Source organism: Lampris incognitus, chromosome 16, assembly GCF_029633865.1.
Source record: "Lampris incognitus isolate fLamInc1 chromosome 16, fLamInc1.hap2, whole genome shotgun sequence".
Taxonomy (NCBI): domain Eukaryota; kingdom Metazoa; phylum Chordata; class Actinopteri; order Lampriformes; family Lampridae; genus Lampris; species Lampris incognitus.
In genome coordinates this window covers 16,428,206-16,675,224 of record NC_079226.1, presented here as the reverse complement: position 1 = coordinate 16,675,224, position 247,019 = coordinate 16,428,206, and the positions used below count along the sequence as shown (strand labels likewise).

At 44.4% G+C, this 247,019-nt stretch overlaps 12 protein-coding genes across 20 annotated transcripts; 7 read left to right on the top strand and 5 right to left on the bottom strand.

The window, feature by feature from the left end:
* Positions 1 to 5,402: 5,402 nt before the first annotated feature.
* On the top strand, positions 5,403 to 15,110 carry LOC130126146 (probable histone deacetylase 1-B). Of its 2 annotated transcripts, none has more exons than XM_056295524.1 (14): positions 5,403 to 5,486; positions 6,457 to 6,569; positions 6,695 to 6,812; positions 6,940 to 7,014; positions 7,139 to 7,277; positions 10,103 to 10,244; positions 10,337 to 10,429; positions 11,444 to 11,552; positions 13,231 to 13,371; positions 13,665 to 13,773; positions 14,240 to 14,370; positions 14,473 to 14,625; positions 14,817 to 14,868; positions 14,970 to 15,110. In XM_056295524.1, exons 1-14 carry the CDS (start codon positions 5,435 to 5,437, stop codon positions 14,995 to 14,997), a joined length of 1,455 nt encoding a protein of 484 aa, XP_056151499.1. In that variant the 5' UTR covers positions 5,403 to 5,434; the 3' UTR covers positions 14,998 to 15,110. The 2 variants fall into 2 exon arrangements, with proteins under 2 accessions (XP_056151499.1, XP_056151498.1); XM_056295523.1 differs by having other exon boundaries at positions 14,473 to 14,643.
* Positions 15,111 to 17,380: 2,270 nt separating this feature from the next.
* Positions 17,381 to 20,654, bottom strand: tmem54a (transmembrane protein 54a). The gene is made up of 6 exons (XM_056295525.1): positions 20,525 to 20,654; positions 19,143 to 19,339; positions 18,560 to 18,619; positions 17,901 to 18,092; positions 17,674 to 17,811; positions 17,381 to 17,530 (listed from the first exon to the last, which is right to left on the bottom strand). Exons 1-6 carry the CDS (start codon positions 20,535 to 20,537, stop codon positions 17,402 to 17,404), a joined length of 729 nt encoding a protein of 242 aa, XP_056151500.1. The 5' UTR covers positions 20,538 to 20,654; the 3' UTR covers positions 17,381 to 17,401.
* Positions 20,655 to 25,330: 4,676 nt separating this feature from the next.
* pabpc4 (poly(A) binding protein, cytoplasmic 4 (inducible form)) lies at positions 25,331 to 37,760 on the top strand. 2 transcript variants are annotated; one of them, XM_056295482.1, is made up of 15 exons: positions 25,331 to 26,030; positions 29,612 to 29,805; positions 30,034 to 30,149; positions 31,305 to 31,444; positions 32,282 to 32,376; positions 32,475 to 32,612; positions 33,220 to 33,315; positions 33,462 to 33,731; positions 34,662 to 34,752; positions 34,927 to 35,022; positions 35,734 to 35,864; positions 35,975 to 36,065; positions 36,245 to 36,375; positions 36,486 to 36,610; positions 37,360 to 37,760. In XM_056295482.1, exons 1-14 carry the CDS (start codon positions 25,835 to 25,837, stop codon positions 36,585 to 36,587), a joined length of 1,887 nt encoding a protein of 628 aa, XP_056151457.1. In that variant the 5' UTR covers positions 25,331 to 25,834; the 3' UTR covers positions 36,588 to 36,610; positions 37,360 to 37,760. The 2 variants fall into 2 exon arrangements, with proteins under 2 accessions (XP_056151457.1, XP_056151458.1); XM_056295483.1 differs by lacking the exons at positions 34,927 to 35,022; positions 35,734 to 35,864; positions 35,975 to 36,065; ... (1 more) ...; positions 36,486 to 36,610; positions 37,360 to 37,760 and having other exon boundaries at positions 34,633 to 34,752.
* A 438-nt stretch (positions 37,761 to 38,198) lies between these two features.
* ppie (peptidylprolyl isomerase E (cyclophilin E)) lies at positions 38,199 to 42,085 on the top strand. 2 transcript variants are annotated; one of them, XM_056295516.1, is made up of 10 exons: positions 38,199 to 38,235; positions 39,296 to 39,394; positions 39,524 to 39,567; positions 39,691 to 39,717; positions 39,887 to 39,968; positions 40,058 to 40,161; positions 40,331 to 40,454; positions 40,705 to 40,890; positions 41,016 to 41,158; positions 41,927 to 42,085. In XM_056295516.1, exons 1-10 carry the CDS (start codon positions 38,205 to 38,207, stop codon positions 41,993 to 41,995), a joined length of 909 nt encoding a protein of 302 aa, XP_056151491.1. In that variant the 5' UTR covers positions 38,199 to 38,204; the 3' UTR covers positions 41,996 to 42,085. The 2 variants fall into 2 exon arrangements, with proteins under 2 accessions (XP_056151491.1, XP_056151493.1); XM_056295518.1 differs by lacking the exons at positions 38,199 to 38,235; positions 39,524 to 39,567 and having other exon boundaries at positions 39,307 to 39,394; positions 39,605 to 39,717.
* A 446-nt stretch (positions 42,086 to 42,531) lies between these two features.
* On the top strand, positions 42,532 to 44,841 carry LOC130126238 (gap junction beta-4 protein-like). Its single transcript, XM_056295659.1, has 2 exons — positions 42,532 to 42,566; positions 43,034 to 44,841. The coding sequence occupies exon 2, from the start codon at positions 43,141 to 43,143 to the stop codon at positions 43,948 to 43,950; it is 810 nt and encodes a 269-aa protein (XP_056151634.1). The 5' UTR covers positions 42,532 to 42,566; positions 43,034 to 43,140; the 3' UTR covers positions 43,951 to 44,841.
* Positions 44,842 to 49,527: 4,686 nt separating this feature from the next.
* gjb3 (gap junction protein beta 3) lies at positions 49,528 to 53,040 on the top strand. The gene is made up of 2 exons (XM_056295600.1): positions 49,528 to 49,759; positions 51,035 to 53,040. The coding sequence occupies exon 2, from the start codon at positions 51,100 to 51,102 to the stop codon at positions 51,961 to 51,963; it is 864 nt and encodes a 287-aa protein (XP_056151575.1). The 5' UTR covers positions 49,528 to 49,759; positions 51,035 to 51,099; the 3' UTR covers positions 51,964 to 53,040.
* An 11,134-nt stretch (positions 53,041 to 64,174) lies between these two features.
* Positions 64,175 to 75,043, bottom strand: hmgcl (3-hydroxy-3-methylglutaryl-CoA lyase). The gene is made up of 9 exons (XM_056296025.1): positions 74,945 to 75,043; positions 74,246 to 74,329; positions 73,413 to 73,520; positions 73,195 to 73,290; positions 72,591 to 72,739; positions 72,417 to 72,480; positions 67,285 to 67,473; positions 65,769 to 65,894; positions 64,175 to 65,588 (listed from the first exon to the last, which is right to left on the bottom strand). The coding sequence occupies exons 1-9, from the start codon at positions 75,041 to 75,043 to the stop codon at positions 65,487 to 65,489; spliced, it is 1,017 nt and encodes a 338-aa protein (XP_056152000.1). The 3' UTR covers positions 64,175 to 65,486.
* A 601-nt stretch (positions 75,044 to 75,644) lies between these two features.
* zbtb8a (zinc finger and BTB domain containing 8A) lies at positions 75,645 to 80,331 on the bottom strand. 2 transcript variants are annotated; one of them, XM_056296425.1, is made up of 5 exons: positions 80,267 to 80,331; positions 77,955 to 78,808; positions 77,616 to 77,785; positions 76,306 to 76,655; positions 75,645 to 75,682 (listed from the first exon to the last, which is right to left on the bottom strand). In XM_056296425.1, the coding sequence occupies exons 1-4, from the start codon at positions 80,329 to 80,331 to the stop codon at positions 76,338 to 76,340; spliced, it is 1,407 nt and encodes a 468-aa protein (XP_056152400.1). In that variant the 3' UTR covers positions 75,645 to 75,682; positions 76,306 to 76,337. The 2 variants fall into 2 exon arrangements, with proteins under 2 accessions (XP_056152400.1, XP_056152399.1); XM_056296424.1 differs by lacking the exon at positions 75,645 to 75,682 and having other exon boundaries at positions 75,807 to 76,655.
* Positions 80,332 to 80,646: 315 nt separating this feature from the next.
* On the bottom strand, positions 80,647 to 88,231 carry gale (UDP-galactose-4-epimerase). Of its 5 annotated transcripts, none has more exons than XM_056296063.1 (11): positions 88,075 to 88,231; positions 87,253 to 87,387; positions 86,956 to 87,071; positions 86,169 to 86,282; positions 85,664 to 85,840; positions 85,357 to 85,473; positions 85,174 to 85,240; positions 84,957 to 85,042; positions 84,518 to 84,595; positions 82,367 to 82,481; positions 80,647 to 81,085 (listed from the first exon to the last, which is right to left on the bottom strand). In XM_056296063.1, the coding sequence occupies exons 2-11, from the start codon at positions 87,371 to 87,373 to the stop codon at positions 81,021 to 81,023; spliced, it is 1,056 nt and encodes a 351-aa protein (XP_056152038.1). In that variant the 5' UTR covers positions 87,374 to 87,387; positions 88,075 to 88,231; the 3' UTR covers positions 80,647 to 81,020. The 5 variants fall into 5 exon arrangements, with proteins under 5 accessions (XP_056152038.1, XP_056152039.1, XP_056152040.1 ...); XM_056296064.1 differs by having other exon boundaries at positions 85,357 to 85,470; XM_056296065.1 differs by having other exon boundaries at positions 86,956 to 87,068.
* A 4,278-nt stretch (positions 88,232 to 92,509) lies between these two features.
* On the top strand, positions 92,510 to 94,740 carry LOC130125982 (kazal-type serine protease inhibitor domain-containing protein 1-like). The gene is made up of 4 exons (XM_056295358.1): positions 92,510 to 92,987; positions 93,145 to 93,305; positions 94,045 to 94,198; positions 94,429 to 94,740. Exons 1-4 carry the CDS (start codon positions 92,510 to 92,512, stop codon positions 94,536 to 94,538), a joined length of 903 nt encoding a protein of 300 aa, XP_056151333.1. The 3' UTR covers positions 94,539 to 94,740.
* A 14,788-nt stretch (positions 94,741 to 109,528) lies between these two features.
* On the top strand, positions 109,529 to 111,560 carry insm1b (insulinoma-associated 1b). The gene has a single exon (XM_056296399.1). It carries the CDS (start codon positions 109,529 to 109,531, stop codon positions 111,101 to 111,103), a length of 1,575 nt encoding a protein of 524 aa, XP_056152374.1. The 3' UTR covers positions 111,104 to 111,560.
* A 5,367-nt stretch (positions 111,561 to 116,927) lies between these two features.
* Positions 116,928 to 236,577, bottom strand: ralgapa2 (Ral GTPase activating protein catalytic subunit alpha 2). Its single transcript, XM_056295506.1, has 41 exons — positions 236,416 to 236,577; positions 204,562 to 204,672; positions 203,045 to 203,094; positions 192,782 to 192,839; positions 191,344 to 191,387; positions 190,941 to 191,121; positions 190,514 to 190,629; positions 190,193 to 190,331; positions 189,116 to 189,324; positions 188,457 to 188,696; positions 187,890 to 188,072; positions 187,496 to 187,630; positions 187,140 to 187,288; positions 186,832 to 186,943; positions 185,980 to 186,214; positions 185,634 to 185,816; positions 182,190 to 182,336; positions 181,585 to 181,707; positions 181,360 to 181,445; positions 181,175 to 181,265; positions 179,067 to 179,249; positions 177,505 to 177,684; positions 174,436 to 174,629; positions 168,871 to 168,969; positions 168,179 to 168,334; positions 163,982 to 164,110; positions 162,330 to 162,458; positions 161,966 to 162,024; positions 161,698 to 161,806; positions 158,119 to 158,229; positions 155,934 to 156,002; positions 155,238 to 155,375; positions 152,306 to 152,489; positions 149,555 to 150,386; positions 148,359 to 148,430; positions 147,292 to 147,415; positions 146,794 to 146,949; positions 143,331 to 143,489; positions 141,467 to 141,594; positions 122,563 to 122,687; positions 116,928 to 117,093 (listed from the first exon to the last, which is right to left on the bottom strand). The coding sequence occupies exons 1-41, from the start codon at positions 236,519 to 236,521 to the stop codon at positions 116,936 to 116,938; spliced, it is 6,192 nt and encodes a 2,063-aa protein (XP_056151481.1). The 5' UTR covers positions 236,522 to 236,577; the 3' UTR covers positions 116,928 to 116,935.
* Between the last annotated feature and the right edge of the window lie 10,442 nt (positions 236,578 to 247,019).

The window sequence follows — 247,019 nt, the reverse complement described above, 5'->3', positions numbered from 1 at the left end:
AAGTGCTCTCATGTGTGCAAGGTGTAGAAGAGGTGAACACACTGGGGCCGGGAGCAGTGAATGTATACTCCCCATAGTACCTGTGCAGATAAAACACAAGAAAGGCACAAGGATTATCAAGACCTATGCATTCCTGGATCAAGGAAGCACGGCGACTTTCTGCACTGAAGACTTTGCAAATAAGTTGAACATCCGAGGCAGAAAGACAGAGTTCCTTCTTTGCACTATGGCACAAGAACAGGAAGTGAAGAGTTATGTTCTTACAGATTTAAGCTGCCAAATGTGTATACTCAACCAGGCATACCTGCAAAGAAAGTCAGTATACCACAGAGGAAAGATTTGGAGAAGTGGTCTTACGTGAATGGAGTCCATCTCCGACAACTAGAGTCAGACATTGGCCTGCTCATTGGTGCCAACGCTTACAAAGTTATGGAGCCGTAGGAGGTCATTAACAGCCAGAGAGATGGACCATATGCTGTGAAGACAGCTCTTGATTGGGTTGTTAATGGGTCAACTAGTAGAGGAGGAGAGAGGCAGTCAGATGACACTGCAAGACGGAGCTTTTTGGTCAACTGCATCTCTGTGATGAACATCGAAGAAATGTTGATTCAGCTCTACAATGCTGATTTCCCAGAGCGCAGCTGTGATAATAGACGAGAACCATCCCAACAGGATAAGCATTTCATGCATGCTGTAACAACATCAGCACCGTTCATTGATGGTCATTACTTCCTTAAGCTGCGTCTGACGGATGACAATATGAAGATGCCATACAACCGTGGTATAGCTGAACAAAGGCTTTGAAGCGGAAGTTCATTAGGAATCCAGATTTCTTTGAAGAGTTCAAAGGATTCATAAACAACATATTGAAGAAAAGTTATGCCATTAGAGTACCAGAAGAGCAACTGAGTCGCAGCCATGGAGGGGTATGGTTCATCCTGCAACACCACCAGAGTATACCACCAGAAAAAGAGGAAACTAATAGTTGTTTCTGACTGTGCGATGACTTACCAATGAGTTTTGTTGAATGAACAGTTGCTACAAAGACCCAATCTTATGAACACCCTTATTGGAATGCTGCTAAGATTTAGAGAATAGCCTATAGCGATGATAGCCGATATTGAATCCAGCAGCAACAAAGTCTCCACAGGAAGCCACTTAGACAGTCCTCAAAAACTTCTATGTAGACTGTTTGAAATCAATAGCTACAGAAGACTTAACTGTTGATCTTGTGAGTGAACTGATGACTTTATGTGCCAGTGGTGATTTCCATCTAACAAAATGGGTGAGCAACAGTAGAGCCCTGCTGTACTTCATCCCTGAGAAGGAATGATCAGCAAATGTTAAAGAGCTAGACTTGCAGCATAATGAATTACCTGTGGAGCAGGCATTAGGCGTGCAGTGGTGCACAAGTTCTCACAGCTTCAGATTCAAGATTCAACTGCCAGATAAGCCATGTACAAGAAGAGGCATGCTGTCTGTTGTCAGTTCTGTGTATGACCCGATGGTTTTTTTGGCATCACTTCTTTTACCTGCTAAGCTCATTCTGAGAGATCTCTGCAAGGAGAAAAAAGACTGGGATGAAGAAATTCCAGCGAAGCAAAGTCAGACATGGCGGAAGTGGTTATCAGACCTTGACAAGCTCTCAGAACTCAGTGTGAGCAGATGTATCAAATCCACCACATTTGGGCCCACCAAAGCAGCACAAATTCATAATTTTTCAGACGCCAGTCAAGATGGATATGGCATTGTGTCTTATCTTTTGTTGATGAATGAGGAACGTCAAAAACACATTTCCTTTTTGATGGGAAAGTCAAGAGTGGCACCACTTAAACAAATTACTGTTCCCAGAATGGAGTTGACAGCGGCAGTGGTTGCAGTCATGGTTGACAGGATGCTGAAGGAAGAACTTCAGGTTCCCCTGTTGGAATTGGTCTTCTGGACAGGTAGTATGACGGTGTTAAAGTACATTGAACATGATGCCCTACGTTTCAAAACGTTTGTGGCAAACCGAGTCTCATTCATTAGGGAAGCTACCATACCTTCTCAATGGAAGTATGTCAACACCTCAGAGAACTCAGCTGATCAGGCCTCAAGAGGGTTAAAGATTGAGAACTTCATGAAGAGTAAGAGCTGGTTTCAAGGACCTAGTTTCTTGTTGAATGAGAGTGAGTGGCCAGAATGACCTGAACTGTCTAACCATTTGATGGAGTGTGATGCTGAGGTGAAGACATCAGCTGCAGTGTTATGCACAAGTCGGTCGGACGGACGGACGGACGGACGGACGGACGGACGGACAGACAGACAGACAGACATTTTTATTAGCCACCGGCGTTTGTTTTTGGTACACTTTACATTTCACACTGTGCAGCACAATACATACATGGACAACAAGGAGCACAGTTGCAGTAAGTCAGCTTGTAGAGTATTATTCCAGGTGACATAGATTAAAGAAGGTAACTGCATGGATTTTATACCTGAGAGAGACCTTGCAGAACCTGAGTGAGAAGAAAAAAGGGTTTGAGCAGACCATAAAAAAATCTGAAAATGATCCAGAGAAAAATCAAATTAGTTGTCCTACAGCAAATGTTCATGTGCAAGAAGAAACCAGGAAAAAGAATGCTCACTGTTGAGGATTTATCAAAAGCTGAAAAGGAACTGATTAGATATAGTCAGAGGCAAGCATACACAGAAGAAATTAAAACTTGGAGCAAGGAACCACTCATGTGAGAAGGAACAGTTCTATCTGCAAACTGGATCCATACTTACGACATGGTGTATTGAGGGTAGGGGGACGTCTGAACAGATCAGTGATGCCTGAAGAGGCCAAGTATCCTGCCATTCTGCCTAAAAAACACAGAATAACCCACCTTATTCACCAACACATTCATGAAGAGACAGGACATGGTGGCAGAAATCATGTCTTAGTCAGATTACGACAAAGGTATTGGATACCTAGAGCCAATGCTGCAGCAAGAAGTGTGATCTCAGAGTGTAACACCTACAGAAGACTGCATGCAAAGGTAGGAGAACAGAAAATGGCAGACTTGTCAGAAGACTGTCTGCTGCCTGATAATTTACTTTACACTCTTTACCAACACAGGTGTGGATTATTTTGGGCCTTTCGAGGTGAAAAGAGGACGTGCCAAAGTCAAGTGTTATGGAGTGCTTTTTATATGCCGTACTATTAGAGCAGTGCATACAGAAGTTGCCCATTCATTTGACACGGACTCGTGTATTAATGCTCCATGATATTTTCAGAGTAGAAGAGGACAAGTTTCAATCATTCATTCAGACAGCAGCACAGATGTTGTAGGTGCTGAGAGAGCTGCGCAACGCACTAAAAGAACTGGACCATTCCCGTATCAATGAATCACGATGAAGGAGGGAGTGCAGTGGATTTTCAATCCACCTGCTGCGTCTCACCACAGTGGCATCTGGGAGCATCAGATTCACATAGTCAGAAAGGTGCTCAGTTCTGCTATAAAGCAACAACTGTGTCATCGAGGTGGAGAGTATCATTAATGGAAGACCCATAACTATGAATACAGATGATCCCAATGATCTTGAGCCACTGACTCCAAATTATCTGCTCATATTGAAGACACAACCCACCATCCCACCTGGCGTCTTTGTCAAGGAAGATGTCTACACTTGGCATTGCTGGAGACAATTCAATATATGACTGACCTATTCCAGTGGCAGTGGACTCATGAATATTTACCTCTTTTACAAGAACGACAAAAATGTCTTGGACTGAAGAGAAGTTTCAAGGTTGGAGATGTTGTGCTAGTGGCTGATTCATCCCTGCCAAGGAATTCATAGATGTTAGGCAGAATCACCAAAGTTATGTCAGATTCTAAAAGAGTAGTCCAAAGTGCTGAAGTGTGGACTAAAACAATCCCCCTCGAAAGACCAGTCACCAAACTATGCTTATTACACGAAGAATAGAGATTGAAGAGAAATACTTAGCTGGTAAGACTGTAAATAATTGCACATGAAGAGCAGAGAAGAACATTCAAGCTTTGAGAGAGTTTGGGAAAATTTCTTAATATAAAGATGTAAATGGCTCTTGTTTAAGTTTAAGTTAGTAACTGATGTTTTACCCACCCAGTCAATTAGGGACTGGGATGTTAGAGCCATTTCTGTAAAGTCGTTTAATATGCATATTTGTTATTTTGTGTTATACCTTGGATATAGTTTTATATTTAGTGAACATGTTTAAATGAGATAAGTGAAATCTTTATATATAAGCTCACATATGAAAATATGTAGTGTGATGCATTTTGGTTGGCTGCTGAAGTTACTATAATAAATAGGTGAGCCCGGAAATGTTACCGTTTGACCGTTAGAAGCGTTGGACAAGAGCGCATCACAGTCTTTTGACAGTCACGTTATGTTATTTCTGTTGAAAAGCCTGGAATTCATCATTTTAAATTGTACTAATGTTTAATTTCGTAGTAAAACAAAAAATGAAGAAACTGCACTCAAGGCGTTTCTTATTCGTGACGAGTGTGAAATTGGCTTGAGGCCCTGAGTTAAGTAATGTCAGCACGGCTGCACTCATAACAGTAATTCTGTTTGACTTTTGAAGGAGAATTGCCGGAAAGAGTGCACCTTGATTATGTGAGTTGCAAGGTCAGGCCATAAGAGAAAGCGCCCCTCAGATGTTTTTGTTGTCAAGATTATGGACATGTTGCAGCAGTATGTAATGGAGTCAGAATATATGGGAGATGTGGGAAGGACAATTGCAAAGTGGAGGAGTGTAAAGTTCACAGAGCGCAAAGTGCCTGCACTGCAAGGGAAATCATGATACGGGGTCAGCATAGTGTCCCAAAGGAATTGGGGCGGGGGGGGGGTTGTGAAAATGATGACAGCAGATATAGGATTGTACGCCGATGCTGCTAAGAGAACGGAGAGAAATGACGAGATGGTGGAAATGCAAAAAAAAAAACCGGAGCAGGAAAGGAATGGAACTGACCAGAATATCTGCGTGGACAAGAAAGAATGTTGGCATTAATTGCCATGGTTATAAATTGCACTGCTTAAATAAAAGGGAAGTCGGAAAGAATCAAGATGTTGCTGGACGCTGCCAGGAGATATTTGAATGCCGTGGACATATCCGGATGTTACACTGAGGGAAGAATCTGCGTCAACTCAAACTGGGTCTGGGTTAAAGAACGGCAAGTGTCATGAATGGGATCAAGTTTGGGTGTACAATGTAAATAATTAGTACTGTTAAGCTGTTACATTTCAGTAGGTGGCGGTAATGCAATATTACGGATGCCAACCGCCAATAAAATCGATAAGAAAACAGGATTGCTTTTTGTCATTTTGGTTTTGTCCCTTGCCGATTGCCGTACAGGCAACAAACGGTTTTTTTTCCCTTCCGGTCAGTTTGTCGCTGTTGTACACGGCGCGCTGCGGCACCAAAATGGCGCTGAGCTCCCAAGGAACAAAGAAAAAAGTTTGCTACTACTATGATGGTGAGTCCTGTCGCTACTTTAAAGCGGTCCGTCAACACATCCACCTTCGGATGTGTTTACAGAAACGGTCCCGGTTGTTTCATGGCTTGCTGACTTTGATGGCAAGCTGTTTAGCTAACATGAGCATAACGTGCTAGCTAGCTCGCGTCACACTTCCCTGTGTGTAGCGGTACTCAGCTCGATGCAGGGGACCAATGCTTGTTATTTGGCAACATTTGCTAATTAACCCCGATTACACACTCTATATTGGAAGTTTTCTTTTACTCAGCTCGCTTACCGGTCGACGTTGGTAGTTGCATGCAGCTAGTTGCCAGCTAGCAAAGTGGGTGAAAGTAGTTCGTCATTATTATTCATTTTTCCTTCCATTTTAATGCAGCATTTATGGACAAAAAAAAACATCAGGAAAATAGCTGTAGTAAACGGCAGGGAGAAAAGTAACCCCAGGATGACTTATTCATGGACCTCTAAATAGTAGGAATCACTAGCCACAATATTACATCATAAAAAAACTAACAAACTAGAACAAAGAAAGCATAATAACAATTATAAGAAAAGCAGATGTTAAGAATTTTTTTTAGATGAAGATGGCAATTGGGTCACCTCTTCAGCGTGACATTCTAGTTGGTTCTAAACTTGGTGTAACCCATTTCGTTGACACCAGTATAGTGGTTTTTAATTCAAAGTTAAATAATTTTAGCCTAGGGGGTTGGGTTAGATTCCCAAAGGTCAAATAAAATGATGAACCAGATTACTGGCTGGAGGAGGAAGAGGTCCTTTGCTTGCTTAGGACCTTCATACGTGTAACTGATTTGGTGAATTCTTTAACCCACATTCCCCTTGATGCATGATAAACCCTTGTTATGGTCACTGTCAGATGATTACCACAGATGATTTGTCATTATTGATGTTTGCCTTTGTTTAAATCTTGGAGGGGAAAAAACTAATAGCTTCTTCCCTGTCCATGTTCCAGGAGACGTCGGGAATTATTACTATGGTCAGGGGCACCCCATGAAGCCTCATCGAATTCGCATGACGCATAACTTGTTGCTCAATTATGGACTCTACAGAAAGATGGAGATATATGTATGTAACAGTACAGTGTTATTAACGATAAAAATGTAACAAAGTTGCTTAGCCGGTCAAATCGGTATATACTTGAGTATCAGTTTCTGTAAATTATAGGGACTAAGCTAACTGCTCTGTTTCAGCGCCCCCATAAAGCCAATGGTGAGGAAATGACCAAGTATCACAGTGATGACTACATCAAATTCTTGCGTTCCATCCGGCCAGACAACATGTCAGAATACAGCAAACAAATGCAGCGATGTAAGTTTGACCAAAGGGGTGCTTGACATAGATATGGTGTTTTGTCTTATCAACTCAAGAAGTTGGTTGTTCAAGTCTTAATGTGAGAAACATCAATGTCCTTAACACTTACTTTCTTACTCTACAGTTAATGTGGGTGAGGATTGTCCGGTATTTGACGGCTTATTTGAGTTCTGCCAGCTGTCAACTGGGGGTTCTGTCGGTAATATTAATTTTTGCATGCTGCTCAATTGTGCCATGTCAAAAAAATACTGTACCCATAACCAGATTTATCCTTAAGTAATACTGAGCAGCGTCTTAATCCCGTTCTCCTCACTGTGTCCCAGCTGGTGCGGTGAAACTGAACAAACAGCAGACTGACATAGCTATCAACTGGGCCGGAGGTTTGCATCATGCCAAGAAATCAGAGGCCTCGGGGTTTTGCTACGTCAACGACATTGTTCTCGCTATTTTAGAGTTACTGAAGTAAGTACAATAGCCCGATCACAGCTACACAAGTAGTCTTGTTTTAAATGCAGGAGTTGTTTGCTGTATAGGTAATTGCTTGTTGTAGATATTTAGAAGGTGGTGGACGATCATAGTTTTCCTTCCAATGATGCCTGAATGTTTGTGTGGATATGATGTACTAGACTAGATCAGGGGTTCCCAACCTTATTTGAACCAAGAACTACTCATACAGTTGGCAGCCTGCTGAGATCAACCAGTCTAAATATGGAGCCGTAGCTATTACCGGTAGCCTATGTATGTATTTAATATGCACACAGCAAACAGAAAATAATCCAGATATAAAATGTAATTCTCTGAGTTGAAAAAGTGGAAATAAATGTATTTCTCTACCTTAGTGGGACTGCTGGCACTGGGATGAGGCAGCTAGTGTCTCATAGTCAGGGGGGAGCTGTGTGCGAGCCTTAGGCAGGGCACAAGGTGGTCATCTGTCATTGTGGATTTGTACTTGGACTTGATGGGCTTTGTGTGAGAAAAAGCAGATTCACGCAGATTCACGCAAATAGGTTGATCCAAAAAGTGCTGTCAAGTTCAAAGCACATCTTCTTAGGTTGGGATACTTTTGTCCCAGCAGTAGCTCCCAGAACTCTCCATTCATGCCAAGTGTTGCCCTGGATTTTATCTCAATGTCATTTGAAGTGTTAGAATCTCATTCTCCATAGCAGAGCTGTCCAGGCGGAACAGTGATACTACTTTGGAAGCAATGCAATCCACATCAATACCTGCACCAAATGGAAAACACAGATAGCTGGTAATAGGCTCAATGGATACAAAGTTAGTAAAGTGCTTCTCAAACTCTGACAAGATACTTTGAACCTGCTCCTCATAACGTCCACTGTCAAGCTGCTCAATGTGTTTACCCTGATGCAGTTCTGCCTGCATGTGAGGAAAGTTATGCAGGTCATGGCGTAGCAGCCTACTTGACAGCAGTTGTGGCTTGCTTTTAAATGTGTTCACTGAACTGATCATGTTGATTACATGTTTATCCGTGCCCTGCAGCTCTAAATTAAGTTTATTGAGCAGGTTAGTGAGATCGGTGAGGAACGCTAAATCGAAAAGCCACTGGTTTGTCCTCTGGCTGTGTATATTCTGTATGTTTTGACAGCTTCAGAAATTCTTTGATTTCTGCCAACAGCTCACTGAATCTTGACAAAAATGTACCTGTGCTCAGCCACCTTCCACACCCGTCTCCTCCAAGTATGCACAGAAGAGCCTTCTCTGTAGACGCCTAGCTTGAACGGAACACACAGGAACTCAATCTTCATTGCAATATCCATCACTTGTTTCATGTTTAAAATCTTCCTACATAGCTTCTTTGTGAATTATACAATGGTCTGGGAAAGATTTGCTTTCTTTGCATGATACGGTGAATCCACTAATGCGGCTACTATTGCTGGAGCACCATCAGTTGTGCTGGGGATGAGCCTAAAAATGGGCAGTTGATTGTTGTTATCAAATTCCATGAACGTGGAAAATACCTTCGCCTCAAGTGTGCACTTTCAGTGGCAAAATGGAGTCATGTCTCCAAAAACCATTCTAATGAAAATGCCTAACTGTGCCACATCCACCATATTGGTCGACTCCTCAAACTGGAGGGAAAAACACTCGCATGTGTCAGTGTCCTTCTCCGGTTGCTTCATCAGAATCCTCTGCCAATCCCTCTTATTGCTGTGTAACGGTATTCCAGGATAATTGCACATCCTTAATGACAGCCACGATATCCGTTTTTATTTTTTAAATCACTGACGAGTGCATCTGCAGCTTCAATAAACACCTCTTTAACAACTTTGCTGTCCTTGAAAGATTTCTTATGCTTAGCAAGAACATGACTGATGTGGTAAGATGCTATTGTTGCAGCCTTACACTTGATGTTGGGTCTTGTAAAAAAAAAAAAAAAAAACATGGTCATCTCTCAACTTCTCCTGTTTAACACTGACAGTGAACAGTGACAGTGAGTCCCTAGCAACGGAACGTGTCTGGCAACAAGGGGACAGTAGCTGGCACTGTTGCCCAGCATGCACTGCCAAAATTGCTATTGTGATTTATTATTCATCGGTTGTAATGTTTACTGTGTTCAAGTGTTGCTTGTAGATGTTTTCCCATTTGTGTTATGTGCAATTTGATGTGTTGTCACCCTCATGTTTAGGTGTATCTGGTGGATAGGAGAAAAAAGTAGCACAGTGAACAAATTGTTATAATTCTAGCATCACTTGGCGGTTGACTGGTTGAGCAAATTTGTCAGAAAAACATGTTTTGGTTTTTTGGTTTTTTTTTGTGGGTTTTTTCCCCAGCAAATTTTCCAACAATCAACCAAGTCTTTTAAAAAGCAATAAGTCGCTGCTGAGAGTCTTTTAAAAGTGCTGTGTGTAATATTTTCTTTCCTGGTGGATAATATGACTTGTAAATATCAGCATGCTGTTGCTTAATGGTACTAACTGAAATTGACAATGTACAACTTCCACCACCCAGATTCCTGCATTCAGAAACACAGGAACTTGGTCTTTTGAGTTGTTCTTGGTGTTTGACCCTTGCCCCCAAAAAACTACACTTACCGTCTTCAACAAAATATGCTGCAGTTGTAGAAAACAATATCTACTGAGGCCATTCAAACATTACAGATGTCAGCCAATGTGTTGTCTATCTGCAGTCTATTTAAATGTCTTGCCTCTGATTTGTTGTTGTTATCCACATAGCTGAACATTAGACATCAGAATTCAAGTAAAGTTACACATAGCACCTTTTTAACCATCACTGGAATAACATTGGTGTTTGTCACCTTAATGTAGATACCACCAGAGAGTTCTCTACATAGACATTGACATCCACCATGGGGATGGTGTGGAAGAGGCTTTCTACACCACAGACCGTGTCATGACCGTGTCCTTTCACAAGTATGGCGAGTACTTCCCTGGTACTGGAGACCTTAGGGTAAGGCTTATTAATAACAGCCTGTGATATATTGTCATAATCACATTATGAATCAGGTCAGTGGTCTGATTTTTTTTTCTTGCCCTCTGCAGGACATTGGTGCAGGAAAGGGTAAATACTACGCTGTGAATTATCCACTGAGGGATGGGATTGATGATGAGTCATATGAGGCTATATTCAAACCTGTGAGTAAATGCAATCCTCTTGTTTCATGTTCACAGTTGAATTCAGCTTTATTTAAACCGCCAATGCTGCACAGCAGTGGTATTCATAGTAGGGATGGGTATCGTTACGATTTTAATAGTACTACTACTCTTACTGATACTGCTTATCGATTCGGTACTTCAACGATACTCCTATTGGTTCTTTTTGTTAATTTTTAAAGAAAAAAAACGAAACAAATTCAATACAGAATTAACATTGCTTTATTTTTCTCATGTCTAGACAGCATTACTTTTAATCACTAACCCACTAACCCATGTTTGTATAATTTAGTTAACTCTGTGGGCTCTAGGCTGCTAGCATACATTACATAACTAGGAAACATCGCTAGATGTTTTGAAAGATTGTGTTTCTGCCCTTACATGCAAAAGACTTGTTGCACTTCTGGGCAACAAGCATTGTCAGCATCGACTCTAGTGACGTATAACCAACAAACGTTTGACCGATTAGTTCTCTCCGCTATTGTCACTAAAACCAGACTCTGTGTGTGCTGTGCATGCGTACGAGAGAGCTGGCCCCGCCCCTTGGCTCGCACATACACATGCTTTGAGAGAGAGCGAGATCTCTCTTCTGGATTGGGAATAGCAAAAATGCATCATAGACACATTTCTTAATCTTATTGCGAATTACAAACTGAGTTGATGAGGTAAAAGGTGCAAGATATGGTTTATGTAGCCTAAATAAATGGGAAATTTATTTTCTTTATTTCTCCAATACCAATAGCAGAACCGTTAATGTTGGATCTTATCAATACTATAGGCTTTAATAAATTAGCACCGGTGCCTATTTAATACCGGGTTTCGGTACCCAACCCTAATTGATAGCGGTTGTTTTTGTTTGTATGTGTGTAGATCATGGCCAAAGTAACGGAGATGTACCAGCCCAGTGCTGTGGTTCTCCAGTGTGGAACTGAGCCTTTATCAGGAGGCAGGCTTGGCTGCTTTAACCTCACTATATTTTTGTTTGTATGTGTGTAGATCATGGCCAAAGTGATGGAGATGTACCAGCCCAGTGCTGTGGTTCTCCAGTGTGGAGCTGATTCTTTATCAGGAGACAGGCTTGGCTGCTTTAACCTCACTATCAAAGGTAAAGACATGAAGACTCTGATTTCATTGACACTGGTTTCTCATCTATTTCTATTTTATGTCCCTTGGCTTCTTAAAAAAAAAAAGATATGCTATTTTGTGGTCATGTTGCATGCTGTGTGTTTAATGTGAGCAACCAACCAAGGGAAATTCCCTGTATGTGTCAAATTATATAGCAAATAGGTGAACTTATGGTGTGTATTTGTCACTGCTTTTGTCGAGCTAAAGACAGCTCTACATTTTGCAACTGAACCAGTCTTTGCCGATGCAGATTGTTCAGACTTAAAGACTGGTCTTAATGATCGGTCTTGCCTGCTGTCTTGAGCCTAGTCACACTAGGATACAGGGGAGAGATTGAGGGTTTCACCCTTGAAGACTAACCAGTCTGATTCTTCATGTCTCATCTCAACTGTCGTGAAAAAGAGCGAGATGACCAGCAGATGCACTAGTCAAAGTACAAGTAAATAAACAAATATGCAGCATGAACAATTCATTTTTAGTGGTTTGTACAGCTGTTACTCTACTTCAAACTTAACAAAAACAAAAGTCAAGACATAGCACATTGAATAAGACATGGCTTGACAGATGGCCACCACAAATATTGTATACTCAATCAATCAGTCAATGAAGTTGCATTTTATATAGCGCTTTTCTAGCTGCAACAGCCACTCAAAGCACTTTACAATTAATTCACACACACACATATACACACGCGCACACGCATGAGAGAGGATTCATCTTTGAGGCTGTCGTGCTCGGCGATGGCATCGTTGACAGAGGTCTTGGCCAGGTAGCAGTTTTGCTTAGGGGCATTCTTCATTTCATAGTAGAAGACGGAGTAGTTGAGAGCCAAGCCCAGGCGGATGGGGTGGGTGGGCTGTGTATGTCCCCCTTGCTGATCTTGTGGGCCTCGCTGTATGACTTTTCGAAGGACTCCACAACGGTGGCCCGCTTCTCCCCCATGGCCACCTCGGCCCGGTAACAGTAGTAGTCGCCCTTCGTCTTCAGGCAGAACACCTTGGCTCTCGTGCTGCATCTCATCGTTCTTGATCAGGAAGTTGTCGAGGAGATTGAAGATGTCCCGGAAAACCACCTTCAGCGCTTTCTGCACCAGTTGCTTACGGTCTAACATTTTGGATGTTAGAAAACCTTTACCACTCAGTGATGTATGGTACTCTACATAAAAAAGTAAAAACGGGGCGTCTGAGTGGCGTGGCGGTCTATTCCGTTGCCTACCAACACGGGGCTCGCCGGTTCGAATCCCCATGTTACCTCCGGCTTGGAGGTAACATGGGCTAAACCCATGTCGGATGGATTTTCTTTTTCTTTTTTTTTGGGGGGGGGGGGGCGCAGTTTAAAGTCCCATTTTTGGTTATTTAAATGTCTGCATCCTTGAGCATTCAAGGTGCAGCCATGATGCAAACAAGCACATGTGCCACAAATAGTTGTGCTGGAACATGAAGCTAGAACTACATTCAGGCTATGTATTCTACATCAAACGACACTAGCCTCTGTGTACCAATCAAGTCACTGTCTTCTCCATGTAGTTTTTAGGGTGATGTGGACAATTTGATATTCTTGTCGGTTAGTTCTGTTATTCCCACAACATTTCGAGGATATACTTTATTAAGTATCCTGGAAGGATAAATCCCATTACATTCAAATTATCTTCTACTCAGGCCATGCTAAGTGTGTGGAGTACATGAAGAGTTTCAACCTACCCCTGCTGATGCTGGGTGGAGGCGGCTACACTATCCGGAATGTGGCTCGCTGCTGGACATACGAGACGGCTGTAGCACTGGACTCCTCCATCCCCAATGGTGAGTTCTTGTACATATTTTTCTTAATTTGTTTTATCATTCTACGATAACATTATACTATAAATACCAAAAAAAATGCGTGCTTTTAACAGCAGAAGTATTTTAACATGCCGTTATCAAAGACTCAACAGTTTGGAGCAGTTGGACACAGGATGGTAAAATGTCACCAGTTAGAATTGGACAGAATTTGTGCCATTGTGCTGAAATAACAATTGAGTGGCCTCATGCAACCAAAGAGATTATTTGTTTGCAAGCAGTGATAAATGTATTGATATCTGACATAATCTCTCCAGAGCTCCCATACAATGACTACTTTGAGTACTTTGGGCCGGACTTTAAGCTCCACATCAGCCCCTCCAACATGACCAACCAAAACACCAATGACTATTTGGAAAAGATCAAGTGAGTCCTTTTTTCCCCCCTCTGTCATTCAAATGAATTGTTTTCATGCATGTAATTATAACAAGTCTTTTTTTTACCATGGATTATACAGTAGCAGAGTTATGATATGTGTGTGTGTGTGTAATCATGAAACAGGCTTGTACTGTCTCATAAAGAATTAACTTGAATCACTGGATTATTTTGCTCCTTATTTGTTAAGCACTCTTACCAACACCATTGATTGTTTCCGGGGAAAAAAAACCACGCGCTCTCTCTCTCTCTCTCTCTCTCTCTCTCTCTCTCTCTCTCTCTCTCTCTCTCTCTCTCTCTCTCGATATATATATATGTGTGTGTGTGTGTATATATATATATAGAGAGAGAGAGAGAGAGAGAGCAAGAGAGAATTTTTTTCGACTAAGGAGAAAACTGAATCTATCTTTGCTTTATAAAGGTTAGTATGTGCAACCTGTGTTCCATTTTTCCATAGGCAGCGTCTGTTTGAGAACCTGCGTATGCTGCCCCATGCGCCAGGAGTTCAGATGCAGGCTATCCCAGAGGATGCCGTGCACGAGGACAGTGGGGATGAGGAGGAGGAGGACCCGAACAAACGTATCTCCAGTAAGACCTTATGCATGCGGACACTGCATCTTGCAGTTTTGTTGTCCTCGTAGACGAGTGGCGTGCCTAGGTTTAATTCATCCTTCCTTCATTCTTGTCAAGTCCGTGCCCACGACAAAAGGATAGCGTGCGACGAAGAGTTCTCTGACTCGGAAGACGAGGGTGAGGGAGGCCGCAGAAATGTAACCAGCTTCAAGAAAGCAAAGCGTGTTAAGACAGAGGGAGAAAAGGAGGCAGAAGAGAAAGAGAAGAAAGGTGAGGAGGAGAAAAAAGGTATCTAATATTTTCTTTCACATTCCATCTTATTCACTTCATTTGTATGTAGAATTCAGAAGAGGTTTAGATTTGAGGACTGTTTATGATTTTTAAGTCTCATGTCAAACCAACTGCCTTTCCGATAGGGTGTCATATTACAAGAATGGCAATTGATTGTCTTTTTATTGCAGAGGTAAATGAAGAAGAAAAGGTGCCAGAGGAGGAGAAGATGGACACGTCAAAGTGAGGAAAAAAACAAAACATTCCACACACTTTTTCACCGAATTGTCAAGGGGGGAAATGGTTGTGGAACATTAACGGTTTCATTATTCTGGATCCTTTAGGCCAAAGGAGGAGTCCAAGACGCCTTGATGGTCCCACCCCACCTAAAGGCGCCAGTACAACTGTTCACAATGGATCTGAAAAGAAGTTTTCAGACCTTGCATCTTTCCAGGCTGCTGCAATGGAAATCCATAAAGGATCATACATTTGACAGACCCTAGTCCTCTCAATATGGGACGGGATCTAAATGTTTTTTGAAGACACCTTCAGAATATTGCCATTCATGGACTGAGTGTTTTTATAAGTATTGTTTTTGTATGTTTGATAGTGGGGTAACATTTTCAATGAAGCTTGCATCTATAATGCCCTATAAGCCTCTATAACGCCCTTTAAGTGTAGCTATAAGTCGTAAGATTCATTATAACCATGTATACGCTCTCACAACCACATTTATGATACATTATCAATTTAAAACGGATTTATGCATTATAAATGTCATCATTGGCCTGTTTATCTGTCAAATGTCAATGCATCATAGCCAACTTCTTTTGTAGAGATGCATAATGAGACTTCAGTGCTATTTCAGGCTTCAACCATAGCCGTTAGTCATTGTAATACACATTATAGGAAAGTATGGCTGTTACAGATGTTTATAGGGCATTATAGATGCTTATAAGGCGTTATAGATGCAAGCTTCATAGAAAGTGTTACCGATAGTGGTTCTGTTAGTGTTTGGCTCTTTGTCTTTAATCTTTTTACACTAAGAAACCTGCTTTCCTGTTGACAAGCAGGCATGTGGTCAATAAAAAATAGTCTAGCACACACAAGGTTTTGATACATCCTGTATTGGATTTAAATTATTTAATTCAGATTTTCTGGCAACTTTTTTTGTGCTTCGTCCTGTGCCTTTTGGATTTATAATTGAAGCATGTTTCTTACTGTAGGTCCTATTTAGTTAGAATGATTCAAAAGGTCTTAAAAACTTGTGCACCCACAACAGTGTATTAGGAAATGTTTTTATATACTAATTTTGGATGGGTGTTTTAAAAATGTCATCTCTGAAAAATATGTAAATCTATCCTCATGGCAATGAACCCCTGCAGTGTTAAGATTCTGTTAGAAGCCAAGCTTTCACTGCAATTGACCCTTTGCTAAGGCCCCCCCCTTCGTTACTGTTGCTAAGTCCGTCAAGCTTTAACATTATTTTACGGTTAATATAAGTAATTACTTACCTTGGAGCAGACAAAGCTGTGCTTGTTGATCTTTGAGGGGTTCAACTGGATTTGAGGACATCCACATAGCTTTATCCACAGCCTACACTTTTCAGGGTTTGATTTTGATTTTGGAAAGGGGGGAAAAAACCGTACATCTCCTTCCAAAACCAGCTCGAAAATTAAGAAAATCTTAAAACTTTTGCATCGAAGTCAACAGAGCGCCGCCATGAAAGTGTCAGACCTCTGTCCTATGCTGCGCTGTGACTGGCCAGTCTGAGTTTCGGGGCGTGGCTTAGCAAAGGGTGAATTAGGAGTTTAATGTTTAATGCATCACACAGTATGCCTGTAAAATGGGAGGCAGGCCAGAGCTCCTCCATAGTTGTACATATTTCATTCTGCAAACATTACAAAAAACATGCTCCACAAGAGTGCTTGCCATCTTCATATAAATCTGACAGAGCCCAGTCTATATTGACCTCTTTTCAAACAATAAAAACTGTTGTAAAATGTTAAGATGATTGTTTTAAAATCTGTACTAGTTCCATTAAAACATGGTTCAAAATAAAATACACCACAAGGAAAAACATGCAACTTAAAAATGGACAAAAATTGTTAGCTTCTCCTAAGACAATTGCCTACATGGACGAATTCCTTATTCTGTTTAAATATTAAGTACTGGTTTTTAAATTGACAGAAAAAAAGTTTGCAATGATAACACTAGCTTTGCATGGGTTTCCTCTGGGTGCTCTGGTTTCCTCCCACAGTCCAAGGACATGCAGGTCAGGTGAATCGACCATACGAAATTGTCCTTAGGTGTGTGTGTCGGCCCTGTGATGGCCTGGTGGCCTGTCCAGGGGGTCTCCCCGCCTGCTGCCCAATGACTGCTGGGATAGGCTCCAGCATCCCCATGACCCCGAGAGCAGGATAAGCGGTTTGGATAATGGATGGATGGAACACTAGCTTTAATGGTCACTCAATGACTTGTCTAAGGCAGTAGTAACAAGCATATTGTTAGTTCAAGAAAAAATAAAAAAAGGTATATACTGTTCGTTAAAAAATCCTATCTTCCCTTTGTACAAAGGAAGATCTTAACAGATTTTCAAATGAAGTCCAAGAACATCTGTTTTTGGTAGTTCATTAATTGTAACAAGGGGCATCACTCAAACCCGATACAACCTGCTGGAGATTAGGTACCCATGTTAGAGAACAGTCCATTTTATGATTGCCGTTTGGGCCCCGCCAGTTTTCAACCTATCATTAGGTATGTTTGTTTTTTTACTTCAGAGCCAATCACTCTGTTCTCCCGAAGCATCACAATTCAACAACTCGTGCTGCTCTGCAACCTCTGGCTCTGGCTCTGATGCTGGAGGAGGTGATGATGGGGTTTCTCTGGGTCTCTGAATGCGCACCTGGAAGATTACATAAGTCATTTATTAACATATTGCAGGTGACATAAATGTGTTCTCTCGTACACAGAACACACAACCAGACATGGATCATACAGGCATCTAGTGATGACACTGTTCACGAACAGGTGAATGATGCAACTTACTCTTCGAGCATTTATAGGTTTTCTCCTGCATGGACAGAGGTGGAGGAAGTTGGTGCAGGCTGCAAAGCAGCGGAAGGCGAACACCATCTCCACCACAGACATCAAGATGAGAGGCACCCAAAGAATTATTGTGGTTCCCTGATGTAGAAAATAGGAAAAGGCAAGTTACTCTCATTAAACACCTGGCTAAAGACTGGAAAAGTGGGCATCTTTATGCTTTGACTTACATAGACACGAGTGGGGTCAAAAGGACATTCATTGGTGATGCTGGAATAGCCAATAGCATCGGGAAACCTGCAATGTGTTAGCAGGCTCCGTCCCCCGTGTATAATGGCCTTCACCATGGAAACTATCAGGCCCAAGCTGGAGGCGACTGCCAAGAGACCTGCCAGGAAGCTGATGAGCAACAGAACCCACTTCTGCCAGGAAAGCATTTGTGTAACAAATTACATTTCTATTCATCTCGTGTTTAATCTAACATTACTATATAGAAATGGGCTTTATAAAATGTTTGCGGTCCGAGCAAAAGCAAAACGGTGTAGCTATGTGAAAAGGCATCTGAATTTCCTCTGTAACTGTTGAGTCGCCTGGCCAAAACATTCAAAGTCACAAAGGACTATGGAGCAGAATTCAAAGCAATCATACTTCTTGGTAAGAAAGAAGAAATATAAATGACATGGAACCATTGTTAATACCATTACCATCTTCCTTATCACCATACAGACACATATTCAGAGTTAAAATCCATCTTCCTTATTGCCATACATACACACATTCAGAGTTAAAAACAAGGAACAAGTTCTGACAAGAATCAAAACATGGCTGCTGTTGAGTCTTGAGAGAAGGAGGGAGAAACTGCCAGAGATGGGAGGGAAGCAGTACTTACCAGAATCCTGTTTCTCTTGTTTTTGGACAAGACAATTGCTGTTATTCCACCGATGATTCCCTGAAACACATGGGGAATGTTTCATGTTCATGAAATAAATCCAATCGGTCAGAAATTAGTAGTACAATGATAAATGAGTGAAGTTTTATCTGAGCAGAAAAATACATCAAAATGTCTCTCATACGTTTTACAATATTCTTATGAGAACAAGAACATACCAACAATGAAGGGATATAATTCACAAACACACACACACACACACACACACACAGACACACACACACATTCTCTCTCTCTCTCTCTCTCTCTCTCTCTCTCTCTCTCTCTCTCTCTCTCTCTCTCTCTCTCTCTCTCTCTCTCTCTCTCTCTCCCACAACAGTCAGGCATGAAGTCATTCAACAGTATCCACTGCATGTAATCAATTAATGACAAATCCAATGAATTTCATATTGTTTGTGCTTTGACTGTTGGGCTCGTTTAGCGAATTGATAGTGTATTCTCCACGTACATGGCTGCGGCTCTCTAGAGTATGGCCTCTTTTTGGCCTGTAGGAGTCAGTGTACCATCAGCGTTTAACACTCACCACCAGGCCAGCCACAATAGCGATGACATTGGAGATGGCATACACCATGGCTCGGGCCTGAGCGTGCACGTTGATGTGTCTGAGCACAGCACCATGCACCAGTGCTCCCAGCAGAAAGTTGACATGACCCACCAGCACCAGCCCAAGACCGATCTTCATCAGGGCTTTGTTGTCCTTCAGGCTAGCACAACATACTCCTAGAGGAAGTCAAAGGACACCCTTTAAATTACAATACCAGCATTTTGAGTTAATAGCCCTAGGTGAACGCCCCCCCCCCCGAATCATTAAAAAGTATATTTTCATATAGTAGTACATCTGTGTCAAAAGGTTTTGTAAATAGCAGCTGTGCAAGCATGATCTTTGAATGACAAAAATCAACATGGTACGAGAAACAAAGGGTGCATGTACAAATTTGACAAATATGACCTGGAATATGAGTGTGTCTACAGTACACTAATATTGTGCAGGCCAACAAAGAAGAAAATCAGGTTGAGTGAGCTAAGACCGCCCTACTGTGTTGTGGTCTCAGTATGGCATCCAGCAAAGGGCCCAGGTGACTCACTTGGATCGAAAAACTAATGATTACAACATCCCCTGAACCCAGCACGAAATGGTAAATAATGTCACTTGTGTAACGAGACGAATGCTACAGCCATCAGAACTGATAACCGGAGGACAGTGGGGGGAAATAAAGGTCTAGGAATTCACTCCAATTTCCCTCAGGCGGGAAGACCACACAAAGGTGTTTAGAGCCCACCTGGGACAACAGAAGGGACAAAGCCTTGGGTGTAGTATTCAAACACTTGCCAAACGCAGACCTGAGGGACCTGTGTCAGATATCAGGTAGGCTGCTCATGGTCCCTCTGATGCCCTCGGTACATTTCTTCTGGAAAACTTGTGATGATTTGAACACACCATTGCCTTTCCTGTTTACTGTTCATATACATACTCAACTTTGGACCCGGAGTCGCAGAAAACAAGTTTTGCATACAGTCACTTCAGCCTCAAAACAATCAGTCTGCTAAATCAGATACTGGTTCCTATACAGCTTCGACAAAACATTTAAGCTAGTTGCTGAAATGTCAGCCTAGATGTGAGCTTTATGCCATTTGTTGCAGTGTAGCTGTTGAAGCATAGCCCCGAAACACATTGTGCAGCTCGAATCAGTCAAAATACAAATAATGTCCCTTTATTATAATCACGCACACAGTTCGGTTAGAAACTAAAAACTCGGAGACAAAACCCGACAGCCGCGGCAGCTAAACGCGGCAGTTGCAGCTCGTGCTGACCACGCCTAAAAGTTTGGTTCACGGTCAAACTCGGAGAACGTGCCGTTCATTTCCAGCACCTTCAACACAGTGAAGCAACACTCCTAAACTTACCTAAATTAACCATGATGCCTTTGGTCTCTGGTCACATTTGGCTAGTAGTTATTGTAACGCCATTTCTTTACACGGTTGTACGCCCCCGCCTTCGCCCGCTCGTCTTCACCACCACCCCCCTCCTCCGTAGCTCACCTGTGGATCGAGTGTGGTCGACGGCGGAGGGCGGTGTTTGAGATGATGCCCCGCCCACTTTGTCTAGATATGCAAATTTACCCCCTATTACTACTGAACAGAGGCTCAATCGAGAAGAAAACAACTAATTCACTTGTTTCACATCCCGTCCACGCCCAGCTGAACATTTAATTTAAAATACTCTTTTTCTCTTTCTTTCTTTCTTCGTCCCCAACTCCTTTCTCTGAACCATACTCGGAAATTTAAAGCATGGACCTATAAACAGCCAGTGCGTGGATTGATCCGTTGTGAATAGGACGGGGTGGAATACAATCTGTCATACTTATTCATTCCAACTTTGAATCTTGAACAAAGCACTAATGTTAAAGACACATGTTGACGTGTATTCAAATATATAGTTACTTCTGCGATCCCCCCCCCCCCCCCCCACGCGCCTCATTGGCTTCAGCGCCACCTGTGCCCATTAGACCTTCGGATGCACCTGTGTCCCCATGGTCCCTTTTTAAAGGCCGGGCCAAAGTGGGTGCCGTTAAGCTTGGTTGGCCAAAATGGGCACTTTCCTAGAGCAGTGTTTGTGTTTAGTTTTCGGGGCGTTTCTTCCCGTTCTCGTTCAGTCGAACATCCAGGAGCAGGTTGCGAAGTTATCCCGGGCAGATTTCTTCGAAGACTTTTTGCGTTTTTCGTTCAAAAGAGAGCTTGACGAACCTTTCGACACGATTTTCAGTTCCCGGCGAAGCAGGAGCCCTGATTTTCACACGCTTGCTGAATTGCCTCCTCACATGAAACTCCCCCAAATCCGGGTGTTGTGCAATGGATCTGAAATGACTTTGCTAGTCGATAAGAGATTCAACGGGGTCGTATTGAGTGATGACGAATTACAGCTGGGTGATGGCTGCAACAGTAATGGAGAGCTTGACAACCAGTTCGTATTCACTTACCACCTTAACCAGTGTGGAACTAATCATGTGGTACGTGTGCAGAGTTACACGACATCATTAGGCCTACCTAGTTTTCCAGTAATTTGCACAGCAGATGATTTCTGAATGCTTTGCTCCACAGGTCCACCAAGGTTTGGATGTGTTCTCCAACCTTCTCCATTTCAATCCCAGAAAATCCCTATTTACCTGGTGGTTCACTCCTTTCGCTTTACCCATCTCCTGTATCCCAAATAGGTGCGTCTTTAGCATTGTAAACTGTTAATGGCTGATTTCCAGTTGCTCAAGTGGTAATCTGAAACTGATCTTTCAGGACGGATACTCCATCTAGTAACCCTTCAATGGCTCATCCCAAAATGGACATGAACAATGATCTGGCCATAAAAGCAATGGACCGTAAGTGTCATATTTAAATGACAAATGGAAAATTGTTTGTTTCTTATGGAATATCAATCTTCCACAGCATCATGGACCCATGCAGCTCAGTCCAACATCTATCACAGAGGTCAGATGGTTTATCTCCAGGTCACTGCCAAAACTGACTATAACCAGCAACTTTTCATCCAATCCTGCTTTGTCTCTGCCTCCCTTGACCCTCAAACACGACCAAGGCAGGTCGTCATATTGAATAAAGGGTAAGCTGGGATGTGTCGGCATGCATCACTTCCACCACCTAGTAGGTCCAGAATGTCACATAATTACTCGTTATACTCCTCTAGGTGTGCAGCCAGGTATAGACCTAAACATGCTATGGCACAGTTTGAAGCTTCAGGGAGGGACGATGCTGTTAATTTCAGGCTGGAAACTTCTCAACTGCCTTTGGAGGTAATGGCAGTTGGCTTGCAAAGCTGGTAACAAAACTGTTTTCTGTGATGACTCGAATACTCAAGTTTTAATCTTCTCTGCTCCTCCTAAAGGTGTATGTCCACTGTAGTGTGCTAATTTCAGACAAGGGCCTCACCTCAAGTTCTAAAGCCTGCAACTACAACAAGCTCCAGTCAAGGTATTTGCAAACGGATAAAGCTCTGGGACACCCCCCCCCTGCCGCCACCACCTCATTTAACATATACTTTTTTTTTTTAAATCACCACCAGATGGGAAGAACTGAGTGGAAATGTGGACATATGCAACTGCTGTAGTTCAAGATGTAAAAGCCCCTTACTCAAGAGCCATCATGTTGGTTAGTATATGAAGTGGTTTTGTTGAATAATGTTGGTACATTTGGTGGGTATTTATAGATATTTGGGCAATGGCTAACTATAAATCCTCGTTTACAAACCAACAATGTTTTAGGTGCCAGGGCTATGATCAGCACTGGTCGCATAGTCATTGCAGATGAAGATCTTGTGGTGGGATCTCAGCCTTCAGGCCCTGAACCCATTGACCCCTCTAGCCCCCCTGGTACCAGTCCCATACTTTCTGGTGACTTTGGTCCTGGAGCAACTGAATACCAAACTTTTGTAAAATCTCAACCAGGCTCTGGAGCCCACAGTCAACCCAAAGACAAGTTGATGTCCAGTGCCTTCCTCTCAGTCTACTCCAATGGAAACACAATCCCGGAAGATCCCATGTTCTCTCCCCTTGGGCCTGTAGATGGTGTGGTGGTCTTGAGTCAAGACCCCATAGCTAGACTGACCCTATGGCTGGCTGGACAGACGCAGGTACCTGATACAGGTGTCAATGATATACTCGGTTCTGCCTTACGAAGTGGCGTGACTGTTCCATCACAGCTCAGTGACGCACTGTCAAACGACATCCCAGAGCTATACAGTATAGATCGGGACTCCCCTCTGAATCCATCTACAAATGGGTTAATGCATAGGGTAAATGTGGTAGGAAGTGAAACACCCATGCATAGCATGAATATTCTAACACTACTTGATGGCTGGCCAGTTTCGTCACATCTGGAAAAGACCCCCGTTTTGGATGAGCCTCAAAGGATTATACGATCTCAGATCCTTGACGTGATAAAACAAGAGGGTTATGGTCCTTTTCTTCCCATGTTTAATGGTGTAGAAGGGGTTGGTTTTAACCAGAGAGACGAGGTGTATGAGCCGCTTAATGTGATGGAAACCATGGTGAGAGATGAGGTTTATGAACCGCCTAATGTGATGGAAGCCAAGGTGATTCATGGGTACCGACCGATCAACGCAAAGCACATGATGGTGAAAGGAATTGATGGGTCACAAGGGGAAATGGAGCATGGCAAACTACTAAGGCAGGAACAGGAAACTAGGCACCAGAACCAGCAGGTGGACTGGAGGGGACTGCTCTCAACTTTCCTGGATTTCTTAAGGGACCTAATCAAATAGGTTTGTAAACGTTTTACATCCACGTTGAATTGTTTTTTTTCTTTTAATTGGTGTTGAGTTCATGTTGGGTTATTGGACCTCATTAATTTCTTGACCTCTTTCCTCAGGTGACTCGGCGGGATAGTCAACAGAAGTCATGCTGTTTAATAAATTAATTTTATTCCTGTATCTCTTGCTTCGTTTCCTTCATTTCCTAATATCCCATATGTAGCATTTGCTGGGATTCTTTGCAGTTTAAACCCCCCAAGTGTCTTAAAAGCGTGACATAAATGTCATGCCTAAGGGATTCTAAATTAACTTTGTCTAATGACAAAACTGCTCTCTTTAGGGCCTACCGTGCTCCACTCTATACAGCCCACTTGTGGTGCAATTATAGCCAAGCAAAAAATGGAAAAAGCTGCAGGTAGCATATAATGATGCATTCAGAGTCTTGCTCAAGCTTCCAAGATGGACAAGTGCAAGTTATATGTTAGTGACTAGTAATGTTCCCACTTTTCCTGCTGTGTTGAGGAATTTTATGTGTCGATTAATTGATTCAAAGAATGTAATTGTAATGCGTTTTAACAGAGCCTACACAAAGTGACACAAGGTACACCTCTTGTTTCTGGAAACATTGGAATAAATGTCTGTATAGGGTTTAATCATTGTGGACCCGTGAGCTGCTCTTTTAGCTATATTTTGTGTTGCTTTAAAAAAAAAAACTCTTTCTGAATAGAGTAAGATTTGACGGGGGGGGGGGATAAACTTTATTCATGTAACACCTTGCGTGTAAAATGTCCGGCGCTACTACTGCCCCCGCTTTGGGAGCTTGTTCCGGTGCGTTTGTAGGCGGGCTGAGGTGGGTTCCGATCGGCTCTGGAGACGCGCTGAGAAAGTTTGCGCGGCAGCTGCGTTTGCTCCTGTTGACCTTTTCGAGCTGACGTCACAGGTCGACTGGAAGCGTCGACAGAAAAGAAAAAAAGAAAAAAGCGACGCTACCGGTGATGTGCCCCGTCGCAGGCACGCAACATCCGCACCTTGGTTTGCCGGCAAAACAACGTTAGGAAACACAGGGTAACCATTGGCAACAGGATTGCCCGCCCCCTCCCCCCTAAATCCATAGCTATTTTCCCCATAGACGGAAAATAAAGCGGGATCGGGGTGTAGTCTGAGAGCCCCGAAATGGCAACGCTTTAGTTTGGGGTTTTTTTTTTTAAACGTGAGTGGTCCGCATCACCCAGATGTCGCTGTAGGGAGCTGGGTTATGTAGTTGTGACAGTAGTGTGCTCTCTTTTGCACCACATGCTCGGGTCTTTTTCTTTTTTTCCCCTCCTCTCTCTCTCTCTCTCTCCCCCTCGCTCTCTCTCTCTCTCTCTTCCAAGTTTGACCCTGGTCAGTATTTCCTCCGCACCGCCACTCACTATAAAGTGCCCACGCTCTCCTCACGCAGTCTCTTTCCCGACCACAAACAACCGTGAGTGTCTAACTCACCGTTTTTTGAAAAACTTAAAAATTATATAAAAAATACAAAACCAACAAAATCTACATAAAAAACAAGTACCGTAATATCGAAAATACAAACATTAAAAAAAAAAAACAGCAAAATATTTTCTTTTTAAAAAAATAAATAAATAAGAGGAGCCAGGAGGCCTCGGGCTTAACCCGAAGTTGGCGTCTAAAGGAAGGAATACTTTGGGAAGACAAGGAATCAACTTGCTTTTTTTTTCTTTTTCTTTTGCTTTTTTTCCATTCTCCTTTCATATCCAGCCAACGTGGACAATTAAAAAAAAATCGGCAAACCACCTCTTCTTCAATAAGAGCGTTTCTTCATCAGGTGCGGGCGAACGTACAAGCTTCGACCACCGGGACTTCATAATTCATAACCTCGGCGTTTCTCTGGGCTCTTTGAGGAAGGAATCGGGGCCCATTCACTTTGTCACGTCCGAGATATGAACACAGCTACCACGGGGAGTTATCCGATGGCTTCTCTATATGTTGGCGACTTGCACCCTGATATCACGGAGGCGATGCTGTATGAGAAATTCAGCCCAGCTGGACCGGTGCTGTCTATCCGAGTATGTCGAGACATGATCACCCGGCGCTCTCTCGGTTATGCCTATGTCAACTTCTCCCAGCCTGCAGACGGTAAGACATAACGCACGACTTAAACACCCGCCCCGATCTCCTCGCAGTCACTGTAGAGACGTCCGCAATAACGCGATCCCGTCTAGACGCGTCCATGCGTTGTCCACAACAAGCGCAAGCGTGCACAGGCTGGCGGGCGGCATGCAAGACGGCGTGGCGATGTGCACGCCGCTATTATCGCAGGATCGAACCACAGCGGATGCAGCACGAGGGGGAATGCAGCTTGGCCCATATCGGATGAAAAGCTTGCTTGAACTGATTCGTGATTTGGTTTTTGCAGAAACCTTCTCATTGCCCTCTGTTAGTAAGCCACCTCGCATTTATGAAACAGTCATAGAGGATGCACACTTCGTTTTAGACCGGCGTATCATTTGACCCAAATAAGGGCGATGTCCCACTTCTCATATGCTACAGTTTAGAGGATTACTACGACGTGAGCTATATCTGCTTTTTACACGTGATTTGAGTTTGACCCTTGTGTGCCTTAAAGGTTTACTGCAAACGTCGTTGTTTTGTCTGTGATCCCTAACGGTGTAGTGCACACACACACACACACACACACACACACACACACACACACACACACACACGCACACACACACACACACACTCACACACACACCTTTTGAATTCATGTCTAACCCAAAATGACCCATTTCTGTTCCTATTTAAAGGGCCTCTGAGTGACAGTTCTGTATAGTGCTCCCACTACACCCAGCTGATTTAGTCACTGAACAGTCATAGCCGAATAATAACCCCCCTCCCTGGCTCGACACGTGTGTGGTTTAACCCATGACTTGATTCGGTTTAGATTTTAACCTACCCCCCCACCCACCCACCATTTAACAATCCAACTGGTTTAGGATTACTTGATAATCGAGGCACGGTGCATAGATGGTTTATATGCAGTATTGCAAAGGCTTCAGCTCTTGGTGCATCGTTTCGGCCGTTTGGTATTGCTCTCCAAATATCTTATGTTCAAGTGTTAGCCTGTGTTGACTAACAATATGACTCCTCGATGGAGTTCATATTGAGTCGGATACACAGTGTTAAGATGACTTAAACGAAACCTCCTTAAATTAAGAGGCCGCTCAATATTCTAGACTGCACAGTTCTGCTTGCCTTGTCCGCTTGAGGAAAAAGTAAATGGCGTTTACATGCTATTGTCATAAGGCTTTCTCCCCTTGGAGAGCGTGGCGTCAAAGCACTGAGCAATAGACGGTTGTTGTGACTGTTGTCTGCAGAGGACCAGAGGAACTGTTGACATAGCGTGAGCTTTGTGAGTTGCTGTATCAATGTAAAACACCTGTCACAACTTATCTGCTGGCCACCATAAGCTGCAGCAATGGCTTGGTCACAACTGGCTTACTCCAGTGTGGTAGTAGGAAACTAGTGGGAAACTGAAGAGACTCCATTTGCTGGCAGTTTAGGGGTGTAAATTATGGGGACGGTTGCTATTTGACTTCTGGGGGTTTAAACGTGGTCCAAACATGTGCTTTGAAAGCCTGACTAAGACATTAAGCAAATTATTTGACAGCGATAGACAGTTTAAGTATATCTTTCCCATCAGCATGGAAGATAAGATGTGTAACTGGTTTTCTAAGAGGTCATGGAAAGGTAGGTAGTAAGGTAGATAGCCCAGGCTGGTTATCATCCCCCATTGGACTTCACCATGTCACAACTGTTTCTGTAAACAATCACGAGACCCGGTGTTACTCGTGTGAACAATCCTGTTGAATGTGTCTCCTCCCCATCAATGGTAGAGAATGCTCAACTCACACACCATGCCAGCACATACCTCTCAGGACCCCTTTCTAAATTTAGAACCTTTTAGGGCAGCCCCATTTTTGCCTGATCACAATGAGCAAACATTTATAGTGGACAAAAATACACAACAGCAGGGGAAACGTCAGCTGTAGCTAACAATTTGAGCCATCCTAATTGGATATTTTCATTAATTTTTCAGGATATATTGTTGAAAAAAATCATCCACTTCTGTGGTGACAAGTTTTATAATTCATGACCTGTTTTTCCTATATTACATGGCTGATAATGACCCCCTTTTTCAGTCAAGAACCCTGCTGGGAACCTTCCAGAATGAGGCCCACATGTTTGATTGTCATCACACACCTTCTCTGAGCACACCAGTTGTGAAGTACAATTGCAGGGCAAACTGCTGATGCCAGCAGACGCAAGGCAGCTCAGTTTTGTTTACCAGACATTTTTAGCTGGAAAGCCCACTGTGTGTGTGTGTGTGATACTGTAGAGTGATTGAACAAAGGGGGGCTTGCTCGCTGGGATGTGTGCCTATATGGACATGAGAGCCGACATAAGAGAGATAAAGTGATGGAGAGAAAGAGAGAGGGAACAATGGCCAAAACGAGACCTGAAAACTAAATCAGATTTCAAGTCTAGAGGGGGAATGATTTGGTGAGACGGATAGTGTACATTTAGTCAAGGATATTCCCTAAGATGATTGATCAGACCTTTTTTTGTGTGTGGCTTGTTTGTGTAAATAAAGTGTGCATTTAGACTGTTTTGTGAAAATTAAAAAACTGTCCCCCCGCCACACCTCTCCCCCAGTCTTTGACTTGTCTGGGTCGGACCTTGCCCCGCAGCATGTGAGAAAGCCATGTGCTTCCTAGATAACCAACAGCAGCTGCCGCTGCAGTACCGCCACAGCTGCTCCTCGCAAGGCTCCTCAGCCACATGGTCCACTGCAGTACTTTAGGATATTACATGTGCCTTGTTGTGTTGGGGATCCTCCATTGTGTGGCCGAGCCCGGAGGACATACTCTTTAGAACAGTCAATTGTAGCATTACCTTATGTGGGACAGACTGTGGGGTACTGAAATGTGTGGTAGCGCAGTGTGAAGTGAGCGCTGGATCTTAGTGCCATAGTATCATTCCACTGGTCGCCATTAGCATTGTTAGTAGGCCTGAACAGTATTGGGGGGGGGGGGGGGATCAAACATTGCAATATTTATGTTTTTCTTTTGTAATATGTGTTGAAGCATTAAAGAATAAAAGAGAGTTGCATAAGTTTACCAGACATTTGCCGCTTTTAACTTTCAAAACTCCTTTTGCAAAGAATTTATCACTCCAGCAATGGTTAGGGGGATTTTAGAGGAGTAAACAAGAAGTCATCAAATCAGACTAAATTGTATTATTTTGCAAATGCACTTGAATAGTTCTCTTTCATATTAGTCATAAAAAGCAGACTTTGCTATATTTTGTTTTTGGTTTTTTTTTGTCAATCAATGAGTTTTAGCCAAAAATTACTGTCCTTACACTGCATCCTTTGCAATGTGAGTATTGTCTTTATGCATGCTCAGTGTGAGTATTGCATATGTGTTTATTGCAATTTTGAATCTGAATCTGAAGCAATTTATTGTTCAGCCCTAGTTGAAAGAATAGAGAGATTGTATTATTCAGTGGGTAGGAAAGTGTTCTCGGGGTCCCTGATATAAATGGAAGCATGGTGTGAAGCATACGCGGTAAGATTTTTTAGACTCCCAGCTGTAAACAAGCAGCCTCACCCTTTCCTATGACCTCTCTGCCCCTCACCTTTTCCCCACCAGCGGAGAGAGCCCTGGACACCATGAACTTTGACGTGGTGAAAGGGAAGCCAATCAGAATCATGTGGTCCCAAAGAGACCCCTCCCTCAGGAAGTCAGGAGTGGGCAACGTGTTCATCAAGAACCTGGACAAGTCCATTGACAACAAGGCCCTCTATGATACCTTCTCCGCCTTTGGGAACATCCTCTCCTGCAAGGTAGAAATGTGATCAAACGTGACAGGCCCTCTAGAGGAGCGCCAAAGACCCAAAAGTTTTTAATTTGTGCCCATTTGCATTGGTTTTCGGGAATTGGAGATATATTGCATTGCACAACTGAAAAAAGAACATGCTGTCCTCCATCACCCCAACTCGGGAAAACTATCCCTGGAAGGCAATGCGTTCTTGTAGTCCCATTAAAACTGCACCATTTCCTCTCTGGTCTAGGTGGTGTGTGATGAAAATGGCTCCAAAGGCTATGCGTTTGTTCACTTTGAGACCCAGGATGCTGCTGACCGTGCCATTGAGAAGATGAACGGCATGCTTCTGAATGACCGCAAGGTGTGAGTGTCTGATCATCCTAGAGAGGAAGGGGTTTGGAGAAGAGGGGGCTTCTTTTGTTTTCTTTTTTGTTGTTGCTGTTAACAAGATTGTTTTAAGAAATGACTAATGTTTTTGTATGACTTTTGAGGAACTAATATCTAGATAGAGCACCTTTATTCAAAAATGAATTTGATGTGGCACCCGTGATAAGGCTGAATATCTGGAAGAAGAGGGGGCTTTTACCCTTCTCATAACCTAATAGGAGAATGCTTACGGTGACAATGATAGCAGCACAGGTCTGAGATGCAAAGTGGTAAATCCTCTTTCTCTCCGTGAACCAGCTACTGTATGTTTTTCATTCACCGTCTTTGTGGGTTGTTTTTTTTTTTGCATTGTTGTTGAATGGTAGGTTTATGATTTTTGAGTGTGAATAATACAACTAACAAGCTGATTTCTCACCTTGACCAGTATGAAGATGACCTCTGAACTGATGTAACAAGCCAGACAGACTGCCTTACTTGTAACTTTTCGGCCAGATGCGTTTTCTGTTTGTCCATTTGTCTAGCCCCTGGTCCACCCGCCTCAGAGTGTGTGTATGTGTATAACCACGCTTGTGTGTTTTAGTGATGGATCGAATGCAGGAATGCAATTCTGGATGGCGGATTGGGAGAGGTCGTCGTAGCAAGGTATATAAGATCATTTGGTCCTTTTCAGCTTTCCTTTGTACTACGAGCCTCTGTTCTTCCATCCCCCTCCATCCACCTCCTCACCAAGTTTTGGACCAAGAGTTATGATGGTTGTCACTGTGTTGTCTGTCTGTCTTTTTTTTTTTTAAGCATGCTTACTTATTTGCTTACTTATTTTTTAACAGCGATTAAATAGTTTTTCACTGTTTAACCTGGGAATGTGAGCCACACAATGAGCTGTGGCTGTGAAATGTGTCCTGTGTGAATGTTGCATTTGTAATGTAATGTCCTCTCTCCTACATATTGGTTTTGTGCGGTCAGGTCTCCCATTATGTCAGTGTGGTGAGAACCTACCTGGAAGCCTGAAAAACCAAGTATTTTAGATTAAAGCGGGAAGTCAGACAAGCTTGATCCTGGTTCATTTTTTCCCCGCTCTCATTTTGGGCCGATTTACGAGAGTGTGTATCGCTGCTCTCCCTCCGTCTTTAGGTTCGTGGGGCGTTTCAAGTCTCGTAAGGAGCGAGAAGCCGAACTGGGGGCCAAAGCCAAGGAGTTTACCAACGTCTACATCAAGAACTTTGGGGATGACATGGATGACGACCGGCTGAAGGAGCTCTTTGACAAATACGGTACTCGGACACTATTGCGCTCTTCTCTAAATCCTGTCCCAATGCTAGCGTCAATGGCGAACTGTGCCATCTGGAGCACCGGGAGTTTTCCCGGTGGGCCGCTTGACAATTGGGGTCGACGCAATGCAAAATATAAATAACCCCAGCCCCCACTTAAATAAAAATAACCAAGTGTTGTGTATCTGACTGGCCCAGGCGAGTGGGCTGCCGGCCCACTGCGGTTGGGTATTTAATCTGTCAGCCTGTCCCAGCCAATTACTTTTGGTCCGGTCCATTTTAACGTTTCCTGGGCCTCGCCCCTTTCCCGTCTCTGTTAAGTGGCGACATTTGGATAAATAGTGGAGCGGAGCAAGATGGACCAACAAAAAGAGAAAAAAAACGTAAAGGTGGTTAAAATGATTTCTTTTAGTGGTCAGATGGTTCCAGAGAGTCTTGCTGCCAGTGCCATCGTGCCAATATGTGCTCCTTCTAGCCAGCCTCCCCCTAAGAGCAACCTGTTCCCCTTGTTCTATGTTGCATCTGTCTTACTAAAGTTATTGTTATAAATATTGTTCAGTAATCTTGTTTACCTTACATAAAGTGTAACGTGGTTTGTGTGGGTGGTGGTGTATCGCTGGGGGGGGGGGGGGTCTGAGTGAAAAAGTCCAGGGCCATTTTTCATTCCCAGTCCCCCCTTGGCTAGAGTGGATCAACATCTTCTGTTTCTGCTGTCCAAACATAATGATTCACCTCTGTCATAGATTTATACATGTGACATCATGTCCACAGCATGCCTTTGTGTTTCGACATCACTTGCTAAAGCTGTTCAGCCTTTTATTTGGTGCTTAATCATTGCAGGTAAAACTCTCAGTGTAAAGGTGATGACAGATCCCACTGGGAAATCCAGAGGCTTTGGATTTGTCAGCTATGAGAAACATGAGGACGCTAACAAGGTACTTGGCAGGGTCTCTGATGGCATCATGGATGGGTTTCTTTTTGACTGTGTGTGTGCGTTTATGTTGTCTTACTTTTGTTCTGACTTTATCCACAGGCAGTAGAGGACATGAACGGCACAGAGCTCAATGGCAAGACTGTGTTCGTGGGCCGCGCTCAGAAGAAGATGGAACGCCAGGCAGAGCTAAAGAGGAAGTTTGAGCTGCTGAAACAGGAAAGGATCAGTCGTTACCAGGTCAGACGCATAGGGAAACCCTCAGCTTGTCATATCTAATGTTAATCAATCTGGGATTTCAGTTGATAGAAGCATTATTTTTTGTGTAATATGTATGCACGGCGGGGGCGTCCGGGTAGCGTTGCGGTCTATTCTGTTGCCTACCAACACGGGGATCGCCACTTTGAATCCCCGTGTTACCGCCAGCTTGGTCGGGCATCCCTACAGATGCAATTGGCCGTATCTGCGGGTGGGAAGCCAGATGTGGGTATGTGTCCTGGTCGCATCACTAGCGCCTCCTCTGGTTGGTCGGGGTGCCTGTTCAGGGGGGAGTGGGAACTGGGGAGAATAGCATGATCCTCCCACGTGCTACGTCCCCCTAGCGAAACTCCTCACTGTCAGGTGAAAACAAGCAGCTGGCGACTCCACATGTATCGGAGGAGGCATGTGGTAGTCTGCAGCCCTCCCCGGCTCAGCAGAGGGGGTGGAGCAGCGACTGGCATGGCTTGGAAAATAGAGTAATTGGCCAAGTACAATTGGGGAGAAAGGGGGGGGGGTAATATGTATGCAGGGCAGCTGTAAGAGTTTTTGTCTGTACTCAAACTGTGAAACCTGACTTTGGTTTCAGGGTGTTAATCTTTACATCAAGAACCTGGATGACACCATAGATGATGAGAAACTGCGCAAGGAGTTCTCTCCATTTGGATCCATCACAAGCGCCAAGGTGAGAAAAGTGGCAAATGAGTGCATTATTGATATTAAAAAAGAGTCCATTGTAAGCATTGCTACAGATTATTTAATTTGTGTTTTTATATACGATATACATATATATTTGAAGTCATCCACGTATGACGTGATGATATATTTCAGGTAATGCTTGAGGAGGGTCGCTCCAAAGGCTTCGGTTTTGTCTGCTTCTCCTCCCCTGAGGAGGCCACAAAGGCAGTGACAGAGATGAACGGTCGTATTGTTGGTTCCAAACCCCTCTACGTGGCCCTCGCCCAACGGAAAGAGGAGCGCAAGGCCCACCTCACCAACCAGTACATGCAACGCATCGCTGGTATGAGGGCTATGCCAGCCAACGCCATTATCAATCAGTTCCAGCCCACAAGTGGCTACTTCATGCCCGCTGTTCCACAGGTGAGGCAGGCCGAAGCAGATTTGTCAGAATCCTTGTTCATAAATAATACGGCTAACACAGATATCAAGAAAGCCAACATCTTACACTTTATTATCCCTGTCTGAGGCGGTTTAAGTGTTTTAAAAAGTGACACTTACTTAAAGGGCCTACCTGGTGGTTGGTTTTATTGAATAATTTTTGTGGGTATGATCAGAGAAGTCAATTTGCATGTCTAAATGTCTGTTATATATTATCCAAAACCAGCAATAACTATGCTGCTCACTTGAAGCAAAGAATCATTTAAAGTAATGTTTGTTTTCACACAAGCAAGGAGCAAATAATAGTTTATTGATTAGTGCATGGATTACCGTTCTTGATTTCTCCGATAGTGGATGGTAATTGGAAAAAAAACCCACAATCACACTGTGACTAGCCTATATGTGTGCATTCAAGATATACACTGTTCAAGTATATTATGGCAGAAATTAGATCCATTGTTTCCTCTGTAATAATTTATTTTGTTTTCCATAAGTGGTGATTTTTGGTAATATTTGGATTTGGTACTAGTTTTTAGAAGTCCTCAGTAAATTGAATATCTAATTACAGCACAAATGAACAGGTGCTCCACCCAACCTTCCAACTCGAGCCCCCCACACACACACACACACCTTCGAAATAAAAATACACACTCTCAGGGCATCGTATTGTAAGTCTCCCTTGATAAGAACCAGTTGTGCTCCATGACAAATATGTCAAAAACACAGCAAATATGCATTTTCAGACTAAAACAATTACATAAATGACATGTAGACCTAAGATAACATACTTTTCGTTGTATTTGAGCAGTATGTGACTAAAATGGGCCTTTAAGCAATGCTATCAAAGCCCTGCCGTTACTCATTGGACATGCTTGTGCCTTAGCCCAATCCCTGACTCCCTCACTCCCACAGGCCCAGAACAGGACTACCTACTATGCACCTAATCAGCTGGCCCAGATGCGACCTAACCCCCGCTGGCAGCAGCAAGGTGGTAGAGGTCAAGGTGAGGTGCATCACAGATATCACACGTATCTGTGTTCCATATAAGCCACCTTACAGGGGTAGCAGTTATGATTCTAGTCTTAACCAGTGGTCTTGTTAAAAATATTTTGCATTTTAAGACCCCAAGTTCTTAACAACTCTCAATCTTCTCATCTCCTCCACCCTCCCTCCAAAGGTGGCTTCCAAGGGATGCCTAACTCGTTGCGACAGCCAGGCCCACGTGCTAACCTGAGACACATGGCTCCCAATACCAGTGCCCAGGGCCCACGCGGTTTGTTCACCATTAATATTAGTTTATTTTAAAATGTGTTAACATCAGCTTGACTCACTGATATACAACTTTTGACAGGTTTGGCAGCATTTCATTAGAAAACTATCAAAATAATACATAATAAAATAATACAATAATACATCAATTGACACTGGCACCACTTTTTCACTACCGTTACCGATTCTGAGTATGACTCTAAGTATTGGCTGATACCAGATACCAATCTGAGCCATTACTTTTTGTGAACAGTGCATACTTGGCAATTAGTTTAAGGTCAATGGGTGAAATAATTGAGATAGAATCAGTTTTTTTCCATCATTAAGGAATTACACACGTCTATGTGCCAAAAATGCAGTAAATCAAGCCGTTTTGCTTTTATTTACGACATGTTACTCATGGCTTTTGGCATCACATTTTTGTCTTGGGTAAAATCTCAAATATCAGTACACAATTTTTGCCTGGTATCAGTCCGGTATCCGACACAAGTATCAGTATCTGTGCATCCCTCGATGCATCTGTAGACTGCTGATCATGAAATATGTTAAAACTATCTCTCTTTAATTTGCTTGTTATAATATTTGAATACTGGTTTTATAAAGTCTTTAAGCCCTAGAATACCTGTGAGTTAACCAAATTGATACCAATTTGTTTGAACAGTATCAGACTTTGAAAATGTATGACTCTTGTGCCATTTTTTTTCCTCAACACTAGGAGCTGGCCAAGGCATGGGACCTCGCCCGTCAATGGGAGTTCCTGCTCCTCGGGCCATGCCACCTTACAAGTACGCCACCGGTGTCCGTAACCCCAACCCACAAGTGGTGCAACCTATTGCCTTACAGCAGGTAGAATTCATCAAACAACTAAGTCAGACATCATAGTTATTTCAATCTCATCTTATACTCACACTTCTATTTCCACCTTATGGCACTCTTTCGTCATCCATCCCTTTTAGGCTCAGCCGGCCGTGCATGTGCAGGGCCAGGAGCCTCTCACGGCCTCCATGCTAGCTGCTGCTCCTCCCCAGGAGCAGAAGCAGATGCTGGGTAAGTCACAATAAAACCAGAGCTTTATTGGAAGTTATATCACAGATATTCAGCGGATTTGAACCTAACCCACTGTGTAAGACGATCAGTAGATTCTTTATTCCAAGTCGAATCAAATATAAAACGCTTCACCTTTTTTCTGTTTATTTCACTTTGTCTCTCCTCTGTTATACAAACAGGGGAACGTCTGTTTCCTTTGATTCAAGCCATGCATGCCAACCTGGCAGGGAAGATCACAGGCATGCTTCTGGAGATTGACAACTCTGAGCTGCTACACATGCTGGAGTCTCATGAGTCTCTGCGCTCAAAGGTACGTCCTTCATCATCACCATCCTTATTCTATGTTGGTTGGACACATATCATATCAGATGGTCTGTCGATTACATGGTGGATTCATGTTATAATGTGATTTGTGTACAGGTGGAGGAAGCTGTTGCAGTGCTGCAGGCCCATCAGGCGAAGAAGGATGCCACCCAGAAAGTGGGTGGCATTGCTACTACTGCTGCCTCTGCCACTTCCTGAGGATGACATACTTTATTAAGCTGGTATGACCACACAAACATCATTAGATTAGTTTTTTAAAAGCCCTGAATCTACAGCACTATATTTAGTGACATAGAATAATCACTTGACATTTTACCATTAAACAAAATCTGATTTGACAGTCCTTTGTACCACCATCGGGTGGCACAGTGACCCAGTGGTTAGCACTGTTGCCTCACAGCAAGAAGGTCCTGGGTTTGAACCTCAAGCTGTCCCAGGTCCTTTCTGTGTGGAGTTTGCATGTTCTCCCCATGTCTGTGTGGGTTTCCTCCAGGCGCTCCGGTTTCCTCCCACCATCAAAAAGACATGCATGTTAAATTCTCCTGTCTTTGCCCCTGAGCAAGGCAATGGAAAGAAGAACTGGAGTTGGTCCCCGGGTGCTGAAGCTGCCCACTGCTCCTATACAATAGGATGGGTTAAATGCAGAAAACAAATTTTCGTTGTAACCGTACAATGACAAAATAAAGTGGCTTTCATACTTTAGGGCAGTGGTTCCCAATCCCACGGCGCAGGTTCCCCCAGCACTATTTATTACTGGTTTTCTATTTTGACAGATACCCAGTAATCTGATAAGAGAGTTTATAGACTGGGGAAAACAGGTGGAACAGAGTTAATTACCTGGGAGAATAGGAAACCAGTAGTACTGAAAACACATACTAATATAAATTTAAAAAAAAAAAACACTTTCAGTTTATGTCTGATCTTCTGTGCTGAGGATTACAGCACTGATAATGTAATTTTCTTATTTCAGGGCACAGACGAACTGAGACGGGGAGAGAACACTACAATGGCCTCAGCCACCTGAGTTGTCTGAACAACATGCAAATACAAAAATCAAGAAAAAATGCAAACTTAATTTAAAAACTTACTTGAATATTTTGACGAAAATATTACAGTACTTTTCCTAGTTCTGTAATAATTTTAAACTAGATAGCAAAAGCAATAATACAATGGGGGTATTCTCTTCTTTCAAAGCCCTTTATTTTGTGGCTAAGGACAGACCTTTTTCTTTTTTTTTAGAAGGAAATGAACCTTGCTTTGTTTCTTTGTTTGACAGTTTTATCTTTGATTTGACTTGAACTGATGACTTCTCCCGTCCCATCATGTTATCATGGGTGTGTGGTACTCTCAATAAAAAGATGATGCATCATATATTGTATGTTTTTTTCTCTCCACTTTAATATAGCTTACATTTTGTCTTTAGATATTAATCAAGCATGTATATGATAGATATTGCTATACACCAATATGCATAATGTGCAGTTTAGCTCCTATGAAAAAAAGTGTAAAGCGCAAGAATGAAGCGAGCAAACGCATGCGTTCAGTTCTACAAAATATATGTTTAATCTTGGTGAGTGGTGCAAATTAGTAGCTCAATGAAAATGAAAGATGCCTTGAAATACCTTAGAGCAACCTGAGAGAATGTGAGTTTGGGTCACGATATTCGAGGTGGGACAGAGGTTTCGGAGGTGACAGTGAGGGCAGCGTTGCCCTGTGGTCGTAGCGGTCACTTTAAAAGAGGGCGGTGCTTTGGCGTGCTACCAACCAACCAGGAGTGGCCGGGGTTAGAGTTGAAAGGTTAGGCTTAAATCCAATATGGCGTCAAGCAAACGAGTTCTTTATGTGGGTGAGTTAACGATACTTTTATTCAACCCACGTTAATTGCGCGATGCTGTCTAATTTACGCAGGCACATTTCCTTGAGAGAAACGAGGTTAGCCACAGGCAAAGGTACATTCGTTGCGTAGACAAGCGCCATCGTCTGTACGTAAAAGCGTAAAGTTAAACCGACTAATTTTTAGACAACAAACGTCAATGCGCGCTAAAAGCTTTTTTTTAATGAACTCTCTATATAATAAACTATGATCAAAGTAAGAAGATCATATTGTGTATGAGATTGCCCCATGAACAATGACCACTGGGCTACGATAAACTTTATTAAAGATCAGTGACTATGACGGACGACATGATATACAGAGACGAATTAAGGGAAAAACCTGAATGCTTGATCCCTTCAGTGGGGGGGGGGGGGGGGGTCCGGGAGCTCTGTTATGCTGTGGGCGGCATTTTCCTGGCATGGTTTGGGTCCACATGTTCCCTCCGAGGGAAGGGTCACTGTTGTTTTGAGTGAGCACCTTTCCTCTTTGATGAAACGTTTCTGTCCTGATGGGAGTGGTCTCTTCTAAGATAACAATGCCCCCATCCACAGGACACGAAGGGTGACTGAATAGTTTGATGAGTATGAAAATGATGTAAATCCTGTGCTATTGCCTATGTAGTCACCAGATCTCTATCAAATTGAACAGTTATGGGAGATTATGGACCAATGTGTTAGACAGTGCTCGCCACCACCACCATCAAAACGCCAAATGAGGGATTATCTTTTAGAAGAGTGGTGTTCCATCCCTCCCATAGAGTTCGGAGACTTGTAAAATCTATGACAAGGAGCATTGAAGCTGTTGTGGAGACTCGTGGTGTCCCAACACACTACAAAGACTCTGTGTTGGTCTTTCCTTTAATTTGTCACCTGTCCATACATATGGGTAAATGTTACAGGCGTTATTTATTTACAAGTGATAATGCATAACGCTCATGTTTTACTTTACCAGTGGCACAACTGTCACATTAAATAATCAACTTCATTGAAGTAGGTAGTTGATCAGTGTCTCATTTAATTTTTTGTGACAGGTGGCCTGGCAGAGGAAGTGGACGAGAAGGTATTACACGCAGCATTCATTCCATTTGGAGATATTACAGACATTCAGATTCCGTTAGACTATGAAACAGGTAAGATACAAACGTTTTGTTAGGAAGTATGGTTAATGTGAGAATTGCAACTGTATCCGCTGTTCATCTTGGGCTTGACATGCAACAGTTGTCAAATGATTTAATGTGTCTCATCTTATACATTTGCAGAAAAGCACAGAGGATTTGCATTTATTGAATTTGAATTGGCAGAAGTAAGTTCTCTCCATTGGTTGTTCTATTATGCTGTAGCGTTGACTGCCATCTAGTGGACTTTGAATGTGATCGGCTTTGATCTTGCCTGACACTTCGTGATGGTTGTGTTTATTGCTCCTTAGGATGCCGCAGCTGCTATTGATAACATGGTGAGTTGGATCATTTACTTGCTTGAATCTGTACATCAGTTTCTCTGCTTCACGGCAGCTTAAGTTCCACGTCCGCAACACACAGTGGATATAAGTTCACTCAAAATGTCTCAAGTAAAGATTTTCATCAATTGATCTTTAATTAACTCTTGTTCTTCTTTCCTAATAGAATGAATCTGAGCTTTTCGGGCGAACAATCCGGGTCAACATCGCCAAACCTATGAGAATCAAAGAGGGCTCCTCTCGTCCAGGTGATTCACAAACTCCTATTCAGATATGGCTTTTCCAGGATTGTAGTGCACCCCATGGATTTAACTGTCTTACTCTGCTTCTCCCTCAGTGTGGTCAGAAGATGACTGGCTTAAGAAGTTCTCAGGGAAAACCACAGAAACTGATGAGGTGGAGGAGTCAGCTGGAGAAGCAGCTAGTACAGCAACACAAGAGGTGAAATGCCTTTCCTTTTGTTGTGTTAATTTTTTTGACTTGGGATACAAGTAAGTAGTAATAACTTACTTGTATCCCAGGTAAGTTATTACTTACTTGGAATACAAGACTGTTGTTTTTTTTGTTGGCTTGTGATGCATGATATGAAATGGCTGTGTTGTTTTGGTAGGGCGAGCCCCCGGCTAAGAGGGGCCGTGTCAACCCCCAGGTCTACATGGACATCAAGATTGGTAACAAGCCAGCAGGGAGACTGCGTTTCCTCCTCCGGGCTGACATTGTTCCCATGACAGCAGGTGTCATATTCTTCTCTGTATTGGTTTAAACATCATATTAAAACTTAGAATACATAACTTTATATCATCTCCATGCAAATAATCTAGTTGAAAATGAATCATTTTTCAAAACAGGAGATGAAGAAAGGCATGTGCAAGAAATCATATGGTAGATTTAAAAACGTCTCGCTTTCAAAACATAGTGGGGGTTGTCAAAATTACAAGTAATAATCCAAATGCTTCTTTTTTTAACCCCCTTACAACTTCCTAGAGAATTTCCGCTGCTTGTGCACACATGAGAAGGGTTTTGGATTCAAGGGCAGCAGCTTCCACCGCATTATCCCTCAGTTCATGTGTCAGGGAGGCGACTTCACCAACCACAATGGTACTGGTGGCAAGTCAATCTATGGCCGCAAGTTTGATGATGAGAACTTCGTCCTCAAACACACTGCTGCAGGTCAGTCATCCCCAAGAAGCTCTTTGGCTATGGATTTGCTTGTAAATGTGTGGTGCATAGCTCAAGGGTAGTATCTGTCCAGTGCATTTGTGGATAACTGAGTGATGCTTCTCTCGTGTGGACAGGACAGCTTTCCATGGCTAACTCTGGGCCAAACAGTAATGGTTCCCAGTTCTTCATAACAAATGACAAAACAGACTGGCTGGATGGAAAACATGTGGTGTTTGGCGAGCTAATGGAGGGTATGGATGTAGTCCGCACAATGGAGGTAACCAATGAAGGGGCCTAATAGGGCTGTACAACTGTCTAATTGTTTGTCACAATTATAATTTTCTTGGTGAAATATGATATAAATGAGTGATACTAAAATGTCTAAATTTCATTCTAAACACTTGCAGTGTCACAATGAGTACTCTCATTAACATTTGACAGGTTTTTATAATGGGTGATGTCGTAGCCAGTCATGGTGACCTAATGCATGGGGGGGTACACATTTCTCTCTATTCTCAGCAATAAACCATGCGTTAGACCTGTGCAAAACTTAGCTGAATTTGCCATTGATGGGTGACAAGTAGTCTAATGAATAAACAGAGGATGTAGGACAGCTCTGAGAAGTTCATACTGCACTGATTTTTGGCCAAATTAGTGAATGGTCGATTGGGATTTTAAGATGAATAAAGGCTAATTTGAATAATTTTGCCTGTGAAATCCAAAGTTAATGATGTTGATCACAGTATCGAGCAAGAGCAGGGGGGGACAGATGATGCAAAAGTTAATGATGTTGATCATCACAGTATCGAGCAAGAGCAGCGGGGGACAGATGATGCAACACTAGTCCTAAAAGTAACCGTCTGTAAAGGGGACAATGATTATGTATATTATATTGAAGGTAATAATCAAGCAATGGGTTTGAAGAAACTGATGATTTCTGTTTTTTGTCAATTTTTGTAATAAAATATCTTTTCAGAAGAACTGAGATAGGTTTTGGCCACAAATCTTCTAATTCTCTGTTTCTCACTGTTATCTTTTCTCACAGGCTCAAGGAACAAAAGATGGCAAGCCAAAGCAGAAAGTGATCATCTCAGACTGTGGAGAATATGTGTGAATGAAAACAAAATGTTCGTCTGTTTATCCCTCCCCCCCACACAATGAACCTGCCTTCTCAGCCATGTAAATACCGCAATAAAAGTTTATAAAGAAATACCTCAAAGCGTCTTTGTTTTATGCTTCATATGTTTGTTTTTACATTTCAATTCCCTGCTACAACTGTCAGCAAGCGTTTTACACATTTCCATTTGGTAGGTGGGATGCTAACATATAAGGATGCAGGATATCGATGAGTGTGAAATTGTCATTCTAGTCATCCCTTTGGTCATTTCTCAGTTCTGTAACAGGTTTATGTGTTAAAACAACTTGCGAAATCACAGTTTCAGAAATAGGAGTGTGAGGACTCCGAGCTTAACCTGCTTCTATTCGTCTTCACGTTATTCATGCGGCTGAATGGCTGCGCGGATCACAGTCGAGCCACACCTGGACAGGTTGGCCGTGAAGGAAAGACGCCGCGTCGCTTCAACTCCACCTCCTCCGTTCACCCTGTTGTTTTCCGTGGGGGTTCACGGAGAGCCTCTTCCTCCGCCACCACTCGGACGCGTCAGCAGCGATATTTCCTGTTTACCGTAAGTATTTACATAGGAAAACTTGGAACATTGTAACCGATTGTTTTAAAACGTTTCTTTTTGTCGATGCGCCGACAAGTTACTCCGATTTTGGATACGCGCAATTACGCAGGGGGAGTCCACGTTAGTAGCCAGCGGTGTCTTCGGTGAAACCGGTTCAGGGTAGTTGGCCAGATGTAGCCTCACAAATACCACAACGTGAGGGTTGTAAACGTACTGGTTTCTTAACCGAATCAAGAATCTGGCGTTTTATTTGTTTAAATGGGAACTTTAAAGGTCATTTTACTTTCTCAATTTGAATTAACTTTGAAAGGCAGAATATAATGACTGTATACTGGTGAAACCGTTTCTGTGAACTAAACAGGATACAGATAGTGCAAAGAGAGGAAGATGCTGAATTTCATAGTCCTCATGATACATTTCCTTCTGAATAGTTTCCTTCCGCCCCCCCCCCCCCCGCCTGTTAGATTCCTGGGATTTGATTCAAGAGGTTTAATCTGTGACATTTCAACTGAAAAAGAGCCCCATCCAGACTACGTCCTCCAGAGGTGACGGCACGTTGTGAGATCTCAACATGAACTGGGCATTCCTCCAGGGCCTCATCAGCGGAGTGAACAAATACTCCACAGCCTTCGGCCGCGTCTGGCTCTCTATTGTTTTCCTCTTCAGGGTGATGGTGTTTGTGGTGGCTGCCGAGAAGGTATGGGGCGACGAGCAGAAGGACTTCAAGTGCAACACGGCTCAGCCAGGCTGCCACAACGTCTGCTACGACTACTTCTTCCCCGTGTCCCATGTGCGGCTGTGGGCCCTGCAGCTCATCTTTGTCACCTGTCCCTCACTCCTGGTGGTGATGCACGTAGCATACAGAGAAGACCGGGAACGGAAAAACCGCCTCAAGCACGGGGAGAACTGCCACCGCCTCTACCAGAACACCGGTAAGAAACGTGGAGGTCTGTGGTGGACCTATGTTCTCACCCTGATCTTCAAAATCGCCGTGGATGCCACCTTTGTCTACTTGCTGTACTATATGTACGAGGGCTACGACTTTCCCTCGCTCATCAAGTGTGAACAGAAGCCATGTCCAAATAAGGTGGACTGCTTCATCGCGAGGCCGACCGAGAAAAGAATCTTCACTATCTTCATGGTGGTCACCAGCCTGGCCTGCATCCTCCTCTCCTTGTTTGAGATCCTCTACTTGGTGGGCAAGCGCTGCTTCGAGTGCTTTACCACCATCCATCACTCACCACAGATGATGACTACAGCCATGACCAATTCAGTGCCCAATGGCAAGACTGTGAATCTGGTAGAGTCAAGCACTCTAAGACTGGCAAGCAAAAATACCCCTGAAACCCCTGCACCCTCATACAGTGTCGCCATATCTTGAGACACTGACAAGGACAAGGACTTGACAGGGTTAAAGAGAAGTAAAAGGAAGGGATCTGTCCCAATGAGGACGGTGCTTCCTCTCTCCACTTCCCTTGACATGCAAACATGAGACATTCATCCGATCAAATCCTGCAAACTGGAACGGGGATAGCTGGCTACTATTGGTGTGTTATAGTGTCCACTACCAAAGGATTTGATATTGTGACCTATCTGGCACAAGTCTCTTGAAATAAGTTTTCATATATTTGCCATATCTTGCATCATTAGCACGCAATGGGATCGGTAGTGTTTGCTTAACATCCTGAATTGTTGATTTTTTATTTGTATTTTTTACAAATGAAGTTCTGTTACTTTGGCAAAAAGGCAAGTCAGTGTGATACAATATCTGAATGGCCCGATAGTCTGATTACAATAGAGCCAAATAAATGAGTCAGATGGAATGAAACAGCCATCATTTGAAGAGGGTGGTTGTACAAAGTTAAATGTTTTTAGTGTCACATTTCCTTTGTTTGCTGCCGCACCTATAAATATCAATTTTTTTTTATTCCAAAAGGTTAAAACTTAATGATTGAGTTAAAACTATGGGGTTTTCTTCTCATGACATGGTTTTTCTTATTTAATGCCAAATGCTGCTGAGTTTTGAGTCTTTTTATGATCTATAATTGAAGCTTTAACGATTGTTTGGTTCAGTTTGACTTTTTTTGTGCTATGCTTAATGCCTGATGTTCAAAATGTTTGTTACTCCGAGTAAAAAAAACAAGTTGATTATGTAGTTCGGAAAACACAGTTAGTTTATATACAAGAACACGTGTGTGTATAATGTCTGTAAACAGGAAGGTGCAGCGTGGCTGCACAATTTGTTAAGGTTATCGGTCATTAAAGAATACTATTTCTGTTTGTTTTCTGGAAGATCTGTTCTTATTTCATGACAAATAGGAAACTTGGAGTGGAAGAATAATTTAGTGGTGAAGGAGGCTGTTACCGTACCCGAGGGCCTGGGCTCAATCTCTATGAGACTGTATGCAGATCCTGAACCTCTTCCTGCACCCCGGTTGACCCTGCACCCCAACAACAGGATGGCTATGGGATTGGTGCTGATTATGAAATCACAAGAGGGTGACCTCAGAGAAATCAATATCTTGTAGTGTGTCTCACATTATTCTAATGGTGATATCTGCAACCGTTTGTTGCAGATTATAGACCGTGTTCGGTCCAGTATCCTTTCCATAGAAAACAGCGAAGCGAGGTTGTGTTAGAAAACTGCATGTTTTAACAAGTCCTTGTCTCTGTGCTTGGCATCATTGGTTTTATGTACAGAAGAATAACACAGACGTGAACTTTCACTTCAAAATGTTTTCAATGGAATGCTTGGAAAGCTATAGATTGGGTGCCATTGTCAGGCTGGATTCATTGATTGGCTGCTGTGCTGCCTCATTGTTCGGGCTGACTGGTGATTGTTTTAGGGCTGAGGTGGGGTTACCCACTCCCCAGTTGACTCACCCTATGGAGGAATTTGACTTGCTGGTCATGAACGCCTCTGAGTGGGTGGCTCCTGTGTTTACATAGAGACATAACTGTGATTTTCAGTGAGAAATATGGACTGTTACTGTGAATATGGACTGTGCAGGGATAAAAGAGATGAGTCTGTCGACTGAAGTTTGAGATCATGAATGAGACTATTGTTTTTGGGGGGATTTTTTTGTTTTTTGGGGGTTTTTTTTGTTTTTTGTTTTTTGACATTCCACAAAGTGAAAGGTAATGGTTCTAAAACTCCAAACTGGTTTGGAGTTTTGACACACCAGAAAAATACCAACGCATCTCCCTATCTATATCCTTATCTCCTCTCTATGGGCACCTCCCTAACTTTGCCTTTTTGCCAGTTTCCAATCTGTCTTTTAAATGTAACTGGTCTTATGAAAGCCACAAGAAGAAAATCCTACCTATAGAAGCAAAACCCACCTAACGCTCTAGGGTATTCATTCTGTTCTTTCTTTTCCTATGTGTTCATACATGGGCCTGCATTCAAAGTGTGGGCCTACAGACTGTTAAAAGCTATATATTTTCCCCCGTTCCCTTTGGTTTACTTGCTGGGACATGCAGCTGTCAGTGGTTGAGTCATGCGGTGCATTCCATCAGGTGCAGACTGCCTGGACCAGTTCTCAAAGTGGAGCCAAGAAGAAACTTTCCATCCCTCCCCCTCGATCTCTTCCCAAGTGAGTTAAGCAAACATTTCCAAGGAAGATGCTGTTTATATAAATGCTTGCATCAACCTTTCCTGAAATAATGTTAGTAGTCAAAAATCTTCAACAAGACCTGTCGGCTTTGAGAAGCAGCTACAAGACGTTCAGCTCTGAGTGGGCAGATCTAATAAAGGGTCCTATCTATCCAAAACACCGCTTTCCTATAGACAAACTATTGAGGCTGTGAAAAGTTTTCAGACATTTGCATTGTATTATTGAAGTATTGCAAAAAAAAAAAGAATCACAATACTTTATCATTTTCCAGTGCCTTGTATCAATACATAAAAAAGTATTCATGTTTTAAACTGATTTCAGTTCAATGTGTTCAGTGACACAGTAAGAATACTTAATATGCGCACTTCATTTTCATATGGTGTTATGGCATCTACATTGCAGTTCAATGTGTTTGGTGACACGGTGTGCACTCTGCAACGCAAATACCATTCTAATAAATTGGAATGGACATTTTGAATTAAAATAGTTTTGTCTCAGTTTGTCTGCTGAGTTATCCAAATATAACATGATATAAATATTAGACTACCCAGGTGGTACACAGAAAGCTGTATTTTCAGATATATTTATAAATTTTCAATAAATTATGTAGAGTATTGCAATGTATCACAATATGTATTGCATTAAGATATATTGAGATACAATCGACTAGTGACTCATGTATTGTGATATGTATCGTATTGTGACCCATGTATCGTGATACGTATCGTATTGCGACCCATGTATCGTGATATGTATCACATTGTGACCCATGTATCGTGATATGTATCGTACCGTGACCAATGTATCGTGATATGTATCGTATCGTGACCCATGCATCGTGATACGTATCGTAATGTGACCCATGTATCGTGATATGTATCGTATTGTGACCCATGTATCGTGATATGTATCGCATCGTGACCCATGTATCGTGATATGTATCGCACCGTGACCCATGTATCGTGATACGTATCGTAATGTGACCCATGTATCGTGATATGTATCGCATTGTGACCCATGTATCGCGATATGTATCGTATTGTGACCCGTGTATCGTGATACGTATCATATTGTGACCCACGTATCATGATATGTATCGTATTGTGACCCATGTATCGTGATACATATCATATTGTGACCCACGTATCGTGATATGTATCGTATTGTGACCCACGTATCGTGATATGTATCGTATCATGAGGTCCTTGCCAATACCCAGCCTTAATGTAGAATGAGTTATTCTGCAGTCTTGTATCGTGTGTTAGTGAGGATTTACAGTCTCCTCCTCGGCTTAAAGACCACATTTGGAAGTGGGATTAGTGAGCTATATACTGTAAACTGCGCCCTTCTGAAAATAATTGAGCTTTTGTGCCACGTGTGAAACTAGAATGAGAATGAACCCATCTGTAAAAGGAAGTGGCAAATCTTAGCACAGCAGGGACATTTTAAGCAAACCGACATTTGAGGTTCTTTTCAATCTGACGTAGGTATGATCTAGCAGTTTTTGTTTTGTTTTAGATTTGACAAACAGAATCAGAATCAGAATCAGAATCATCTTTATCCAAGGTATTTGGTTCTGGTTAAGTGGCTCTCGGTGTACTTACACCGAATAACAACACAGCAATCTTCAGGAATATAATGACTATATATATATACAGGTGAAACCATTTCTGTGGACTGTAAACAGGATAGTGCAAAGAGATGAAGAGTGCAATGAGTGCCGAAATAAATATTAAAAGGTTAAGGGGGGAAAAAGTTATAAATATAGTTGGTGGATTATTTTTCTTTTTTGTGTACAGTATACAGCCTGTTCAGATATACAGTAGTGAGTGAAACAATGAATTGTTCATGATAGAGAGAACCGACAGGGTGGTAAGGCTTCATGATGAGATCCCCATGGGGAAATCTTATCTTCAGGGAGTCAAACAGGTACGTCTGTTGTACGGCATGGGTGGAGGCTTGCAGCACAATGGAGACAAAGCCACAGTTCATGACTCTGATGGCTTTTGTCTTTCAAAGGTGGTTGAATCAGTTCACCTGAATTCAACGTTTATTCAACGTTCATTGACAGATACATTTCACCACTCAACTAAGTGACCTCTTCAGTCTGAGATTAATATTAAATGGTTTAAGGGGGGAAAGTTACTTTATAAACATATAGTTGGTGGATAAGATGTCACTTAGTTGAGTGATGAAACGTATCCGTCAATAAACGTTGAGTCCAGAGGAACTGATTCAACCTTTGATTTTCTTACCTGGATTATTGAGCATGCATCAAGACTTTTCTCTTTCAGTTTTAAGGGGAATGTCTCCGATTGAATGATCACACAGAGGTCAGATTTGTACAAGTCAAGTGACACGTACCATATCTCTTGTCACGCGTTGCAGTTTTTCCAAAATGAAATAAAATTAAAATTAAAATAAAAAACAGGCACCAACACTCAAATACAGCAGGGTAGGTGAGGGGCACAATAAAGGGTTTAGTCCTTGGATAGAGGCGTTGAGGTGGGATATGAGTTCTCTTGTTACCCCTCCATCCCCTCTTGCACTCTTTTCCTCCCCTTTCCCCACTCACCCACTATAGCATATTGAAAAATAATAAGTTTCATGGGGTCTGTTACACTTTTCTTTTTCCAAAAGTCATTGTGAATCAGGGTGGAGGAAATGAACAACAATGAAAACACATTCACCCTAGGGTGTGTCACCACCATACGTGTGTAAGTAAAGGACAAGTTGGAACAAGAAGATGGAGGGACCAAAAAAAAAGCAAAAAAACAAAACACGCCTAGATACGTCAGATTATTTTTCGACAGTTCATCACACACCAACTCATCAGAAAGCCACTATTTATTGGCGTGTTGGTGTACCGCCAAATGTTGCATCCTCAACAGAATATGTATCCCACATGATCTGCGTTCATTTCAAGCGGACTTTGACGGCTATATTTACATTTCACGAGAGAAAATGACAAAATAGTAGCATGTGGCTCGATTACACGTTTTCTGTTTTGGATTGTCACCATGGCTTTACAAACGACAAGCGTTTTTAAAGTTGCAGTAAAAACCAAGCAGCCCGCTGAAAGCACTAGCAGAGTAGATAATCCGAAAACAGGGGTGGGAAAAAGGACGTTTCCCATGTTGTAGCGCACCACCTCAGTGTGTGTATGGAGTAGTACATATTTTTTTAGGTGCTTCAAAATTTGGCGTTACGCGGCCATAAGCTGAATAGTTATATCGGGTAGCCCAGAGGCTGTTGTTTATGGGTTGTGAATGGAGCCCTTAAGCGCAAAAAACGTTTAGTTTTAGCAGGGCACGGAGAAAATTGGGGGGGGGGGTTAAGATGGAGGTGAGAGACGTCTGATCTGACGATCGCGTTTCACCGCCCTCCACCTCCTCAACTCCACCCACAGACAAGACGCCTTTCTCCACACTGCGGTGCGCTTACCTGTGGCGCGAGACCGATGGAATTTGTACCTTTAAAGGAATAAAAGGAAATTAAAAACCGTCTGAAAACCTCAACAAATCGCTCGCCCACACTTCTCGAGGGACGAACGATGGACCGATGAGTGTCTTGGTAAGCGGATATTTTGGATTTGACGCTGGTGAGATGGGCAGATGTGTGAAGGGCTGATGAACTATGATTAAGATAAGGAGATAAAGTTGATATTCAACAGCCTATGGGGGGGAATAATAATGATTAATTGTCGGGGTTTTATTAGAGAAAAGTCATTTACTGCTCGAGTTAAAGCTGTCCGGGAAACACAGGGAACTTGATCCGAACACACAAAAAAACCTTGTCTGTGTCTCAGAGCACTGCCAGTTTTATATGCCAGTTGTTATTTAAGACTTCATTTATAGACATTCTGTTGACGATAAGATTGTTTGAACATCGTATAAAGTAGGGGCGGGGGGGGGAAATCGATTCACTTAAGTATCGTGATTCTTTTTTTTTTTAACTGATTTTTTTTAAATTCCTGAATCGGAAATCGAGAAAGGGAAGTGTTCAAGTTCAACTTCATATGCGACGGGTGTTGATTTTAAAGGCTCACATCTGTGCTGTGTGCCTTGTTCAGGGGCTCCATTAATTCTGGCCCGACATTTTGTTTCATTTATTGTTTTCTTATGGCCCTAGCTTGATGAGCAGGAGCAGCTAACTGTAGCACGTCGCTTCAAAAGGTATTTTATTTACCACTTTTACATGGAGCATAGCAATGATGCTGCTGAACTATAACCCAGAAAGACCGACTGAGTTGTGGTGTGCATTGTTTGTGGAAATATGACTCATGATACACAGTCTCTAGAAGTATATGATTCAACTTTTTTTCCCGTGGTCCGCTGTTAAAAAAGCAAACAAAAATCGCAATACATCATAATATTGAGTCGCAATACTCGTAGAATCGCAATACATATCGAATAACAACACATATCGAATCGGTCCAAGTATCAAGTATCGCGATAGTATCGAATCGGGAGACAAGCATATCATCCCAGCCCTAAATTATAAATCAATAGTAGTAAAAGGACTTTTAAGTGATTTAGTTACAATCGAAGTTTTTTAGGTTTGTTTTTTTTTATTTTGATCGCATGTTTTTAGTAACGAATCAGCTGATTTTGAGGCCTACTCATGTAATGTAATGCCTGTTAACAAGAGGTTGACTTAGTGACTTTTGACTAAATTGTCATACTCGTTTTAATTTGAGCCCTGTAAGACCAAGTGCATTTAATGATAATACCATTTGTGACATATGGGATACTAGATTTATTGTAAAAAAAAAATACGAGAGCAGCTTATACAACAGGGCACAAAACAACGCATCTTTCTCACCCACTCTTTCACTCTTGTTTCTAGGTTTTTGTGTAAAGAGACAACCAGATAGGACATTTACAAAAGGCAGCTGACACTGAGCCCAAGTCATGGACTGGAAGACCTTCCAAGCCCTCCTCAGCGGGGTGAACAAGTACTCCACAGCATTTGGTCGGATATGGCTGTCGGTGGTGTTTGTGTTCAGGGTGATGGTGTACGTGGTGGCGGCGGAGCGAGTGTGGGGTGATGAGCAGAAAGACTTTGATTGCAATACCAAGCAGCCCGGCTGTGCCAATGTCTGCTATGATTTCTTCTTCCCCATCTCCCACATCCGCCTGTGGGCTCTACAGCTCATCTTTGTCACCTGCCCCTCCTTCATGGTGGTCATGCATGTGGCGTACCGTGACGACCGTGAGCGTAAGTACCGTGCCAAGCACGGCGATGATACAAAGCTTTACAACAACACGGGCAAGAAGCATGGCGGCCTGTGGTGGACCTACCTGCTCAGCCTCTTCGTCAAGACTGGCATCGAGGTCGCCTTCCTCTACATCCTCCATCACATCTACGACAGCTTCTACCTGCCCCGGCTCGTCAAGTGTGAGGTGGCGCCTTGCCCAAACCAGGTGGACTGCTACATCGGTCATCCCACTGAGAAGAAGGTTTTCACCTACTTCATGGTTGGTGCTTCAGCCCTCTGCATTGTGCTTAACATCTGTGAGATCATATATCTCATCTCCAAGCGTTTTGTGCGCATTGCAAATAAGGTCAAAAGGCGCCATCGCAAAATGACTGTACATAGTAACGACTACAATAACGAACCTTGCAATGATTGTAATAGATCTCAGTTAAAACTGGACCAGAGGGAAAGACCCCCATCCCTAAAGCTCTCCCACAATTCAGCTTACAGGCTATCAACCCTCAAACATAAGGAGGCGATGCGGGCCTCTGCCCCAAACCTGTCCTTTGCCCCATGATCAACAAAATCAAACCAAACTGGGACAAAGATTGAGACATTAACTTTGCTTGGGCTAGTCCTCAGATCAGGACTTCACAAACCAGACTCACTTTATTATGAGCCTCAGTACAACCCTGGAAAGTGTGCTGTAGTAAAGAGCTGAATGTCTCCAGTGGGTCCATGTATCCTGACCTTACACAAGAGGAAGAGGAAGATAAAGAGGAAGATGCAAAGACTTTTTTGAGCATAGCCTTTTTTAAACATTAATACTGACATATTTGCAAGTCAGCTATGGACTGAAATGATTTTCTATTTTTGTCATATCACGTAATAGAAACCAGAGAGGACAGGTCCACAGGACACACCTGGAGGAGGTATTTGCCCACTAGGGCGTTATTATCACGATGGGTGTTGCATCAGACAAGCATTTCGGTCATCTGTTCACTTCAGACTATGGCATTACTTTCACAACCTGATGTTCTGGTGACGTAATTTGGGGTTTCTTCTACTAGTGGCCAGGCCAATGAAGAATAACAAATCACTGTGCACTGCAGTGTGAAGACGGTTGATAAGGAATTATTATTGATGGCCTTGTAACAAAATCACTGCAAACACTTGAAACCAGCACACTGGCCTAAAATTGGATTTTTTACAGCATTTTTTTTCTTATGATCTGAGCAATAATGGTGGAACAAGTAAACATATATCTAACATGTATTCTTTAAATCACGTCTGTGCCGGCATGTGCTCGAGCTCAGGTTTAGGCTGCACAGCCACAGTATGTATATAGACGGCCGGTGTTTTGACATGCTTGTACACAACCTCCCCTCATCCAAGTCCACTGTTGATTCTAATAAGACAAAAGGAATGCTGCTGTTTAATCTTTTCCTATTGGTAGAGCCTGAGGACAGAAGCAGCTGTGGACAAGTCGGGTGGAGGGCGGACAGATCAGACGTTGGTCTCTGGTGTGGATGTTTTGATAATTACACATTGTCCATAATGTAATCATCGGCTGGAAATGTCCTGCGTGATGCACTAATCATTTTTATCACGAGTGTTTTTGTTTATAAATAAAGAGTTGAACATTAATATATTATTTGCTCGCGTTATGCCTCTCCTGAACTCTTAGTCACAGTGACAGCAGCAATGCAACTTACACGTCAGTTCCTTCTCAAGCGGTGCGGGATGCCAAGGTGACTGAAACAGTGAAATAAATTAACCATTTAAGACGTGTCGTCTGCACGTATAGCCAGCTACCGTGCCAGAGGATCCTCCATGTAACACATCAACTCATATTTGCCTCTGAAAACATTGCAAAAACACAATCATTCTTTTATATAGAGTAATAGTTATAGTTCATCTGTGTGTGCACATCGTTGAGGAACTGGAAACCCTGTTTTGAGTGCCCGCTTTCCGATAAGATCCCTCTGAGATTTCCTTTCCTGAGCTGTAATGCTGGCCTGGTGTAATGGCGTGTCTGGCTGTTGGACTCTGGTGAATCATTGCGGAAAGTATACTCCCAACGACAATGGCGCAATCCCCCGCCTTGGGTTTTTTTTTTCCTCTTTAAGGCTTGCACCTCCTTGAATGCTCTGTAAATAGAAGAATGTCAAAAGAATGTCGGTGCACCTGCTGTACTTGATTGTCAGGCTGCTCCGAGGTGTGGCGAGGGGGAAAAAAACCAAACTATTTTTGTTTGTTCACTTTCTCCACCGGCAACGCGAGAAAGCACAATATAGGCCGTAAAGCGTTACTGCACATGGGGGCAGCGGGTGGTGATGGTGACAATGGTGGATTCCAAAATTGTGCAAATACATTATCTATAAAAAAAATCACGGGTGAGCATTTTCAGGAATCGGGAACATTAGTTTGTCGTTTCATCTCATGCATTTGTGTACATGAAATGAAACGAGATATCGTTTCCCCCAGCCCACAGCAGTGCAACACGAAGACAAAAACACATATCCAAACTACCAGAACACATAAAGCCATCCATCCATTACCCGAACGGCTTATCTTGCTCTGGGGTCGCGGGGATGCTGGAGCCTATCCCAGCAGTCATTGGGCGGCAGGCGGGGAGACACCCTGAACAGGCCGCCAGGCCATCACACACATTCATACCTAGGGACAATTTAGTATGGCCGATTCACCTGACCTACATGTCTTCGGACTGTGGGAGGAAACCGGAGCCCCCTTTTGTGGTTACACCGCCCCGAGCTGCCTCCCCGGCACGTTCAAGCCACTCCCTCCCCCCCAGCTCGGACGTGCCGGAAACATCCGAGCGCTCGGTTCAGGCTCTGAGGAGACGAACGCTGCGCTGCACCAGTAGTTTGCCGTCATCTGTCAGGCAGCCCTCTACAAGAAGCCTCCCAGAACGCCTCTCTGTGCTTCGACGTACTGAACCCTGCGGTAAAGCTCTGACAAGCCCATTCCGGTGATTTCCTGCTTACCCCTTTTCTCGTGCCTATTCCCACGCTGTTGTTTTGTTCCTCAGTATCTAACTCGTGTGTTCATGTTTTTGTGTTTCGTCTCGCTGTCCCCCGCCCCCCCTCAAGACCCTCCCTCCGCGACTTCCACGGCTCCCCGCGTCTCCCTCGCTCCTCGTCCCCAGCGACCATCACGTTTTCCCAGGACCCCTCCAGCGATCTCCCTCCGCGTCTCTCTCCCTGGACCCCTCCCTTCGGACTCGACTTCCTGGATCTCGCACCTGGACTTCCTCGGACAACCCCTCGCTCTACGGATTCGGACTTTGGTAGCCAGGCGCACGCACATCGTCACAACAACCCCCACCTGAGATTCCTCTGTTATCATCCCTGCAGCAGTGTTGTTTATTTTCCTGCATTAAAATTGACTTCGGGTTTTCTCGGTGCCCTGTGTCCGTCTGTCCTTTGGGTTTCGCTACACTGGTCTCTGGTCTTCATTCGTGATACGTAACAGAACGTCGAAGCCAGAATGAGTCAAAGCAAACCTGAGGGGTAGGCGGCCGCTCAGGCAGATATAGTTCCTAAGCCCCAGAACCCTATAGCTCTCGAGGCAGTGGTAAAGGACCACAGCACTCAACTCGCCCAACTCCACTCTGAGCTCACTGCCTTCTCCCAGGTCACTGGAGAAATCAGCGGGCTCCAGGCTATCTCGCGTACCTCGGCGAGCACCCTTGCTTCACTCTCCGCGCAGATCGCTGCTCTGACAGTGTCCAAGATCAGTGATCACCCTTCTCTGGCTCCAGCTCCCAGTCCCTCCGAGCCTCCCTCCGGTCAACCGTATCATGGTCCCCGTGTTGAGCCTAACCTCCCCTGTCCTAAAGCCTTCGGTGGGGAGTTCGAGCAGTGCAGAGGTTTTCTCGGTCAGTGTGAGCTCCTGTTCAAACACCAGTCAGCCAGGTATAGGACGGGGGAGGCTAAGGAAGCCCCGGTGATATCCTTGTTGACGGGCAGAGCCCTCAGTTGGGCAATGGTGGCGGTTGGCCATCACGAACCGTTCTCCACCAACTATGATGCCTTCCGCCGCGAATTTCGTTTGGTGTTCGATCACCCAGCGGACGGGGAAGACGCATGTCATGTACCGATTTGGCATGTAAGGGCACCCGTATGTATGTGACGTCACCTGTTGATGTGGGGAGAAGCGCGAGGAATATTGTTCGGGCAGTCTTGCAATACTGTGGAATAAAGCAAGCCACGTTAGGCATTGTGTAATAACGGTGTGCCTAATCATTTATAATCAATGACACCTAAATAAGCATATAGGTGGGAATAACGGATCAGAACAATGGCGACGAGTGATGTACCGAGCCTAAGCTAAGTGATGAGCTAAAGTTCGTAACGTTTAGTTAGATCTGAAGTGTAGCTAACGGTTGTAGCTAGCTAGCGCGGCAGCATGGAAAAGACAGCATGCGTACCGGCGTTTGATTGCTACTCCGACCCGGCGACTTTGGGGCCGCGGTGGACAAGATGGCTAATGTCATTTGAACTGTTTGCTGATGGGAAAGGTCTGATCATCGATGATAACGCCGAGGATGCAGTGAAGCAGCGCCGGAGAGCACTTCTTCTGCATCACGCAGGTCCAGACACACAGGACATCTTTTCAACTTTGGACGGCACCGGAGAGGTGACTGATTATGATGCCGCTGTTGCAGCTTTGAACAGATATTTCGTGCCTCAAGTAAACGCTGCATTCGCCCGCCGGACATTTCAGAAAATCTCCCAGAATCAGGGGGAGACAGTACAACAATTCGCTACACGCTTGAGACGTGCGGCAAAAGACTGCGGTTTTGGTGGAGACACAGACGATCAGATTAGAGACGCAACTGTACGCAAATGCACGTCAAGTTATATTCGCCGTAGACTCCTTGAGGCGCGTGGTTTGGTGCTTGCTCGCGCTCTCGAGCTGGCGGCATTGTGTGAACAAATTGAAGAATAAATGGCGGAGATGTCTGTGAGGGAGGGGAAAGCAGAGGCGACTGTGAGTCGTGTCTCACAGAAAGGAGGGAAATATCAGGAGAGAGGACAAGGGAGACCGGGCGCGGATAGAGGAAAAACGGACAAAATGGACAAAACGTGTTTTAGATGTGGACATTCAGACCACTTTGGGAAAGACCCCAATTGTCCCGCGCGCGGCCAAACGTGTCGCAAATGCAATGGTAGAGACCATTTCGCAAAGCAATGCAAAACAAAAGGTGCAACAGGAAAGGAAAAAGTGCATAAAATAGAGATAGAGGAACATGATTATGCCTTTGTATTGAGTGATACAAACAAGTCAGATAGGCTCAACATAAATGTGGGAGGAGTTAGCTTGAAGATGCTTGCAATGTGATAGACGAAAAGACCTGGGAGGGTTTAAAGTCAGAGAAAATTAGGTGCCACTCATATGTCCCAAAGCCGGAAAGGAAACTATTTTCCTATTCATCTAACCAACCTCTACCCATTAAAGGGGCGTTCACATGCAAAGTAAAAATAGGAGAACGCTGTGAACAAGCAGAATTCATAGTAATCAGAGGTGATGGAGAACCACTACTAGGAAAAGAGTTGGCCATGAAACTAGGTGTACTGAAAATAGGTGCCAACATATCAGCCGTCAGAGACATGAACCGATCACTTCAGCAGCAGTACCCGACTGTATTTCAGGGGGTAGGGAAGCTGAAAACAAAACAGATAAAGCTACACATAGACCCAGAGGTGACACCAGTAGCACAGCCACTCAGGCGTATACCCTTCAACCTACGGGCGCCTGTGGAGGCCAAGATAAAAGAGCTCCTAGATCTAGACATAATAGAACCGGTCGATGGACCAACACCATGGGTAAATCCAGTGGTCATCGTGCCCAAGGCAAACTCAGAAATACGACTGTGTTTAGACATGCGACAGGCAAACCTTGCCATCATCAGAGAGAGGTATCCAATACCCACTGTGGATGAGCTACTACAAGGGATGAATGGATCTGTGGTGTTTAGTAAACTGGACTTAAAGTGGGGCTACCCCCAACTTGAAATGACCCCAGAATCACGTGGAATCACCACATTCGCCATCCACAACAACAGACTCATCTTCGGCGTGTCTTCCGCCAGCGAACAGTACCAGCATGAAATCGCCGCTGCACTGGCTGGTATAGAAGGTGTGGAGAACGTCCGCGGTGGCGTAGCGGTCTAAGCATCGGCTTGGAGTCGATGCAGTTGCCCACTGGGGACTGGGGTTCGCGCCCCGGTCTCGTCAGATCCGACTATGGCCGGACTCGATGAAGCAGCAATCATTGGCAACGCTGTCTTCGGGAGGGGGGCGGAGTCGGCTTGTGTTCGTCATGTGAATGCGTCTCTGTGTGTGCCGGAAAAACAGTGGTTCGGCCTGGATTCGCCTTGTCACGAAAGTGGGGAGGCGCTTTCCTTCGAGACTGCCGGCCGGAGAGACGCAGTTGGCGAACGCATGCAATACGAGGGTGGGTGTTTGAATTAAAATAGGGATCAATTGGCCACTAAATTGGGAGAAAAAAGGGAAAAATCAGAAATAAATGTATTAAAAAAAAAAAGAAGGTGTGGAGAACATCTCAGATGATGTCATAGTCCACGCTAAGGATGAGGAGACACACAACAAGCGACTACACACAGTCATGAGGAGACTGGAGGAGTGCGGACTGACGCTAAACCCTGCCAAGTGTCAGTTCAACATGGATCGACTGATTTTCATGGGAATCCTGCTGTCTGAAAAAGGAATCGGTCCTACAGAGGAGAGAGTGAGAGCCGTGAGCGAGGCGAGAGAGCCGGAAAACACATCGGAGGTGAGAAGCTTCCTCGGGCTCGTAAGTTACAGCAGCAGATTCATTCCACAGTTTGCAACAGTGTCAGAGCCGCTGCGACGCCTGACAAGAAAAGACACTCCGTTTGAATTCGGTCCAGAACAGAAACAAGCGTTTGAGGCGCTGAAAGGGCTTAGCCAAAGCAGAGACACTAGCCTACTTTAACAAAGATGCACCGACCAAAATCATTGCAGATGCTAGTCCAGTGGGATTAGGAGCAGTGTTAGTACAGACCCAGAATGGAGAAAATGTTCCCATTTGTTATGTTATGTCAACCGACTGTGAACGCAGGTATTCTCAGACAGAGAAAGAGGCCTTAGGTCTGGTATGGGCGTGTGAAAGGTTACACCCATACATCTATGGTAGACGATTTGACTTGGTTACAGACCACAAACCTCTTGAATCTATCTACAGCCCACGCTCGAAACCATGCGCTCGTATAGAGCGATAGGTCCTAAGATTACAGCCTTATGATTTTAAAGTAGTACATATCTCGGGCAAAAAGAACATAGCAGACCCACTATCACGTCTGCTGGGGAACAGCGCACTGAAACAGAAACATGCACACGGATCCGACGAGTACGTGAGATTCGTTGCAGTGAGTGCCACACCCAGAGCATTGACAACCCGCGAGGTGGAGGAGGCATCAGCCCACGACGAGGAGCTGATCGAGGTGCGTAAAGCTATTGAGAGTGGACACTTTGAGAAGTGCGCAGCATACGCCGCGGTGGCTAGTGAGTTATGTGTAATAGGACAGTTGGTTCTATGTGGAACGCGTATTGTGCTGCCACAAGTACTGCGGGCACGCGCTCTCTCACTAGCACACGAAGGACACTTAGGAATTGTCGGAACTAAACAGCACCTCAGGAGCAAAGTCTGGTGGCCAACAATGGACAGAGCAGCCGAGAGACATTGTAGGTCATGCCACGGATGCCAAGTTGTTGCTCGGCCAGACGCACCGGAACCGTTAAGACCAACAGAGTTACCAGAGGGGCCCTGGCAAGATATTGCCATTGACTTACTCGGACCCCTGCCGACAGGTGACTCGATTCTAGTTGTAGTTGATTACAACAGCCGCTACTATGAGTATGACGTGTTAAAGTCCACAACCACGTCAAAAGTGATAGACAGTCTAGAGACAATCTTCAGTCGACATAGACTTCCCGTCATACTGAGGTCGGACCAGGGTCCTCAGTTCAAATCAGAGGAGTTCAGTGAGTACTGTGACACCAACGGAATCAAGCATGTGAAAACAACGCCACGATGGGCGCAGGCGAACGGCGAGGTAGAACGTCAAAACGCCTCGCTGATGAAGAGGATTCGCATCGCTGTTTCAGATGGACTCAATTGGAAGCGAGAACTCAGAAAGTATGTGACAGTATACCGGAGCATCGATCACGCGACCACAGGGAAGAGTCCCGCGGAGTTGCTCTTCAAAAGAAAGATGAGGGGGAAGCTGCCAAGCATCACAGCAGCACACGCTGGTCTGGAGGTAAGAGACAGAGATGCAGAACAGAAAGGACAATCAAAGATCTATGCAGACGAACGGCGTCACACCAGGTACTCGGATGTCAATGTCGGTGACACGGTCCTGGTGAGACAAGAAAAGACTGATAAACTGACAGCACTATTCAACACAACGCCACACAAAGTGGTGAGCAAATCAGGAAACCAAGTTGTCGTCGAATCTCCAACCGGAGCCAGATACACACGGAACACAACATTCGTGAAGCGATACACCAGTACTCAGGAGACACCTGCTGGAGCAGAAGCATCACAGGATGCCGGGGACTGCACATCAAACAGAGAGACACTGGGTGCTCAAAACGCAGAGCGGAGCAACACCAGCAATGACACCCCGGCCGGGGGCAGACAGGCCTCCAAGAGAGAGACGCTTGCCATCGAGGCTGGCAGATTATGACATGACATAGACTGGAGAAATGAAAAAAAACTGTTGGGTCAAGTTCAGTGACGATTGTTGTTTGATGATGCAAATGTGAAATTAATATGTTAAAAGGTCTTATATGTTTACAGACTGTTCATAAGTGAATATGTGTTAATGGAGAATTAATACATGGTTCTAATTAAGGTGGAAGCATACAGAATATGTGGTATGTGTTTTGGTTAGGAATGTTTTGATACTGTCATTATATGGGTTCATATTTTTGAATTGAAAATAACCTGAAGTTTATTTCCCAGAAAAGGAGGGATGTCATGTACCGGTTTGGCATGTAAGGGCACCCGTATGTATGTGACGTCACCTGTTGATGTGGGGAGAAGCGCGAGGAATATTGTTCGGGCAGTCTTGCAATACGGTGGAATAAAGCAAGCCACGTTAGGCATTGTGTAATAACGGTGTGCCTAATCATTTATAATCAATGACACCTAAATAAGCATATAGGTGGGAATAACAGATCAGAACAACGCAGCTGTCCGCCTCCATTCTATCCAGCAGGGAGCTAGGTCAGTGGCAGACTACACCCTGGAGGTTAGGATTCTGGCGGCTAACAGTGGGTGGGACGACACAGCGCTTAACGCGCGTACATGGGGGTGCTCAGCGATTCCATCAAGGATCTCATTGTTAGAGACCGGCCCTCTTCCTTCAACGAGCTCGTCAATCTCGCTCTCCGGATGGACGAACGGTTGCGGGAGCGGCGTTTGGAGCGTGCTCAATGCGCCGGAGTCTCCCATAGACCTACTCCCGCCCGAACTGCCAGCGGGTCCCCTATTCCAGCGTCCCGCAGCCACTCTCTGCCCTCTCAGTACCCCATGCTACCCCCGGCATCATCTGCACCCAGATCGGAGGAGGAGCCTATATGTAGTTGGGTCGGTCACGGCTTCCACTGGAGGAGCGGGAGCAGAGGATGCGTGACCGACTCTGCCTCTACTGTGGGAAGTCGGGCCATTACATCCGAGCCAGCCCGACACGCCCAAAAAGACCAGACTCACTAGTGGGGGGGTGTCCTAATGAACTTAACCACCTTGCCCCAGTCCAAAAAAAGAGCACAACCGGTTGTTTCCTGTCACTCTCACCTGGGATAAGGAATCACTTTCTATCAGCGCACTGTTGGATTCGGGGGCGGACGAGTGTTTGATTGACATCTCGCTGGCCCGGCAAGCCGGCGTTCCACTCGTCCCCCTTGACACTCCCCCTCACAGCCCAAGCCTTAGGCATTCGTTCACTCGGTAGGATTACGCACAGCTTCTCTCACGCTCACTCTTTCGGGTAATCACGCAGAGACTGCGCGTTTTTTGGTCTTGCACGTCCCTGCAGCGCCCCTAGTGTTAGGTAGGCCGTGGTTGGAGAGGCACAATCCCCACATCTCATGGTCCACTGGGTGGATATTGGGTTGGAGCGTTGCGTGTCATGCCAACTGTATTCGCTCCGCTCTCTCTCCGTCCAGTGGCCCCAGCCCTGCTCTCTCCCCCGGATCTCACTGGTGTACCCTCTGTCTATCACGATTTGACTCCCATGTTTAGCAAAGACGGTGCACTTTCACTTCCCCCTCACCGTCCCTATGATTGCGCCATAGACCTCCTTCCCACCGGTCAGCTGTATAACCTCTCGGTCCCGGAGAAGGAGTCTATGCGCAATTATAGTCCCTGGCCTCAGGAATCGTAAGGCCCTCGTCGTCCCCGGTTGCAGCGGGCTTTTTGTGGCGAAGAAGGATGGCAGCCTGAGGCCCTGTATAGATTATCGTCAGTTAAGTGATTTCCATTCCAGTGATTTCCTGCCTACCCCCTTTCTCGTGCCTATTCCCACACTGTTGTTTTGCTCCTCAGTATCTAACACCTGTGTTTCTGTTTTTCGTCTCGCTTTTTTTTTTCTTCCTCCCCTCAAGACCCTCCCTCCTCGTCCCCAGCGATCATCACGTTTTCCCTGGACCCCTCCGGACTTGACTTCCTGGATCTCGGACCCGTGCTTCCTCGGACAACCCCTCGCTCTACGGATTCGGACTTCGGTAGCCAGGCGCACGCACATCGTCACAACCCCCCCCCCCACACACACACACACACACACACACCTACACACCTGAGATTCCCCTGTCAACATCCCTGTGGCAGTGTTAATTTTCCTGCATTAAAATATCCTTCGAGGGTTACTCGGTGCCCTGTGTCCGTCTGCCCTTTGCTTTGGGTTTCGCTACACTGGTCTCTGGTCTTCATTCGTGATACATAACACTCCTTGAGGAAACTTACGCAGACACGGGGAGAACATGCAAACTCCATACAGGACGACCCCCAAGGTTGGACTACCCCGGGCCTCGAACCCAGGACCTTCTTGCGGTGAGGCGACCGTGCTAACCATGCGCCACCGTGCCGCCCCACACATAAAAAAGAGGATGTGATGTTTGGTATGCTTGTGAAAGATGGGACACGTGATTTGGCAATTATTATTTTTGAAAAGTTCTTCTTACATAAGAACAGATTCCTGAAAACGCAGCCTAACTTCTGCATATTTCATGGGAATCTGTCATTATTTCTCATCACTGAGATAAATGGAGAAGAAGAATGCAATGGAACTCTCTGCTATGACGGCTGGGAGAGCTGGCGCTGGATCGGCTGGGAGAGCTTGGTTTGCTGCGTGTTGTGGGCCCAGGGACCACGGCTCTGCCTAGAGCTGCGCCCAAGGAGGAAGCACCGAGGGCAGCATGACAGAATGCGGAAGCGGGGCAGGCTAAGCTAGCTGCTAGCCCATGCAGACCTGCAGTTCCGACAGTCATCCTGGCTGCCAGATCGTTCCCTTGGACTGATTTTTTTTTTCTTTTAAGTTTGGATGTATGTGTGCTCTTTATAGTTTTTGGATATGCGTTTTTGTCTGTGTTGTACTGCTGTGGGAAACGATATTTCGTTTCGTTTGTGTACGTAAGCGCATGAGAGAAATGACAAATTGTTCCTGATTAGATCACATCTTAACTTGTATCTTCATCAGTGACGTTTCTGCAAAATCCTACCTCAAATGAAACCACATAAATGAGGGAGGCTAAGAGAGAATAGTGTTGGGATCGCAGGAAAATATATATTCTGCAAATTTTCTTACCAGTGAGGAACATAATGTTGATCTTAAGAAATGCCAAATCTTTAACATTGTACGACAGCATATATTTTTAGATGCACTCCCTAACATCTTTGCTGGGGTTCGCAACCCTTCCCACCACGAATCAAAGATGGTACAGCCATGGCACATCACGAGACTCGATGCCAGTTTGTTAGTGAGTGTGTTAGAAGCCAGGGTCATAAGGTGCTTTGCATCTAAACAAAAAGTAATCTTAAAGGGTAAGAGCAGGTTTAGATCTTCTGGAGCTCACCTCTCCAGAGCTGCAGGGACTGCGGAGGGACACAGGGCCAGATTGCCAGCTCAGTGGGCTCATACAGAGGGTTGGAGTAGAAATCTCTCTCCTTGGGCCTCAGCAGGGCCTGGAACAGGCGGCGAGTCTTGTCCTTCACCCCAAATGTGCACCTGGGAACGAAGAGGAGGGGGTTCAGAGGAGGGGTCATTTGAAATGACAAATAAAGTGTTCCTGATTCTCTGACTTGATAGAAGTTGCAGAAAACCCATAGGACTCCCTTCCCTTTCATTTATGTATTTAATTAACTTTCATGTTCTTTACTTTTATTTCCCTCTTTTGTTTGTGTTTATTGTATGTAGAATTTAAACGTTTCAATAAGTAAAAAAAAAAAGAAGAAGAAAAAGAAAAAAAGCTTAGCCTGCCCAGCTTCCGCTTCTTGTGTCAGACGGTGTTTCCTCTTTGGGTGTGGCTCCAGGCAGGGCCATGGTGCCTGGGCCCACAACATATATATTTTAGATACATGATTGGATGTTTTTTTAAGCTCACCGTCCAATGAGTATTGTGTGTTTAAATGTAGAGGAGAGCAGCCATTCAGCTACTACTAACCCAATGTTTCAGAACCTGCACTGATGTTAAGAAAGGAGACACTATTAAATAGTTACTTTATTTTTTTTAAAACTAAAGATTCACCAGTCCAATATGTACATTTTTGAATCACGACATCAGTGTTTCAAAATAAATATTTACACATTTATAAAAACACACAGAAATCCAACGTAAGAGTTGGGGGAAAAAAAACCTCATCATTTCAAAAGTCATCAGAATACAACACGTCTAATTCTTTCACAAGCCAACAAATTGCATCAGTTCATAAGGACAACCGTCATCGAAAGGTATCTATGATGCTCCCAACTCAGAGACAACAGATATGATCATTGCATACAGAAAATGATGAAACAGGAAGAGATTTCTCCGCTGGCTTTTTTTTGTACATTATCCACCCTTTGTCCATTGTTACTGGCTGGTCATGTAAGAATTCAAAAGAAAAAAAGAAAAAAGGTAACTATGAACGTTTTCTAGGTCAGTGGTTCTCAACCTTTTCAAGTCGTGACCCCACAGAATAGTCTGGTTGGTGTTTGTGCCCCCCCCCCCCCCATAGCACTGGGGCATTTATCTCACACAACACCCCGATGAAAACACACTGATCACTCATAGACTGTCTGCCTGAGACTGTTCAGGGATTACTGTAATATAACACATGAAGGCTACCAAACACACACAGCTTTGCCCACAGACAGAACAACTATTAATTCCGTTTTGGCTTTAATTCGCCTTTTAGATTTAGTGAAATAATGGCACTTCATGTGCACATACACTTTGACTTTCACAAAAACGCTCAATAAAATCTATCCTATGGCAAATTATATCACTGGTACAGGCGACATCATGTAAAAACAATTCCCCAGTCTAGAATGTGTTTTCCCCCCCTCCACAACCATCTGACGACCCCCAGAAATTATCTGGCAACCCCGCTGGGGGTCCCGACCCCCAGGTTGAGAACCCGTGTTCTAGCTGATCTGTCAAACAAGAAAAACACAACATGAATTAATCATATTTCACTTCATTAACGCTGCTGCTAAATCCAAAAAGCACACCTTTGTTGATCAAATACTCAGAAACCAACGGGCAAAAACAATATGGACTCTGGTATGCACGTCAAGGCACAGGGTGTGACAGGCATGAATTGAATAAACAAAGTACATAAGGCACCTTTTCCAGTAACAATTTCCTAATGCTTGTAGCATGCCTATAATATTAAACCTTTGCTGTAATGGGTGGTCAGTGTGTACACATTTAAGTGAGATTCTTGTGCGAGTAGATCATAAATGAAAAAGAACTGTAAAGGAAAGAATAACATAAATTGTGCAGCCAGCTCCAACTTAACATCAGTCTCATGTCTGGGTTTGGCTTAGAGTTTGCACGTGGCCTGAGCCACTTTGGAGTTGGTCTTTCTATTCAGGGAACGACAGATGAAAGCTCCGGCATCCATAAGCTTAGAAAGATCCACACCCTGAAGGGGAGGAGATGCAGAAAAAAGAGAGATGGCAGAGGTCAAAGGGAGCTGTGGTGGAGTCTAGCATCTTGAGAGAGACACACATTGTTTATTGATCAAAACATAAAGAAAATACCAGCCCAATAATCGAGACCATGTGAAAAACAAAACAGAAAAACCCTGACGGGAGGTTCTTACCGTGTGAATGCCAAGTCCATGCAGCATGTAGACCACATCCTCTGTAGCAACATTCCCAGAAGCCCCCTGAGCATACGGGCAGCCTCCCAATCCAGCAACTGAAGAGTCTACAACACTGATCCCCATCTGCAAAACCAAAGGGACCTCTCCTTAAATGAATATCAAGATTCAGTCTATTCCGTTATTTGTGGACTAGGTGCTGCTGCAGCCAGATGTTGGACGAGTAACAAATAGTGGGTGAAAGTGGGGAAACACATTGGGTGGCTCAGATCTGACTTCAATAATAACTAAACAGCAGCAGTTGCCACTGTAGGCAAACAATATGTAGGTACAACTGAAAAACACCGGAAGTTGCCAACAACAAAGCGGATGTACTCCCATACTAGCTCTTTAAAATCAGAGTATCTGGGATATTGCAAACAGTTCTTACCAACTTTTCTACTGTTGGCGTCATCATATTTTTTCTGGTTGCTGTTAACAGCTGTATGACAACCTACCAAGGCTTTATAGTGGCTGGTTGGCTCACAAAAAGTGAGGGCCATGCCATGTAGAAATGATCAGTATTCTAATTTTTAGAAAGTACTTACGAAAAACACAGACAGCACATTTTCAAAATGGCTTCCTTGAAATCCAAAATTAAAACTCATCTTTTTGCCTTAACCTACAATTAGTTGCCTTTGAGTACTTCAAGACCTGTACTGCATGGCAGGTCAGTTTTTGTCTAAGTGAATTCACCAAGCTCCATCCTGCTGATGAGATTATAGAATATAGATTATTGCAACTGTTCTCTCTCATATGTCTTTCTCTCTCTGAATGTCTCTTCTTGTCTCTTCTCCCGTGTATGTGAATGGCGTGATGTGAGTTCCCCTGTGTGTATGTGTAGTCTGTCCTCCTGTCAGGTCTACATGGGGATGGTGGTGGCGTGGCTCAGGTCCTGGGCTGTTACGGTGGCATCTGGACACTGCTTGGCAGCCTCTTCATCATATTCTTCATAAATGTTATAATTCCATTATACTTCTGTTATCCTCTTTCAATGTTGTATTCTGTAAATTGTTTTATTCTGTACACACAACATCCATTGCACGTTGTCCGCCTTGGGAGAGAGATCCCTCCTCTGTTGCTCTCCCTGAGGTTTCTTCCTATTTTTTCTCCCGGTTAAAGTTTTTTTTTTTAGGGAGTTGTTTCTTATTCGATGCGAGGGTCTAAGGACAGGATGTTGTGTTGCTGTAAAGCCCCTTGAGGCAAATTTGTAATTTGTGATATTGGGCTATACAAATAAAACTGACTTGACTTCTTTCCAGTCAGCTGTCAGCTGCTTAACATTGCTTTAAAGTGTAGCCCAAATAAATGACAATCGGAAAAAAAGTGAAATAGCAGGAACTTACCCAAAACCAATATTGCAAAGATAACAGATGGGTTTGATGCATTATACCACATATCTGTGAAAGATATTTTTAGGTGGCAATCAAACAACTTTTTGAAATGGTATGGAGCTTTTCAGAGGCACCAGGCTGACCTGTAAGGCTATGAGGATGTTGGCCAGGGCCTGGCCGTATGTATCATGGCAATGGACAGCGAGAGCGTTGACTGGAACTTCCCTGCTGACTGCCTCCAGCATCTCGGCCATGCCACCTGGAGTCCCCACTCCTATGGTGTCGCCCAGGGAGATTTCATAGCAGCCCATGGCGTACAAACGCTTAGCTACCTGTAGAGGAAGCACAAAGATAATCCTTAAAGCGGTTACTTGACTTATAAATATTTGCATGTTTTGGCAGAAAGACAGAGCTTACAATGATCTATGTTATGTGCTACTTTCCCAAGAACTAGCCAAAGCTGTCTATCAGTATAAATGCAATCCTTAATAAGTGGTGCTAGGCGCAACAAATCGTGACCCTTAACCCCCTGAACTCTGACCAGTACCTTTATTGAAAACGGTGCACTTCTCACCATAGCAATGGATAGGGTATAAAAAGTCTACACACCCCTGTTAAAATGGCAGGTTTTCGTGGTGTAAAAAAAGAAAAGAAAAAAGAAACCAAGATAAATCATGTGAGAACTTTTTCCACATTGAATGTGAAATTGCAACCTACAAAGTGAAAAACAAGCTGAAACCTTTTAGGGAAAAAAAAAACCTGTTTGCATAAGTATGCACACCCCTAAACTAATACTTTGCTGAATCGTGTTTTGATTTTATTACAGCACTCAGTCGAGGCATGAAGATGTTTAGGAGAGATGGCAGTGCAGTTTTTAACTAGCTTGTTTAACACAATCTTGGAAAGTGAGAGGATGCCGGAGGAGTGGAGAAGAAGTATACCGGTACCGATTTTCATAAATAAGGGTGATGTGCAGAGCTGTAGTAACTACAGAGATATGAAGTTGATCAGCCACAGCATGAAGATATGGGAAAGAGTAATAGAAGCTAGGTTAAGAGGAGAGGTGATGATCAGCGAGCAGCAGCATGGTTTCATGCCATGAAAGAGCACCACAGATGCGATGTTTGCTTTGAGACGTGCATGCGGGTGGCTGGCATGACAAAGGAAGATACAGAGGGCAGGAAGAGATGGAAATGGATGATCTGCTGTGACGACCCCTAATAGGAGCAGCCGAAAGTAGAAGACTCCATCTTTTTGGGTAAGAACCTATCAGCTTGGCACATCTTGACTTGGTAATACTTTCCTTCTCTTCCTTGCAAAAACTTTCTAGATCCGTTAAATTGTGAGGGCATCTCCTGTGCACAGTCCTCTTCAGGTCACCTCACAGATTTTCGTTTGATTCAGGTCTTGGCTCTGGCTGGGCCATTCAAAAACGTTGACCTTCTGTTGATGAAGCCATTCCTTTTTTGATTTGTATGCATGCTTCGGGCTTTTGTCATGCTGAACGGCGAAATTCCTCTTAATCTTCAGCTTTCTATCAGACGCAGGGAGGTAATGCTGTCACCACCATGCTTCACCGTGGGTATGGTGTTTTTTTGCTGGTGTGCTGTGTTGTTTTTACACCAAACGCACCTTTTGGAATTAGGGCCAAAAAGTTCAACCTTGGTCTCATCAGACCAAAACACATTTTTCCACACGTTTTGGGAGACTGAATGTATCTTTTTGCAAGATTTAGCCAGGCTTGGATATATTGTTCATGTGAAAAGGCTTCTGTCTTGCCACCCTACCCCCATAGCCTAGACATATGGAGAATACAGGAGATTGTTGTCACATGTAGGGGGCAACCAGTACTTGCCAGAAATTCCTGCAGCTCCTTTAAAATGCCATCGGCCTTTGGCAGCCTCTCTGACCAGTTTTCTCCTCATCCTCTCATGAATTTTGGAGGGAACATCCTGTTGTTCATAATGTCACTGTTGTGCCATATTTTCTCCACTTGTTTATGATTGTCTTCACTGTGTTCCATGGTATAGCTAATGTCTTGGAAATTCTTTGGTACCCCTCTTCTGATACCTTTCAACAATGAGACGCTTTTGCAGTTGGATGCAACCAAGAAGATGTCAGGAAAGTCCTACAGGAACAGCTGAACTTTATTTGGGGTTAATCACAGTCACTTTGACAGCAGGTGTATACTAACAACTATTTAATATGAGTTTGAATGTGATTGGTTAATTCTGAACATAGCCACATCCCCAATTATAAAAGGTTGTGCAGTTGTGATGCACGGGTCGACCCACAACCCGCGGGTCGGGTGGGTTTGGGTAAGCTTCCTAGATATATCACGGGTTTGGGCAGGTGGGTCAAAAAGTGACAAAGCGGCACTCAGAGTAAGTTATAAATAACTTACAGAAACATTGCATGCAGTAGGCTAGGTTGTGCATTACTAGTTAACTTTCACTTCCCCTTTCTCTGTCACTCTTTCTCAAACACACATACACATACATGCAAGCAGCTTTCTCATCAATTTGAGACTGTGTTTTGGTCAGTGCATGTTTTATAATGTTGCGGTTTCACCTATGAGTACAAGCTTTTTCCCCAAGGCTTATCTTAAGGTTGTCTGTTTTTATTGTTTATTGCACTGTCAAGCACTTTGAGATTGTCTCTGACAATGAAAGGTGCTATACAAATAAAATGTATTATTATTATTACTATGTGTGTTGTGAGGCTTGTGTGTGTGTGTGAGAGAGGGAGAGAGAGAGAGAGCGTTCATGTCTTTAATGACAGGTTACTTACAATGTCAGCATCATGAGGGGGGACATTCGCAGGCCATGCCCCCAAAATGAGTTATTGTGCCCCCCCCCCCACTCCCCACCCTCAGGCCAAGCCTTTGATGCTAAATTGTGTTTTATTAAATCATTTATATTTATCATATTAAAAGTGAAAACCTTTTCGCCAAATGAAATGAAATAAAAACAAAACTAAGAAAAAAAAACACCTTGTTGGTCATATTTGCATAAGGTCACATTTGGGAAAGTCGTATGCTCATTGGTCCGGTGCTTGACTTATGACCTACTGGTTTGATTTATTGTCATTATGTCAATATAAGCATGTAACATGCAGTAAGCAAGCCAAACGGCGCTTGGCGCTAATATGTTTCAGTGAGAGCAAGCAACTATCAGACTGCTCTTCAGAGAAAAATGGATATAAGAAAATGGCGACACGGTGCTGGTTCTTCAAGGCTTCCTCCAGCTCCACCAACTGAAGAGGGAGCAAATGCGCCCAGCACCGCCACCTCTGAAGAGCAAGAGCCACCTTCTGTGAGCAGCCATGATGCACCTGCTAGCATAAGCGCTAGCTGTGGAACTTCCACGTTATGGACTGGTCACGATCGCCTATAACTGAGACAGCGTACAAAGCTGCTAAACAGTTTTTCAGCTCGAAAAAACAATCACAGCCAATCAAGGGTGATTTGACTATACAGCACATCCTAACAAAGTACCACACACATCTGATCGCAATGCCCAGTGTACTGACTGCCTTCAAGCATGCCTTAACATTTGGTGCCTCCACAGCAATGTGCGAGAATTCATTCTCCACTCTGAGAAACTTATTTTCAGACCACAGATGCACATTGCTCCACAACAGAAAGGCCCAAGGGTGGTGTAGCGGTCTAAGCATCAGCTTTGTGTCAATGCAGTTGCCCACTGGGGACCGGGGTTCACGCCTCGGTCTTGTCAGATCCGACTATGGCCGGATTCGATGAAGCAGCAAAAACTGGCAACGCTGTCTTCAGGAGGGGGGTGGAGTCGGCTTGTGTTTGTAACATGAATGCGTCTCTGTGTGTGTCGGTAAAAGCAGTGGTTCGGCCTGGATTCACCTTGTCACGGAAGTGAGGAGGAGTCTCCTTCGAGACTGCCAGCCGGAGAGATGCAGTTAGAGAATGCATACAGTACAAGAGTGGGTGTCTGAACTAAAATAGGGATCGATTGGCCACTAAATTGGGAGAAAAGGGGAAAAAAAATCAGAAAAAAAACGGAAACAAAAGAAAGGCCCAGTTGGTTCAGCTTGCGTTTGAGAGAGACTGAACACAAAAATGCACAAATGAGTGGAAGGACAACATTCTTGGGAGGTTCAGCTTCAACACTCGCCACTTGTAACTCTTCTAAAGGCATGTCTGAGCATGCAGCACAACTCCTGGCACAACTCCTGGTATAGGCTCTCCTAATATTGTGCATTGCCTACTGCAACCCCTTACTGGCAGGCCTCCCCGCATGTATGTTCAAACCCCTGCAGGTGATCTAGAACGCAGCAGCATGTCTAGTCTTCAACCGGCCCAAAAGAGCACATGTCACCCCACTGTTCATATCCCTCCACTGGCTCGCATCGCAGTTGCTGTCTGCATCAAAGTCAAAACCCGGACACTTGCTTACAAAACAGCAACTAAAACAGCTTCCGCCTACTTGAACGCCCTCCTTCAGGTCTACGCTCCCTCCCGGTCTCTACACTCTGCCAATGAAAGGCACCTGGTACTACCACCACAACAGGGCCCCAAGTCGTTAGGTAGACTCTTCTGTAGCTCCACAGTGGCGGAACGAGTTACCAAACTCTGTTCAATTGGCAGAGTCCTCCTCAATCGTTAAGAAAAGACCCAGCTCTTTCTCGAACAACACTGCACTTGGACTTAAAAAAAAATAAAAATAAAAATCTGCTTCTATACATTGCCTCTGTGTATTAAAAAAAAAAAAAAAAAAACTTGACCCATGCATCACTATTGTGCAGACTTATGCAACCAGGTTATTTTAAGTTTTGTATTTTCCCTTTTTTCCCCCTAAAATGTTTCTGATTGTTTTTCAATTTACTTTTATAGGTTGCAATTTAACATTAAAGGTGGGAAAAGTTCTGACATGATTTATCTTGATTTCATTTTTTTTACATCACAAAAGCCTGCCATTTTAACAGGGGTGTGTAGACTTTTCATATCCACTGTATATTTGAAAAAGAAAGTAAAAGATTTTACATGTCACTCTGAAGTAAATCAAATTATTTTCGAAAAAGTAATGGTCGCAAAACAATCTTGACCTTATTTTTTTATTACTGCGACCATGAACTTGACCCAATAACCTTCAAAACTTAAATCAGGTCACCTAGGGGCCATTGTCCACCTTTCATGAGCATTTCATGTGATTTGCTGCTGGTTTTCCGTAAAGCTGTGGTTGAAAAACAAACACACACCAAAAACTACTCCTCGGGAAGGGGTAACCACATTAGAAGAACTTACATGTGCAACTTTTTCAGGTGCCACTTTGCCTTCATACGGGCATCCCAGCACACACGAGATATAGCTGTATGGACAAGCAATGATAAGAGTAATTTCAGTATCAATCACCTTGAATCAGATATTTTGTACATTACATAAACTCTCCGACAGTAAGTGATAAGCCATCAATCCTACCCTCTGACTGGCACACTAGCCTCTTTAGCTGCCCTCACGACCTCCTCAAAGCGCTGCAGACTCTCATCCACCGAGCAGTTGATGTTCCTCTTGCTGAACCGCTCAGATGCTGCACCAAAAATGGCTACCTCTGAAGCACCTGACATCACCTGCACAATATTAAAGCAAAGGAGAAGACATCTCATCTTTATTAACTTGCAACCTCTGATACAATTGTTCTCAATTACTGCAATGCTGGAGCACAAAAATCCAAGGCCTATTTGATTACCTTAAGTGTCATATACTAGACACAGTATTCATTACACCACTGAGATGTTTGGGCATATATGTAAACCAAGGGAACATTTAAGGGATGAACTATGATCTGACTGATATTAATTCAAAAAAACAAATATTTTACTCAAAATTAATTTCTTTTGCATTTAGATTCAGTGTCATGGCATACATTTGTTCATCAGAAAGCACATGATTTGCTGAAAAATGCTGATCTATTAAATTGCAAGTTCTCAGCATAGACACAAGATTTAACACCTATGTTGATATATAAATCATATAATGGCTCTACTTGATTTATAATTGTATTAGAGTAATAATTGATGCTCACTGCAGCCTGGAAGCCCTTGAGGTTAGGTGTCAGGACTGGGTAGGACACACCAGGCTTCCTATGGATCCCCTTCATCACTTCTACCTGGTCTGCCATCTGATATTAAAGGCAGACAACAAAATCAAATTAGTACAAGAGAAAGAAATTATACTGTTGTTACTGCAATCTCCATTTATTGTTATGAATATGGTAGATATGTAACGCCTCTGCAAACTCACCTGTGGAACCCATTTTGGAGAGACAAAGCTGGTGGCTTCAATTACTGACAGCCCCGATTCTGACAACATGTCAATCAAATGAATTTTTGTCTCAGCCGGGACAATGGTCTAAAAAGTGAAGCAGCAATATATCAAAATAAAGGAAACATCAACAGCCTTCGGCCCACGTCCTTGAGCGCGAGTCTGAAAAACAGTGCTCATTTTCAAATATATACTGATCGAGAATCATCACTCACAGGTGTTTACTCGCTAAACACCTTCACGTTGCGCCTTATTACATTTTCTACCAACCTTTTGAATTTCTCTCAATTTACAGTTAGTTATAGTTATATTATTTCATAATTTTCAATTTTGGTTCGGACTTGTGCTTTTGACGGCTGTAAAAGCACGATCAGACAACTGGCTTGGTTGGGCTGGGCTTGTCCCAGAGCTCAGTGAGCAGTCGCCCTGTCACCCTCCTCTCTGCCACCGGAAAGCCGCAGCCCGTCTCACTACTCCTGCCCATGCTTGTGCCTCATACATCCATGGCCTCCCACCTGCCCCCTCTTCATCATCATCATCATTACATTTATCTTCAGCCTCTACCCACCCCCCTCTCAGCCCCTTGCCTACTTTTAAGCATTTTTCAAAATTTTGCAGTGGTTGGAGTTACACTCAGACCTGGGGAAGAAGTTACACTTTAAAATACACACCTTGCTTAAACTTCGTGAAGGCTTTTTACAGCTATGATTATCAATACTGAACTATTAAATGTTGGATAATCCACCTCCACTGAGTGCTTTCTAGAGAAATTCACAAACTAGACTATTTCCTTTGAAAATTCACTCGGTTACCTTCTCATTCTGAAGTCCATCCCTGGGCCCCACCTCCACGATCTTCACTCTCTTTGGGAGAGACTTGACTTCATTTACACTCGTCTAAAAGAACAAAAAAAAAACCACATCCTCTTTCAATGTTGTATTGTGTAAATTGTGTAAACACAACATCCATTGCACGTTGTCCATCTTGGGGAGAGCGATCTCTCCTCTGTTGCTGTCCCTGAGGTTTCTTCCTATGTTTTTCTCCCTGCTAAAGGGTTTTTTTTTTTTTTTAGGGAATTGTTCCTTATCCGATGCGAGGGTCTAAGGACAGGATGTTGTTTTGCTGTAAAGCCCCTTGAGGCAAATTTGTAATTTCCGATATTGGGCTATACAAATAAGATTGACTTGACACACACGCACGCACGCACGTACATACACGCACACACAGGGTAAGGTAATAGTGCTGCTTTAGGTAGTAGCTAATGTTAACTAATCCACTGATACCCTTAGATGACAACAGCTCACAAGCATTTGGTACACACAACACGCCCCATACACACACACACGCGCGCAGACGAGTATGGTAATAGCGTTGCCTAATTCATCAACAGGTAGTAAGTCATCTAATGCTACTTCAACCAACGATAACCCGGGACGACGATAGCTGACAAGCAAAAGTCTACAATGTAACCCACCGAAAATCCATAAATGTTCAAGAAAATAGTAACCTACAGATTTCGTAGATACGGCAGAATGACTATATGACAGGCACTGGAGACCCATTCTGGAGCTGACAGTTCCTCTGTTTATGAACCTCATCACAGCCGCCATGTCGCTCCAGGGTAGGAAGTGACGCTTGACCTCTTCGCCACACGTAAATCCAAACCCCAGAGCGCCACCGTCACCTATTGGTTGGCGACTGTAACTACATCAATACGTTCAAAAGACCTTTTTAATTACCGTTTATTTTTATTTCATTTTATTTATTTCATTCCTGCTTGCGACTATTTTGATTTGTCCGTTTCTTGCTAATGTAAAGGACTTTGAGAAAATTTTTGTATATGAAAAACGCTTTTTGATAATTTGAATAATAACATCAATGATAATAATCATCCATCCATCCATCCATCCATTATCCAAACCGCTTATCCTGCTCTCAGGGTCGCGGGGATAATGGATAATAATAATAAATAATAAATCCCCATCCATCCCCATCAAAAGGAGCCAGTTGAGGTGGTTCGGGCATCTGATTAGGATGCCTCCTGGGCACCTTTGGAGGTTTTCTGGGCACGTCCAACTGGGAAGAGACCCCGGGGTAGACCCAGAACTCGCTGGAGGACTACATGTCCAATCTGGCCTGGAAACGTCTTGGGATCCCCCAGGAGGAGCTGGAGGGCGTTGCTAGGGAGAGGGACGTCTGGAGTGCCCTACTTAGCTTGCTGCCACTGCGACCCGACCCCGGAGAAGCAGCTGATGACGAGATGAGATGAGATGAGATGAGAGAAATCCCTGTCCAAGCTGCTATATCTTTCTGATGCACACTAAGCAAGGCCAATGAAAAGCAATCTACAAAAATATCTTTAATATGTGCAAAAGTAAAAAAAAAAGAAGAAATAAATAGTAAATGCTTTCCATTCATGGAACATATGAAATAAATTTTCTTTACAAAGGTTCCACAATAGTGTAACACCAGCAAAATATGCTCATTGTACACTTTCTACCAAGTATTAACACAAAGTTTTTCCATTCCTTTGCTTCGCTTTAGTGCTACCATGAACCAAACCTGACACTTTGACATAACTCCAGTGTCATGAACATGTTTTTGCATGCAGAAAATAATATAACATCATAAGAGTTAGAATTATATCCAGAGAAAAGGAATTACCGACCATACATGTATGATGTATGCTTTGGATACTGCTAGTCTTTTTTTGGGGGGGGGGGCATTCCACTTTGAGACAAATTTCAATACTTATCTTGGAAAATAACAATGAGACAGTTCCATTTAACTAAAGAATAATTCATGTGTCTTGAATGTTTGTATTTGTATTATGGGTAATGGCTTTGTCATACAAATGTGCATGCGCACGCACATGTTTGCAAGCACACGGTCTTTGGCTCTGATTCACTGCAGCTCTTCGTCACTGTCATCCACCTCCTGGATGATGAGATCGGCCCCCGAGTCTTCAGCCAGGTCATCATCATCTGCTACCATCCAGGACCTTTGCGTGTCCCCCTCCTCCTCGCCGTCCACCCCCAGTAGCAAGGCTGGCTCCTCGTTGGACTCCTCTAGAGTGTTAATGGGCATGTTGTCACAGCCCACCTCCTGGATACACTCGGTGCACATTCGATAGCGTCGCGTGCCTTCACACACCACATGTCCGGTCTCCTCCGTCACCTGACACTTACACTTCCTGCACACCAGCTTCCTTGCCTGGTGGATCTGTCAGGGAGTCAAACAGGGACAACAGATGTGAGCAGAGCAATGCTTTTGAAATAAAAGAAAAAAAACTGCATTAGAGCAGAAGAAGAATACAAGTCAACTCTTCTTCCTGATAGTTAATACTTATTCAGTATTAACTATCAGTGGAAGCATACCTAGAGAACAGAGATGGATGGACAAACGGAATGACCAACTGACTCACACACACACACACACACACACACACACACACACACACACACACACACACACACACACACACCATCCCTCAAACAATCACTACGTGATCACAAGTCTTACTGACATTTCTTCATTCACAACATTATATTTCTCACTGAGTCAGGAACAAACACACTGAACGTGGGATACGTTCATGCAGATGCAATGCTGTGCCATTTACCACCGCAGCCTACCAAAACACAGATGGTCTCTGAATGGACTGTGTAACTTTTAGCTGGTCACTGAACACATCCCCTCAAACTTCAAGCACTGATGTGCAATTCAGCGGCTTAAAATATAGCTAAAAATACACAATCCATCCATCCATCCATTATCCGAACCGCTTATCCTGCTCAGGGTCATGGGGATGCTGGAGCCTATCCCAGCAGTAATTGGGCGGCAGGCGGGGCGACACCCTGGACAGGCCGCCAGTCCATCACAGGGCCAATATACGCAATATAATACGCAATCCATCCATTATCCAAACTGCTTATCCTAAGTAGAGTCGTGGGATGCTGGAGCCTATCCCACCAGTCACTGGGCAAATACACAATCCCAGGGTAAAAATACAATTTTATAACCTAACGTCACAATTTTCCATGACCTTAATCATATTTCCAAGACATTTGACACATTTTGTTTAATTTTCATGGTGTTTTCCATGATTGGAAAACCAGCCTATAAATTTCCAGGTTATCTAGGATTCGTGGGAACCCTACCCTAGTTGTAGACAAACCCTACCGTCTCAAAATGGCTGCGGAGGTGCTCTAGGCGAGTAAAGCGCTTGTTGCAGGCCTGACAGGGGTACGGCCTCTCCCCCGTATGACAGCGTAGATGTCGTTTCAGGTCGGCCTTCCTCTTTACCGTGTGTGTACAAAAAGGGCACTTGAAGCGCATGGTGGGGTTGGCATCTGTGGAGATGGGACAGTATTTCTTTTTAATTTTATCTGGATAACTGCATTTCGCTCATCAGTCTCGTCTCCATGAAAACAGAAAATCTCCCATTTTTTGTACACGCACTTCCATATATAGATTTAACAAATGCTGACTCATCGTGCTGTCGCTCGCGGCTCGACTCACCTTTATGAAAGTGCCCAATAACTCCCATTATTGTTGGGAGAGTGGCGTACAGCTCCTCTGCCTTTTCAGCCTTTTGTGCCCTTGCCTCCTGGACCTCCAAGGCTTCGTGCTGGGTGGCGGAGCGAGTGCAGTAGGGAGTTCTCCTCTTGGCTGATCCTTTTCCTCTCCGGCGCTCTGTCCCAGGAAGGGTAAACAGGGGATCCCCAGGATCCTGCAGATCTTCCACCTCTGTGCTGGGCTTCGTGGGGCTGCTCGGGGTGGTCTTAAGGGCCAGGGGCAGAGCTTCCTGTTCTTGATCCTTTATCCTGAAGCCTGACTGCGGCCTTGAGCTGTCATGGGTCCAGAGGGCCGGAGGGGGACTGACAGAGGAGGAGGCCTGGTGCTGCTCTGCAGCCTCCTCTCCAGCCTTGCGGGAAAAGCTGCAAGCCTCGGACAGATTGTCGTCTTCTTCCTTCACGCTGATGTCCAAAGAAGACTTGATGAAGTTCTTGCAATAGTTGATGACATTGTTCATTTGCAGGTAGCTCGCAGCAGACATCACTTCGATCACGTTGTGGCTGGAGAGCTCCAGCTGCCCTGAGTAGATGAAGTCCAGGATGACGGTGAAAGTCTCAGGGCTGAAAACATCGAACGTGGCGCTGACCGAATTGGGCAGCCCGTCGTTTGACAGCAGCATGCGGAAGTAGCCGCTGCTGGCAAACAGGACGTTGCGGTGGGCCCTGAACAGCTGGCTCTCCACCAGCACAGTGTAGTCGCAGAAGAGCTCCTGGTGCCGCTGCTGGTTGAGTTGCTTCAGCAGGTTGCTTTGGTGGGCGACCGTGATGTCAGCAGCGTTGAACCACCTCTGTGCCTGCCTAGAAGAGGCAATATGGCAAACACACACTGACTCTGTATTTGACATAAGCAGTCTCATTGTTCTGTGAAATACAACAAATTACACTCAGTGTTTCGCAGCCTTTCGAAAGTGAAACGGCAGACCCTAATGTTTTGTCATGCCCAAGAGCTCCAAGGGTAGGCCTGTAGCTGTGCAAACAGATCATTTACATTTTGTGTACTTTTCAGTTACAAAACCCACTTAGCAAACAGTAAAGACAATTTATGCGGAAACGAATACTCAGAAACCTCCTGCATGCAGCTCTGTGGCTCTATCAGCCAAAATCACTTGTTAATTATGATACTGTAGCCACAAAGGCCTAAAACTGCAGGTTAAAATGACAAATAGTGATTTATGTTGTCAAATATCCCATATAGGGCTTATTCGTTGCTGTGATGGAGCAGCGCCAACTCCGCAGAGCGGCCTCCCACCGGACTGGATTCTGCGCTGTGAGTGGTTGGATGAGCCTTCTGTCAATCAAGTTTTTTTTTTCTAACGGGCTACACCCGACTCACTAAACGGAGCATCGGGTGACAAATCTCTGCAATCACTTCGGAGGGGAAATGAGGCGTCGTTGAATAGGCCTATCGTTATATCGGCACGACATATGATGCGAGGCAAAGGAACGACACCAGAACTTTAGCGTGTACGTCCTAAAAAAAAAAATTTTTTTTTAAATAAAAAAACCCTAATACAAAGAGTAAGCTTTTAACAACGGTTATTCTACATGTTATGATCATGTGTACACTGGCCGCCGTAACGCGTGTTATAAATTAATCGCACGCGGTTTCCGTTTAAAAAAAGAAAAAACGCTTAGTCCGCATGGGGGGTTCAAGAGCGCCCGGCAGCCCGCGGTGCAACGCCCGTTATAGCGTCGACGGTGCACATATGCAACACAAAACCGACCCGTATGTCACGTTAACCGCGCGGGTCCCCCCTCACGTTAACCGCGCGGGTCCCCCCTCCCCCCCTCCCGCATTTCACCCGGGTTGGAAGCGTAGCTGACAAACCGGGGAGGTGCAGCAGCTCCGGCGGAGGAAAAGCGGGCAGCGGAGCAGCGCAGCCCCAGTGTGTCCTGGAGAGACGCCCACTTCAGGGGCTCTCACACAATAGAAAAATGCGGACACAACCCTAAAGCGAATAGCAGAATCCCAATATGCAAAAAAAAAAAACGGGATACGGTTGAAAAGAAAAACCCGGCAACAACAACAACAAAAAAAAAAAACAACAACCCGCGCACGATTTGCGAAGATACGCAGGTCGAGGTTTGTACACTACACCCGTTTTCATCCTTAGCGACCGCCCTGCTCCGAACCGAGGCACAATAAAAACGCGTCGGGGAGGTTTCGCCTCTTTCTCCCAGGCGCGCGACGTCCGCAGGACCCGCTTACACCCCGAACCCGAAAGCCGAGACAAACAACGCCGTCCGTATACTCACTGATGAGCCGATTCACCCGGTGACCGGTAGAGTCTGTTCGCCCCCATTTCTGCCACCATGTCCATTTTTAATCTCTGCTGGGTTTTTTTTTTTTTCGTCCAGAGTTCAGTCATGTACTTCCTGCTCAGCCCTAAAGACCGAAACCCATTTAGACCGAATATACGACTGTGCTGACGTGGGTGTACAACTGGGTGCCCGTGGGCCAAGAAGCCATTTAAAGCCCCAGTGCCCAAATAACAGGAGAAAATCCTACAACCTTCGACACCCGTGGACACACATTCCGAATTTCACAATTTGATCCAATTAACCAATATTGTGGAGTCCTGCATGATTGTGATGTTTTATATGCGTAGTGATATGAGATGTGATTTGAGCATGAAGAAAACTCATTTATTTCTTACTGTCCTCTTGTTATGGCTCACAGAGCAATACATGATCACAGAGAAATGCCCATCAGAAAAATGACATGGCGCACACGCACGCACGCACGCACACACACACACACACACGCACAGAGGAGATTCTAACATGTTACACCTAACATGTCATGTAAGCAGTGATTGAAAGATCAACTGGCAGTTTTGAAAGAAAATATTTAAAAGTTGTGAAATGTAGAGCGTTCAAGATGTCTTAAGGTCTCTTTTTATTTGTGATATACATATACTATATAGATAAAAAATGAGGATCTCTATGGTTTGCTTTGGCCCGATGAAGTAGAAGTTGATGATATCAACCAAAAAAGGCTGGAATTGTATCAAGAGGCTGTGCCGTTGTTAAAACCAGTGGGGTTCTTGGACTGCCAGCGCCACAGGTCTTCACCTACATTGACACGAGAGTACAGAAAGCATGATATGTATTAAAATCAGGATGCATACAAGAAAATAGGAAACACTTTACATTAAGTGCATGTAGTAAGTGTTATTTAATAGGTAACAAGGCCCTTATGTCCTCATAAAATGCTTATTAACATCGTTGTGTTAATAAGACTATAATAAGCATTCATTAATTGGTAATAAGGCCCTTATAAGTCATGATGTTTGCAATTTGTGGGCTATGATTTTTATTTATTTTTTTAATCATGGGGGGCCTTAGATGGTACGTGCAAAGTTTTATGCAGATTGGATTTACAATCTGAGTGTGGAAAAAGTAGGTTTTGCATAGTTTGCAAGCGCCACCTAGTGGCAGAAAATGTGTTTATGACGCTATCGGTTTTTCGGGCTTGGGCCGTTTCCAAGGGCAACGCGACGCCGGGCGCCATCTTCCAAGGATCAGAGGCATTGTTTACGTTTGCATAAACGTTACCTGGCTAACGTTCACGCTATGGATCATTAATCGTTCGTATCATAGCGAGCTAAATCGATTATAGCTAACTCAAATTGTATCCAAGTACAACGTTAGCCAACGTTACCATCATCCATCTAACGCAGTTAGACAATCAGTTTAACAGTTCTGTGCCTGAGACTGTGGGGTAATGTTAGCTACGTAACATTAGCTAACGTTATGCGCGTGTGAGAGAAAGGAAAGCTTACCTTTGTGAAAATGCAAAGAACACACTAACATTGCCGCCAAAATGTATTTGAACGTGATCGATTTGTCTCACTGCTGCAACCCAGGCCATCCTGCGCCTCTTGGTTAAGTCCTCTATGTTCTTTCCTTCGTTTCTCTTCCAAGAAGGGAAAGAAAAAAAAGCGTAACCCATTCTCGAGTTTAATTGGTGTTTCGGACTTGGGCTGTTTCCAAGGGCAACGCGACGCCGGGCGCCATCTTCCAAGGATCAGAGGCATTGTGACATCACGACCAAAAGACCGATTATTAACACATATGTAGTCTTGTCAACTGGTAGTAAGCATTTTATAAGGATTTATATGACCCTTATTACCTATTAACTAACACGTATCACATGCACTTAATGTTAAGTATTGCCGATATTTTACCCAATCCAATAAGATAAAATACAGCCATAGATTTGGAGAAAAACCAGCTAAGTTAAATTTTATATTTTTTTTTAACTTGAAACCACAAAATCCAATTCAGAAACTATGCTGGGACTAATAGTGTAGTGACATGTCTTTTGAGCTTATGCCCGATAGCCGTGCTTACACATTTTCTCTATTCCAAAGTCGGCCTTCCAGCCCAGCTCCTTCTCAGCCAGGCGAGGGTCAGCATAGCAGGACGCTATATCTCCTTCCCTCCGGGGGGCAATCTGGTATGAGATCTATGGAGAACACAATTGGTCTGAGTAGACTGACATGTGATGGTTCATCTCACTTATTAAAGCTGAGACAAGAAGTGTTCACTGAGTATTTATCAGTCTCAATTTAATTTTGATGGCTCTCTGTGGCCAACATGAGCAAATGAGACCATAAGTGAGAAGACTCAGTATTGCTTTGTAATACACTATGTGGACAAAAGTATTGGGACACACCTCTTAATAATTGAATTCAGATGTTTCATTCAGACCCATTGCCACAGGTGTATAAAATCAAGCAGCCAGCCATGCAGTCTGCATTTATAAACATTTGTGAAAGAATGGGTCGCTCTGAAGAGCTCAGTGAATTCAAGCGTGGTGCTGTCATAGGATGCCACCTTTGCAATAAGTCAGTTTGTGAAATTTCTTCCCTGCTAGATATTCCACGGTCAACTGTAAGTGGTATTATTGAAAAGTGGAAGGTTTAGGAAAAACAGCAGCTCAGCCATGAAGTGGCAGACCATGTAAAGTCACACAGCAGGGTCAACGAGTGCTGAGGCACATAGTGCGTAAAAGTCGCCAACGTTCTGTTGACTCAATAACTGCAGAGTTCCAAACTTCCTCTGGCATTAACATCAGCACAAAAACTGTGCGCCAGGAGCTTCATGGAATGGGTTTCTATGGCCAAGCAGCTGCATGCAAGCCTTACATCACCAAGCACAATGCCAAACGTCAGATGGAGTGGTGTAAAGCATGCTGCCACTGGACTCTGGAGCAGTGGAAACGTGTTCTGTGGAGTGATGAATCACGCTTCTCTGTCTGGCAGTCTGATGGACAAGTCTGGGTTTGGCTGATGCCAGGAGAATGTTACCTGCCTGACTGCATTGTGCCAACTGTAAAGTTTGGTGGAGGAGGGATAATGGAATGGGGTTGATTTTCAGGGGCTGGGCTAGGCCCCTTAGTTCCAGTGAAGGGAAATCTTAATGCTTCAGCATACCAAGACATTTTGGACATTCTATGCTTCCAACTTTGTGGGAACAGTTTGGGGGGGGCCCTTTTCTGTTCCAGTATGACTGTGCTGGAACAGAAAGCACAAAGCAAGGTCCACTAAGACATGGTTGGGTGAGTTTGGTGTGGAAGAACTTGACTGGCCCACACAGAGCCCTGACCTCAACCTCATCGAACACCTTTGGGATGAACTAGAACGGAGATTGCGAGCCAGGTCTTCTCGTCCAACATCAGTGCCTGACCTCACAAATGCTCTTCTGGATGAATGGGCAAAAATTCCCACAGACACACTCCAAAGTCTTGTGGTAAGCCTTCCCAGAAGAGTGGAAGCTGTTATAGCAACAAACGGGGGACCAACTCCATATTAATGCCTATGGATTTAGAATGGGATGTCATTAAAGCTCCTGTAGGTGTAATGGCCAAGTGTCCGAATACTTTTGTCCATATAGTGTATTTCCAAATGCTTGTCTCCGGGTTGGATTCCCCATGAAATCTGACGAAACAATTCACAGCACACAGATGAGATATATTTCCTCATCATGGTGTATTTTACATACACATCGTTTTTCCGCCACTACATTTCTCACTCTCTTCTTTAAAAAAAATATGGCACAAGCTACCAGAATGTGAACGTAGATATTTGGACAAGAGGCAATGCTTATGCAAAATAAAGTTGTTCTTTCAGGCTTTTGCCCACAGGGGTGTGCAAAGTCAATAAAAATTCAGAAGTTTTCATAGCAGCTTTTAGGTAAACAGGGAGAGGAAGCCTCCCTGACTCAAGAGCTCATATACATAGCACAGTGTTGATGTGAAACTGTTCATCCTTCAGTTCATGAGGTAACCTTTACTGCTCTGACATCTGACCAAGGGTCCCCAATAGGCGCCAATACTGAATACAATCACATGTTCAGTGGTGAGAGTTTGTGATCACGGGAACACACACTCCTATCAAGACAACACAAATTTTGTTCTTTAAGTTAACCCCAAACCAATGTTTTGATCTTTACAATGTTGTCTGACCCCCCATGAGCCAACTACTCATTAGAGTCACTTACCTCTCTCCCTGAGGCCTTCTCCATAGCTTTAACCATCTGGAGCACAGAGTAACCCGTCCCTGTTCCTAGGTTATACACCTACACAGATACACACAGACACACACACAGTCACACAGACAGACACAGACACCGAGATGCACACACGCACACACACGCACACACACACACACACACACACACACACACACACACACACACACACACACACACACACACACACACACACACACACACACACACACACACACACACACACACACACACACACAATACACCCAATAACTTGTGAAAATACATGCATGCTTGTGCATGTACTATCCACTTAATTAGACAACTATTTGGGAGACAAAAAAAAACAACAAAAAAAACAAAAAAACCCAGCAATGGCAATGATAGGAGTTGTATTTCGAAGGTTGATGAGTTTTTTTCTTTTATGTACCTTGCACCCACAGTTGTCCTTAAACATCCTGAGAGCAGCAATATGGCCCTTGGCCAGGTCTACGACGTGGATATAATCTCTCACACCTAGCAACAGAGGAAAAAAATTACATTGACAACACCCAGGCATTTCGAAAAGGTAATGTGACGTCTTAGCAAACCACATTTAAATCAACTTGTGAATAAATGTAAAGCAGATAACAGCGAGTCTACATCACCTGTCCCGTCAAGTGTATTATAGTCATTCCCAAATACTTTGAGGTACTTTCTTCTCCCAACGGCCACCTATTAGGAAGTTCAATAAAGCCATGCAACATAACAATGTCAGATCATTTACAGGATCAAAATGACTGGCAAAACAAAGCATGGTAGCCTTGAGAAGATGAGGGCAAGACACGTACTTGGGCGATGTATGGCAGAAGATTGTTGGGGATGCCCTGGGGGTCTTCTCCTATGAGGCCAGAGGAGTGAGCTCCAATTGGGTTGAAATAACGCAGAAGAACCGCATTCCAATCCTGCTACCACACAGACAACAATAAGACACATTGGCTATCTGCCACTATGTACTTGATCTGTTCACGCTGAAAATCTTGGACTGATGTCACATTTTGCAGTAATTCTTTCTGTCTTCACCGCTCACTCAATTTGCTAGAGTACAGCTGCAGGGATTTTTGGATTGTGTACGTTTGTGTCTCTGCAGAAGATTACCTTTTCAGCCTTACACTGGTCCACGATCATCTCCTCGATGAAGTACTTGGTCTTGCCGTATGGGTTAGTGCAGCCGCCCACGGGGTGCTGCTCATCTATGGGGAGACGCTGTGGGTCTCCATACACCGTCGCTGAACTGCTGAAGACCAGATTGCGCACCCCATGAGCCTGCATCACCTGGGACACATGCAGATGCACACAAACACGACACACAAGCACCATCAGCAGCCATCGAGACAGCAGTCTAAAGCTCGTAAGCACACACCTTGACAAGTAAGCGCACACATCACAGGGGTAAGTCTGAAGGAAGCAAGCGAGCTCCACATATACGTTAATCTTGCAGTATCATAATTTGTTAACACAAAATCAAATGGACACACAGGAGCTTGCATGCACACAGCAAACAAAGAAGCTACTGGTAGTCACTTCAACCAATGCACAGGGTTTAGAGAGCAGGTGGAGGACTGGCCATGTAGGTAGGTTAAGGGTGCAGTTTGAAGCTGACCTCTAGCAAGTTCATGGACCCAGTGAGGTTGACTCGGTAGTAGTGCAATGGCTTCTCCACTGACTCCCCAACAGCCTTCAGACCAGCAAAATGCATCACAGCAAAGAATGAATGCTGCGATGGAGAGAGAGAGAGAGACATAGACAGGCCGGTGCACACAGTTAGCAGCTGCATGGGTTTGATCCCCAAAATGCTATTTAGATATTTATTTATTTATTTTCAGTCCATAAAATGTACCTAACATTCAATACTTCATGAATGCATTAAAAAAATCTTTCTAAGCTGCTTTTTTCTAGAGGAAAGGCTTTAAAACTCTCTTAGAGGGGGGGGAAATGCCCAGCCCTTGTTACTCAATACTTCACAAAGGCAGATAATCATGCTCTCTTAAAACGTCAGTGTTTTGTAAGGAGAAATGCTGCAATTAGTAAGTTAGTAAGTAAGTAACATTATTCATATAGCACCTTTTGACAGCAGAGACGTCACAAAGTGCTTCACAGAGGAAATAAAACATAAACATACATACACACAAAACACAATAAAAACAGAAATCAATAGAAAATAGAAAATTACACAAAGGCAAAGTCTAAACAAATGGGTCTTGAGTTGCTTTTTAAAGGTGTCCACAGTGAATAGTAATAGTAAGGCCTACTTCAGGGCTACATCGTATGTTAATTTAGTGACCCTTTTTTTTTTTAGTTTATTCATATTTTATTCTTATTTCATTTGTTTTGTCTTCACACATTACAAATCAACCACACTGGTGAAAACACATGATCGCTCCTTCAACCTTTTTAAAGATCTTTTCCAAGCCGGGTCGGTCCAACAGGTCTAGTTCATGGAACTCAATGCTGATGCCCAGCAAATTCTCTATCCTGCGGAGGCTCTCCGGGACATCCCCTTCTCCTCAAACGGAAACAGAATGTAGCATATGAGCATACATACACACACACACACACACACACACGCGCGCGCGCACACACACGCACACACACACATAGTGTTAACTGACACTATTAACACTATTATCACATCATAACATGTCAATATGTGGTGTACAGCCCCCGATTGCAGTGATGAAACGTACCTCGTACAGCATTGCTGAAGTTATCGACGACAACGGGACAGTAGCCTGCCTCAATGAGCTCTACCACACAGTGGCTACCAACATAGCCACCTCCCCCTGTGACCAGGACTTTCTCTGCCATTCTCAGGGCTTGTCCTACAACAGTGACACATCATATCACACACCTAATGGCACTTACACACACACTGCTGCACGGTCAGAGTCCTACAACCCAACACATTCAGTCTATCCGCCATTCAAGGATGGAATATCTGAATAATAACTCAGTAAGGACATGGTTTGTGATGAACGCAAAAGCACTTCTATTTATTTTAGAAACACATTAAGACTCTCCCTTAGCCCGTTTGAGGTTTATGACAGGCTGACTATGCGGGGCAACCAGGCTGTCGTGACCTTATCACACACACAAAAAAACCAACCCAGGATTTCTGTTTGTCTGAGACACACCTGACACAAGTCAAGGTGTCAAATTTGCCGCACCCATCCTATCGTCCAATATTATCAGTTAGCCCACAATAAATACTGCTCAAGATAAAGTGTGATGCAATCTATTCAAAATGTTGTATTCATTATACACTGTAAATTCTAACATGTTAAGTTTACTTAAAAAAAATTAGGAAACTGTTTTCCTTGGGGAACAGTAAGTAAATGAACTTAATTGTGTCAAAGTTCCTTTACTTACTTTCCCCGAGGTAATCGGTTTCTATCGCTCCATCCTCATTAGTTCCATTCAGACCCAAACGCTAACTGGCGAGCTGTCAACAAGCAAAGACACAACCTCTCTGTCCACATCATTTAAAATGAATCGGTGAATATACTTACTTTAGCGTTTTTAAAGCTTCAAAAACAACCACAAAACCTGTCGGTACGCCAGAGACGCCTGGTGAGTCTTACGGTGAGACTCAGAGTGTCCGTCGACAGGGAACGGAGTTGACTACCAACTCAAATGAGACGATTTCTTCCCCATTTACTATTTGAACATTTCACTTCCTGGAAAACGTGGAGCAGGGCACAATCGGAAAGATCAAGGCGGAACAATGTCTTTGCTTTCAAAATAAAAGCGCAAATGTCAGCCGCGGTTCAAACGCTCCTAAGCTTTCAATTAACTTTCGAACATTCGTATCCCAAATGAGACTAATATTCAGGCATATATATTACAAGTTTACATCTCTCTCTCTTTTTTTAACGAGCTGAACGTCAGGTATATCTTGTGGTGCGCACACATGGAATTTGACTCCGGTTTCGTGGCTCTCAGTAATACAGAACAACAACACAACAATCGTCACACACACACACACACACACACACATATATATATCCCCCCCCCCGCGACCCTGAGAGCAGGATAGGCGGTTAAGATAATGAATGAATGAATGAATGAATGAATGAATGAATGAATAAATATATACTATATATATTTATATATATATTTCACACCATAAGCAATCATCAGCTGTCTTGTTGAGTGTTTCTTTTAACAAAGTTTTATATAGCCATTTGGAAACCGTCCATGGTGTTGATAAAAGTGCTCAACAAATGGGAAGCGGAATATTAAGATAGATGTACATCTATCTTAATATTCCGCTTCCTATCTTAATATTATCCAAAATCCTGCTCTCAGGGTCATGGGATGCTGGAGCCTATCCCAGCACGCACGCACGCACGCACGCACGCACACACACACACACACACACACACACACATATATATATATATATACATCAATAAATCAATCAGACTTTATTCGTATAGCACTTTTCATACAAACAAATACACAAGGGAATATACAATATATGCACAAAGACTGGCTATCCTCGACGACTGAATTGATTGGGCTATTGAAAATCAGGTGGGCCTAGCCTGTCCAAGACCAACCATACTTAACAGGTTCTGAAACGCACATGTTAAATTACAACTACACTTGCCTGAAATGCAACACAGTTTAATCACACAAGGCTTATTCATAATCAGAGGTAATGTTACAGGCACCAAGACGAACATTAGCAGCATCACAAAGCCTGGCACGGCGGCCACACACACACACACACACACACACACACACACATACACATACACGCACGCACACACACACACACACACAGCTGACAGCATCATTAATCATAATAGAGGCACCAACATGCTCAGCAACGTTAAAAATGACACTTGAACATTTGTAACCTTATTTTCTCAAGTTTCTATAGAAACTTGAGCAAACTGCTTTGTTTCGTCATGGTTTTTTTTTTTAACCTACAGTAGTAGTAGTTCTCTGCTCCTCTGCAATGGCACGGGCTGTACACTGAGAGCAAGAGGAGGGGCTGCTCGCAATCTGACATTTACGAAATGGTATGAAATGCACTGCAACTCAAAAAATCTGATCAAGAAACAAGAATTGTTTTACATTTATTGGCGGCGTATTCAGATAATTGACACAGTATTCATTGACTGCTGTTCACTGGATGATCCAGCAAAAAGGGAAGCCTTCTGGTTGGGCTATACAAATGAAACTGACTTGACTTGACACGATTGGGTGGGCCTGCGTGCCAAATGGGTGGGCCCAGGCCCACCTAGGCCCATCCACAGCTACGCGTCCGGGTACACCTAGATAGGCTTAGGCTGCACATAGTGAGACTTTTAATTTGAAATGCGTACCAGATATTGTGCTGCATACGATCGGCGACTTTATGATCCGTTGGTGTTTGTTGATACGTGGACAGTGGCGAACTAGGAAGCCTCTGACGTCAGCAGTCCCTCGATTACAACCTCGCCTTTGACCATTCATTCTGAACAGTGAGGATATTGTGTGGGGCCTGTTTAAGTTTAAGTAATTCGGCAGATGTTTTGCTTTCGCATTTCAGAATGAAAAAAAAAACCCAGAATGTGTTTTAAGGCTTTTCTCCTTACCTACATGGTTGAGCATCTGGTTTATCTTCAATATAAGCTGGTTTTCAAAAATCTTTTTTTTTTCAACAAGTTGAGTTCATATTCAACCACTCCTCCCCCGAGCCCATCCCAAATCCTCCCTCTAACGAGAACGCCTGTGACAGATACATGTCCTTCACTTTACACAGAGGTAATAAACAGTGAGTAATATACAAATATAATAATTCGTGTAACCTATCGGCGTTTCACGCCATGTCACATTAGCCTGTATTCAGACTCCTATGTGTTGTTTGCATAAGGAGTCTCTGGCATGATGACATAAAGTAGGTTCAAGTCTCGTCACAATATATGAAATTCGAACCTTACGCAAATATTAGCTTGATCATTTTAGAAAAAGAAATGCAGGGAGAGTAGTGTTACTGTTGCAGGGAGAGTAGGTTTACTGTTGCAGGGAGAGTAGCGTTACTGTTGCAGGGAGAGTAGCGTTACTGTTGCAAGAAGAGTAGCGTTACTGTTGCAGGGAGAGTAGCGTTACTGTTGCAAGAAGAGTAGCGTTACTGTTGCAGGGAGAGTAACGTTACTGTTGCAGGGAGAGTAACGTTACTGTTGCAGGGAGAGTAGCGTTACTGTTCTTCGTCATGTGGAGCTAACACTGTAATGTATTTGTAATAGACTAATGGGATGACTGACCCTCTGGCCTGAAAAGGCCCCACTCAGCAGTTTAGATCATAGTATGAGTAAACAGAGGATTACCATGTAAGATAGTTATGACTTAATATAATATGTAATATGTCTTTTCAGATCTGTGAGACAGTTTTTCATCATTTGGAGCCCAGCTGGGGTTTTTTTTTTTTTTTTGCAGACCCACTGGATTTTCTGTTCTGCCAGCTCCAGAAGCTGGCTTTGCAGTTTACCATGAACCCTGATTATTCAAATCTTACCGGTTGGGTGGCATATCTCTCCTTGTGCCGCCCGCTCCCTTGCATTCCTTAACCGCCCTAACTTTTACCTACTCAGTATGAAATCTTCCCTGGCTTATTCACGGTCAAGTACGAAGTCAATTCAGTGTAAGGGCTCTCTCAGAACAGGAGAAGAATTCATTTCTGTTCTTTTGCTCTCAGTTACTGCTGCCAGGGGCGTCTCAGTATTGTCTTTGTGTTGTCCGCGGGGATGAATCACAATCATAATGCACAATCTATTATTTTCACCGCTGTCCTAATTTTTCTATTATGGAAAGTGGTTTAGTTGGCAAAAGCTGGTGCAGATATGAGTCATGCAAAATTGTACATGTGTTATTTTTTTAGACATTAGCTGAGTGAATCACGCACACACACACACACACACACACACACACACACACACACACACACACACACACACACACACACACACACACATACACAAGTGTATTGTATCTCTAAGTCTCAGGCCAAACTCAGCACGATTATTTCAAACCTGTTTTCCATCAACATAACTAATCTTTAACCAAACCTTTGTCAAATTTCCGCTACTTGATGCATTCTGGTGTCGCTTCTCCACAACAGGAACAGATAGAAAAGATAGAAAGTGTTGCCGGATGAAGGAATTTCACACTACTGCACCAGGCAGAGAGTGTCTGACAGGGAGAGACACATAGGTCTCTGTCTAGAGCTGGTAAATCAGCACTTCCATGTCGTATTAATATGGATACTTGCACATTTGTTAATTTTACACTACCTAAATAATGTCGATCTTGATCATTTCTGTCACACGGACAGTCTTTCTTGATGGTTATGATGAATACACACACCGAGTGGGATTCTTTTATATGCTGTGCCATTTCTGAAGCCCCCTTGCCAGTCCTGCCCTGCCCAGGGCCACTGGCACATGAAGAAAGGCAGCAGTATTGTGAGGACAGAGAGAAGACACGGGCCCCAGTTTTAAGAGATGAAGTTCGCTCCCGTCGCCATCACTCTTTGCAAAAGCTGTTCCTTTGTCAGAGCGGACTTGGAGCGGATGACAAAATCTGACAGAAAGAGGGGGGGCACAGAAAATGACAAAACATCTCGGAAGGGGTATGTGGTGATTATAACAACAATAATACCAGAGTTTCGCAAGAGGACCAGGAGGCAAAGAAGACAGAGGGAAGCATTTAAAACTCAGAGGAGGGGCAGCACACAAACATCTAACCCCTGGGGGAGAGCCGAGGAGCAGGACTATCAGCGCCCCATAAAATGTGGTTTTAGTTTGTATTTTTGACGCACTGAGGTGGCCATTTTATGGTTCGACTCTGCAATCAAGGTTTCACTGGACTGTCTTAAAGCTATTACTCTTTGAGGTCAACAAGGGATAAGACTCGTTGTCTCATACTGTGTGTGCAGTCTAACAGATTGACACCATGGCCTGGCTTGGATTACTGGTCTGTATATGTCTGGATGTGTGTGTCCGTGCTGCCCAAGCAGTCCCACCACAACACCGTGGCTGGCTGCGCCTGTGGGAGGAAGGGGAGGGCTGCGGCGTGTGTCACCGGCAGCTCTGCCCGCCCGTGCACGACGGCTGCCCGGCGGGTCGGGTGAAAGACAACTGCGGGTGCTGCGAGCAGTGCGCTAACGCGGAGGGGCAGCAGTGTGACCCGGACGGGGCCCAGAGGTTCTACGGCAGCTGCGGAGAGGGCCTCGTCTGCCAGAGGAAAATGATGAGGAGGGGACGCAGAGGCGACGAGGGGGTCGACCCGGAACCAACATGCGTGTGCCGGGATAAGGGCCCAGTGTGTGGCTCGAATGGGTGGACCTACCCCAACCCGTGCCAGCTGAGAGAGGCCGCCAGCCGCGGCAGGGCAATGCTCGAGCTCTCGGGACACGGACCCTGTTACTCTGGTGACAGCATACCTTTCTTATTTCCATTAAAAGTTGAAAAGATGTTTGGTCTAAATCAAGTTAAAACATTTGCTGTTTTGCAGCTGTCTTCGTTTACCAATACAGAACAGCGTTTGTCTTAGTGCCGATTTTTAGATTCTCCTGTGCACCATCACAGCACCCCGCATTGTCAGAGGCCCCAAAGACCTGTCCAACTACACGGGGAATGACATCGTGTTTGGCTGCGAGGTGTCAGCCTACCCTCTTCCACGCCTGACCTGGAGGAAGAAAGGGAGAAACTACTTCCTGCCAGGGGATGATGCTCACATCTCTGTCCAGGTGAAGAGGACATCTGTATATTGCCACATACCTTTTGATGAAGTTTGACCTGATGTGGAAAATACACATCTGCACATTGGATTCATAATCATGACTCCATTCTCAACCTTTAAATCATGGCTTTTGTCAAAGAATGCTGACTTGATGGGGCGTCCGGGTGGCGTAGCGGTCTATTCCGTTGCCTGCCAAGACAGGGATCGCCAGTTCGAATCCCTGTGTTACCTCCGGCTTGGTCGGGCGTCCAGGTTGGAAGCCGAATGTGGGTATGTGTCCTGGTCACTGCACTAGCGCCTCCTCTGGTTGGTCAGGGCGCCTGTTCGGGGCGGGGGGGAGAACTGGGGGGAATAGCGTGATCCTCCCATGCGCTACGTCCCCCTGGCGAAACCCCTCACTGTCAGGTGAAAAGAAGCGGCTGGCGACTCCACATGTATCGGAGGAGGCATGTGGTAGTCTGCAGCCCTCCCCGAATTGGCAGAGGGGGTGGAGCAGCGACCGGGACAGCTTGGAAAAGTGGGGGTAATTGATCGGGTACAATTTGGGAGAAAAAGAGGGAACCCCCCCCCCAAAAAAAGGAAGAATACTGACTTGATGAAAATATTGCCGGTTTAAAACAATGCAGCAAATCACTTTGTACTTAAATCCCAAACATGGGTATTTTTCCACACGTGCTTCAAGTCTGCTGGCTTCTACGGTTTCATTCTTGAATACTCATCAGACTTTATCCCTTCCCCTTTCACAGACTAGAGGGGGTCCCCAGCGCTACACTGTCTCCACGTGGTTGCAGATCGAAGGCCTCCACCTCACTGATGCCGGGGTCTACTCCTGCATCTCCCACAATGCAGTGGGAGAGACATCTGCATCCGCACAACTCACAGTGCTGAGACAGGCCGAAGGTCCCAGAATGATAGACTCAATAATGGAGAGACTAATGGAGAAAACAACGTTTCATTTTGCACGTTTGCCGAGCATGTAGACTTCAGTTGGCAATTATTATCGATTTTTCTGAGCCGAGCTGAAAAATCGAAGGTCGATTCCTCAGCTCGGCTGTAAATGAATTGGTAAACTCAGGTCATTTGAGCAGCACATTCTCATCACAGTGTTCTTCTTCTGGTCTTTCCATCAGAGACAAAGAAGGGTCGTCGAGAGGAGCGGGAGAAGGAGGACCGTAGCTTTGGAGACCCGGGGGAAGGAAGTGAACATGGACAGCTAGAGTCCGGAGACTACTGGGGATAAATGTCCAGATTGGAGACAAGACAGGGAGGATAGTTCAACCAGTGGATGTGAATAATTGGGCCATGCATGGTGCTTGTTAGTCACAGCTTACGATTCAGTTATGAAATGAACAGATATCAGGTATAACACACACACCTACTGTGCGACTGCCTCTGTTTGAAACCGCTTTCTCACTGCACCTCAGAATGAGAATAAAGCCTTCATATCGAGTGTTGGAATATTTTTCTTCCTTTTTTTTTCTTTTAATAAATGTCATAAGTTTCCAAATGTGACCTGATGAATGATGAGCGAACAGCTGCCTGCACCCCCACGTCCTCCTCTGATCCTGACTTGGAAGTTCATGAAAACTTCATGGGGGGGTTTGAAACGTTGCTTCATCACACAACACAAGTGGGCGCCATGCGCCAATCGACAACCCCGTCCAGAGTACAGCAGCTGCTACAGGAAACTGTCTCTCATGATCTTCAACTTACAATTTGTCATCTCAAATGACCGAGACAATCCACAACCACGACGGAGTGCGACCAAACATCCTGTCCCGCTTTTCTCCCCCCTCGCCATCCATAAGGCACACTGTCAGACCTATGGGAGGTAAAAAGAGCGAGTGGGAAGGCTGGGGGTGGACACCATCCACGAAGTCTCTGTCTATGTCTCTCCATCTCTTTTCCCCCCCAAGTGCCAGCTTATCCTCCCCTCATCCAGCTGGACACATTGTCCAGCTGGATGAGGGGAGGATGTTGCATTATGGCTGAGGACCCCAGCCCCCCCCCACCCCAACCCTCCAGCCCCCCTCTGTCTGTTAGTCAATGTTAATTAAGGATTACAGCCCCGCATCTCATCACAAATCCCCTCTCCCTCCATCCTTTATGTTATTTTTTTTTCCATAGGACATATTTCTTTAACAACTTTCGCTTGGAGCTCGTCGGATGAAAAGGGAAATAAAAAGGTAACAACGACCAAACATAACAAACAAACAAACAGCTCGCGCTCCTGAGTGGAGCCAGAATGATGTCATGGGGGCATTTGTCCTCCTAGTGTGGAGGCTTCCCTTCCTCTGCTAATTACCTTGTACAAACTACAATCTGATAGGACGGATATGAGGCCCAAATAGAATTATTGTGGGCTAACAAAGAGATATTGAGATTCGGGGAATGAGGGAGAGACTGCAAGTGGGATTGAATGAAAGATGCGCGTGCGCGCACGCACACACACACATACCCACCCACACAACCACACAACCACTTGTCCTTCCCCTCCATTCCCTCAGATAGGCTAATGTTGTTACTGTGGTAATTATCCTCATTTGTGCCAGCAGCTGTGGAGAGCACATCGGTTGTTGTTCAAACTATACCCCTGACCCTCCGTATCTTCACATCTCCCCTTATATTATATATCCCCCCAATCTCATTTGGGGAAATTGTGTTTCTGTCCTTTTGTGTTTGCGGAGGGGCAATTGCATGTTTCGCATTTAAAAACGGAAAAGAGGGGACATAAAAAATACCCAATCTGCTTCAGTACAACCCGGCAGAACCAGTTTTGTTGAGGGGTTTTGGGTGGTTTTGGTGTTTTAGTGCTGAAGCGATCTGTGAGCACGCGTCAGAGCGCCGAGGGCGTCCGTGGAGCGTGTGTTGGGGCCACAAGGCAGTGTTCATGATCGTGGGGGGGGGGGGGGGCAACACGTAGAAAAGAAGAAGAGATAATGTGCATAGTTTCCATTTTTGAGTAAATCATGACTATCCCTCTGTTATGGCCGTCATTTCTGCTTGTCACGTTTCCAAAAGTAGTAAGGATGCAACACAAGAGGGCACCATTTTGTCACAAAAAAATAAAAAATAAAAATAAAATACTTTGTATTATGCTCTCCAGCTCTCACCTGTTTCATCTTTTAATTTTTACACGACTGCAAAAAAAAAAAAAGCCCTCGCAGAATATTCCTCCTAAAAAAAAGAAGAAGCACCTATCACGGTCCTGGTTTCTGATGTGTGATGACATGTTTATAAAGGGGCACCTTAACTGAAGAATACAAAACGTCCTTATAACCAACGCTTCACCTTTTTATTCGTGTGATGTTTATTTGAAAGCCACGTGAGAATCATTTCCCCCTATAGTGTTAAATGGTTCACAGTGTCTCAGATCTGCACACAGCAAACATGACAGTGACGACTGCAACAGGCCGCTTTACACGAAGCAGCCCCACTCTTTGAGATTGCCTCCTGTTTTATTGCGAGGGCCCGGTGCAGGCAGTAGACAACCTGTGCATTGCTAAGCCCTGTATCAGGCACTAAATGTCAGCCATAGCCTGTTTTTATTGACTGATATAGCCCAGTCTGCCCTTCTCCTATTCCTGGAAGCCATTGTTTAAGAGGTGGTTGTTATTGCTGGTGACCAGATGGGTTCTATCTCTCACAGGTCCGACTGGGGGTGTTTACCATGCACCGGGGCTGGGGATAACAGGTGAGCCTCGCATTGGCCTGTCAACCAATCAGAGCGCAGCAGATGTCTGGACGCAGCCTATAAACCTTTATTGGGACATGTGGGGGCTGTATGAAGTGCCAAGATGGAAGTGAAAACGGGAGTGGGTTTCATAAACACACTGTGTCAGAGTGTATTCTGTTAACCACTACTTCTATTTTTTTTTCTTTATTTGATGTGGAATTTATTGGAGATGGCCATCCGAGTCCACCATCGCCTTCTCACCAGCCCTGGGTCCTGGGTGTCCCATAAAGATTTAAATGAGGGGACTTCAATAACTCATCTCAGCGCAACGGAGCAGACAAACTCTCAAGGCGTTTCCGTCCTCCTCCTCGCATATACAGTCGAGACTGGCAAACGTTTCCAGGGAATATTCCTTTTTGTGTGACAAAATGTTCCCAGCATGAAGGAGAGCAAACACTGAACATTCCTCTCCCTTTCCAACGCGGGCCATCTTGAATTACCGCTGTTTGGTATCATGGCAACAGCAGCGGCGCGGATGGGACTTTTCTAAAAGCTTGAATCAATCCGCCTTAATGGATGACCTGCGTCTAGCATGCATGTGTGGATTAGTTTGGTCGAAGCACCTGTCCCCGTTTTGTCAACAACATATCAGGTTACCGGCCACACACTCCCTCACCTGGCTGACCCGGCTTCCTGCGAAACACGACCTGCTGGTCTTGCTTTTTTTTTCAATTTTATTTCTTTATCTTCAATTCAAATCCATATCTCCAGTTTTTTTCCTCAAGTAGCTGTCTCCAAATTACGACCACACCTCAAACCAAAGCACAAATATCACATGTTCCTGGCTGCACCATTTAGCACACAATTTAATATTTGAAACTTAAAAAACAGACACAACTGACATGTCAACGGTTAAACAAAATAACACGTCGATTAACATGCCATGAAATAGTTTAAGGCAGATCTATATGTATTATAACCTTTCAACGAGGATGCATCAAGTTCAACTTTGTTGTTATGTGTATTGGAATACACTGAAATTCTTGTGGTCTGGCTCGCTCTGCCTGAACACACGACACAAGGACAAAGGACACAAGAATAGTGTCACTAATGAGGACAGCTGTTGTGTGACTTTTTTGGATTTCCCCTCCTTTTTCTCCCCAGTTGTACTTTGCCAATTACCCCACTCTTCCGAGCGGTCCATGTCGCTGTTCCGCCCCCTCTGCCGATCCAGGGAGGGCCGCAGACTACCACACGCCTCCTCCGATAGACGCGGAGTCGCCAGCCGCTTCTTTCCCCCTGACAGTGAAGAGTTTCGCCAGCGGGACGTAGAGCGTGGGAGGATCACGCTATTCCCCCACCCCACCCCCCCGAACAGGCGCCCCGACCGACCAGAGGAGGCGCTAGTACAACGACCAGGACATATACCCACATCCGGCTTCCCACCCGCAGACACGGCCAATGCGCTCTGTCTATAACTGTAGTCCGCGGCAGTCGTACCAGTTTCCGGTTTATTGACGTATGCTATCGTAAATGGCATGTTGTTCGCCATGCCTACAAGATTTACCACGGAGAAGCCTCTATTCTAGCCTAGTTTATAGCCTAGCTTGGCGTCTGTAAACTTATAGTTTTTCTTCGTAGAGTTTGTAATTACTCACCGTTGTAATTGTGGCTGTAACTTGACATGTACAACCTGAAACCTTTCACCCGTTTGCTGGTGGTTGCAGGGGAAAGTGAGTCGAAAATTCTGTACACGTCATTGACATTTATCCGTGGTAAATCTTGTAAGCATCGCGAACAATATGCCACTGGCGATAGCGTACGCCAATAAACCGGAAACTGGTACGGCTGCCGCGGTCGAAACCGGAAGTCAGCGGACTACAGCTATGCGCAAGGACGTCCGACCAAGCCGGAAGTAACACGGGGATTCGAACCGGTGATCCTCGTGTTGGGAGGCAACGGAATAGACCGCCACGCCACCCGGACGCCCAGCTGTTGTGTGACTTTGGCGTGACCAGAACGACATGGGATCCTTGTGTTAAGTTCACAAATGAACGTTGATCCAGTATTGACCGCACATTTTCAACCGAGTAGCAAACGTTAGTCTACAAATTATTTACACAAAATCATGACGGTGTGGGAGTGCAGGAATGAGGAGACGGAGAGATCGAGTCCATTCCGTTTACTCGCCACACATAACAACACCGATACAGCACAATCTCTCCTGGCAACCAGCTAACCGCTAGGCTAATGCCAACATGGCTCCACCCCGGAAACTCCAAGCAGTGCCTACGTCAGCACTCCGAACGTCCGCCTTAAAGGAGCAGCAGCCCCTGGTGAACCTACCCCCAAATGTGTATCACCACAACTGCACGTTTGACACGATAAAATTCATGCTGAATAGAGATAAAGTTAGCTCGTCTGAATCATGTTTTTAGCTAGCCGACAACCCAGAAAAGCGAGCACTGAACAACGTTTATCAAAAGATTGATTTGTTTGAGCAGAGGTGATCGAGTATGTCTTACGTGTTTACATCGTCTTTGGCTTTTCCGGGACATCCTTCCTTTAATGACGCCACACGAGCAAATCCAAGTGACAGAACATGAGGGAGAGGCTAAGAGAAAATAACGGCGGGGATTCAGAATCAAAACCAGGAAAAAATATATTTTGACCGTTTTCTTACCAATAAGGATTATAATGTTATTTAATAAAAAACAACAACAAAATAAACATACATTTTTATATTCACTCATTCATATGTTTGCCAGGCCTCCCAGTTCTATGCAGATGGCACAGCTAAATGAGCGAGCGAGTAAGAGCCCAGGTTCACGAGGTGCTTCACATCTAAAAATCAAGTATTTCACGTTGTATTTCCCTCCAAATCACCGCCTGAACACTTGTCTTCTTTTGACTCGTGGTCCAGATCTGGTCCTAATGAGGCCTCTCAGGATGATTAGGGGGTTAAGCTTCCACGGCAGCTCAGCGGAGCGAGACTGAGGCCGGGCTTATCAACCTTCCAAGGACGGCTTGTACCTAATACCAGGCCCCAAAATGGGAGCGAGAACTCACCCAAGAATAGGAAGAGCCCATCCCTGAGCTTTACCCCTGATTAATGAGATTTGAAGATTATCTGTATTCCCTTCTATAAACACCAACATCTGTCTCTGCTGTCCAGTTATACGTCATGTATTATGCATGTCTATCTGGGGTGGGTGGAGGTATGGGAACTGGGAAATTAGGGGTGGCTGACAGGATATCAAGCGTGTCATCTTTCACACCAGGCAGATTCTTATTCCCCTTATCAACGCAGATCTCTCAGCAGACTTTCTCATATCATATTATTAGAAAAGAAAACCTCTGATTACTATTAGCGTCTTTCATTACAAACCCTGGCCGATGCTTATTTCGGAGCATTCAAGTGCACCCATCACAGCTCATGTGTTTAACCATTAACCAGTGTTCAAACAAGGGCCATCACGCCTGCACTACCCAGAGGTATCTTCCTTCTGAGTCTACTTCAGGGCTACAAACATTCATTTATATGTCAGGGACCCAGAGCAGGAAATACTCCTTTATTTTATCCAGTGGACATAAGGCACTCTATGGGCACACATCGCCTTATGGAGGCTCATACCGGGGGGCTCGCTACTTGTTTGTGTTTATTGTCATCTCCGTTATTTCCCTGATGATGAAACGATTAGCTAGCGACCGTTGGGCTAACAACAAAGCCTGAGGAGTGATGGATGGGTTAAGTGATAGACTCAGGCGGTTGGTTGGGGGCTTTGTCTTGGATCTCTGACACCTTCTATCTTGTGATCCGGGCAACCCCCCGACCAACCCACTGTCCCAACTGAATCCCCAGATTCACCTCAGTTACCCCCACCAGCTGCCTCTGACCCGTCACCATAGCCTTGCTACTGCTTGCCATGTGCTGGGAGTCAAAGCCCCCCCCCCCCCATCACTCATCAAAATGGACCCCCCACCCCCATCACCCGCCCAACACACTAAATCCCAATCAATTGCTTGGCAGACAGAGATGGATTGTGGCATCCACGACCCTGTACCTTTTTTGAAGGCCCCTGCCTTCCAAAGGGCTGCTGTCACTGACACATAAATGATAGAGGTGATCATGGGCACAGAGAGCAGTTCACGTCTGGCGACCCTGGAAGGAAGTTTTCATCAAGCAACACACGGAAATGCTGTTTTCTTTTTAGGGACAACCATTTCATTGCGTTACTGCAAGTGGGAAAGAAAGGATGTCAGGGTATGTGGTAAAAAGAAAAAAAACACTGATGCTACACCAATACATCTTATTGTTGTTATTGGTTTATTTATTTTCAACATGGATGAACAAGAAACAAAACAAATAACCATGGAAAAATGCATACAACAACAACAACAACAAAAGTAAATGAATAAATAACAAGTCCAAAAAGAGTCAACGAATCAAAAGTCATTGAACGAACGGTATCGAGTAACATATTGGGCTGGTATAATCTGCACCTCTGCAGGTTTCTGCGTCACCGTCTGCTCCCCTGTTTGTGACTTGGACTCGATTATTCAAGCCACGCACAAGAAAAAGGCCCCGCGTGTGCCTCCTTTGCCCTCCATTCATAATTAGTCTCGACACTCTGCCTCCGCATCATCGTGCACATCTGAAGGGCGCGTGTCGAGTGGCCCCTCCGACTCACACCGCCGCAAACTGACTGCGTCATTCACATGTGGGCCCCGACAGCCGATATCCCCGCTCGGACACGGAATAAGCCTACGCGACGCCGCGGGACTATACCATCGGCGGCGGAGGGAGATTATCAGGTATTCACGGCGAGAGGGCCATTCACATGTAGATTGGTTCTTCAGAAGAACCGCGGATATACAATTTCCATTTAGACAAGGTGCGCGCGCACACAAACAAAGAAAGGCCCGTGAAACAAGACATCGGCTTCTTCATTTGATTAACTAATCACAGTCTTTGTGATTTCACTTCGGAGGCCCTGAAGAGCGGCGCTGGGTCGCGCGCCCTGATTAGCCTATGTATGATTGCCGCGACTATGGCGCAAATCAATTCAAGTAACTTGACCCCATACACTACCCAGTGGCTATGATTAAACACAATTAAGAGACAGTGGGGTTTGTGTCTGTTTAAACTCTCTGGGCTCCCGACAGAAAGCCGCGGTCTCTGATCAACACCACGAGTTCGAGTAGGGCGTGATTAGGGTCTGTAAATCTGCCTCGAGTGCGGATGTAGGGTGGCTGTGATTACCTTGAATTTCCAGGTACATTCAGCTCCGATGGCTCATTGGTGGAGTCATCGTCTGCTGTTAAGTGAACGGGAGGTGGACCGAAAGCGTTTCACGTTATTTCTGGCGTATAGGGGGCTGAAGGGGGAGGGGGGGATTCGTGTCCGTGGCTCGCTCGCTCGTCGGCCTTGTGACTCAAGCCAAAGCACACCTTCACCTTCTCCCCACCTCTTCCTCGCCAGCCCACTTCACCGGGGCAGGTCACGCCGGACGGAGCGCAGCAGCGTCTGTGGGGTATCATCTGAGGCCCGCGCACCAACTCCACAGCCCCTCTCCAGGACTGATAGAGCTCATTATGCAAACTGCTCCCAACTCCCGCCGCATAATTACTCCTTAATTAATTTGAGTGAAATCTTTCATCTGTCTGTGTCCGGCTGGCATCTTCCTTCCATTTACAACACGATATTAATTTCAGAGGGGGGAGGGGTGGTGGTGGTAGCCAGGCTGATGAAAAGGCTGATATAATTAATCAAGTATCTTTTTTCCCTCGTTTTTCTGAGGGAATAATAATAATAAGTGTGATGAGCAGGGTCTGATTAACCCTATTATACTGCCTAATTAGGGTGATCATTTAATAATCCAGGAAACAGCACAATTATAAGAGAATGCAAATTATGCAATCTAATGAAGAGCGGGCCAATTTGGGGAATTCTTTGTTTGGAAAATGTGGCATTCCAAAAAAATTTAAAAATATCATACATCACATAGAGGTGATTTGCTTGTTGTATATCTAAAGGGGGGGGCGCTCATATACTTGAGCCGTTAAATCACTCTCGACACTTGACACCTTTGTCAAGACCCCTTTCTATCTCTCCATGGGCTGATGAGCACGTCAGCGGAACAAAAATGTTTTGGGATGTCCTTCTACAGGACACATAACTTACATCGTTGCTAGCAGTCACCGGGCAACCAGTTCACTCCACAATGAAAGTGGAGTCTTGGTCCTAGAGGTTAGAGACGCGGGCTTGTGACCGGAAGATCGCCAGTTCGATCCCCCGGACCGGCAAGGAAAAAAACGTGGGTTAGCGGGTGAATAAATGGTGCTCTCAATACCCACGGCTGATGTGCCCCTGAGCAAGGCACGTAACCCCCCCCCCCCACAACCAACTGCTCCAGTGGAGCTGCTCAGTGTGCACCAGTACTGGGCAGCTCCCGGTTGTGATTGTGTAGCAGGGCGCTGCTGAAAAAGAGCACACCTGCTCCGCGCCCTAACCTGGGCAAATAAAGGATAAAAAAATAAAAAATTACCATTCAAAATATTTTCATCAAGTCAAATCAATCATAATTATTTGTACAGACCCTGCACACACTTCAGTCGTAGATGGCTTTAACAATCACACGACTTTCTGCTGTGCAACGTACCACACTCCTTATCCCATTTGGAGGAGAGAAAACTCCATGGGGAGAAAAACTCTTCCGTAGCAACACAAAACACACTGATGATAAGGCGGAAAAAGGATTATCCAGACTATTATCTAAAGAATATATATATCAATGGTTCAGCTCAGCACAGTCATTTTCCAGGGCCGCCCCACAGCGAGTCAGATCCACCGGAGACTTGTGACTATTCATGAGGCGCGCGTGCGTCGCCCCGGGGTCTATGATGGGGCTGGTGGGGGAAAAAAAGTTCACGCACGTTTCTTTTGTCACGCGCGGCCCTAGGCACAGAAAGCAGCTGTTTATGGAGTCAAAGGCAGGGATCAGCACCACGGACAGCAACCGCCCTGCTGGGGGTCTCCCAAGATGGCGCTCACGGAGTGGACGTAGCCTGAGTCCCGGGTGGTCATCGAAAACAGATATTTTGAGCCTATTGTTTCAATGAAGCACGGTGGAGCCGAACCGGAAAAAAAACAAAAACCAAAACGTTGAGCTCCGTGTTCTACAAATGACATGACGATTTGAGTCTGACTCTGATGTGTCTTTTGTTCTTTTGTTGGCTATCCCAGCTAAACCCGACAGCAGCTTTACCGGTATAAGAAAGATGGGCGTTGCGCAGCTCTGTGTGTGTCAATAGATAAAAGATGGGGCCCATTAGGTCGCTGAGGGTCCATCTTTTACGGCCCTGGATGATGTAGCTGCTGTCCAAACGTTCATCGAGAGAGTGGTGACCTCATGTAAGGGGACCGGCAGAAATGGCCCTGATTTCACGTCTCTTATATTCGATCATCGCCGCCATCACAGCCTCCGGTGACCCAGCGAGTAACAGAGGACGGAGCTGGTTGTATCGTTCTGCCGTTGTAACGTGTGGGGCGTTCGCGGACTCGTAGATACGCGCCACCGCCATGCTGTACTGTGTGCGCCGGGTTGCCTGTAGGTGGCTTCTACACACTACACTTCTACACTTCTTTACAGTGCCACAATATACGCGTGCACGGGCGCGCGCGTATACACCCGTGTACATCAACGCACCCCCCCTCTCCTCCCCTCCTCCCCCCCACGGTGCAGCTGTGCCCCGGAGAACTCTTGTCGGGTAATTGAATGAGCCGAGGCGGGGGGAGACCTGCGGCACAGAATCCGACGCCCGCTGGCCTTATTATCCGCCCGCGCGCAGCCCCGCCATCCGCTCATGAATACGGAAACGACTTTGATGGACGTCAGAGGTGAAGGCGGAGAGGGGCGACGGGCCGCGGCGCTGTTAATCAGCGCCCACATAGAACAATCGCTTTATCCACCTCCGCGTCCCAAAGGTGAATTGGTGTTTAACATTCCCGGGCATGCCTCGTGACGGGGGACTCCACCTCCAGCAAGGGACACTCCGATGTTTCTGATGGGCGAATTACGACTAAACACACCCCAGGGATTCGAAACAAAAACACAACAAAACCCTGATATGCGGGGAAACTCGACGTTGATACGATGCTATTCCGCACCAGCCTCCACAACACAGGGCGGTTCAGTACTTCTGGTGTGCTACACGACTCGTGCCTGGCGCTGTCCGCGTGATGCGCGAGTATGAAGGGGGACTTTCCGCATCAAACCGAGCTCGCGGCCCCATCATCTGAAGCGCACTACAGTGGATGAAGGACGGCTCCTCCGCGGCCTGCGCAGTCCAGCAGGCCCCATCTAGATGCTGGGGGACCGGGTTCGTGTGATTTGTCTGCGGGCTGACCTCTCTGCCAGCAGCCGCTTTCAGCCGGAGTCTGCAATAGCTCATATCTGTGCGTCCTTCAAGAAGAAGAAGTAGGCCCATGTCAGGGCTGCTCGTTGGTACGCCTAAGACTGCCAACAGGTGGTTCAGGAGTTTTTCTTTAGCAGATGCCAGTCACAGAGAGTAGCAAACGTCTTGCATTATCTAACGTATCACAAAACACTGCCATCGAGTCCAATGACATCTGGGCATCTCTCCGCAGAGAGCAATAGAGACTTGATTTTTTTTCTAATAGATCCTTGTTGTGCAGAAATCCCTGCCTTTACTGATTTCTCTCTGAAACCTGTCGATGCTGTAGCAGAAACCATGAAGACTGTGTAACGGCATGAATCAGCTTCACCTCTATATGCTGTCCATGTCCCCCACTGGTCCATGATCACGATGAAGGAGTCTTGTAAAGGAAACGTAGAAATGTACATTAGATTAGCACGTGGTGAGCTCCGCCTCAGCTGCAACACGTCTCCAAAGGGGACGCTAGGGAGCCCTTCCAGCAAACAGTAGGGCCTTCAAATAGCATGGGAATATTTCGTTTCTCTCTCTCTCTCTCTCTCTCTCTCTCTCTCTCTCTCTCTCTCTCTCTCTCTCTCTCTCTCTCTCTCTCTCTCTCTCTCTCTCTCATAAGCAACAACATATCGAGAGTTAAAACCCCTCCGTGGCTGCAACAGGGTGCTTCTTTATAAAACTGAATGTTACCCCGGATTGCCTTAAAATGTTGCCTCGCAACTACACCCGTCTCTTCTCATGGGTGCATATCTTCAGTTGACATTTCAGACCAGAGGTAAAGTCAAACAAGCTAATGGTAGTCTTAGAATAGAATAGAATAGAATAGCATTGCCGGATTGGTTTAGGGACAGCCTACATCTGTTTTTTTAACAAACCAATCCAGAACTATTTAAAACCAATCACTTCATGAAATTCTGGCACTTTTGTTCGGGCATTTTGTGGTCTGCACCATTGCCCTGTTCTCCATGCTGGCTTGTGTCCACGTAGAGAACAATGGCTGAGTCAATGGCAGCGCCGCATCCACAGTTAGCCTGATTACGTTTGGGCTGCTCGCTGGCTCTCTCCATGGTGCTGAAATATCTGCTCGATCGGATTACGGAGAGCCAGAATGTGACCCAGGCTAATCCATTACAATAATTGATTGACAACGCGTTGAGGGTGGCCATGTCGCAGCACCAATTATAGTCATGTCCTATAGCATTTTCAAGCTGCCTTGGCTTGGCAGGATACGTTGAGAGAACCATTCATTTTGGCAAACTCGGGGGGAGAGGGGAGGGGGGTTCTGGATGTCTGACGACAACTGGGACAGAGTCAACACAACCCTGATTGTGAAACAACCAGATTTATCCATACGCTGCTCTAAAGCCATCGCTGATGGCCACACGAATCGTCACATGACGCCCACATTTCCTTATCCGAGACCTCCGTTTATTTCCCCCCTCTACAAGAACAAGACTGTTTCAACCTGTAGGTGGTGCACTGAAGTAGGGACCGGGCTCTCAGCCACGCGGGGAATGGTTCCGCCTGCCTATGGTCAAATATCACACCGGCCGAGCAAAGCAGAATATACGTAACACATTTCATTCCCCACGTTACCTTTTATAATTTACTGGTGTTACATTCAAACTGTTAGCTGGAGGTTAAAGGTCGGGGTGACATACAAAGTCCTGTTACTTCAGATAACGTTGGTGGTGGCGGCGGCGGCAGTGGCGGTAGTAGGGAGGGGGGGTAAATGACGTCACAGGAGGCGGTGCGAGCTGCAGCTGTATGCTAATGAGGCGCTTCCCCTCGCGCAGCGCGGAGCACGCGCCACTGAGCAAACACGCACATGCCGACCGAGGCCGCACCGGCCCACGCGCTGCTCCAGACACGACGTCCCGGGGCCGGAAGAGGAAGCGGTTAAAAATACCGTCAAATGCCGTCCAGTCCTCACGATGCATGACCGATATGAATATGAAACAAACACAAACAAGTGTTAGAACAAAGAACCAAATGGGAAATGAATGACTTGAAAAGAGGCGACTTGTCAGAATCAGAAATTAGACGTTTAATTTAAATGTTAACGCGCCGGGAATATGATCCGGTCTGGTTTGCATATACCACGAATTAGTGTGTTGACGTGCTTATTTTGTGTTGTTTTCTGTGTCAGAATTTCACATTTGTCCGAAAGTAATGCTCAAACATGGCAGCCGAATAGCACCCAGACCAGCAGCTGCAGACAAAGCCCTACATTTTCCTTAACACGTTTCTTTCTGCTAACTCTTTCTACCTTACGCCCTCTCCCTCTGGAAAGTCATCCGAAACAGGAATTATTCAGCCCCTTTTCGATCAAGCGGAGCAAACTGCTGGAGCAGCTTCAGCAAACTATGTAAACAAACCGTGCAAACTAACAACGATAAAAAAAGAAGTGATATAACGGTGTGCGTTCAAGCAGGTGATAATGAATCGGAGCAGAGAGGCCCACTAAAAGGCCCAGGCCTTGTCTCAGCCCCGATTGTGTAATTATTTGACTTGGTCATACTGCAGCTTTATGCAAATGAGGGGAACAATACACGACGATGGAGATTAATTCCTCACCGGCCTCCGAAAGAGGGAAGAAAAATGTTGCCTATTCCCTCTGCGATGCCGCAGGCCAGCCTACATTTAACTCTTTACTGCAAGGGTCCCAAACGCAGGACAAGTTATTACACAGCTTCACTGTCTCCTTTGCGGTGGCTGCGAGTCTTCATAGTGGGAAGAAAAGAAGAAAAGAAACCCGCTGAAGTTGTCATGAAGTCGTGGCGCACGTCGGTGCTGCTGTGACGTGTTTGATTTGGGACACCGGTGCGTTCAGAAAGAGGGTTTAGAAGGAGGACGCACAAAGCCCTGAGCTGCGCGTGGCGGGTCTGTGTGCAGCCCGGCAGCAGGCGGCGAGCCCAGGTTTTGGAGGACGCGCCGCGCAGCATTTCACAACACGAGGAGCCGCGCGGGTCGCGGCCTTCTTTGTCCGGCGCGCCGATTACGCCCAGCGTGCGCCTCGCCGCGGGCCAGATTGGCCCGACGAGTCCCGTCCCACAGCGAAGAGGTCAGCTCGCCTTGCAGACAGAAAGGGCTACCCGAGCCCGGGCAGACGTGGCCATTGTTGCACCAGAGAGCAGAGGGCCCTGCTTATTACTTATGTATGCAGCGAGATGTCTGATTTATATGTCGAGTTAAACTACCGAGACAGACGCGTGCCCCCCCACCCCCCAAAAAGAGCATTGGATCTAAGTAGGGGCTATGTTGCACACGGTGGCCCCCAAATTAAGGATCTAAAACTAGCGGGTTCGTATGGGTAGGCCTGCCATGGTGCGTAAAGGTCACGGAACAGGTTTGGATGGCGGGTGGAAAAAACCAACTGAACCGCGCAGCCTCGTAAACGAGGGAACGCACGCGGAACAGTCAACAAGCCGAAATTGAACCGCAGGCATGTCTTCTTTCTTTTTCTTTTTCTTTTTTTTAATCGATCCGCATCAAGTCTACTCGCCGGTTTGAACAGCACCTCCAACGTTAATCTAATGAAACGCGGGTTTGGGTTTAACCAGGCCTCCCTCGCTCGTTGCCATCTTTATTGTAAACTCTGAAGATTGTGGCAGTGACGGACATTTCCTTTTGGCAGCCCCGTGGCCCCCAGAGGAGAGCCACAAAGCCGTGGCACGTGCGCATTTGTATAGGGAGCCGTCAGACCGTAAAAAGAGGAGGGCCCGGCGTGTGCCTCCGCCGGGGAGGGGCCGCGCGCACACATTAATGTAATAAACCGCAAGTACATCTGCTAAGCTATCTGCACATCCTCCAACGAAATCCACCAAACCCGGGCTCTGAGCCCTCCCCCAACCAAATCCGCTGGGATTTTCGGTGCCTCTGATTGGTCGGGGATACTGCAACAGGGGGCGAGAACAATAGCATCATCCCGGCATAAAAAGAGTGGAGCTATGCCTTTGAGACGAAAACATTTCAGCAACAGAAGGATCGATAGTGGAGAGATTAAGTCCCATAAACTCCTAGTGTGGCCATAATTCAACAAACCTGGATACTCGAGACCTCGCCCACCTCTCCAAAGTGCCTTTCCGCCACAACTCGCAAAGATGCCCAAAGGATTCCTAGTGAAAAGAAACAAGAAATCAGCACATGTTTCCTATAGGCCTCGGTCCGATGAAGATGACTCCCAGGAGCAACCCACCCCAGCTGCCTTGCGGTGTCCAGCGGACTCCGCCCCGCCGGTCTCCGTGGCGTCCAGCCCGGACCGCGCCGCCGCGTCGCCGCATCTCGCCGCGGACGCGCCGGTGCCGACTCTGGAGAAACCGACGCAGTTCGGCAACCCGGAGGTGGTGTACCAAGCCCTGTACAGCCCCACCCGGCCCATCAGTAAGGAGCACGACAGGGGATATTTTGAGCGAAGTTTCAATCTGGGCTCGCCTATTTCTGCCGAGTCATTCCCTACGCCCGCCTCCCTCTCCAGCCTGGACCATCTCCTGTTTGCTCCCGTCGATCTGAAAATCGGCACCAGCAACAGCAACCGAAACGGCACCAGCAGCATCAGTAGCAGCATCAGTAGCAGCAGCAGCAGCAGCGGCGGCGGCGGCGGCGGCAGCAGCAGCAGCAGCAGCCTCAGCAGCATCAGCACCAGCAACAGCATCAGCAGCAGCATCAGCAGCAGCATCCCCTCCACAGCGGCCGGCAGCAAAAGACCCGCAGCCGACAGCAGCGCTGAGCGCAAGGCTAAGCCAGCCTCCAAGAAACCCAAAGCCATCAGAAAGCTGAATTTCGAAGACGAAGTGACCACGTCTCCCGTGCTCGGTCTCAAAATCAAAGAGGGACCGGTCGAGTTGAAACCCAGAGCGCAGTCGTCGGGTGGAAGCAAACTGGGAGAGTTTGTCTGCCAGCTGTGCAAGGAGGCGTACGCCGACCCTTTCTCCTTAGCCCAGCACAAATGCTCCCGAATAGTGCGGGTCGAGTACAGGTGTCCAGAGTGCGATAAGATGTTCAGCTGTCCGGCCAACCTGGCCTCTCACCGGCGCTGGCACAAACCGCGGGCCCCCAGCGCACCGGGGATGAGCGTCAAACCCGAAACCGCCAAATTACCCAACGGCGCCAAGACCACCGCCGAGGAAGCCAAAGACGCGCGAGCCGAGCCGCCGAGCGACAGGGACACCCCGAGTCCGGGTCTGTCCGAGTCCGGCTCCGAAGACGGTCTGTACGACTGCCAGTTCTGCGGGAAACGGTTCAAGCGCCAAGCATACCTAAGAAAACACATCATGGGGCACCAGGTGCTGCAGAAGAAAATGCTGGAGGAGCGCGGATTCCAGAGCAACGAGCGAGCGGAGGAGCAGGCTCCGGTGTCGTCATCGTCATCATCATCATCATCATCATCATCACCATCATCATCATCCGCCTCCACCGAGGAAACCTCAAACCAAAGTCCCCTTAACCTAAGCCCCGTGGACTGCCTGCTCTGCCCCGTGTGCGGGGAGAATTTCACCAACAGGGCCAGCCAAGAGAGACACCTGCGTCTCATGCACTCCTCCCAAGTTTACCCCTGCAAGTATTGCCCCGCTACTTTCTACAGCTCGCCGGGACTCACCAGGCACATAAACAAGTGCCACCCCTCGGAGAATAGGCAGGTGATCCTGCTCCAGATGCCTGTGCGCCCCGCCTGCTGAGGAGAAGACAAACACACTGGTGCCTTCGAAGGGGAAATGTGGCTTTGGAAAAAAAAAAACGAAAAAAAAGAAGAAAAAAAAAAACAAAAACAAAACAAAAACAAAACAAAACCAAAAAAAAAAAAAAAAGATTTAGCGATGCTCATTGCCATATACTGTAGGCCAATAAAGGCAGGGAAACTTGGTGTTTTAACTGGTATTTAATGAGGTGTCTCTTTTTCATGCCAATCAGTGATTGTTGAACGCTTCTCTATATCTTACGTATAGGCCTATTTTGAGATTTTCTCTTTTCCTTTCTCAAATTAGTTTATCAGAAGGATACAAAGCGTTAGTTTGACTGCTAAAAGGTATTTTTCTAGTACAGCACACGTGCTCAAGTATAGCTTCTAGACCTAAGAAATGTTTCTGGATTCCCACGAGTTTGTTTCTTTGTTTCTGTTTGTCAAAGCCCTTTGAAGTCGCCGACTGTGACGCGTCACTGTAGCTGGATGCTGGCGTGTGAACGAAAGACCTTATCAAAGTAATAACGACAAACACGAAGAAAAGACTGACGCATTCCCTTTCAGTAGAACCACAAATGCCTTTAGAAACGAATAGCCTACACATAGACACACACATCCGATACCCGCTGTGTAACTGCCTTAAAAAAAGAAGAAAAAAAAAGAAAGAAAAAACGTCAACATACTATAGATTGTTTTAATTTTGAATGCTGGCACATATTTTATTATTGAAAATTGTTGCAATATTTTTCATCATAATTTTTATTTATTTATTTATTCGAATTATTCTATGTAACTTATTGTTGTGTGTGTGTGCGTGTGTGTGTGTGTGTTTGTTTGACCATTGTGTGTGAGTCGTTGCGGGGCAGTTTTTACATGTCGTATAGCCAAAATGTTTTTGTCAGATTTATGAGTTGTGATTGTTGTCGTGGGTCGATCGGATTTAATCTTCAATCTCCACAGCTCTCGTAAAACGTAAAGCTCTTACCTTAGATGCAATCTTTTGTTTTTGTTTTTGTTTTTAAACGACGAGTTATTTTCGTAAACGTTGGCTTTTATAGCGCTTTGATTGTACGTGTATATATATATAATACATATATATATATATATCGTTGTTGTCTATCGAAATAAAATATTTTCAAAAGAAAAGTTCTGGTTTGGTCGTGATGTTTCTCGCTTTGCCAGAGTGAAAATGGACGTGCGTGTGCGCGCGTCCGTGCACGTGCGTCCGTGCACGTGTTAGTTTTCTCCAAACTGCAGAGCAACTCCTTGGCTAGTCTAATACATGCTAGCCTATTTTACATTTGAAGGTAAAAAAAATAAAAACACCGAGCCCCCCCCAATAAATAAATAAATAATAATAATATGAAGGCTGTGACAAAAGTCTGGGAAAGAAAATCACAAATCAAAATTGGTGTGTAGTATAGTGTGTGTGTGTGTGTGTGCAATGGACTACTTCCACATTACATTTAATTAAGCCTTAATTGCCTCACGCACTATTCTTCTGAGTTTATAATTAAAAAAGAAAAAAGAAAAAAGATGTGATAACTCAATATGCTAGCGAAGAGCTTTCAAAGCAGTCTTAAACGAGTCCAAAGTTTTAGCGAAAAACACCTCCCTACTTTCTTTGATCTCACAGACGTCCCTGAAGTGGACTGAGGGTGCAGGCCTGGTAAGATGGTCTCCATGCTTCCCACTGAGCCTCCCCGTCCAACTTTCATACGGGACAAAATGAAGCCCCTTCGCCCATTAGAAAATGGACAAGGTGACTCTGGTCCACTGCTGGCTTGCGTTTCTCGACTGATCCGGCTTATTTGTGCCACACAATGAATGTGTAGTGGCTCAATAGACACCGTCATACTGTCATACAGATGCACTTAGGGCCCGGTCATACCCCCACCCCCCGTATACCATGTCAGGACACGACAGGACGACATACAGGTGGTGGACCCGAGCTCACCTCTGGAACATCTGTCTGCACGAGGAGACTCACGGACTTCGATTTTACTGCATTAAGTTGGCTGGCACACTATTGGCCTCATGAGTTCAGTATTGAAAAAAAAAGAGGGTCAGCCCTTTATTTTAGTGGAAAAAAATGTGACAGCCAAAACTGCAAAAAAAATAAAAAGAAAAAAGAAAAAAAAGATGTGAGCCAAAGCCAATAAATTGGCGAGTATTCAACAACAACAGCGAGTTTCCTGAGCTCAGGATGTAATTTGCGGTTTGAAAATGACCCTTTCATAAGCTCTGAGTAAGGCCTAAATTTATTATGAGCACATAAAGACGCCCTCCTATTGGCTGTCAATGGGGCAGGACACGCCGGTACATAATTCATTGTGATGTAGAGCCCGGACCGATTCTCCTCCATCTATTATAGACCCAGAGAATAACTTTTAAATGAGTCATTTCCCTTTTAGTACACATCCACAAAACGCCTGGCTACATATTAACACAAGAGATATTCGGAAGTGCTCAAATGTGGCACACAAAATCATGTAATCCAGAATTAATCACAGAAAATTTGGGCCATTGAGGGTCTGTGATATTCTGCTACAGCTCATAAATCTGCTGCAAACAATCTCCGCGGCAATGACTGGGGCAAACGGCCACCGGCTTTAATGATGATAAGGTCACACCAGGTCACGCCCCCCCCCCACACACACACACAGTTTTAGGGCTCCAACAATGGTCAAATCCCCCTCCTAAATCTTAAGACAGCCATAGGTGGTGCTGTGGACATTGCACCTGTACCTCCTATAGTGAGGCTCCATTATGCCCCCCCCCCCCCCAGCAGGGCCGAGCAGCAGGGGAGACAGATGGGAGGAGGGTCAGGTTACCCCTACTGCTGCTAGCACTGCTGAGCCAGGGTCAGAAAGTCCACAACAACAGCATCATCATGTCAGCCCCCCCCCCCCCCCACACACACTTGCTCCGATACACACCAGTCTCGTTCTCCACACTTTCTGATTAAAACCCCCACCCTCTCCTCGGCCGAGCCTCTTAGGTTACATGGGGAAGTTGGCTCCTTTATTTTATTTCATTTTTTTATGGAAAATAGGACACGCACACGCGCGCACACACACACACACACACACACACACACACACACACGTAGTATTTCAAATTGATTTAATGAAATGTTTCGATTTTCACATTTCTAATAAAGAAAGCAGGACTTCGGTCATTAAAAACAGTTCGATATGTTGACAGGTAATGGTGAAATCTTCAAGCCTTTTTTTTCTTCTTCCATCTTCCTCTTATACAAAGATTATATTACAGGCATCAATACATTTATATTCGGAGGGTACTGCAGCCCTCGGTTTGACAACAATGTACAAGGGCTTCTAAACCAAGGACAGGAAAAAAAACAACAAAAACAAAACAGATCTACGTCTGGTTCTTCACGAGTATAAACCAGTACACAGGACCCATTCCTTTATCTTGGTCCAAACTCAATTCTTCAGTTTCTTTACCCTCACAGAATAACATGGACCCTGCCCATCTACACACATTATCTAGAGCCTATAATCTTGCCCTGTATTTAACCTACACCCTGGCGGTCCTTTCAGGTGGCTTCTGGGAAAAACAAAAAAACAAATGTTGACCCGTTTCAGGTCTATACATTTATACATTCTTCAAAAAAACAAAACCCTCCTAACAATTATGGACTTCATCCTCAACAAACGGCCACGTTATCACGGTTCCCATTCCTCTATGCTACGGGAACGAACAGACAAGACACGGGGAGATCGGTGAGGTTGAACACGTTGACGGGGGTGAGAGTGGGGAAAGTAAGGCATAGTAGTGCAACAGATGGGGATAGTGTTGTGGCTTGGGCGGAGCCCTCGGAGGACGTGCGTGGATGTGTCTGAGGGCAACACCTGGTCACCATGACAACCAAACGAGCAGGTGGGAGAGGGAGCACAGACCCGGCCTGTTGCTAGGAGGGCTGTTGAGGGCTCAGCGCTGGCATGCCACCTACACCCGGCCCCCCCCCGCCGCTCCTCCTATTCGGGCCCCAGGAGGCCACTTGAGGACTGTATCATGGGAAAGGGGAGGAGTCAGTGCTGTTTGGTCTCATTCAAAAAGACAGATTAGCGCACCACCTATAATGCAGACTAAACGCGGTACCCCACCATCCAGACAATCTGTTCGTATGCAGCGTGGGAGCAACAGGCACTGACCTTTTCAGTCACAGGGGAGCCGAGCACTTCTCTCCGGTTTACTAACCAAGAGACCCGATCCAGGAAAAGGCAGAGCTTGCCATCCGTGGTTTGTCTCAAACGATGAGGACAAGAAATGAGAGAAATCAAATTACGGGGAGGAGGAGGGTGTGGGATAGGATCATAGGGGACAGACATTACACAGGCACTGTGAGAAGCTCCTTTACAGGCACACACCAACACACACACACCGAGACACACACACACCCACACCCACACACACAAACCAGTGCATGGAGTTAAGATTCACCTGAGGCTCCGGCGGCATTTCTCCTCTACACAGCACACGGATACAATACAGAACAAAATGATTCATCAAATAGTACTCTCTATATACACCAAGAAAAAGAAAGACATATCGGCAAATCAAATTTAAAGCAAATTTACATCCAAGAATAACGAGAGAAAAACATTCAATGCTAGTTTATGGACAACAGCGAGTGCAAAAGATGTCTGCTGGGATGTTGGAATGTCATATTCTTCATGGGACACAGAAAATGATGGCAAAGGAAAGAGACAGGGGGAACTTATCCAATTACCGGACATGAGCCCAAGTTAATTACATCAGAAAACAATTACAAACGCAGTCTTTTCTCATTCCAGCAGAGCTGCATGAATCAAAGTATGACAGAATCCATCGGAATTCATTTAAAAGGGAAAATTAGAGTGATTTAAAAAAAAAAAAAAAACAGCAAGAAAAATTTCGATTCGGCTCAAGTTGGAAAAGATGTCATTGATTGTCCACTCCAGCTTCAGAACAATTAAAAAGAGCCTCCTACTGCACATGCTCAAAGTACTACTTCAGCAGGAAGTGAGTGTAGAGTGGGGTGCTGCCACCCATGACTCAGTCTTTTCTGCCCTCCACTGTGTGAGGGCGGCTCAACCAGCGTGGTCCCACTGGTGCAAATGAGCAGGGAATTGTAGCCCCGCTAAACATTAAGACCTCAATAGTACCCTATCGCCAAATACGATGGGCCAGGAAGTGAGTATTACACAGCAGGGCCGAGGGGGCGAGCACACGAGGAGTAGAAAACCCACGGGGAGGTTAAAAGGCAGACATATTAAATGGGTTATGGATGATTACGAAACATTACGCAATTTACAACTGTCCCATTGAGTGCTCTGTTTTCGCATGCGCAGGAGAAGACAGAAATGCAAGATAAAACAGTCTCCCGTTACCACAGGATCGTGTAGGAAACCTGGTGTGTTTTTCATAGGGCCTGAAAACCGCCCCATACAGTAAGAACAACGACGATCACTTTTCAATCAACAGATTGATTCAAGACTTGTCGCAGTCACCAATTCCTATGTCGCCAGGATCTTTTTAGCTGAAGCCTCCATCGGACGGAGGGTGAAACCTCCGTTGGAAGGAACATAAATAGCTTAGTCTCATGTCCATTTCGATTAAACAGTTTAAACCCCAAAGAAAATGGAAATGTGCCACTCGAATCAACTGAAATGTGCTTCAGTTACATGTTAACATGACATACAAAACAGAATAAATGGAAAAAAAACACAACAAACCAAAACTCTGCAGTCACATGGGGGGGGGGGGGTTTATGAGGTTAAAAAGGCTGTATCGGGGAGGAGGTGGGGATAAGTCAAAGAGCTCAGTTGGAGGATTTGCTTATAGCGCTGGCTGATCGGCGGAGTTTTCCGGAGACCCGGTTCTTTGTGGCACGGGGCATGGTGGGGGAGGCCTGCTCGGCAGAGTCCACCACTCCTGTGGCTGTGCTGAGCTCGGTGCTCATGCTGCCAGTGAGGGAGCCTGGGACAGAGGAATGGAGGGAAAGTTGGTGAAGAAAAAGAGAGCAAACGGGAGAGAAAACGACACAGAGAGAGAGAGAGAGAGAGACAGAGAGAGAGAGAGAGAGAGACAGTGAGACATGGTCAGACGTGGCAGGGATCTATAGGGCTTTTTGTAACCATGGTGGCAGACCCCCGTCATGCTCAGTCATGCACGTTTCTTCTCCCTAAACCAAGATTTCCATTCATATTGCTTTTCCACTGACAGTTGACATAACAGCAGGAATCGTAGAAATGAAGTGCAAACTGTTTTCTCTTAATTCTCCCGGCCCTCAAAATAAAAACATCTTAAGTAAATAAAATGTTTTAGTGCAAACTATGTCACGCCTGTTCCACATTTCAGGGATTCCGTCCTCCTCCAGGATGCTTGACTTGCTTAGAAAAGAGGGAACCTACTTCAAACTACATGCTACGACAGTGTTCATTAAGCTACCCAGTGGTAAAGGGCCGTGTATTTCAAAAATAAAAAAATTACGCATTACACTGCTGTTGTGAACATGTGGAGCGCTCCCTTTGACGAACACCATCCAGTCTCAAAAACCTCCATGTGAACGATTACGGGAAGGCAAACAGTGATAAGTGGGATGGGGGGGTGGGGTGGAAGCTGGTAAGGACAAACACATTTACTGTACGTCTCCACCACATCCCCAATTTAGCCCCGACTACGCCCAACCCCCATCTCAGCCATGCCTCCAGTTTAAACAACTTTCCTGCTTTGTCAAGATGGCATCTGGTTGCCTATTTTCTTCCCTATCCTTTTTTTTTTCCTGCTGTTTTTCTGAAGCATCTCAAGTTGCGGCGGTTAAAAGGGATGGCAGATGGCTGGAGTAACAGACACTCAGCAGCACAGTGGACACCGGCAGCATCCAGGACTGCTGCTTACTGAGAAAGGAGGCTGGTCTATGGATGTATAACTGTGTGTGTGTGTGCGTGGCGGGGGGGGGGTAGTCTACCATGCATTGTACAAATCTACATATGAATATAAAAAGGGGCTGGGCTTGGCCAGAGATGCAGACTGGCGTAAACCTGGCCTAACGGACAGAACAAATCCAGTTTTCTGGCATTCCTACACTAAAAACGACGGCTTAGCAGCTCTCCATTTCTACAACTCCAAAGCTCAGCTGGCTCTGCGGCACAGTTCCCATTATCTGTACCCTTCTGTATAACCATTGCCTCCCACTCCAGCGCGGAGACCGCTTGTTGGGCAAGTTTCTAAAATGGTGCTCTTTGCTGTGGAAGTTAATGTAAAAATTAACTTTGACTGTAAGTCACTAAGTTATGAGAGGAAAAAACAGATCCAGTTGAGGGAGAGGCTAATGTATTATCATTATCGTCATCACAAGCCAGCATTTCCGCTCCTTACTCAGTCCACGCTGCCTTGTGGTGAGGCTCATTTAGGAGAGAGGGAGAGGGAGAGAGAGAGAGAGAGAGAGGGAGAGAGAAGGAAAACAAAGGGAGTCTTTAAATGGGCCTGCTCCCTGCTCTGCCACTGGTCGCCTACAGCAGTTCAAACAAGGCTTTAGACGACAAAGACGTCTTCCAGTGCGGCAGGTGTTAGTCTCGGAGTCTGCCCGAGGCAAACAGGCACACTCCAACAGGAGGAAACCAGGAAGGATGGGGGGGGGGGCAGAAAGCAAAGAGAGAAGTGTTTGCCGGGTGAAAAGATAAAGGCACACCACATGCAGAAGCGAGGGCCCAGAAGTGTAGCTGAATTGTTCATGCTGCTACTTAGTCAGGTGCTAATTGTCCTCATCGTGCATCACGCAATTACTATCCTGGCCTAAACCGCAGGCCCCTGCCCAAATACGCAGCGTGATATATCTGTCCCTCTCCCTTTGTCAGAGCACTCAGTAAATAAAGCTTGGTTAGTACTGAATGAGAAGTGGAGGGGTGAGGTAAACCAGCCAGGATGAGTGAACGAGCGGGGGGGGGGGGTCGCTGGGTGAAAAAACAAAGCTTTCGGTTTGACTCGGGGCTTACCTTCATCAAACACTGTTAATTGGACCTTTACATAGATATTTTTAATCTAAAAAGAAAAACAGAGTAGAGCATTATGTAAGAAGAGTGACTCACACACCACACCACAGCTCAACACAACACAACACAACACAACACAACACAACGCTGTCGAACGGTCGTTAATGGCCGACAGAGGAGATGGAGGGACGTTAAGACAGCTTGTGTGGCATCAAGGTTAGTTCTCGCTGGAAGGATGGGGAAAAAAATAAAAAATCATACAAGGTTAACAGACACCAACTATTCCTACAGATGTAGGCGAGCCATGCCTGGTGGTACCTCCTGAGACTGTCCCATTCACTTACCATCGACGCAGTTACGAAAAGGTGAAAACCAAAAATACATGAATGGTGAACAGTTCATAGGTAACAGCAGGGGGAGATATATATGTTCAACCAGTGTTGCAGTTAGTTGCGGTGTGGGGATACGGGGTTCAATTATTTGGGGTAAGAGACAAAACAAAGTGAGTGCATCTCGGGGGGGTTTGCTTTGCACAGACTTGGACCCTTTTCCAGAAAGTAATTCTGAGATCTGACTGTGTGGATGTTAAACCCTGTACAAAACAGAGTTGCTTTTACAGATTTTGCCCCCCCCCCGGTGAATATTTCAAATCGAGGGGAAAGTCCATGCACACAGTTATTTTGTTAATTTATGTTGTTGAAAGTAAAAACAAAAAAAGCCTTGATATTTATCTTATGAATACACAATTAAAAAAAGACAATGAAAACTAAGAGAAGCAGTGAGGTGTGTCATATAGCAGGGGTACAGCACGGGGTATGGGGGGGGGTTGAGTGGCAGAGGGACTTGGTCATGCAGGAGGCCATATGAGATCGAGTGTGTAACTGCACTCATGTCCACAGAGGGAGAAGCTTTGGGACACTGACGAAGGCTGTCAGGTTACGGCAGGAATCCGGTGGCTCACAAGAGGAGCCCTTGATTAAACATTTCATATCAAAACAGTGAAACATGACGGGCGCGCTTCATTCAGCATGTCTGGCATGCAAGATCTGTACTCGTATTAACTTCCACAAAACCCCGAGGAGCTAAATCAAGTGCGCCCAGTGGATCTGATGGTGTGAAGATTCACAGTGGGTGGGGGTGGGGGGTGGGGGATGCTTGTAGGTGGAGTGTGGCGGGGCGTCATGCCTAGTGAGGAGGAAGCAGGCAGAGAGTCTTACAGTCCAGCTTGGCCCAGGGGTACTCCGTGTCCCAAACCATCCCTGGCCAACGCCTGCACGCTGTCATGGAGCATGGATGACATGTTAGTGGCGGAAATGGGAGCCAGAGCAGGGCGGAAGGACAGAAAGATGGATTGGCCAAACCAGTTTTTTGCGCCGTGTGCACACATACTCACTATCGCACACACTCTCATATGCTCACGTAGGTGTGAACACAGCACACATGTACACCACACAGCATGGAAGAGCAACAGCACATGTGAGGATGGCGAGAATGAGAAGCAGCGTTTCTAAGCCGGCCACATTGAAGCTGCAGTTGAAGAGACACAATGAATCAACCATTGAAGATTACAGTGATGAATGATGGATTTGGGGTAATGGCTATAAACACATTGTATCTATGGCTGCTGGAAACAAACAAAAGGATCATCTGAAATGGCAACAAGTGGGTTTCACTTTTACAAAAATTGTTATATTGTTTTCAAAACTACTTGAAACACAGGGAAAGTATAACACACACACACAAAAGAGGTAGTGAGCAAGAGCATCTGCACCTGGTGTGTGGTTTATTGTGTCGTGTGCATGTGTGCGTGCCTGAACGTTGTGTGCGTGACTACAAACATCGCCCTGGTTTAGAAGATTGCCCTGTAAAGGTGATTTGTGAAATTGCTCAACAACAGCATTGCTATAATGCCGGGGCGTGGGCCCGGCAGCAGCCGACTTACACATTTTCTGGACAAAACGGCCCGAGATAAACACATGCATGCACATACACACACACACACACACACACACACACACACCCAGACGTTAATTTATTAATCTATTTACAACAGCTATATTCCGGCGAAATACAAATTGCTGTTCAGGATGAGTTTCCGCAGTACCGAGGAGGGCAGCAGGACAGGCTCGCCGTTGACTTAATTATGTTATGGCCTCTCACATTATCCACAGCCTAGGCCCCACGCTGCGAAACAAATCCCTCATTTAGTGGTGAGAGAAATTACTCTATTCTTTAGCTAGGCTGACCCCACTAACCCCTCACGGCCCAGCTACAAAGGAGTCCACCACTGAAATAGTCCACAGCATCAGCTAACAGACTTGAATGACTGAGCATTGGGTAATTACAAGCTTTTCTTTCACTTTTTTTCGATCACCCCCCCCCACACACACACACACACACACACAAATACACACTCCCGCCTTTCTCCCCCTGTCCTTCCTCTGCCCCCCCCCCACCACCACCACCACCATGTGTGACTCTCCGAGCTGCTTGGTTCTGTGGATATGAGGAGGTGATGGGAGGACAATGTGGGGAGTTTTTACACCTCTGCAGGAGAGATGGGCAAACATCGTGGTGATGTAGCTCGCCCCCTCCTGCCTGCCTACAACACAACCACGCACACCGGCTAAAAAAAAAAAGTTAGATGGTTAATTTTCACATGCCAACATGCTCGATATAGCGAACATGTAGATGGCAGACAGACGTGTTCACAGAGACGACAGCCGCAATACTGAGCGCCTCCTGTGTCCAAACAGAAAGTGTCTTCAGTTCCAGCAGAGAGGAAAAGTGTGACCCTGTATTGATTTTATTGTTGTTGCAGATCGATCGGAGCTTGTAAAGCAGGAAGGAGAAGATAAGACATATTGTCTGTCCTATTCATCATGGCCTGATGAGAGAGCAGTGCCGATATTCGTTTGCTGGCGCCGACTGGCGTTGGATCTCTTAAAAGTGAGTGGGCAATCTTATGGACCCATGCATGCACGCACGCACGCACGCACACACACGCACGCACACACACACGCACACACGTGGCCCTTGCTTAACAAGGCTGCTTATATTCATAAAAGAGTAATTGGATGGAAAGATGCTATTTGTTTGAAACAAGGAGGGATGGGCGAAGTGAGTGGGGCTTCAGGGAGCGTTTGAAGCTGGACAGACGGCGTGAAGAGCCCGGCTGGTTGTTTGATATTCATCAGTGAGCATGGGCGTGGAAGGTGACAGAGGAGAGATGCAGGGGAAGGAGAGAAGGACACACAGGTGTGCTCTGGGGGAGGAGAGATACAGATATGGAAAGAGGGGAGAGGGCAAGACGCAGATGAGAGGAAAAGTGAGGCAGGAGAGGTGACATTATGCGGTCTTGAGACGGGGGGGGGGGGGCAAGGATATGAAAGAGACAGAGTGGAAGTAACAAGTAGGGAAAGAGACACGTGGAGGGGTGTAGTTCATTTCTCACCTGTCCCGCTCATTGTGTAGTAGCTGGGAGAAGGGGAGAAGACCTGCGAGGCAAAGTCCTCGAAGGTCATGACCTCTCTGTGGTTCTGAATAATGGCTTCCAGGTAGAGCGCCCGCTCCTCGTAGCTGGTTTGCTGTCGTTAAGGAACGAGAAACGCTGAACAGGGAGAGACTAAAAGGTCACATATGGTACAGACAAAAATCAGGGTTTCTCGATCAAAATTTGTGTGGATAAGTTGTCTTTAATCGAATATCATTAGCAACACATAATCTTTGCTTTCATATCCAGGCCATTCATTCATCCACCTGATGAAGGAGGGGATGTGGAAAACCCCCCGGTTTAAAAGGAATAAGGGCAGCAGTTGGAAACTAGGTCTTGCGAGGAAAACAATGCTTCGTGGCCGAAGTTAACGCTGCTCATAGCACAGCCGCATATGTTAACTGTGACAGCGAACTGGGCGGCCGAGTGGAAACAGAGGCAACTTCACCGCCGGGCAGCAGAGCACTAACCATGGCTATGAGGAGGGATGGAACGACGAGCCTTGCCAAATGGCTACAAATGAGAAAGTGCCTGCCAAAATAATCAAACACCAAAGAACCCCCCCCCCACCGCTCACATGCACACACACTGAAAAAACCCCCCCAAACAAAACAATAAAAGCATGAAGCACCAACTTCGCTTCCCCGTCTCACCCCTCTTCCCCCTCTAACAGAAGCGCCAGTGAAGGCAGCATGTCTAGGTTCTGCCTTGCCGACACGCTGCCTGCCACTTTATGCCATCAGGGGGGAAATTGGAGCCATTTGAAATTCAGAGTGACAAGCAGTGACTGGAGCCCGAGGAGCCGGCATGCGGGTCGGATTGTCAGGTTTGAAATGGGGAGCCTAAAATAAACGGGCTTCAAAATGGCTGCCAGGCTAAAGTGAAAAACATTCTAATAACGGTTATCATAGCATTAGCATTGAGATGTCATGGAAAATCTGTTGTGGAATTGAGGCAAGAGTTGGATGACTATGATGCAAAACACTAATAGAATAAAAGGGTCTATATGTTGGCACAATGAAGGCTGGTAGTTTTCAGATTTAACTGTGTGTGAATGTGTTTAGGGTGAAGGTAATTGTGCACACTGCGTCCCCCCCCCCCAGCACTCCCTCTGTGATTGCCTACACCTGACAGAAAGTCTGACAAACACATGCAAACTCACACACACACACATACATAGACAGAGACACACACACACACCTCTAGACTCTAGTCCCCAACAACAGAAGCCTGCTCCCCATCTCATTTGAAATATGCTGCCAGGGCGGAGAGGTGCTGGGCTGTTGCTATGGCCAAAGCTGAACCAAGCTGGGCTGAGATAGGCTGGAGTGGGCAGAGTGGCGCTGGTCTGGGTTAGATAGATAGGATGAGACATAGGCTGGGCAGGGGGCCTGCACTGGGCACATGCCGCCACAGCAGGGGCCAAGGCAGCCATGACCAAAGGCTGTGAGAGAGCCGTGGCGAAGCAAGGGTGATGGGCACCTGAGCCGGGACACGCCAGGGGGTACCATGCACAAGCTGCTCGCAGGGAGGGACGGGGGAAGAGAGACAGAGAGAGAGAGAGAGAGAGACACACACACACACACACACACACACACACACACACACCGAAAATGAAAGATGGACACACATAAAAAACAAGGAGGCAGCATGACAGATGACTTGTCTAAAAACTGGCAACTAGGACGAACTAAAACGAGAAACAGGCCAACCTTAATAATGCGCCACTCGAGGGAGCAACAGCATGGTGATTTTCCTGGATTACACATAGATAAGTAACACCACACCCAACCCCCAACTTCTAGAGTTGCGAACCGGGACATGCCACGTCAGTTTCACGTCACATACTGGAAACAGTCATAGACAAAGAAGGGCACCCCAGGCTCTGCTGCTATGGCAACTTGGGTCACAGCTCTGAGTGGTGGGTCATACCCAAGGTTTTATGGAAGCGAGAAAGAGGAGGGACACATTGATGGAGGAAACATGAGAGGGCGAGAGAGAGCGGGGGAGAGGGAGGGGAAAAAAAAGAAGAGAGAGATGGCTTTGAAAGAAAAAAAGAGGATGGAAGGCGTCAAATGGGAGATTCGTAGAAAGCGTTAAATGAACAAGAGGTGAGAGAAATTTGGGTGAAGCTAGCAAACAAAGAGAAAGAGACGGAAACAAGGTATGAGAGTGGGAGGTAAAAGAGCAAGAGTGAGCTGGAGGAGATGGTGAGAGCGAGAGAGAGAGAGCGAGAACCTCAGCCCAGCGTGGGTCAACAGAGCCATATGGCTGTCCATTATCAGAGATGCAGATGACTGGGGTCCTGTTATTGAGATTCCTAAAGCAAATATTGACTCCAGCTGGAGCAGACGTTCACTCCGACTCTCTGACACACGTCTCTCCTCCACTACTTCCTTCCGCTGCTTTCCATTCAAGACAGACAAATGGATTATAGTTGGGGATGGGAGTGGGGGGGGGTTCCAAGCTGGAGAATAAAATGATGGGCGATAGCCTAGAGTTATAAGGAGGGAGCAAAATAATGACAGGAGAGAGAAAGACAAGTGCAACGTGGGCGGGAGAGGGCAATAAAAGGTATTTTGCAGACGAGTGAAAGGGAGAGCCGTAATCAGCTCACTTAGTAAGTAAATGCATGATGCGATCTGTGTAAAAAATTACTGCACAGAAATCAGACCTAATGCACAGTGAGCGGTAATCTTGTCCTTTCTCTCTCATCTTTCTCTTTGGTTCTAATTACTAAGCCATGGGCACAGCTTGTTCCCCCGCATATCCACGAACACTGCGGTCTACATGCAGTAACTTAATCAAGGGACACATCTAGAACAGTGACGCAAGGACTATATCCATATCATCAGGACTGAACCCTTTGACACTGACCTCCTTTCACTTATTTTTTTTGGGGGGGGGGGCACTCACAGGTACCAGTTATGTGTAGCTAGCCAAGGCTAAATCAATGCAGAAACTGTCTCTGAATAGCTACACAACAATATCACATGCTTATGCTGATGCTGATGCTCTCATGAACAGAGCTGTAGGAGGCCATCTGATTCACCGTGTCTGGTGAATAGCCTGGCTGGCCCATCGTTGCATATAATGCTCAAAAAGATTCCTAATTACCTTGGAATGATACGGTGGGAAGCAAACGCATATACACGTCTTCATTTCCTCAGATGGACTGTCACCTAGGTCACCTGTGACATAAACTTGTCATTTATAGCTAAAGTGTACAGACAAGTGAGAGAAGGCAGCGTGTGGGGGGAGGGCATGCTGCTTCACTTTGGGAATACCCAAAGTACCCCCATGTTCCAAGCGGCTGCGTTCCCATTAGAAAGAAGATGGGAAAGCCAATGTAGTGCCCACGAAGTGTGGCAGCCATTGGGGAAGTAACAAGAAAGCAAAAAAAAAAAAAGTTTCCTAATCTTGACTCAATCTGATATGAACAACCTTCAAGGTAGAGAGAGGACAGTGGAGTTTCTATTCACAAAATCAGAGGACAACGGTCTAGTTGTTTATGGCAAGAAAAGAAAAGAAAGGAAAAATAATGAGCATGATTCCAAGTCACCCTATATGGATGACAATACTTACACATTTAGTCAAATGTTTTTGGCAGATAATAGTTTTTACACTGGTGCCACTCCCTTCCCTGTGCCCTAGTGGTGGCACTGATGATGAAGTCACTGAGTTAGTGGTGTACGGTCCTAAGAGATGAGTGTGTTCGTGTATGTGCAATGACAGCTGTGTCCCATTAGTGACATACAAATCCTAAAAAGAGACACGCTGCTCTACAATCTCACAGCTTGTTGACACAGGTACATTTTGTGATGCAGGTTACTTAGTGTGTGATGCTGTGCAAGCACGAGAGTTAAACGTCACACCTGTGTATGCACACATGTAGGCCTATATGTACATGCTGACATGCATGTGACTGTATATTTATCTGTGCACATGAACGCATTCATATGCATGTGTGGGAGCGTGTTCACTATCCAGATGGCGGCGGGGTGGCCATAGGGAATGGTGGGGGTAAGGCATCTTTGTGGATCAAAGCCAAGGTCAGGGCAGCAGCGGCCCATGTTCAAGGTGAATAGAGGCCTCAGATGGCTCTTCATTAGCAGGCTGCTCCATCCCTGGTGGACCTCAATGGCCAACCGCCATCACCAGCCCTCATCATCATCTCTCTCTCTTTTTCCCTCCCTCCACAGGGACCTGTGCTGAAAATGCCTATCCTCTGGGATCTGTTTCTGTGCCCTGAGTAACCCCACCCAAATGCATGAACACTCACACATAGGTGTTTGAATAATTACTGAGGAATTCACATACATAAACCTGCATGTAGCCTTACACACACACACACACACACACACACACACACACACACACACACACACACACACACACACATTTTCCCAAAAGTGCCTATATTGACCATTGAACCAGTATCTCTCTAGAGAGTAGCATCCCGAGTCAGGTCATACTGGTCAGCCAGCCCTCCTCTTTGTGCTTCCCAGCCCCCTTGAAGTAGGCCTCATGCTGCCAGTAGCCTATGACCCATACTCAGCATTATTCACACACACACACAGCCAGTAGGGGTATTTTTGCATATATCTGCCATTACAATAGGAAGAGGAGGCATTATTTTACGTACCAATGTAAACGCTGCTATTTTTACTGAATTAAAATGAACACAGACACAGCCAATCCACACAATCACTCTCTCTTGCAATCTCTCTCGCACGCACGCACGCGCGCGCGCACACACACACACACACACACATGCGATAATTTGCAGATGGAGCAGCACAGTGGGGGGTCTCCATTGGATTAGGACTGGCAGCGGAGAAGAGGTTTGGGCCCCTTTTGAGATTTCACTTTTAAGAGTCCATCTATAAGTCACTGAGCTCCACAGGCCTCCAGTGGACCTCCAGCAGTTCTACCTATGGAGTGGTCAGGGTCCGCTGAAAATAAGAGGCTACAATTAAGACATTCGGAACCTCTGCGGAATTGACTACTGGATTTGATAAGGTGGACAGAGGTCTTGGTCAACGCATAAAGCTTCAAGCAATTTGAAGAGAAATAGGATATGTGAGTGGAGGAATGCTCACTACAACCTGATGTAGGCTCGGCATTCAACCAAAGATAAAACTTGCAAATCAAAGCAACGCTTAAGTCAGTTCCATTCACCATATAGGCCCTCTTCTACAGGGTGGGTAAAAAAAAAATTAAAAAAAAATCCTTCTGACTATGCAAATTCGGGATTATGGGCATTCTGAGTGAAAAATACCCAGTTGAAATTAACGCCTAAAAAAATCTAATAGAAGAAAAAAAGAAACTGCAACGTAAGTGTAAAGTGCCACTCCTGTGATCCTCAGGCCTTCGAGCAGCAGCCAAGGTTAATCCTGTTTGTAGAAGCGCTGGTGCTAAAAAGGACCTCTCGTGTTGAAGAGGGACAGTTTAGAAATGAGGTAGAGGGTGCCTCTAGATGCTTGACCCCCCCCCCCAACACACACACACACACACACACAAACTCTCAGCCCCACATCTGCCCATTAACCTGGGCCAATCAGTTTGACCTTACTGTGGAGAGGAGCCCAGGAGTGGCTTGTTGCGCCATTGACTCCCAGCAGTAGTATAATTGGGCTGTTAAGAAGGAATTCGGGGTGGGGAGTAGTAGAGGACATGGGTGCTTTGGGGGTGCCAATGCGACCAGTGTAAAAAGACAGCAGGGGCAGGCTGCAGTGCAAGGTCATTATATTTTGATGAAAGGCATTACATCCCAACTCATGTATTCTTGAAGCCCACGCTCAAACACAAATAAAGTCTGGAGCTATGGATGCATTCCAGGGTTACATATTGTTATGGCCCTCCTTTCAGGTGTTGACCAAGTGTTAAGGAGAAGACAGATATTGGTGACAAGACCCAGTGACACACTCTGAAATGACTCACAGCACACAGCCTTTGTTGCCAGTTACGATAATGGTAATCGAGCTCAGGTGGTAAAAAAAAAGGAGGCTGTGGTAGCAAAGCTCGAAGACATTAAAATCTACAGAGTGTTAGAATGCCATGTCCAGCAGTTGACGGTGTGGAGAAACAGACTAGATAGTATAAAAACGAGGCGCTTTCATTTCATTGGAAGTAGATCACAGCAAAATTGAAGGACGGCAAGAAAATATCCGGAGTGGAGAATGAATGAATGAGGATGGCAGACAAAAGCTCTACCAGGACACAACAATGAGCGACCAGTGCCAGAAAGAGAGGGAGAGGAGGGGGGAGAGGAAGAAGGAGAAGCATAGAGGAGAGAGGCAGAGCAGGTGTTGATTGGAGAGAGGTTGGGCAGTGAGTGCCAACAGTACCTGTTGTCACAGCGCAGACCTAGGTGTGAAGCTCGTCTCAGTGGAAGGCCCTGGAGGTGTGAGGTGATTATGGGAAACAAGGAGAGAAAAAGAGAGAGAGGAAGCAAGAGAAGGATAGAGAGTGATGCTGTGGCAATGAATTTGGCTTCAGGAAGAATGACAGAATGGGAAGGATATGGGACCGAGGCAGACTAAGTGTGGAAGTGTGAGTGTGTGACAAGAGACCAGCCGATGGAGTGAGTTTGAGAGTGTGTGTGTGTGTGTGTGTGTGTGTGTGTGTGTGCATCTCCAACATCCATTCTCCAAAGCAGCTCCTGGTGTCTCCTTAAACAGCTTTTTGCTGCAGATACTGCATCTGGACAGGAAACATGAGTGTGTCAAACATTATCATGAATGTAGGTGAATATCTTGTGTTTTTTTGTTCTGTGAGTGCGTGTGCCTTGTGCATGTGCATACATGTATGTACACAACCTCAGATGCTCTGGAGTAATAGGCTCCAATGAGCTTCAGAAAGTCGCCCAGGAAGCTGGAGCTTAACAGCCCCAAAGGGATAGGGTCAGACTGTAAGCACAGGTTAATGACACCTCCTGAGGGGTGAGTTTCCCACAGCACCAGCCTCTGCGCTCCAACCTCCACACCCCACCACCGTCCATCTGGGATTCAGACAAGGGGATGGGGAATTATGGCTGTGACATCACTGCTAACCTGTGACATCATCACTGTCTGTCAGTGATTTCACACAGGTTTGCCACAGTTGCAGACAAACTCTGGATGTCCGCTACTTGGCATGACCTGGTTATTTATGAGCCGGCTGTAAGGAAGTAGTCGCCCATTTTCTCAAGCATGCAAAGTCTGTGGCAGCTCACCATTTCCCCGGGGAACACTAAAAATCGATTAGCCCTCCACATCAAATCATAAGATCAACACCTACACCCAAGTCAACGCTGACCCGCTCAAATGTGGTAGGGTGGATGGCTGATGTAAAATTGATTATAAATGATAAAGCCACAGGTCACCCCTACACCTCATAGCAACACAACGTAACTGCCGAAATTCTTCCCGAGTGACATCATAACTATTGGTCGTGGGATGATTTGTTCAACAAAACGGGACCGTCATCAAAGGCCAAAGGGCTTGTGGATTTAGATCAGCTGTGTTTGTAACCAATCTCATTTTTCCAAGGGCTCTGCTCTCAGTTGATGAGCACTAACTGAGCATCCTTAGATGTGAAACACAATGGGTAGATATGATTAATCAAACACAGGCCCATTACAGCCAGACACTCACACAAGGTTCCCCTGTGCATTAACGGAAAGTCATAATAAGATGAGCTACAAAAGGATGATAAGGCTGAGGATTAACAGATACAGTGCTGTGACTGGCTGAGTACTACTTGGCTTTGAAGATCTTCTTTGTGTGCTATGATGGCCAGAGTGTGGTGAATGCCTCTGCCAACTGGCTAGGTTATTAGGTCTGCATAAGGCTCGATGCTATCTTCGAGGTGAACGTCTCATCTATGAGATTTTACAAGCACGATTGTGCCTCGGCTGTTACTTCTTATCTAATTATCAGAACTGAGATATGAAATCATCACTCTGTTCTCAATGTGCAAACAGACTGACGGTTTGTAAATCAAAGTAAAGAATGAAACATCCAGAACCCTTGTCAGGGGTCCAAATTCAGTCAGTGGTCTAAGATTCATGTCACTCTTTTGTCCTTCCATCTTCCTGTCACGAGGTAATTTATAGCCCAGTGTTTGAGTTGCTAGTAAGGCAAGTAACCTTTGTCCGTCTACCCAAACCCATCTTAAATTACAGCAATCAAAGCTAGTACCTAAAGGTTTCTTAACCTCTTTGACACGTCTAAACAAACATTGACACCGTAATTGCCAGAGAAGCGTGCCAACTCCGGGTCACGCCAAACGGTTCTGATTTTAACCTTATGATAACACTGCTCAGACAAGCACTAATGAAATATTAAAACCAAACGGACGGCGGCCACTGCAATTTTAATGATGCTTGTGGCATGTGGCAAGGAATGACAGTGATGCGTGAACACAAGGCACCTCCGGTACCTTCTTCACAGAGCCATGTTACCAACACAATCTCGTGTTCCTTTCCTGCCCCTTCAGTGAAAGGTTCACCGGGCCTATTAAGCTGTCTAGCCTTATGCAAAATGCCCGGCATTTAGCAGGAATGCTAATGATTGACACCAGGTTACATATGATCACAGTTGACATGAATGCGTGGAGACGAGAGGTCTCGTTACTGGGATATAAGAGTGACTTTATTTGCCCTTGTATCTGTATTTTGAACATATTCCAATCAATACCATTGTGATTATAATGAGGTCTAGGCTCTTATCTCTGAATTACATATGCAGGGACTGCACTATTGGGCCAATTTGTTCTTAGAATGATTCTGTCAATATGCTGTAAATTACAACGATCCCTGAATGGCTCTATGTTGGTGAAGAGCTGGGGTATAAATGGCTGCGGTACATGAGACATGTGGAGATGATTGCTGTAAGGCTGCTTTGGTTACCTGGGAGTTAATTTTAAGTGTGAACACACTGAGGCTCTAAACCCCTGACAAAAGACTTGGATGGGCACCACCAGGCGATGCAGAACACATACTCATAAGTCTAAAATCCATCCCATCTTTGCTTTTTTCTCCCATGTGGTGGCTGGGAAGTACAAAACAACACAAATTCACAAAATAAATGAACAAAAACGCAAACATTTAACAAAGAAAATTAGCAAATCTGAAAACACAAAAACATTGCGTGTGTTTTGCATATATATATATATATATATATATATATATATATATATATATATATACGCGTGTGCACGCACACACACAAAACCTTGGGCAAAAAAGAAAATGGACTTCTGTCTTGGCAACAGCTTTTTCCTAATCCTCGCCCCTGGGCTATATTGTGCAGTCAAGCAGGCTATTACATGGCAACAATTAAGGGGGCTGGAGCCCAACACCTGGTCTTCTCCCATTCTGGCCGTTCAGTGGCAGCTGACTGTACAGTCTGATGGCCAGGTGGCCCTCCTTCAATGACATTAGCTAGCCACTCCGGGGTTAATCAGGAGCCTGCCGTCACCCAGTGGGCCTGCATGGAGTCCCATTCAGAGTGGGAGGTTTTTATAGGGAACAGGGACGATGGAGACAATGTTGTCCTAAAAAACTTGTTTAGCTTAAGATCTCAGGGCGGGAACCCAGATAATCAAACTTTAAACTGGAGGGAGGAGCTAAGGGTCTCTTCGATTTGTGGTCTAACTTCTAGGCTCAGAGCTGATTGGCTTGCCCGTCGCTCACAGTGCTTCCACTGTGCATCCTGCAGATTATAATGGACCTTTTCATGGGTGGACAAAAACAGATGGAGGAGTGGGAAGTGCTATACATCCATGCAGATGGGTGACAATGTGGGGGGAGGGAGACTGGATTTTGTCGAAGTTGGTAGATACAAAAACAAGTGGGTGTAGCTAGATTGGCCTGGGCTATATCTGCTTGCAAAAAGCCCCCATTCCAAAACCCTCTTGGCTCAGAGATCTGAGAGTAAATAACACTCATTAGAATAACAAAAGCTAAAGATTTGTACTCAGATCTGCTAGAGTCTCATCAATAGTAATTAGAGGCTATACATAACTAATGAAGATGTGCACACCACATTAAACAAAGGTGATGAGAGCTGCTGTGTTTTTATATAAAGCTTTTTTTTTTGATTAGCGGATGTCTGCAGTGCAAAACGCAACTTACATTTCTAGTATAACAGGAATAAAAAAAAAAAACATGTTGACAGATTATATGTTGTATGATGCTTAACTTTAATTTGATCATACGGTACAGCAGAGCTGCATTACTAAAAAAGGTTGTGTCCAGCTGGTTTACCAGCATCCGATGGAAAGGTTGAAAGCCTCTAAAATAAACGACGCTTTCTCTTGGTCCGATATCAAATTTGATCTGATACAATATTTGTTTTGCAATAATCAAAACGCAGTGTGCTGTATAGCGAGGGACACTGGGCAGATACAGAAAAATTCGGTGAGTATTCCTCGGTGTTTTTTCCCCCCCGCCTCACACACACAGCCACCACTTGACAATGAAACACAGACCATTTGCATTAACACATCAAAGGGTGCCTCCTGTAAGAAGAGGTAGACAATGCACAGCGATGCACTCTTAAATGTTTGGTTTTTGTCATTGTTTCGTTTGCCTCGCCTTGTTCCTCGATACACAAAATTCCATTTAGTGCAAAAATGCAAATGCTGCAGGGGCACAAGGACATCCTCTAAAAGAAAACAATGGCCACAGGCCAGTGGAGGAAGAGACACTGCCTTTGAACCATTTAAAGAGGCTTTAATGTGCAGCTTATAAATAATCAACTAATTCCTTCTTAAAACAGCCAATTAAGTCTGTGACATTAAAAGAAATGTGGCCTTGTGTTTGAAAAAGTGTGATCCCAGTCTCATTATAATGAAAGGGAATTGAAAAACTAATAGCCATCTACGGACAAAGAAAACCAATAATGTCATAAGGTGTCCTCACAAAAGGATGCCCAAAAACCTGGGGCCACATCACAAAACAAGAGATTCCAGTAGAGAACGATGAGTGACATTTTGCTGACATTTCCCCGCAGCATTCAACGTGGGGCCATCTCAAGTCGGTGTCAGAAATATCTTTGGATATGCTTGAATGTGACACAGATGCAAGGGACTGAGGGTCCTTTCAGGGGACAGCCTCAGCTCTGGGGGCCGGTGATGAGGAGCTCGGACCCTGGGAGATTGAATGGTAATCACTGGAGCACAGATAATGGATGATTGAAGGCTCTTTCCACGCTGCTGTCAGATTTCAATATCAGAGAGGCCCTAGAATTGGGATTCTTATCAGGGGCAGTGTGTCAAACAAAGGAGTGAGCGTGAAATATGGGCTCCAACACGGGCACACGACCATAGCGATTAGCACAAGGATAAAAAAGGCTGCACAAACAAAGGAGGACAGCTTTAGCCAGACAAAGGATTGTCCACTGCCTTGCTTCGAGAGAGATGAGGGAAGAAGGCAGTGGATGGAGAGGAAGAGAGTGAGTACTGAGTGGCAAAAAGGAGGACAGGGCAAGAGTTTCGCTGCTATGGCTGGAAGCTGAATGGTGACAGAACCAACTGTAGAGTGTTCCAGATTCTCTTCTTCTGAAGAGGAATAATGGACCAGCAGGGATGAAATGCTATGCACCCCTCCCCTGCCCCATTCAGACACATCCAAACAAATGCATATTCTTGGGAATACACAAACATTTTCATGTGCGCGCGCGCGCACACACACACACATACAATGACATGAGGCTTCAGATCTCTGCCAAACTCATCACAAAACAAAACAAAATTACTCCCATTTATCCTCAGATTCCAAGTGCTGCAGCTTGCCAGGAAAGCTCATTAACCCTCCCTTCAAGAACCCTGAGACAAAAGAGAGGGAAACAAAACACAACTAATCAATGAGAACGCACCCATTGTGGGGGAAAAACATGTACACGCATCCATTTGGAAAACCTGAGAGGGCTAACAGCTTTTGCTTTAGTGTTGTGCTGGCTGGCTACGGGGCGGAGAAAGAAAGTTCATTAATTAAACAGGGCTAGGGGGAACAGATGGAACAGCTAGCTGGATGCTAATCACTTAAAGCAGACAGACAGGTTTTTACACCCGCGCTTGAAGTGCCACCACCATGCATCAATCACAATGAGCATGTCTTCTCAACGGCGATGCACCGACTACTCGTCCTGTGGCGACACTAAGGTCGGGGGATATCATCTCATGGACAAAGAGGAAGACAGACTGCTAGACCATTATCACAGGGGTTTCATGTTTTTGTTCACTGCTTTTTAATGGATTCATTCTGACATGCATGTCTTAAGTTACTCTAGCCTGGATACGGGTAAATACTAAGACCCAGCTGGACAGCCTTTTCCTCTATTTAATAATATTTTTTTTGCTGATTCAGCACCTATAGGCTTCCAAAATGTCTGTGTATCTCTATTTTAAGTCAATGCACATCTCCTGAAAAATGTATTTGATGAAAATATCATGCCACCCCCTTAAGTACCGAAAAGTCCTGTGCCTTAAAACGAGAAAGAGGAGACCCTTGATCCAATACAGGCACCAGGGATATATCGTTGTTTTTCCTGAAAACAACGATTTCTCTCCCCGATAAGTGAGCACCGAATTCTGATCAAATGTTTATTGTTGCCCCCAGAAGCCTACAACATCAACAAACCAGAACAAGAAATGTCTAGTGAATATCTGAAAATGGAAATCGCATTTATAATAATTACAATACCAGTACACCCATGCTCATACTGCAAAGTTCCTACAACTTCCAGTCCATATTTTCTAACTTTCCCCCTACTGATATATTGACCTGTCTTTATTCATTATATTTTAACTATAACTTGACAGAGCTTTTTATAAACCTGGGTTTCACATGTACGTATAATGAAGCTATTAAAATTTGTTATTGACCAATTATCTTGTACAACTGAAGTAAACTTGGATTTACTTTACTAAATGGTAAATAAAGATGCAGTAAGTGTATGTCCAACCGAAGTGTATTTCAAATGTTATCAAAAAACTATGTAAATGTACAAAACAATCGAAAGGGTGTAAGTGTTCTGCGCTTTTGTATTACCCTAAAATTCAAATATAACACAAGTGCAGTTAGAAATACTGATATAAGATGATAGTGACAGAAGCCTGACCATTACTCATAATAGAGATACAGATATCAAAAAAGGGAGTCAAGGGAATAAAAAAAAAAAGGCGATCCTTACGTCATCACTGCATATGGGTATGGTCTGGTTTAAGTAAGGCTACCTGACACCTTCTGCCTTTCGGCTGGGGATGGGAGATAAAGAGTGCTCCCAAACAAAGCAGCATTTCGCACCGGCTTTCACTTTGCAGCTCAGAAACAGACAGATGTCAGGCATGAATGCATAACAGACGGAGAGAGGGGAGAGGGGAGGGGCAGGAGGATGGGAGTTCAAGTTTAAGAATACACAGAGCATGACATTCTTTGGCTTACACTATGCTATGCAATTCCTGCTGTTGCTGGATGAAAATGTGGCGATTTCTGTCCCATACCATTTGTATTATAATGTATTATAATTAGGACACTTCTTCTGACACTGGGTTCTCTTGACCTTAAAAATAATCAATATTACTATTTATCATGTGGAATAAAAGCGCCACAATGATGAAATGGTGCAAATTCCACCATTATCTTGCTGGTCTTTCATTACACTCTGCATTAAGGAAGCTACACTTCCTATCAGTGTACAAACAAAAACAAAGACAGCCTGTTTCACTCTGCAGTAATCTATACTTACAGTAAAACACAGTATGCATGGGCACACACACACACACACACACACACATAGATGCACACAGTGGTGCTTTTTTGCCTGAGGCATTACAAAACAAAGAAAATTTACACACACACACCAGTTTGACACCAACACTGTGTGCATCATGTCCCAGGCGGGGCTCTGGGTTCCCCTGCTGGCCGTCTGGTTCAACGCCTGCGCTACCTGTGTTTAAGAGGGCTGGCCCCCACACAGCTCACAGCACAGGCTGGGCCGGGCCCCCAGGGCTTTCAGTATGTGGGTGCCGCGCGGGGGACGCCTTTTGTTACAGGCTGGGTAGTGAGAGGAGGAGGAACTTAGGTGGGGGTAGGAGTAGGAAGGGGGAGAAAAAAAAAAGAGTAATGCTATGAGTCATTATGCATTAGCAGCAGGGGAGAGAGGGAGGGAATGGATGAGAGGGGGCAAAGGGAGAGAATAGTTTTGCATGTTGTATGAAGCTAGACGCCATATGCCATCCGAGCTGGGCTGCCTCTTGAGTCAGGGCTCTGGGTTTGACAGGCCTGTGCTTGCCCCCCACCTTCCCACCCCCCAAACTCAGCCCCTCTCTCCCCCAAACTACCCCCCCCCCAGGCCTCAGCATTAGAGCTGCCCATTGCTCTCGCTGTGCAGGGACTTCGCTCCGACCCTGAATGTGTGTGCGTGTGTGTGTTCTGGTGTGCGAATATGTGTGTATACGGGGATACTCGGTGATCTGAACACATCGAACATTGTCGCAAGTCTCGGCAGGAACAGCTGGTCAGCTGGAGAGAGGAGTGGGAGGGGAGGGGGTAAGAAGGGAAGAAGAGGGGAGGCAGTGCGCTACACTGATAATGGGATTAGGTTAAAACATTCTGTGGGGGAACTGGAGACCCCCCCCCCATTTGTAGCCCCGAATATTGGGTAAAAACTCAACTGTTCCCTCTATCAAAGCCATTGCCGGCCTTCGCCCAATCCGTCCTGGCCAGCTTCACAGCTCAGCTCAGAAAACACCTAAAGCCCCCTCACCCAACAGATGACAACCTCCTCAAATTATCCACCAAAAGGCGCCTGTATCCATATATAATGATATCCTGTTGGATGGCCAGTGGCTTCCAGTGGGCCACAAACAGATTATTTCTCAAGTCCTTGAAACAGGATGCTGTGGATTTGAACTATTTGGGATTTTATTTGCCAGACCTTTCCAGTCAATACCCCGCAGACCTGATTTCCATAAAGAGGAAGTTGGCTAGTTACACTCATCTCAGCTCACCCCTCTCTATGTACCCAGTATATAATGAGGGGCTTGGCTTCTCACTGTGCCCAGCCAAGCACTGGGCTTCACAGCGATATGGGCTGCTGAGTATTATCCATGAGACTGTTGACAGTTATGGCACAACAGCTGGCAAATTAGACCTATCAACAATGCTAAATAATGCATGCGAGACAACACTAACATGGCAGATCCTATTCATGACACCCTATCGTGCATACAGACGTGCTTTCATCTCAGCTAGGTGAGGAATCTTACAGTATACAAAAGAAAGTGCTGTCATTGGACAAAGGCACAACACAAGAGTGGGACAATGAGTTGCTCACAAGGGATGTGAGGATATGCCTCTGCCTATGCAATGGCTCTACTGATTATCATGGCTTTTGTGAAGTGTAGCTACAGCACACAAAGGCGTGTATATCTGACAGCATATCTGATAAGTTTTCCAGTATAGACTGGCTCAATTGTTTACATCTACATTTCCAATTCAGGTATTCTGGCTGTGATGAGGAAGTGAGGGATTGTAGACATGCACAGTTGGGGCAATGAAAGGCCATGGCAGACATCAGTGGGCTATTTGGGTTCCATTGAAACGATGAGGACCCCCCCTTCCACTGTGGTGTTGTCTGCTATGGCACATGCACACACACACGCACGCACACACAGCCACCTAAAAGCCTTGCTCGCATGACTGGCCATGGGCAGGAACAGATTATGGCTATTGATCGCTGCCTGGAGATGGATCTGTGTGTGTGTTTGTGTGCCTCTGTGCATGTGTGCGCAAGTGTGCATGTGTGGGTGTTTATGCGTGTGTCACCGGAGAGATAGGGAGTAAGGGCAGTGTGCAAGAGCTATTGATTCAGTTCAGCAGGGAGGCTGCGTCTCTGAATCAAGGTCAGTCCTGCTCTGTCTCACCTATTAGGAGCTGCGACCATGTGCACGCTTGCACACATACATACACACAAACCAACCTTTTCACTCCTTACAATACCCACTTCACAAGGAGTGACGGACAGCACATCAAATCCAAGTGCTTGTTCAAGAGAGAGAAACAAGTCCTGGATGCTGGATAAAGACATTACTCTGAAGTGACAGCATCAGAATGGAAGAACATCAGGCTCTGTGGCAGCAGATAGTGAGGCCATTGAATGGCAAGGCCAGGTTCATGTAACTTGGTATGAAAACTGTTTCTATCTCTTCTAGGTCAACATATTATACATGTGTTGTGTGCAGTGACAGCAACAGATGAAATTCTGACAAATGAAATTCATCTGCTGACTATTGAATTAAACAAATAAAAAAACAAGAGCTCAAGCTGTTTAAGACTACGATGAGTTTACCAATATTCATAATGCCACTGTGAAGAGAGAACTAGTGGCACACAATACAGTTAGGACACACCAAGCCAGACCAGCTGGTTTTTCCATCAAGAGTATTAATAATAGATGACATGTTATGAGTTGTTTCTCAAAGGGTTGTGATACAATGTCGGCGAGGCTGTCTGTCTCCTGGCAGACAAAATGAAGATGTTCTGAGGAACGCTGGGAGCTGGGCACTGCAAGGCAACACAGGCCTGTGCAGTGCCCACAGAAAACAGAGTGGGGGGGGGGGAACTGAGACAAGAGCTAGGAGACAAGATGCAGAAATGGGGGAACTCTATTTGAAATACACTTATGTACCCCATCTGTGTGTGTATGTGTGTGTGTGTGTGTGTGTGTGTGTGTGTGTGTATGTTCTAGCAATCTGGCTGGTGGTCATTTTTCAATATCAAATCCAATTAGCCTGAGAGATCCTGAGTGTGGTGCGGCAGGCTGCTGGAGTCCAGTCCAGCCTTGTGATGGAGCGGGATAGAGGGCTACAGCACCATACTGGCCTTTTATCTGGACACAGGGGGGCTATATAGCTTCTCTTTGAAGAAATATTCAACTAATTACCTTGGAGAGTGGCCTCGCAGGCACAGAGCAGATTGTGGATTGTCGGAGCATTGTGAAGGGGAAAACTAAGGAAGAGGATTTCGTCTTCGCACAAAAACAGCTGTCTGTAGAGAAAAAGGCATGGTCATTGTTCTGATTTTTAAAAGAAAAGAAAGAGCCCCATATCTGAGAAGATGGGGAAAGATGACAGAAAGGGGAAAGAAAATACTGCAGAAGTCCAGGTATAATAGCCACTCTAATGACGAAAGCAAATAAAAGAGCAATTGCACTTGTGGGTCAGACTTTCGTTCCATTGATTTGTTTTGCCAATGCAGGTCTTGTCCACCAAAACAGATTTGTCAATTGCATTGTCAAAGACATTCTTTAATTCTCTTTTCTTTTTTGCATTAAAACTCCAAATGCACATTAAAATTGCAGCATCCTTCAGATATAACACGCACTCTGAAATGAAATCTCTCTGTGTGACCAATCAAACTTGTCACTTTGTGCATTTACACATTGTCTCTCTCCTTATAAGAGCCCCCAGTCAGGCAGACAAACAACACACACAGACAGACCAGCGGACACCCAGGTTGGCAGTGGGCTCAGCTTGGCAAGTACATTCATCTCCAGTCTTGGAGTGTGTGGGACCTGGCAGTTTATCAGTACCACTGCTCCAACAGCAGTGCTTATCTCCTCTCATAGATCAATCCTTTGTGCTGTCTGCTTCTTTGCTAAGGAATGCCAAGAAAGGCTCCTCTGACCCAGCTAAGGCCCAGTGCTGGCTCTCCTGCCCCACTGAGGCTCACAGTGGCATGCAAGCCTGTGGCTGGCCCCCCTCCGGCGCTGTGAGTCACACTGGGATAATTCACTTGGCGTTGGGTAACAGACATCTGTCACTCAGGATGCCCCTGGGACACACAGGCAAAGCCTGATATAGAGGTGGGAGTAATGCACAGTTAAACACATATACGCAGGCACATACTTGCACACACAACTGCAAATGACACAAAATGCTACTGGGAAATAAAGCAACTTTTCTTTGCTGATATTTTTCACAATATTCCTTTTTAAAAACTTTTATAAACTTGAGGGTATGTCAATATCTTAAAAACAACAGATGCTAGTCTTCCAACCAAATGAAACCACCTTGGGGGATGTTTCTATAGCAACCGCCAGAGGGGCAGCGTGGTTCTGCTGAGGCGGTGCTGTACATGCTGTCCGAAGAGGAGTGAGGTTTTAAGGGAGATCAGGTTTCTCCCTCTGGGGACCATCCCCGCTCTCCCTTACTCCCCCTCAGTGCTGCTGGCATTCACATGCTAATTTATCTCCAATGGTGATTACACTCCCTTTAAACCAACTGACAACTACAGCTGGAGTCAGGCGCTTAACGGCTCACTGTTGGATGGATGGGTGTGTATGTGTTTGTGTGTGTGTATTACAGCTTGTGAGCATTTGATGATGCTGTTCCTATTTGTATTTTTCACAGAATGTTTCATAAAATATCAGTGATAGATGACACATTATCAGTACACCTACCCAAAACAGACCCACACACCCTTCACATGCTGTTCCAGGGTGTGGATAGCCCCCCATCAATAGTGGTATGTAAATCAGCCAGCCCATAAAGATCAGTGTCAGCATTCAGCTGTGTGCATCGGCTGACATGACGTGTGCACCACATGTCTGAGTGAATTTACTCAAATGGGCCACTGGCAGGGCTGAAAATCTAAGCTCTGTGTTAGCAATACATCAAACAGCCAAAGCTATTAACAATCAAGGGGCCGCATGTATCATCAGACACAATGCTGAGATTTATTCACACTTCTCATGGTCCCAACTACAGGGTTTAACAAAGACCGAACCTAAACCTGGTTTGTCAGATGAGTTGCTTGCTGTATAGAACTGCAGGTAAACAAAAGAACCAAGCACACCAGGGGCAGGAAGGATACAAGCTTTGGTAGAGAGTCAGTCGGGACTTGACAGCTCTGCTGGCATTGATACAGGTGGCCCGCACCAAGCTTGGCAGTAGTGTTCCCGAGACGATGGCGCCGTCAAACAGAGGCCCAAAGAAGGGAACCTAAGGGGGGTGGGGGGTAGGTTGAAATAGAAAGAATGAGAAATACAAAAGAGATAGAGTGAGTGGAAGAGGGGAGAAAGAGAGTAGAAAAAGTACTTAAACAATTCAAAATTAAAACTGGCAAACATATTCAAACTAAACTGGTAAGCGCCTTTTTGCTCTATACCTTTGTGGAATTAGAAATGGAATAGCTTGTTTAAAATCTTATTTTGAGTTGCTGTTTCTCCATCTGTTTAGGGCCAAGGTTCAAGTTGAAATTGGATTTTGCTCAAGTTTGCATGACAACTACACATATCTAACGTGAATCAATGTTGGGCAAATGAAATTAAAATGACAACCAATACTAGACAATGGACTCATATTGAACTGCTAAACAAATACAATGGAGCAATATGCATTTCAGCACAATGTATATGAGTGTGTGTGGGTATATGCGTCTGTTCATGCATATTAGTGGGGGCCCTTAATCACTGAAGCTCAATGGTCATTGACCTGGAAGTTGACATGAATGTCAAAGTCTCTCCAAAAGGTCCCGTTGTCTTCTCAACTAATTATACAAGAGGTTGAAAAACCAGTCAAGATAAAAGAAAACAAATGGCGTTACAGACCAAATTTCTTTAAAAAAAAAATCTAGAAATAAGACAAACAAACTAAACTAAAAGAAAAATCTCAGTTTGACAGTTTGCTAATATGGCTGAAGGTTTTTAGTTTTGGAAAGATGGCAATGACCTGGCACAGGGAGCACTGGGCTGCTATCACCACACTGGCAGAGACATATTGGGTAGTGGAGCGCCAAAGCTTCTGTGTGTCCTGGCTCTCTTCTGCCCTCTGCCCCACAATGCTAAAGCCCTGCTTTGGCCAGAGAAGCCCTTACCCGCTTTAGACGAGGGGCTGTGGCTATTGTTTGGACTGTCACCATAAAGCTAAGCTGCCAGAGGACGAGTCACACTGACTGAGTGCCTATTGTCTCCTGGATATTATTATGTGTTAGTCTGTCATTTCTTGTAAAATGGATGTTTGAAGGACACATCCAAGGACAATTAATGTCTGTAAATTGAAAAACAGAACAGACAAAATAAGAGGTTAACCCCTCAATGGAATCCTTGTTTGGAAAAAAAAAGATTTGGGGTAATAACTGCAGCATTGGATTTAAGAATGATTATGTAGGAGGTTCCAGGGACATATCATATGCAACATCTAAAGACAGCCATTTTCAGACATCAAGACATTTCAATATCCTCAGGCAAGCCATGCACTGAGTGTAGTGTTATGGAGAGGCCAAGATGAAAGCTAGTGGAGGGAGGGACAGTAACCAGCTCTAAGTGCACATGCCCACAGTAAGGGTAATAATGCACTGCTGGAGAGGAAGAACTGAGAGCCTTCATCTAAGAGAGAGAAATGGGGCGAATGAGTCAACACAAATCTCCAGAACCAACAAGAAAAGTTTGGACAAACAACAAGACGGAGAAGGAGGGCCTGTTTAAAATCAAGTTTAGACACTGAAAACTGGAACAGTGCTGGTTCTTCTTTTTTCTTTTAGTGTGTATATAAAAGTAATCATCCCATGGTAAAAGATAGTGATCAGTCAAATAAAAATAAGTACAATCATCATATGGCATAAAATTATTTACCAATCCCCATCAACCAAACCAAATTTGCCCATGTCCTGCAGTGTTTTGACTGATGTGTGTCAGTGATGCTTTTTTGCTGAGTGTTCTGCTCGCAGCCAGGGTTACCTGCGGTTTCTTCATGATCTGGATGAAGTACATGTGGTTCTTCATGGGGTAGATGACAATCAGTGCATCGCCAAAGTCAGTGGGGATGATGCCACGCCGGTAGTCCCTGGTGTGCTCTGACCACACAATGTGTACCTCATCATTTCCCAGGTGACGCAGCTGTCACAAGAAAAAAAAAAATCCAAAAAAAAAAATCACAGTGCCTTGTAAATTGATCAGTAACTGACTATTTCTATTAATTCATTATAGATAGTTAATCAAAGCTTCCATAGATGAAGGCGCAATGGGCTTTGATATACATCGTTACACTCAGCTGATCTGTGCCTATAACCACTGCTGGCAGTTAGTACTTTAATATCCCATACATTAAAGGTCAAGAAAGCAGGTGTTACAATCAGTTGATTTCTTCTCATTCAATTACAGGGGCTGTTTGAATAAAATGGTTTTAAGATGGGTTATATCCATTGTTCAAGTCTTTTTATAGTTTTTTCATTACAAATTCAAATTACATACACAAAAATGCACAAAATACAGCATTTTAAAAACAAATCACTGAAATCCAATTAACTTTCCCCACAAAACATCAAATTGCCCCCAATTTCCACTCTCTTCACAAACACAAATGAGAATGGCCAGGACAAAAAGATACACTTAAATGACAGGACATTCAGAAATGCTTGTTCGAAACAGGTAAACAACCCCTTTAGCCCTCCCCCCAAAAAAAGAGCAAGAACAACAACAACGCTGTGCCAGTGAAAGGCGCCTGCCACTTCCGCCTCAACGGGGCCCTAAGTCACTAGCCAGATTCTTCTCTTCTGTAGTTCACCCGGTGGTGGAACGAGTTACCAAACGCCATTTGATCCGCTGAGTCCCTCTCCATCTTTAAGAAGAAGCTAAACACCCAGCTCTTTCATGAACACCTCTACACCTGATGGTATTAATAATAATAATAATAATTTTAAAAAAAAACAAAAAAAACCCAAAACAAAACAAAAAACCATCTTTGTGCACTGCCTGTTGACACCTACATATGTCTTATTGGACTTGAACCTAGTTTTTTGGCACTTACTCCTGTTGTCGCCTCCTGACTACATCTTTGCTTGTGTTGTATTAACTCTCAGATGTATGTCGCTTTGGATAAAAGCATCTGCTAAATGAAACTGTAACATTGTAACAACAACAATAACAACAACATTATATTCTCTGAAAAGTACGGAATGGATAACTTGCTAGCTTGTAGCCCAGGGGTATTGAATCTAACCATCCTCCTCTATCCTGGGTATCATACAGCCTTAGAGTGGGGCCTCCACTCAGAGAGGAAAACATCTGCCAATGTACTGTGGGCCTAATGAGCCATTAAGAAAACATGCCCTCACCACCAAAAATGCAATTAGCACATTCTATTATAAGCCCTTAATTATGGTAATACGGTAATGTTAAACAAATCCACGCAATGGTGATTACACTGGTGCACACCAGTTCAGTCTGTCTGTCCAAGGATCAGCAGGTACCAAACAGGTCAGTCCCTGGGACAATTTCAGAGAAAATGTTGAATATGCATTGCTGTGTCAAATCAACCTGGGAATGTTAATTTGAGTTTGGACATTAGCATTTTGGTGAGCTGAATCACAAAGTTAATGAAGATGTTTATGATTCGGTCACAAGTCTTCTGCATCACTGTAGTCAAAAGGCCTTGACAGCAGTGTGCGTATGTGTTTCACTTTCTAATAAAATATGACCAATGTCAAAGGCTCTTGTTCAATTAGCCCTCTCTGACCCCTAACCAGGCCAATCGGCCTCACACATGGATATAACAAACCAAATGGTCCCCAGAGCACAAGTGCCTCCTTAAAAACACTGCAGACACACACACAGACACAGTGCAGCAGGCCAGTTAAGCCATGGTGCCTGAGGGTGAGGAGTGTGGTAGCTAAGGCGTCCATTGCACACGTGCACACACACACGCACACACACACACACACACACACACCCTACATGGCCTGACCCCCTACCCCGCAGGTCACTCCTTTAACCACATTACTTAGCCAGCTGCTGCAAGGCCTAGCTCTGCCCTAAAGCCCACAATTGGATTGAGGAATTTGTGTTTTTTCCTCTTTTCTTTTCTTCCTGGTTTAGCTGGGGGTTTGTTTTTTTCCTCAATCATCTTCAAACAATCTGGCCGGTGAAAGCTTCCCCTACCCCTCTCTCCTGCACCGCATGCATCCGTGGTTGCAGGCGGCTAGGCGGGCGGCTGGTGGACTCAAAGTTTTATTTGTATATTGACGGAAAAACGTCCTGCTTGGACACAGATAAAGTGTCTTTTCTCATCCCAATTCCTCATTCCCTCCTCCCCTCCTCTGACCCAATCTCTCTCTACAAGCCTCCACGTGTGCAGCTAGCCTGCCAATTTTTGTGGGGCCTGCGGCAAAAGCGGGGATCTGTGAGGAAGAGCAGGAACAATTACAGGGGCTCCCAGTCAAATGAATGGAAGCCAGCCAGCAGCACACTCCAGTCAGAGTTGGGCTGCCGCTCGAAACATCTCACTCCGGCTCGGCCAAATTGAATCTCTACTTAGACTAACTAATTTTTGCTGCTGCGCTCAGGTTCAAAAAGGGGTCTGTTTGAGTAGTGGATTGTTTTTGAAGAGCAGAGAGGAGGATCTGTGGAGGGCTGGGAGGGTTTGAGATGAGGAGAGCCTGATGAATTTCCTCTCTCTGTGGGGCACAGTATGAGAAGATTGGTGGCACTGGCAGGGGCCTCGTGGCTCATTTCTACAGGCTAACTGTCACTGGTGCACAACAGCTCAGAATCCCACTGCACGGCCCAATCGATCGCTCCTGTGGTGGCGGCAGGAATTGGATAAAAAGATCCTGCTGGCATCCGGCCAAAACCTGCCCTGGCAGGGAGAGCTAATGGCTGAATCCAGGCCCTGGTCACAGCACACAGGGAGGAGGGCAGTGGCTAGCAGAATCACAGTCATTACCACAGCGGCACATGCCCTCTCTTCACTCACGTGCCTTCTACCTCTCTGCTCTTCCAGCCTGCCTGGCAAGGGCCACTAATCAATACATGCACTCTGGAGTCACACCTCCTGATCACAGCTTAACACAGAGAAGAGAGCTGCAGCAACATGCTGCTCAGGGCTGGCAGGGCAATGCAGCCATTTCATCACATTTCAGAATCTTTATTGTCCAAGTATATTTGCACATCCAAGGAATTTGACTGTGGTTTAAGTGGCTCTCAATGTACTTACACAGAAGTACTTACACATTTAACTTAAGCAAAGCAGTATATTCTCCATTTGTTCCATCTATGACACCAGGTTATGCAATAAAAAGCCAATACATGCACTGACATTGCAATTAATTTATGGCAGTCTGGCATAGACTGACTGTAAATGATCTACACAAAGGCTAAGGATGGATAATTTAACCAAGTTGACAAATCAGTCAAACGCTGTTACCTTCTTGGTGAGGCAGTCAGCAGAGTTAGATGGCATACGTGTGGAGACATGGAAGATGACTTCCACATTGGAGGTAGCAAAGTAAGGAGCAGTCACGCCTGTGCTGCCATTCCGCTGGAGACCACCCATGAAGCCACAGTGTGTTGCCAGGTCCACCTGAATGACACACCCACACACAGTTTAGTGTATTCTATATAAGCCTATGTCTTGCCAAATTTGTGTTTATTTGTGAAATGCATTTCTAAAGTGTTTATGTTATTTCCCTTCGGGGATAAATGAAGTATTCTGATTCTGATTCTGATTTAACCTTGTTCACACATATGGACTAATCTGTAATTCGCAAGGCAATTTGAAAAATGGACGATGAAAGTGGCTTTTGGGAGAAAGGAGAGTGAAGGAGGTGTGTGTGTGTGTGTGTGTGTGTGTGTGTGTGTGTGTGTGTGTGTGTGTGTGTGTGTGTGTGTGTGTGTGTGTGCTCATAGGTGTAGTTGTCAGCACCTCCCATCCTAGTCCAGATACAAAGTCCTCATAAGCCTGGCTGCCTGCAGAGTTGGACAGGATGGAACACTTATCCTCTTGGCCCTCTCCAATGTAGAACACAGCAATCTTGTGTGTCTCTCGACTAAAGGAAGAGACGACAAAGAAGCCTGTGTTACATATTCAACACCACTCATACAGCCTGTATCAAAGTTCAATCACTAAAACTGGGAACTGCTTTGGAATATAAACAACTGTAAGTAAATATAAAAAATAGAAACTACTTAAAAAATCCTGAACATTTGGGAATGACAGAAATAGATAAAATGTAAAGAAAAAGTTTGTGGATCCTGCTTTCTTACTACCCTAATGTCATATATGACAAGTATAAAAAAAAAAATTAAAAAAAAGAGCGATAGCAGACTTCTCCATCTGCAATCGTCGTTGCCATGGCGGTGCGTAATGCTGGGCTAAATTGGAGCATTTTGCATGCTCGGACACAGGTTGCTATGAGCTAGCCAAGGTATGGCCATCTGGGAGAGTGAGGCCCAATCCTGGGGGTATTCTTTAATAAGCCCCTGTCATTAGCAGTGTGGAGTGCCTATTGATTGCGCTGTGAGCATGTGTCAGACAGACAGATAGGTAAGTACAGAGAGAGAGAGAGAGACAGACAGACAGACAGACAGGCAGACAAATAAGACTGAGAATGACAAAGACAAAAATATGAGTGAGAATAAGAGAAAGGGAAAAGAGAGAGCTAATCTTGGGAAAAACTGAGTTAAGAAAAGACGGGAGGACACAAGAAAGGAAAGGCAATGATGCTGTATACGTCTTTATCCTTTTTTTAAGACTTGTCACCTCTAGAGTATGGTCTTCCCTTGTGTGGAGGCAGGTTCATTAGTGGGCAGCAGAAACAGATTAATGACGACCAGAAGGAGTTCTAATACCTGGCCGATGAGGCTCGCATGGAGTTTCTAATTAATCAAAACAAAGCTGGTATCTAAGATGATGCTGTGTGTTTGCTGGTATCTTGGCTGTCGGGCAAACTGAGATCAAGGTCCCAGATTCAATCTCAAATGCATACATACCACTGTCTCGAATCCAAGTTCTTCAGTTCCCTCAAGAGCTTGGAGTTTTTCTTCAGTAGATGAAAACTTTTCCTGTTGGGTGGGAAAAAGAAGCTGGTTGAGGTTGAGGATGCAATCTAATAAAATGTACAAAATAAAGTAAAAATAAATAAATAATAACAACAACAACAATGATAATAATAAAGGATGCAGGAATGGCCATATTAGATGGATTTTGTATTCTTTAGAAAAAAAACCTTTTCAGTTTAGGTTTTTTTTCTTCTACATTTGATATTAACAGGAAAAGAGGACACATGAAAAGAACAATGTCCTACTAATGGTGCGCACCTTTACCATTAAGAGGTGTGAGCTTTTAATGTACAGGAGAAGCACTGTGGGGTTGTGACACACTGAGGTGAACCTAAGTGAAAACAGCCGTGCACTTTTACCCTGTGGAGAAGAGATTAACAGACTCCAGACTCCAGCCTGCTTTTAACAGCTTTCCTTTGTCTCCCTTCACAGGGGGCTCTGGAAACTAGTCTACAGCTGGGTCACTTTGACGATGAGGATTGATTCTTGATTCTATCAAGAGAAATTTGAAAATGCCGTTTTCTTGTTGAAAATGGGCAGGTTTCCCATCCACACTAGCGATTTCCGGTCATTTTCAAAAGTTCACCGCCCATATTGAAACACCAAAACAACAGAAAATCACTGAAGTCTCCTCTATTGGGCATGCACAGGCCACTTGAGCAAACAGTTTTATCTGAGATCAGATAAAAATCTAATGTCAGTGTTTTGTTTTCATCGTCCACACCTCAACACGAGACAAGGTATTTTCAAATTTATCCACTTCAAAAAGCTGCTTTTCAGGCTTAAAAACACTGGCTTAGTGCGGATGGAAGGCCAAAATGGAGGAAAGAAAAAGAAGAAGCCTTTCCTGAATTTATCCATGTCCGCATAGATGTATTCTAAGATATATGTGCAATGGTAATATTAACAGACAATAGAGTCAGGTATTGGGACAGATTTGTTTCTCCACCATTCTACAAATAAGGAATAGAGAGGGAATATGAACTGAAGGGTTATGAATGATGCTGAGACACCATGAATAAGCCCTTCTTTAATCTTCGCAACTGTACTTATTTTCCTCTCTCTTAATCTCAATCATTACTTGGATGAGGATTTGTGATGGTACATAAATTTAAACTGAGGTATACCTGCGGTCCCAGGAGTTCATGCCAAGGTCATTGAGGAGCAGCCTGCAGAAGTGGAATGGGGCTTTGGGCTCTTGGTGGGTGGGCTCCATTTGGCAGGCGGCTCGAACACCAACATCAGCATCCCACCTCCTCACCTGCTCCTCCTCCTGTTGTGTCTGACGCAGAATGGCCTCCAGGATGGCCCCCTCCTGCTCCAGGTTCATGCCACAAGGCGAGGGGGCCGGTTGGTTGAGCCTCAGCTGGGGCTGTGGCAGGCACTCTGGGCTGCTGCGGCCCAGATTCTCCAGGAGCTGATCCAGAATATCCACTTCCTCCTGATCACAGAGGTCAAGGCCAGCATCTGAGACTGGGCAGTGCTGGTTGGAGGGGCCCTTTGTTGGGGAGGAAGGCTGCTTTCTACTGTGACCAGTAGTAGTGGAGCTGATTGGAGGGTCCATGCCATCAAAAATGCCCATACCACTGTAGTCTTCCTGGGTGGTGCGGTACAAGACTGCGCCATCCCATGAGTACTTGCCTGAGATGTCACGGATAATGACGCGCACTTGGGAGGAAGGGTGTGGGGGCTGTCCAATAGTGGGGGTCTCAGCCGGAATCTGGAGGTAGGACACCAGCGTGCTGTCATTGAAGACAAAAAGCTGTAGGTTGGGGCTTCTGAAGACCTCAGACGATAGCTCCGATGACTCCACGTACAGGTTGTCGTGGTTCTCGCTCACCAAGCTGTGGAGAAGGGCGGGGCCGCCACTCAGTGGATGGTGGCCCAGGTGGTTGACCAGGTGTGTCATGACCATCCGTGCCGTCAGTGGAATCAGCTCCATATTACGACGTTTCTTTTCTGCAAGAGCGTGAGGGGTCAAAGATGAGTAATACATCTCTAAAAATCTATTATTGCAGATACCCTATTGTGAGCCTAATGCTATAGCTATACCACACATCTGTGCAACTGGGCCTGCTCCTCTGGTACTTTTTGCAATATGTGCCCATCCTCGAAACAGTTGTGGAGCCTACACATTTATAACCATGCATTACTATGAGATGATTCAGGTCACCAACAAAAAACCCAACCCCCCTCTCCAACAAAACCTTACAAATAGGAAAGAAATAGATGTAAAGTTCATCTGTCCACCAAGTTGTCAGATCCCGGGTTTCCTTCAATTTGCCATTTAAAGCAAAGTGTATAGATGTCTTCATTCCAACCAAGTACTACACTATTTCTCTCATTAGCAAACCTTCAACCTAAGACTTTGAAATTAATCAGTGAAATCTGCTGGTTTAGTGTATTGTTGGAATGACAATCTAAATACAGCCTTAGATGGCTCATTGTAGGAGACCACTGCTTTAAGTCTATAGAGAGGATGGTAGACTACATTAACATGAAAATGTTGCATAGTGTACTTTAAGGGGTAAAATGTTTGAGATCTCATAAAGGATTAGTATAAAGGATGAGCGATATTAAAAATGATGAATGTCATGTGAATAAAGCAGGACACATGATTATCTTTTGATAACATAACGATCCCAGACATAGGCAACCATATTTCAACAGCCCCATGCTTGTGTGTAGACATGCTATCATCTCCGGCGGCCCTTTCAATACAATGACAAATCTCATTTATAATTACTAAGAGGGGTACTTTATTCATTTTTCACAATGCCATGGCCAGCACACCTCTAAGTAGGTAGCATCTAATCATGAGAGACAACTTTAAAAAGCCCATTGAGTATTCTTACAATAGGCATGAACGGAAGCTGGCCAAGTGCTAATGAGAACCACCATCTTTGCAGGCGGCTGAATAGGACAGTACTTAGCGAGTCGCATTTATGTAAATGCACAGGTTTTTACTTGCAAGTGAAAGGCATACCATGCTTTATTCCGTAGCGCTGCGAGAAAAACAAGAAAACGTGCTCTTGCATTGTGACACTGCTATCAATACCATCATCCCCCATCAAAGTGGAGAAAGCTCTTTGGAAAGCGGGCCAAGCTGCATTAGAGATGCACTGGTCCTTTGATGTGACTTGATCAACATGAAGCAGGGGGGAAATGCATATAACTAGGCCGGCACTCTTTGGTTTGCCCTTTTGATAGTGTTTTGTTGTTTTTACTAAGAGTCTCTGCAGCTGTGCACCAGAAAGCAGCAGCATAGAGGGATTTTTTCAGGCGAAAGCTAAAGCTAGGATCCTCACATTGTTTCAGTGGACACGTGCTCTACATGGTGTTGACTAGGTTGAGAGGACTTTTTAAAAGTTGAGTACATACAGCAGGAGAATAGACTGCCTAATGGAATCACAGGGTAAAAAAAACATTATTTTAATCTAAACCCAATAATGGATCCTCTCTCCAGGGCTGAGCACTAATGCGAACATTCCATTCCTCATGACAGTTGATTTCCTTTTCATACTTTTAATAAGGTATTGACATTTAATGGAGAGGCTCCAAATGGATGGGCCTCTTAGAGGTTACATTTACCCATAATCTCTTTTGGATTTTCAGATATATATGCCTCTGTGGTCTGTGAGAGGTCCAATGCGGTGTTCAAATGGGATAGATTGAGAGTGTATAACAGAGGTTACCATCTGAGAATAAAGTATGGGGATGACAGGTCATATTAACAACTCACTGCCATTTCTCACTCTTTCACATGCAAATGTACCCATAAAATACATCTTGTACATCTAGTCCCACCATTAATCTGCCAGCCTGGGGCAATGTCCATTCGCTGTGTATACAGAGATGTCACAGCCAGGTGTCCTTACCCTCAGCTACTGTTAGCAGGTTGCCAAATTCGGTGGTGGTGACCTGGCAGGGTGGGGGGTCCGAGCTCCTGACTTGACCCAGCATGAGGAAGGGGTCATAGTCTGTGGACAGGTCTGACAGGCTGAGCAGGTAGTGGCTTTGCTGGGTGTGCAGATTGGAGCCTGACACGCAGCAGTGCAGCACCTAAGGGAAGAGAAAACAATGAGGGAATATGACTTAGAGCAAATATGAGCTGAGAGGTGACCCACTCACGCCCTTCTATAGTCTATCAGAAGTCAGCAGGCTACGGTATGTCTATGACAGCAAAACCTCAACTCTGATGTGTGTAAATAATACTCCTATCCAATATGAGCATGTTTGGCAGTGACTCTGCAGCAAGACCTGTCGTGGTTTATGATGAACTAGTAGCATATGGAGGGGGAATATATGGTCCATTTACATCATAGGCCAGTGGAGAAAGGGAGAGAGAAGGAGGGAGGAGGGGGTCTTTATTGCCACTAATCCATTTCTTCTGTGATGTGCGAGTGTATCGATCTGCATAACAGATGGCACAGCATCCGTTGGCAGGCCTAGATAAGGCGCGCTGGGGCAGTTGATTACAGTCATTGGACAGGTTTACACTGTTCGATTTAATTAAGACTTTATCCCTGTGCTCAGCTCCCACCACAAACATGCACACACAAAAACACCTGTATACAGTATAACCTGCTTGGAGGGGAGTTTTGCATAAGGTACATGTGAGGGGTTTAGAACAGAGTCACATATGTGGTGGCCTCTAATTCAGTGAACAAACTTGGTTAAAACCATGCAAAGGTTAATCCCATTCAAGTCACAAACACACGCGCACACACACACACACACAGAGATATACAGCTAACAGACAGAGAGGCAGGCTGGATCTGTCGTGTGAAACAGTATTGTGTTGGGCAATGTAGACAGTATGTGGATGATTATACCATGCAGGCCTCTGAGTGCAAGGGGAAGGGATTAGGGGCTTGATGCTGAAAAGACCAGAACCAACAGCTGCCATGCCAAAACCCCAAATAACTCCCTCTGTGTAGAGGTAGACTGAGAAAGAGAGTAAGAGAGAGAGAGAGAGAGAGAGAGAGAGAGAGAGAGAGAGAGAGAGAGAGAGAGAGAGAGAGAGAGAGAGAGAGAGAGAGAGAGAGAGAGCGGTGGGGGGGGGGGCTTGGTTGTGCATGACAACTAAGTGGCTGTACCTAGCATAGCAACATTTCCTGGAAGGTAATACACTGTGGAACAAACATACAGTAGTTAGAGGGGCGCATATGGATAGATGGGTACACTTGTGGCGAAACACATCAAATAATAAAGAGAAACGCAAATAGAGACACAGGTGCACACACAAGCACGCAAGTGCACATCCACATCATACAACACTATACAATAGTTTTCTCTCTTTTTCTCTGTCTCTTTCTCTCTCTCTCAAACACACGCACGAACGCACGCATGCATGCACCCACACACACACACACACACACACACACAGGCAAAGAGGGTGCAGCTGGCTGCTGATGCAGGCAAGTAGAGCAGATGGAGAAGCTTGAGTGGAGCTCCAGTGAACCAATGAGGTCGGGTACAATCTTGCCTTTTACAGCGAGATGCCTCATGCTGTTAGTCACACAAAACACACGCACACACACACAATTGTTTTTCTATACTTGTGAGGACCCTCACTGACTACATTAATTCCTTATCCATTAACCCTAACCTAACCATCAGAACTACATGCCTAAGGTTAACCATTATACGAGATTTAACCCAATCCCAAACTTAAATTGAAGCTAAAATCCAAAACCTAAAATAGCCCCTTGAAAAAAAAAAAACCTAAAAAAAAAGAGGATCAGCCAAAATGTCTTCACTTTTCAGAGATGTCTTCACTCTTATGGTTAAAAACTCAAATTCACCTTCATAAATGAAGCTGAAGAAGAACAGGTAAGCACACACACATGGATTCATGCACTGAAGTTCAACTCCCAAAGCATATGTGCTCAGATTTGCATAATCAGTTATTTGAGTTAATAAAAGACAAACACTTTTTTTCCTGTTGATTTGTAAAGTAAGGGAGAGTAAAGCATGTAAAGAAAATAGAAAACCTATTTCCCTTCTAGTACTTGCAGGTAACATTTGGGGGATGTTTCCTGGTAATGATAACATTAACTGCTTGGTATGGCCAAAAAATAAAGAGCAGCCAGCCTTCATATCCGTGAAGTCTGCAATATTTTTCTGCCTTTATACTGGCATACTAGGATACTGTCACACCTTGCAACCCCCTGCATAATATATTATTTCCAATTAAAACTAGAGGGGTGTCACATCTTTTGTGCATCTCTGGACAACCAATCATACTAATTGTCTTTTCTTTCATAACAGCTGCAGTCGTTCTCATATTAAGACATATTCAATTCAAATCTCTGGGACAAGCATTTATAGCCTGAGCTTATCAAGTGGACAAAGGATTGTGTTTGAATAATTTGACCATTTCTTATCAGGGGTGACATCCTTACAAAAGGTCTGCCGTTGACCACATCTGCTTAGGCAGGCGACACTGAATAATATCTCATTCATTCATGCCTGGAGCTCAGTGCTCCTCTTCAGGGTGGGACCATAAAAGACCAGGTTAGAAGAAGTGATGGCACAAATACATGGAAATAGATTACAACGTGAAAGGTTTGCCAGTTTCAAATGAAGGCAATATATGTTGTTGCATAGCCAGATTCCGAGGAATATGTCCAAATGACAAATAACAATCACTGCATTTGCAATCGAAATGGCTGGAAGCGCCAAACACAATACTAAATGGGGCATATTCATGGGATCAGAGCGGAGGTGTGACCAATTACTGTGGTTGGGCTCCTGGCCGAGAGGGTCAAATCTGAGATATTCGTGTTTGGTGGGCAGGTTACCCACCCTGTATATGTAGTCCAATAGCGGGGCCTTGTGGGACGCAGGGTCCTCGAGCACAGGCATAGTGATGGGCTCCAATAAGAGACTCAAGGGCACGGACATGCACCAGTCCAACAGGCACAGCAGTAAGGACACCATCAGCTGAGAAGAGAGGAGGAGGAAGAGGGTACATTTCCTTTAATGTCATCTGTTGGACCATCCAACAATGAAACACATAAATAAGCGAGTACAGGGGAGGGAGAGAGAGAGAAAGAGAGAGAGAGAGAGAGAGAGAGAGAGAGAGAGAGAGAGAGAGAGAGAGAGAGAGAGAAGGGAGGAGGAAGGCTCTTGGCTGTACTTAAAAACTAGATGGCTCAGATATCCGTATTTTCTTCTAAAGTAATACAGAGTGTAACCAACATGCTATAGTTACAGGAGTTGGACAAGTGGGATAAAAATGGAGGGAGTTCTAAAAAGAGGGGAGAGGGAGAGAGAGGGAGAGAGACAGAGAGAGAGAGAGAGAGAGAGAGAGAGGGAGAGAGAGAGAGAGAGAGGGAGATATCCTAAAAGCCAGAGTGAAAAGGAGCAAGAGAGCAAAATCTCCAAATAAATAGAGCCACTCTGGTGTAAAATTCCTCTGCAAATGCACCATTCCACCTTGACAGAGGATGGTCCTTTAGATCTTAGCCATTTCATACGCCCTCTATTTCCAACATGTACCTTTTTGTCCGCCTCCACTGTCGAGTGCTCCGCGCTTGGCAACAGAAAGGCTATTGTGGCCACAAAGATCTGTGTGTGGGGACAAAATTAAATAAAATAAAAACCAGACACTGGGATGACACATTGGGATTCTACAGGTTATACAAGATGTTGCTTACTATCATGGAATCAGAAGGACATCAAGTCCCTGGAAAATTTGGTTTAACCCCCCAAAACACAACTTGAAATGTTTGGGGCCCCCCCAAACATTTCAAGTTATTGTTGTGCTGTAGTGTTGTTATTCTAATGTTAAGTACACTGAGAGAGCCACAAAACAGGAGTCACATTCCAGGTAGTGCAAACCTACATGGCCAATAAACAGGATTCTGATTCTGACTGTGTTTGGAACGTTAAACTGCAGCTAACAAGGTACATTCTGGGTTGACTGTCCAGAAAGCTTTTATGTAGAGAAAGTATATATACTTTCTCATACATAAATTTTGACATATACTAAGTGGTTTTACACTCAGTATATGTGCCCCAGCATAAAGGTCAAATTTAGCAGGACTTTGGCAACAGTGTTGGCCATGATGACAGCACTGTTACGCTGGATTACATCTAAGCAAGGCTTGCGAGGTCCTCAAACACCACTGGGCAAACTGGCTATAATTTCTCTGATACTAGCCGTTTCCAGGATGCCAGCCAAGAGGGGATTCGCCAAACAAAACAAAAATGGCCTAGAGATCGCCCCTTTACAAGGGCAAAGTTATGAAGCGGATATATATCACAAGCTGCTTCAAAGAGTTGTGTAACTTGAATTTATCTGCAGCGTACATTACTTTGAGCAGGCCAAGGTCCGATGCAAAACAAAGTAGGTTAACTTAGAAAGGCATCATGGGGTGTCTGGGTAGTGTAGCGGTCTATTCCATTGCCTACCAACACGGGGGTCACTGGTTCGAATCCCCGTGTTACTTCCGGCTCGGTCAGGCGTCCCTACAGACACAATTGGCTGTGTCTGTGGGTGGGAACCTGGATGTGGGTATGTGTCCTGGTCGCTGCACTAGCGCCTCCTCTGGTTGGTCGGGGCACCTGTTCAGAGGGGAGGGGGAACTGGGGGAAATAGCATGATCCTCCTATGCGCTACATCCCTCTGGTGAAAGTCTTCACTGTCAGGTGAAAAGAAGCGGCTGGCAACTCCACATGTATTGGAGGAAGCATGTGGTAGTCTCCAGTCCTTCCTGGATCGGCAGAGGGGGTGGAGCAGTGACCGGGACGGCTCGGAAGGGTGGGGTAATTGGCCAACGTGCCACTGGGGGGAAAAAGGGGGAATTTTTTTTCAGAAAAGAAAGGTCTATCATATATTGTGTTTGATCATGAAGTGTTCTGTTAATAATTAGTCTTTCAAATGTTGATTGGCTTAACATTTGTCATTTTAAAAATATCTCAGGTTCCTAGGACTGATCGTTATCCCCCCAACCATCCATTATCCAAACTGCTCATGTCCTTTTTAAATCATATTCATGATTTATGCCTTGGCAGCAACACAGGCTGCAATGCTTTGCTGAACAACGTTCAACTTCATTTTATTACAACTTTAAAGACTCATTTCTATTCTTTTTAGATAAATTCCCATTATCTAAATGTGACTTTTGTTGTTCTGAGCACTGCGGACAGACACTCTGATGGGTTATACACCCAATGCATAAAGGTGTCTGGTAAATTTCTCAAATGTCAGGCAAATTATAATGTTGCCGGTCATGTTGGCTGGCGACCAAAATTCCTAACAAAAACCGTATTCCTGATACGTGCGTGAATTCACTTGCAGACTAGTATGACTGATGACAAGTTCTCTTGCTCTGCTCCTGCCACAAATGTCCACATTATATTTTTCATCATTTTTGTAGGGTAGACACGACTCAAAATACATGTCTTCCTATCTGCAAAACAATGTCTCCGAAGCTGGGACTCCTCTGTATTTATTAATTTTTAAATGTCTAAATTCTCATTTTAAACCTGGACTGAATGATCCAGCCCATATTTACTACACAATAGATGACATACTACCTGGAAGTTTATGTGGCACAACTAAAAGCCACAGTGCTTCAAGGAAAATGTCCCATCTTTCCTATGTGTCCTTTACAGGTGACTGGGATTAAATTGTGTTAATGTTTTTCTGTGTGTGCGCGCATGCGTGTGTGTGTCCTACCTCAATGATCTTCTTCGGTAGAGTTTGTTCCAGCCTCCGGAGGTGCTCCCAGTGAGATATTAGCAGCTGGAACACATCGCAGGCTACTTGGGCCACAGCCTTGTTCCCAAACTAGGCACACAAATGGTGAGAACAGATCAGCACCGCGTACAACTTTATAGGGCATTAACAGAGAGAAAATGTCATGAAAAACACTTTCTGCTTGGCTTTTACTTTCGCCATCGTTCACTGCTAAATTAATAAAGTATTTTTTCCATATCAGTTGTGGAGGGTTCATATCCTTTCTCCATGGTAAAGTTCCAAAGCTTTCACCAGCATTCATTTCTTGATAACACGTGTGTCGGACGGGTTACATCGATAATTTTTGTTCACAACAACAAATATCTTATTTGAAATGGTAACGGTGTGGTAGTGAGGGTGGGACTTGTTAGCGCCAGTGGGGAGCAAGACACACCTGAGGTGAGTTGATGTAATAGTGGAGCCTTTGTCTTCCCTGCTGAGCCACCGGATCAGTCTCTTGGGCCAGCATGACAACCGGCACGTCTCCACTACTGCCACACTGGGCGGAGGCACGTGCACGAGTCACAAGACAAACGAGACGGATGAGAGAGACTGAGGCAACAACCTGGCGTGGAGAGAGCCGGAGCAGACCGACACCACGAGGGAGTGCTGGGTCGCGGGCACAGGCAGGGATATGCCGCGTGTGCCACGGACAGCACAGCGCACCGGGCAGGGCCGTTGCCGGCTGGCAATCACAGCCAGGATGTAGAGCCAAGGAAGAGAGGAAGGGGCGCATGGTACGCCAGGGAACGACTGAGGGAGCTCTCTGTGCCGGCCAGATCTGTGTGTGGCTCTGTGTACTGTTCGTATGTTCGTACTGTCGACATTTGCCTCCATCCCTCTGTTCAAACCCCCACAGTGGCACAGCCTTGTCACACAAGCCCTACACCAATCTCGGAACCTAGAGGCTAGGGGACAACCGCCAATATTTCGAGGCTTCCGGTGTAGCAGCAGGCTGCTTGCTTCCATTTCCTATGAACACGTCCTCTTCCGTGTGCCTGTCATTGTTTACACGAGAACGGAGTTGGAGTTGAGAGATGACGTCTATGGCCGTATTAACATGAGTCATCAATACCTTTTGTAAGTGTTTTATGTCCAGACAACATTTCGGCTAATGAAGTCCGCCTCATTTGCTCCTCACATGGACTGTTACCATCTTGCAACCAAAGCATGGCTCTGTAGAAATTGCCACCTACTCAAATGTGATTGGTCAATGCTACTTGGACTAAAACGGAAATGAGAATGCTTCCCATACCAAAATCTTGTCCTGTGCCTACAGATTCTGTATACACACACACACACACACACACACACACACACACACACATATATATATATACACACACACATATATGTGTGTGTGTAGAATCTGTTGATAGAGATTAGGTCTATGAAATATATGGGCAGGTCTTTATTACAATGAAATGCTTACAACTAAGGATTTCTCAAGTTAGTGCACAGAGAGGGAAATCAAACGTGAAATCAGAAGATGCAGAGTTTACTGATGTGGCCATTAAACAAAAAGCTTGGATATTATCATACAAGTGTTACATAATTTTCCAGGCTTTATTTCCCAACACTTTTTTTTCCTAACGCCTCCATCTGAATCCTGCAATTACGTGCAATCTTAAAGACCTGGGGATTTAGAAATCCTACTGGTACTCTTATTGTTCATGGGTGCTGCTGTGGATAACAATGTCACCTACATGTCTAACGTAAAAAGGGACACTGAAGTTTCATGATTGGAAGCAAAGGTTTAGGAACATATTACTGTTGAGAAAGTTCCTTAAGTACATTTCTCCTGGATTTCCTCTTCACTCACTGTGCAGATATTCAGCATAATATTTTTTGCCCACTTCAAACCCAGCACCATTGGCAGAAAGACATCAGTTGTTGACAATGTTCTTCCGAATGTGGATTTCTTCAGTGATTTGGAAATCTTAGAGAAATAGAATTTCCCATTTCTTCTGTCTGAATGCCTCTCAACATGTAACAAGGGCAGACAATGTGGGGAGTGCAAAAATGGCCAAATACAAAAAAGAGGCCCAGAGAGTTCAGCACCTGCTTTTAGAAAAGAGACTCTCAGTGCTGCTCTTCCTCCATGCACCCCACCCACCCTGTACCCTCTATTTTGGGGCCGGGCCGAGTCTGTGTGTCAAGTTGTGCAGGGGAGTGATTACTGCTCCATTAGAGAGTGCGGGGTGTGTATGGGGTGGGGGTGAGGGGGTGTGGGGTGACAGTATTGCTTGAGCAGGAAGCTGAGAGATGTAGCTGCTTAAATTGGCCTGCATCAACTAGGAGGGAGCAGCCTAGAAATTACGCTACCACCCTGAAGCCTTTTCTGCAAAAAAAAAAAAATACTGATTCTCTGCATCTCTTCACTCGGAGAGGGAAAAAGAGGGCTCTTCCAAAAAAAACTCATGAGTCACATTACTGAGCATGTTTCTCCATCTCTCACACACGCACACACACACTTACACCTGACACTCACATACACACTCACACTCTCTGCTCACATTCAATGAAATTGTTCTGCAGTCCTTTTATGTAATCAGCTGTCATTTTGGTGGAGCTAAATAATACAGAGCTTGTACTATGTATTATGTTGTCAAACAAACAAAAAACTACAGTGAAATCTTGGGTTCACTGCATGGGTTTGTTTTGAGATGGCCATCATTGCTTTATGCTACTGATGAAATTTAAGTTCGAAGACAGGTGGCATGTTCAACTGATGGCGGGTGATGTGGTCAAAGTACTTGTGAAAAAAAATGAAAGAAACCTCACTCACTTTAAAGAGATACTTGCATCAAAATCCGACTTTTCCTATTGTTAATCGATGTAAGGAGTGTGGATGTGATCGATGAGACAAACGGTAGCCCTAAAATCACATTTATGGCCAGACGAGAGATATTGGCGGTCGAGTAACTGATTTCCGGTTGGCGAAAATGTGGTAACTTGCCGCGTCACGAATTTTCATTAGCATAGAGGATGTGTCTGTAGCGGGACGCTATAAAAGTGGAGACGCACCCTTTTGGCTTGAAGGAATATGGCTGTATTGGCTGAGCAACATATTCACGAGGCGAGTAGTCAACTTTCACTGAGAAAGAGGAATCGTCTTCCACTTCGACATCCTCAACCTCAAAGCTAGTGTTGGTGCTCTCGTCGCTCGCCATTTTTTTCCCTCGTTTTTCTACAGCAAGTGGTTTAGGCCCCAGTGTTTAGCCCACCAAGCCACACCCACACGACCACCGTGAATTTCAGTAGCCAACAGCTATGAAATCATAAAACCACACCTACCTTTCGGTTGTAATTCAAACCACCCATGTTAAAAATGTGCTCAGAAACAGCATGAAAGTATCTCTTTAAATATCAGTCACTGTCTCATAACATAAAAGACAAAGTTGTCTGTTCCCGAAATGTAATGTGTATGTAACTGAGCATGTAGCTATGGCATTAGCGAACATACTGCACAATGATGTGTCTACAGCCTTTCGGCTGAGACCTCAGAGGAACACTGACCTTTAGTGTTACTCCCAGGACGTTGATAGCATCCTTCACTTGGTGATGGATGTTCTTCTGCATCAGCTCTTCACACACCCACACACCCAGGCTGCACACTGCTATGCACCTGGATGACACAGGTTAAGGTGCGTTCTATAATTTTAGGAGGTGCAATTGATATTTTCGCATCACTTTAAAACCGCAAACAAAATCTGATTGGAACTGCTCTGTAAGCCATATGTTGTTTTAATAGCAGTCAAAGAATGTCCAACGAAGCTCATCATACCTGGCTCCTTCACAGTGTTCATTCCTCGCTGTCTTCAGTAGGATGTTGACTAGATAGTCCTGAGGGGTGAGACAACATATGGTTTCACTGCGATTTCTCTACTGACGGTCAAGTTCTGCAACTTTATATAGCGCCAAACTTACCCCATCAATCATTTTCCCCCCAAAAATTTATGTAATTGGGATTTTGTTCCACAAGGGCCAAACTATTTTTTAAAAGCTTAAAAAATAGTCCTTAACGTTCTAGTTTCTGGAGTTTTTTTTTAGTAAAAGGGACACATTCTCAGTTTTACTGATTGAAAACGTTCTTTTTTACCAGTTTCACCGATACTAAAATTCAACCGATGTTCTGGTGCAATACACACCTTGATGTCCTCGTTGCTCACAATGATGTCACTGGAGCCAGGCACAGTCTGCAGTAGTGGAATCTGGAGGTAGAGGTTTGGGAAACACAAGAGGGAGCCGAGGACTGTCTGAGCCTCCATTCTGGGAGCCTGGCAGAGAGGACAAAAACAACAACATGATATCATTAACTCACTAATGCTGCATGAAAACAGCCCACTTCCAGGAAAAACAATGACCTCACTATCCAGGAAAAAAAAGCATTAGGGAGAATTCTTCAAAACTGAAAGCGTGTTTCACCATGATTGTACTGAAAGCGTTTCCAGCGGTATTGATTGGGCTCAAAAGTCATTTCAACAGTCTTTCTCAAAGTTACATCTGGGATAGTTCAGGTGCTAATGCAGTCCCTTTACTTTTTTATTATTATTATTAAAATAAATTCCATGTGATTCCATGTCCTATATTCAACAGTTTCTATAACCAATTTGTTGCTGATAAGTCTAATTTTGCCGAGGTACAACTAGCATTTACAACTGGTTATTTGAGTTACTAGCTACTTTTGAAAGTACCTTGATTTACACGTGGCGAACAGAAAAAAAAAAAAGAATTTAGGAAGTAAGTTATTCTCAAAAATGTTAAGATTTGCATTATTTTCCAAAACTCTGCAGCGCTTGAAAACATTAGTTTTAAATAAATAAAGTAATAAATAATTTTAAGTAATAATTTTAAGGTCGCCCTGTGGCGGCCTGTCCAGGGTGTCTCCCCGCCTGCCGCCCAATGAATGCTGGGATAGGCTCCAGCATCCCCGCAACCCTGAGAGCAGGATAAGTGGTTTGGATAATGGATGAATTTTAAGGTAATGTGGTAATTTAAGGTTATGCGAATTGACAAGACTGCCATCGGTACTGTGCCCTCACAGGGTACCAATGGAAACTATCAAATCCGCTGTGGCGACCCCTGGGAAATGGGGAACAAGCCGAAAGAATAATAATAGTAATTTGAAAAAAATGTATTTCTGATTTTTCCCTTTTTCTCCCAATTTCGTGGCCAATCGCTCCCTATTCTTGTTCAAACACCCGCCCTCGTACTGCATGCGTTCGCCAACTGCATCTCTCCGGCCTGCAGTCTCGAAGGAGACGCCTCGCCACTTTCGTGACAAGGTGAATCCAGGCCGAACCAGAGACGCATTCATGTGACGAACACAAGCCGACTCTGCCCCCCTCCCGAAGACAGCACTGCCAATTATTGCTGCTTCATCGAATCAATAGTTTTTAAATCAAGAATCAGAATCATGTTTATTGACCATGTAGGTTTGCACTACATGGAATTTGACTCCGGTTTCGTGGCTCTCTCAGTGTACTTAACAGAGAATAACAACACGACAACACAACAATCTTCAGATATACACACAAGGATTGACTATATACAGGCAAAATAAGAGGCGGATAAGTACAATGGTGCAGAGAATATATCAGATGCTGAAATACATGTTAGCAGGTTATTTATGTACATGCCTGCATGTATGAATAAATAAATAAATAAACAACATAAATCCTCTGCTGTGTCCAGGTTCTCCTTGACTGTACTAACATTTTGAAGAATCCATGGTGGAGGTGTTTAGTAGACCTCAAACAGGTGGTTAGTGTGTGGATATGAAGAGTAAATATATATGTACCTCAGATGAGTCAGAGTTGAGGACTCGGGCAGCAGCAGTGATGAAGTCTCCCACAAGCATGGTAAAGCCTGGCAGGCCCAGGAAGAAGAAACGTGGAGAGCATGACCGTATCATGGTGTTGAGAACATCCTAGAGGACACAAGTGCATGCGCACATGCACACGTTGGATTTCAACAGCAGCTGATATTAAAAATAAACACCTGATTCATCCACTAGAACCAAAAGCTGAAACTTAACACATCTATATTTAGTTAGTGCATGGTCTTATGAAAAAGTGTGTAAGGGGGAGCAATAACAAAGAGAGATATCTTCTTAATGGGCCAGCAGTGTATGGACAAAACGGGGGCGAAAGAGACATGGAAGAAAGAGACAACAGATGGATTTCTCATAGCAAGCTGGAGACCTCAAACCCCCCCGCATACAAATGCATACACATGCAAAGGAACAAGTGCACACACAGGCAGGCACACACACCTGTAATTAAAGCCAGGTAAAAGGTACTGTATGGTTGAGGTACCGGCATGCTCTTCCATTGTTGACATGTGCTGCACTGCCAAGCGATCTACACAAACACGAGCTCTCACTATAGAATGGCTGGTGTGTGTTGTATAGTGCAATACCACGCTAGAAAAATGCCATGAAAGATGGCAAAGATTATTTCAGGTTATGTTTGGAATGTCAAACTGCAGCTAACAAGGAATAGTCTGAGTTGAACATCCAGAAAACTTTTATGTTGAGAAAAACAAAAAACTACAACGGCATGAGAATACAGTACGGGAATAGGACAACTGGTTGCAATGTAATGGAAAAACTGTTTTGTCTCTCTTATCTTAGACATGCATGTGCATGTTTGTGTACAAAGGTAAGGTCCAGACTAGAAGCACCTGCCTTCTTGGCAGCCATAAATGCGTGCAAATCGGACAGTTCAAACATCAGCCCGTTTCTAGCTGAGCCCTAAGGCACCATGGCAAACACCACATACGTACACATACACACACAAAACTGCATACCCTCTCTACCTGTGACATTAATCACCTAAAATGAAACCTTGGTAAACAGGGAGTGCAGGGGAACAAAAGAAGAATAGAATAAACACGCAGGGGCAATAAGAAGGACGTCAAAACACAACATGCTGCGGTGCATGTCGAAAATTGGTGGGGAGAGAGCCAGGCATGGAAACGCATTTTACCCTCATTTTGCCGGTAATTGACCTCCGAGGCATAATGCGTAGAGCAGTCAGAGGTAATTAACATGCGACAAACTGCTTCTTGATTGCCTGAAATGAGCATTTTAAAAAGAAGCCACGGATGTAGAGTACAAAGTGTTTTCTATTGTATGTGTAAGCAGACAGCACCTGATTTGAGGTATGTGTATAGAAAGAGGAATTGGGCCCTGCATGTGGCTCTGTGTTGGTGGTAGGAACGGCCCCTGCTTCAACAAAAGGTGCATTAACGCAATTCTGAAAGGAGCCACCTCCGGCCTTTTCATTTGGCCTTGTCTGCAAACGGGCGTACACTGTCCACCTGCTGGCCCCTGAGGTGACCGGGTTCACTCCAGCATTACTCCACTCGTGCTCACAGGGCATCTGTAAATTTCTGCCCTAGGTACAAAGCCTCGACATTAGCAGTTATGTGGGAATGTCAACTGAACTATCCTTATCACTATGAGAATTTGGGATTTTCCCACTACAAGCTCATGTTCAGGGCTGTCACCCACCTGTAAGGCTATGTGGCAAGAGGTTTAATCATCAACTAAGTGTGAGGACTGAGGGTCAACTGTCAAATATGAGTCAAGCACTGAAGATGAGGAAAGGCCCATCTTCTTTGTGGTGGTAAAATGAGGTGAGCTGGTTTTGCTCCAAGAGAGCAGGTGTGAGGTGTGGTTCCCCCTTCACCTAGCACAAGGTTATAAGCCTCATGCAAGATAGCTGGAATCAGAAACATCTAAAATGCGAATCCATGACGGCTAAGCAGGATAATGCAAGGTGGTGCTAAGTGTATACCTCTGGCCAAAATATGGGCAACAGCTCATCTATCTTATAAAACCTGTAAAGTCTGAGAAACTCCCCCCACCCCAAACTATATCTTATTATTATTTATTCTGTTAGTAGCTCAATATATCACACAAGTACTGGCTGCTGCAGTATAGAGTTGGACAGTGGTCCTATTAGATAGATTGCTGCTATTGTGCTTTGGTCATGCCTCTGTGGGTTCAGTAGCCAGGGAGACAGACAGACAACCAGGACAGCAGCCCTGACCTTGGCCCTTTGTCAGTCGAAAGGAGATTCCCTCCTGAGCAAGCCGTTACGTCCCTTTGAGCCTTGTGATATCTAGTTGGTGGGTATTCACAGGGGTATTCCCCCTGCTGTATACAGAAGACAACAGGATACCGTGGAGAGATGATGTTTTTGGTTCAGGGGGAAAAAAATAGGGCACGCACAGAGGTATTTAAAAAAGAAAAAGAATTAAAAATACAAAAGTAATTGTTTGACCACTGGTATACTGAGCAGGAATTGCAGATTTAATTGATTCAAAAGGTTAATTTTCAATATACATTCACTTTAATGTATTGATTAAGCATCGGCATATGTGGGTATAAGCACAAGTGTTTAATGTTTTGCATACACAGTAAAAAAGTGAGTGTTAATTTAACTCCGAGAGTGTACAAATGGATCCTTTCGGGTCCATCCATTTGTACACTCTCAGGGTTAAATTAACACGCAAGAAGTTAAATGAACACTCAGGATTTTACTGTGTACAGCTCGATAACAGCCTTATAATCAAAGCTATACACACAGATATAGCAGAAGTGTTGAGCCCAATCAAAAAAAATATATAATAAAAATAAATAAATCAAAGAGAGAAAAAAGGCCTAATGATGGCTTAGAATGAGAGAGACAGTATGATGGACTGTACATGTATGTGTATGTGTGTGTGTGTCTCTCTCAGTGTGGTGGGGTGATCGGGGGGGAAAGAAAGAGGAGGAGGGATACAGGCAGAGAGGAAAGAGGAGGGGGAGAGTAAGAGCCACTTTCTTATGTTAAGCAGGCGTGCGGCTGTCCTCCATTGTGTGGCGTGAGGACTCTTTTCTCCGGCCAATTTGAGCATGCTTCAGTGGCCAGCCTGGCCCTGGCCCCCTGACGCATTATACTGAGCTACAACAAAAGCTGGAGAATGCTGCTTCGTCCCTCAGTGCCACCCCTCGCCCCCCACCCCATTGCTCTATACTGCGTTCCCCAGGCCCCTCTCCCACTCTGACACACGCGCACACACACTCACACACACACACACACACACACACACACACACACACACACACACATAAACAAACCCCACTCTGGGCCCCCGGTCGAAGTGTCAGTCTAACGGAGCGCGACAGACGTCAATCCTTAATTAATCACGTATACGCAGCGGGGGCTCAAAACATTATTTAACGACATGGAAAACATTCTAATAAGCTTGTCGCTCTGCCAAGACGCAATAGAAACCCAGCTAGGGGAACGAGAGTGTGTGTGCGCACACGCGCACACACACACACACACACACACACACACACACACACACACACACACACAAAACAAAGGAATTTAATCAGACTCCCCCCTCTCTCTCTCTTTTTTATTCCTGCCCTTTGTTTTGGGGGGCTCCATTCGTCCTGGGCAAGCAGGAGTGGAGCCAGGCCAAATTTAAATAGGAGCCTGGGTGTGGCTAGGAAGAGGAAGAGGAACAAGATGCCAAAACACAACACCACTCTTAAACACCCCTGGTTGGCACAAGGGTTTTACAACAGGCCCAGATGAATGGAATCTTTGGGCGGCCCCGAATTGCAGTGAACCTACATGACCTCAGGCTCTCACTGCGGTCAGCTACTGTCCTCAAGTTGACCCTAACTAGATGTGATAGGGATGGAGGTTCACTGAATATTAGGCTGCAAGCTACTAGGTCATATCTCCACATATAAGACTTGAGCAGAAACAGACCACATCACAGAAGAATGAAACAGGAAAAATAGATAAGCAAGATGTTAACAGTGTATCATGCTTCTAAAATCTATGAAAGAATCAATGCATGTGAAATCCTAGGGCTTTAGCTTTTGTGCCATCTACTGCTGATGAGAGGAGGCACTCCCAACACTTGGCAGCCAGATTGTCAACTACCCCTTTCTGTCCGATTGTTTAAGGCCCCCTACTGGCCATACCTGCTCATCACTGGTGAAGCCCTTGTGCATGACATGGTAGAGGTGCACTAGGAAGTCGCTGTTGGGCAGCACATCCTGGTGCTTGGTCATCATCTCACAAATGAGCTTGTACGCCTGAAGCTTGCCTGCATTGTACTCCGCTGGAAGCATGGTGGCCTTAGGGTGAGGAGAGACAAAACCAGATCAATTATATTATGGTGGTCACAAGTTCGCTTATGTCAAGGGTGGTGCTATGGTGGGTTTGCATTAGAAAGAAGGGAACTTTCTTCATGTTTTTTCACTTGATTATCTTTGCTGTCCTTATTTAAATCAAGAGTGCAATGACTCATGAATTCTGTGTAACACTTCAGGGGTTAGGTTAGATAAATGAGAAGGAACAGAAAAGAAGGTAATAAGAGGAGCACTGTGCTTGTAGCAACACAGCAGGCATGGGTATTGTGAGTTGGGTTGGCTGGTTTGTGACCGTGTGTTCCATATTCAACTTTTTAAGTACCACATGATGTGGTTTATTGTGTTTGAAATTGAACAACTTTCAAGCAACCTAAACCTGTTTGACTGTAACACAAAGACTATCCACCTTGCCCTCTCTATTTTAATGGCTGCTTTCTGCATATTTCATGGTTCACTCGATGAGTGTTGAGTTTTCATGCCCTGCTGGACCCACAAAAACAATGTTGTGAATTTGAAGTTACCCTGAAGAGCCAGGAGGCCAGCATTCGCAGCGGAGGGATGAAGGCAGGAAGAGGGGGAGAGGACTGGTTGTCCACACTGATCCCAAGGTTGTCCCGGATCTGGAGACATAAACTTAATGTCAGCCATAATATATTAAAAACTCTGGAGAACCTCTATGTGCCTTTGTGTGAGTGAGTGAGTGAGTGAGTGAGTGAGTGAGTGAGTGAGTGAGTGAGTGAGTGTGTGTGCTAGAGAAACGGGAGAACAGAGTGAACACGGGGTGTGTATGTTTGCACACATAAAAGGATTTAGGACCAAATCTACAAACATTTTGTCCCCGCGCACCCCTCTTCAGATATGAAAAAGCACATTTTCAGATTTACTATAAGGATGCAACAGGCATTTTGCCCAAGTGAGAGGAGGGAATGGGTGGGTAAAACCTTTTTGCACATCAGCCTTATTGCTGATGTGATGAACACTCAGGATTTTACTGTGTACAGCTCGATAACAGCATTATATTCAAAGCTATACACACAGATATGGCAGAAGTGTTGAGCCCAATCAAAAAAATAAAACATCACTCAGGAAACATCACTGATGAGAGATGTTTCCTGAGGTCTTCGGGTGTTTCGGGTCTTTCAACATCATACACTCTCACTCAGGCGACCCAGACAGGGTTGAGCAGGCCCTGGCTTGTGTCCCAGCAGCATTGGCCCACAGGTCACTCCTTCTGATCCAAAACCATCTGGAGGCCCTCTCCGCAGTCTCCATGGAAGACTTGATGGCTTTCCTTTTAGCAGCCCCAGTGATACCAAGTAGAGTGTAGACCTTGCACCGTGAGTGGCCAGCAAAGCCTCTACATCCCACGTTAATGGGCTCACAACATGCCTTCTAGCCTCTCCTCCGGCACTGATCCACCAGCTCCTGGTACTTGGACCGCTTCCGCTTATTTGCCTCCTCTATCTGGTCCTCCCAAGGAACTGTCAGCTCTATAAGGAGCACCTGTTTTGAAGAGGCTGATGATAGCACTATGTCTGGCCTCAACGAAGATGTCATAACGTGGTCCGGGAACCTGAGCTACGCCCCCAAGTCGACTCGCAGCTCCTGGTCTGACACAGAGGTGAGGAGACCAGCTGCTGGTCTGGGCTGTGACTGAGGCTGCTCACCAGCCCTGACAAAGGCAATGTTCCTCTGTTTGCAGGCTTGCTTGTTGTTGGCCACAGCTTTGGAGATGGCCTCTGCAACTGTCTTCAGCACCTAGTCATGTTGCCAGCAGTAACGGCCCTCCCCCAGGGCTGATGGGCAGCTGCTGAGGATGTGCTCGAGTGAACCTTTTCCAGGGCACAGAGGACATGATGGCGAATCCAGAGATGAAGATTTGTTGGGCTAGGCAGAATATCATACATAGCTTATACCTGAACTTGATCTGCTGTGGTTCTGCCTGCCAGATTTCTGCCCAGGATATCTTCCTCTCCAGTGCACCCTCCCACCTTGTCCATGCTCTCTGCTGCCACATGCCCACCATTCGGTTGTTCTTTCCTACTCAACACCTGCCCGCACCTCCTCCAGGACTAGATGGCGTTTGTCCTTGTCATGGGCCTTATCATAGCGAGGTTGTGGGATGTCTCCCAGCCCTGCCTGTCCAGTTGCCACTGTGCTCACCAAAGCCCTGTGTCTAAGCCGAGACTCGGCCATCTCCAAGCCTTCCTGGGCTCTCCACTTCCTGCCTGTCCGCACCATAATGCCTGCAGATGCCACTATAGCGTCCTTGGAGTCCTGATAGAGCAGTGCCTCTCTTGTGTGAGAAACCCTGAACTCCTCGTCGAGGCTGCTGATAGGGAGCTGGACTTTGTTGCTACTCCCATACAGTGCTGCACTACTAAGGCCGCGCGGCAGACCCAGCCATCTCCAGAGGCAGCAACTGATCTTCCTCTCCAAGGTCTTCACTGTTGACAGGGTCACCTCCTAAACCAGCATAGGCTAGAGGACTCGGGGTAAGATGCCACGCTGGTAAACCCAAGCCTCGTACTTGCCAGGTAGGCCAGACTTGTCTACTGTGGTGAGCCAATTCTCAAGTTCCTTGATGGTTGCTTGAATTGCCACTATCTCTAAGGCTACAGTCAAAGACCTTGCCTAGGCTCTTGACTGATTTCTCGGTAATGGATGCGATTGCAATGCCATCCAGAAAGAAGTGAAACCGGTCCACCACTTTTCCCCTCTGGATTCGGCTGGTTTAAAATTCATTCTTGTCCAGAAGATGAGCTTCTCCAGGCCCTGGAGGATCCACCTACCACCAGGCATCGATGATGTGGTGACAGTGAGGTCATCCATAAAGGTTCTGATGGGGAGGCTGCCGAACGCCAGACTTGGACAGAGGGCCTCTGCACTGTTTCAGCTGCCTTGACTGCCATATTCACGGCAAGGGTGAAGAGTGTAACTGAGATGGTACACCCAGTTATGATCCCCCTCTCAAGCCGGTGCCAGCCAGATGCTGTGTTCCCAGAAGTGACTCTGAGCCTGAAGTTCCCGTAGTAGTTCAGGATGAGGTCCTTGATCTTACTCGGTACATGGTGTCGGTTCAGGGAGGTCTCAAAGCTTGTGGAGTATTAAGTCATATGCATTGGCAAGGTCAAGCCAAAGCACAACTAGGTCACCCTTCCCTTCGTGTGCCTCCCCGATCAGCTGGGTGACAACTTCAGTGTGTTCTAGGCACCCTTTGAACTCCAGGAATGCCACCTTTCTGTAACAAAGTATCAATGTAGGCATTCTTACGGAGGAAGACTGTCATCCTTCTGGATAGGACACTGAAGAAGATCTTCCCCTCCACACTGAGGAGCGAGATGGAGCTGAACTGCTCCAGCTTATCTGACTTCTCTTCCTTTGGTATCCAGACTCCCTCTGTCTGCCTCCACTGGTCTGCTACAGTTCCCCTAAGCCATCACCCGCAGAATCTTCCAGAGGCTACTGAGGAGTTCTGGGCAGTGCTTGTACGCCTTATTGGGTACTCCAGTGGGTCCCGGAGCAGAGCTGGCTCTGGCTGCAGTAACCACCTCCTGGACTTCCAGGTGGGCTCTCTGGTGTTAAAACTCCACCGTGGGCGATGGTATGTCCAAAAGAGCTCTGAGGGGCCCTAACTCTTGCTCTCTATCAGGGTCACTCACAGTGTTTTGCAGAAAGTGGTCTACCTCTTCTTTAGAGCAGGCAAGACGACTGCTGTGCTTCTCCTTGTGAATCCAAATAGATCAGCTAACACAGTACCCTTCCTGGCTCTCTCTCTTCTACCGTCTCCTGTGTCATTCTGCTCTGCACACGGTCAAGGGCTTCTTCCTGACGACGTAACGGAGCTCAGGCAGTGGTGGTTTCTCCTCCTCGGTTGCTGCCTTGAACTGCCTTGCCAGGGTCCGAAGCTCTTGCCGCAGTTGGTGGATCTTGTCTGCCCTTCTGTTCAGGGTTGGTTCTGGTGGTCTTGCCCTCTTCCAACACCAAACCTCTCTGCTGCAAAACTGACAATGATGGTTGTCATCATCAGAAGTCGTCTGTCGACGTCTCCCTTTGCTGTTGATATGATTCTGGCAGCGTCCTCGTCAAACTAGCACCACTCTCTGTGCTGGCTTGCTGGAGGCTACTTGATTCGATTCTATTGAACTACTCTGGAGGCTCCTCCTGCATCTCACTAGGAGTGGATCCTTTGCGCTGTCCCCCTCTGCGCCAAGCATCTTATTTGGGCCTGATGGATTTTAAGGCCGTGCTCGTTCTTGCAGACCTTGCCGCAAATGCATCTTCAAGTGGTCATTGTTGATAATCTGTTTGCCAAGGTCATCATCGTTAGGTCCATCCTATTGGGGTGCTCACCCCCCCCTTCTCGGGCTCCCCTGGGGGTATATCCCTGTGTGTTTATCTATAGCTTTTGTGGGTTCTTCCTCATGAAAGATGCAGGTTGGGCTGCCACCCCTTCCTGCCCCAGTTGCCATCTTTCCAAGCTGTCACCCATCTCTCCAGTCGTCAACAATCTCTTCTTTGTGGTCACCTAGCCTATTCCTGGGCGTCACCGGCTGAACCAGTTTGAATGATTCGAAGATACATCCTAGGATGCATTGGGACACAACATCAGTGATGTTTCCTGAGGTCCTCGGGTGTTTCGCGTCTTTCAATATCATACACTCTCACTCAGGCAATCCAGCCAGGATTGATCAGGCCCTGGCTTGTGTCCCAGCAGCATTGGCCGACAGAGCACTCCTTCTGATCCAAAGCCATCTGGAGGCCTTCTCTGCAGCCTCCATGGAAGACTTGATGGCTTTGCTTATAGCAGCCCCAGCGATGCCAAGTAAGAGTGTAGACCTTGCACAGTGAGCGGCCAGCAAAGCCTCTACACCCCACTTCAATGGGCTTACAATGCGCCTTCCAGCCTCTCCTCTGGCACTGATCCACTAGCTCCTGGTACTTGGACCGCTTCCGCTCATTTGCCTCCTCCATCCGGTCCTCCCTGGGAACCATCAACTCTATAAGGAGCACCTGTTTTGAAGAGGCTGATGATAGCACTATGTCTGGCCTCAACGAAGTTGTCATAACGTGGTCCAGGAACCTAAGCTGCCCCCCCAAGTCAACTCGCAGCTCCCAGTCTGACGTAGAGGTGAGGAGACTGGCTGCTGATCTGGGCTGTGACTGAGGCTGCTCACCAGCCCTGACAAAGGCAATGTTCCTCTGTCTGCGGGCTTGCTTGTTGTTGTTATATATGATTTGCTGGAGAAAACCAAAGAGGCTCTAGAACCACAAACCAGAAGGTGTCATGCACTCCCAGCAATAACGAAACTCCTGACCACACTTTATCTATTGGCCTCACCATTCTTTTCAGTGAACGGTGGCATCTTGGATGCCAATATTGCAATTTTACATTTTTCAAACTATAAAACAAAAATTAGAAAATAAAAAAAATTTGACGAGCAATTAATTGAGATTTTTGAAATATTGGATCCAATGTTCTAATTTTTGATAATTAATTTGAAATAAGAATATTGAACTGGCAAGCGTTACATGGGCTATGATTAGCCATACTGTCTGAAGTCCTTAATGAACTAATGCAAATGGTGCAGAATCATATAAGGTTCCCAAATGACCATGATGCTCTCAGTGCAACCAAACAGGGGTTTCATAATATAGCACAGTTCTTGGATGTACTTTGAGAAATTGAAGGGACATACACAAAATGTGTACATGGTGCCAGTGACATTTACATTCACAAAGCTGCACACACCTGTGTAAATGATCCTGCCCAGTTTTAGTGGATTATGTGCTAAATTGGCCAGCCCCATCAGTGCTAATGGTCAGCAAACTTGTGATAATTTGCACCTCTTTATGGCCTTATATTATACCATGCTATGTATCCATTTAGAAAAAAAATGCCATCTGAAATTTATCAAAAATCTTAAAATGACTCTTGACTTAAATACTAATGTTTAATATGTATAGGTTGTCACTTTCATGTTAGCAATCCTTTCTCCATAGAAGGACTCAATTCTGTCAAACAGTGGAAATCTTGCAAAGGAACAAAACACCAAATGTAGATAGAGTGTACCTCTCTATCTTACCTTTGCTAGCTTGTGCCAGAGCTCATAGAGGTAAGAGAAGACCTTGGCATGGATCTTGGGGCAGCAGATGCTATTGACGTCTCCCAGGATACCGAGGATCCTCCTCCACAGGACGAAGGCTGAGTCCGCGTGCCAACCAGTCAGGCTCCCACCAGCAATGATGCTGACATCATCAGCGAGGCACTCACTACTGTCTGCATGACCCAACAGAAGAGGGGATAGTGAAAAATAGAAAGACTTAGGGTTTGGGAGAGGTGGGACTGGGTACTGAATGCAAAAATTCTTTTCAGATGCCAATGTCCAATACAAAATGAATATCCATAAATGAAGTGAATCGACTCTTAAGTACAAGATGAGAGTCAATGGGCCTCATGCAAGATTATTTTTCTAACTTTCTCCTTCTCTTAAATTTTCTAATAATGAGAACTGCCTACGAGGAATCAATGTTGGATTTATGGAATGAATATCACACGTGTGAGAACACCCAAATTTTTTCTTATACATGTGCATTAAGGAAATGTGCATGCTCATGAACCTTCAATAAGCATATATATCACCTCAAAAATACCATAAGAAGAGGTGATTTTGAGTGTTGTGTGTAAAAAACAAAAAAACAAAAACTGGAGGAATCTGAACAGCTGATCAGGAGCCATCTTTACATGGAGCCACACAGCTGTAAAAAGGATTTAAAAAGTAGCAGAAATTCTCCTGTCAGAACTGACACAATGGTTAAAAACTTTCATCAGTAGATTTTTATATTGAAAAATTAATCAAATTTCAACAGTTCCAGTTATGCAAGAGTGCAGTTTGCCACAGTTTTGTATGTATTCGATAAAATAAACAGGTGCAGCAAAATCCACCTACTTGCATCTGAACTAATAATTGAAAGGTATGCAAAAGATTATATTAAGTGTTACAATTGTTATAATGTTACAATTTCATTTAATTTAGCAGACGCTTTTATCTAAAGCGATGTACATCTTAGAGTTAATGCAACACAAGCAAGAATCTAGCCAGAAGACAACAATGCAAGTAGGGCCAAAAAATTAGGTTCAAGTCCGATAAGGCATAGGTGTCAACAGGCAGTGCACAAAGGCAATGCATAGGGTGCATAGAAGCGGTAAGTGACAAAAAGGAAAATAATTATCATTCAGGGTTTGTTGTCAAGTCATCGTAATTGCCAACAGCAATTCTCCCAGTGTCAATATGTAGATAGATCAGCGGTGGCTAACCATGTGCCATGGAGAGCCATGCGTATGCAGGTTTTCATTCCAACCCGACTCCACACCAGGTGATCTCACTGATACATTCTTCCTCTTTGGTTGAACGGCTGCTAATCAGTGAAATCACCTGGTGTGGAGCCCAGCTGGAATGAAAAGGTTGCTAGATCCAACGGGGTGTAGGCACGGAAGTAGACGTGATTGGTTGTTGGTTAGGGTTTGGGTTTACACTCTTTTTGAATTTACATTGTTAGCAAGCGTTAACATTAGCTATTGTTACAGTACGATCTGGCAATGTTAAGGTCAGTTGTAAGCTAGCTAGCTAAATGTTTCAGTGCGCATCATTTGTTTCAAGTCAGTGTGTTTCGAGGTTCCGCACTGTCTATTGGCCGACACAACAGCCAATCACGGCTACTTCGGCGCTTACACTCCGTTGGATCTAGAATCAACCGAATGAAAACCTGCATACACATGGCGCTCCATGGCACATGGTTAGCCACTCCCGAGACAGATCTTCTTTCGGCCTGTTCCCTGTTTCCCAGGGGTCGCAACAGCGGATTTGATAGTTTCCATTGGTACCCTGTGAGGGCACAGCACCGATGGTGGTCTTGTCAATCTGCATAATGATTTGGCAAAATTTTACGTCGGATGCCCTTCCTGATACAACCACTAACCCTATGGACGTTACGTACATATGTACATATATATATATGTATGTGCGTGTATGTATAAACATTATATATGTATGTGTGTATATATGTGTGTGTTCGTATATATATGTGTGTGTATACATATATGTGTGTGTGTGTGTGTATATGTATGTATGTATGTATATGTGTGTGAAAAAACACACACACACACACACACACACATACATGTATGTATGTATGTATGTAATATGTAGATCGAGCCGCAACACCTACATTTTGATACCAATGAAACCCCAAAAAAAAAGAAAATAGGTGAATACCATGAGTTCTTCAATCATTGTTACACAGATCATATGAATATATATGGGCACACAAGTTGTTGCATGAGGCCCAATGAATGTATAGCACTTTTAAATCAGAGTTTGCATTTTAGGAGGTGTTTAAATTTTTGTTAAAAAAAAAGCAAACTTAACATATTGTTGGGAAATGGCCCCACACAATCTGTATTTGATTGCCTGAGCTGTTAATATCTGGATCCTGCCTTTAGCCATGCATTCAAGGCTTTATCAAAGATCCTAGGGCCAGTTTCTTAAGTCAAGCACGGAGAATACCTTTGTCCGTCGGAACCGGGTGGGTTAAAAAAACGTGATTATTTTGGTGCCAAAATACTTTTGGGAAATGGGCTGTACATGTCTGTACATGCAACATCCAGATGGACTCAGAATAGGTGGAAAGAATCATACAATGTGAACACAGTGCCACATAGTGGGCAGTAGAAGGATCAGCTGTGATGAAGGGAATGAAGGCAAGGAGTCAGAGAGAAATAGAGACATGACAACTACATTATATGTAGCAGATCTATCTATCTAGGTTACTAGAAAAAACGACTGCTACTCTGGGCTCTGTTTTGCAAGGATTACTAAAAGTCAAGTATTTGCAGTTTAAACTTTTGGCGCAGTCCAGTTGTTTATAATGTGCTAGATGAGATAAAAAATCTCTGAGATGTAGCAGGAATACATTTGAAGTAGTAGACCAAGATCTGCCATATATGAGAATTGGGGAGACAAATGGTGTAGAGAATGATTATGACAGGAAAAGTAGTCATTAGTCAGGATAGGGCTGAACAATAGAGGACATGGAGCCTGTGGTGGATGTAGAAATTAGGGCCTGTATGAGGAGTAGTAGCTAGTGAGCAGTACCCAGGTGGTGTGGCATATGTATGACAGACTGATGCATGGTGTCATCCAGAGGGCAGTCCCGCGGGCACTCTGTGTGCACCAGCAGGGTTGGTGAGGCGGGGGGATTCTGGGGGTAGTGGAAGTGGTGGTGGGGTTGGGACAGGGATGTAGAGTGGGGAGAAAGGACAGCACGCTCGGAACCTAAAAACAACAAGGGCACAGGAACAGGGTGGGGTTTGAGGGGAAGAAACACAGAGACAAAGGGAAGGTGAGGAGTTCACAATGATCACAACGCAGGATTACACACAGAAAACATTTTAATGGGGTGATACCAATATTTCCATAAATGTGAACAGAAAGAGGGTGGGTAGGGATTAAACAAAAAGGGTTTAGAGCTGAGCTTCTCTCTTTTTTATATCACAAAAGAAATGGCAATCACTCACAGGGGTGGGCAATCTTATCCAGAAAGGGTCAGTGTGGGTGCAGGTCTTTGTTCCAACCAAGCAGTTACACACCTGATCCCACTAATCAACCAGTTGAGTCTTTGCTGAGGAATTTGATTAGGAGACACAGGTGTGTAACTGCTTGGTTGGAACAAAGACCTGCACCCACACCGGCCCTTTCTGGATAAGATTGCCCACCCCTGACTTAGAAGCTAGTGCTCTGAATGACCAGTATTTCCCTCAGAAATAACGCTGCCCAGTAAAAATAGTTTTTCCATGAACACCAGTGAACTTACATAACAATTCAGTCTTTATCCATCTTATTAAGCATCCAGCCATGGACCACTGTCCGTTCACAAAAGAGAATGCATAAACATGGATTCTGTCAGCAGCTGCCAGGTGGTCAAAGTCTCAGTCAAAGAAAGGCCAGAGCTTCAGTCACAGATACTGTCAAGCTGCTCAAGTTTCCTAAGTAAACTCATTCTACCAGCTAATAATGAGGGCTAATCCCTGAGAAGGTTAGTTTGTTGGGGGGCTGGGGGACCAAACACGGGCATAAACAGACACACCTCAAAAGAGTCTGTGGACCTGCTCAACTCTAGCAACTCTATAATCAGTGCTAAAGCATTAAAAATTATTGCACTTTGGTATGCATTCCTTTTAAAGAGCAGTGGTTAATTTATACCATATTTTAGTTAAATATTAAATTATTGCATGCATAATGCAAAACTGAAAACTGAAACATAAAAAAAAATATCACAGGCTTCAAGTAAATCTTCCCTGGCTACATTTACACCCTAAAGAGCTCGTCACAATTCCCACCAATTGTTACAAAGACTGTTTCACGCTGCATACATTTAGCCTGGTTTATTATCATCCCCTAGGTTAGGAATTATTTTGTCCAATTTTCACACTGCAGATTCATTTGGAGGCTAATCTCTAGAATTATATTTTTGACCCCACAGGCTAACTGCAGTAGTGCAGAGACAGCTAATCCTGGGGTAAAGGCAGGGTTAGTTTACTTTGGAAGGTGCCTATGAATATATTTGGAACAGATCCTAGCTAGACAGGCAATAAAAGGATCTATGATTATGTACTGAACTAGGTCTAATGTGAATTGAGGTTTAATGGGTCCTGTACCTGCCAGAGCCTCATTGTGGCTGAGCAGCAGACTCCTCTGATTCTGAGGATCGGTGGTCACATCCATGTGGGCTGACTGGGTGGACTGAGTATCGGCCTCCTCCTCAAAGGCTTGCCAGACCTGCCAGGCAGCCTCAGCATCGTTGAGGTAGCCATTGGACGTTTCACTGCTTACACTTTCACCTGGATATGACGTGTTATTGATGTTGATCAAAAGATTAAAAAAAAAGTTCATTGCTGAGGACTGTGAGGTGGATTATACTGGTTGGTCAATTGAGAGGAAAACTAATTCCAAGCAAGAACAAAACTTAATTTGACACATCTGGTGAATCTTAAATATAAAAAAATACTACATTAATATACACCGACGAGCCAAAATAGTATGACCACTCACAGGTGAACTGAATTATGTTGATCATCTCCAAACAAAAGCATATGTCAAGGTCTGGGTAGATAAGATGGTAAGCAAACAATTGGTTCTCATAGTCAACGTGTTAGATGCAGGAGAAATGGGCAGGAGTAAAGACCTAAGCGACTTTGACAAGGGCCAAATAGTTATGGCCAGATGACTGGGTCAGAGCATCTCTGAAACGGCAAGGCTTGTGGGGTGCTCCAGATCAGCAGTGACGACTATCTACCGACAGTGGTCTGAGGAGGGACAAACTACAAACTGGTGATAGGGTGTTGGGCACCCAATGCAACCAAGGCTATCCTTTCTGGTCTGAACCAACAGAAGGTCTACTGTGGCACAAGTCACAGAACATTTTAATGATGGCTGCGGGAGGAATGTGTCACACACGTAGTGCATCACACCCTGCTGTGTATGGGACTGCGTAGCTGTAGACCGGTCAGAGTGCCCACAATGACCCCTGTCCACAGGCGAAAGGGCCTACAACGGGCACGCAAGCATCAGAACTGGACCTTGGAGCAGTGGAAGAAGGTTGCCTGGTCCGATGAGTACCATTTTCTTTTAGATCCTGTGGATGGCCGTGTACATGTGCACCATTTACCTGGGGAAGTGACGGCACCAGAATGCACTGTGGGGAGACGACAAGCTGATGGAGAGAGTGTGATGCTCTGGGCAATGTTCTGCTGGAAAACCCTGGGTGGGGCCATTCATGTGGAGGTCAATTTGACACGTACCACCTACCTAAACATTGTTGCAGACCAGGTACTCCCTAATGGCAGTGGCCTCTTTCAGCAGGATAACGCCCTCTGCCCCCGTGTACATATTATCCGGGAATGGTTTGAGGAACATGATGATGATGAAGTGTTCAAGGTGTTGCCCTGGCCTCCAAATTCTCCTGATCTCAATCCAATTGAGTTTCTGTGGGATGTGCTGGACTGACAAGTCTGATCCATGGTGGCTCCATCTCGCAACTTACAAGATTTGAAGGATCTGTTGCTAATGTTTTGGTACCAGATACTACAAGACACTTTCAGGGGTCTTGTAGAGTCCATGCCTTGGCACATTTTAACAATTTATTAATGCACACACATATACAAATATACATACATACATACATACATACATACACAAACACAAAAAACAAAACAAAACAAATAAGACATCAAGACAGAGGGTTAATACAGTTAAATATATAGCCTGGGTAATCAGGTATGATGATGAGATAATGGCATATGACAATAGGACCTATATGGAGGTGTAATGCGAGATCTCAGTCCATGCTAGACCATAGAGACCACTTTGGAGGGCCTGGGCCCCGTTATCTCCAATATAGCCCAGAAAGGGATACCAGGTGTGAAAAAACTTGAATAGTTTGTCCTTGAGCCAGAAGCTTATAGCGTCTAAAGGGATAATTTCCATAACACACCAAATCCAATGTGAAACCGTTAGGACAGAGTCCAAAATCCACTGAAGAAGCACACATCTCTTTACACCGAAAAGAAACCCCTTAAGCAGCTTCACTAAAGAAGGGCTAAGATTTAGTGCAGCTGAATGTATTCCCAGAATGCAAACACAGCACATGGAGGACCAACAGCATATTAGGGCAGCTGGTAATAATGTTGTGGCTCATCAGTGTAATACATTCTATATCACAACTAAATGGCATTCTTTTTAACATATATATATCAAAATGTCTGACTTTTCTCACAGAGCTTGGGCCTTGTATTGTTGGTGTGTCCCTCAGCATTGCAATCTAGCTCAGCTGGACTGCTACTCCGCCGGATCAGGATCTAAGAACATGGGAGCCATTATGTAAGATGGTCAAATTTCTACTTAAAATAGGCTTATGGTACTAGGACAGACTGACAAGATAATTCCTCTCACCACTGGTGGCTCATTGCTCTCTGTCCTACCCTCTGACATCCTGCTGTCAGAGCCACAGGAGGTGGGAGAATACTCCCTCTTCTGACCTGAAAAAGAGATCGGGGCTTTCATGGGAACAGCTCACTAATGTAAAGCATCAAAATAACCTCAGTGAAACTATGGTATGTGTTGACTGACTCACAAAGGGGTCAGTAAGATTAGAAGTTGGCTGGTGTCTGTGTGTACCTGGGAAAGTTTCGACCAGTTGTTGGGTGATGTCGGAGGTGCTGCTGCTACGTGGAAGGGGGCTGTCCCCACCTCCTAGCTCCTCCTCTGCCCCGCACTCTGACAGCTGGCACTCCTCCACGTCTGAGAAAAGACACACAGTTAGGGAATGATCCAAGGCTTTCAACATACTACGACAGAACACTTGCAGTGGGTAAGAGGATACTGGAGTATGTCATTTGTAACTCTTCGGGGGAAAGGGGAGGTGGGTGTCCAACACAGCGTAGATGAAGAATAGAGGTGTCTGGAAGATTTATGACAGATTAGGAGATGAGCACATGCAGGGATGATGTGAAGACACTCTGGACTGCACTCCCACAAATTGGCTATGGCAGTACAATTGCTTGAAAGAATAGTCAACAATTTATGCTCAGTCCAATTTAAAGCATACGACAGATGTAGGTTGGGTGCCAATGAGTTATGCCATGGTAGACTTTCAAAACGGACAGAAATAAAAAGAGAAAGGGTGTGTAGTGACAGATGGACTATACAGGGTGGAGGTCTCTCTCACGCACACACCCATCCACCCACGCACACACACACACAGCCCTCAGAACACACTTTACCTGAAAGTCTGTGAGAGCAAGCAGAGTTACCAGAAGAGATACCAGGCAAGAAAGAGCTCACAGTGTGGAGCAGCATAGGAACACTTTTAGTAGTGGGTAAAGCCTCGTAAAGATGCACACAGTTGCTGATGGACTGGCTTCGTTTAGCTTCCATCAGGAAAGGGAAAGAAAGAGGAGAGGGAGAGAGAGAGAGATGGTGCAAAACAAAGGAATCAAAGGGAAGGGACAGAATTCAATTACAGCATAGTACAGAATGAAACAAGGGCACCAACTATAACACAAAATAAAAAGAATCATGATTTTGAGTTGAGCAGAAAAAAGGAAAGGAAGCAGTACCAGAATTGGGACTGAATGAGGAATAATTCCTTGTTAAATCTTAAATTGAGATCAAAGTTCTAAAAAAAAAAAAAAAAAAAAAAATCAAGGAAAAAGTAAAAAGTGGTTCCGTGAATGAGTCTCAAATAGAAAAGGAAAAAAAAGAAAAACTGATTGAAAACAAAGTCAACGTGAAGTTACTGAGACAGGAAATTAACAACTAAGCAGGGAGAATACATTAACAGCCTCATACGGAGGCTAACTCTCATTTCAATTTGTCACTTGAGGGCTCTTCACCTAAACAAAGCAATTCTGCTCTGCCAGATTTGCTGCACCATGAAAAATCCCCCTCTTTTTCATTAAATCTTCAGAAAAATGAATTGACAATCTGCATTTAAGGGAGTTAATTTATGCAGTGGATTGCTTTTGTTTCCAAGACTAGTTTAATTAGTTCTTTTGCGCTTAAGACAGAAGAGGACAGAGTGGATTTGTCTCTCAACAGGGATGCTGTATCTAAGTGGTGCACCATTAAAACTGAAATTAGCCACCGAGAGTACCCCATATTCAATGTATTCTTTGAACGAGTTTAGGATTCAGACGCAAATCTCTATACTTTTATCGCTGTCTAATGATCGCTTCCTCATAGCAGCAAGTTTGGTTCAAGTGGATCTCCTTGAGCATACAGGAACCACGATTGTGTGCACTGTGCTCAAATATCTCATACTGTTAGCCTCCTTCTCCATCAACTGTAAATCAGAGCAGCATCTCCTCAGGACAATATAAAGATATATATGCATGTGCGAGCACAACCAAGTTTTGACAGTTGTCAATGCCGAGGCAGTACCCCAGTCTCTGGATGGCACTTCAGTCCTAATCTCAAAGTGAGCAATGAAAGAGGACGTTTCTATTCTCTGCCTTCAACGCACTTTAATTACCGTCTCTCACTGGGTGAGATAGGATCAGCTCCGCAACAGCTCACCACTGTTCCCCATTTATGCATATTAATGAGGATTAATTACACTCTTAATGAAACTATCAAAAACCGCCGTGCAATTGATGTACGAGGTTTTCTCTTGAGGAGTGCGGAGGAGGGATGTCGGGGCGTTTGAAGATCATTGTGGGAGAAATCCAATTAGGCAGCAAAAAGGGAAGGGAATTTGAGACAGTGGCGTTTCATGTCCGTTTCTGCTAACACATTTAAAAAAAAAAGAAGCAAGAAATAAAGAAAAGCACACATCCACATGTATATGCGTCCTATATATAACTTTGTTAAACGAAACACTCAACGGTAGGGAAAGTGCTCAACAAATAAGGAGCAAAATAGTCCAGTGAGTCAAGTAAATTCTTTATGAGACAGTACAAGCCCTTTTCATGCCATAAGCAATCATCAGCTGTCAATGAAACCACTCGAGGAAGGACATACCATCTACTGCGTCGTCACATGCACATTGACCAATGGGGAAAGGAGATGTGCAACGTACAAAAATTTCAAAAACACACGATTTACAATTCAAAAACACATGATCACTAACGGTCCAAATTGGACCATGATCACTAATGGTCCATCATTGATGAGAGATGACAACAACAAAATAGAGACATACGTCGGTCTAACAGAGGGAACATTCAAAAAGAGGTTTAATGCACACATGTGTAGCTTTAGAAACAATCTCTTTAAGCCGTTATATTTGGTCATTGGCAGACAGAAACATTAATTATTCAACCACCGGGAAAATCCTCTCAAAGAACAAATCATATTCAACAAGCAGTAAAATGAGCAATCTATGTTTAACTGAAAAATATTTTATCATTTGCAAACCAGAACTGTCCACACTGAATAACAGGAATGAATTGGCCAGCAGTTGCAGACATCGATATAAGCACCTATTTTGTAATTACAAATAAATTATGACAAAAGACAAATACCACCCCCACCCCCCCAAATTGGACCGTAAGCGATCATGTGTTTTTGAATTTTTGTACGTTGCACATCTCCCTTGCCCATTGGTCAACGTGCATGTGATGTGCATGATGACGCAATAGATGGTATGCCCTTCCTCAAGTGGTTTCATTGACAGCTGATGATCGCTTATGGCATGAAACAGGCTTGTACTGTCTTATAGAGAATTTACTTGACTCACTGGATTATTTTGCTCCTTAATGGTTGAGCACTTTCCCTAACGTTGAGTGTTTCTTTTAACAAAGTATATATTATGCACATGCGTGCACGCACACACGCACGCACACACACTATAGGTGTGCTTACAAATTCACACACAGCTTCTTTGGCCTTCAGGCTCAAATGCATCTGCTCATGGCAAACCAAGTGATCTGCTGTAGAGAGATGGCCCAAGTGAAAACTACTGAAGCAGAGGACCAGGAAATAAATGCAGATAGTTCCTGTTTTTTTTTTTTTTTGTCTTCCCCATTAATATTGTGTCTAGTTAAAACTGAGAAAAGCAAGACAGACATCCTTACTAGTTAGTGCTAGGCTCCCTTCAGCCTAGCTTGTAATTAGCCTGCCACATCTCCATCAGATAAGAAATGCTTTGCTGGGTCTGAATTGAACCAATGACAAAGAGTGCCTAAAGCTGTCCTTTGACATGTCACCGAGGGAGTGTGTGTCTGTGTGTGTGTGTGTGTGTGGGTGAGTGGGTGTGTATTCCTGCCATCAAGCTGACAAGGAAACATGTTGACTTTGGCAAATGACGTGTTATGGGAACAATGGAGGCCATCTGCTGGCCTCTTTGTCTTCAGTGTCTGGCCTTTCAACGGCACCTGGGATAACGTAGACATAACCTGTCCAGAGGCTTTCATATGCAATCAATACTGCGTCTGCTAAACCCAGCGGGTTGCTAATCCTGCATTTTAACAGTTAGGCTTATCAGCACTGTACTTTGACCAAGAGAGGCAGTTAGGCTTATCGGCACTGTACTTTCACCCAGACAGGCATTCAAAAATTTGGTATTTTACAGAAGAACAGAGCGTAGCTATTGCAGACTTATTGACCTGGGATGTGTGAGGTTAAACAGGCTATGCCTTAGCATTGGATTTATGCCTGATTTGATGGTGACAGAGTACATGTCTCACCAGCCATTATTCCTGACTGTGTAAGATAAGCCTACATACCAGAAGCTTTCTGCCGGACATTGTTGCGGGCCTTCTCCACACCAGGAGCTCCTGATGTGGTGGCAGAGCGAATCCTCATGGGTTCCTGGACCCCTGGGGGGCCTTGCTCCCCTTGGTTCCTCCAACTCAGTGAGAAGGAGCGAGCCACAGCTACTGCCTTCTGGGGGTCCTGGATCACTCCTCCTGACACAAAAAGGAAAACACTGTTAAAGCATAGGATATTGAATAAGGAACTTGTAGACACTGCCTCAAATTATCAAACAATCTGCCACTGCAACACAGTGGATCTATCTGAAAATTCCATTTACACTCTCATTGTTAAATTCTAGCACCCCCCCCTCACCACGTCCTCTCTGCTTCTTCTCCTTCTGTTCACTGAGCTTGTCTAGGGGTAGGCTTGCCATGTCCAGGCCGTAGACGGAGCGTGCCAGCACAGCTGTCAGGGAGTCCATGATGCTGGCCCACTCTGTCACCAGCTCCTCCCAGCAGGTCAGAGAGGACAGCACCGCTAGCAGCTCATCCCATAGTTCCCGGGAGATGAATACACACAAGTTGGCACGCACCCATGCCACAATGATGGTCTGGAAGGATGAGGAGAGAGTTGAGCAGTGAGGAGCCGGCAATTCTTTGATTCTAAATTGGTTTAGTATCCCCTTGCCTGTCTGGAGGTCCTACTTTGACTTGAGGCCAACAGAAAGTATTTCTTCACTCTATGTGTACTGCTTTTACTGGATTGTTTTTAATCATTCTTTTAGCTTATTTTATATATTTTGTATGTTTCTCATAGTAAATATGCTATCCAAGTTTGCTTCAGTCTTCTTATAAGACAAAAATTAATCAAGTATTAAAAGTACTAAAAATGTATGAAGAACACTACAACTAAATCTCCATTATTTCAAAGTGGAAATCATATCAATTCCTAAATAAAAATTATTGATAGGTCTCCAGTAGTGTAAATTGCTGAGTGGGCCATTTTGAGCCAGGATGATTAGACATCTTGGTTCCCTTTTGAGTGCAAAGTTTTGGGCTAAATGTAGCTTTAGAACAAGTGTAGTGTGGATGAGTGTATGTCTAAACATTGCCAAGAGATGGTTTGGGGAAGGTGTCCTGGGTTTTGACATAGCACCAAGGACAATGACATCATATCTGGCATGTTGGTAATTGCAAAAAATCTGAAGCCAAGCTGTTGCTGACTGACCCTAAAGAGTATAGCTGCTAAACTTTCGGCAAAAGCGTCTTTTCTTTGGTTCTCCTGTGGTCTCTTCATCACCGCCTCTGTGATCCTTAACAGCACCTGCAACATTTGCTCCCTGCACAGCACAGACCACAACACAGGAAAAGGTCAATGGAACGTCATCATCCTTGTCCAAAGAACAAGATCACCATATTTCCATAGAGCAGTTCTTATAGTAATACTGATGAACGTAGCATGTGAGAAAAATACTAAACAAAGCTTGAGTGACAGGCATGATTCTAAATGTTGTCTTTGTTTGGTTATTGACTGACCATGTCTGTGTGTTCATGCTGAGTTCCATGATCATGTGCCGGTAGATACTGAGCACACCCTTGCAGACTTCCACCTGGTTATCAAGAAGTTTGGGCACATCCTGGCATGGCTCCAGTAAGAACACATTGGAGGAGTTGGTCAGAAACACCTGGATTGCATGCGCCATTTTCAGGGAAGAACAAGTACATTAAGGTTGATGGAGAAATGTGTAGGTGATGGACTATGACAAACACTGCAGCAGTTACGAGCATGTACAATCATGTACAAACACAAAGCATGAGTACAGAAGATCCAGCTCACTTTTTCATATCATATCAAGCAAACAGCGAGTACCTCTAAACATGGAAGCACCAACCTGTAGTGAGGGCTGGATGCCAGCCTTGATGTCCCTGTTCTGCACCTCGGTGAGACAGCCTCGGCTGATGGCGCTGCTAAACGAGTATGTTCTCCCCCAACTGGATGTACGCCTGTGGCCATGAATCTCCATTGTCTGGTGGAAATGATAGGCTGATTAGCATCACTCATTATCTGTCATTATAGTATTAAGCTTAGTTCACACCAAGACCATATGCCTGCTTCAAAACTACATGCAATAGCCATTGAAATGTCAGGTTAATGAATCTTGGGTGAATCATTGTCTGAAGGACCAATTCTTTGAGGGCACATTAATTTAGCCGAGTCATCAGTAAGCGTTTCACGATGACATGCATTGTTATTTGCAGGGAAGAAGTGTGTTTATGGACAGAAACCTGTGCATGTGTGCCATCACTCTCCGTGCTGATCAGCTGTTCTGAACGGTCATCTACGTCATCTTCCTGACTGCTCTTGTCAGGCTCTGTCATAAAGGTGGGCTTCTCCTGCAGGATCCACTTCCTGTACACTTTGATCACCTTTCGGGTTGCTGACGCCTCACAGGATGGCAGCAGGAAGGCCTAGGGGAGAGGAAGTAGGGGGATGAAATGTTTTAAAGACAGCTTAGCTTGAAATTAATAAAAGAAAGCTATTAATCTTTTAAAGCTGCCCCCTCTATTGATATGACCTTTATTTTCATTTCATTGTGTAATCATGGTTATGTTTTTTAAGGATATGTGGCAATACAAACCTAAATTAATGGCATCTATTGCCATGTTAACAATCTGCCACCAGAGGGAATCACAACATAGCTTGTGGCATAGCAGCAATTTATTGCCATCATATTAACAAACCAAATAAAGTGCTGCAACCCTAAAAATGTACACACCCTCCGATCCACTTATGTTTGCCTCAATATCATTTGCCCATTTTGGAGATGATCCCACTATGAAATCCTCCAGTACCTGATGGAAGACCTCATTGACAAAGTTGACGTTGTCTCTGGTGGACAGTAGGATGGCATGCACCATGTCGTAGACACAACGATATTCCTCTTCAATGCTACACAGGCTGGAATCACTGGGCCGCCGGTCTGACAGCGTGCTACTGTTGGAGTGGTTCTTCTCAGGCTCCACTACCGGCCCACTGGGTTCCCCCTCGGTCACCTTTTCCTTCTCCTGGCTGCTACTGCCCGCAGTGACAGTCTGTGGCGCACACAAGGGAGACAAAGGGAGGTCTTAGGAGATGGGAGGGTGTACCCGCTTAATGACAAAGAGTTTTGACACACATATAACAAGGCTGGGCCTAATGGTTGGCTGAATTGGATTTACAGAACCAATCATATTACAATAGAATGGTCGCCATGGGACGAGGTGGAAAAAAAGGCACCATGGCATTTATTGCATTGTAGCTATTAGTTCAATACATTACTTACTCGATTTACTTGATATTCAAGTCATATAAATGCTAATATTCTAGTTTCTGAGACAAGCCATGTACCGAGATGGAATTATTGGTCATTTTACAAAACACAACCGCTAAACCTCTGGTCCTGAAGCCAAATTACCTGTCTCCTCTCAAGTGACTGAATGAGATGTTGACATAATGGCACAATTGTGTTCACCTGGATGAGTTTGGGAATGACCTCGGTGCCATTCTTGGTGCTTGGCGCAGTGGCAGCAGTGCTGACGTACTTCTTCTCCAGGAAGAAGGTGACCAGCCAGGTAATGAAGGCCACACGCGGCGCCAGGTACTGGTCCCTGGTGCAGAAGGTGCTCTCGTTGTTCCGTGTCACCGGCACATACAAGGGCTTTGGTCTGTGGTGGGGGAGGTCTGAGAGGTAGAGAGACAGATCGAGACATGAAGAGAAATGTAGAAAAAGAGACAAGAGTAGAGAGAGAGAGAGAGAGAGAGAGAGAGAGAGAGAGAGAGAGAGAGAGAGAAAGAGAGGGGAGAGAGGGATATGTTGATAGGTATAAAGAAAGAAGTAAAACAAAGGTAGAAAGAAAGAGAGAAAGAAAAAGTAATATGAGAAAGAAATAGTGAGAGAGTCAGAATGAAGGTAGAAAAAGTCAAACTGTCAGTTAGGGACCATTTTACTGATGGAGACCACCTGAGTATGAAATCAAATCACAGTTAAAGAATATGAGGTGAAACCAAGTTCATGAATAACTGAAGATGAGATATACAGTCAAACAATAGCTTTGCTAGTAACATATCCATAAGGCAAAGCCCGCTGCACAAAGGTAAAGTCTGACTTCTATATTTAGATGTGTTTTGCTCTGATAATATCTAAACCATAGAGGTTGTTGCCTCTGAAGGTTTTCTATTTTGTTTGTTTACTCCTTTTCACTGCACAATTGACATCAAGTTTCATGATATCGAGAACATTGTCATCAGACAATGTCTGACAGCCTGCTGATGGAAGCACATCAAGTGTGAAGAGGGAAGAATGCAAGCACGGCAGTCTGCTAAATGAAAGTTGTAGTTGTATCATCACTCAAAAAGAAGGTAGCTAAAGCAGAAATTGCCATTTACTAGTTAACATGGTGAAGGGAAAACGGCATACGGTGTCTAAGAAGCTACTCCTCAAATACTACCTGTGGAGTTATACACCATGCATATCTTTATGATAAAAGACAGCTGAAAAGAATACCACAGGTACGCAAGCAACCACAAACACACACATGCACACATTTACCTAGTAAAGGCTTGTAGAGATTTGTGAGCTTGGTGAAAGAAGGAAATAGATGTGGAAGGTAGTACTTCTTAAACAGGCTGAAGAGAAACCTGAAGCCTGTGTCCTGATTCTCTTTGTTCTTCCATTCTAAACTGGACGCCTGGCAGACAGACAGACAACACAGAGGCAGACATGGTCATCACCCAGGGAGATAGAACATGCTGGCATCAAATTGGCTGATGAGAGTGGTTAGTTTGACAGTTCAGTTTCAATTAGGATTTTGAAATGCAGAGGAAAGAGGTGTGTGTGTGTGTGTGTGTGCGTGCGTGCGTGTGCGTGTACCTGAATGACCATAAACTTGAGCAGGGTTTGCAGGATGTAGCAAGTCTGATCATCTGTCACCTTCTCGCCACCTACAGCCGGCACCAATGGGGTGATCTCCTCAGGTATCACCTTAGCTGCACATGCAAAGGAGGCAACAAAGACCATACTTAAGCACTGGACAAATGGTGAAACAAAAGAAGTTCCCCTCTCATCTTCCCTCAGAAAATGCAAACAGGTGGTCTGACCACAAATTAATAATGGCCTGTTTAGAGTCTGTAGACTGCGGTTGTGTCCAAGTCTGGGAAAGAGTCTGTGTTATGTGTGTGTGTGTGTGTGTGTGTGTGTGTGTGTGTGTGTGTGTGTGTGTGTGTGTGTGTGTGTGTGTGTGTGTGTGTGTGTGTGCGCAAATTTGAATGCATGTCTGCTCCTATGTGTCCTGCCTCACCATCAGGAGGGTTGGAGAAGGGGTTGTAGATTATGGTGTCCAGAGTGCAGGGGCCTCTGGAGGAGGGTACTGCGGGGAAGCCCGGCACCAGGCAGGCAAATATGAGGAACTGTTCCTCAGCACAGTTGTCCCTCAGGGCCTGCAGCCACAGCAGAAAAAGACGGATCCCCTCACAGCGGATCTGCAGACCAGAAGAAGAGCAAGAAGGATAGGACCGGAGAGATACATGAAGAAAACATAACAGGACTGACCCGGAAAACTTTGGGTCTGAGACTCAAATCCAAAGCAAATTGTGACTCATGATGTAGTCTGTGTTTGTTGTTAAGTGTATGTATGTAACCGGTATCCTTTAGCTTTAAGGAGAGGAGTCTTCTTTCTGGGGGCTCACGGTTTATGTGCTTACCTTGAATGAATTTCCAGTGTGCAAAAGCTTTTTCAGAATAGAGCCTAGAAAAAAGAGGAAAGGAGGAATTTGCTAAAGGTTTCTGCAACCCTGAAATATCTGGCAGAGGTGCACACCAGCTGATGCACTGAGAGACAACTACACAATGCCGGCAGGAGGGGGCAAGCTTGTCACTGCCACTGAGGCACATTGACCTTGACAGCTGATCCTGAAAAACCAGCCAGGAGGAAAGGGATGCTACTCATTTTCCTGATGAACATAAAAATCAATTGGCACCAACAAGCATTTATGAAGGTAATCGGGTTGTGCTGTAATCAAATGAGACATTGCTCTGATTGCTAAATTCCTTGGGTGGAGGGTGTGTGTGTGTGTGTGTGTGTGTGTGTGTCTCATCAGGTTAAATCAATGACGTTCTCCGAGTTGGTTAAATGAAGGGGGAAATAAATTGCTTGGTAAGTCTCGGGCTCAGAGAGAAGAGATTAGAAATAAGTAGGTAGAAGGAGAAACAAAGATAGAGGGAATCAATTTTCTTCAGTTAGTAATGGTCTGTGTTAAATGCTTGTGTCCTTGCAGAGCCCAGGATTGAGGACAGGACTGTTATAATTCATTAAATTCAGTACTTGCCAACCTTCCATGTGCTCTGACAAAACTCTGTGAAGATTTCTGTCACGGGTGCATTGAGAAGCTTTCAGAAATGTTACTGGCTGTAGAATGTGTCAGCAGTAGCTGAAATACGTGGGAAAGAGAAAGTTCTCTGAAGAATTTGGTTCAAACTCAGGTATGGGCCCTGAGTATACCTAAGGTGTGAAACTAGTGGGCAACCATCCATTCCTCAGAACAGAGGCCTGATGTCACAGTATAGCATTTTTGGCAGTGATGTGTGAAATGACCTGCAGCATAGGAAATTCTATAGGCACTGAGGAAAACGGCAACTGTGAGCCACGACTTACTGGTGGACCTTAGACTGGTGAACTGGAGCATGTATTTGGAGCCTTCCACGAGGGGTAAGACTTTATATTTAGAGTTTAAAGCCCATGGACAGGGTCAGTCTACAACATTCACCTGAACATGGACTGTTTAGCTGCCAAACAGAACAGTTTTAATTGGGGTTATCGCTTCTTGCAAGGGTCTTCTATTTGCGTGGTGCTGAAATCATGCCAGCATAATCTAATTACTTATTTGCATTTGAAATGAAGTACTCATTTGCATTTTTTCCATTTAAATTCCCATCCAAGACTAATTATTTGCTCCTTACTCTGAATGGCTTAAGCATAGTTAGCTTAAGCATGGGAGAGGTCTGTTTTTCTGCTCAGCATTTTAGAAGTCATATAGTTACACAAGGAGAAGAGAAAGACCATCATGTATTATTGTACCTGTATGAACTATTCAAGGTAGTAGAAATTATAATGTATATTACATATATGTTAGCGATACATACCTATACTGTGGAACTGCCATCGACTGTAGATTTTCTCTGGTAGAAGTTGTAGAATTTTCTGGGGAAAAAGAGGAATGAGTTGATAAAATAACATAATTAATTTTTTTTTAAATTTATATTTGCCAAATGGGTAAAAATCAATTCTAGCTGTATAAAATCCAGAGTTAATCAATCATTAGTGTGGCGGAATGAGTGAGAAGGCAAAAGTCTAGCAACAGCAAACATCTGCCCTGCTGTAGCATCCTTGAGCCAGACAGTAGATTACTACAACCTCTAGAGCAATTACTCTGTAGTTAACCTGGTACTCATTGTGGATGAGGGATGTGAAAAGACAAACTCCTCCCTTGGGGATAAGTAGAATAGCATAGAAATCATAATAACAGAGTGAGGAGCGATCAGCAGACAACATTGTTTTGGAAAGTGACACTGACACCACAGGGCTGGAGCATTTTCCACTGCAGGAATGCAGTGGGTTCGCTCCCTTCCTCCAGATGGCCTATTGTATGTGCAGACCACTGGCCTGGTGACACAGGACAGCACTGGAAAATGTCATCTCCTAACCAACTGTCGCTTTACAACTCAATTAGAGTGCCCTGACCTTTCAGCAGCCTATCATTACAATAGAATGGAGGAACAGGTTAACTGGGTCCCTCTGGAGAGATGAAAAAGAGCCTGGGAGATGGCAATATGAGAGAGAGGAGAGGGTGAGAGATATAGAGAGAGACAGAGACAGAGAGAGAGAGAGAGTTTGGTTAATGGCTTGTGCACTGTGAGCAACTGATGCCCTACTTGGCTCACTACTCATCAAGCCCTAATCATTGACCCACTAAGGCTTCATGATTGCAAATTGGAGGTCAAGCCTGTCCTTTTTGCTTTCTGTATGCAGCACTGACTGGACCGCTCAAGCAACCAACCCTGGCAAGCATGATAAGAAGAAGGGGAGAAGAAGATACAGTCTGTGTCTTACAGAGCGTGAAAAAACAAAGAGGTTTTGCGAGGTAGCTGTGAAGATGTAAAGTGAATTCAAAGCGGTGTGTGAGTGACAGACCAAAATGGAAAAAAAAACAAAACAAAACAAAACTTGAGATAGAAAGTAAACAGATGCAAGGCATGTCTCCAAATCTGCAGAGACCATGGTGCCTGGCTTAGTAGCCCAAGAGAAGAGGGAGAGAGCCATGCCACATTATCCTGAGAGCCAATGTGGCCCAAAACTCATCTCATATTTAGAGTGCAGCATGTCTCAGTTTGTCAACAACGCCCCCCCCCCCCACCACACACACACTTCCTGCATCTCCCTGTCTTTCTTTCTCCATCCTTGTCCACTGGGTGTAAATCCCTGTCACTCTCAGAAACAGCGGAGATAGGGGAAGACAGGCATCACTTGGGGGGGGGGGGGGGGGGCTGGAGGGCTGTCTGTCCTGGTTGACTCATTGCTGATCCATGAACGTGATGACACGCGTGCACAGGCGTGCTGTAGCACCTCACTATTGATCCCACCTGGGATTATCAAATCTCCTATATAGACCATCTCTCTCTCTCCCTCTCCCTCCCTCTCTCTCAGCAGACACATTATTCTGTGTAGTAACACAGCGGGAGAGCCTGCCTAAGCCTTTTGCTGTGCACCCAAAGTGTGTATGTGTCTAGGTGCAAAAACACCTTCCTCTCTCCTTACACAGCACTGGGAAGGGAGAGTGGTAAATGAGAAGGAGAAATCTGGCTCAGGGAGACTCCCCGCGGAGCCAGAATGGCCAACCCAACAATGGGGAATTTACTGTCTGATATGAGGCGAATGTGGAGTCTGGCGTACAGGAGATTGGTGGAGTTACTTTAATCTGGAGCCATACTCAAGCATAAAGATGGAGGCTTTACTACGGTGTGCCTACAGCCCTGCCACATTTACATGATCCGCACTTAGGTTTCCGGTCGCAGGGCCCGAATATCACGCAGAATACACTCTTCCAGAGGTGGTCTACAAGGACTTTTCAACAGCAATGACAGGTAGCACGCTTGAGAAAAACTTTACAGAAATAGTGTGGGTGGGTCTGTTTGAGTTCCGAGATTAGTTGATGATTTCAACATTTAAGAGCAATGACATTTCAAATCCCAAAGCCAGAATGACACGACATGCGTGGCTCAGGAGATTTAATACCATAGGCAATATCCAGGCAAGAAAACAAAGGACTGACACAGAAAATGGCTAAACTGTCAACACAAACTGTTCATGAAACAAGCAGCAGATGAAAAATCTGAGTTAAGTTAGCATGAAAAGCACGATTGTCATGGCAACTCCATTGAAAGTGAAATAGAGTGAATATCTTGATGAGAATAGTTAAAATTATAAGAGGTACAACATTTCCTTTTTAGAACGATCCCATGCTAATTTAGCCTTTCCCAAAAGCTTCACAGAACGCCAATCTTTCACCCACTGGACTGCGTTGGGAAAGGTGACTTTCTCAGGTGAAGCTTTTAGTCATAGTGTCTTCAGAGGAGCTAGGCCTTACAATATCAGTATAATAAGGAGTGCAGCATGACTCCGATTACAGAGCTTCTTTGTTTAGATTTTCTGAACTGGATTGCTTAATTCAATGATAAATACACTACACTACTTTCCCTCACAATATTAGTTGGAGGAAACCTAAAAATGAAGCTGTTGGGGGTTCACAAACCTGGAGGTTTTTTTTAAGGATAACTCGAATTGCATTACTATTACCAGTAAGTAGATTGAGATACCCCAAAACAGTCTCATTCTACTCTGGGGCCAGTAGGTGGCAGTAGCCGAGTGCGTTTCAAACCTTTCCATCCCGTGCCTCTCATTGCCAGTTAGTTTGATGATCAATCATCCCTTTTTTTTTTATGAAAGCCAAGCAGCCAGGAATCGACCTTCAGGACAGTTTTGGAGTTAATGTCACGATCAGGCAGGGCTGGTTTTAGAAAGAAGATTGTTCCGTTTGCAACAATTCTTAAATTTTGTAATCCACTTACGATGTGCTAAATAAATAATCCTCTCTCACTGACAACAAAAAAGATACCTGTAAACTATAGCACAGAACTGTTGCGCATTTCAATTCCCTTTATAAATCTTAAAGTCAAATCTGGCTTATCATTAAGGCATGACTTGAAACGTCAAGATTTCTTTGGCCTCGTCTGTTCCTTGTGCACACCCAGGCTATGCTGAGTAAATTTGCATTTAAGCATTAACCAATTACTCCCTGCTGCAGAACTGTCACCCATAAACGGGATTCCATACAGGAGAGGGAGGACACAAAGACGGGGGGAAAAAAACACTCAGTCTAATGGCTCTGGGTTAATTCTCCTAGAAAAATGGCAGCATGAACGGAGAAGATTCAGTAATTCTAACCTGGATATGCACCAAGGGGGATGTGAGGCCATTAGCCAAGGGAGAAGGCAGATTCAGAGACAGAGAGGAGCTACTGATGGCTGCCCATGATACAGGTTGACATTCTATTATTCATGACCTACTTGGGCCATTTACATCTACTGTGCTTTAATGGTGTGTATTTGTGCTGCATTTTAAACAGACATCAGTCACAACCAATGGCCTCTCTGCCAGGAACCCCGCTGGAGCAGGTTGTAAATAATGTGTGCAATATGTAATGGCTCCCTGCTATCAGTTTTTACATTTGTCAACTGCCACTTATTACATTACTACTGTCTGAGTTTTCCACAAGATGTGACCTCAATTTCAACAAATATTGTTCCAACTACTGGGTTAAACTTTGGGGCAAAGGGATGAATTTGTAATTGCTATACATGTGAAAATGGAAGTCAACAATAAGGCTAACTGTTTTAAAATTTTTGATATACCCATGCAAGACAATGATCACCTTAAAGTCTAGACCCTTGATGGGGAGGGTTTTTTATTTCAGAGGATGACAGAGTGTCCTGAAATTCAGAATGCTGACTCAGGACTGGGTGACAGACGGTTGAGGTCACGGTGAGGTCACATCCTGTAGAGAGACAGTCTAGGGAAGTGGACAAGCACAGACTTCCCTCTGAGATTTCTTGTTCACAGAGCCATAGAGTTACAGCCTCTCTCATGATCTGTCCCACAACCTCTGGGGCAGCTTGAACCTGCTGCACACAGAGGATAAAGGTCATCTGTCATCATAACCGAGGATCAACAAACCACAGGCCCTGAAGGCCTGAGACCTAAATCACCTGACCGGGGAGCTTGTTCCCGTCATGTGACAGTGGGTACACCAGTACAGAATGCAGTGTTTGTTACTTGACCATGACTGTGCATAGCAATACCTTGTTTTCCTTCTCATTTCGTTGCTGATTAATATTTTCACATTTTCTATATGCAACATCATATAATTTTGTATTAAATTTGTAACACCTAATGTAATTCATATGAGAAATCCACCAAGTGGAACATCTCGCGAGTAAAACTGATTCTGATCCTGAACCTAACCATAAACTATATATTTGTTGAGTGATAGATTTGGACCACAACAGCTTTTCGGTACCATTCCTTATTCGTCTATTCACATTTGCTAGAAGTTTACCCCTGCAGTTGCAAACAATAAGAGGCCGATTGGAAAGAATGTGAGCCGACACCAATGCAACATAGAATGGGCTACCAACAGGGCTATTGAAAATTATGTCCACAGTTACTACTCTGAGGTGGACTGACAAGATATTCGTTTCACGTTTGTACAGGATCTTTACACAAAGTATTTGTATAACTATTGTCCTACTAATTTACCAAAACTTGTTTTGAAACCAAAAACCCAATGGAAAAATTACCTAATCCTAACCCAGACTTAATTTCTGTAGCCAGAGGCAAGAGCACTGATGCAGCTCTAATGTTCAACTTCATGGATAAGATGATAAACTTCCATCATATTTCATCCATCTGGCTTCTTGTTGAATTGAGAAAGCTCTGTGAGCAAATACATCTCCAATGGCATCAGAAATGAGTGACCCCTGCGCCAGCGCTTTCGTTTGAGCAGAAGGGGCGATAGAGAATGAATAGGTGGAAGAGCAGAGCAAGAGCAGCTTTTCTGCTCGTTCACCATATTCCATATTAATGAGCCTCAGCTTTTTTTCATTCAACAGATTGTATTTAAAGCATGACTCAGCAAACAGGGAAGTGTGCTGGGTTGATGATGATATATTCAAAATGCCTCTAATTTGGTCACTGTCTCCACAAAATAAACTGAAGGAAAAAAAAACAATGAAAAAATACAAGGCTATCTACAAAGCCTTTATGTATGTGAGGGTCACTGAGCAACTAATGGGTTTCTGACATATTGATTACTACATGATCGAGGCAACAGCCAGCAGCGGAAAGGGGGGGGGGCATGTATTGACTGGACTTGTTAGTAAACTGGCAAAGCCCTATGACATTCATTCATTCACTATGACAGTAGCACTTAATTATGTACCATGAAGGGCTGTACATATGCAAGTTTTCTTTCCAGACAAAAAATACACCAGCTGATTTCACTGATTATCAACCAGACAGGAGGGGATTAATCAGTGAAATCAGCTGGTGTAGTGCTGGGTTGGAAATAAAACCTGCATACACACGGACCTACATGGTACATAATTGAATACCATTGCCCTGTAAGACAACAACAGTGATTATGTGCATGTGATTGAAGAGGAAGGGAACAAAGCCTTCTTCATGCTGCAGCACTGGCAATACTACTGCATCCTCACAGATGCAAATCACTCCCCAGTGCAGCATCACAAGCTAATATGGCAGGTGCCTCTTTGGCAGTAGACATAAAGAAATCATGGAGAGGGATGGAGATGGCTGAACTTGGCTGTGGGGGCAGGGATGCTATGGCATAGTTTAGGGGTAGGAACAAAAGACTACACCCTCTGGGCTCGCATCACACCAGCAGGCTCAGCATGGGGGGGATGATGCCCCTCCACTGCGACCCATAAAATGGGGGTAACATGCCTCATCGTGACAGCAAGATATTCTCCACACTAGTGCTGGGCAATATTGAAAATATCATGACAATCATATGGAATCTTCTACGATATCAATATATATTACCATATCTGTTTACATAGGCATAAATACCATGTTTAAGAATCCAAATGAAGCGCATCACACTGAACTGTTTGATAATGTAAAGAAAAATATCAAACCAGAAAGTTTTCAAATAATAGTCCCTCAAATATTTAAGATCTTGTTTTGCGAGAAATTTAGGTATCTCATCTTTAATGTTGACAACAAAATCGTATATCATATGACAATGTCCGAATTTCATCCTGATACAATACCATCAAAATACGATAAATGACAATATTGCATTATGTCCAAGACGCACGGCTTATCCATAGGGGTACCTCAAGGGTCAGTGCTCATTCCCCTTCTCTTCTCAATATACACCACCTCATTTGGTGCAATCATCTTCTCCCATGATTTCTCATACCATTACTATGCTGACGATACCCAGCTCTTCCTATCATTCCTGCCAGATGACCACACAGTCTTGGCACGAATATCGTCATGCCTTGCTGATATCCCTGCATGGATGAAAGAATGCCACCTTCAGCTTAACATAGCTCCTTGTCATCCCAGCCAGTCCATCCTTACAACAACAGATCAATATCCTGCTTGGATCAACCCAACTCATGCCCACAAAGTCTGCCTGAAACCTGGTTGTCATGATTGATGACCAACTAACCTTTAAGGTTCATGTGGCCTCGATTGCTTGGTCGTGCCGATTTGCCCTATACAACATTAGGAAAATTAGACCGTACCTGACACCCTGGACAGGCCGCCAGTCCAGCAATGCCACACAAATTTAAGTTCTCATGACAGCCTAACTACAAGTGGGATTGGGTTACAGTAACTCTTGTTACATCATAACAAGTTACAGAGAGGCTTCTTGCCACATATGTTAAAGGATTAAAACTTGAATTTAGCCCATTGTTGTTGTTAGACTTTTAATCCTAATGCTTGAATGCAACTTTCTGTATGCCATCCCCTTTGTAGCTAAAGAGATTGCTTACAACTTATCTTGGTGAACTATCCTCCTTCTGGGTAACAGAACTTCTTTATTGTTTCAAGAGGTCATCTCCTTTTGTCCTCACCTTCTGCCAGGACCCTCCAGGACCGCTTCCCGTGACACTCAAATGGCTTTCACACCTCCCTCTTATCAGGCCCATACCATGTAGCATAAGAAGAAGCACTTTTAACCCCCCCCCCTTGTCGTACTACATATGAGCCCCCAGGCATCTGTTAAACAATGTAACCATAGTATAGCTGATCTGTGGTCAAAGATTAAAAGTAAGCAACATACATATATGAACTGCTCTTTCAGTCTACTAGTGAGCCTTCCAAACACAGGGTAACTGGTATTCTGCCCATCTTTCGGCGCAGGTCGAAAACTCACCTCTTCAAGAACTACTACCCTGTTACTTGCTCTTAGCACTTATTGTATTCACTCATTAAAAAAAAAATCTCTTTCTTGCGCTTTTACTTTAGCACTGGTTTTGCTCTTAGACACTTGTTTAGAGAGAAGATGCACTTATGACCTCTGATGACTAGTAGTTCTCCTGATTGCCTACGTTAAATGCACTTATTGTAAGTCGCTTTGGATAAACGCGTCGGCTAAATGACTAATGTAATGTCTGAGCATGCAGCACAACTCCTGGTACAGGCTCTTGTTATATCACGCACTGACTACTGCAACTCCTGACTGGCAGGTCTCCCTGCATGCACTTTCAAACCTCTGCAAATGATCCAGAATGTGGCGGCACATCTGATCTTCAACGAACCCAAAACAGCATGTCACCCCACTGTTCATATCCCTCCACTGGCTCCCAGTTGCTGCCCGCATCAAATTCAAAACCTTAATGCTCACTTACAAAACAGCAACTAAAATGGCTCCTGCCTACCTGAACTCCCCCATTCAGGTCCACACTGTCATGCTCACTACGTTCTGCCAATGAAAGGCGCCTGGCACTTCCGCCAAAACAGGGCCCTAAGTCACTAGTTAGACTCTTTTCTTCTGCAGTTCCCCAGTGGTGGAATGAGTTACCCACCTCCACTCGATCCGCTGAGTCCCTCTCCATCTTTAAGAAGAAGCTAAAGACCCAGCTCTTTCTCAAACACCTCCACACATGATGGTATTGATATAGAAAAAAGAAAAAAGAAAAAAATTCGCTTTGTGCACTGCCTGTTGACGCCTATGTCCTATCGGACTTGAACCTAGTTTTTGGCACTTGCTTGCATTGTCGCCTCCTGACTAGATCCTCGCTTGTTTTGTATTAACTCTCAGATGTATGTCATTTTGGATAAACGTGTCTGCTAAATGAAATTGTAAAATTGTATTCCCCAATCCTACTCCACACAGTGAACTCAAAATACAAACACACTCTGTACATACACAAGTTAACTTGACATTGGATCAAAGGGTGAATCAAGGTGATGAGGGCAGGATTGCATTATTTCTCAGGGAGGATGATGAGGGGATTTTAGCTGTAGCTAAAATAAAGTCTTTTACAATAAGAGGAATGGTAAAATTTGGGGTGTGTTGGTCTGCATTCCCAGCGAGTGTGTCGCAAAGCAGGGAGCTACTTAATAGCCTCAGCTAATGACATGATGAACTGAAGTGATGGATTTTAAATTAGAGTCTCTGCAAATGGGGGCATACAGGCTCATGTCACAAAACCCACACTGGACCATTGAATTCAGCATTATATACAAATGATCCAGCATGCCTACATTGGATATGGGGTAAGGAGAATGTCCACTTAATGTACCAGAGCGGAAGATCAGAGCAGCCCTGTATCTGTCCTGTGCACATTTATCTCCTCAGCGCAGCAGAAGAACATGTCGTCATAGACTGGGGCTAAACAGGGACACACGAGGGTTAAGCTGTCCTCAATATTAGATCTTTTTGAAAGGATAACTCCATAAACATGGGGGAGCTGAGTGAATCTAAGCTATATTTACAAGTCAGATGACAGGGTGTGTGGAGTTCTTCTTCTGATGAGAGAGCTGGAAGGAAACGTAACAAGTTAGCTTCCTGTCTTTGTGGACAGATCAATGATTTTAACCGGAGGGCAAATATTAGAAGAAAAAAAAAGAAAGAAAAAAAATCGCCTAGATTGGGGTTGAGGATTAAATACTCCCGATCCTAGTAATAAATAAAAAAGGACATGGCTATGTGAATAATTAAATCATGTCTAGTAAAAAGAAAATCCCCCCCAAAAAATAAAAAATAAACCATAGCCTCATACAGACTAAAAAACCTGAAGTCTAAAACCATGATTTTCAGCATGAGTACACAATTACTAAATGCATGATACCTGTATAACCAGTGAAGCACATGGGATCTACTGGACAACTGCAGTTACAGTTGAACCTGTAGTTTTCAACGGTATGCACTTGTGCTATTACACCAATAACATGTGCACAATACCAGACCCAAACAGAATCTATACAGATGAAATATACATGGAAACAGAACTGCTGGGCTGCATTATGTTTACATAACTAGCCCATAAGTAAGGCATAACCTTAGCCTGAGCCTGATGTTACACCACAGCTGTGACTCTCAGGCTGACAGACGGGTCAGTGGGCTTTGCTTCAGGCCACAGTATCCGCTTCATCTAACCTGCCGGGGCCAGACATACCTTGATATAGCTTAGGAAAAATGCCCCTTAACCACTGCTTTCAGTCAGTTGAAAAGCGCTGGACAGAATGAGAGCCACACTGCCCTGCTCTCTTTACTGACTTGCTGCAATCCTCCCAGCCGTGCCCTGAGCAAATGTAATTGGAGAGCTAGCTGTTTGTATTGGAAACTGGAGCTGCATTTGCAGTCAGGTGGGAAAACAAGGTGGGGGACCTTAATTTCCAGGAGAGGCGTGAGAGTACTAGGAAAAAAAAAAGGTGAAGGCAGGGGTTATAAAGCCGACCATGCGTTGCACATACACAAACAAATATGACACACCCATTCTGCTTTCCATACACATCACAAAACACACCTGGGATTTCAAACCAGGAAATGAACTGCAAACTCCACACATCACCTCTGAGAGACTAACAATCAAGCTGGGCCTTATTTTAGTTTTCATCAGCTCAATCTGTGATCAGTTTCTAGGCTATTTCAGGAAAAATCAGGAAGTAACTAAACCTGGATAGAGGCACCATGGAGACTGTGGTGTGGGCCCTCCCTAGAGATCAATGAATAGATTGAAGCTGCAGTAACTGTCAGCGGGAATCAGTTAGAGGCATCAGCATGGAAAAGCACAGGAAAAGCAACTTACTTCAAAAATAAAGAGGATAGAGTCCAGCTCCTCCCTTTGAGATTTGTTCCCTGATGGAGAAGAGGGAAATATAAGTTTAGAAACACAAAATTAGGAGGAATGTGGCATAATAATTCTACAATTCATAGAATTTATGGCTTCTCTTTTGTTTATTATCACCGTTGCCTGGTCTGTATTCTTTTTTTTTAAAATCCATATTGCCCTTTGGCTATGACTTTGGTTTTTAAACATATTGGAGTTTTGTTTTTGTACTTTCATTGGTTGTTCAGCACTTAACTTTATTTTGCAAAGCAACACATTAATAAAGAATATCATTATTATTATTATATTGTCCAAACTAATAATAACATTCGTGTCTGTTTGGTATATGTATCTATAGCCTTTCACATCATTTCAAAGGGAAAATTCCTCATGAAAATTAAAAACCTTATTCCTGACAATGTTAGTGCCATATGATTTTCGGGGAGAAACATATAGTACCTAGGTGCCTTCTATATCCCTTCTATGCCTGGTGTGTGTGTGGTAGGGGCAGAGGTTGGTGAGGAAGAGAAAAATGAACCCTCACCTCTCGCATGCAAATATATTATATGAGTAATGCAAGCTACAGGGAGAGTAAGGAGGAAGTTAATTATTGAAGTAGTATGTTTTGTTTCCAACCACAGCCAACAGGAAAAGTCACAGGGGCAGTTGGCAGAATCAACAGGTAAGCTGATACATCAGGGCCTAACAACAAGTTGTCTTAGATAGCTAGTTCTCTTCCTTAGGAGGTGATGTGAGGAAAATAAGGTCTTCTGCGTTATCCCAAAAGTGTCTCTTCGTGTATCTCAGACAGAAATGCTGACAAAAAAAAAAATCGGATTCTATTCTCACAATCACTGAAGGTGAGCGGCAAGTGGGAAAGATGAGTGGTGTAAGGTGAGCCTGATGTCGAAGAGCAACTCAATTTTGAGAGAGCGGTGATTGCTGATGAGGTCGATCTCTCGAGATAAATGGCCAGTGAATTTCATCACTTATCATTGTCGTTACCTGCTTAGTCTGCACCGAACACTCTCTGCTACAGTAGTTATGATGTTGATGAGCATTCTGCACGATGAAAGTGCTATAGCCACCTCTGTCATGTCGTATTATCATACAGTCACTATCAATTATGAAATGACCTTAATTCCCCAAGAATTCATTGAATTAGTCTATAGTTATTAACTAGTCTAGATGATTTGCTATAATGAAAACCCCTTATTCCCCACAGTGCCTTCTGTGGCCCAAGATGGATAATGGTAATGAATAATGTTGTTTGATAATGAAGTGCAGACTCTTGGGCTTTCCCGTTGATTATTTCAATTTTATCTTTTTATTTCCCCTTTCTCCCAAATCACTGACTATCATTACTTGTAAACCCAATGGTTTCACTGCCTGCTGTGATATGGATTCATGTTTGATTAACTGGATACAGAAACAAGTTGGGATAAAAAAAAACATAGGTGGCAATTACAAATCAACACACATGCACCTTTTCTCACCTTTTTGCTTTAAGTTACTTTCCAGTGTAATGAAATTTTCATAGAAGATAAAATAAATCTGAGAACAATTGCTCTCGAAGAACGTCTTCAGCTCACTCTTCTCAATGATATCTGCAAAGAAAAACAAAAAGACAAATTATAAGCCACGCTGAAAGCGAATAACGTCATGCCTGCATATCATTTATACATAAAAAGGGCAGTGTACCCTTGTTCTGACTTTGCATTCATTTGGATAGTGAAACACTGGCTGAGTCATGCAGAGAGGATAACTATGGAAACTACATGGAACTACACTGATCAGGCAAAACATTAAAACCACCTGCCCAATATTGTGTAGGTCCCCCTCATCTTCTCCTGGATCACCACCTTTTCATTGTGGAGAAGCTTGTGTGTACTAATAATCCCAAGAGCTATGCTGCCCAGAGCTTGGTTCCTGGTAGGGTCACCCAAGGCGGCTAGGTCAAGGGGGTGGTTCCAGATGAAGTACGATCCAACAAAGACATCAACGGCAGAACTGGTGGAAGACAATGCCAGTGAAGGCAAATGAAGGCTGCAACTGAGGGTGGTCCCCAATCGTCTTGGTGCTCCATGCCATTGGACTCTGGCCACCCCCTGCCAAGGACCGTGTGGTGACTGCAGGCGCATCAGCCACTCCACGTAAAAAGCTGTCATGCACAGGCGTCCTCCCACAAGGACACCCACAAAGACCTAGAAGGAAGTTAGTCATATTTGACTCCAAGTGACCGCTGATGATGATGATGTCCCCCTCGTGCCACCAACAGCTCTGACCCATTGAGGCATGGACACCCACAAGACCTCTGAAGGTGTCCTCTGATTTCTGGCACCAAGACATTAGCAGCAGATCCCTTAAGTCCTGTAAGTTGTGAGGTGGGACCTCCATAGATCTGACTTGTTTTTCCAGCACATCCCACAGATGCTCGATCAGATTGAGATCTGGGGAATTTGGAGGCCAAGGCAACACTTAAAACTCTTTGTTATGTTCCTCAAACCATTCCTGAACAATTTTTGCAGTGTGACAGGGTGCACTATCTTGCTGAAAGAAGCCACTGTCATCAGGGAATACCGTTGCCTTGAAGGGGTGTTCCTGGGTCTGCAACAATGTTTAGGTAGGTGATACATGTCAAAGTAACAGCCACATGAATACCAGGATCCAGGGTTTCCCAGCAGAACATTGCCCAGAGCATCACACTGCCTCTGCCGGTTTGCCTTCTTCCCATAGTGCATCCTGGTGCCATCTCTTCCCCAGGTAAATAAGGCACAAGCACCCAGCCATCCACATAATGTAAAAGAAAACGTGATTCATCAGACCAGGCCAACTTCTTCCATTGCTCCATGGTCCAGTTCTGATGCTCACGTGCAAATTGTAGGTGCTTTCGAGGTGGCGAGTATTGGGCCAGATGTCGGACTTGCCAACAGGAATGCGAAGCGGTGTGGTGGCCTCCCGCTTCCTGGTGTAGTGATTGCCGCGGGTCCATTAGGACCTTAGCATTTGGCTGCTCCTACGCAAATGTGTCCACAGCAGCACCTTCTTGTGGTACCTCCTGTTTTCATAAAGTCTGCTGCGGGGGCGACCGGGTTTCCGGCGGTATGACTGGGTGGGTCGATTGGACTTGTTAGCCTTGGTTGGCAGCCAATCTAGGAGAAGGACCACTTTGATTTCAAATCCGGGTATATGAAGCTCGTTAGCCTGTCGGGCAGTTCATCTAGGAGAAGGCAAACTCTGATTTATAACCTCCGCTGCCTTGCGGGTATACTCGTCTACGGGAAAGGCTTCGGGAAGAAACCCTGAGGAAAAATCTGCATCCGTCTCCATTGCCAATCGTCTTGCTAGTCTTGCCACTTGGTAGTAGGTGGTCTCGGATGAGAGTGGGGCTGATGATCTGCAACTCTTCCTCACTTTAATCATTGCGCAAGTCATCAGTCATGCATCACAGGATGACTAGATGGTCCTCGTCGCTGCAGCTGACGAATAACAAAACAAAAGGTGCTTTCGGCAATGAACAGAGGTCATCATGGGCACTCTGATCGGTCTGCAGCTATGTAGCCCCATACACAGCAAGCTGAGATGCACTGTGTTTTCTGACACCTGTCGATCATAGACAGCTTTAACTATTATAGCAATCTGAGCTACAGTAGCTCTTCTGACCAGACGGGCAAGTCTTTGCTCCTCACACGCATCAATGACCCTTGGGCGCCCATGACCCTGTCACTGGTTCACCGGTTATCCTTCCTTGACCACTTTTGGTAGGTACTGACCACTGCATACCGGGAACACCCTACAAGACTTGTCATTTTGGAGATGCTCTGACTCAGTCATCTAGCCATCACTATTTGGCCCTTGTCTAAGTCGTTCAGATCCTTACACTTGTCCATTTTTCTTGCTTCCAACCCTTCAACTTCAAGAACCGACTGTTCACTTGTGGCCTAATATATCCCACCCCTTGACAGGTGTCATTGTAACAAGATAATATTATTCACTTACCTGTCAGTGGTTTCAATGTTTTGGCCAGTCGGTGTATATGGAACAATTAAATCAGAATGTCTAAACTAGAAATAGCACACTTGATATAGTGAATATATTTTTTGTCAAATGAGAGAGTGACAGAGCAAGTGAGCAAAAGAGAAAGAAAGCACGAGTGAGAATAAGTCTACGTTTGTCTTGTGGAGGAGAAGGATTGGTCTCACAATGTGCCAATGAACATGTGTCCACACACTTTATCTAGGACATCCTCATTTCCTCTCACCTCTCTAGGGTCGCTTTTTCACCCTCTCCATACCAACATGATTCACATTCGAAGTTTTTTTTTTAAATTTTAGATCTTTTATCTTTAACTGCCAATGATGAAATATGACTGCGCACACACAGATTTTTCTTCGATCAAGGCCTCTTGCATTTTTAGGCTGACTCACAATCCCTCAGTGTTTTAGTCACAGTTTGGAGTTTTATTTCCTAAATGTTCTGACCTGACAATACAGCACTTAGCCAGGCCTGGTTGAGTTAGAGAGGGATTATCTTGTGTACTGTTATGGAAATAGACCGCTGGCCTGGATTGAGGCCATACTGAAGTATGGCAATGGTCGCATCAGCTCAGGCGGCAGTAGATAAGGAGGGAAATAGGCCGTGTACTCAAGAGCTTCAGTCCGACTCTTGAGAAAATCCCAAATGTTTTGTATCACATACCACTGATGCATGAATGTGTCCCCAGATTGCCTCATAAGAAAACAGTAGTAATGAGATAGGTCTAGTCTGAATAATCAGATACAGGCCAAGAGTCGTGGCACAATAATAGATCAGGATCAAAAACACTTTGTCAATTCACCTCATGCACTTGCGTACATGAAATTAAACAAAATGCCGTTTCCCCCACCCACAGCAGTACAACACAAAGACAAAAACACATCCAAAAACTACAAGAACACACATATCCAAACTAACACATATATCAAAAATAAAAAAAATCACTGTACAAGGGAATGAACGCCAGCCAGGGTGAATGTCGGAACCACCAGTCTGCATGGGCTAGCAGTTAGCTTAGCCTGCCCCGCTTCCACATCCTGTCAGATTGCCCTCAGCATTTCCTCCTCGAGCGCAGCTGGTGCACTGGATGGTTTCCAAAAGCAGCCCAACTCGAGGGACGCACTTGCATCAAAAGCCAGTTTATGACACAGACTGATTATTCATTCTAACTCTTGAGATTAATTTGAGGATAATGAACACTTCCATGATAATAACATCTGAACTTATGCTTCATACTTGTGGCTTAAACTAAAGCCTGATTAAGTCAAGTCAAGTCAATATTTGTATAGCCCAATATCACAAATTACAAATTTGCCTCAGTGGGCTTTACAGCACCACAACATCCTGTCCTTAGACCCTCTCATCGGATAAGGAAAAACTCCCTAAAAAAAAAAAAACCTTTAACAGGGAGAAAAAAATAGGAAGAAACCTCAGGGAGAACAACAGAGGAGGGATTTCTCTCCCAAGATGGACAATGTGAACTGGATGTTGTGTTTACACAATTTACAGAATACAACACTGAAAGAGGATAACAGAATTATAATGGAATTATAAAATTTATGAAGAACATGATGCGCAGGATGCCAAGCAGTGTCCAGATGCCAGCGGAAGAACCCAGGACCAAAGCCACGGGACCAGCATCACCATGTTAGAATGCTTTTCAAAAGATAAAGACAGCAGCATGGCCCTAGTACACAACACTGCTTTTGTTAGCAGTCCTTATCAAATTTCAGCCTTGCTGGAATAATAAATGAGAGGTGATGTTGGGGCATTGGTAAATAGAAGGCAAGAATTGGTATAGTACACCCAGTCCCATTTGAAGTGCTGTTCTGTAGTAGGGTAGGACTGACATTAAACAGTAAATAGGATTTTTTAATTTTTAATTTAACAAGGCAGGCCTAGTGGCCATATTTAGTATGGCAAGGCCGGTAAGTGACACAAATTAGAGAGCATATTCAATTAAGAGTAAACTGTGGACTTTGCCAATCATGTAAAAAAAAAAAAACAGCTATGTGGCTGAATTCAGAAATGTAGAGAAGCTAAATGTTACACACAACTTGATTTATTTCTATTTCGAACATGTAAAAAAATGAGGAAACCACAAAAACAAAATAATAATAAAATGAAATTAACAATAAACCTATGCAGCAAACTCAAAAAAATTCCCATAAACAACACAAATTAAGTATTACATGTTCAAAAAGGAGTAGGAGGAAGTATACACTTATTTATTCCTACCCATTCTCTACTACTCATCAATTAACTCGTAACCGTTGTTTTATACAATTTATAAACAATTATCCCAAATCGATGTACAACCAAAATATCACCCACTGAATAATATAAAACAAAGTTATCACAACCCTTCCTCATCCCTACTACTACTACTTTCTTTTACTTTTTTTTTTTAAACTTTTCTTTTCTTTTTTTTTACTACTTTCGGCTGCTCCTGTTAGGGTTCGCCACAGCGGATCATCCGTTTCCATCTCTTCCTGTCCTCTGCATCTTCCTCTGTCACACCAGCCACCTGCATGTCCTCCCTCAACACATCCATAAACCTCCTCTTTGGCCTTCCTCTCTTCCTCTTCTCTGGCAGCTCTATTCAGCATCCTTCCCCCAATATGCCCAGCATCTCTCCTCCAAACGTCGAAACATCTCAATCCTACCTCTCTTGCTTTGTCTCCAAACCATCCAACCTGAGCTGTCCCTCTAATATACTCATTCCTAATCCTTTCATCATCCCTGTACCTCTTAAAAATACTTTTTTGCACATCTTTTTGAACTGAATGTTTGTACTTTGCTTGAGTTCCCCAACCAAATCATTTCACAAATTCACCCCACAGATCAAAATACACATACGCTTCATAGTTGTACAAACACTGAGTTTTTTTTAATTAAACTTTTCTCTCAAATTATAACTCCCCTCTCTGTCAACAAAAAATGTTTGTATGTTACCTGGTAATAAATTATTTCTTGCTTTATACATTATTTGTGTTTGTTCTATGAGAGCCATTAACTTCTAAGCATGTGAATTTAAAAACAGTGTGTTAGTAGTGTGTTTGCAAAATCCTACATTGTTAATTATCCTTATGACCCTTTTCTGCAGTATGCATAATGGATGTAGGGTGCTTTTGTAAATGTTACCCCATACTGCCACACAATAATTTAGATATGGCAATACAAGTGAACAATACAGTGTATACAATGCATTATAATCCAGAATTTGCCTTGTTTTTCCCAGAACTGCAACAAGCAGTTTGCTCGTACATATTTCAAATGAGGTTTCCAGCTGATTTTGTGGTCTATTATCACACCTGGAAATTTATTTTCATATACTCTATGTTGACATTGTCTATCATCATTTGTACTTGAGTGTTTATATACAATTGCTAAACAATATAATCTTTGTTTTGTTCAAGTTTAATGATAATTGATGAACACCTCCAAAAGATGCTGTAAATTCTCCCCAGAACAGAAATATTGGTGTCGTCCGCAAATAGAACAAATTTCAATATTTTTGATACCCGGCATTAAGGATCGACTGATTATCGGTCTGGCCAATTATCGGCTTAGATATTTGTCATTTTTCATATTATTGTTACTGGCATATTTTTTATCATCCAGCCGATTTTTTTAATTGCATATTGAAAATGTTTATAATTTCCTTACATACAGAAAAAGGTTTTGAAACAATCACATGAAGATGAGAGCTGTGAAAAGAGGAGAAAGGGGAAACTTGTAGAAAAACGGCAAGCAAGAATGGTCAGGGTGTGTGTTAAAAGCATAACTATAGCATTATCTGGAGTAAAATCTATTAGACACTCCAATAAATGCAGCAATCAAATTTCGCTGAACATTAGATTGTTAGATAGTGCCTTGAACATCATTCACTTCATTTTTATCTTTTTCAAATATTTTCTATTAAACAAACACTACCGTTCAAAAGTTTGGGATCACCCAAACAATTTTGTGTTTTCCATGAAAAGTCACACTTATTCACCACCATATGTTGTGAAATGAATAGAAAATAGAGTCAAGACATTGACAAGGTTAGAAATAATGATTTGTATTTGAAATAAGATTTTTTTTACATCAAACTTTGCTTTCGTCAAAGAATCCTCCATTTGCAGCAATTACAGCATTGCAGACCTTTGGCATTCTAGCTGTTAATTTGTTGAGGTAATCTGGAGAAATTGCACCCCACGCTTCCAGAAGCAGCTGCCACAAGTTGGATTGGTTGGATGGGCACTTCTTGCGTACCATACGGTCAAGCTGCTCCCACAACAGCTCAATGGGGTTCAGATCTGGTGACTGCGCTGGCCACTCCATTACCGATAGAATACCAGCTGCCTGCTTCTGCTCTAAATAGTTCTTGCACAATTTGGAGGTGTGTTTAGGGTCATTGTCCTGTTGTAGGATGAAATTGGCTCCAATCAAGCGCTGTCCACTGGGTATGGCATGGCGTTGCAAAATGGAGTGATAGCCTTCCTTATTCAGAATCCCTTTTACCCTGTACAAATCTCCCACCTTACCAGCACCAAAGCAACCCCAGACCATCACATTACCTCCACCATGCTTAACAGATGGCGTCAGGCATTCTTCCAGCATCTTTTCATTTGTTCTGCGTCTCACAAACGTTCTTCTTTGTGATCCAAACACCTCAAACTTGGATTCATCTGTCCACAACACTTTTTTCCAGTCTTCCTCTGTCCAATGTCTGTGTTCTTTTGCCCATCTTAATCTTTTTCTTTTATTGGTCAGTCTCAGATATGGCTTTTTCTTTGCCACTCTGCCCTGAAGCCCAGAATCCCGCAGCCGCCTCTTCACTGTAGATGTTGACACTGGTGTTTTGCGGGTACTATTTAATGAAGATGCCAGTTGGGGACCTGTGAGGCGTCTGTTTCTCAAACTAGAGACTCTAATGTACTTATCTTCTTGCTCAGTTGTGCAACGCGGCCTCCCACTTCTTTTTCTACTCTGGTTAGAGCCTGTTTGTGCTGTCCTCTGAAGGGAGTAGTACACACCGGTGTAGGAAATCTTCAATTTCTTAGCAATTTATCGCATGGAATAGCCTTCATTTCTAAGAACAAGAATAGACTGTCGAGTTTCAGATGAAAGTTCTCTTTTTCTGGCCATTTTGAGCGTTTAATTGACCCCACAAATGTGATGCTCCAGAAACTCAATCTGCTCAAAGGAAGGTCAGTTTTGTAGCTTCTGTAACGAGCTAAACTGTTTTCAGATGTGTGAACATGATTGCACAAGGGTTTTCTAATCATCAATTAGCCTTCTGAGCCAATGAGCAAACACATTGTACCATTAGAACACTGGAGTGATAGTTGCTTGAAATGGGCCTCTATACACCTATGTAGATATTGCACCAAAAACCAGACATTTGCAGCTAGAATAGGTCATTTACCACATTAGCAATGTATAGAGTGTATTTCTTTAAAGTTAAGACTAGTTTAAAGTTATCTTCATTGAAAAGTACAGTGCTTTTCCTTCAAAAATATGGACATTTCAATGTGATCCCAAACTTTTGAACGGTAGTGTATGTTCATTTAAAGGCAGCCTTGTGTTGGGGTTTGTGTTGCTGTAAATTTTGGCACATTTTTTACATTTACTGCAACTGAATATTGGCCCCAAATATGGGCTATCGGCCTCCATAACATTAACTCCGTAACTACATTCTCTCAACCGCAGAACATCCATCTGGTTCTGCTGATGTGCGGCGTAATAACGTGCACTGTATAGGTGCACTTATGCGAAGGAATACGGACATTCTGCGGTGGAGAGAATGTAGTTCCACATGGAAGGGTTTTGTCCATGTCCCATTCCTCAACTTCCGTGCCGGCTACTCCTGTTGAATCTCCAAAGTGGGAGCGCACAGACTCCCATCTACTGCAGGTAATACACTGACTATTGATAAGTACCTCATGCAACCCCACTTCAAAAAACCCAAACTATCACTTTCAAGATAAGAGAAAGGGAACATAATGATACTAATGTACATTTTTCCATTCAGTTCAGTCAAAGCCTGCTGGGAGCACTTTAACCAATTCATGTTGAGTAATTTTAATATTACAATTATTCAGTTTGATCAGAGTTTACTTCCTGCTGTCCATGCTGTTTAATTCATTCCATTTTCATGTTTTGGAAGTTACTTATTTTTAATTAAAAAAGAATTCCACTCAGATTGTTATCTAATGCCTTGAACATCATGCACTTTATTTTTTCAAATATTTTCTGTTTTATACAAAATTCAATCAAACATATGCTCATTTAAAGGCAGCCTTGTGTTGGGGTTTGTGTTGATGTAAATTTTGGCACACATTTTTTTTTACATTTACTGCAAATGAATATCGGCCCAAAACATCGGTTATCGGCCGCCACAACCTACCGATAATCGATATCGGCCCTGAAAAAAACATATCGGTTGACCCCTACTCTTTTTCTGAACGCAATACTGCTTTAAGCTGTTGAACAATACAGCCAAAGCTGAGAAAGGCCAAGTGTGCTCAAAAAAACTTTGCAAGTTAGCCGCAAAATCCTAAGATTATGCCGCTATATGAAGGTAAAACTTTCTCCGGTCAATCCTTTGAAAGTTATCTGACAACTGTTAACATTGTCGTTGAAATTTATGAAAATTCTGTGTTAAACACTACCCTCTCCCATTATCTTCGTTTCATGCTCCTTATTAGAACCAGAACAAGCTCGGCTTGATCAGCAATAAAGTCCTAACAATGGAGTGCCTAATGCCTTTTATGACCAGTTCAGAATTGTACTGAGCATCAAATGGCTTTTTAAGTTTGTCACTTAATACAAATTTTTAGTGTGACATCTTAAAACAAATTTGTTTATCTGCTGTGCATCTGAGTGACTTACACGCACGCACGCACGCACACACGCAAACAAACACACGCGCACGCACACACACACACACGCCTTGTTCAAACACCATCTCCCTAAGAAGGCAACACTTCCATTAAATCCTTCTTGCTCCCACAGCTCTGGATGTATGCAACGCTTTGCACTAGTGATGGCCCTGGCTGTCATTGAGCCATCACATCTGTTTAATTCACACCTCTGCTCTGTCCCACTTGAGCATATATACTGTGGCATGTGTACGTACACGCACAATGTGGGCTCTGATGCCCCTCTCAACAACAACAAAGAAAATAGGACAGAGGCTACTGAATAGTCCATAATTACTTAAAACCAATAGTTCTTTGTTGATTAGCATAGCTGTGCATGGATCTTTTAAGTACATCCTCAAGCATAAATCGATAACCGCTAACGAAAAGACCTTAAAAACGTGTAATTAACCAGTGCTTGTAACCCTGGGGTAACCCTGGGGGAAGGTTTAATTTGACAGAGAAGGGATAGGGTAATAGTTCATACAGTTACAAAGGACCAGCAGTGAGGCACAGGACAACACCAATGGCTTGGGGCTGGGGTCCGACGGGGCTCTTATCATGGCCTGTCAGTTTTCAATGCTGCTTATTCTGCCCCAGGGTTTCCTGCCTGACGATCTGCCTACAAGCTCAGAAAAACATGTTGACTCATCAGTATAACTGTCCGATGCCCTGCGAGGAAAGGAAGGGAGAGGGGAGAGGGGAGAGGGAAATCCTGAGTGGAAGCGATAATCTGGTAGGTTCTGAAATCTCTGTGTGCACATGCATCTTTCCTTACATGTGTAACATCATGCACACATATCTAACTGAGCAGGATAAGCGGTTTGGATAATGGATGGATGGAAGGATGATGAACAAGTGCACGTTATGTATGACAGGACTCTGTGTATTGGTGGCAGGAGGGCAATCAGTCCTGAGCCACTTCCTCCCATTTTCCAGCTGACTGGCTTTTAATGGTCAAAAGGCAAAACGTTGCTTGGTTAAGTCTTTCACTGAAAAAAAAAGAGTAGTAATAACAATACTAATCATAAAACTCAACAAACAGGATCTCCAAATATAATAGACCTGTCAGAGCATTATTTTCATCTGCTGGTACTTCATCAAAATACAGGTATGTATGAAAGGCGACAAGAGTTTCAGTGTGTAATCATCAATACAATAATTTAGTTAATTCAAAATGAATTCAGATTGACATTTAATTTCAAACATATTATTCAGATTGACAGAGAGGGGGAGAATGAGTGCATGAGCATGTATTTGTGTGTGTGTTGGATCAGTTCTAACTGACATGCTGCATGTCAGAGAGCCATCAGAGCCTATCATCCTGGACTTTCCAGCCTTCAGATTCACTGCTTTCCATCTGCTCAAATCCCCCTCACCAGCCCCTGGAGCATGACCAAGGAGATGGAAGAAGAAGATAAAGGGAAAGGTCTCAGGGGGGAAAAAAGTATGAATGAAATACAAAGATGTGAACACTTTTGACAGAAAGCTGGGAATCTCCGGTGGGTGTTTCTTCTACTATGGAGCATGCTGAGGATATGATACTTTTTCTTTTCTTGTGGAGGCCATACTTTTTCTGCGAGTGGAGCGAGGGGGTTGATTTGGCTGCAGGGTTTCAGTTGTATAATGGTCCTCATCCTGAGAAGGCCATATCCAGTGGGACCCTTCACTCAATGGGCTGCTTTGACTTCTCAGGTGGCAGTTCTGTGACAGTCAAGTCAGACAAAGAACCTGTTCTGTGGGCCCCAAAGAATGCAAAGGATGACACCATATCCTCTGAGCACAACACAGCATCTGTCTCCCTCCCTCTGCTGATAGCTGCCTTGCCTCTGCAAAACTCTCCAGCCAAAAGAAAGGAAAAACAGGGTCATGTAAATCACACATGCACAGCAGTGCTGGTAAAGGGCTGTCATTTTCCCTCTGCTGTTAAGGGAGGAAATGCGGATTTAACACTGCCGGTTTGAGCTCGAAGAGTTGACAGCTCTGATAGCTTGACACTTGTTTTGGGAGCCCTATACTTGTGGAAGGGGAAAGTGAGTACTGAGGCCAAGTGATCTAATTCCAACACAATAGCAGCTCTTCCTGAAAAGAAGAGAGGGTGTTTGAGAAAAAGGAGGGTGGTGGTATGGTGTGGGTGTGTGTGCGTGCGTGCGTGCGTGCGTGCGTGCGTGTGTACATGTGTGTGTGTGTGTGGGGGGGGGGTGAAGAAAATCCAGCCAAAATCAGATGAAGAGGACAAACTAGGGGTCAGCAGTTCCAAATGGCATACTCGTAATTCCACTTGGTCAATCTGTAATCCACTTTTTACTCACTATGAGACCAAATACTGAACTAATGCCCAGTGAGCTGGCTAAACAAGGCTATACAATCTGCTAAGAAATCATTAAGCCTGCCTTGGGCATAATAGAATAAGAACGTAAATAAGTATGAATAATACTGCGGAGATATTGCAGACAGTATTCACTTATTGCCACACATCAGTATTCTATTTTTCTTGTAAATGAAAGTAGGGATTTACCATTTACAAGGTCCTTGAAGATACAGCTGTATGGAGTTTAGACTGGATGAGACTGTTCTCCATTGTAGTGTGGAGAATATGTGTTTCTTTCTGGCTGTCAAGGAAGAGCAGCTGTTATCTCGCCCATGCTGGGAATGCCAGTTGGAAAATAATAACCTGCAGCCTGAGCTGATGCCCATAATTAAATATTCAAGAGGGGTAAAAAACACAACATCTTCTCAAGATGTTCTGTGGAGTCTGATATTGCCAATCTAGCATCATTCCCACCAATGGCTGTCAGGGAAAATTTCTCAGCCAAATGTTAGGGCAAAAAAATAAATGCCATGCTTCTGAGACCTCTGACCAGCTGACATGGAGGTCCAAGGGAGTCGCACGCCATCATATCACTTGCGGTTTCCCTTGCCCTGATCATCAATCTTGAATCTTGAATTACGCCCTCTGTTGACAAGGGTCAAAGTGTGGTTAAGGAGCCACTGCCTAGTCTTTCACAGCATCACATAGCCTGTGACATGTTCTGGGCACAAGGCAAACGATGACAAAATCACAGAATCCATCTCATTGACATGGCGTTATTTTAAGCGTATACTGGATAAATGGCGGAGCTCTATAAGTCAAGTCATTCTGATCTAATGAAATTATTTTAACTGGGTTTGTCTAGTTGGCACTGGTAGAACTCCACTATGTGTGGACTGGGCACATCCACCATGTTAGCTGAATGGCTGAAGGACATGCAGTCAGATGAAGCCTATGGTGTATTTACACAGTCAAGAACTCACATTAGCTGCTCAGAAGTGTGTCAAACAATCTTTAACCACCTGGGTGCTTGGGTTAAATGTCTGCCATTTACACCACCCCAAGCAGAGTCATTAACATGCCGTGTCATACTCAAAAAGAGAGCCTAATCAGGCCTTTGATCAGACACATGCTCATTAGCATTAGCTTTGGGATAGCTACCACTGCAGGTGCTCTATATTCTTGGCAGAGTGGTGGTGGGGGGAGACAGAGTGATAGATATGTTTCTTTGGCAGTGAGCTCAGCACAGGCACAGAGGGCTCTTTAAGGGAGTAGGACGAGGGATGCCTGGAGGGTGCTAACATAGAGCTAGGGAGACATGGGGGAGGCTGCTAATGTGGAGGTTGATGGATACATGGTAGATGGTAGCTTCCTCACTCCACCGTGGCATCATGGGAAATTGAAAGTGACTACAAGAGATGGATAATTCCATTTGCAAGAGAAGAAAGGTGTTTTTCTATAGGAACAATGATTTTTTTTTTTTTTTTGGATTGGCTGGGTTACTATGCCTGAGGCTACAAGTAGATAATAGAGAGATATCCCCAAAGAGCAGCACAGGCAGCTAAGCAGTTGTTTAGACAGTTAGCTAGCCAGCCAGGCAGCCAGTCAGCACTAAGCAGTGTAGCTTGTAATACTGCAGTCTGTGCATCTCAGTCAAGAACATGTGGCTGGAGATAGGGAATATATCTACACACTGTCTCATTTAAAATCAATCTAAACATGTTTGATGGGCCCGATAGCTGTGAAATTGTCACAGTTTTTATGGGTCATTAAGAGGTGGGAGCCGACAATTTCTCTTTTTCTCTACTCATCTTCTGTTGAGCACCACCAGAAAGGCCATGTAAAAAACAAAGTACTGGAGAGTTGATGACCAAAAAGGAGTGATGAAGAGGAAAGCATAAAGAAAGGACTCAAATCAAGAGCAGAAAGCTCTGCACGGTACTCATATGGGAGAGGGTGACTTTTGACCACATTGAAAGGAGGTTAATCATAAATCCATGGCAACCAGCTGCAGTAGAGGAGGTCGAGTCTATCACATGACGCAATTTATGGAGCACGTTAGGTAGTAGGCAGTATGAACCTCATTCTCAGTCCTTGATAATACATAGCTGTACCTAATACTACGCCCCACGGTGCTGAACTGGAGATGTCAATCATAATTCATTTCACGCTACGCTAAATTGGTGTCCCTTGTCAGGGGGGCCAATTGGATCTCTTGCATTCAGCTCTCCCTATCAGTACTGACAAGACACTGATTTGATTTATGGGTTGGTTGAAATGATAAAGTCTCCCTTCCACAGCACATCCTAAGTGTGAGGCCCAGCTAGCGGCCCTGGATCAGGTTGGCAGATATAGGGTTGCAACAGCTAGTGCAGAGAGAGACTGTTTCACGCATCATCATCGCCTCTGAGCAGTGTATTCACACAGAATGATTAACACAGACAAGTTGAAGCAATGGAGCAAAGTAACCACAATCTCCGAGTAAAAAGAGGCATGATATATATGGTAGAATCATCTGCAATGAATAACTAAACTTTACAATAAAATGTCAACAGGCTTGTAATGCATCTGATAAATAAGGGATAGATGCTCCAGCACAGTCACATACCATGCAGATAATAACACTTCAGCTCAAAAACAGTATTACAAAAAAAAAAAATCTAGGGAATTTTATTATTATGACAAGGCCATTCCTGCATTGAAAGAGCTTATGATGCATAAGATTTTATTATGATACCACTGTGCCAAACAACACATGAACGCCTCAACTTGCAGCCAGTGTCTAGCTGAGTAACAGATTGAGGACTAACCATTAGTCTAGCCAGAGCACAGTCAAGCAGCCATTGTTGGCAGAGGCCCAATCTCTCTAACCTGAGCTAGAAGATCGGAGATTAGCTCATCTTGGCAGCTTAGAGTTGGGGAGCTGCTACACTGGCAAGTGCCACTTCATCTTTGGGCAGCAAGAAAATAGCTGTCTTTATATACCTTCATTAGGCTGTTCACGAGCTAGAAAGAGACCAGGGGCCACATTGGGCAGTGGAAGACCAGCAAACATTTAGCAGGCACTGTTCAAATACTCACTAAGCCAAGCCTGTGTGTCTACTTTAAGGAAGCTGACAACAGAGTTGGACAAACTAGTGCAGTATTTTTCCACTGGACTCTGTAGCAAATCCACATTAAACCATAATGGAGTGTTTGTTTTGCCTAGGCTTTAAACCTGAAAAACCATGGCAGATTAGAGGGAGCTTGGACATGCGAAAAGGCAAAACATAACATAAACACAATGTCAGATTTCATCTTGACAAAGATGAGGTACCACAATAAAGTACAAGTAGGATTTGCTCTGGTTAGGCTTTGCTTATTGTGGAACTGGGACTCCACTGCAGTGGTGAACTTGTGTCCACAAAACAAGCACAACTGGACAGACTGGTTTTGTTGACTTCCATGTGCTGTGTAAAATCACACCAATATTATCCACTATGGAATGCAGAGAGAACACAGCACTGGTCACTGTCTACCTCAACCCTTCAGCCGGTCATAAAAGAAGAAACAAAGACCTTTCATCAAGACCTTGTGAACTGTCACATTTGAAATTTGTGTTGTAAGCAAACTAACACACGACCCAAATAAAACAAAGTAAGCAACAACAAAAAAACAAGGCCAAAATGCTTTCAGCAATGAAATGTAATTCAAAACAAGATTTCCAGAACTAAAATTTCCCCTTTATCTTGGAAAGAGGGAAGGTCAGAGAGACATGCAGCATTTTCAGTGTACAATGAACAACAAGAGCCTAAACCCTTCACTTCCAAACCTCCACCTTAATATTTTGATTGATAATTATAGTTTTCATTTAAAGATGCTACTGATGTACTACAATTGAAAATGTTCACCCTCAAAAGAAAACAAAAATAAACAAACAAAATGTAGAAACAAGACTGCAAAGCTCGCACCCATTAGAGAGACTGCCTGCTGTGGGTATCTGGACACAATCTAGAGACTGGCCATAAATGATTCAAATGGCCGTCCACAGAACTAAACTGACAGTGTCACAAGTAGGAAACAGTAGAGGATTAACATAATTAGGACAATACCAGACTACTACCATCACTGCCACTTTAGTTAATTCAACCCTTAATAGTATCAACACTAGTTACTTAAGGCTGTGTTAGCATGATACTAATACCCACTTATCGAACTACTATTAATAGTATCAACAGTAGCGCTACCAAAGAAGGTGTTAGTATGACAATAACCCCTTAGTTAACTCTGTTTATTATGTCGTGCTACTATCATTATCATGATAGTGAAGTAACTCATTCACCAGCCATAATAAACCACTTGCCTTCCATGTAGTTGCTTATAACCCTTACTCATACAGCACAGGTATCATTGACAGATCAGGTACAAATAACCTAACGTTTTTGTCACGTCTGACATGCATTATCTGCAACCATGTTGCTGCTGAATCTGGATTAAGATCTGAGGTTAATTTCCACACTTTTTTGACATAGAATACTGTCAACAACATTGTTAATGTGCTTAAACATCTACATGCTGTGAGGAAGACCCAGCATATACCATGTGCTGTTGATATGAAGGCAACTGTGTGGCAGTTTGGCTTCTGTGCCTTATCATGGTACACAATATTTGCAATGCTAATTGGCGAGGGATCATGGCACAGGACTTCTTTGTCCTGCATGATAGTTATCTTTATGCTGCTAACAGCTCAGAGGAAGTCAAACCCATGCCACCTCAACAGCAGAAATAAGAGGTCACAACTGACTGACCAGTTGTAATCCCAAAAATCTATTGCAGGAAAGAAATTTTCCCTGTAAATGGAAAATAAAAAGAAACAACCCAAAAACTAAACAAAACAATAATTTTAATCAATTTCTAAATCAACCATTAGGTCCAAAATTGTGCCAAAAATATATAGCTTAGATTTTTTTTAAAAATCCCTGGATAAAATATAACAAACATAACGCTGTGTACCTGTGTTTACCCGTGTTTCTCATTCTGCTTGTCCTTGGCTTTTCGACAGTCTTTTTCGCTAAATGGATTTTGGACCTCAGATTATCTGCACTGAAGATAGTCCTTGGTTCTGACCATCACCTGGACTGCTACTCTGATTCTAGAACATTGACTTGAAAGAACATTGCTCGTGAGCTGGCTAGTTAGCCTGCTGTTCCTGGCCTGCTGTGATTGCTGCTGGTAGCTACCTTCCAGGATTCAAGGTGTGGTGCTTGTATGAGACGTTGTGAAATTTTGCTTCATCTTTTTTGGCACCGTTTGTTTAATCTTACCCGCATACATTGCATTAAATAAACAAAATGTTGCCAAAAAAAAGTTGTGCAATTACGGATGAGGAAGTTGAGGAAATAAAGAAATCACTTGACTTTATGTCGGAAGAGATTGCAACCATCTCTAAACAACAGAAAATGATCATGGATTTGATGGGAGAGATTAAAGAACTGAAAAGACAGAATGCCGAGAAGGATAAGAGGACTGCCCTCTTGGAATGTCAAGTAGCACACCTGGAGAAGTATTCCAGCATAAACAATCTAATTGTTAGCGGGCTTGAGACCTGGCAGCGGTCATATGCCAGGGCTGTGGCAGCTTCGAGTGGAGAGCCCACCAAACCTGAGCTGGACTCCCTTGAGCAAGAGGCGATTGCTTTCTTTGACAGCAAAGGCATATCTGTAGACAGCAACGGTATTAAGGGTCATCATCCTCTCCTCCCAAAAAACAAAAACGAGAAAGACAGACAAGACGAGACATACTTTATTAATCCCCGTGGGGAAATTCATCCTCTACATTTAACCCACCCAAATACACTGTAGCTAGGAGCAGTGGGCAGCTGTCGTGCAGCACCCAGGGATCAACTCCAGTTCTTCTTGCCATGCCTCGGTCAGAGGCACAGACAGGAGTACTAACCTATGCATGTATTTTGATGGTGGGAGGCAACTGGAGTAGCCAGAGGAAATCAATGCAGACAGGTCGAGAACATGCAAACTCCACACAGAAAGGACCTGAGACAGCCTGGGGTTCGAACTCAGGATCTTCTTGCTGTGAGGCAACAGCACTAACCACTGGGCCAATGTGCTGCCCAATAATAATAATAATAATAACAATAATAATAATTCCCTTTGTGAACTGAAAAAAAAACAAACTGCACTGCTAAGACGAGGGAGAAAGCTAAAGGGACCCAACATGTATGTGAATGAACATCTGACAAAGAAAATTGTTGGCATTGCAAGACAGGCACAATTCCTGAGAAAACACGATGCAGTCGATGTGGACAGCAAACTGCAAGGTTTTCATTACACTGAGTGGGTCACCACAGGAGCCAAAAGTGCTGGTCATCAGGGAGATTGCAGAATTGGATAAGTACCAGTGATGATAACTCCTGGGAGAGCAGCACACCAAGGTACTGATATAACTGAACATTACTCATTTAAAATGGATGATTACTTGAACTCAAGACAGCTCACTAAGAGCATAGAGTGTGACTGACTATGGACTGGAATGATGATTGAACCTTGTAAAGAAATGGATTGTTTTAATTGTAAAGCAGCACAAAATTAGCCTTGCAAAGAAGGTAGTATTTTTCCATTTAACAGCATTGATGACGATGAGATCAAGTGCATTAACTCGCAAGGCAGCTGCAGAGGGCTGGAAGGCCTCTATGAAAAGTATGACGGGGGAATCTATAAACTTTCAAATACACTGAATGAATACACAAATGTATGAATTTGAACAAAATATTGACCGAGAAAAAATTCTTCAACAACCTAAACAACAATTGCTGTTACTATACAGATGATCAGATTAACAGGAAGGTTAAGACAGATCATGGAATGTCAATAATCCACTTTAACAGCAGGACTCTATATGCAAACCTTCTAAACATCAAAGAACATTTAAGTAAATTCAAGAAACCATTCAATGTTAGAGCTATTTCTGAGACCTGGCTCTGTTCTGAGAAGGGTGTGGGCTTTGAGTTGAATGGTTATGAATCGCCTTACATGAATAGGAGGAGGTGAGACTCTGTATGTGGATAAAAGCTTTAATTATAAGATAGTGGAAATTATGACAACTAACACTGATGCGCTGGAATATATCACTATTGAAATCGGTATGGAAAAAAGAAAAACGTACTTGTACCTGTGTATATAGAGCACCTGGATCAAACATTGAAATATTTAAGAATCGTATGGAAGGAATGTTTGCTCAGACAAATCAGGTTATGTTCATTTGCAATTTCAATATAGACCTGTTAAATACAAATAAGCACAAAATGACTAATGCATTTGTTGATACAATGTGTAGAACAAGTCTATTTCCAATTATCATGAGACCAAGCAGACTTACATTAAGCTATGGTCACACATGTACGAAAATAATATTGACGAATATTCACCTCCCTTTCTATGCCAGCGAAGGGGCGAATAGAACATTCACTCCTGGTGACAAAAGAAATTTGTATCTTCCCTTTGCGTGGAGTTCAACTTTAGTGAACTTTGACCGGCGAATCCGCAGCCTCAACCAATAGCAAAGAAGTGTGTGTGGTTGACCCCACTTGGCTGTAATTGGCTGTAGTTTTCTTAGTGAGCCAGGATAGCGGACAGTTTGATTGTTGCTGTGTGTAACCAGCTGGTATTGTAAAACATTGCCTGTGAAAACTGCAAACTGCCCCACAAGAGAGATGCTGCTTGGCTGGCAGTGAGTTGGGAGACAGGCATTGAACGTAAATAAAAGGAAAATGTATTAATAACATCAATTCATATTTTGTGGTATACAAATATAACTTGTACACCAATGTTCTTCCTCCGTATTTGTCCATAAAACTATGATAACAAGTGAGACAATTAATTCCAACGTGTGATTGAGTTCAGAGAAGGCTCGTCTAACACAACACGGAAAGTCGAAAACCAGGCAGCAAAATAAGTTCGACCTACTTGCTGCACACCAGAGACAACGGCAGACAATGGACAGCATCCTCAACGACAGATAGAGACAGACCCCAGACACACAAAGACGATGTGGACATGTGGGTGAAGAATGTGTCCAACAGACAGCTCACCCAGGCGGAGAATGACATCCTTGCTAAGGGGCTGAATTTTGCTGTCATGCCGAAGCAAATACCACCAGTGAAACTGATCACAGCCATGGAATCAACAACATCACAGGAAAAAGTTGAGAGATTGTCTGAAGCTGTAAGAACAGGACACTGCTATTGACAAAATGCTGTACCATAGATTATACCCAGGGGAACCTACACCTAGTCTGCATGGTTTATCTAAGATACATATGATTAACTCAGTGACCTATTACATCCCCAAGTTTCTCAGAACACTATAGATTTTTTTGGTCAAAGAAAGTTGAATCAGTTCATCTGGACACAACGTTTACTGACAGAAACGTTTCATCACTCATCTAAGTGACATCTTCTGTCTCAACTGACTGCAGGTATCCCCATCTTATAAACAATACAGTTGCATAACGACCGAAACCAACAATAAGTTTTATATGCAAATAGATGTGACCATTAACTAGAGTTTCATTGGCTATGTGTACTATTCACAGAGGATTTGGGAATGTTTGCAATCACAGCATTGTAAGATAGTGACAGGTGTACTCTTACTACCCCCCCCCGAGTACATCAAAATAACCTATACAGAGAATTCATAAAATATAGAACTTTAGAGGCAGAAAATAAATCTAAGAAAATATAAAAGTAAGCTAGCTAATGAGGATATTATAATTAAAGATTAGAGAATAACAAAAACAACATCAAGGGCATGTGGCTGGGCGATATATCAACTTTTTAAGGTATATCGATATATTTTCAAACGAGATACAGGATGAGACAATACATTTAAGAAATTATAATTGCAAGCTAGCCTGTAAAAAACAATTCTTCATATAATAATCTGTAGTTTGAATTTTTTTTGTGCAATTTTTCAAGTCACATTCTGTCATGATGAGACACAGAAGCCAAACTATCAAACCGTAGCCTTTTAGTGTCGTGTCCGCACCATACAATGTCTGCTGGGTCCTCCAGGCAGCATATGGTCTATACACTACATAGACAATGTAATTATTGTTTTTTGTCAATCCAATGACTCATCTCTTCATATAAATTCAACATTGATGTTTTGCATGCACATATTTCCTGTTTTGGAAAAGCTATGGATGCACAATAGTTACTGGTATAATTGTAAAAACAGAAGTCCATTACCGCAGTTATTTTGGCATAAAGGTTATGTTAGTCTAGGAAATATTACTCTAGTCTAGGTAACACAAAACTACAGATCCTGCTAATATGAATGTTCCCAATCTTTCTTTTTCAACCCTCTAACTGCCTGTTCTGTAGGTCTATTCTGTCTGCATGATTGCCTTGAGCACATGAGCCTACTTGTGACATACCTGGGTGCTCTCAATCTCACTCATATTGTCTTTTTCAGGACTGGAAGTTCTGCTGCAAGTGGCTGTGCACTGACTATAGGGACAAGGCTTATGTCTGCCTTAGGGCTGTAGTCTCCCAGTCGACAAGTTGATTGGTTGGTCTATATGCTCTCGTCCAACCAAATTTTCATAGGTCAAACAATCGCCAATGTTAAGACCCTTTCAGACACAATGCGACAATGGCACCACTGCGCTATGTAACCCATTATTTCCCATGGCTTGTGCGAGTTAAACTTTGGGTGCTACGCGCTGTGACAAATACTCGCACAGCCAATAAAAACGATGTAGCCAGCCAGGCATGGAAGGCAAAATGGAGGAAAAGATAATCCATCCATCCATCCATGATCCGAACCACTTATCATGCTCTCAGGGTCGCAGGGATGCTGGAGCCTATCCCAGCAGCCATTGGGCAACAGGCGGGAAGACACCCTGGACAGGCTGCCCCCCACCACACCACACCACACCACACACACACACACATTCACACCTAGGGACAATTTGTTAGTAATGCCGATTCACCTGACCTACACGTCTTTGGACTGTGGGAGGAAACCGGAGCACCCGGAGGAAACCCACGCAGACACAGGGACAACATGCAAACTCCATACAGGGGACGACCCAGAACGACCCCCAAGGTTGGACTACCCCGGGGCTCGAACCCAGGACTTTCTCGCTGTGAGGCGACCGCGCTAACCACCGTGCTGCTGGAAAAGATAATATAAAATAAAACAAATAATCAGGGCTCTAAGCTACCCCCACCCCCCCACGGAGTACATGTGCTCCTAAATGAAAAATATTAGGAGCACACAAACAAATTTAGGAGTACAGTGAAAAATGTTGAAGTAACACATTTATTAACAAACAACTGATTACATAGTACATATTTTTACTGTGTGTGCTCCTTCTCCTTGTGTGCAATTATGATGTGAAACCCAGTGGAGGAATATGAAAGTAGAAGACCCTAGTATAACATCATATCATATCATGCCTGTGATGGCCTGGTGGCCTGTCCAGGGTGTCTCCCCACCTGCCACCCAATGACTGCTGGGATAGGCTCCAGCATCCCCGCGACCCTGAGAACAGGATAAGCGGTTTGGATAATGGATGGATGTAGAGTCTAATAGTTTAAAGTTGTTGTTTTTTTTTTGGTCTTCAATTTAGTTGTATGTAATTTCATTATTTCTTTAAATTTGTTCTAAAGAATTCCACTCAGATTGTTCATTACATTGTTGTCACACAGTGCCTTGAACATCATGCACTTCATTTTTATCTTTTTCAAATATTTTCTATTAAGCATATGTTCATTTAAAGGCAGCCTTGTGTTGGGGTTTGTGTTCCTGTAAATTTTGGCATAAACTTTTTTTACATTTTCCGCAACTGAATATCGGCCCCAAATATCGGTTATCAGCTGCCATAACATACCAATAATCGATATCGGCCCTGAAAAAAACCATATCGGTCGACCCCTACTGTAAACAGTATTGTCTTAGTTTTAGGCCAATCAGCTGCTCCACAAGAGCAACTGAGGGTTAACAGCCTTGCACACGAGAAACTTAACAGAACGTTTTGAGACATATCATGCCCCTCAAGCAAATCTTCTACTTAACTCCTTTTGGACTCAAATGGGAATGATGAATTAAATTTCATTATTGTGGATCATGACCAGCCTATAACACAGAACAGCTGTCCTATTATCTCACTACAGTGGCCTATAAATTAAGAGAAATGGGTTTCTGACTGATGGAGATCCCGAGGTCAATATCCATCCATCCACCCATCCATTATCCAAACCGCTTATCCTGCTCTGTGTCGCGGGGATGCTGAAGCCTATCCCAGCACTCGTTAGGTGGCAGGCAGGGAAACACCCTGGACTGGCCGCCAGGCCATCACAGGGCCGACAGACGAACAGACAGAGACACAGACACACATTCACACCTAGGGACAATTTAGTACAGCCGATTCACCTGACCTACATGTCTTTGGACTGTGGGAGGAAACCGGAGCACCCGGAGGAAACCCATGCAGACACGGGGAGAACATGCAAACTCCACACAGAGAATGACCCAGGATGACCCCCAAGGTTGGACTAACCAGGGCTCAAACCCAGGACCTTCTTGCTATGAGGCGACCGCGCTAACCACTGCGCCACCGTGCCGCTACTTATAACATTTTATAGATTAAATGATTAACAGACAATGACAATAATCATTAGTTGCAGCCCTTGTGTCAGCCTCCAATAAGCATCCCTCATACTGACCACATTTAGCAAACTGTCATCACCATCTTCATTATTTGCATGTAACCTGCCATCATCTTGGCTTCTCTCCTGATGGCAGTTGGGGGAGGTCAAAGTGAGGTCAATATTACTGGAGAAATTAAGCAGACACCTTCCATCCTCAGTAACTACTGTTGTGCAGCCCTTTAGCAAGGCACTTAACAACCAACTACTCTAATGAAGCTGCTGTCATCAAAGTTGAAAGACTGCAGTCATGTTGTGCAGCTCCAGAGTATGAATACCAGAGAATCAAAAAGCATGTATTTCCAACAAAACATCCCCAGATTGAAGAAAAGTTTAAAATCATGAGATAATGTGACAGTATGTTCTCCATACGCTACCCTTTTTCCATTATCATGCAGAAGCCATAATGAGGCCACTGCATGCTGGCAAGGAGTGGGGTGCAGAGTTGTCATTGGTCTTTCCATTAGCGTTGGACTTGAAATATGGACTAGGAAGTCCCACAGAAAAACCACGACTACAACAAATGACAGCATGCAACGGCGTCCATATAAATGATCCACATGCATCGCTGGGTACCACTGTCTACTGTGTGACCATGATAGAGATTCAAGCATTTTTGTCTGAATCTGAATCATTTTGGAGCCATTCCATGCTAAAGATTGTGGAGATGGAAACACCATTGAAATGGTTTCTGTCTACGCTCAGAACCATTCGGCCTTGCTATGGAAAATCACAACAAGATTAAACAGAGTCCATTTAAGTGTCAAATTGTCTACGTCAAAACAGTGTTTTGGGAACATAGTTACAGCATAGCCATTTGAACACTCTGAACTGTAAAGCTTTCTATATGCGTCAAACATACTATTTTGTAAGACTCATTGCTCAACCACATCAGGCAGCATCCTCATCCATTCCTTTTCAAACTGCTTACATCCAAAATGGGGCAAGAAGCTTTCCTTCATAGGTGAGATTTTAAACAGGAAGTCTCTGTAATCACTACATGAAGAGTCAAACAAATGTGGATCAAGGCAGACAATGTCAAGAGTTTTTCCTCTACACTATTCAAGGTGAGCAGTCAACATGGTGGCGGAAGTAGCTGTGTGAAGAATAAACATAAAATTTGCAGACCGCTTGAACCCCCGCCCAAATTCACATCGAAGCACACCTGACAAGTTTCTGTGGAAAGGCGGCATAGACTTTGGACTCGATTGGAAAAGTTACAAAAATGTTGGGACGCACAGGCCCCCGAGCTAAACATCTAAAAGAAGCCTCCCAGAATTATCTGACATTCTGAACAGCACTGTTCGAAGCAAGCAGCAGCCCTAACAATCAGATATTGGAAAAGACATACACCACACACACACGTAAATCAAATGTAAATTCAAGTTGGCTCACTTTCCGCTTAAGACAGAGAGGAAGTGCAACAGGGCATGAACTTCAGAGAACATAGCAATTATTTTCAGTAACTCATGTCACATTAATCTTCCAGAATTGTTTAACCCTGTCTAATCTCATATGACATGAAACAACAGAAGACAACTGTACTGATGAGCTGAAATTTTGTTTGATAAAGTGGGTGTGAAGAATTGATCTACTGTCCTGTTGATGTCAGTGTACTAAAGCTGCACAACAGTCTAAACATTTGCTTTTCATCACCACAAAGGGCTGTTTCACAATAATCTAAGGAAAAGCAAGCGTTGCCATACACAAAGTGTCGACAGCTAGTCTACGTAGTGTAGGTTAAAGGAAGGCAGGAGGCTGAACTTATCCACAGGTCTACCAAGGGAGCTTATCCAAAAACAAAAGGCTGGGGGTGAGCGAATTAGAAGTTGAGAGATCGCAGCTTTTGCTTTAGCAAAGCAGAGGACCCCCTTTAGAGAGAGGGCTTCCAATGTAGTGCTCATTGTTTCTCCCCGGTGCTTTACCCACCGATTATCTCTCACACCAGTTCTTCTGCCCTGACCAAGTATCAGTCAGAGCTCATGCATGGAGAGAGGAAAGGGGACATAATCACCCACTTACTGTTTTGCTCTAAGAGCTTGTGTAGGATAAACTTTAAAATTCTCCCCTTGGGCTTCAGTCTCTTTTATACCTGCTCACCTACACTGACCACAAACCCAGACATGACTGTTATCAAAACATTTGTATGTATTTACTCTTGTTCCAATGCAGGTTGCCAAAGGTTTCAAGTTAAGCAGTGTGTTTACAGCACCCAAAAGGAAATATCCAAAATGAACTTGTTATTTAGGTTGTTTCTGTTATTCAGTTGACTGGGTTGGCTTTGTGATTTTGAAAACCATCCTTTGACCAGGAGGCCTGGGTTTAAACCCCTTATGACAGAAAACATTCCATTCTGCTGAAGTGTCCTTGGGCAAGGCACTGAATCCCCACCAGCTTCAGAGGTGCAGCTCTGGAGTTCACTCTTAGCGCTAAACGTCATACAGAGGCTGGCATTTGAAAAGATACAATTTTCCTTCCAATCATCAATACAGCATTAAATAAAGAATTGGACCCCTATGTAAGATAAATTCAGCAGGAATTCCTACATGGGAGCTGGTGCTTTCATCGTGATGGTTGGGTCCATTTTCCGAGGAACTGGAGCAGTGAAATGGGATGTTGTAGGCAGAGTGAGGTTTGGGGAGATAAACAGAGTCTCAGGAATAGCTATTTGTGCATCCAGTAAGAGAGGCAGTATGTGATCAGGTGGTCTGTTGGGCTCCTGTAATTAACAGCCTCAGCCATCCAGGCATGACCAGCAAATTAAAATGCAGCAGCTTTCACACTCTATCCCACAGATCTGCTCAGTGAGCAGAAAACCACCACAGGGTCATTCTGAAAATAGCCAAGACCACAGCTTGCCTTTTCAAGCACAGTATCATTGATGCTACAAATTACAGAAGATGATTCAACAAATTTCTGGCCTTAATATTACTAATACACTAGGACTTACTACACATAAAACACTCCAGCCATACGTAAAAAATTAGTAAGTGTTACCGAGTGGGAAATTAACATTAGATACTAGCCAAATGCTGGTTAAATTAGGCACACACTTTGCCAAATAATGATTTACTTTTGGATAGTCTTGCCAGATAAAGAATAAAAACATACAGCTGGTTAAACAGCATAGTAGCTGGTGAATTTTGGAAAGTACCAGCACTGGCTGTGAGCTGCTTAGTTTCCTGTCCTGAAAGACTATGAAGCCATTCAAGCACCGAACACAAGACCTGTCTTTTCTCTATTTTCAAGATAGTCATGATATGTACAAAGACTCTTGATAATTAAATCATATATGTATATACATTAGGCCCATCAGTTAACCTCACTAGCACTCTATCTAGCCATCATTTTAAATACAGCTTTGATTATGCATGTGGATTCATTTACAACTGCAGAACCCTATGAGCAATAAAAAGGGGTTATCGCTTCTCCCTCTAGTCTCCGCTGTGAATGGCACCCCATCATTCCTCACCACTTCCTGTCCACACAGGAACAAGAAGCACCAGGAGGAAGTCTGTCCTTGGCCAAAAGCAGCTCAAAATGAAAGAGGTAGTAGGGGCACAGCAACACGTAGGACCTACTATCAGCTGCTGGACAAACAGGCCAGCCTTATCTTTAACAGCACATAAGGGCAAGAAAAACATGAGGGAGAAACAGGCTGCTACAGTTCTGTCACCCTAGAGCTTTGGGTGTACAAGTCTTAGCGAATGTGCAAACTACACCCCATGCCCTCAAATCCATTATTTCCTATGGCTATTGCCATGCAAAAGTGAATTTGTGTGCAAACTACACCCCATGCCCTCAAATCGATTTTTCCTATGGCTGTTGCCATGCAAAAGTGAATTTGTGTGCAAACTACACCCCATGCCCTCAAATCCATTATTTCCTACGGCTGTCACCATGCTAAAGTGAATTTGTGTGGTGCAAATTGCAGGTGCAGGGCCTGGTTTGGCAGCAGGTTTGCACCTCAATATTAACCTGGTTAAACTTGTGTGCTGAGCATTATGACAAAACTACCATGTGCCCAATACAAACAAGCTGAAGGAGTAAACAAGAAATCAGGACTAACATCTGATTTTGGTGGTCACCAAATGTCTCGAGCTTTATGACATAACACAAAGAAAAATACACAAAGACACTGGGAGGGAAGCAATTGAAAGGAAACATTTCTGATGAATTGGGCACACCAGATATTTTTACAGGGTATCTGCACACTTTCAAAGTACAAATTTAATGACTTTTAAGACCTTTTTAATACCTCTAAACAGGAAAAAATAATACCATTTCCATGGCAAAAGAAATCGACAAACTAGACAGTAGACAGCGCTGTTGACTTTTTTGAATATGAATATAAAAGCAATTTTCTGTGCAAATTAACCAACAACAGCCTTCTTGTTAAATAACAAAAATAAATCTATGACGCTAGACCCAGTTAAATGCAAAAGAATAGTATCAAAAATACACACAAGAGGACAATATAGGGACAAGTCAAAAGTTGATAATCTAAACTAAACATAAACGTATTTACTTTTCAGACCCTCTCTGGCACAAACAATCCAAAGTTTATTTGACCCTGTTTGTCAATGGACGCTATGTCTCTCATCAGCTGTCTTATCAAGTTCACGATCTAGCACTAGCACTGCTCTCTCATTTCCTTTGCTCGTCTCCTCAGTGTGTTGAATTTTGTTATCAGCGTTGCCATTTCCATCCCTGCAGTATTCTCTGCTAGTTCTGTGAAGTTGCCTGCTTTCTTTTGCAGACAGGGTACCCACCGTATTTCTGCTTTCAACGTGGCCTTTGGAGAAAAACTACTGAATGCTGTCTGCTGACTGCTCAGTTGTGCAGTGGAGCCTGTAGCTTGGCCGGACACATTAGCTCTAACATTACCACAAGTAGTCAAGCTAGCAACGGGCTCAAGATATGACTCCATTTGCTAGCATAGCATAGCGCTTGTGCTTTTCAGATTTCATATGAGCATCTAGCGCTTTACAAGCCATTGTCGCCAGTTTGAATGTTTTGTGACAAAGTTCCCATCGTGCCTCGTAAGAACTGCTAGATTGTTTAAGCCACCCACAATATTTATTGTTCAACCATTTCAGCTTGAATTTACATTTACCCATTTTCTTTTTGCTTGCTGCCTCATGTGTCGCCCACTAGCTACTGCCCCTCAGTCCCACTGCCTGTGGCGGTCTAGTGTATGCTATTTAACGCAAATGCATTATACACTGCTTGCAATAATTGTCGGGCTGTTGTGGAATATAAAACGACACAAAACAAAACATAAAACTGAACAAAAAATACATATACACTCATTCATTCTGCCCCAGAATAAATTTAATGCCTTCCTTCCTAAAATTCCAGACATTTAAAAAAAATGTTAGACCTTGAATTACAAAGAAAAGAAATTCCAAGACGGTTTAAGACTTTTAAGGATCCGCAGGGACCCTGGTCTTGGTTTAATTTGATTGAGAGCTAAGCCTGATTCAAGATTAAATGGCTATTTACATTACATTTACTCATTTGGATGTTTTATCTAAAGCAACTTATATGAGTCAGTAAGTAGCAAATAACAGGCATTTATAGTGTGCTAAACAGTAATCATACCACAGCCAAGAATGTATGTCAAGGGCATTCAGTGTAAGTGCACCTTAGATCATCTACAGGAAATGAAGGGAGAATAATGCTACAAAGTAGATGGACAATGCCACAAATCAGTGGCAGTAATAATGGTCTTGTATGAAAACATTCTATGTAGTCATCAATTTTGTAAACCAGAACAAATGACATGATAGGCACCTTGTTCTGGTCTCTGTAAAATCCTGTCTATATTGCATGTTCACCTGTTGGCATGGCAGGATCATGGATGGGTTGTGCCACAGGGAGCCAAATGGGGTTTGGTGTGAAAGCCCCGTGACAGCAAAGCTGTGCTAAGACAGCAGACTGTTAGCGGTGGACTTCCTACACATTGACTCAACAGTCACACTGCTTTGTAAGATGTGAATAAGAAGGGGCTTTAGTGTGACTGCGAAAAAAAACACTACATGCTGTGAATAATAAAATTTCAACTGCAGGTTCAAAGTTAACTTTTCCTGATAAACTGCATTACGTGACAAACTCGCTAGCAACTCACAGTGACGATGAGTTTGCCAAGTCATATGTTGGTTTCAAGATTATGTATGCATCAAGATTTGAGTTAAACAGCAGAGGCTCATGCAAATAAAAATGACTGCAAACCTCTGCAAGACAAACTTTTTTTTGAAATGAACAGTAATACATAAGAGCGCTAGACCTATGTCTTCATTACATTCTTTCTAGTTTAAGCCAACACGAGTTTGTTGAACATCATTGTTGTATAAAAAGAACCTTTTAGTCTGAGATGATGTATCAGAAAGGTCCCATTGCTGGCCTATTTCAAACCTCACTTTTTTCTTTTATATGTGCATGGTCCTACAGGCTATGGTTAGATAACCACAAAACAGATAAAAATACTGATGATATCTCAAATGGATGCGGACTACCTTCTCCTGGAACATAGGAAACCATTGTAAAGCAGAGTCAGCCAGAGAGGACTCACACCCCGTTTACAGTTGGTTTTTAAATGCGTTGTTTGTTTTTGTTTTTTTGCGATCGGATCACAAGTGGACAGCGCTAAATACAAGTGTAAACGACCACCAAAACGTTTTGTGAAACGGTTACTCAAACCACTTGCCGAGGTGGTCTGGGACGCATTTGACCGCCTATCTTTTGTAAACGCTAATGCGTCCTGATGCGTCCCCGACAAGGGCATAATAGGAAAATACGTCATCAATGCAGGGTGTGGTGGTTGGTAACAGCGCGCCAACTTTCGAAAAAATGGAGAGAAGAAAGTGTACGTGGGGTTACCCTGTACGTGGTTGGAGTACAAGTGAAACGAGATGCCTTATTTCCATTCTGGCAGAAGAATCAGTCCTGTCAATCGCGACAGTTGGAATAGTCTGTACATGTATATAAGTGCTTGAAACATCTTCAAACATTAGCTATTGTTTTCACAGCTAGTCGGCAAATCTGGCGCTTGACTGAGGCCCTTTGACCTTGTAGCGGAAGTGACGCAACAGTAACGAACTTCTTCGGAGTGGCGTGGTTTTTTTTCGTACCCGTTTTCCAGGAACTCTGCCTCTGATTGGCTAGTACTCGTTGCCTCCGTTGGTTAGATTGGTTAAGGTTAGGGTGGGTTTAAGGTTAGGGTTAGATTAAGGATAGGGTGGGGTTAGCGTTAGCCAATCAGAGATAGAGTAGGGACGGGTCTTCCCGGAATCCAGGTGGGAAAAATAATAACGCGCTCTGAAACAGGTACGAAAAAAAAAAATCACGCTTCGGAGTAATCTGATCACAAGTGGTCAGCAGGACGCATTTGGAGACGTATGACAGACACAGGTGTAAACGGTGATGTGTCTCGCCGTCCACTTGTGATCCGATCGCCCAAAACGCATTTTAAAACCAAGTGTAAACAGAGTGTCTGAGGCAAAGTTAAAATAGACTAAGGGCGTTATGGAAAATTTGGCTCAAGCACGGCCCAGCCGCATAGATCAAATTATCTCAATTACAACACCTTCAAGCCTGTTGTGAAATGAGTTTAAGGGATAATTCTGTACAATGGATATAGTTATCGGTGATACAAAAGCTCAAGTGTGTGCAGCACAGGTCAGGTGGCTTTACATCTGATAAACTGTTCTTCATTTGCGAGGGAGGACAAAGTTAAACCAATTACACATCAATTCCACAACTTAAGAACACAGAGTAAAGACAGGCTAAGCCATCAATTCGGTAAGTAAATATTTTTTATTTAGTTGTACAAGCCCAGGCTATCGCCACTCTTCGCCATTGAAGCCTTCTGTACTTCACAGGTTTGCATGCAGAGTAACTAGCTTATAGACGCCAAGTAGGGTGGCTAGTCAGTGGAGGTTGGAGCACTGACCCTTGACCCTTGTTAAAACATACACGCAATATTTGTTGGGGGCGACGCCTGGACAACGAGCAGCGTCTTGACAGGGCTACGTTTCTTGACTAGCTAGCCGCGAGGAAGGACGGCTAACGTTAGCCAGCATTAATTCCTCCAGGTATACGTGGTTTCATTTCGTTAACAACCCTAAATGGACAAAGGATGCATACGGCTAACACTGCAAAGGGGACATCTGCCGTCAGCAGATATCTTCCGTGTTGCCAGCCCCCCAGCTAGCGCGGCTCGCTAACAACACCGCGGCGCAACGACAGAGACGGCGTTGACGTAGCCATCGGCTGCTGAGGGGGAGAGAGAGGACAGCTAGCTAGCTAGCTAGCTCAGCTAGCCGGGGCTAACTAGCCGAGGTATCGGGTCGCCGCATCAGAGCCCCGCTGTCACTTTACTCACCCAACAGAGAGCGGAGGTGTTTCAGTCGGGTCAACACGTCCTTCTTTGGGTCCAGAACTTTCTGTGTAGATTTCTTGACGTCTCCATGGCCCCTTCGAGTGAACATTCCGCTGTAAAATGCAATGGTTGGAGTCCTTAACGGTGTGTTTCCCGGCTTTCTAACTGCCCCGCCGTTCTCAGGCTTGCTGGGTACACACACACACGCGCGCGGCGCGCGCACGTCTCCTCCCAGCCTCTCGTGGGTGTGTGTAAACACGGAAGAGCGGCTCGAGACAGATAGGGGAGGGGGAGGAGAGATAGGAGGGGTGGGGGGCTGAGTACGCCCCCTTGTTTATAAAACACATGTGCCCTCTTTGCCGTAATTTCTCTAACCTTATTTAAAATGTCACGTAAACGTGCACGATAGTAGCCTCATCCATCTGGCACAGCGCGTCGTAGACGCCGTGCTTTTCAGTTTTTTATTTTTATTTTTAAAAATCTAAATCCACCGCACTCGTAAAGGACGCGTTTCGTCCATTTTCGACCTCCCTACCTCTTCAGACAATAAAAAAGGCGGCCAGATTTACATTACCCTGCACACTAGTTTTGCAGTCGACCGGCTTCTGTCCGGAACCCAATAGCAAGACGATACAGTAGGGGTGTCTTGACGCAGGCGCAGTAATCCAGGTGAGAAAATCAAAGAAGGTTGAATCGGTTCATCTGGATTCAGCGTTTACTGACAGATACGTTTCATCACTCAACCAGCTCAACTAAGTGACATCTTCAGTCACTCCAGTCGCACAATAGATACAGTAGAAGCTTTTTTCCCCCAAGAGGTTTGTGGCGCCCTCTGGTGTTTTTTCCACAGGGCGCAGCGGCGTTAATCCACGTGGGACTGATGGAGAAGAGGCATTTTCAGTTTTAGTAGACGCGACACTTGTCATGGTGCGTTACTCACAGCGACCAACTAATACATTAAAAAAAAAAAACATAAAGAAAGTATTGAAAAAAAATGTGACGGTGAAAAAAATAAATGATTAGGAGAGGCAATAGTCCAATTTTAACTGTCTACTAGAGCCTAACTGATTCCACTGATATGAAACTGTACTAGGAACAGGTATATCTATATATAGATAGATATATAGATATATATAGATATAGATACACACACACACACACACACACGCAGAAGTGCAGTTTTCCTGAATATTGCATCGAGTTCTTGATTCTGCACTTATTCTTTCCGCCATACATATGTATGTGCCCTGGGTAGGTTTGAAGGAGAATGAAAGGGAGGGGAAGTTGCTGAAGGAAAGTTTTATGAAGTAGAGGTTTCTTGCTTTGCAGTTGAAGTAAACTTTAGATGATGCCAAATTAAAGAGCTCAATGTGCCAATGACTTTAATGGAATTTCTCAACAAATTGTTCTCAGTGGTTATACAAAGAGTGAATTCCACCAAGAAAATGAGAAAAGTGCTAATGTTCTGTGAAGGATCTTATGTCTGAAGAAATTAGATAGATTCATTAGCCAACCCCCTATAAATTGGCATTCCGTGCAATCTCGTGATTTCGCATGTGTGAATTCATCTGTCTTATTGTGGAGGCAATTATTTTCGAGGCTTGGCTGGGAAAATTATTTTATTTACTCGAGAGAGACATCTTACATGGAAGACAGAGCATGCGGTATGAAATTGAAGTTAAAGTTGTGAATGACAAATCTTTTTCAGACGCATTCAGCAATGTTTCAGAAATTTTTTTTTATCAAATTAAGGCTTCAAATTTAATATATTTCTAAACATAAAAACTGCGTTATAAAGGAGTTTTGGTTGTGTAGTTTAGTCATTAAAAAAAACAAACAAACTAGGAAATGTAACGACTTGTATCGGAGAGAGAGATGGTTACAAATGACCACCAGGTGGCGCCTAAAACACAGGTGGTTACATTTCTGGGCGAATATGCCAGTTTACTTTACAAATACGAGGGCGCTGCTGTTTGTCTCAGTGAAAACAAATGCGTGCTGACAAAACTACCAACAAACATTTCTAAGAACAGGGTTGAAAAGAAGTGGGATCATCAAAAAAAAATCTGTGTGCCTTTTATCCCAGGAAGAGAAAGGGATATTTATCCTTTCAGACCAATGCCAACATGAGCGAGAGAGAGGGGGGGGTAGAATTTTGGAGAGCTTTGAGTTGTCAATCCATCAATTAATCAATCAAGCTGCAATTTTGTGAAGGAGCGGAATAGTGGTGTACTCTCAATAAAGAATATATTCTATTTCACACACACGCTGCCTCCCCACATACTGACACGCCGCAGCACAGACAGCGCCGTGGCATCGCTTCTCTCTCTCTCTCTCTCTATCTATCTATCACCCTTCTTCACCATGGTTGTCTTCAGCAGCGGAGGAGGGAGCGGAGGGTGGTGAGAGTGGAGGCCAGAGAAGGTGAAGTAAAACAGGAGTAAAATCAGCCTTTGCCCTGCAGTTTGGTATGACACTCATTATCTGAAGTGGGCCATTCTGAGAAAGGGGGAGGTTGCCTGTCACGACAGATGTTGATTACACAGAACAGGGTTGTTTGGAAGAATGCATGAATAAAACACAAGCTCACCCTCAGATACAAACATGCACACACACACACACACACACACACACATTCAGGGTTATTGTTGGTGCTTTGTCATCAGTCTTAATTGATTGTAATCACCATTCCTTCTTGGCAAACCTCTTGAAATGCTGGTTATTGCACATTATCTAGGATGGCATGGACCTCCGATAATCTATCAACAGTAACAGTGGGACTGAACGTTTCCTCCACTCTCCGATCCAGCACCTGGAGTTGTTTTGTGTCCAGCTCCTTCTGAAATGATATAGCTACTGTAGGGTCGGACAGTTTCACTTTATGGTCCTGCCGTAGACCCCCTTCACCGCTTTCTTGAAGATAGTTCAGTGCAGACTCGGACAATTATGGCGCCAACTGGGACATTATTTTTGAACGAGACCATTTGTTTCAAAATGGGATTTGCGGAGTATAAACCAACATAATTGATTCTTTTCCATAATGACCTAGAATTACCAATTCCCAGGCTCTGGCTGCGGGATGAATTAAGGCCTCACGACCAAATGGTGGCACTAAAGCCTCACGAATGCAGTGCCGCCCTTCTCGTGGTCATGCTGTCGGACTGAATCCAATCCAAGGTTTGAAAAGCACTTGTCTGCTCTAAATTGTTCTTATAAAGAGCTTGGAAATACTTGACTTTTCTCCTTGTGTGGTTATGGATTTCCTTTTTGTGCAATTAAGTGCCATTAAAAGCTAATATATCCCATTAAACCACATTAAGATGTTGGGGTGGACGATGCCACCGCTTTCTAGCCACGTATCGTGAATGGGGGATCCAGTCTCGGGGCAATTTGTTTTTTGTTGTTTGGTTTTTTTGTTGTTTTTAATATTCATATTGGGGCCAGAAACTTGAGGTTGGGCGAGATCAGAGGGAAACGTCTAGAGGGTTTTCCAGGAGACACGAGCATCGTTTTTGTTCCTGCAGTATCGGCTCACAACCCGAGGTGGATTGGCCACAAAGCGACAAAACGTGATGGAATGGAGATTGCATGCATAGAGGGACAATCTTGGCATGAAAAGGACACTAAAAGAATTCCTGATTGGGCTTTGAAGGAGTCAAATCTGCGCGCGCGCGCGTGCGTGCGCACGCATGTCTCACACGCCTGCCGAATCCTTCATGCTCGTCTCTACCCTGTTCGGATAAAGGGAATAACTGAAAAACGACAATCGGAATAAAGTTCAAGCAGGATCCCTCTCTGCGGTTGTTGGGCTTTGTGTTTGTGAAAGTCTATACACGATCTACAGTACACGATCTACAGTACACGAGCTACAGTACACGAGCTACAGTACACGAGCTACAGTACACGAGCTACAGTACACGATCTACAGTACACGAGCTACAACACACGACCTACAGTACACGATCTACAGTACACGATCTACAATACATGATGGCCATTTATCCGGGGGAAATATTTGATCAGCCCGCTGTTGCGAGGAACGGAAATTGAAATCTCGATGACGACACGCAGCGTGCAATATTTTAATTGGCTGGACGGTTCACTGGGAGCGGGCTCGGTGAGGGGGTTAGAGGGCCCGGTGGAACCAGGGCGGGTGAGCGTGTGAGGGGAACCTGCAGGGGGAGATGGCTGTTTGCCCCACCAGGGGTCGTCACTGTGCCCTCGGCTACCAAGGTTATCTCTCAATTAAATCGTTTTAAAGGCCCCCAAAATACATGCTCCTACTGCATATTCCTCACGGTTTCAGTACAAAACACCCCCAAATTTTCGTTTTTCTCAAAGAAAAAAGCACAAAAAAGCGATATTTATTTATTTATGTTGCTGGACTGGTGGAATAATGTGATGGATTTATTTATTAAACGGTTTCATGGGGTTACTGGTTTTTGCAGAGGCACCGGGGCACATAGGGAAGGCACGTGAAGGGATGCGAGCACTCTTTGAATGTGGTGTTTGTAATGCACACTGTACTCTGGAGCACATCTCCATACAGGTTAACGAGGGGGGCACTCCGGAGTAATTAAAACAAGAGCATTATAAGGTAGGAGTTTCACATAAGGCACTCATAGCAGCATACCCCATGCTTAATTAAAACCCAACGCCGACGGTATCTCCTCAGGTAATCTGCTGTGAAATTAATAAGCGGGGGAGAATTAAAGCAGTAATGTGGGCTGAGAAAGTCTATTTTCTTTTCTTTTTTCTTTCTTGCAGTATGCATGACAGGGATCTCTATCTTGAATGCATGATCCATGCTAGACTGGGGTGGGGTGGGGTGGGGTGGGGTGGGGTAGGGGTGGGGGGGAAAAATAGTTCCCTGGGCTTCTCTCCATAATCTGATTCCAATTTAAATTGTGGTCTGACACTGCGGCGACAAGCGAGGGGACGTTTAATTGAAACACCCATGCTTTTAATTGGATTCTGTTAAGATGTAAAATTACCTCCTGAGTACGACTCGTGTATCCTTTAACACTGACACAGAATGCTTTTCACCGTCGATCAGTTAAGGAAGTGAAATAATGCCGCCGTTTAACAAAGCGCGCCGGCGTGCGCGGAGGCGAATGGAAATTCTTGAATTTAAAGACAGACCTTTCAATCTATGGCCTTGCATTTCAAAGACTGGCATTCATCCGCTGGAACGGATTGTGGTTTTAAACAGGTTAGTGCTTGAGAGACACTGCCCTACTTAAACATCTCCCCATAAGCACCGGTTATCAATTTAAGTTGTCCCCATGAGAATTATCCTCTATCTTATACATCATACGTCCACTTTTATTCCATAAAATCAGCGTCACACAATCACACAATCACACAATCAATGGTATACGTTACATTAAGACGCACTCCATCGACGATGCGAGTTATCCGCCCCATTGCATGGTGAGGTGAACCTGACAGCCGTGATGTGTTTGGGCGAAAGTGTCAGCGTGAAAGTGTGTGACACATTTCATATTTGATTCACGTGACGTTTGGGAGGAAGGCCACGAAACTGCCTTCTCTCGCTGTATAGAGGGCTGCCTTCTCCAATTTCCGAGACTGCGATTTCCACATCCTCTCGTACGGCGTCTGTGTCACTCTGCTGCAGCGATGCAAAACATCCCCGCTCTCCCGCTCCTGCCTCTTCCACCTACACCCACCTACGCCCACGACCCCATCAGATAAGCTTGGAGTTTATCCCTCACTCCAATTAGTTTGCTGGCAGAGTGAATGCCCATGTCTGCAGTAGCTAAATGGCCTCTGCCACCTAGCCTGGGTCTAGCTCTGTGTGGCTGGATCAGCAGGTGGATGGCACGCTGTCATGCTGTACACCGACACCACTACTCATACCTACCAGTCTGCAGTGTGTTTGCTGAAGCCTTGTTTTATTTTTTTGCAATGTTCAATGTCTGAGTTCGAGATGATTCCCTTTTTAAAAAAATGCATGTAAAGGATCTTTCAAATAAATCCAACCATGTTGTGCGTACTCTACTGTACATTGTGCGTATACTGGTGCACTCTGTCATGTCCACCCACCTCAGGCGTGTATGTAAGTAAGCTGCCAACATCTGTTTCAGCATCTCTGATATATTCTCAGCACCATTGCACCTTATCGCCTCTTATTTCACCTGTATTAGTCAGTCCTTGTGTGTATATCTGAAGACTGTTGTGTGGTAGTGTTGTTATTCTATGTGAAGTACACAGAGAGAGCCACCGAACCGGAGTCACGTCCCATGTGTGTGCAAACCTACGGCCAGTAAACCTGATTCTGATTCTGATTCTGATTCTGATTCTGATCTGCCTATCATTTGATTATAATTTGGCCATTGAAGTTGTGAATATAACCTCACCAACCAGGGAACACATCTGGAGCGGGATGAACATAACTTTTTAATCTGCTAATGCGAAGAAGCATCTGCGTCATCTACAAACATGCTCCCAGGTTTTGCGTTTCGTGAGAAGACGTGTGAGATCATAAGTAAGCTCTCTTATAAAGCCACGCTTCTGCATGTTGGGTGTGCATGAGCGTGCGTGCGCACATGTACGTGCGTGCGTGCATATGCGTGTGTGTGTGTGTGGTTTTCAGTATAGTATATGAACGAGTTAATTCTGAATAATGTCCCTCATGGCCCCTCATATTCGTGTGTGTGTGTGTGTGTGTGTGGGTGTGTGGGTGTGGGTGTGTGTGTGTGTGTGTGTTTTCCATGATTTGTGTGTGTGTGTGTGTGTTTTCCATGATTTTGTGTGTGTGTGTGTGTGTGTGTGTTTTCCATGATTTTGTGTGTGTGTGTGTGTGTGTGTGTTTTCCATGATTTGTGTGTTTGTGTGTGTGTGTGTGTGTTTTCCATGATTTGTGTGTGTGTGTGTGTGTGTGTTTTCCATGATTTGTGTGTGTGTGTGTGTGTGTGTGTGTGTGTGTGTGTGTGTGTGTGTGTGTGTGTGTGTGTGTGTGTGTGTGTGTGTGTGTGTGTGTGTGTGTGTGTACTGTGTTGCCATCAAGCCAAGTTGAGCTGGTAGCCACAGGGGTGTGAAATAATAAGCACAAGAGGGAATTCACTCTGCTAAACATTTTACTGGGCCTGAAAAGATATTGTCCTACGCCTCAGTCCGCTTCCTTGTCCGGTAAACTTTCTTCGCTGCCCTTCAGTTCCCTGCCGCCACATTTCCCAAAATCCCACGCGGCTGAGCAGCGGCTGAGCGGCGGCCGAGCAGCGGCCGAGCGGCGGCACCGCTGCATGCGGGTTCCCACGGGGGCAGGGGGGGCAGGGGGTCCCACGGGGGCAGGGGGGGCAGGGGGGTGTTTGCTCGGGTTGGTTTGGCTTGTGTTTAACGCTCCCGTCAAGGCAAACCTGTTTTATCGCCGTTATCAACGGCACCGAGCGCTCCGTTGCAAAGACAAACAGCCCCCCGTTTCATATGGAGGGAGGGACGCGCCGACAGGAAATCGATGCTCGGTTTCCCACGAGCGCCTAATTAGCCGGACACTTGTGCCCTGTTGATACAGGGGGGCGGGGGGGGGGGCTGCAGCTCGTTGTCTCGCGAGTCGATCAGGTGAAGCAAGCGCGTGAGAGATCCCTCCAGAGCTGATAAAGTGGCTGAGAGGTGGGGGGAGCAAACACAGGGGTGACACTCACCGTCTCGCGCGCCGCACGTCTCGCTATATGCTTTGGCAGTCTTGATTTGGGCTTTTATCATCCACGTCGCACAAGTATTTCAGATGGAGGGCACTACACACACTTATCAAGCGAGTGTTCTTATCGCACAAATACCTCAAACATACAAATATATATATATATATATATATATATATATATATATATATATATATATAAAATGTGTGTATGTGTATACCTTTGTGTGTACACGTGCGCGTATATGCATGCGTGCTCGCATATGCTCGTGAGCGCGCGTGTGCGTGTGCGCGCACGCGCGTGTGCATATATACAAATCCATTTATTATCCCTGTATTTATGTATGTTATTCATTTATTTATTTGTGTAGAACACTGCAGTTGGGAAAAGAAAAGAGGGGGGGGGGATATGTTATTCAGCTGTCTAAAACGCAGGGTCAAGAAACCAATGCTGAATGTGGAATTTTAACTTAAGTGCTATATAGAAAGAGATTTTCTAGGTTCTGGCCCTGACTCAATTGGTGTCTCGCCAGAAATTCTAAACATTCTATGAAAATGGAAGAGAAGGGGGGGGGAGAGGGGGAGGGGAAAGGGGGGACACTAAAATGTCCAATCCTATTCTATAACCTGTTAGAGTGACACTTGGCGAATTTCCCACTGTGGACAAGGTGGCAGTACAAACGCAGATAGATGAGGGGGAATAAAAGGGTCTTCTCGTGACAAACTTTCCGGAAATGTCAGCCTTTCATGCTGTTGAGAAGACATATTTCATATCTATTACAGCAGGCATTCTATGGCCGATATTTCAGATTTCAGTCTTCCCTGCACTGCAAATCCTCTGCCAATCTTCCGCCCTTAAGAATCTCTGTCAGCCCCTGACGCATTATTCCCTCTGCCTCCCTCTCCCCCCCCCCCTTTTGATGTGACAGAACAAACCGCGACCTATTAGGATTAAGGCTTTGAAAAGATCTTTGAATCCGCTCAAGGTTTTTTTTTTAAACTAGGGACTGACAATATGGGCTATGTGGCAATGGATGCTGAATGGAGTGATTGCTAGTCATCCTCAGCGAGGTCTGCCGCCAGACAACGCGCGCGCTCACACACACACGCACGCACGCACGCACGCACGCACACACACACAGAAGAGCACACATCATATGCACACGTACACACACACAGACGAGCACACATGCATATGCACACGTATACACACACACACACACACACACACACACACACACACACACACACACAGACAAGCACACATGTATATGCACACACACACACACACACACACACACAGACGAACACATGCATATGCACACATTCACACACACAGAAGAGCACACATGCATATGCTCACATACACACGCGTGCGCACACACACACACCCAGATGAGCACACACGCATATCCACACACACATACACTCAGGCAGATGAGCACGCATGCATATGTACACATGTACACGCATACAAACACGTACGCATAGACATATACACATACACGCATGAACAAAATACAATAAACACACACTCCCCCCTACACACACACACGTACTCCAGCCTCACCCATGGCACTGCATTTGTCTTCTACACTTCATGTATTGTATTGTCAAAGGTGTGTTTTGTTCAGTGCTATATTCCGCAGCGCCTCGCTCCGGATTGTCGGAGACAAGTTGGCTCCCAGCCTCTGCGGTACCTGAACTGCCGAGGATGAAAGAAGACGGAAACAATGGCTGACATTTTGCTTTAATGATTCGCTTCTGTTCAGGACACCGTGGTGTCAAAAGCATCAGAGGCGACGGGGATGCTGCAATGTGAAGGACGGGGGTAAACACAGAGGGATGAGGGGGGGTTTTTTGAAAGACGGCTGGAAATCCGCATGAAAGAGAGGAGTCACAACCCTCCCGCGCGTGCTAACGATGTTTAGGGAGCAGTTTATCTGGCTGGAAATTAAAAAGAAAGAGAGAGAGAGAGAGAGAAGTGTTCAAGGTGTCTCACTCGTCCAAAGCGAAGAGGAATTTTCCTTTTACCTTTTTCATTAGGGCCTCAGCACCGTCAGTGCATCTGATGCTACTGAAAACGACGTCCTCAATGCCGCCCGTACACTTTACATGAGACGCGGCCGAGTGCACATATCATATCCGTGCATCTCCTGCAATCAAAAGGGACTCTTTTTTTTTTGTTTGTTGTGTGCTTTCTTTTCATCTAATCACCCGTCTGAATATCCCTTATCATCCCCGTCACCTCCCCTCCCGAGAGGAAGCAAGCCGAGGACAGATGCCATATTGAATATTCAAACTGGGGGGGGAATTCCTGGAGAGATTTATCATGGTGAATTTCACAGGTGATTGTATTTAGATATCCGCTTGTCTGTTTGGCGTGGTGGCCGGGGTTAAACGTGCCCAGGTGTGCGATGTCAGCGGAAGACAGTGACGGCAGATAGCTGCTCTGTGGAGAAATGAAGCCATGGGGGCAACGCGGGGGGGGGGGGTAAAGGCTCCTCGGCACACAGGCGGAGAGACAAGGTGTTGGGGAGCTGCCACCATAGATCACATATTGATCTGCCATCGCATCTTATCTCTGCGACTCTGGATTAAAACGCTTAACGGCCTCTCTCTCTCTCTCTCTCTCTCTCTCTCCCGCTCTCTCTCTCTCTGCTAGGCTGAAGGCCTTTCTATATCCCTGAGTGGGGGAACCCTAATCTCCCCATGAAGTAGCAGGAGCCTATCACTAGCAACAACAAAAAAAAGACGCACAGTCCTCGCCACAGTAAAAGGATGCTTGGAAATTAACCGGCTTAAACTACCTCCCATCTGAAGAATGACTTGAATGACGATCGGGTTTTTATCTCCTTCGACAGAGGCCGGTTGTTGTTTTTCCTTCGACAAAATGTTTTGGTCTGTGAGATTTTGGACCCCCACCCCCACCCCCATCCCCTCTCCT

Coding starts and splice junctions, on each gene's coding strand:
- LOC130126146 (XM_056295523.1), top strand. CDS start 5,435: ATGGCGCTGAGCTCCCAAGGAACAAAGAAAAAAGTTTGCTACTACTAT. Junction 13,372..13,664: donor GGACTCCTCCATCCCCAATG/GTGAGTTCTTGT, acceptor TAATCTCTCCAG/AGCTCCCATACAATGACTAC. Junction 14,644..14,816: donor AGGTGAGGAGGAGAAAAAAG/GTATCTAATATT, acceptor TTTTTATTGCAG/AGGTAAATGAAGAAGAAAAG.
- tmem54a (XM_056295525.1), bottom strand. Junction 18,093..18,559: donor ACAAGAGAAACAGGATTCTG/GTAAGTACTGCT, acceptor CTTTCCTGGCAG/AAGTGGGTTCTGTTGCTCAT. Junction 17,531..17,673: donor AACCTATAAATGCTCGAAGA/GTAAGTTGCATC, acceptor GTAATCTTCCAG/GTGCGCATTCAGAGACCCAG.
- pabpc4 (XM_056295482.1), top strand. CDS start 25,835: ATGAACACAGCTACCACGGGGAGTTATCCGATGGCTTCTCTATATGTT. Junction 31,445..32,281: donor GGAGCTCTTTGACAAATACG/GTACTCGGACAC, acceptor TAATCATTGCAG/GTAAAACTCTCAGTGTAAAG. Junction 33,316..33,461: donor GATCCATCACAAGCGCCAAG/GTGAGAAAAGTG, acceptor GATATATTTCAG/GTAATGCTTGAGGAGGGTCG.
- ppie (XM_056295516.1), top strand. CDS start 38,205: ATGGCGTCAAGCAAACGAGTTCTTTATGTGG. Junction 39,395..39,523: donor TCCGTTAGACTATGAAACAG/GTAAGATACAAA, acceptor ATACATTTGCAG/AAAAGCACAGAGGATTTGCA. Junction 39,718..39,886: donor CAGCTGCTATTGATAACATG/GTGAGTTGGATC, acceptor CTTTCCTAATAG/AATGAATCTGAGCTTTTCGG.
- LOC130126238 (XM_056295659.1), top strand. CDS start 43,141: ATGAACTGGGCATTCCTCCAGGGCCTCATCAGCGGAGTGAACAAATAC.
- gjb3 (XM_056295600.1), top strand. CDS start 51,100: ATGGACTGGAAGACCTTCCAAGCCCTCCTCAGCGGGGTGAACAAGTAC.
- hmgcl (XM_056296025.1), bottom strand. CDS start 75,043: ATGGCGGCTGTGATGAGGTTCATAAACAGAGGAACTGTCAGCTCCAGA. Junction 73,291..73,412: donor CTCCAAAATGGGTTCCACAG/GTGAGTTTGCAG, acceptor CTTTAATATCAG/ATGGCAGACCAGGTAGAAGT. Junction 72,481..72,590: donor GCTAGTGTGCCAGTCAGAGG/GTAGGATTGATG, acceptor TTGTCCATACAG/CTATATCTCGTGTGTGCTGG.
- zbtb8a (XM_056296425.1), bottom strand. CDS start 80,331: ATGGACATGGTGGCAGAAATGGGGGCGAACAGACTCTACCGGTCACCG. Junction 78,809..80,266: donor CCGGGTGAATCGGCTCATCA/GTGAGTATACGG, acceptor TGCCTCTTCTAG/GCAGGCACAGAGGTGGTTCA. Junction 77,786..77,954: donor TATTGGGCACTTTCATAAAG/GTGAGTCGAGCC, acceptor CCATCTCCACAG/ATGCCAACCCCACCATGCGC.
- gale (XM_056296063.1), bottom strand. CDS start 87,373: ATGGCAGAGAAAGTCCTGGTCACAGGGGGAGGTGGCTATGTTGGTAGC. Junction 87,072..87,252: donor CTTCAGCAATGCTGTACGAG/GTACGTTTCATC, acceptor TTTCCGTTTGAG/GAGAAGGGGATGTCCCGGAG. Junction 82,482..84,517: donor AGAAGGCCTCAGGGAGAGAG/GTAAGTGACTCT, acceptor TGTTCTCCATAG/ATCTCATACCAGATTGCCCC.
- LOC130125982 (XM_056295358.1), top strand. CDS start 92,510: ATGGCCTGGCTTGGATTACTGGTCTGTATATGTCTGGATGTGTGTGTC. Junction 92,988..93,144: donor ACACGGACCCTGTTACTCTG/GTGACAGCATAC, acceptor GCACCATCACAG/CACCCCGCATTGTCAGAGGC. Junction 94,199..94,428: donor AGTGCTGAGACAGGCCGAAG/GTCCCAGAATGA, acceptor TCTTTCCATCAG/AGACAAAGAAGGGTCGTCGA.
- insm1b (XM_056296399.1), top strand. CDS start 109,529: ATGCCCAAAGGATTCCTAGTGAAAAGAAACAAGAAATCAGCACATGTT.
- ralgapa2 (XM_056295506.1), bottom strand. CDS start 236,521: ATGTTCACTCGAAGGGGCCATGGAGACGTCAAGAAATCTACACAGAAA. Junction 204,673..236,415: donor ACACCTCCGCTCTCTGTTGG/GTGAGTAAAGTG, acceptor TTTTCTTTGCAG/ATATCATTGAGAAGAGTGAG. Junction 190,630..190,940: donor CTTCTCCAACCCTCCTGATG/GTGAGGCAGGAC, acceptor TTGCATGTGCAG/CTAAGGTGATACCTGAGGAG.